Below are 287981 nucleotides of genomic sequence, written 5' to 3'. Positions count from 1 at the left end.
CTATACTAGTCATCCACAGATGAACCAACTCTTCAGTATTTGAGTCTGTAAAAGACATGTGATTTCCTACTGGGAGATCTTCAGTTCTGTGACCTGGGACAGGTGACCCAGAAAAAGGAGGAGGTCTTGACTTCAGTAATGGTTTCTTCTTTTGTCTTGGGTTTATTTACCAGCGTTGAGCCAGAGACCAATGCTTTCTAACCAGGTTCTTATACATGTACCCAGGACTTCAATTTAACAGAATGATACAGCAATATACTGGAATCCCAACACATGCACAGTATTGCAGTCTAGCAGTTGCAATATACAGCAGAATCACAATACAAACATACTGATCAAATTCCCAATACTCCTCTCTTAATGCTCACCATCATGACATTGTGTGTCCCCAGTTGCTGGGAAGGAATATGTGGGTTAAACCTAGCTCAAGTCAGTTGTTCTCTTTCAAGCTGATTTTGTGAGTTGTTCAGATTTCATACCTTATACTGGGCTGAGTCACATAGAGACTCCCCTCCCACACTGGCCTGGCTAGCTCAGGAAAACATTACTCTTGACTAATTATTTCAGGGAAGGTTGTTCATGCAATCTGGTGACTGAGTGATACATCTGTATACCTAAAACAAAGGTTACTATCAAGTCCCCTTTGTCTTGAGATAATTTCAGCTTCCTTTATGACAGTTCATCATTATTCCTTATACTCTTCCCTGAGTTCAATGTTCTTGATCATCTCTTCTGGGACTTCTTCCACTGCAGGGATCCGTCACACATCCTCACACCATCTCATTTCAGGAGTGTCCTCACATATGTCTTCTGAAGGAAGAAGTGAACTTTTTTGGCCTCAGATGTTTTAGAGTCTGGACCCATGACTCAGAAAGAAAGGAATTTTCAAGGGTAGTACTTTTTTTTTTACATTAAGAGACAGGGATCTTTTTCTGGGCTGAAGAAATCCCAAGACTTCCTTCTGCACTTTCAGTTTAGGTTAATAACCACAGCAACTGGATATGCAGAGAAAGAAGGTTCAGGATACCCATTTTCACAGCTCAATCCAGAGTTCTCGTTCCTTTTTTTGTGATTTTTCTATGTTTGTTTGTTTCTTCTTCTTTTATTGTATTTATAGGATCAGACTCTTCATTCATCTATTCACTGATGTTGATGCTGTTGTGTCCAGAGGAATGGCACCTGCATGCAATGAAAATCTAAATGAAGAGAGAGTTGTTCCCAAGCTGACTGTGAGACACCAAGGTGGAGTCTTCTGCCATGTGAGATAAGGCCATGGAGGCTGACCTTAGTGATAAATGTTTCAATTTTTAATGTTTTTAACTTGATCTTCACTTGCAGGCTTGTCCCATAGGTGTCCTGAGCTGATATGGTGTTTTATCAAGTGATTTTGTCGTGGCAGTTTATCTGAAGGACTCCAGGAGTCACTACCAGACGAATTAATATTTGTGTTATGTCCAAGGACTGAAAAATAATTTATTTATCAATAACCTCGAATTCTGTAGTTTTTGTGTACATTCAATTCTTATCTTCATCGCTCTCTTTCTGAGTCCAGACAGGAAAACCTCTTTATCAGTTTTCTTTTCTTTGACTGACAAGGGACTGAAATTGCTCAGAATTTATTTATCTGTCCAGCATGGCAAGGAACTGGGCAGGTTCTGCACAAAAGGTACTAGAGCATGGAAATCTCCTGGTCATGGATAATAGGAAATATGCCTATCTCCCATCAAGTGAATGTGCATGTGGCCATTTCAGCTTGAGGAACTGTAGTTATTTGGAAGCAATCTATTTAAAATATACACACACACAAACCACAGTTATAGTATCAGTGGAATTCTTTCTTTGATACTACCATCAGCTGACAGAATCAGACTACCTAGTGGTAATTTTTCATATAACTAAACCCATATATATATATATGTAATGTCTTTTACACTCTAATGTTCAAGCAAGCTTATGATGACATAATTACTCTAACAGTATTGCTCTGTTGATTACCATTCTTCCACCAATATTGTCATTTACCTCTTAGCCTGCCTACTAAAGTTGTTATGACTTACATTATTTGCTTTGTGATATACCAGCTTAATAGCTGTCAGATAATTGACATGTATATAATTTCAGTGATAAGATGTAATTAAATTAAACTAATCTCTGAAAATAGTGCTTTCTTGTGTTGTTCCCAGTGCTGCCTGACTGACTGGATTTTTGCACCTGTCCTGGTTTTGGCTGGGATAGATCTGATTGGCTTTTTAAATTTTTCCTTCCTTCTTAATAGCTAGAATAGTGCTGTGGTTACTGATGTGTTTAGTTGTTGCTAAGAAATCAAGGACTTTTCAACTTCTCATGTCCTGCTAGTGGACAGGTACACAAGAAGCTGGGGGGAGCATAACCAAAGCAACAGACCCAAATTGACCAATTAAATATTCCATATCATATAACGTCATGCTCAGTATATAGATAAGGGTTGATCAGGAAGCTCCACTTGGGTTTTTGGCTTGTTGGTTTCAGGATTCTCTCTTCTCTGGGATCACCAGTTGGGAACGAGCTGGGCATTCATCAGTGGGTGGTGAGAAATCACATTGTGAATTACCTGTTTTTATTTTCTGTTATTACCGTTACTACTACTCCTTTTTTTATTATTATTATTATTATTATTGTTGTTGTTGTTGTTATTATTATTATATTTCAATTATTAAATTGTTTTTATCTCAACCTATGAGTCTCTGTACCCTTACCACTCCAACTCTCCCCCCCATTCCCCAGTGTGGGGGAGGGTGAACAGGCAGCTGCATGGTGTCCAGCTGCTGGCCAGGTTTAAACTGTGACAGCACCAAATCAAAAAGAAGCCTCCTTCAATACCTTGTACTCCTTCAGTCACAGAAGAAATCATAAGCTTACACATGCAGTAGATGACATGCGCCTTGCTTGTTTTTTACAATATGATCACCACAAAGTCTTGTGAGCACACTGTCTACTGAACCCATCATATCTATACTGTCATATCTATGAGAGATATGACGGTAAAAGTCAGACTTTTCTCCCCAGTAGAAATCTCTTCCTGTGTGCCTTGCCTTGCTCCTCTACATCATCACTCTTCTCTCTTACAAAAGATTCATTTGAACACCTCTGTTAATACTTTCAGAATTTAAACATCTGTGTTTATTACCACATTTGCCTTTTCTGATCTTTTATATACAGTAATGAGACACTGATCTGCTCAGTTACAGAGGCTGTCAGCAATTGAGCACTGGGGTATTTGGAATGTGGGGCAGTAACCTTTTATTATGGACTAGTAACTTTTTACCATTTCATACTAGAAAATGTGCCACTGTCACCAAAATCAGGAATAAATCTCTTAACACTAATGTATTAAGAAGCAGGCATTCTATTTATTACAGTGCTGGATGCACAGGGGATCACTCCACCTAGCATGCATGCCCTAAAACAAAAGTCCATTCCTTATATACCTTAAAGTCATTAATATTCACACATTTTATGAGAAGTATCCACCCCTCTGCCTATCTACTACGTTTACATAACGCTAACATTGCAAAATTACACTGCGCATGTGCAGGGGTCTTAGATGTTCGTCAGTGATTGTTTGGGGAGTTAGCCCCCACACTCCTTTTCCCCTTTTATGGTTACAAGTCTCCTGAGGACAATTTCTTCCCCTTGGATGTTTCCCAACTCTGTCATCCAGCCAAGCTGTTCTTCCTTATCAGCCTTGCTTGAGCTGTCCTGCTACGGTGTTTTTATTCTCAAGGTTAGGATATCTTCTCTATACACGTTAATTACTTCTTGGCCTCACTAAATTCAAAGCTAACCATTGCTTAGTAAAAGAGTTTCTCGACATTCCCCCCGCTTTGAGAAAAGACAGGGGCGTCTGATTAAGTCTCCCAATTCATGCATTTTCCAGGAGGTGTTTACCATGCTTGCCTAGCCCAAGGACCTTTGTGCAACTTACAGTGTGTTGCAGGTGTTTGACCGATTGCTTAAGTTCTTATGTTACCCTAAACAATTTATTTTTTTCTTCACCCCTTTTTCCAACACCACAGAGATGAAAATGCAAAACACTGTTGGAAACATCATTGGAATGACAAGAATGGCTCATCTGAAGACTGCTTCAGGGTAATGGATAAATTTGGCCTCAGGAAAGAGGAGTCTTGCTTATTATTTCAATGAGTTTTACTTTGTGCTTTCAAGCTGTTTTTACTTTTATTCTACTTGTCTCTTGATTCCTACATATAAGACAATATACAGAGATATAAAAATGAGCTTAGTGTTTCTCAGTGTTTTCTGAAAGCTTTCTGAGCACTGTCTTCAACACTGGCATAACTTTCCTCCCACAGAAATAAGGACAATAAAAGTCCTGCCTGTGCTGAAATGCTGAAAGCCTAACTCTGAACAGTTTGGGCAAAGTCTTGTTCAGTCCCATGGGGCTGGGCTTTCTCTTTGTATTGATGAATATGGTATCATTGTATCTTTGGAAAGTCCATGATGGGTTTTTCTCATCAGCCTTGTGCAGAGGAGCACTGGGGCAGCGTCATTGTCTCGGACAAGATTAAGCAGCATCGTTCTTTGGCAACAACGTCATGAATCCATGTATGGCTTTAGCCACTAAGCGTTTGCTCATGATGTGACAATGGCACACGGGCTCCACAGAAGTGTGACAGTCTGCTGCACTGCTGTGAGATCACAGTAAAGTATAACCCAGATGCAATGATAAACGGTTATTTACCTGATTGAATAAGGTGTCTGATACCATTCCTAGCCAAACAGTCATCCCCTGTAGAGGAATTAAACTGTAACGTATTCCTATAGTCTCTGTCTCTCTCCTTTTGATTTTGCTGGTCAACGTCTGATGCATCTGGAGTTAATGTATCATGCTCTCTGGGCTTGCTGACAGTCTCAAAACATTGCAAACCTTGTGAAACCAGCCTGTTAGCTGACTGAAACAATGTTTGAGTCAGGCACGTTGATTTGGAAGTGAATGTGAGGAGATGCCCCAGTGAGGACAAATAAGGGTGATAAGGTGGAGAAGGGTCACAGCAGTCCAGTTTGTTTTCTTAGGGCCTGAGGCAGTTGAAAGGTCTTTCCGGGCCTTTGTGGAGTTTAGCAGGGATGGCATTTGTTCTGCAAGCTCTACAAGAGCCATGGTAATTCATCTCCTGGCACCCTTTGTCGTCATCCATCAACACGCCAGGGTCTGGTCCTGAATTTATCAGCCTTCCATTGGGGAGCTGAACCTCTTCCCAGACCCAGGCCCCTGCACTGTGGGTGTAGACTGCAGAGTATTTTGGCTGTGGTCCTGTATGTCCATCCTCTTAATATACACAGACTCTTGGACTGTGATCCCAGCATTTGTTTGATGTGAGATGAATTTACCTAAATACCTTTAATTAGGTTAATGCTTCTGGCTATAGGTAAAGACAAGCCATTAAAGCAGCTATAGGAAATAGGATATTCTGGCATGGTAGAAAAGACAGATCTAGTTTTTGCATATTTTTGTAAGCAACATCAATTATACTTTCTAGTGAGGTGAAGCTGTAAATATTTGGGGTTTTTATTCAGCTTCTCTCTCCTGTCAGAAGCAAGATAAATGATACATATCAAAAATGTCATCCAGTAGAAATAACTTTTTGAGTCTTAAAACCTCTCAATTAGCTGTTTTAAAACTTTAAAGTATTTAATAAACTTAGGCAGTTTTAAGATATATCCATTGGTTGCATATGCCACCAAATAATTACAGGACATTCTGCTAACTAACCTTACCTTCACATCCCTTCTGTTACAAATATATGTTTTGTAAAAGTTAATTTTTGCAAATTACATAAAAAACATACTCCAACTCTGAAGGCATCGATACACTGTGCTTTCTTTACAGTCATGCTTAACATCAAGTGTTTCCATAGTCTCAGGCTAACTGGTATTAGTCAGAACTCTTCTGTTGTAGATACAGACCGTTATGCATGCATGTCCAAGGCCTTTATTTCTTCTGTACTCAGACATCTGGTGTGAAAACTGAAAAAACACCAAAAAAAATCACCTAATAGCCATTGTTTCATTTGTGTCACTCAGAGCCTAACTAACAAAACTCTTTGTACATATTCATGAGTACAACTGTGAACAGATTTAATGTAACAAGCAAAAACCTGGAGGTAGACAACTTTGAACTTTAAGCACATAGGTGGACATTCAAGAAGACTGTGTTTCCTTTAGAACTGGAAATAATATCTTCATATAATAAGTTATTATGGGTAGGAAATTCCAAAGTTATTGTACATGAAACCTGATTTCTGGGTCTACATTTAAGAATACTATCTGCTTATGAGCCAGTGAAAATGGAAGCCCAAAATATATCACAGATGTTCAAAATGATTATGCTACATATCCTATCTATTTGGTTGCTACCTGTGAACATTTCTACCTAATCTTAAGAAACTGTTAGAAGGAATAAATATTCTTTATATATTATTTTACATTAACCTAAATATTACAGACTCAACACGACAAGGAGACATCTCTGGCTAGAAGGCTCACATCCCAGCTCGAACCCTCAGGAGGTAGTCTTCAGAACAGCAGTGGGCTGACTTAAGCTCTGCTGTGAAATGAATAGAGGGCAGAAGCAAGTTAGTGGGAGATATTAAATGAAGAACCTCCTGCAAACTCTCCCACCACTGTTTTCCCATGGAGAATCTGGCATTGCAAGGCTGGTTAGGGCGATCACTGTGACAAAGGTGAGGTCTGATCTGCTGACTGGCTGCTGTCAGAGCAGTTTCTGCAAATTAGGGTTCTGCCCAAGTTTAAAAAAAAAAAAAAAACACAACAAAACAAAACTCACAAGCCACTGCAAATGACTAGTCTCATAGTATCCTCTCCTAACTAAAAGACCTTTTAGTAGACTACTAGAACCAATCAAGATGCAGAGGACAATCACTTTCAGAGGGTCCAACAATGTGTGAACCCAGGCCTTACAATCTATTTTCCCTGTACAGTGGGAGAAGGAATCTACAGCAGGATCACTAGGTCATTTTGCATGACAGTCAATAAAAGGAGTGATATTAAATGCTAAATGAATTTATAGTGGCAGGACTGTGGAGACATTTAATTACTGCAATGGCTTAATTACAACGATGTAATGTATCTATCCTCAAGAGAGGCTCTTGAAGATTTCCTTCTGAGTAACTGATTTAAATGTTTTCTTTGACTTCAGAATATTTAAGGTGATTTTCCTCTGGGAACTGTTTCGAGTTATTCATAGTGGATTAAACAAGAACATTGCAACACATTTTATCTGCACACTTTTAAACTCCCTCAGTCTATATAACACTGTAAGGCCTTCTGTCCAATTTGCACAATAAAATGCTGCAGTTCCATCAAAAGATCTTTATAAGAAGACAAAAATTCTGTTGAAAGCATTGAACATGCACAAAGAGAAATCTTCAATTGGAATTACTGTCATCATATTTTTGAATTATGTATCCTGTTTTGCTCTTTCTCATTTATTAATAAATTATTATAATGGCTAAAGTATGGTAAATAACCTGCTGTGCTTGAAACAGCAGGAGTTACAGACCTGAATTTGTAGTCATGACAGACTGTAAGCATCAATGTGCTTTGGCAGACTGTGTTTTGGTTGTTAAAATTAGACAATAGCTCAAAACACCCCTTTCCTGCCAAAACCACCTGATGAATGTGTAAACTGACAGGAAACAGATAAGCCTATATAATAAAGCCTCAAACAGATCTCAGGAAAGAAACAAAGCAAAAGGGTAACAAGGAATTGTTACCCTTGCCTGGTTCCAGAGAAGCATGTAATAGGAGAAGTCTTTTGAAATGGACTTAGAAACTGTTGTGGTTTTAGTTTTACCCAAGCAACTACTTCACTTTCTTCCTACATTCAAACTGGGATTTGCTTCGCACTTTCTTCAGCTGCAAGAGAACCCCTTCAAAATTCACACAGGGCACCTGTACCCTAAACTCTATGTAGAGCTGAAGGAATATGAAATCTCAGCAAGACAAATTTCTTGGAAATCTCAGTTTCATTCATTTGCTGCCACAGTTGCACAGTACAGACCACACTAGTAACACCACAGACAAGATGGCAACTAGAAGCAGAGGAGAAAAAAGGGCTGTGACAAAGGACTCCCCCAGTATGACAAGCAGTAATCCAAGTCCTTCGCTATTCATTTTTTCCCCATAAAACATAACTCTGCATTTGGACTGTCCCAGTTAGATAGGGAAATCTAGTGCTTTGCAGAGGTGTAAGGAGAAAAAAAAGTAAACACTACAGAAAGGTCAGATACCCTACCATGGCAAAAGGGAATTCGGGGAAACAGAGGAAAGTAAGACAACATTTCTCTATTTAGAAGCAGCTCCAATTTCTGCCCATTGGAGTATCAGTATATTTAAAAACAAATCTCTCTGTTCAGATTTTAAAGATGAAGCATTTTTGTCAATTTCGCTACTTTCTAACTTCCTTGAATTGTTTGCTTTATAAAATAGGCTACAGTGAAATGCAATTACATGCTTTTAAACAAATGTCAGCTACTTCATGTACAATTGGACAACCACATGTCCTTCCTACATTCCCACCTCTGCTTTTTAAGTCTCAATCACTTTTTTTTTTCCAGAGATGTTTACAAAATCACTACTACGTGTAGGTACCAGTTGTGGCCAATACAAACAGTAAGTGATGCAGCCCTTTTTTTACAGCTGATTGATTACATAAATGTAACACATCCCATTTTCAAAAAAGAGGAAATTTCAGCAAATGCTTGGGGAACATATTGTGCTTCTTAATTTTACATGAAAAGCTAGAATTCCTTTCCTAGCCTGACCGGTAGCAGATAGCCTTCATCTTCTCTTTCTATACTGTTATCAATCAGAGAGATTGAAGTATAGTGCCAGGGTAGGGCACAATTGCTGAAAGACAGTCAGTTGTTTCTATGCCAGCCTTTTTTCCCCACTTCACAGCTCTGTGATATTGACAGCCCTCATGGGCCTAGCAAGAGTCCACATCTAGCTCTAACATAGCTCCAACATCAGTGCACCAGGAGTTAGCAAGGTTGTTTTTTTAAGTAAAAAGTTGCTGCAGGAGAAATTCAAGCCTGTTGTCAAGATGGATGACATCTTCTTAGAAAAATTCTTTGATAATAGGAAAGGAGGCATCAGCAATAGGGCAGCAGCCCCCTCTTCAACCTGGTACTACTTAAACCTTCAAGACAAGCAATAATCGCTCCACTTAATGGAAGAAACATTTACTTGAGTCAGCCATTAAACCAACTTCACCAACAGGAAAAGCTTAAACACACAAGAACTCTACACACCAGCCACCCATCAACATGCCTTAAATTTACCTTACTGAATTCCTTTTATTGGGCTGCTCTTCTGGAGGGTTATGGAGCTAAAATACTAGAAGGGCAGACCCAACAAGCACCAGCCAGAGCATGAGGTGGGGGAGATGAGGATCTTAGGCCAGGGTGGAAGGAAACAGTGCTGAACATTAAAGAGTATCAATTATATTTTGAGAAGCACCTGACATAATACAACAGCTCATTGCAGCTGGAGGAGAGGACTCGTTTCTCCTCATCCCCAGCTCCTGACCCCATCTTTTTCTCATATCAGATCTGATACTGCTGGTCTTCCTCTGCCTCTCCACTATGAGTCAAACCTGCTGCTTTAATGAGCTGAACTGCCCCACAGAATGCTACAACCAGCACCAGAAACGGTACAAATAAGGGTGGTAATGGCAGTACACAGCCAAATGGTGTGGGGAAGAGGGAGATAGCAGGAGCAACCCAACCACAGGGGTGTGGTATTGAAGCAACCCTCTGAGCCTCAGGAAATCACACTTTAAATTCCTGGAGAGTAAGAAGAGGGTATTTTGTAGAGAAAACAGAAAATCTGCTATCTGGCCACACATGCCAACAGGATAGCAACAGCTGTTTAAACGTCTTTTCCTTGTCACTTTTTGAATTCGAGCATTTTCAAGTTTAAGTATAAAGCGTAACAGCAACAAGGCTCAGGGACACTGTAAGAAAAACCCAGCATCTAAACCAGAGAACTACTTTACAAAAAAAGATTAAAAATTGTTAAGCTAGTTTGGCCGAAGTCCTGGGAAAAGAGGAGAGAAAGCAGTTAATCTAACACACCATTTGCTTTTCATTTTTAATCAGGCATAATAAATGTACACAAGAGGATGCATCAGCATTTTTGTTCATTAAGTGTATGAAATGGTAGGGAAAGCAGATACATGGCATCAGTTAGGTCAGAAGTATCAAGACTGGTTTGAAACATTTCAAAATGTCATGCTAACAGGATATTAAAGGTAGCTTTTAAAACCATGGTGTACAGGGCTTGATTAGTATCAAGAGCTAGAATTCACACTACACACAAGTTTGATGTGGATCGAGAAATGTAATTTTCCCCATGTCTCATACATCCAGGAATTTAATCTGTGAAGGCTATAATAGGGTTAGTTAGTATGATGCAATTTTCTCCGATTTTGAATGAGTTCATTGACTAAGCAAATTATTAGACAGTAAGTGCAAACTGCTGCACTAGTTTGTCATGCTAAATTCATTTTTAGAAAGAGTCTTAATAAGGCTGAAAGAGATGCAGCAGCATTTGAAATATTAAAAACCAGTCTAGCACCAAGCAACTCCCAAAGCAATTCCATAACTGCCCTTTGGTGGGCGCCTTTTGGGAAGCAGTAATAAAAAAAAAAAAAATCACAGTATACTGCAATGGAAGTCAGTAATGCCTGACACCCTGGATATGTTAAAAAAAAAAAAAAAAAAAAAAAAAACCACACAAACTTCCTGAAGCTACACACAGTTAAGATGTCAGTTAAGACCACCAATTTCATAGACGTGGGCAACATTCTACCAGTTACAGTGTTTATGGGAATGCCGCACTCCAACATACTGCGGACTGTAGATTATCAGGGTACCTCTGAAAAGCAGTCACCCTAAACAGTGCACTGCCCTCTTGATCCTGCCAACCAACCAATAACATGTATGCTCAGTGCAGCACTGCACTTCAGGAGTATTTCTAAATGCCCTCAAAACAAAAGTCTCTTTTATAGCTCTCGTCAGCCATGCTAATGAATTCTGTTTATCTCCCTCACAACACACACATAGTGAAAGGCTACTCCAAAAGAAGAGGTTCGTTTACACACCTCACCAAAGGGCTCCAGGAATTAGACTTTTTGCAGTGCTTTGAAAGCATAGCAAACTGATAAAAAAAAAAAAAAAAAAAAAAAACACAAAAACAACAACCAAAAAAATCCCCAAAAAACAAAACAAACAAAAAAACCCCACCAGATTTTAAATGTATTCAACCTTGCATCCTTTTCTTCTGTAAAGCAATTCAGATTTTGTAAACTAAATGCATATTCTAATTCTGAGATGCTTGCATTTTCAATATATTAAAAGTGTATCAAACTGAAATGACAATGAAGAAAAAATGTGATCTGATTTGCATGACTGCTTTTTTACTGTTTTAGAACTCTGGAGAGTCTTATACACAGAATTAGAGAGCATTTAGTTTTTAAACTAAATTTCTTGGCCTAGCAAAGTGAAAACTGATGTTCACGACTTCTAGGCAGGTACTTCTACAACTTCAATATAGTCATTGGGCAGAATTACATAGCCTTTTCCTGCCAATATGTCTTTTTCTTTCTGAAACTGAACAATCTCTCTCAGTTTTTCAATTTGTCTCTCCTGACGCCGGCATCGCTGTTGTGCCGTCTTGAGCTTCTTCCGCAGTTTTTCAACTTGTTCCTCCAGCTGCTGAATTCTTTTTCGCTGATGAACTGTATCCTCTACGGTATAGTTGTGATCACAAAAAACAGCAAGATTGCTAGGGGTCTGGAGAGGAGGCATCAATAATCCAATACTTGGATCTACAAATCTAGCATCTATTTGAGACAAATGAAAAGGAGTTGATGGAGATGGCGGTAGTACTGGAGCTGCTGGTGGTGGTGGTGGCGGCGGCGGCGGTGGAGGTGGTGGAGGAGGTGGTAGTGGATCTTCTGGCTGTTCTGCAAATTCTTCAGGCTAGAAACAAGAAAAAAAAAATTATATTTACATGTTTAACATTGTTTACAACTCAACTCCCTTACAACATTCCCAGCACAACATAAACAACCAAGATTGGAATTAATAAAATAAATTTCAAAGTCTGTATTTTCAAAATTGACAAAGAGTTCTGGGCCTGTTCTGTCTGGCTCAGTTGGAGATATTTTTAAGCAGCTTCATTTTCAGGGCTGTTTGAAACTTAAGTCCTTGATGTCTCAAATATATCAAAAACTGAAGAATGTAGCAATCGCTCTCACCTGAAGGCTTAGGTCAAATACATATCCACAATTAGATATGAAGCAAGAACTCAGGCTACAGTTCCATAATACAGAGTTCAGCTGGCCTATTCCACCCCATTCCTTCTTTCTGCTGCATCTTACCATTATACACTTTGAACCTATCAGCTAACAATCAAAACCACACCTGAAGTGAACAATCTTCTGCTGAGCTAGAATAAGGGTCACCTTATTGGTTCTTATTGGTTTTGGGCTGCAGCGTAAGGGTTGGGTTTCAAGAGACACAATAAGCCAAAATAAACAGCTCTTCAGCAGCAAAGCAGCCCTCCCAGCCCTGGTACTTACTCTTTGCTCTAACATAGTAAGTTGCTAAGATGACAGAAAGCTATTCACTCTCCCACCACCACTGCAGAAATTTTCTGTTCTTTATTAAAAGTCAAAGCAATGCAACATGAGGTATGACCTACACCTGCATTAGTGTGTGGAAGGAGTGAGAAACAGGACTGCATGGCTGGCAGATGGGATGGATAAGGGAGAAGCACGATTCTCCCTTTTGGCAGCAACAGAATATCAACTGGCTCAACTCCACATGAAACTGCAGTCTTTATCATACTGCTCTTGATAGGTTCTCTTGCAAGATTCAAGAAAACATGGATCCCCCACCACTTGAGTATAGGCCAGGGCAGAGAATCAGATTCTTTCTGCCCCAAAGGAATGCAGCGTAATTCAGAAATGCTTCTGTGCACATGATGAAAAAAAAAAAAAAAAAAAGAAAAAAAAAAGCACTGTTTCAACAAAAGAGCTTGTATATTGCCTGTCAAAAAGAAAGACATCCTCAGTGAAAGAGGCACTGAACCAATTTTCTAACTACCCACCTGTTGCCAATATTCTTACTACATATAAAAGCATAAAGACAGGGAAAATATTGACTATAAGAACAGCTGACAATCCTCATCATCTAAATATCAAGTTCATCAGATCTGAAGGTCACGTCATTAACTTCCTTGACTCGACATGCAAACAAGCTAATACTTGATCTTGGGGGGGGTCCAGATATCTCTCTTGTACAAACTACACTTGGCAGACAGTCACTGAGAAGGCAGTTTTGTGATTGGTATCGAAGGGAAGTTTTATACGCACTCAAATATTACTGATCACTTTAAAGTACACAACCAGCCAACTCTTATCTGTCAATTATAAGAAAGCATTGCTAACAGTGTGCCTATCTAATTCACACATGAATAGTCTAAGAGTTTGACCCTATCAGCTATCACTTTCCAACTTTTCTACTAAGAAAATCGACAAGGCGAAGATGTAATTGGCAAAGAGAAGTTCACCCTTGTCGGAAGCACAAGCAAAAATCAGATCATTGCTGGACAACTGAATTTGCACAGACTTCTATTTGCAGCTTATCCACCACATGATACTTCTATAAATACATTACTATTGTCACACCTTATCATGAAGAACTGATCACTGGTATCACTGACACATCATAAGTGAATTCTAATCACTTCCTACAGCCAATAAACTGTTCTCATAAGACATAAGTAAGGAAAGCATTTCAAATTACATAATGCAAAAGATAAAAAGCTGTATTTCAAAATCAGTGTGGATTCAATTCCAAAACAACCACTACTATTCTTCGTCACAACATTATTTCTTTAGGATATGTGTCCGTTCATTTAAAAGTGCCATGAGACATATAAGAATAGCACTAAATCCTTCTCCATAATTAGAAGGCACTCTTTTGTGTTTTTAGATCCAGGCATGATAATGAAATGGGGAATGTGGCTCATCACTAATTCTGCTGTACCAGTCGAGCTTCTGCTGATTACCCTATACACCCATTCAGCTTTCAGACTGTAAAAAATTTTGCAACTCTTTTACACGTGACAAAGAAAATGTGTGTTGTGCAGATAGCAAGGAAGTGTAAGCAAACAAAAAACTTAACACAGCTGTATTCACATAGAAATCGTCTTTCCTTATATACCTTCTGCTTATACACTCTTCTCTGTTACTAGCCATTTTTCATTTTTCAAATACATTCCCTTTTTACTTCTGCATCAAATCCAATATTGTATATAAAGAGAAAAATCAAACAAGTAAAAGTTCCAGTTTTCCTCTCTGCACTTAATCCCATTACAGATTTTCACCCCCTAGACCCATCATATCCAACCTCTCCTTTGCCACTTCCTCTATGGCAGAGTGTCAAGAGATCCAGTATTTTATATCCTTTACAGGAGGTAAGAATCAATCCTTTCCATTTTTGTCTTGCCGGTATTACACTAAGAAGGGAGAACTTGTAATAGACTTGTATCTCATGCTAAACTGCTTTATCAGTAAAGTGAAGGAAACGATGTATCTCACAGAAGACTACCATCAGAAGTTCAAAGACAGAAGTTAGGGACCAGTCTGACTTAGGAGCACAAGGTAACTGTTAAGGCAAGACAGAGATGATTTAAAGACAAACAGATACCAGGTGCTGCTACTGTTATGCCCCTCTGTTTGCATCTCAGTTTAACTCTGGAAAGCCAGAGGACTGAGCCCTTAAGAGAAGATAGCTAATTTTCAGAGCTAAGGTCCATAATCCCTTCAATGTTAGCAGTAGTCACCACTCAGTGTGGGAGTGTACAGTGCAACTTGCAAGTATTATTGAACGCTCTCTAAAACTCCAAATATGCCACAAATACAGTTGAATAACTTAACTACAGGGAATGCTTCCTTACTTTGCTGCCATTCCATTTAATTCAGTGCAAGGTTTTAACCAAGGTTACACTCTGCAGGCTTCTGTGTATGCACACAAGAGCAGATCAGAGCTACCACATGTCTGTACAATGTCTCTACGTGCTCCAGAGCCTTGGAGAGCCTCTGCTCTTATCAAAGTAAATGAAACAGCTGTTGGATCATGTTTCAGACACCACAGCCCTCCACCTGCCTTCAGGTAGACATGCTCAGCCAGTATCCTTCACAATCTGCATCTTCTCCCTGCTGCTCTGCTACATCAAGCCCTGGTGGGCTAATACTAGCAACACACACACATTCCAGTATCTTAAACTACGAGTGCTTTGGGTTTACCTTTTCACTGGGTTCAGTGTAACAAAATATTGTGGGCACAGCATTTTCTTTCAGAAGCTTGTTGTTGCATTCCCTTTTAAAGCAATCAGGAGTAAAGTGTTCTGAACAAATGCTACTATACTTGGTTGGCTTGAAGTTTTTCCTTTTAACAGCGGCTTCCCATTTCTTGCAAAGATCAGGTCGCGTAAGAGGAAACCTGTAAATAAAAAGTACTTTCAGCTTTTCTGGAAAGCTTTTTAACAACACGGGGTCGGGTTACAGCTAAGCACTGCTGTGACTGACTGCACGATGGCTCGGTTTCTCCTCTGACAGGCTCATCTTCGGAGTCAAAACCCCTCCTGCCAACCCAGACCTCGCACGCGGACCGGGTTGGGGGGTGTCTCAGCCCCCTGAGCCTCCCCGCGGGTGTCCCGTTCTCCCGGAAAAAGCAAAAAGTATACTGCACCTCGCTTATTTCCGCGCAGGGAGACCCCCAGGGACGGGGGAGGCTCCGGCTCCGGGGCCGGGGGCGGGGCCGCCGCCTCCTCCGCGGCTGCGGTAAAACCGCGCCGCGCCGCCGCGCCCCGCCCGCACACGCCGCTCCCGCGTGCCCCCGCTCCCTGTAGCCCCAACGCGCTCCCGCCTCCGCCGCGCGACCCCTCCCCTCCGGGCGAGCGGCAGGGCGCGCGCGCGTGCACACGCGGCGGCCACGGCCCCGCCCCTGCCGCGGCCCGGCCCCGCCCCCGCCGCCCGCGCTCACTTGTGGAAGGAGATGGGCTTCTCTTTGTCGTATCGGTTCCGGCAGCGGTAGGCGGAACAGGACTGCACCATCCTTCCGCGCCCGCCGCGGCCCACCGGCAGGGAGACGAGCTCGCGGGCGCCGTTAAATCACCGCCGGGCACCCATACTCCCCCTTCCGTCCCCCGCCCCCGCCCGTGACCCTCCGAGAGGGACAGGAGCGGGACGCGGCGTCTCCCAACTCCAAGATGGCGGCACCAGCTTCAGCGCAACTCTCGCGGTGGTAACGCGCGCCGCGCTCGCCCATTGGCGAGGCTGCTCGTGGGGGCGGAACCGCCGCGGAGGGCCCACCAATCGGGCCGCCGCCTGCGAGCGCGAGGAGAAGCTCTCGCCGCTCCGCCCCCTTCCCCGCGACCGCGCTCCGCCCGTCCTCTAGGCCCGCCCCGCCTCCCTCTCTCCCTTCCCCTCCCCTCCCCCCCCCCCAACATCTGGGCAGCGGCGGAGGCGGTGGCACCCAACTGCCACCTCCCCGCGACCCGGGTTCCCGCGGGGCTGAGACGAGGGACCGGCCTGGCCTGCGGGGACCCGCGGGCCGCGGTGGAGGCGGCCGGGGCCCACGCCCACGCCGGGTCAGGGGTTGAAGAGGCCGGCGGGAGCCTCAGCAGCGCTGCGGCCGTGCCCGCGCGGATGGAGACCCGTCACGGGGCTCTGCCGCCCGGGCGATGCCCGGGGCCCTGACCGTGGATGCTCGCTCCACCCGGCGAGCAGGGCTTCGGGCAGGCGGGCGTGCACGACGCGGTTGTCACAGGCACAAGAAGTTGGCGCTGCGAGCCCCGGAGGCTTTCCAGGCTGTCTTCAGCCAAAAAAAAGGGGGGACGGGGTGGGGGTAGGGGGCGGACGGGCAGGGAGCGGGGAAGAAAACAAGAAGAGCACGTTGCTGTAACACACTGTTGCGTTAAGGATGAGTAAAACGACTCGGTTTCTCTCACCAGAACCTAGCTTGCAGGTATATCAGCAACTATTTGATAACAATTTAAATAAATCGATCTTTCAGTAAAAATAAGTTTATTATGAGCAACTTCCGTATTTTTGCATCCTGTAGGCTCACCTTCCAACTCTTCATTAGATCAGCGAGTAAAGCCATCCTATATAACTGACCAGCGGGTCTTGTCAGAGAGCTGTCAAAGGGATCTACCTTTAGCATCCTCTCTGTCATGTATGACATCATATCTAGAATTTCCCTGAGAACGATCCCAGAGCCAAGACAACCTCCCCAGCTTTTTCTCTGTCCCCACCCAGGACCTCATTTTCTTCTCAGTGTACTTTCCCCCTCTGCACTTGCTTCATAAGGGAAAGAAGAGCTGCAATGACTTTAGCTTGGAGGCTGCGGCTTCTCTGCCTAAACAGCCCTCTTTGCCTGGCTGCAGAGAAGGTACCAGTCACTGCCGCTTGCTCACCCAGGATTATGACAGGAAAAGTCCATACAGCCAGCAGCTGCAGCAATACTTCCACAAAGCCACTCACATTAGCTGTTTTCAGTACTCAGTGTTGGCTGAGCACTGCTAGCTCTGCCCCTCTGCTGCTAGGTCAGCCAAGAGACAAGGAAACTAAAGTAAGCTCTACCTAGCACCGCCTCCCATACCAAGAAAGGCACACTTATTTCTGCCATATCTATGCAAATGTCTCTGTTTCTGGCTTTTGCGTGATGGCTTTCTTCTCACTGGAGTCCTGCTGCCACCGATTCTCTGGGAAGCAAATCTGCCACAGTCTCAGGGAGTGGCAGAGCAGGGCCACCCCACAGGAAGATGAGCTGGAGCCAGGGTGGTGGCCCTCACCAGCTTGGGCAGAGTCCTGAAGCACCTGAGCAGGGCAGGCAGCACTGGTGTTTGGAGCCACTGACACACCCAGACAAGGCAAGGTGATGAACCGGGTACAAGGTCCACCCAGGGAGTCCAGGCAGGAGCAGCAGGAGATGGTGCCAGGAACAGAACTGAAAACACAGGTCTGAGGTCCACCCAGGAGATGGGACTGGGGAGAGGAGCACCTGTGACGTAGACAGGCAGTGACCAAAGGCCCTGAGCTAGGTTGAAATGGAGCTCTTGCCCCACGGTCAGGGTATGTAGTTGGGGGCCCCAAGGTAGGTGAGTCAAGATCATCAAGGCCTTAGTGCACTTAGACTCTGGTTCTCCAATGGATCTAAAGCGGCAGGTCTGGGGCAAAGTCCTTCCTAGCTTGACACCGGTGTCACTGCCTCCTCCCCCACTCCCAGTTCTGGAGTGAATCTAGACACAGAGGAGGCACAGCGTGGCCATGCACTCTGTGGGGCTACATCAGAGCTCAGCAGCATTGATAGACTCTGGGAGAGGAAGCACTTGGGCTTGATGTGCAGGGAGGAAGTGCCTGGGGAGGTGGATCCCACCGTGGATGGGGAGAACTGGTGAAGGTATAGATAAGCCACTGAGGCCCTCACTCAGCAAGCCGACTTAAAAGAGAATGTTCAGCAGCTCTGTCAGGATCACATTATTATGCCCAGCAGAAGGGATTCTTAAAAGACTGGGTGGAAAGCGATTTCCTCATCCTGTAAGAATTTCAGAGACTTGGAGAGAAGCAGGAGGAATTGTGTCAAGTGAAGATAACAAGTAAATACCACTCCCAAACTGAAAAAAAACCCCAATCTTTCACATTTCAATAATGTTGAAAAGAGATCTAAGCTGTTTTAAATAATTTCTCTAAACTTTTTTTTTTTTTTTTCTTTCAGAAGAAAAGCTTCGTCAGATCCATCTTCTTGCGAGCAGCTTTTGCTTTGACAAGTCGGCATGTTATCCAACAGCCGAGCGTTTTTTTCCACGTCAGACTTCCCAACCCGCATTGTCTGGAAGCGTTAACCCTCGGCTCTGGCGCTACCCCATGCCCGTCCATCAAAGACCCAACGCACGAGCACCTGCCCAGAGCAGCTGCCACGAGTGGGCTTTGCTCGATGTCCTCCTCCGGGACGTGTGCCGCGGCTGTAGCAGCCCCGGGTGATGCCCACTGGAAACCCCTCGCCCCCGCCGAAGCGCCGGCAGCGTCCCCTCTCCTGCACCGCAGCCGCGAGGCGAGTTTTTTGGGGGGAAGCTGCGCGGGTTCTCCACGGACACCCCACGGGGAAAGACCAGGGCTGCGGCGGGAAGCCCTTTCGCGCAAGCCCGGTGGGAGGGGCAGGCAGGAGGGGGACCGGCGGCGGCGGGGGAGAGGCGGTGGCGATGGGGCGGGCAGTCGGCGGGCCTGGGGCGTGGCGTGGGGCCGGCTGCGCCGGGAGGCGGCTCAGTCCCCGCTGCCAGCCGAGGGCGGCGGGCCTCGCGGAGCAGGCGCCCAGCCCGGCCCGCTCCGCGCCGCGCCGCACCGGAGCCGCCGCCGCCGGCCGGCGAGGGCGGCAGCATGAGCAGCGGGCGTAGCGGCCGATCCGCCGTGAAGATGGAGGCGCCGTTTTACCCCGAGGAAGGACTGGAGCTGCTACCCGACTTCGTGCCGCTGCCGGGTTTCGGCGCCGCCGGTGGACCCGCAGCCGATGCGGCGGCCGCGGCGGCGGGGCAGAAGCTGCTGCTGGGCGCCGGGAAGAAGCGGGACCTGGCGGCCGCCGCCCCCGCGCCGCTGCCGGGGCCCTTCGCCCTTCGCCCACCTGCCGGCGCCCGCGGCAGCGCGGCGGCTCTGCGTTTGCTGCCGCCGCCGCCACCGGCCGCCGCCGCCGCCCCGCCGCCGCCCGCCGGTTCCGCGGAACCAGCGAGCGGCGGCGGGTCGGCGGCGGCGGCGGCCCGCGGCGGCCCGGAGGCCGCGCTGGGCTCGGCGGCGGAGCTACCGCTGATGAAGCTACCGCCGGCCGCCGACCTGGAGCAGCTGCTGATCCAGGGGGGCGCGGGGCTGGGGGCCGGTAGCCCGGGGCCGGCGGCAGCCGGGGCGGGGAGCGGCGGGGCAGCGGCGGCGGGGCCGTTCCTCTACCGGCAGCCGGTGACGCAGGAGCAGGAGGGTTTCGCCGACGGTTTCGTTAAGGCCCTGGCTGACTTGCACAAGCAAAACCAGCTCCTGGCGGCGCCGCCGCCGCCGCTCTCCACGCCGGGACCCTGCTGCACCGCCCGCCCGGGGCCGCCGGGAGCTCCCGCCGCCGACCCGCCGGCCGTCTACACCAACTTGAGCGGCTTCAACCCCGCGGGGCCGCTGAGCCCCTCGGGCAGCGCCTACCCCGCCGCCTCCGCCCCGCCGCCGCCGCCGGGCCTGGCCTTCGGGGCGGCGGGTCTGGGGAGTGGTCGGCTGCCGCCGGCGCGGTCCCTGGAGGAGCCGCAGACGGTGCCGGAGGTGCCGCCGTCGGCGGGCGGGGAGGGCGGCAGCAGCGCGCCGACCCCGCCGTCGCTGTCGCCGCTGGACGCGGAGAGCCAGGAGCGGCTGAAGGCGGAGCGCAAGCGGCTGCGGAACCGCATCGCCGCCTCCAAGTGCCGCCGGCGGAAGCTGGAGCGCATCGCCCGGCTGGAGGAGAAGGTAAAGGCGCTCAAAGGGCAGAACGCCGAGCTGGCCGCCACCGCCAACCTCCTCCGCGCCCAGGTCACCCAGCTGCAGGGCCGCGTCCGCAGCCACCTCTCCTCCGGCTGTCACATCAATGCCGCTGGGCACCCGCCGGCCCCCGCCGCCGCCGCCGTCCAGCCCCGGGAGGCACCCCCCGAGGCGGCCGCCGCGCCGGAGACCAGCGCCTGCTGAGGAGGGACGCCCCGCCGCCCGCCGGCCCCGGCCCCGGCCCCGGCCCGCCCGCCGCTGGCCGAGGTGTTCGTCCGCCGCCGTTCTTCTGTTGTTGTTATTAATGATTATCACTATTATTATTTATTTGCACCCGGAGAAGGCGGTTGCAGGAGCCGGGTGTTGCTAAGCATCTCCCGAGATCTGCCGACGTTGCACTCGGCAGCAAGGGTCTCCGTGGGTGGTTCTGGGACAGGTGGTTGGATCTTTTTTCAGTGAAGTACTTGAGGTCTGTAGAGATTTCGGAAATTAAGGAAAGTCCTGTTTACAGAACGATTCAACTTTATTTTCATGGGGGATATAAAAAGTGTGTTTCCTAATACACCTTACTGAACTGTATAGCAATGGATAAGCTTTTCAAACTTAAAAAAAAAAAAAAAAGCCAGAACCGTACTGTTTTGAAAAGATGTGCGTGTATATATATATATTTAAAACATAATATGGCTATGTATATTTTCTTGGTATTGATAAAGAACTTTTTTTTTAAAATACTGTCTTTCTCTAGAGCTTTAATTTGCCATTGAGAGTTAAGACAACTATGTGGGTGCTCTTGCACTTGCACAGCTTCAGTTTTAAAATTGAACCCCGGAGGGAAATGATTTTTGTTGTAAATCTTAAGCAGGATGAAATGCATTGCTGACATAGTCATATGAAAATACTTTTCTAAACTGCACGCTCCATATTTCTTGTGCCAGTGCAAACTTGGGGCATTGATAGTTATTTATTGAAACTTGAACACTTTTGGACGTTGCCTAGACCTTATTTTTCTAGATGACACGTTAGTAGAGAAAATGGTTACTTTGGCAAGAAGAGCTTTACTTTTTTTTCCTTCACTGTGTACATTCCAGTAGTGCTTGCTCTTTACGTAGTATAGTAACAATTCAGTGCTATACAGAAAAGGGCTCAGGTATGGGGTGGGTTAGCTATAAAAGTGGTAATTCTGTTGTATTCTGTTTGAATAAATTGCAGAAATATTATGGAGAAGTAGATTTATTTTTTGGTAGAAATCTGTGTATCTTGCTTCTTGGTCTACTTTGTTCTAAAGAAACTTTCTGCAATACTCTAGAGACAGAGTCAGTGCTAGAACATGAAATGTTTTTCTGGTTGGGAAGAATTGGTGTGATTTACTTGTTTGTCAAGATTTTATGAGTAGCAGAGAATAGCAAAGGAACTATTTCCTCTGATTAGACATAATCCTCAATAACTTTTTGAAGACTTTAGATCCCTTGCTCGGTATTGCTGCCTACCTTGCTTCTGCTGCACCTGTATATTTTGAGCATAGCCGCTTGTGCAGCACTGTCGAGCCCTGTGGTGTGGTGCAGTGGGAAGGGTCTGTCGGAGTGTGACTGTCAACCCACCAGAAGCCTCTCAGTGTGGGGGCTGCGGGCTGGGCCTGCTGCTGGGGGAGGGCAGGGCTTCTCCTGAGCAGATCCAGCTGCAGAGCGGGGCCCACTCCCCTGTTTGAAACTGTGGTAAAAACTCTGCTTGAACTCAGAGGCAAAACTTACACGGGGATATGTGTCTGTGCCAGCTGGTGAAAATGGGGGATTATATGAGGAGCTGAGGGGGCATAGACATCTTTATGTGTACAAGCCATTGCTCAGATCTGTTAAACCCACTCAGGAGCTGTTAAACATCTCTTCCTTCTGAAGGCTACACTTGATACTTTGAAATTCAAGAGGAATGGGATAGACTCACAGTTTTTCTTGCTTTTATTGGGGATACGTGAGTGCTATCTGTTCAGAGTTGCGCTGCAGCAGTCAAGTGTGTGAGCTTTTTCGTTTAGTGCATAGTCATTCCTGGCACACATGTGAAGTGACATGACAATGTGTAGTAATTGTGTTATTGTAGCTGAGATGTTCTGAGGATATTTCTTTTCTTAATGCATATGCAAATTAGGTAGAAGCCATATTAATCATTGTATAACTGTTTAATCATGTCACCAGAGCCTTTTTTGGTGGTTGAAATGATTGCCTGTAACGGTACCTTCTGCTGTTAGAAATATTAATGAACAGATAAAAAATTATTTTGATCTTAACACAGGTTTAAAGATTTCTTAAAGGCATTCTGAACCAGACAGCGTACAATCTGTAGCACTGCCTATTACATAATAACTAGGTGAAAAATAACTGGTTTTTACTGTGTGGCAGGCATCCCCTATCTGCAAAGATGCTGCAAAACTAGAGAAACTGATGAAGACCTTTTTTTCCACACACAGTTAACACACTTTCCCTAGTGAGAGGGGTAATGCTGCCTGGTAGATATATTGATGTGAGATGCTTAGCTTTACTGTGGTGAGGTGGGGTTTTTTTAAGGAATTCTGAAAAATTTCATAAAAATTACATGGGTGGACACTGCTGTTTCAGTTCTTGTATTTGCAAATGAGTGTAAGGCTAGGTAAAGATCTTGCAGTAGGACACAGGACAGTGATAAATGCAGCTATGAAGTACTTGTTCTTTACTTTTTTTACCATTTTCAGTCAGAATAAATTACCAATGTCCAAGGAGGAGTGGAGGATTCATAAGACACAGGGAACCACTGCAACTCCCTTCCCAGCCAAGGGCAGGTCTATAATGGGCTAAAACCTGGCAGGGTTATAATGAGCTCACCTTTTGCAGCTTGGTAGTGTTAAAGCTGGAAACCACCACACATTACCCCTCTCCCATTTGAACTTTCTGTAAGAGCAGTCCTGCATCCAGCCTCTTGGAGATGTCACGTGGTAACTTATTTGATAGCCTGCTTTATGTTGCAGCAGACATCTGTTAGGTGGTGGAAGTGCTGACAGGCCAGCTCTGTTACCCTGATGACTGACGAGAGGTTACTAGTGAGGCTGGCGGTTCCAGCTCTCTGCCAGAGACTACCATTCTGGTCGTAGAGTTTTCTGAGATAAATGTGTTTTCTGTAGAGTGACAGGTTACCTTTATAAATGCCTTCTTTTATCTGGTGTTTAGGCTAAGAAACAGGAGCTAACACAAACATGACCAAAATCTGAGAACACTATGGGGTGGTTTGTTTGTTGTTGATTTTTTTTTTTTTCCCATTGATTCTGCTGGAGGTTGCTGCATCTATAACCTAGGAGTGGACAGCCTAAGCACATAACAGTTTAAAACAATATAACAAGACTCAGGAGTTCTTGTCTGCTGCAGAAGTCAGGCTTGATTGTTACTGTCTTCTAAAATGTGTCAGTACTCTGACTTTCACCCCTGCAGTGTTCCTAAATCTTTAAATACAGCTACTTTATTTTGTCCTGCCTTTTTCCTTCCATTTGTTGCAGCCTTTTTCATGTCTAGGTTTCTTTTAGGTTTTGATTTTCTGCCTAAAACTTTGGTCAGTGTGAGATGCTCAAAGATGGATACTGGGTAAACATTTTCCAGACTGTTTATATGATTTGCATCAATGTATCTCCTTTTCAGTAACTGCAGGCAAGTTGGCTGTGTAAGTGTCACTGTAAAAGAAAAAAAAAAATCAGTTTATATTCAGTGGAACCTCAGTGCTTTTTAGCATTTTTCTTCATCCTTCAAAACTTTACCATGTTCTGTTATACTTGTGCATATTATTCACTAGTTGTTACAAAGATTCTCACTACATGACTTGATTTGCAGGCTACCATTGTGACCTTCTGATCCGGTTTTGCATTTCAGGTGCAAATCCATGACAAATAAACATCCCTCTTTGTTTCTTTGCCCTAGGTGTAATCTCTGCTCTGGAGATTAGGCAGTCCCTTCCTTTGTCTGGTTTGGTTGGTGGATGTTTGCTCCTGTGCACATCTCACTTGCTGCTCATCAGCAGATTTTGAATGCACTTGAACCAATGTCTTGATCTAGATGTGAAGTGCCTTCCTGTTTAGGTGCTACAGTAAAATAGTTTGATTCATAAATTATTTTAATTTCTTTGAATTGTTATTAGATTTTTTTTTTTTTTTTTTTTTTCTTGGGGAGTAGGAGGAGGAGTATTTGTGGTACGGGAAGTCTCGTTCACTTCTTCCTTGGTCAGAGGGAGGAGCTCCCATCAGATCTGCCCCTGCTTGCCGTGAGTGCAGGGGAAGTACTCTGCTGCAACTGATTAAAATGATGTCATTACTAGAAAAGTTGATTGGTTTGCTCACCAGCGTAGGATGGGTAGTGAAACCTGTCAGTATCACAGGGCATCTAGACAGGCCTGGGTGGTTTGTACAACTTTCACCGTGTCTCTTGGCCGGTTTAGAGAGCGATTCCCAAAATATGAGTACTGTGTGTACTTTGAGAAGTGTAGGTATTTGGGGATGGTAAGTCCTGATTACTGAGAGGAGTGATTCTGATACTGGTGGTAATATTTTTGTCAAGAGCCTCTGATGGTCTTACAAGAGGTAAATAACTCAAAGGATTTGGATTTTTCACTGTATGTCATAAATCACTATTAACTATCATGCACTGTTCAAGATCAAAGGATGGCCCTACTACAGTTCTCTGTTATCTTGGTTCATGTTTATGTCCTTCCTGAAGGAAGCCATGAGGCATCCTTTTTTTTTCTATTTAAATATCTGATTGTGTCCATCTCACCTTTGATCTCCCAAAGTTAAGACCTGACTGCAGTTTGCAGCTGCTAAAGTGGAAATTTTGTTTGGCAACTAATTTCTAATCAGTTACATAGCGCGATGATGCTTTCTGAATTATTGTATAGTGTTGTTCAGTGGTATCTGAAGTACGGATGCATGCTATGGCTGAATTACTAGTTGTACTGAAAATAGTGACTTGGCTACCGTTATCTGAGTCTTGGCTATTTGAATCCAGTAGCTCCTTAGAGAAAATTCTTCTATTTCTGAAATTAATATGCAAGGAAAAAAAATCCCATCTACTTGTAACATAAGTAATTCTTCAATGCATTTTATGTGTCCTTCAGATTCTGGAGTGTAAGTTAAAAAAGAAAAAGTTGTGAGTTACATTTTCATTTTTCCTTATGTGCAGCTGTAACTGCTGCTGGATAATTTTCCTATTTCCTTACTTGTTTCTATGTTTAGGAAGTAGACAAATTGGAGTATGACATATCTATGTACATATTTGATTTGTACAAAACCACTTCCATTTTCCAAGCATTCTGTTTGCAGTTTTACTGTAACCAAGAATGAGTGTTGAAGAGTTCCTAAGTCTGTTTTGACACTCTTTGGTCACTTCATCTGATTGGTATTGTGTGCAGTGACTATGCATATTCCAGCAGAGGTGGACAGTAAAATCTGTCAGGGATTCACCTTTTTTAACATTTGGCAAGACCCATATCAGCAAAAAAAGCCTTGAACAGTGCATAATAATTCTGCAAATGTTGACTGATCTTTCTAATGCCATAGTGACTTGCTGTGGGGCTGCATTAGGGTTTGCCGTACCTGATACGGTATGCTAAACATTCCTGTGACAAACTGCAGAATCTAAGGTTTCTTATAAACTTGTTAATCTTACTGCACGGGGTGAAACTTTCCTGTGAAGGTGTTGATCAATTAAATCTGAATTTATAGAGACTTAGTCCATTACAGTACATTATGGGAGAGAAGATGTCTTATTCTCAACTTACTCGATGTCTCTCTTTTTATCCTGCCTATGAAGTGGTTTGCAGCTGTGTGTGCTGTGAAACTTCTTTCTTCATAATGGCTGGTAGTTACTCAGAGGCAGGACTGAAGCAGTTTCTGCATGAAGTGGTCACGTGTGACAAACTAAATGTAGGTTTCTGAAAAACACTGCAACAGTGAGTGCGTAGTGGAGAACCTGCTGTTGTCTGTTGCTAAGAGAGTCTAGAAACTTGTACACCTAATTTGTAACAAGGATGGCTTTCCAAGACAGCATCCTGTTGGCTTGCTACAGGCATTGATCCTTGCTGTTTAGTCTGGAAGCTGTTTTCCTAAGCCATTGCATACCAGAAGGTTTAATTTCTGCATTGATGTAGTCACAAACCGGATCTCTGCTTGGATGTTGAAACAGTCCACTGCACATATGTCAACCAGAATGCCATGCTCTAGCTGTCTTCTCTGGGTCTTGCTGAGGAAACAGGGTCGGGGAGAGGAAGGAAACCAGTCTAGGATCTGTATCTTCACACCAGTGCTATGTTTTGAAATGCACCTTTCTGTGGAGTAGTCTTGACAAAAGTGTGTCACTGATGTAAAAACACTGAATCTTGGTCTTGTGCCTGCAGGGGACATGAGTTCTTGTGCTGGAGTTCTGCTTTGGGTGGTATCCTCTCAACTCAGTGCCAGCCACTGATACGGTAAAAGCCATCAAATCCAGCCTTTATGAACAAATTTTTCTGAAGCACACAGATACCTGCAAACACATGCCAAAGTGTTGTGCACAGACACTAGCATGCATAGAGAAGTGCATGGCCAAATGGAGGAACTGTTATTTTCTTAGCTACAGTGGTAAACAATGGGGCACCTTCATATTCTTTACGTGGTTGAGTTCTCCCAGAAGAAAACTAAGCTAAAATTCTGTGTGTGATTGCAAGGTCATTTTTTAGATTTCCAGTCAAATTGGAGGACTGTGAAATCCTGCAATGCTAAATTAATACAAAAAGATAATTTATTTTAAAGTCACATTTAGCCTTAATGTAACCTGGAGTGCTGCATTTCATATATAGTAATTTGCTGCAAATTGAAGGGACATTTCTCATAAATAATGTTTGCAAGGGAATCACCCTAAATAATTACCTACCTGCCATTTGTTTGTTATCAAAAGGTCTGTATCCATAGCATCGCTAGCTGTAAATTGAGCTTTGCTCTGAATTTCTAGTACTAGTGACAAACATGGTCTGCAATAGTTTCAGGAGTATATGTGCTGGCTAAATGGCTTTTCTGGAGGAATTATGATTTCTGTAGGAATGCTTTGGAGTGATGGTTGACCATAAAGCCTTGCTAACACATGGAGATAATAGATATGACCAGTTCACTGTGCACTAAGACACTGCTAGATTCTGATATTTAGCACACTGCTGATAAGATTTACTACTACTGTTACTTACTGGTTAAGAACTAGTTCAGAGTGGAGTTATAAGCCACCTAAATCAGGTCCACACAGTACAGAGAAATGTGTCACTGGAGATCACTACCAGACCCTCAGTCCTGTCCCAGAAAAAAAATCTTTGGTTGCAGTCTTTGTTTTGGTTTTGCAAGTTTGGTCAGTTTTCTAGATTAAATCCTATTTTACTCTTCCCTTGAAGTTTATTTAGATAAATTTGAAAACCTTTCTGCTAAGTACCTTGAAACATGTCTTGCAACTGTTCAGTTACAGTCAGTGAGATTGGAATATTACTTCTGTTATAGATGGAGAAAACTGAAGCTGTTAAAAGTCAGGCTTCTTACTGCATCCCTGTTCTTAGACCACAGAATGAACATTCGAAAGTCATAATCAGTAGCTTGAACTCTGAAGAACTATTTGATGCCATTTGCTTGTCCTCTCCAGAAAGCTTCCCACTGTCTTGAGGGATGCGTGGCCCTCCTGTCCAATATAGAAAATTGATCTTTAAGAATCAAGTGTTAAAACCAAAGGCTTATAAAGATAGTGTTGTGGTTCATCCAAGGCCTTTTGAAAGATAACATGTTGAGCTTAAGAACCTTTTCCACACCTCTGTTTCATAAATCTCCAGGTTTTCTTGTAATGCAGGACACAAGCAACATGGTGACATAGAGTAAAGTTAATGGACTGTTCCAGAGAGTGTATTTAGGATACCCTCCTTCTTTTTCACTAGTAACTGCTAGGGAAAGGTGCTACTAGAAGATACTGGTATAAAACTTGCCCTTCTTAATGAATAGAGCCAGAGGTTGAACTCTTGTTTTTTCCAGCTTTTACCATTCTGTCTTTTGACATCCTTCATGGAAGAGTGATGGAAATAGTGGGAAAATACTGACTAATGGAGAGTTAAATAATCTTGTTATATATAATATATCACATAAGCTATGGCCATAAGTAGCTAAGATACCTATTTTATTTACAGTCTACAAGATAACCCCTTTATAACAGGGATTCCTAAAATGCTGCCAAAGTGACATTACCAGTCCAAACCATTTTGTGGCAATTACTAAAATGGTATTGTAAACCCCTGTGATGTTTGGGAGTATTTCTGGGAACACTATAACTGAAATCACAGCACAACCTGGTATGTCTGGGGGTATCTTTGTGTTATGATACCACTATCCCAGCAGGCCAGAAGTGTATAGTAAAGTCTACTTTTTTATTGCTTTCCCTATGGCAATAGAGATGAAAGTTGGAGGAATCAGGAACAATAAGAAAAAACAAGGAATTCAATGAAGAAATAAAATTTATTTCCAATACAGTATTTGATTGTAATATTTATTAGGTGTTTAAGTGGCAGAGATTTAGGATTGCTCTTCAGAATGCTTTTTAGCTTATTTTGTTTTCTTATTACTGCTTAAGTGTCTTTTAAACTTCTCTTCTTTGGAAACTATGCCCCTCCCTGTTTGGCCTGATGACTGGTAATTTCACACTTACCCTTATTTATTTAAAGCCATGGCAACCACCATACTGAAATACCATCAAGTAAAGTCCAGGTCTGAATGCTGACTGATGATGCAAAGGTCTGCGCTCTAATAAAATGCAGCCTGTGAAGGATGAGCTCCGAAAGGCAGCTACGCCCTATCTTCAAGCATTTGCTCTAATTTCAAGGCTTTCCCATGTGGTGTTGCTCAACATGTAGCAAAACAAGTTCTTGTGAGCCCCTTGAGCATTCCTCCATGTGTAATACATTAGATATTCAGGCTTTGTAATTTTTTTCCTCCTCCCATCCCTTCCTCCCCACCACCCCAAAAAAAAAACTCAAACCAGGAACAAAAACAAATCTTGGAGAATTGTTTCACTTTGTTGCAAAGCACTGTTCATTAATCACAGAGACACTTGGCGCAGTTCTGACCTGTGAGCCATCAATGTAAACACTTCCACCAGTGATTTTGCTTTGGTTGCACTTAGCTACCAAAGTAGGGGACAAAGTGAAGGGAGAAAGTGTTGCAATATCATATTGTGCAATTCTTGGCTTTCAAATAGAAAATGATGAGCAAGCCTGCATAGGCCCCTCATCCACCAAAATTTGGCCACTGATTCTTGCCACTCCCACCCTTCTTAATTAGGAATGGGTCTGCTGGCTTTGGCTTCTTAATGTCAAAAGGAGAGAAGGCTAAAGATCTTAAGAGAGGGCATCGTCAGGGCTATTCTGCTGTGATAGGCCCTGAGCCTTAAAACTCAAGTTAATCTGTTAGATTACCTCTAGTTTATGATGTCTGAAGCTAATCCTGAGGCTCCCTATGCACGGTTTTACCAGGAAAGGCATCTGGATCTGCACTGCTGAAGTCTTGTTGGTGAAGCAGCTCTTCAGTTTTCCACATTTTTCAGTCTGTGGAGTTGTAGACATTCTTTCAGGGTATTTTCTCTTTCCTGGCATCTCTCATCTAAGGCTGGCTTTTCTTCCTGCAGTTTCTGCCTGGACAGAAAATCTTTCTGAGGTTTAGAGGACCACACATGTGGCCTTGCTGTGTGGTGTTTGTGATGGCTAATGTATCACTCAAAATAGACCCCCCCGAGAAAGGAGCAGCTCTGGTTGGGTGCAGACTGGGAAAGATGAAATCCATCATTCTTTGAGAAATATGTCTTTGCATCAGTTGAACAGAGCAGCTAACACCCATCAACTAGAAAGCAGAGAGCTCTTGGGCAATAAGACCCTGCTTTTGACATGCTTGGTGCTTTCTGGTGCCCGGTTCTTGCTGAATGTCTGTGATGCCAAAAATACTTAATGCCCTGCAGTACTGTAAGTCTTGCAGTATCGTGGGCTTGGACTGCTTCTGAGGTCACACAAGTCCTGTGGTCCCTGTTGGGATTACTATGGTGCCACATGCTGATCAACAGACCAGAGAGATCTCCTGAAAAGGGGAAGCAGCCCCACCCTGCTGGGTAGCCACCAGCATCCCCCAGCTCTCTTTTTGTCCAAAAGGAGAAGTGTGAACAAACTGCCACTTCCTACAGCTCTTGGATCCAAACTGGTTCTTCCCAGGCCTTTGGGCATGGCGTTGAAACTTTCTCGTTCAGGATGGCTCTTTAAAATGAAAGGTGGAGACAGAGCGGTTCAGATTTGGTTTTGCTCTTCCAGCAGCTTACGTGCAACTAGTTGGTGGGTGGTTGTCTGCCTACATCCTTTCCTGGGTTCTTGTAAGTTGGGTTTACGTGTACCTTCTTATTCTGCCTTATTAAATTAGCTGGCACAGAGGAAGCCTCTGAGAAACCCTTCCAAAATCTCTGCTTCAGGAAAAATTAAAAAAAATTGCAGTATTTAAATAAATTTAACCCCCCCCCCAAACAACAACAACAAAAAAGCAAACAACAAAACAAATGACTCTGTATGGCTACAGAAATACTTCCCCTTTTTTTAACACCTGATTGGTTTTGGGAACTCTTCGAACAGGTGTGCTGGCAAGGACAGTGCACACAGATGGAGGTAACAATAATGAAACAAAATTCGGTAACTACTCATTTGCTGGATTTGGTCAGGAGAGGTTTATCAAGGACACTTCTGACAGCTTTTTTTCTGATGTGGTGATATTTTTTTTTATGTAAACAGAAGCTACAGGGCTTAATAATATACAACTGAGGATTATGTCCATTGTGATTTTTTTTTTTTTTACGTTACTTTTACAAACTATGTAGTATTATATTCAAAATACTTATTTCTGAGAAAAAGTGGATGATACTAGTTGGCATCTTGCACTTGATTAAATGTAAAACATTTTCTTAATTTAGTGGTGTATTTAGGAGAATACTGTAATTTACTGAATATACAACGGTGATAACTGTGTTTACAATAATTTTTCAATTCCTACTGTTCAGTGGTAGCCAACTTGTTTAAGAATTAAAAGTAAGGCATACTGCGATTGGCAATCTTGGAAAAATTAACTCAATGCTGCTACCATTAAATACTGTGGGATGGATACCATGGGTTTAAATGGCAGCAGAACTGTATTCCAAGCCTTTGTCTTAAGTACTTATGACTAAAAGGCGACTTGCCTTGTACTCATTTATGTATCCTTGTGTGTAGTACATCACTTAGAAATCTGTTAATGATTGATTTGTAACACTAGGACCTTTATGGAGAACACAGTGGGGTTTTTGTTTGTTTTTGTTTGTTTCTGAACAGACACTTAGACATTTTGGAATGTATAACATTGATCCTTGTGCTGGAATTGTTTACATGCAAAAAGGTATTTATGATTTTTTGCAAACTGCAATGTGCAATTTTGTACATGTGTTTTAAACTAAAGAGTTTATAAGGAAGATATTGTATGTACAGTACTTGGACATGAGTATTATTTCTTTGATATAAATATTTAGAGGAAAATTAAAATTGCTTTATATTCATATTTTTGGCTGTGTTTTTCATTATTTCAGCAAGAAATTTAGAAGTTAGCTTAAGGCATAGTTGTCATTTTGTTGGAAAATCCAAAAACAATTTGCTAATCTAGGCTTTTAAAAAAATATCTTTCAATCATGTTTAATATGCTACTTCATTCAATTATATCAATGTTTTGTAGTTCAAGAAAGGAAGAATTTCTTTTTGTAAAAATGCTGCTCTTCAGGATAACTTCCCTGTGTGCTAGTGCAGGTGCAACTCAAAACCTAAACTTTTTAAAAAGAGCAAAAGAGAAGAGAAAGTCCAGCTCCAGTAAAGTCAGATTTTAAGCCAATACTAAGAGAAGCTGACTGGAGTTGTCAGCGCTGTGGGATGGGACTCCAGCTGCCCATGTCTTGACTTTTCTCTTTCAGTAGAACAAGCAATGGTAAAAACTTTTTGGCACTTAAACTGTTCTGAAGTCACATCTGGAGCAAATTTTTTTAATAAGACTATTTCTTTCCTGTGATTGTTCTTATGCGCGTTGCTGCATCTTGACATATTCCCAAAGGAGAGCTCCTCAGTAAACACAGCCACATGCTAAAAACACTTATAAAGTACCAGTTGAAAGCTCCCCTGCTCTGGAAAGGCAGCCCTGCCTTCTACATACATCCTTCCAAACTGAGTGACAAGGGGAGGGACGGAGTGCCAAGCCCCACCAAGAATGCTCGGAGGATGGCAAGTTCAAGCAAGAGCCGTGAAGCGCAGCAGTGCCACTGGCACTGGCTCTGCCAGCTCGCACCCCAGCACACTGCTGGGCCCTGGCTTGTTCTCTAGAGGTGCATGGGTACTAGGTCTGACGCTGAAGAAATGGTAGAGGGACTGGTTTCTTCTGGTTTAAGATATGAATACTAAGATTTCAGAAACACGCACAAGTTGGGGGGGGAGGGGGGAAGGAAGCTGTGAGCGTAGTGTAGTTCAAGCTGTTGTATGTTGGCACTTACAGTTTATGACCACATAATCAGTTTGGTGTGGGATTACTGTGACTTCTAAATAGGAACCATGTCTCCTTCAGTGCTCCGGGAGTTATTTAATGCTTTTTAATCTCCGTATGGTACATGACTGCAGGCTGTGTTTCACACATGCTAGCCAGACCGCCCCTTGCAGATTTCCACTCCACTCTAATACAGGTTTCTTCCTGGGAGAGTCTGCAGCACTCTTGCAATAATCTTGATGCTTTCCAAATTAAATACAGAGGGGAGGCAGAACAACAAGATGGTGAGATCCTTTAATGCTTTGATGGATGCTTGAGGGTATAGCTGCTAATTTTGGGTGTCAATTTGAGCTTCAGAAGCCCAGTTCTATAGAAAATTGTTTTACATATGTGTTACAGGGACAGTCTACTACTTCTCTTTAAGCTTTCAGTTCTTCTGGCCTTGAGTGTCTCAGAGTGGTGCCTTCAGAAGTGCTCAGGAAGGGGATAGTTTAGACTGATTGTTCTCTGTTACCCACAGCATGTGGAGTAAAATCTGGGAGTTTTGCATTGGTTGAAAAACCTGCAGGGTTGTGTTCATTTTTTTACTTCTGAGATGGTCCCTGTCTCTGGGGTCCTTACAAGAGTGGAACAGACATAACCCTTGCAAAGCTTCCAAAAAACAGTGTCCTAAGGTAGTAATTCAACAGGTCATCATTTATTCCTGGGCACTGACTGTCTTCTAGACTGAGGCAAAGGCCCAGTGGTGCTCTTTTGCCTACTATTTCTTTTCCTTCAGCCTGGGTGACCCAGGCAGTGGCATATGCCCCTCAGGTGGATCTGGCAATTGCATCAGTTGCCAGAAGTCAAATAGCAGGTGACACAAAAGCTGCTAATCTCTCTCACTTGTCTTGATGTGGGTTTGTTACTTTCTGTTTCACCTGCAGCTGGCTGCATTAAAGTAATTTTAAAATGTTTTCCCTTTCTCTGGTGTGACGTAACAATGCATAAGATATGACACACAAGTTGTGTTGGGTTTCTCCCCACCAACTGTAAAGGAGGTCAGGAAGTGTAAATGACAAGATTTCAGCACATTTGGGTAGATGTCTCATCATCTGAGCCATCCCGCTGAATCCGAAATTTGTGCCTTCGTCATTCTTGGTGCAGCTCTCAAATGTCAGTCCCAGAGAGACTCTGCCAGCAGGGGATGTGGGGAGTCAGTGACTGTAACTGCTGGGTGTGTCAGGTCAGAGAGGTGCTTGGGTGGATGGAGGCTGTTCCCTACTGCCAGCCTGGGGTCTGCAGGTCGATCAGGGCTGGAGGCCCAATTCCTGAAAGTCCAAGTTGCAAAGGTCAGTCATAGCTCCCTGGATGCGTGTCATGTCTCATGATTTGACTGCTACAGGCAACGCATCGTAATGACTGAGTTTTGAATGGTATCTCAAAGCTCATTCTTCAGGAATAAAGTAATCCAGTGCAGGAGGAGATAAATCAGGCAGTCACATCACATAATTTCTGACCATCTCCTTACAGCTTTTACTAATCTGTGGACACATCTGGTCTCAGCCATGCTGTTGTGTTAAATGGTCTCTTGCTCTGCTCAGACCTGACAGCTCCTGTGCACCTGTAGCCACAGGGTCACATAACCCACAACACAGCAGGTCTGAATACTGTACTACCTAAGATAAATAAGCCTGGGACTAAATGTCTATCCTTTGCTCAGTTTATTGGTTGTTTTCTTTTCTTTAATTGAGCAAGTTTTTCCTTTGGACCAGGTGGAGCAGTCTCTCAGCAGTTTCTGTAGGGGGCTTGCTGCTCCTAGAGACTGGCAAGCAGGATGGCAAAAAACTCAGTCATCAGTGGCCCTGAGCTGTGGGCCCAACTGAAAGGAATATGAAATGGCTTGTTATTTGCAACGATTGCATCTTCTTAGCAGCCTCAATGAGGGGCCTTAGGCAAATCTTGCCTCTGAAGGAGGTTTCCAGCTACCTGTGGCCTGTGCTCTATAGTGGAATAGCTGTGTTCCTACATTACCCTATTCCTCAGCAAACAGCTGGACTTCCTGATACTCTGCAAGTCCTGATGCTTATACACAGTTGCAAAGAGAAACTCTTTGCCTTCCTCTCCACCCCATTCCCATCCTTTCTCTATGCCTGAGCTTTCCTTTGGTGCCTCCCACTCACTGCTTTTCTCTAACCCTAACACTGCATCTTCATCTGCTCCCTCCATCTGCAGCTGGAAGCCTCTCCAGCACCCAGGCTCCCCTGCCTCTCTCCCTACCTTCTTTGCCCAGGTGTGTGTGGGTAATTCTCTGCTCTGCAGCTCGCTGAATATACCCTCCTGAAGAGAGAAAGACAGAGGGAGTGCATACTGGCAGGAGTGTTCCCCTCCACGGTTTCATCTGTTGATGTGCAGAAGAGGAAAGTCTCAGTTCCATGAACTGATAAATTGATCAACAACTGCAGCTGTAGAGGAGACTAAAACGTGAGTGCTCTGAGCCCACAGGTTCAGCATGGCCTTGCTGTCCTGTGCTGGGCAGGACCAGGGTAAAGCCATGGCAGGAACATGGCCCTAAAAACTAGGTGGGCTTTGTAGATTTGCCCCTTGGCTCCAAGGAGCCAAGGATCTAAGGATCTCACTTCTCTTTGGAGTTTGTGTTTAGTGTGCCTAAATGGGGGAGAAAGTTAAGGAAAATCCCAGAGAGAAAATTACACAAAATTGAAACTAAAGTAAATACTTTGGTTAAAACACCAGCTTGGGGAGACTTGTAACTGTTCCCCAAAACACACTTTAGAAAATCAGCAACTTGAAGGTAATTAAGAAAGCACAATAGAGGTGCCAGATTACTTCTGCTGTTTTGCCATAGGGCAAGGCTCTCCAGCATTAGCAGTCAGAGATTAAGTAAGAGTTGACTGGGGGGGAATGTATACCAATCTCTTTCTCTTCTCACTGTAGTGCTTTGAGGTGAGATGGAGATTTAACTCCAGGTGCTGGCCAGCTGGGTTAACCTCAGGAGATTAACAACTCCCTCTTCACCTACAACTTCTCTCTTTCACAGTGAGGCTATTTTTAGTGGGTGGTGGACAAAATGCCTTCTTACTGACTATTCTGAAGTCTGCTTCCAGACCACCTAAGAGCATGCACTGTGGATAAGACAGACTCAAGCCAAAACCCAACTGTGCAAATGACTGTCCATCTCATTGAAATCATCGAACATCTTCAGCCCTCAATATTCACCTTGGATCACCCTGTGGCTTTCTGAAGGAGCTGTAGTCCCACTGATCACTGATTCTGTAGATTTTAAGGGATGCTCTTGCCTATAAGAATCTGTCTGGGGACAGCCACATGGGCTTTCCAGAGCCTGCATAGCTATGGCTCTGGCAGGGTGACTCATGACAAGCCTTTCCCAATGCTTTACCAGTTAATCCTTTCAGTTTCTTTAAATGAGACATGGGGCAAATATGACTCATTGTCGTTTTTGGGAAATGACAGATTTGCAAAGCATGGCCCAGGGGAGTGTCCGCTTTGTGCCCACAGCTGAGATGGATGTGCAGCCGCCTCCTGCCCTTGCTCCTTTTCCCTTCTACTTTCAAAATTAACGTCACTACTTTCCTTTTGACAGCCAAAACCAGTAGAGGCTTTCTAGTGTCTGTTGCCTCTATGTGAAATTAACATGTTGGGCTAGAAATAGAAATTACTTGAAGGGAAGAATTCTCTCCATGTCAAACTGTGCTGGAATTGCTTTATTAAAACTACACACTTTGATTCCTTGCTATACACCCTAGTTTTGAAAGAGGCTGTAGGAAGGTGAGTCCCTCCTTCTTGGACAGATCTGTGGCTGTAACAGCTGGGCACCGTGGTCCTAGCAGCCAGGCTGATGAATCATAGTTACCCCTTTGTACTGCTTCTTACTGCTTTGTGCCACTGCAGCAGCCACACTGCCTCCCCAGCGCAGACTTCCTGCAGCAGAGTGTGTCCACTTGGCCAGGAACTGTTACAACAGCTGGAGCCTAACCCGTCAGTGTGCTGTTCTTCCCCAGTACCCAACAAATTAAGACCATGAGGGGGCCTTCTGCAAAGCTGCTGCTCCACTCTGACAGTCCTCAGGGTCTGTGTTAGCACTGGTGTTAGTCCTGCCTAAACCTCCCCAGATGCATCAAGGCCACCTTGGCTACTTGGAGGTCTTTTCCTCACTGCCGTGTAATGAGAAGGGCCTGGCTGCACTTCTGAGCTTTTGAGGCTGTGAGCTCAGGAAAGGTTAAAAAAAAAAAAAAATTAAAAGAGAGAACTTCATTTTCCTCTTGCTCCTTGAGCGCTACATCAGGGCTCTTCTGAGAGCAGTACAAGCCAAGCTGAGCACCCCGCTGAGAGAGTTCTGGGAAGGATGGAGTTGCAGCTTCTTTGATCAGACAGCTTTGCTGAGATGAGATCCAGGAGGCCTTCCAGGCTGCTTGAGGCACAGCACTCCTCAAGGTCCACAACTAATTATTTCATTTAGCTTGCATCTCCTCATGGGAACATAGCCAACAAAATAAAACTACACACATGATTAAATTCAGTCCTCCCAAGTGACAGCTCTGCATGCAAAGCACCTGCAGGTGGGTGAAAAAGGTGCAACCCCACATCTCCATTCATCTGGACTTGCAGTAGACCAGAGTCCCAGCAAACAGACACAGGGGCTTAGCATTTACACAAAGGTTCACGGAAAGCAGGCCTGGTGTCTGCCCCTTCTCTTTGCCTCCTGGTGTTTACTGCTGTGCTGGCCATGGCTGGCACACTCCCTGGCAAGGACACGCTGGGTACAAAGACGCCAGGTGGCTTTGACTGCCTGGATATCTCTGCTCCTGTCTCCTTGCACATTTGCCAGTGCTAGGGAAGGAAGGCACACAGGAGAGCAGTGCGCACAAAGCCCATGTCCTTGTGACTTGGTATCTATTTGAACACCCCAGGGTGTGGGTGGAGTAAGCACGATGTTCAAGGCACTGAAGTGAGAACCTGAGCAAACAGGAGTGAAGTAGTGTCTGAGACCACAGAGCAAATATTTTCCTGCAATGCACTTTGGCAGATAACCGAAAGGCAGCCAGCAAAGGGTGGAGAAGTCCAGTGAAGACAAAGCCCTGCTTGTTTGCTCAGCCATGCAGAGGACATAAATGCAAAGCCAGGGCCATTCAGGCCCAAGCAGCCGTAAAAGGTGAAAACCAGGATTAGGCCAGTCACAGCTGGTCTACATGTGCCTAAATACCCTCTGAGCACAAGTATGAGCATCATCTCAGAGGTGGCTCACCTGCCTCTGACTGCTGGCTTGTACCTCTAAGAAGCAGCTTTCCAGGCAGGAGGAAGGAGGGAAAAGACCTTTCTGTGCTGTCTCTTCCTCCACATCTGCAGCAGGAGCTGCCCATAGCTGAGCCCTGGCTGGGAGGTTGGGGCCAGGAGGAACACAGCTAGCACCAGCTCCTGATCCCATCTTGAGCACAAGGAGCACAAAGGCATACTTGTGTTTCAATCTGCCCCTCTCCTAAAAGGTTTCAGATGGTTTTTCCTCAGTTTTCTCCCAGTCATCCTTTTGCTGTGCAAATCCCCATCGAGTTAGACACCACTTTTGTGTTCAGGAGTGAAAAGCTGTTAATGTACAGCTGAACCCCTGGAATGAAGCCTCCTGGTCCTTCTGGATATGAAGTGGGGCTGAATGATACACTCCAAAACTTGAAAAGAAAGAGAAACGCTCACTCATGTCCCTGAGAGGTGGTTTACCCTCCAGCCCTGGACTGAATGTTTCCTCCCTGCAGTAACTGCTGGGAATAGGAGGAGACCACAGGGTGGGGAACCCCACAGGAGGTCCAGCCACCACGACCTGCCCTGTTCTCTGTGCTGTTGCCTTTCTCCCCACCTCTGATCTGCACACAGGCCATGGCAGCACAGGCTCTGCCCTAGGGTAAAATCCTGCTCTTAGCATCCATCCACCCCACACCACCCAGGGAGAACCCGGAGGAGGAAGGGCTGTTGGTACTGTGGGGAAGGAGACCATTTTCTCAACCAAGCAATGCTTCCTACAGGGTAATGCAAAGGATTTTCAACTGTGCTGCTTAGAATTCCCTTGTCCCAAACCTGTTGCAAGCTGAAAACATGATACCAGGTTCTTGGAAACTGCTGGTCCAAAGTTGGTGAGGCTGTGGGGCCATTTGACATAGCTCCCTGACAGCAGTAGGCACTTCAGAAAAGAGTAAGGCAGAACAAGAGATCTTCCTCCATCTACCGCCAATGAGCATTTGGGAACTTTTGGAGGGACATGTTGATCTGGGGTCTCAACGTTTAACAGTTCTCATGGAACTTGTGCCACAGATTTGTTTAGAAGTTTTTGGAAACTGCACAAACTCCTGACATCACCATCTCCAGCAGCAGAAGTTAACTGTACATCTTGCGGAGCAGCTTATCCTTTTGCTGAGTTTTAAACCTATTATCTGATAACTATGTGGGGTGTCACACAGACCTGGTGGCATGAGAAGCAGTGAATAGTGTTTTTCCTGTTCACATTTCCCATTTGAGTCCTGGTTTCTTAGCCCTCTACTGTACTTTCTCTGTTTTGCAGGTTAAGAGTTCTAGTATCTTTGGTGTGTCCTGGTATACAACTATTCTGTTCTTCCAGCTCCTTGGAGTCTGCCCTGTCCTGTCACTGCACCCAGCTTAAGAAGGGGAGGTCAGAAGTAGGTGGAGGGCTCATGATGGAGACACACCAGAGAATTAATTAATAACCTTTATTCCCTTCCTCATAATTCTAAACCTTTTATTTCCTTTTCTGACCACTACCGAGCACACCAAAACACTCACAACACTTCCTGGATCTCTTCCTGAGTGGCAACAGCTGACGTGAAGTCCCTCAGTCTGCAGTCATGGTGAGAGTTGCTGTTGCACCTTGCACAATACTTCATGTTTGTCAAAGCTGAGTTTCATCTGACACTTTACTGCCCAATTACTTTGACATTGTGGGAGTCTTCTGTTGTCATTAAGTAAGGACATACAGCTTGCTAGATTCCTGGCTGCCGGGTAAGCATTGAGAATGTAAGTAAGCAAGCAGGATCCCTAAGTTTGTGGAGTCTGAAATAAGAGCATAAAGGTATAACTTACCCTTTCCCCAACACAGCCACTATTGCTACTTATCAGAAAAACAGAGAGGAAGGATTTATATGCAGAGATCTACCCCATCCACTCTTTTTTAAGTTGTTTTCCTTTTGGGGCAACCTTTGGGGCTGGTTATGCCTTTGGAAAGCCTAAGGCTACTCCAAAACCTGGACTGCGCTTCAGCACCCAGTGTTGTTGATGGGGAATGGTGACTTTCCCTACAGCAGATGGAGCACTCATGTGACACTCTGTACACTATGTATCATCTATTTACATCTTTTTTTACATTAGAAACAGATGGCTTGGCATAATTTTTTTTTTTTTTTTTTTTTTTTTTAATTAGGGGGAAAATGTATCTAAAACTTCACACATTTTCTGGAGCCTCTGGTTTTTACTTTTACAGCACCAATACTCAGGACTTTAGTGAAAGGACCTCTCTCACCCTTCCATTGCATTTTGGGAAGGGGTGTCACACTAAAGATGCAGGTAGAGAGGATAGCAGTAAGCAAGCAGAAATTCTCCCAGTCATGCAAGGGGTAGAGGAAAAGGCAGCTTTGAATCAAGAAAGACAAAAGGGTGAAGACTTATGGGCAGTAGTAGGAGTGGAGGGAAAGAAGAGAAGCATTAGTGATGACAAACCCTACCTTCAAAAGCGGATTGGGCTTAAGTCTTACAAAAGCATGAGCATGTTTCACAAATATAAAACTTAACAAAATGTGAGTTCAACAGTTGGTTTCTTCTTGTTCCTCTTTTGGCATATAAGACTGTAGGCACTGAGTCCCTACTGTCAAGTTTTTCTCAGGAAATATGTGGCTTGGTGGGGAGGAAGGTTAATGTAAACCAGGACTTTCCCATGCTCATGTGACTCCAAAAGCTGGGTCTGTAAGCAAACCGCCAGCTTGGTTTGACTTAGCAGTGCTGATTCCGTCAGAAGAAGAGATGTTTATTAAAGCTGTGGGAAGAGATACAGGATATATCAAGAGAAGCCAAAGTCCTGAAATCTCTTTATCAGACTACATTTGCCTGTAAAACAAAAGGTCTTTGAATGAGCAGGGACGAAAAGCATCCCCAAAATTGCCAGATGCAAGAATCATCCTTGTGCAGTGTCAAGCCCTGTGCACTGGCAATGTTGCTGGGCTGCTGCCATCTGTTGGAAGGTGGCTGGGGCTTGGTGGGAGAGGGCCATTAGAGGAGGAAATGACAAGGCTGTTGGGACATGGGTGGCTTAATTCGCAGCCTTACTGCAAAGGGCCATATCAGAGGGAAAGGAGCCCTCCATGGGGTAGCACATCTGTTCACAACCTCATCAATGCTGTAGTACTGTCTGTAGACAAGTATCTGATCTGCTTTGCCCCAACAGGAAAGGGTAGAGTACAGCTTTGGGTGGAAAATATTTTTGATTGCAGCAGTCTCTGTGAAATGTCTCTTAGAGAACAGACAATACCAAGATGTGCAGAAAGATCTCTGGGCAAAGGCTGCAGGACCCCTCAGTGGCCAATGGACCAGTGGGTGCTGCATTTGTAAGTAGGTCTTTTCCAGCTCAGGTATGTACATCTGCTGTCTGAGATGTCGTTCTTTTGATAGATTATTTTGACCCATGGACCTTTGCTGCAGTAAATCAGATGATGTGCCTACTGGTTCTTGCTTGATGTTTCTTAGCAAGCAAACATGGTATGGTGGGTGGATGCAAAGCTAGTTTACATTTTTACGCTAGTTTTACTCCTCTGTAAATCCTACTCAGTAATGACTAATCCCCAAGTTGATTCCCCTTTCCCATTCGGATTATTTTATTTTTACTAGATTTTGGTACTTAATAAAATTTAACCATTTAGGGTCTACCTGTTGTGATTTTTCACATGTTATAAGGACAAGTGGCTGGCTCTAAGGCAGTACCCCAATACTGCTTATATGTAGCAGTGAATCCCAAGTTTATTGTAAAAACAAAGGCAATGGAGATTATAGGACTCAGCCCATCCAAGAAAGCATAAATACTTAAGGAAAATGCACAGAAAGAGCAGATTGCAGAAGAAACTATGGCAAATGCCTACAAGGAGTCAGGCAAGATAGCAAGCACTACTCTGAGGAGCCCAGCCATTCCGGCTGTATTCGTGAAACTTCCCATAATGGCAGGGACAGCTTGGGCCATGCAGATTCTGTTTACCTGCCATCATCAGGAACAACACTACCCTTGGCTGAAACAAGGAGGACACAAGCAAGCTGATGTTATGCTCCTTTATGAAGAGTTGTGCAACTAATTAATTCCCACTGAACTCAGGTCACTCTGCCTGCAGCAGCACAAAGGCAGGCAGCAACAAATACCCTCAGAAGACAGGTGGCCCTCAAAAAAGCTGGAGAGCGCTGAAGCCACATCAAGGAGCACAGTTTGAGAAGACCCACCTTCCTAACAACGCCACTGGCTTGTAAGGGTGCTCGGCCAGCTGCCACGTCCAGCTCAGTCCTGGCCTCAGGCATCGGCTTGCCTCTCTGGCATGTGGTAAAGCTGCCCTGTGGTGCTGAGGGTGCAGAGCGGCAGGTTTTGACTTGCTGTGGCTCCCCTTCATCAGCTCACTGACACTGGGACCCATTGTCCAGGCTGCAGCTGCACTGTGGTCTTGCTTTTTGGCATGGGACTCCTCATAGGGCTAACATGGGCCCCTATTAAGATCTGATCTCACCACTCATCACAAGGCAGCATACTTTATTGGGGGGGCTGTTCTTTTAGGAATTTCGTGGCAGGGGGGTAGTCCCCTCATTCCCTCTGTCCCTCTCTCTCCTATAAAGGGTAAAGATTTGCCTACTTCCTTCTGTTCCTGGCAATGAAACCTCAGCAATCTCCTGGCTTATGAGGATATGCTTCAGCTATTCCCTACGCCCCTTTGCCACAGATCTACCATGGTGTCTACAGTGCCCCTGTGAGTCAGCGATGCACTCAGTGGGGGCAGTAGCCTACCATGGAGCAGGAGGTAGGACAGAAAAAGTTCTGCTGGGGCTGGTCTAGCATGGCTGCTTCTGCTGATGATCTAACATCTAAAACTACTGCTATCAATTGTCCATTTCTTCTGAGCAAGATGGAATGAAACAACAGTGAAGATCTGAATTCAGGAGAGGGTTTGTGTAGCAGCCCAGAATGGGAAGTCCATGGGATTTTCAGAGTAGCAGCTTTGATGTAATGATATTTCCACCAATCTTTGCAGTTTTAATCATGTCTTTTTTTTTATTTTTTTTTTTTTTTCTTCTCCTATGGCTCTTGCAGTTGCAGTATGATTACCAAGTTATCCTTTCTTTTCATATTGAGACAATCCTTGCTTGTGGGAGCTGTGAACAAAACCATGAGAACAAGAACCCCAGGGGCTCAAAATACCTGTATGTAAATAAAGGGTAACACCACAGAGATTATTTTCAAAGCAATGCCTTGTTTTTCATCAAGAAAAGACTTGCACCCAACAACCTCAGCGACAGAGAAAACCAGTCTCTCCAGATGTGATTGAGATGGTATGTAATAGCTCATTAGTACATGGGCTTTTCTCCAGCCTCCCAGGTGCACATACAACCCTGCCTAACTGGAAGTTTGCTTTGATACTGTGCTTCTTCTGGTCTTCATTCTCCACTTGTAGTTATAAAACCAGGAGGCATTGCTGAGGAAAGTTATAGACTTAAGCCAGGAGGTTGCTGGACTTCAGATCCTTCATCCTTCTTGGGGAAAGGCAGCTCCTTGTGTGGGGGATGAGTCAGAACCAGAGAGCTGTACTGAACTGTCCTCTTCAAGTTGCTACATGAGGAATTTAACCATTTAACCAGATATATTTCTACCTTCCTTCCTGATGCATGGCCTCTGAGATGCAAGAGACTTAATGAGTTAGCTGGAAGAGGTATTTAGAGGTAATGTGTGAGCAAGTGATTAATCAAAATTTTCTTTGTGATCTTTACGTGATCATTATATACCACAATAAGGACGTGGGAGAGCACTGAACAAAACTACAAAAGCCTGCAAGGAAAAGAGAAATGAGGCTAGAGAAGCTTCAGTTTGGTTGATTGGATGCTGAAGACCCTAGATGGGATGAAAACATAAACCAGCTCACTGATGAGGCATAATATAACAGTTAGATTGAGTCAACCTGCATTAAATGGAATATTGTGATCCTCCTTAGAGCCCAGGCACAAAGGCAACAGCATCAGGCAACACCAACCCCTGGCACTCAGACAATAAAGGCAGCAAGAAAAACAAAAGCATGACCTTTAGCTTTGGAGAGTAAGGGCACGTACCATGGGATGATGGGAGGCTTCTCCCTAAAAAAAAAGGTGATCTACTCAGGAGTCCTATCAGTGCTCTGTACAAAGTGTGGCATGGATTATTTTCAGGTTCTGCTGCCTTGGTAAAAGAAGAAATAAGTTTCCAGAATGAAGGCAGAAAGGGGGAGGGTGGAGAAAACAATTCTCAACTGTGAAGCACAGCATATGCTAGCATGAAGCTGAACAGCTTTCCATGCAATATATTCTAGCCAAGCTATACCCACAGCTCCCCATCAGTTACCTGCCAGCAATGAGCAATTGACTCAATAATATCAATTATGTTCCTTTCCCCTCTCCTTCCCTCCCACCAATTAAGCATCTGTTAATCACGAGAAATGATCCTCTTCTTGGAAAATATGGGACAAACAATGAGATTTTGTAATAAAAGTGGAATATTATTGTAAATAATCATTAAGGTGTCCCAAAATAAGGTGGACTCAAATCATTACACCCAGAGATTTTAAGCACTGCTATTTAGCAAAACTCCTGGGGAAAGATAAGCTGATCAGGGTTGCTGGTTGATGCATACAGGTAGCGTGTGTCAGAAACACCAGCAGCAGGACAGATTTTGTCAGATCAGGACTTCTCTGGTCCCATATCTATTGAGGCCCAGACCAGCTGCCTTGGAAGCACCCACCTTTTCATTAAACTGCTTCTTCCCCAGGCAGGACTGGCTGTGCAGAAACTGGTCCCCACAGATGTTAGCCTGACTTCAGAAGCCTCCCAGCATAAGTTTCAGCAATAACCCAGACAATATCCTCTCCCAATTAACTTCAGCAAGTTTCTTCTAATCTGTCTCATTTGCTGCAATTCAAACTCATTACTACTTCCTCCAGTCATACCTAATGCAGAGAATAGCAACCCCTTTTAACATATTTAAAGAGTCATGTCTTCTTATGTCTATCCTATAGGCAAAACACCAGTCTCTCCAACATTTTCTCTTGGATGTATTTTCTACATTTTTCATCATTCTTATGCCTTTTATCTAGTATTAACATAAACAAAGAGACAAGATGATTTGATGTCCTTAAACAGGGCCATACAGTACCAATAAGAATAGGTAACACAATTATGAATTTTCTTTAAAAGGCCTCTTTTTGTTACCCGCCTCATTCTGCCACACCCTTTGATTTAATCCACTCAACAGAGCAGGCCCGAACACTTGCCATGAAAGTTGCAATAGAACTACCCATGGCAAGATCTGAGATTACCGAGGCATGAATGAAATGTATCTGTGATAGACTTTTATGAGGATGCTGAAGTGACAAACACCTTGCATAAGGCAATGTCATACAGAGCAGAGGCATACAAAGAGACTGAATCCAAGTCACAGTATAGGAAACTCAACTCTAACCTCCTACTTGCTTCACTTTACAGTATTAATTATTTAATTAATTGGGTTGACCTCTCACTCCCTGAATGAACAGAATCCCCAGTGTATAGAAAGCACCTTTACCTACCAGAGTGTCTAATGATGTGCTGTCCAGACAGGAACAGCCCTATCTCTGCCCTATATATCTGCAGGTGCCTGAGTTGAGGGAATCATGGATGGAATGAAATTTAGCAGCTTCTTCCCCAGGTTAAAACCTCAGTGCCCACAACAGGGAAGAAGGCAACCACCACTAGGACACTACATTTCAAAGAAACAGGGATGATGAGACTTACTGCTCTGTCTCTTTGGAACAAATGCCCGCATGGCTTTCAGTATTGCTGAATAATGGGCAGTTGCCTGTTTGATTGTCAGATGGAAGCAGAAAACCTACCTACCACTGCAACTGTACAATAGACTTTCTAAAACGGCCATCTACTGCGGCAGCCTTGGCTGAGACATTCTTCATTGTTTAGCTGAACTTCCCACAGCAAGCACAGAGGCACCAGATGAATGAACAAGTGTGTACCCATCAAATTTTCAACCTGATTTAATAGCTTCTTACCAAATATGTAATTACATGTTTTTCCATACACACTGGAACTGTGTACCAAAGCAGGCTATGAAGTTCACCTCTGAATTCAGAAGACTTGGCCCAAATCGGTCCTGGACTTCCCAGCTAAGACGCGTTGGATATTTCTTAGCAGAGTGCACCATGTCTTCCTGATTTCCAGGGGCTTTTCATGGCAGGAATCAGGGTCAGCACAGGATTGCAGCACAGGACAATCACATTCAGTTCTTCTCTGCTCTACCCCAACCTTCATCCTTCCTGTAAACCTACAGAGACTATCTGCTACTTCCTTCAATTTACTTCAGTAACTGGATTCTCATCCACCTGCTTTATGATTTTGTTTGCTTAGAGGATTGATATGTGAAGTGATAATTAATCATCTGTACTGGTTTATCATCCTGAAACCTTAGTGCCCATGGATCTGAAGGCGCTGGTCAGACTGCTCAGGGAAAAGACATCTAATGTACAATATGCTTTTGGAATGAAAATCTCAGAAGTTTTGTCATCCTTTTAATGGCAATAATGAAGATGAAAACCACCAAACTACCTCTGAACATCCTGTCCGCAGACAGCAAGATAAGAATTGATCAAGACTGCAGAAGAGCTGACACCAACTTTAACTCAGGGAATAGGGAAAAGGGGGAATAAAAAACAGAAAGCCAGTAAAATAAATCAAGAGAATTTTTTACTTTAATAGCAATTTATTATCATTAATAGTAACAACAAGTAGGTTTAAATTATTTTGTCTTAAAAATCTAGTGTAACACACAGGTCACTGCTACAGGTCTATGAAACCTATGGCAAAACTGTATCCCCAAATCACACCATTCTGCCTCATCCTCATAGACATCAATGGTGTGGGACACAAACAACACAGAAACAGACTGCTCTATACAGCACTTGTCATAAGGATGATCATTAGGCCTCAAGATGCTACAAGTTATTCTATAAGAGCTACTAAGTATAACTTTAGTTTTCCCCTTTGTTAGTATCACTGGAACAATCAAATATTTCACACAGTTTTTGCTGAAGTCACAAGAATCTTTTGAGAACTGTGTTTTTTCTCTGTATCTTTTCTTTGCTGCTAAAGTTTTTCTCTTTATCTTTTCACCCCTTAACGACATGGCTGCCCCATTCCAGGAGATAAAACCACAGCAACATTTGTAGTCACTCTCCACACAGCATCATATATTTCCTTCACATTCTGAAGTCAGTGCTCAGCAATAGCACTTACATTTAACATAGCTGCCAGAACAGCTTGGCAGCACACAGTTCAGGAACACTACATGCTCATGGATTAAAATCCAGTTTCTTGGGAGTTCTAGAGATTAGGTTAAACTCAAGCTAAGTACCCAAGATAGATAACTTACAGCTAGTTCAGATTTGTGTAAAGGCGCAGCAGCCAGATGCTGCAGGACAGATGCATCTTGTCATTACAGCTGTTCACAAATGGGGCCTGAGCAAGTCCTAATACTGTTCATCAGCAGCTTGCAGGTCCAGAAAAAAGTGTCCACAAGGAAGCACACGTCTTGGTGAATGTGAAGGATGGTCCTATTTCTGTCAAGCATTTAATGTGTTGAATTTAAGCTTACAATGTTACTCAATATTCAAAAGTAAGCAGAAGCTTCTGAGTGAAGCCCTTCTGGGTAGCAGATATGTGGAGAAGGAAGAAACAGAATACAGGTAAACTTTATATAGCTACTCAGATGTGGCTTGTACATGATTTCAGGTACATAAGAAGGGATGTTCTTCAGGAGCAGGCCCCTTAGATGGATATTTCTGTCTGAACTTCACTGTAGCATGTGGAATTGGGGAGCTCAATGAAAACAAACCAGTAAGCAGCTTCATGTACATCTATATCCACTTTGGATTTAGAGAGTCATGGGAAAAAGTATAGACCCAATCATAGGATAAATATATGGAGGAGGCACTAGATAGACAGATTCTATAAATAGACTCTAGTTGTTCTACAACAGCAGTTCACACTCTTCTCTAAGCAGACCCACAAGTTAAGCTCCGGGAGAAAAGGAGGTGTTAGAATTTACTGAATTACAAATAACCTTTTCGGAGTTTGCTCTCAGCTGGATCTCTTGCGAAAAAAAAAAACCAAACCCAACCAAAATAAAAACAATGCTTACAGCAAAACTGCAAAATCCTATCTTACCTAACATCCTAAACTATCTTGCTTTGTAAATGTACCTAACAGTTTATGAATATCCCACACTTACTCAATAATACCTTAATGACTTTTAACTGAGGTAGCCACTAAACCATCACCATACATTAGCAATGCCAACACAAAGGGAAAAGCTCAACTAAGATGTTCAAGAACAGTTAGCCGGCCCAAATCAATAGCATTTGCTTCCAAAAATGTAATTTTCTGTCTCGTTCTCCTCTTCCCACCCTTGTTTCACTTCCTGTTTCTCCTCCTGTCCATCTTTAACAAAAAACAACACAATAAAATTTAGCTTTCCAGTTCATTTGTAAAATGTCTTTGGGTTTTCAAAAGCAAATTTTCAACTTCTAAATGAATGTCATTTAAAACACTGAAGGACAATCTCCAATCCCAATCACTGTCATGTCAGGTGCCAGCTTTATCATCTTCCTGCACATGCCTAGGTGCTATAAGCTGTGGAAATATGCCTATATGGGCAAAACAAAAGTTGTGAAAAGGTCCCTTTCATTGTAAGTCTCATCCCATATATGTAAACACACAAAGAATCACCTGTTTAATCACTGTCTTTCAAGTACTCAGGAAGTTAAAATAAAATGGCAATTATCATTCCTCTAGCCAAAAAGTACATAGATCTATCATATCCTTGACCTTTCTAGTAGAATTAATTTCTTAAAATTAAAATATTTTTCAAAGTAGTTCTGTAGTTATGATAGCCTATATTAAAATTCAACATGAAAAAAAAAAAACAAAACATTAAGGATAATTAATACTCCAGTATTTCTGAAAACATTTCCAGGATTTTTCTGTGGTCCCTTATTACAGATCTTTTTCAAGGTAATTAAGAACCCCGTCTACGCACATCCAAATCAACCAACCAAACAAGAAAACCACAACTGAAAATCAAACACCCCAATATCTAAGTTGTTTAATACTTGTATTGCAGAAGGTACATTCAGCTGAACTTCTGTAGTGTAAACATCCAGTTCTAACTTCCTTTCTTCAACCACTTTCTAAAGTTTTAAAGGTTCTCTCCATTGGCTAAATTCTTGAATGCAACTAAAGGAATGCAAAATCTCACTTCAGATATATTGCATTGAGCCAAAACAGTATAAACTGCCCATTTCCAACATAAATACTTACCAAAAAAAGAAGCCAGAGGAGAAAAAACATGCTTCCGTTTAAAAATAGAACACTAACCAGTCTGGCGTGCATAATACTGGTTTCTTTATCTAGATCAGATACGGTGTGTATATTCCCAAATATAAGAATAAAATTGTACGAATTGCATGCAACCGTACATTGTGCAGTTCAAGCAATACTGAGGTGTTCTCCTTGTTTTTGTGAAACATGTGGATAACAGCAAACTGTAGGGTGATAACTGTAAGGCGGTCCTTGGGTTTCTTCCACAAAGACACACAAAGCTACCTTTATTAGCTACCTTTATTTTAAAAAACTCTAACCCACAACAGGGAGACTTTAAATGATGTAGCTGCAATGACTGTACTGTGAAGAATTTCTGAATTTCCTTATACATGTCTAGATTACCCATGTGGATTTTTTTATAGAAGTTCTTTAATAGAACTCCTTTTTCACAAGCCACACACCGAAAAGGTGTTTTCTGCTTTGATTAAATACAGTTGTTCATCAGATGGAAGTAGATGAAGGTAGTTTATTACATTATAAAACTAACCTCATCCTTATGAAGCATAGGTAATATACAGTTAAAGATTCCATTTAAGCATCACCACATACTAACCCTTCATATTTGTGTAAGATGATCGGCTATGAAATTGTAACTACTGAAACTGTACACAGGTGCCTTGCTGTATCATACTTATGTTATAGTTCTGTTTTTAAAACATTCCACAACCACCTCTGCATTTGGGTAATTTTCAACCATTTCACCTATTCAGCCGCTGTGTCACCACTTCTCGGTACATGATAGAGATATATATCAGCAGAAGAAAAATAACAAAGAAATCATCCAAGAACCCCAGAATTCCAAAGAGGGCTTCAGGCAGAAAATCCAGAGGTGAAGCCAGGTAGAGCAAGGCTCCAAGCAAGCAGAGGAATATTCTGATGCGAAACATCCAGAAGAGGCCCCCAACAGAAAACATCTCCCTGAAAGCATGCCGCAATAAAGTGGGCAGATCCATAATTCTTTCCATAATCTATGAAGAAATAAACCAATAGTTAATATTTTGCTTTAGCAACAGGCCCATTTCTATTACTACATTACAGATTTGGAGTCTGTTAGCTTTTAAGAATTAAAATAAAAACCAGTAAGATAAGAAAGACTTCATGGATTTAGTTATGCTGGATAAAAAGTAAGATTTAAAACATATATATTTTCAAGACACAGCCAAACTGTGTTATTCTATACTGTAAAATATACATTTAACTAATTACAAAAGACACTGGCATCTATTAAGAAGGAAAAGCAGTGACTACTAGGGTAAAACAAATGACTGAGAAAGTGAGAAACGGCAAACAAGTTAACTCGAGTGAAATATTGTTTGGAATGGAAGACAACTAGGGACTGTGAGAAAAAAACAATAAGTAGAGTATGTTGCAGTTCTTCAGAAACACAACGCCTCCTCCCCTAGTATATAACTAGTAATTCACATAAGTTTCCAAAGGCTGGATCAAGCTTCAAAGTAAACTAAAGAACCTTTAAATAAATCCATCCCTGGTTTCTTTCCATTTTCCTACTGTGACTCTGTTATCTTAGTGAGGGACTGCTCCGTAGAAAGTATTCAGGTTTTTGTCGTGAGGCTTAGGGAGGGTGAACTTTGAAATTTTATTGATACTGTTTCCTTTTCTACTGTACACAGTTTCTACACAGAGACATGACATTAAAATGAGTTATTACCAAGGCTGAAAAAGTTCTCTAGAAAGGAATTTTTTATGTGGTTAAGGCAATGCACTGTGTATAAATAAAAGGCAATTTATCTAGTCCGATTAGGGTTTTTAATGTAGACCTCTGGCATGACCTTAGACAGATTACTGGGGACTAGACACAGGCACAGAGCCCAAAGAGAGGTCTAATAGAGCCTGAAAGGTAGTTTTATTCTATCCTGGACCAAAACCATAACTGTTTTGTGGTTTAGAACATGAAAAAGAAAATTCCCATCTCACACTACTTTTCTCCATAAATTTTTCTTGCTAACATTTTGTTACTATATCCAAATGAAATGAACAGATGAAGACAAGCAGGAAAGTTACTAGTATGCATGGGCGTGCATTTCCCCTTGCGAATCAGAACATGTACGTAGATGATAGACTCACAAGGCTGACTTTCTAAAGTTCATAGAACTTCAACCATTTCTCTTAGCTATTTACCAAAAAAATCCTGGTTTCTTCATTCAGAGAGCAGAATAAAGACTGTAATATAATTTAGGAAGAAAATAAAAAAATCAAGACAGCATATAGCTTGAAATCTGAGGAAGAAAGGCACAGAATAGAACTTCAGATTCTACTAATCAATGTAAATAGATCAATCAAGTGAATATTCTTCCTTTCAGGTCATGTATTTCATTAAGTAGTTTACTGACTAATTAATAATAATTTCCAATTAATGAGTCACAATTAAAAAGTTTAACACATAAATAGGGAACTCAAAGCTTATTAGCAGTTCTCACACACAACAAAAATACAAGGTCCCATACATTTCCACAAATTACAAATAAATATTTTCAAGGTCATGTGTTTGCCCTAACTATATAAACATGCATTTCCTAAGGAAAGCTTACATAGTCCCTAAGCATCACAAAAAGAAAATTCATATCCCAGGGGAAAAAATAAAAGAAGGGAAAAAAATAATCACAAAAATGCTGTTAGTCTCCCCTAAAATCATTGACTTCCACCCAAATTTACCCAAAACTTACAGATCTGGGCTGTCCAGAGAACCTCCGGTTGTAATCGTTAACATCTTGAAATACTTGGGTTGCACCCTGCTGATCTTCACCAAAAAGCGGTAAAAACAATGTTACCTAGGCACAGCAGTGAGAGTTTGTTATGTGTGCAACTGTCTTTTAAATGCAGGCATTGTGAACTATAAATGAAATCAGTTAATTGTCAAAAATTTGTTTTAGTTGAATATTTAGTAGCAAAATAGAATTAAAATTACTAACATGGATACTCCTGCTAAGTTTTAACAAACTCCTTGCTTACAACTCTTTGCAGAATACTAATTTTTCAAAAGAGTGTTAAAAACAAACATAAGAACCCTCCTTCTAAGACCGGTTTACAGGAAATTTTTCTAAACACCTAAATGGTTTATGTTTCAGATGTGGGACAGATGATTTGGAGAATAAAGTTAATTTATCAAATTAATCTAGTTTTGTTTCATAAACTGAAAATAAAATAAAGTGACCAATGAGGCCATTCTTCTTCCATCTTTAGAATGGCCTTGCATTTCAGCAAACAAGCAGCAAAACTCATACTTTTTCATAGGGACATTCATATGAAGACCAAGGAGAATAGTACAGAATAATAAGTTATCAGAAAAAAGATATTAAAAATCATCTCTTTTGAAAGCACAGAGAATTGTGCTGCATTCTTGGGTTAACTTTCATGCAAACAGAAAAAAAATGTAAGGTCATATTCACAAATATCTTATGTTACCTTTCTGTACTGGAGTTTCTGAAAACTTAAGACTTGTATTTGGAAGCGATGTTCAGGTGAAAAATGCAGATTATCATAGGAAACAGAAAATGTGTAGCACTTCAAATTATTAGAATATTCAAAAGCTCCCTCTATACCAGGCTACTAAACATGTATCTTGTATCTGTGGAGCAGTCACATTTAGTAAATGACAGCATGAGCAGATCTACATTCAACTCCAAGCCCTGCCACAAACCTTCTGTATGACTCATGTTGTTCATGTGTACATATTTCTATTCCCCATTTATAAATCAGACCTTACTTTTCTTACTTCACAGTGTGAGAATGAATGCATAACCATGCAAGCAGTACCATGCAATTTACCCGTTACTCAGAGGAAGATAGAAGAGTATCTATATAAGGAGACACACTAAAAAAAAAAATCACTTATCTTCCCCTTTTCCTCCTTCCTCACCTTTATTTTTTGTCTCTCCCTCCTCACTGGCTACATTCTAAACCTACTCATTCTTCCTCTAGTCATACCTGGTTTTCTTTCCTTCCTCTGTGTTCTTACAGCCATTTGTCCTGCTGATACATACAATCAAAGCAGGATATACTGTATGGGCAAGTGCATGATTCATGTTATAGAAGTTCCTAGCCCTGTAGTTTGTGCACTGTTAAAATAAAGATGTACTTTTATTAAAACATACACTGTAAGACTCAGAGATCCTCAGTGTTAATGAGCTGCAGGGACATATCTCAAACTGACAATGTAAGTAAATTGCGTAGGAAGTAAGTCAATGCTTGCTCTACAAAGCTCAAATTAATAATGCATACAAACTAAAAATAGACACAAAATAAGAATTTGACATAGGTAGATTTTTTTGGTAGGGAGGGAAGGAAGGGAGAGGGTGCTTCTCAGAAACTTAGGTATACTGCCTGCTGCAGTCTTTCACAACAGCCAGGTATTTTAGAAGCAGGTTCTGGTAAAGAAATTATATAACATCCTGAACAGAAAGCATCGAAGCATCATAGATAAAATCTTACAATTTTCTGTTTTCAAATACTCCTTTACAGAAAAGTGGCTGAGTTATCAGTTCTGTTCACTTAAATTTGAGTTTCAGGAACAATCTGCAATTTTTGAGCCATTTGGCAAAGCAAAAATTTCAAAAAAACTCCTTGACCACCATCTATGTCTCACATATCCGTATTCTTTCAGCTTCTCAGTTGACAACTTCTGTCAATCTCTCTATCGCAGCTCACATGTAAGTGCTTTTTTGGTAAACTATACTAAGATAGGCAAACTAACAGGTCCGTGATTACTTGAAATATTACCGTTTGTCTGCAGATTGGGCAACGGATGGCACCAAGCCATGAGCCATACCTCCAGTAGGCAATAATGCAGGAACCTGATGAAGGTAAGTTACAGGCATTTAAAGTTCTGAGTTGAAACACCCATTGCATGAAATAACGTTACACATCAAGGAAACAACAGAAGTGTGTAAGTTAAGTTAAATCTATCTTTTCTGGTGTAATTTAGTAAACAGCATTCACTGAAGATACCAAGAACCAATGTGTGCAAATTCAATGCTATTAATGAGAAAAATCCTGAATAGGTTCAACTGCATCATTAATTTTAAGGTCTTATTTCCTGAAAAGACAGAAAAGATCTTAATCATTAACTGGAGAAGCAAATAATTAAAAATTTTACCAGTTTAAAATTTAGAAGTCACAGAAATGTCAAGAGATGTAAAATTTATCCTAAAACCCCAGCTTTCTTACAAGAGTTCTAACAGATAAGCAATATATAAAAATCTGAGTACTGTAACTGTTTTCTAAATTTGTAAATTTTTTGTTTAAATGACTAGGCATGATACATACTATATACTCCGTAAAACTACATGAATGCTGTGAAAGAATTCAACTGGGAACCTGAAGGATAGGAAGCAAAATCATACATATAAATTTGAACATCTGGGCCTCACAAAAAAGAAAGGTAAACACTTTAAGTATTGTGAACTTAGCCTTAATTCTTCAGGACTTCCAAGGAAAAAAATGCAAAACACTCTAGGATAAATATAATATCAAGCAGAATTTTTAACTCTTTCTAAACCAGTTTTTTTAAATGGTACATTTCCAAGCACTTTTCAGCCTTTTCAGTTTCTTACTAACCGGAAATAAATTATAGTCTTGTCCTTGACATTTTTAAACTAACCGCAGTTTCAGTCCTGATTGCACAGAAAAAAATGCAGCACGGTCTCAAAGTGACTGTTTATTCACAAATGTATTTTCTCAACAATTTATATAAAAATTATTTTCAATGCTGATCAGAAGAGAAGGAGTTGAAATCAAACAAAGCTTTGCATTAGGGTGACTCTACTAGTGCAAAAGTTTGTATTTCTGTTCTGGTTTTATCTTTGAGGGTTGGGATTTTTATTGCTTACCACAGAAGAGATGACCACAGTTTGTTTCTATAGGAAATGTAGCCTGTTGCAAACAGACTGGGCAGGACATATCTGTATAGAAGCGATGTCTATCACTAGCAGAAGCATCCTGCTGGAACAGAAGAGAAACGCAAAGTGTTAGAGATACTATTTTTACACAAGTCTACTGAGTTTAAAAGAAAAATAATCAATCTAATGTTCATTTACCAGAAATCAAACAGCAAAATGCAAAACTATGTGAAATGAAAGAGAAATATAATTAAATTCAAAATCAAACACTCTTAAATGCAAAAACTGATTCACTAGGCAAGTTCTTGTGACAAGCCCATCATTTTGCCTTCATTTGTTATATAACTGTGTGCTTCAATGCAATTAAATACTGCAAAGAACAAACCTCCTTGGTCCTTCACATTAAGTTAGGTTACACATGCTGAAGCATGGGTAACAACTCAGATCTAGACTGTTTCTTCATTATCCTAAGTAGTTCTGTCCAGGTAACTGAATTGAATTGCTTACTAGTTGCAGTATTTAGCATTCCCAAGCCCAAGCACAGACATCAGCTTGTGTATGTCACTGCCATGAAATGGGTTTTCTCCCCATTTTCCCATATTTGTCTTCCACATAAATATGCACTGTAGTTACAAATCTGTCGTTATTTCAAGAAGCATCATACTGAAAGACTCTACTCGATACTCTCTAAAAGTACGAGTTTTCACTCTAGGGCTAGGACTCAGCAATTTTCAGTAATCTGGTCTAGACTCTCCTATCCTCTCCTGCACATGTCAGAACTTCATGCAACCATAGAACCATAAAATGGTTTGGTTTGAAAGGACCTTTAAAGATCCTGTAGTCCAACTCCCCTGCCATGGGCAGGGCATCTGTCACTAGATCAGGTTGCTCAAAGGCCTGTCCGACTTCACTTTAAACACATTCAGGAAGGGGGCATCCACAACTTCTTTAGGCAACCTCTTCCAGTGTGTCTCCACCCTCACTGTAAAAAATTTCTTCCTTATGTCCCATCTAAGCCTAACTTCTTATAGTTTAAAACCATTGCCCCTTGTCCTGTTTCTAAAGGCTTTGGTGAAAAGTTTCTCTCCGTCAATCTTTGTTGCCTGGCTCTTATTGCTGTGCCATTGTTCTGCTACACACAGTTTACCAGTCTAAACATCTAACCCCTGTCCTGTGGCAGCAAGCTGTACTCCAGATTTCCTTTCCTTTACCAAAAAATTCGCAGGAACACTGCAGAAAGCACACAATGTAATCTAACATGCTCCACCTTGTGGCAAAAACTTGTTTGAAAAAAGAACCAGCCAAATATTTAATTTTAATTACTTATCCATAAAAAACCCACCACCCTATGTTATAGTATTACTTGATAAATTTCAAGGATGTCTGTGTACAGTAAGTAAGTTTCCGTAACTTTCAAGACCAGCTTCTTCCAGAACCTCAAAAAAGTCTACAGTACCCCAAACTAGATAGCTGAATGATGCCAACACTTAGCACAGCACCTGCTCAGTTTGAAGCTGCTGACGAAGTGCCCGTACTAGCTCTTGATTTTCTGGGTGTATGTTCTGATGTTCATTTCTGTGAAAGGAAATATAAGCAATATGAAAAACTGATCACTGTGACACTGCACTGAAAAGTAACTGATTGAAAAAAAAAAAGAAATTTGAACAAAGGGCAAGAAATCATTCTTTCCTGCTATAAGGGATTTTAAGGAAGTACACAAATAAAGAAACAGGAAACTCATTCTAGATCCTAAAGTTACTATGGACATTTAAAGCTGTACAGCAGCAAGATTTTTCAGAAAGACTGCATAATCAATCATTAAATCATGCTAAAACTAGATTCTAATCTGAAGCAAAATTAACCCATTAACCTGCAAAAAATCAAATTGCTTGAAAGCTTTTATATTCATCATGCAGAAATATTTTTAGTTTTTGTCTTCACTGCTAGGTTTTGTATTGTTGGTCTAGTTGTAAATTTCTTATTTTTTTCACTCACTGCCTAAGTTATAGAGTTGAAAAATCCTAATTATTTCAATTTTATCTTCTACATAAGAGATTAAGACATAACATTTACATAAGAAGGGGTAGTCAAACTCTTAGATTTAGAATGTTGAATTTATGTAACTATCAGCAGACTGGATGTAAAAAGAAATCACTCTTTTTAAATCACTCTTTAAAAAGAAAGATTCTATGGGCAAGAAAACTACAGGTTAGAGATGCCAATGGGAATCAGAGGGAAGGGACTCACTGAAGAAAGGAGGCTGGATATATTACAACTTTGAAATTCAAAAGCACAATGGGAACATAATTGGAATTAAAAATTATGCTGGCAACATTAAGAGGCGTTGAGTTACAATAAATATGAGTCAACAGCATCATGTTCAAAACTCTGAATTTTTTTGCTTTATTTATTCATATGAATTTCACTGGTGATACATTCTGCTCAGCACCGTTGAGGTCTCAGCTGGATTCTGTTTTCCAATTTGGGATAAATGCATAAAAACACATAGAGAAGTTGGAGGAAGTTCGGGAGAGAGTAAGAACTACTGCCCACATTTTTTAAGTATTAGAGAAAGAGTGAAGAAATGTTGGTTCATAGAGAAGACTACTCATGGAGAGAAAAGGAGACAGCATAAGGCTTTCATTCTATAAATATGAGCAATTATTTCCCACAGTTATCTAAGGCTGCTGGAAAAACTGCTAAGTGTACAAAATCAGGGTATTGTGATCTATCTTTGACGAAAAGCTAAAACAAAAAACAGGTTACACTGCTTCCAGGGATGATCTAGGCAAGCTGATCATCTGTCAGAGCTGAGTGCTGGACTGGCAGAATTTCTACGACATTTTCTGATTGCAGTTTGATTTACATAATTTCCTCAATGGCTCTAGGAGCTTCTCCAATATTTTCCTTCATTTGATGTAGGCAATCATAATAGTGCATTACTGCTATCTTTAACATTTGTGTCCTTCATTCTTTCTTCAGAGAGGAACAGACAAATCCCAAATTTTTCATACTAATAATTACATGGTTATTGGTAAAAGGAAATTTATTTAACACTAATGTGGGTGACATATGAAAGTTGTGTGATGGGAAGTTTACATTAAAATCCTTCTTGCCCACCCTGGGTCTCCATTAGTCAGATTTTGTGGATGTTGTCTGTCATACATGCTATATGTATAAAAGCATTTTCCTGCTTAGATGCTACAAATGAGCATATATTGCACTTTCAGTTTGCCAGAACTTTGATATATATTGAAATTCAATTAATGTTGAATATCTGAGAGTATTGTATAGCTGTGGGGTACAGTATGTAAAACATCTGTCACTTATGCCTAATATGCTGAGGTAACAGAACACTGTGCAATGTCCAGGAGGGGACAGGCAGAGCTCAAGACATATTCAATTCATAAGTTCTGTCATGCAATTAGTGTCAGAAAATAAATGAAATAAATGAAAACCAGTATAGCCCTATGTAATTAAAGGCATTCTTTCCTTCCAGCTTGTGTTTGATAAAGTTAGATGTGGAGTTTTTTAATTTTCCCATTTCTGAGTGTTAGCACTCCATAACTTGAGGAAAGAAGTCCCATGACATGGAAAGATTGTACTATGTATTACAAAGGTCCTCACAAAGCTATCATTACTGGAAGGAGGAAGGCTGCCTAGTCACCCAGTGTGCAGCCTCACACAGGGAAAGTGAGGGACAGTATATGGGGACTGGTGTATTACTGTGCAGTGATGGCCATTGTTAGATTCCAAGGATTAAGATCTCACTTCTGCTGAAAATACTGAAAATACTTCTAATCAAACCATATGATAGGAGAGAAAAATGAGAGAAAAAGATCTAAACCTGAAGATTCATAAATATGCGTTAGGTAAGTTACCTGGGACAAGTAGGCAATCTCCGATACAAAACACTGAAGGGTCAGACTCCCTTTAATTTGTTGGATAAACTAAAATTTTACAGTCTCATTTGTAATGTGACAACTTACTCACAAGTTTAAAAGATGATGGAAAAATTCTGGCTGCATTTTATCAAAACTTATAACTCAAAGACATACAGGCTTTGCAAATGTATCTTGCAGTGACTGAACTAAACATTTGCAACTTGGTATATATGTTAATTACTGCTAATAAGTTTCTCCATCAAAAGCACAATGACCTTCAGCTCATGCCCTGATGTGATGCTTCACTGAGTTCTCCCTGTTGGAAACAAGTACGGCAACCACATCCCTTAACAGTTATTTCCATACGCCACTTCTGTCCCCTAAAATCTACTGCAACATACACTCCTTGATGCCTACTTTTCCATTTTATTTAGTTCCTGCAAACTTATTCAATACTCTAAGATTTCTTTCATGTATTCTTAAGCAGGATCTGATCCTACCCAACAAGTATTTCAGATGTTACAAGAGTGTGGGTGGTAAAGAGACTGGGGTGATGGACACAGTATAAGGAACACACAGACCACTGTATTGTCTAAGATACCTAGAGAAGAAAAAGACAATAATCCTTTTCTCCCTTGCTCCTCCTTCAGTAATAAATAAATAAAAATTACCATACTTTTTGTATTGTACAGATTTTCTACAGTACTTTGCAAGTTTTGATGGAGATAATACAAAGGAGGTAAAGGAAAACTGCTGCTGAATACAGACAATTTCAAAAGGTACCAGAGGCACAGTGGAGAGCTAGGAGGATGTTGGTAGGACTTTGAGTAGTCAGTCATATAATACAGAAAGAAACAAGCTTCAAGACTTCCAAAGTATGGATGCTTTGTGTCCAAGTTTGTTTGCCCCTCCAGACAACAACTCATCAGGGCATGTAACAGGATCCATAGACAAACTTTTACTTAGCTCATTACACTGCAGAGATAGTTACCAACCAGCTCTTTTCTCCCTCCTCAAGTAACCCTTCATCATAGATGTAACATCTCCCTGAACTCCAATCTTGAGTGAACATCTGCTACTCTTCCCCACTGCTGAGCCTTGTCCCATTAATTTTTTTTCATGTTCCTCACTTACTTTCCTTTATGAAGTTCAAAATTAAATGTTTACTTTTAAACTAATCACTTAAATTTCAAGTCAGAAATGCTAAGAATGTCAATATAAGGGGTAGAGAAAGTGTAAGAGAGCAGAGGAAAAAGACGCACTCTTGAAATCAGCTGAATAACTGAAACATCCTTGGAAAGAAAAGCAAGGTGAAATGCATACATTTCTCTTAGATTCCTGGTCCTGAACAGAAGCACTGCTTTGCAGTCCAACAAAGCTTTCCCACTTCTGGTTTCTCTGTAGCTTGCTCTCAAATACCTCCTGCCTTGATAATACTTCTCATATGGACAGACCCTCCTCAGTAAATTCCGTAACACCAATGTATCACTAAAATTGAGTTCTCTTAGTTGTTAAAACTCTTCTGTGTTCAGAAGTCTACAGACATTCATTAAAAAATAAAGGGTCAATTTGATGCTCAGACTTATTTTCCCATAATTTATAGGCAAAGGTATTTGTTAGGTTTCAAGGAAAAACTCTGAAATGAAAAATAAGCTTTGAATACTTGAACATGAAAGTTACCGAATTCTGAACTTAATATTTTTACTTTATGGAAAGCATATTAAAGTGCATTGTTTTCCAGCATATCCATTTATAAACAACACAGTCAATTTATTCATGTTTGGGTGTTTGGGGTTTTTTTGTTTGTTTGGTTGGTTGTTTTTTTTCCTTTGGAAATAGCCTGCAACTAGAACATACACTGGAGAATTATATCCAATCTTAACTGTGGAGTCATTTTTGACAAACCTATACTTTGACCAGCCATATAGACTGTGATTTCAGCCATTTTCAGTCTTAAAGAATGATGAACATTGTTCAGTTTGATCATGTGAAGATAAGGAAGCATTAAATTAACTTTTGAGAAATGCATTGTTTCATTTTAACTGTAAATTAAATTATGAAACTCTGCCAAGCAGTTAATTAAACAGAATAATTGATCAAACAATCATTTCCTTAACATTGCAAAATAACAGCTGTTTTATATACCAATGTAAAAATTTGTTGAGAAAGTTAGAATTTTACAAATACAGGTATTTTGATTAATTCCTGTCAACGTATTCTCACCTTAAAAGAGTATATACCAGAGCAGCAATGAAAGTGAAACTGAGCACAACTGCCACCAGTACCTGGTCACTTATTCCTTCTATAACTGAATCATTATCTAGCTTCAAACTTTGAACTTCTGCTTGGTGACTGGCCATCACAACTCTAAAATGTAAAAAGAAACATACACATATATAGATATTAAAGCATACACATGCACATATACATTTCAAACATTGTTACAAATAATATGCATACGCATCTATTCATACACATGATAAATTCCTGAGGAAACAGATTAGTCATTGCTGAGGGAAAATAGTGTAAAAGAAGAGGCAACAGGTGCATTTTTACCAAACACTGAGCTTGCTGCAGAGGACTGAAAAACATTTGTCTTGCGGAGTAGCAAAGAAGTCTTAAATGACTGTGTTGTGATTTAAAGATTTTTTTTTTAACAACATGAGTCAGATTCTTTACCTGGGAATATAACTAGTCTAGGAATAGCTCATTGCTGAATTGGACATATTCTAAGGACAGCTCATTTTAAAAAAGTATAATGACTCTGCATTATCAAGAATTTTAGCTATTACACAACACATCATTGCTTCTAGCTGAGACAATGTACACTTTAGAAACCTAATTTTCACCACTTATGTGAAGAAAGAAACAAGGACATATGGGGTTTATCTGTTTTTAGAGTGCTAAATGCCCATTTAGATATACAAGAATCATAGGATGCACTTAATATTTTATCTGTCTTTTCTATGCATTACCATTCTTCAGCTGGAAACATGGGAAAAACTTGAAAGAAAAAGAGTATTATCAGGGTTCTCTAGTTAAACTTGTATGTTCTATATTTATTTCACATATGCAATGATCAGAATTACTTGTCAACACTAACATTTATTAATCTACATCTGGACACAAGCAAAATAAAACAGTTTTCAACTCACTGGTAAATCACTCCTGTTGCAATCAGGAAGTTAAATGAACTACAGCTGTGAATATTATGAAATCAGGAGACTGAAGCTAACTCTGGCAAATGACCAGAAAAAGTCATATTGAAGCAGTCTCCATACACAATTAAAATATTTTTCATACAGAGCTGACATAAAATCTCAGCATCATTTTATGAGGTTAAATAAGACCAGTATCATTTACTTTACTTGCTAGTCCAGTGTGTGCACGTTAAGCTTGAGGGTTTTCATCAGTGTTTCTCTCTACTTCGCAGTTCATGTGTAATTTTTAAATGTAAACCTTGCTGCTTAGCAAACATCACCAGACACTGCCTGGTCCTGAATTAATTGCAAAACTGAAATGGAATGCAAATCATTGGGATTTTAGTGGATACCTGCAATGACCACAACATGTGGTCAACATGACAGTCTACTGCTAACATAGAAGTGTCCTCTTTTCCATAAGATAACTACTCTCACCCAGCAGATCTATTCTTGTATAAGTTAGGTATTATGCACTTTTTTTTTTTTTTAATTTATTTTTCCAGAAATACAGTGTGGCAAAGACATATAGATGATTTAACTGCGTCTTTGGAAGGCAAGTGTTTCTCACACTGCACCTGAAAGGCTTCCTATGTTACTGCTTGCTTGGTGCACTCTAAAACCAACACATGAATTGTCAGTATCACACAAAGTTAACTCAGTTTCCCCGAACAGCCTTCAAGACATACTTTCTAGAGCTCCCTCTCCCTTTCTGCATGTTCCTTGCAACAAGTCTTAATCCTTATTCATCTACCATTAATAGCACTCACTACATCTGCTTGCCTCCATTTCTGCTCATGCACTCTTCATGAAATACTAAACTATGGTGCCAAGGTTAGCAGCAGAATATAAATAATACACAAGACCCCTACCTTCTCTTCCTTTCTGCACATAATGCCAGATACTTATATCTACTTCATCCCTTACCTTACCACATATGACTTTCCAAATAACCATTTTCACACAAACTTAGTGTCCAAAAGAAATTCCTGCAGAGTTTTTCTGGTTAAATAAAATGTCACTTCCGCAAACACTTTGTCTTCATTTATGTATCAATACTTCCAAGATGTATAGAGGGGGGGAGGAGAATCTCTGTCTCTCTCCCAGCTGCTTCTATTACTAAATTCTAGAGTGACAGGCTGCCAATGCTTAAGTCTCAGGTTGTTCATGTTTTAACTTACTTGCTGCTTCTGGACAGCCAACAAGTGCTGAGAATATTCCCCTCATTACCTCTAGCACTTTTTTTGAATCAGATCATTGCACAGGAGTACTGCTACTAATTGTGTAAACTAGGAACTACAAACAGAAGGGTTTCACTTCAAAAGATCAATACATACTTTCTCAGAATAATCATCCAAGCCTCAGTAGGGGCAGTAACAATCTCCTCCTACTCTTATCTCTGGGCTAGCATGTGAAAAAAAGCAATGGTTACAAGGAGAACACTGCTAAAATACACTATTTGAAATCTGACTGAATGAGGAATGAACTTTGTGATATCAAGTCTTCTTTCTCAAGTTTTGAACATTTGCAAACAAAATATCTAGAAGTGCAAGCTTGCAGTTGATGTTTCTCCAGGTGCAACCACAACAGCCAATGAACACATCTGAAGTGGTCTGAATGCATTATAGACTAGATAACACTCCTAAAATAGCTGCTGAGAAATCTTGCTTCCCAGTGTGTGTGTTTAGCAGTGGTGCTCTTTCAATTGGTACAATTAATAAGCTGGCTACAGTAGACTTGATTTTTAAATGATGTAATGAAGACCCTTCAGTCTTCAGAGACAACCACCGATGACAAGGACTGAGTATATGCCAGAAAAGACTTCAATAACCAGACTTTATCACAGACATCTAACCTCTCCTAAAATAATAACTGTTTATAATTTTATGTCATTTAATAGCAACTTGATGTGGTTTGTATTAAACTCAACATTTTTATGTTGATACATTATATTTGTCTGTTTACGAAAAAATAACAGTATTTCACCAACCTTTTCATCATGTAATCCTTCTCAGATCAGCATTGTACACCACAGGCTTTTCAGACATTACATAATTTTTTAAATCACCTTGTTTATTATCAGTTTTCCTGAAAGTAATCACTGTCAGAAAGCAACACTAATTTACACACATTTCAAATAAGAATCTGTAGGCCTTAAAAAAGGAGAACTATAATGATCAATACTGTAGTTACAATGTCTTTTATTCTTAGAAACTCATACTGATCACACTGAAATGTGAGGGCATGAGGACATACACTAGTGTGGATGCATTATTTCTTAATTTTTCAGATTTGAAAAGTGTTATCAAGACTCTCAATATCCAAAAGACAGCACAGATAGAACAATACTCCATATACCATGATTCATGAAGAAATTAAAAACAATCCAGGGTTGGTCATGATGTATTAAACACTTGTTGCTAGCTATCCAAAGCCAGAACATCACTACAGTTTTCTGAAGGATCTTAACTTTTTCAAGTTTATCCAGGAAGTACCATATGCTAATATACTCTCAAAACCACAGAGATCTTAGGACCTACTACCAAATGAATATACAAGCACAGATAAAAAGTAAGAGGCTCTCTTAAGCTCTGTGAAGTAAACAATGAGATAACACATAAGCAACAGTGCTGTGAGATACAAATTAGTAACCAAGAGCAACATTTTATTGACTGAGAGAGCATGGTACAATTTGCTTAACATCTGAAAGATACAATAGATAACAATGCGTCCTTTCAGGCATGGCCTGGGAGGGAACTGGATCAGAAAGACTGTTTTGTTTTTTTTTTGTTTGTTTGTTTTGTTTTTTTTGTTTGTCTTTGTTTGGAGTTGTGTGTGTGGGTTTTTTTGGTTTGCTTCGTTTTGGTTTGTTTTCTTGTTTGTTTTTTTCCACTTCATTTTCGAATATTTTATTCTTGATGCAGTACTGGCAACCATGTTCACTGCTTGAAAAAAATTACAAAACAAAGGCAGTGGTGGTGGGCAAGGGTGCAAGTCAGTAATTGTAGTACCTTTCACCTGTTCTCTTTTATTTTCAGAACTACTACTCCCCTCCTTAAAAATCGTATGTTTTCCAGGATAAGCTAATTTCTCTCCAAATAGTAAAATGAGTCGCTTTTTTTTTAAGACTGAAAAGGCTTTAATGCCTCATCATTTTCTTCCATGGTAAAAGGAATAAAAAAAAAATTTGGTTTCATTTGTACATTTGTATCAACAGGTTTCTAAAAAGATTGATCTGATTTAGATAATAGAAATCAAGTTCTAAGAATTTAAGCGTATTAAAATAGCGCATATTTATTCTGTAACCCATCCCCTGCATGCATATTAGCTTATACTGAAATATCTAAGGCATAAATTTAGTGATTTTCTTTAATTTAAGAGAAAAATAGACATAAATTCCCAACATAAAGACAAATTCTTAAATGTGGGGCAATAGTTGAGATATCTTTTATCAGAATTTATCCAATTACTTCCTACTTCAGGGTAGCAGCAGGTTGTGGCCACTATTTGTGGTTGGGAATGGAACTTTGTGAATGGATTTGACCCAGAAAACTGGATCCTACAGTTACTTTTACTCTCCTTCTTGAAGAGCTCAAAGGTATGCCTAGACTGCATTCATAAAGCATTAACAACAGCAGGCATTAAGCATGCATGATGAAAACTAAATGTAGAATCAGTATTGAAGATATGAGCAGGAGTTTACTAGACTAAATACTAAATCATCTAAATCCTGACCCGATACATTTTATCCAGGTACTTTAGTGTACTGAAGCCAGACTATGAAACAGTGGTGTAGACATATGTAACATTTTAAACAGAAATGAGGGAAATGACAGATGGTGTAGTCAGAAAAAGTAGTTTTGAGGAAACAGAATTTATTAGCTTTTAATTTTCACAAGCATAGTCTTATTTGAATAAAGCATACACAATAATCTCCAGTATTAAGTATCTCCATACGTTTTAAAAATCAGGAGGAGACCACCCAAAGGGCACATTTACTAAGGGAAGTGAAAAAAATAAAATCAAATATAGCAACATACAAATTGACAAGATACATTCTGTGAGAAGGTTGTTAAAACTGACTTGGTAATATCTTACTAAGATTTCGCACAGTCTGTTAATGTGGATTATGAGTCACAAATCAGCTCAGCTTGTACAGCAAAACTGTAGCCAAACTCAGGGACATCATAATCAGTTATCTCTTTACCATAAGCCACCTTTGCTTTCAGAACTATGCTGACTATATTTATGTGCATGCGTGCTCTTTGCAAAAGAAAGTAAAAAGTCTAAAGAGTCTTTTCAAAATAGGGGAGAGGGCAGTTTCAGTAGGCAAATAATAAATTTGCTCAATATACTTTAAGAACCGACCAACTGAGGCACTTGCCTGGTAAAGCAGGTTTCTGCAAGGGTTGATGTCAGCAGTGTCTGAGGCACATTTTTCCCTAAAGAGGAAAAAAAAAAAAAAGAAAGAAATAAAGAAATGAAGGGAAGAAAGAAGGAAAGAAGGAAAGAAGGAAAGAAGGAAAGAAGGAAAGAAGGAAAGAAGGAAAGAAGGAAAGAAGGAAAGAAGGAAAGAAGGAAAGAAGGAAAGAAGGAAAGAAGGAAAGAAGGAAAGAAGGAAAGAAGGAAAGAAGGAAAGAAGGAAAGAAGGAAAGAAGGAAAGAAGGAAAGAAGGAAAGAAGGAAAGAAGGAAAGAAGGAAAGAAGGAAAGAAGGAAAGAAGGAAAGAAGGAAAGAAGGAAAGAAGGAAAGAAGGAAAGAAGGAAAGAAGGAAAGAAAGGAAGTAGGTATTATACTTTTGCTGGTGGAATCATGCTTTGCAAGTTAAAAATAGTACAGATGTAAACTCCAGTTGCAATTCTGCAAGAGAAAATAATTCCAAGTTAATACACCATTCTACTGGGAAAACAAAACCCTCAAATCATTTTTCTCATGGACCTGAAACTATGTTGATGGCTTGAAGCAAAAAGACAAATTCAGTGGTCTGTATAGCATAACTATTTGAAATATCTGTCTGGGTGATACATGACCTGTGTAAAAAAATCCCCAAAGTCATCCCCTGCTTTATAAGGCTAAAACATACTGAAAGTTACAGAGTTCAAAAAAAAAAGGAGGGTGGCACTGAATTCCTATGCAGATAGGAACATGAGAAAGATGCTGTCAATGCCTTTAGTTTGGATATCTGACTTTTCTGATCAGACAGGAAGAGAAAAGAAATAATGTCACTTAATTATTATAATGTTTACTGAAATATGGTAATACTTCATATAATAAAGGCTTTAAATATCTTTTAAGAAAAGTGCCCAAGGATTCTTTGTTGTAGAGAGCAACTCTTCTGTACACAGCTTGACATCTAAAATAGACAGCAAGACAAAAAGCATTACTGTATTTGTTTGCATCAACCAAATACAAAACGTAAGGTACACATCATGACAACAGGCAAAACAGAGTGGGAAATGTGTAGAGGAAGATGTGGCAAAAAATCTTAAACACTGAAATATACCTGTGAAAGCTGTTTGTCACAAGTACCAAGCATAGAACTTAAAAGTACATATTAAAACTTGCAACGGAAAGTTATAGTTGCACAGCTTACATAGCTTTCTAAGACCTCTTAACACATTCTCGAACGTGCAAGCTACCTTTAGAAGAAGAGAGATTAAATTCATAACTTAAAAATTAAAATAGGTTATACAATGAGATCAATGAGAAGGTACTTTACCAGCAAAACTTTAGAATTTTCATAGCTTTTACAATACACTTTAATTTGAAACAGGTTGATGTAAAGGAACACCCATATTTTGTCCATGCTACTGATTTATCTAATTGAAGAACTGTGAGAAGACAGGAACAAAGTCACAGTTGCTATATCTGCAACCCTTCCTTTCTTGGCTGTTTATCCAGCCCTCATCTGTTACCAGTGCACTGTGCTTGCTACTCCATGTTGTTGCACATCAGGCTGGTTTCTAACTAATAGGGAACTGTACAGCTTATCATGATGCCCAACATTCTCATTGCAAACTTCAGATGGGCCAGAATTCAGCTGACTACTGAGAAGTTTCTTGAACTCTTCAGGCAATCCCTTTGCATCATGATTGAGAGGTACTCTGGCTGGGGCAGTAAGGACACAGAGCCACTCTGGCCACGCCGTACATTCCTGGTCTTTGAGATTAAAAATTAGTTGAATTACCTGCAGCTGATGTTAAGTAAGTAACTTTTATTTTTCTGTTGATTTTTACTTCAGCAGAGTTTTGTTGAAAGGAAGTTAATGTAATTTTCAACTCCAAAAAGAGAGTGGAAAACCACGTAGAGACTGCTCCTTCCACAAGCCAAGCCACATTACTTACTAGCAAAAGACTGTCTGTGGGCGCAGCGTCCTCACAAGCCCACGCGCCCTAAGCTAGGGACAGCTGGGGCTCCGGCTGCTGCTGCGGGTCCCTCCCGGTCCTGGCCGAGACCCTCCCAAGCAGTTCTTACCCGCCACCGGCTTGCGTGGCGACAGCCGAGAGCACACACAGCCAGGGGAAGGGATCAGACCCCGCGGAGGGCTACGGCCCCACCGACACGCCTCGAAGGCCCGGCGGCGTACAAGGCCCTCCGCGGCCTACAGCGGACCGCGCCTCACCTCAACGCCGGCCGCCGCTCACCAGCAGCGGCGGCGGCAGCGGAGTTAAGCACCAACGCACCGCATCGGACCGGACCAGGCCGGGCCGGAAGAGACGCGAGCGATACCGCCAACACCCACAGCGCCACTCGCGCCGCTCACTCCCCTCCCGCCGGTTATGGTGGGGCGGGGGGAGGAGAGCCCCGGTCCGGTCCGGTCCGGTCCGGTCCGGTCCGGTCCGGTCCCCTCAGAGGCGCGGGGAGGGGCTCGGCCGTACCTCAGCTCCCGGCGCGCGCGACGCTTGCCGCCAACTGCGGCGCCGCCAACTGTGGCCCCGCCCCCCGCGCCAACCCCGCCCCCCTCGCCCTTCCCGCGTCGTGTCGCCTCTTCCGCCCCCGCGTGACACCCGCAGGGCGCAGGCGCGCGCGGGCGGTTCCTGTCAGGTCGCTCTGACGTGTCCGCGCCACAGCCCGGCCTGGGACGGGGCGGGAGAGGGTGCCGGCGGTACCGACTCGGCCGCGGCCCTTAGCCCCTTCGGCCGCGCCCCGCCATGTTCAACGTGGAGAGCCTGGAGCGGGCCGAGCTCGGGGAGAGCCTCCTTACTTGGGTGAGTGCCGCAGCTGCCAGGCCCCCGCCCGGAGCTGGGCCGCCTGGCAGGGGCTCGGCTCCGTGCGCCCCCCGACCCGCCGCGGCCCTGCTCCGGCGGGAGAGGGGGGGCCTCACTCCGCCTCCCCAGCCCCCGCCCGGGCTGCGACGTGGCGCTCGGGCCGGCTTCAGCCCGGCTAGTGCCGGCGGAGCCCTGGCGGGCCTGCCACGCCTCGTCTGGGCGAGCCGGGAGCTGCCTGGGGTGGGGGTGGGGGATCCCTTCGCCGCCTTAGCTTTGCCCCCGCGTTGAGGGAACAAAGGACTCAGCGTCCCGCGGCGCCCCGACCTGCGGGGTGGGGGGGCCGGGGCCTGCGCTGGTGCGGCCAGGGGAAGCGCGCCCAGGTGCGCCCCCCGCACCCCGTCGGGCGCCCGGGCTCGGCGGGCAAAGTACTGCTGGTGGCTTTGGTCCTTCCCCTACGATCCGCGCCCTTCCCGGCGCGGCTCCGGTGGGTCAGTGCCGCGTTTTTCTAGTCTGCCGCCCGCGCTCGGTAGGCTTTCTGACCAGGGACTTTCTTTTTGTCTGTTTCTGTTTCTTTATTTTAAGTAGTGCTTGAGCCTCGAGAGACAAAATTCACTTGTGAAGTCTCAGATAATACAGTATCAACCTAAGAGTTACCTTTCCCCATTTTAATGTTTGGAGCTTGGTCCATAAAAGTTTTCGGGTTGTGCTATCATTCACAGAGCAGCCAAAATGTAGTGGACATTGAACTTGGGTTTGCAGCTACTCTGTAATTTGAGCAGTGACTGTAACATATCCATGAAACTTGTATTTCTGTAGCAGCTGATATATTAATTAGCTGTTTGGAACCACTGAATTTGGTTTTGGAGCTGTATGTTGTTGGTTTTTTTTTTTTTTTTTTTTTTTTTTTTTTTTTTTGTTGTTGTTTTTTTTTGTTTCCTCCATAAGCAATTTTCCAAGGAAATACCCATAATATGGAACTCAGGAGTACAACTAATTGTTGAAGAGAAACAGAGATTTTTTTTATTTTAGACATTTAGTCTGTGCTAGGCCAGAGCTGGCCAAAGCTGTGGTGGTGATGAGCGAGTTACTGAGGAATGACAGGTTAGGTTTCTCTCTGGAAGTCAACAGGGGACGAGCAAGGGAAATTCAGTGATTGTTACAGGTGATCTGAAAAGTACAGAAGGCGGAGTTTTTGGGCAGAGTGTGGCCACATGCTTCATGCAGGTCTGGAATAAATAATCCATTCTCTCTTTCCTTCGCATTCCTGCCAGCCTTTACAGCTTTGTTGTGGTTCACCACTTGTTCTGTTTTTTGCTTCTCATGCTTTCTTTTTCAGGTGTTGGGAATTAAAGTCCTCCGGCCAATGGCATTCATGAGGAAGTCAATGTATGTGAATCCTGGCAAAGAAAGGCTGAGTGAGAGGCTCAGTGCTAGCAGAAAGAGGAAGGTTTACTGGGTGGTAATGAAGGAAGATATGTTGCTATGTGTTGCTAGTTTCAATGTGGTTTAGATATGCTGCTATTGTCCTTTCTGGCAGTAAAGCAGTTGCGCCAATGGGAGAAGCATAAGCTTCAGAGCTTACCTAGCAAGTGGTTGCACTCCCAGTGCATTTGTAACTCCCCAGATTTCCAGATAACCAACAGACCAGCTCTTTTCTTTGCATGTGAGACTACTGTACTTGAACCATGTAAGCTGCTGCAGAGTGAAAGGCTGAATTTTCCCTTGCATGATACTAGCCTGTTAAGAGTGATTTGAACTGTTGATCCTACCCATTATCCAATTGCAGGTTGGACAAAATTGTTGATGACTTCAGAATATTTTGTTGAAGTATAGCATCTGTGCAGAAGTCTGTGTCAAGCCTGAAAAGATTTCATAACTAAAAATATTCCAATATTCTGTTACTTAATTATACTGTTCAAATTTCATATTGAGGTGTTAATATTTCAATAAAGTTGTTTTTAAAGCTGCATAAGGTTAAGGTGTTTGCTAGCTAGTGAGGGAAATTCCAACATACAGAGTCAAAAGACAGTGGCTGCTTCCCTGTTCTCCAAAATAATTCTTTGTACAGCCAAATAGAGTACAAACCAGTGGTTTATATGTGTTTGAAAGGATTGTTTTATCAACTTATGCATATGTTCAAATGTGGTGAAGCTGTGTTAGTTTTGATAGAAAATAAAATAAGACCCACTGATTCTTGCTCGTGGAGATGAAGAGGACAATTGTATCTGTATGAAGTCTGTTCAGTGTTAGTGAAAATGTCCACTGATTTTCTTGCATTATACAAAAAAAATTAGTGATTGGTTTGTTTTTCATTGCCACATTTGAGGTTGGTATTTGAGGCAATTGATTTGTTAAGTGCTAAAATTTACTGTTACCCTTGAAAATAAGTTACACTTTCTTAGAAGAGCTAAGCCACTGAGGAAAATTACCTTGTCACAAAAAGCTCTCCTGTAGAAGTAGTCAAAAATGTAAAGCTTAGAGAGAGAAATCATAGCAGCAGAGAAAGTCCTGTGGCATTGACTATCTGCAGGAATTATTACTTAGTCATATGGTAATGTTTTAGCAGTAGTTAGTATTTATAATTTTTGGTCCTGAAATTGTCCATGTAGATCCCTTTACATTTCTAACCTTCGCACCCCTTCAGATATTGAACTAATCAAGAAACTAGCTGCATATCTTTTAGTTAGCAGAAATATTAGTATATCCTTTGTAAACAGAATTAGAATTAGTCAACACAGTTCCTAGATGAATGTGTGGAGTTATATGTTATTTTACAATTTCAGGATTTTTGTGTGAATGTGATGTTGAAATAGTAAAAAAAAAAATTAAGGTGGTTTCAGTTTATTCCAGGATACACGAAGCTTGCAAAAGAGGCAGTGAAATTTTTTAGTCTTCAGTGAAACCGGCTGTATAAACGACATGCTTTTTCTTGCCTGGCTTTCTCTCAAGTCCTATAATGTTTCTTGGGAAACTGTTCATTTAGATGGGAGAATAGAGTTGTCTTAATTGCAGTTTATGCATACCTGAGATGACAAGTCTTTTCTATTATGACAGAGAAGCTGGCTGTTCTTAAGAACTGGTTTAACCTCCCAGATTGCTTGCTTCACATTCATATAGAAGTACTTGAACTGGTTTGTCTGTGTTTTAAGTAGAGTAGATAAGGCTTTCCACAAGTCTGAGAACCTGTTCAGCCTAATCTAAATGCTTGGATGGATGTAGGGTGAGATGAAACTGCTCATGATTTTAATGAATGAGAGTATCTCTCAAGCCTTTTACCTTGCATGCCTGTGATTCTTATTCTGGTATCTTTAAGCTGGAGCAAACTGCTTACCTGTGAATATGTTATTTTATTCTTTTAATGTTTTGCCAACGCCCCCATTTTTCATGTTACGCTCTAGCTTGAGGTGTAATTCTCAAGTTTTTTACCTCTTTGACAGCATCATCAGATGGGTTCCTGAATCATTTTTGTTCAGAATTTTAAAGAGCTTTTACTTCCTACCACTTTAGCAAGTGACCATGATGTTATCTTGAGTCAGTCAGGATAGTGGCACCTCGAGCGAAGCTGAGCAAAGGACTGGAGCCCAACTACTGACATCCCAAAGTTGATATTTATACTTGAGCAGTGTTTGGAACCTACTGTAATTGCAGAACTATTACTCTACCAAAAATCTCCCAGCAGCCTCTTCTGAGACTAGGTGCTGTGGTATAGTTATCCAAGTTGCACTGCAGCCAAAGCAGTTTAGGAGAATGTGGCTGTGAGGTAAACCTGCAATGATACTGAAATTATTGCAGCATATCTAACAAAGATTCACTTTTCTGTTTAAAACTTAGACTCATCCATGTATGAACATACAGATTTTTTTTTTTTTTCTTTGTGTGTAGTGTCAGGAGTGCTTTTAACTCAAATATATCACTGAGTCATTTCTTAAAACATGGAGAGCTGTCAAACATGCATGTGGCAGTTACACTTTAATATGTCTATATCTGAAATCAGTGTGATGGCTACAGGCTTTTGCTATGTAATCTGAGAAATTTTCTTCTTTAACATAGACTAAGATGTGATACTGAAAAGATTGCTTATCATTGGTATGTAAACAGCAGGATTCCTCAGAGGTCACTGCTGTCTGGTTGTAAATTGCAGATTACTGTGGAGATGTCACAAACTTTCTTTCCTTCATTATGATAAAGATCTCCTATTTTGCCATGTGCTGCCTCCACCAAACTGCATCTTGCCTACCTTCTTTCTTTTCCAGCACTCATGGCCAAATATAGTTTCTGTGGTAGACATGTTAAAACTTTTATGATAAATGAGAATTTTGTGAACATTGTACAAGGCTCCTGTTTTGGCACCCTCCATTTTAAAAGCACTCTTGGCATTTCTGTGGTATCAATCTTTTGACATTTCTCCTTTTTTGCTGAAAAATCTTCTCAGTGCAGTGTGTCTATGTTTTCTTTTGTGTGGTGGCCTATCCCCAACTGGAATGATTTGCCTCAGTTGGTATGAAATATAGATACCATGTCATCAAGTACTGTGACAGATTTTGATTCCTCAGGAAGGCTGCTTGCTAATGCTGTGTAGGCACCCTTTTCAGAAATTATCAAATCTGCTGGAATTTACTATGAAACCTGTGTTTTCTCCTACTGTCTAGTTACTTCCTTTTTAGACTATGCAGTTCTTGATCCCTGTGCATCCATGGCTTTAAGTACTCTTCTGGTTTCTTGTAGATGCCAAGATTGTAGAAGACTTGCTAAACCCATTTTAGTCCTTGGTCATTGACGGCAGAGTTGCAGGGTTTCTTTTTCTTCTGATGGTATCATCGTGTCAGCACCTCTTACCTCTTGAAGAAAACATCACATTTCAGGAGTGGTTGATAGTGCTGGTGATGACAGCAGATCAGGAAGATATTTCTGTTTGAATGTGTTGCTGCTTAGACAGGGAATTAAAAACTGTGCTTGCCAGCAGTTGTGGAGCACGGGTCAAGGTACCTGGCAGATCACAACACCTATATCTGCTGTGACAGACCAGTAGGTTGAGCAAACTTTTTTATTTTTTATGAGCTCTCACCAAGATGATGAAGAATTTGTTACTTAACCCTTTTAGGGGTGGTTGTTCTGAGCATATCATTCACTACATTTGAAGGAGCTGGGGTGTCTAGCACCATTGTTAGGTTATAGGGATTTTTTTTTAACCTATTGCTGAGAGGTCAAGCAGAAGCGGAAGAACTTCTCTGAAAGATTGTATTCTAGAACAATAAGGTACAGTTTGTATGTTTTTCCACACCCTGCCCCCTCTTTTAAATCAACGACAGAAAGGAAGGCTGAACACAGAATTTGGAGGTGCAGACATTATTCTTCAGATGTCTGTTTTGACACAGTGTTAGATTTTCATTCTTTGGGGCCTTGTCTGAGATTATGCCTCCTTTCAATTTACTGCTTTCTGAAGAGCTGCTCTATAGCAGTGGTACATTTATAACAATTGCTAGTTCCCTAAAGAAAAAAAAAATTGGTGATTCGGTATGTGCTCAATTTCAGCTCCCATTTCTACCCCCTCATATTTTTTTGGAGGTGTGGTAATGTGTGTATTGCGAGATGTATCTTGGAGAAGAAACAGATTTTGCTGCTGAGAACTGTGAACCTTAAACAGTATCAAGGAAACAACTTTTCTGTTAGCTTGTTAATCTCAGTGTGGGAGGTGAGAAGAGAAACCTGTTTCTATCTTTTTTGAAATACTTAAACAGTTATTTCAAGAGATGAAGTCCACTTGTGAATTTTTGAACAATTTGTCTTATTGTGAGACCATTTTGAGGCTCTTGAACTGAAAGATAATATTCTGATATTCTTTTCTTCCTGGACCATCAAAAGTCTGCTGCAGTGTGTTTGACTTCTGTAGAGCAATTGCAGACTTTCAAGTTGTGGAACAGGGGAGGGAGAAGATGGGCCCAAGGCTCAATTGCACTTACTGCTACCTGCTTTCTTGACTGAGCTGAGGGCTCTTGAATACTGTGTTAGTTTAGAAAGACTTAACTAATTTAGGTTTGCTTCCAGCCTCAGAGCCTAAGTCCAGGGTTACTTAATCAATTTAATTTGCAAATCCTAGTCATTAATTTAAAAAAACCCAATGAAGTTATTGGCCACACAGCAACTAACACAAGCTTAAGGTAGGAATGTATGGCTGGAAGTGAGGGGAAGGAGGTAGTGGTGTCCTTGTGGCTTTTGTTGCCAACAGCCTGTCAGGTCCTGCCACACAGGAAGGAGAAAGGAATTAACCTACTGGTAGTGGTTTCCTGCCCTGCAGAGTATGCATGTGCTGTTTTCCTGGTTGTCTTACTTTGCCATACGTGATTTAGCCATACCTAGGAGTTCCTTAGTACATTTATTTGGGGGAATGAGTGGAGAGACAGCATGGAAATGAGGAAGCAGGTGTGGTGGAGGGAGAAGCTCTCTCAGGTTAAAGGCAGGGGTAGTCCAGCCGGCACTCCACTCTTCCATGTGGCAGGCAAAAGCTTCTGAATGTGTACAAAGCTGAAGCTGTGTTTCAGTGAACTATCTGGGGCCACCAAGGGACAGCAGCTTTTCAAAGGGGGCACACGGGAAGTGTTTTGGGAGTGGTGCATGTAGAGGGGCAAGTATTGCACAGAATGATGCATTGTTAATCTTATGATAATGTGTTTCAGCCCTAGAGTTTATAGGGCTCCTTTATGCCATTTGGCTGCAAGCTTCTTTGCAAGTGCACACTACACTGGAAGTGTAGTGCTTTGTGTCCTCTGCTAAAGTCCCTCTGACTGTTTGGAGATAAATCTCTCAGGGTAGCTAAGTTTAGATACTTAAGCTAGACAACAATTGGGTATTTTCACCCCATGTGATGTATGTTTTGGGGGCACTGGATATGGGAAATGAACATCCATATTTTATTAACTGCAGAGTTGCAAAGTATTAAATGGGTTATTATGTTCCCTACATTGGATTACATAAAATAAACTGTTAAGTGAATTTATTTGCCATGGCAACAAGGTATCCATAGTTTTACTTCAGGACAGGAATAAGTAGAAATAAATTTGTGTTTAACTGCAACAGAGATTCTGGTGGTTTTATGAATTCTACTGCCCCTTTGGTGGTTAGGGAAGAAAAAACAAACCAAAACAAAACAAACAACAAAACAGCAGAACTTGATCACTCCAGCATGGTTTAGCTGATTTTATTCTATGGACAATGTTAAAAGATGGCAGCCTGTTCCATGGTGGCTCCTGCCTTTCTTAAGGAATCATGGAATTTGGTCAGCCTCTGAAAAATCTCGTTTCGCATACTTACATCATCTCCATGGATTTCAGGAAAATATTTGCTGAAATATAAATCCTGGAAATGGAGATGACTTGAACTGCAAGATATACTAAATTTAGTAGTGTGCTGTACATCTGCGTTACCAGTTCTAGAATCTATTAAGTCTGAAATTTCTTAGCCTGATTAAAACTTACTGCCAACTCTGTCTGAATCCTGTCTTTTAGCTGCTACAGCTTTCTTACTCTTGTGATCCAGTTAAAGACTGTGTTTCCACACTGATCAGAAAGTCTGTGCAGATGATATTTCAGTAGAACTTAATCCTCTCGGATTCACCTTCTGTGCCTTTGAGGGAGAGTTCTTTATTCTACCTGTCAATAGAGATGGTACTTTTTATCTAAGTTAAAGCTGCAAGAACGTGAAGTTGTGGGCTATAAATAGTTATTCTTTTTTTCTTTATTTTGCAAGGGTCCATGAAGCTGGTCAGGGGGCTGGAGCACCTCCCATGTGAGGACAGGCTGGGAGAGTTGGGGTTGTTCAGCCTGGAGAAGACGAGGCTCTGGGGAGACCTTATAGAAGCCTTCCAGTACTTAAAGGGGGCCTGCAGGAAAGATGCGGAGGGACTCTTTATCAGGGAGGGTTGTGATAGGATGAGGGGTGGTGGTTTTAAACTGAAGGAGGATAGATTTAGATTAGCTATTTGGAAGAAATTCTTTACTGTGAGGGTGATGAACTCTGGAGCAGGTTGCCCAGAGCAGCTGTGGCTGCCCCTGCCTTGGAAGTGTTCGAGGCCAGGCTGGACGGGGCTTTGAGCAACCTGGTCTAGTGGAAGGTGTCCCAGCCCGTGGCAGGGGAGTTAGAATGGTTTGGACTGGAAGGCAGCTTAAAGATCATCTAGTTCCAAGATTTTAAATGTGTATAAATTTGGAATAGCAATATGCAGAGTTTTTCTGGCTAACCACAAGAAGTTAATGGACTTTGCTTTGTCTTATGCATCTTAGTATGGATCAGTTTGGGCACATTTGCCTGGTGCTGTTTAGGTTTCTAGTAGCCTAGCAGTCTTCATTCAGGATAAGAAGAATTTGCTCTTTTGTTTTTAGAACACTGTTTTGCTATTTGTATTTAACACCTATTTTTAAGAGAACAGTTCCATTACCTTCCTTTGGTAAAACTTCATGCTTCCCAATTCTATGGGTTACATTATCAACTAGGCTTCTGTGAGTCAAAAGAGTGCTGAAGATATCCTACACTTCCTATGTTTAATGTTTAATTATGTTATTTTATCAACTCTGGGTAGTAGAGATGGAAATTTTTGCACTCTGATCATCAGAGAAAGCTGATGGTTTACTTCCTGTAAACCCTGCCGTTTGTGTTTTCTTACATCAGAAGATGTTTCTAGTCTTAAAATGGACTTTTTTGGTTTCTAAAGTTCATTGGTGCTTGTTGTAGTATGAATTAATGTCTCCTATAAATGTTGGTTTATTGAGGTAATGTATGGCAGTTCTGCAATTACTAATATCTTGTATTTTGAGAAAAGAGAAAGCATCAATGTTAATTATTAACTTCATATAAAACATGAATAAATAGATGAAAGCTTGGAAAGCACTGTTGTTTACAGTGCACTGTTAGGCCTTCCTATTACATATCATGTTTTCATTTAATCTTAATCACAAATACTGTGTAGTATTCTTTTTTCATCAGTTGGCTTATCTGTTTTTTAACTGAAAACAGGAATACATTCTTTTTCTCCCTAGAAGTTGGTAGATTAGCTTGTCTTCTCATGGATGGTTTTGAAATGGTTAAATTAACACCATTCAGACTTGAGGCTCTGTTCATTGTATCTTAATAATGTGTCATAGTTGAACACTGTAGTTAGCAGCAATTTATTGGAAATGCCAAGAAAGTGCAGTAGTAACTGGTTTATGCTGTCATGGCTCTCTCATCTCAGTCCTTTAGTAAGTAAGCTTTAGTCAAAGTCTCTCTTCTACTTTGTACACCGTGTTTCTGCAAAGGAAATATTTAATCTTCGGAGAACTTAAACTATGAATTAAATATTTTGATTGAGATCTTTCATGACCTGTTCAGGTATTTGGGGTCAAACACAGTATATGTAAAACAAGAAGGAAATTAATAAAAGTATTATTCAACTCCTCCCTGAAAGAATCCCCACCTTGGCCAGTAATATAAAGACTTTGCTGTTTCATTGTTTGGCTAATTGAGTGCCTGACATTACATCTGGATTGAAAAGTAACTCTTGAGATTTTAGTAGAAAAGTCTGACAGCCTAAAAATCAGTGAAAACATCAGAAATTCAAATCCTGGAATAAAACTTGCTTGTTGGAAAGCCTAGATCCCCTTTGTTTGTTTCTTTCAGTCTGACGCTGTCTTGGAAAGGATGAAAAAACAGCTTATGGTATGACTATCCAAGCAGAAGATAGCAGAGCTACCAACTAGGAGGAGAAAAATGGGTGAAGAAACCTTGAAGTTGTCTAGAAGCACAGGATCTGGTTATAGGATAGGAAACCAATTCTCATTATGACAGATCTGGCTCAATACAAAAATTTATCATCTGAGGAAGAACAGCTTTCTGCATCACAATTAATAATAATAATTAGCACACTATCCTGAACAAAATTAATGGTCTGTTTTCTTGCTGGCATTGAAGCTGAGTGAAATTTGTTTTAGTGGCATTCTTGCAGGTCTCATAGGTAATGCTGGGTGAATGTATGAGGACAGGAGTATTCAACCTTCCATAATCTTCTGTGCCAGTTTGCTCTTTCAAGTGTTCTTGCTAATGTCTTGAGTAGTGATTTGCATCCAAGCTGGTGAGGCTGGTTCCTTTCTTGTTTTTATTCCTTTTAGCCTCTTCTCCCTGTCTTAGCTGTGTGATCTGTTTCTTCTGTCACGATACAGTGTTAGTCTAGGCTGTACATAGCAGCTAGTTGTAAGCTTGCATAGTTAGCTTCAGGAATGTAGGGAAGTAGTGAGTAAATAATTCAAAAGGATCATTCATAGGTTGGGGAGAACTTTGTTCTGATAAACAGCTAATTGGAAACTGGGCATTACCTTTTGTTGTGTTTGCGCATAAGGTAGCTAGTCACTAAGTGTTTTATCTACTAAGAACCTCTAATAAAGATTTTGGGTATTATTACTAAAGAATACATTAAAAGTCTATTAGGCAACTGCACCAGTAATAAAAAACAAGCTATGGATATAATCACTGTGCAAAGAGTAGGTCTTTCATTAACTCTTAGAGTTGAGAAAGGAAAGGTGCTGGAGAGCTTTTTTGTGTTTGGGGAGGAAGGGGCTTGTTTTTTTGTGTTTGGGGGTTTTGTTGTTGTTTGGTTGGTTTTATTTGGTTCTGCTTCTAATTTTTTTTTGCTTTCCTCCAGATTCATGGGATGCTAGATTCCCCATCACAACTTTTATCCTGGTCTTCAGCTACTGTTTTTGAGAACTGATGATTTGTCCAGTTCTCTGACCTTCATACCAAGAGTATTTTTCATGAAGTACCTCTGCCTCCTACTCCTAGTAGTTAACAAATCCTCATTAATAATAAATGTAATCCAGAACTGTAACTCAGATTTTCTAAGGTTCTGACTTCCTGCATCAGTTATTTAATCCTTTGTGATAGCCTCCTTTGCATTGAAACAGTCACCTGCTACTCCTTATTTTAAGGTTTGTATAAAAATTGACAGCTCACATTCATAGCCATGTGAATCAGAGGTCTGGATTAATATTTAATAAAATGAAATAAGATAATTTTTTTCTCTCATTACATGATAGTTGATGAAAGGTATGAAGGCCTATTAGGACTAATGATTAAGCCAAGTGTTTGATGGGGTTTTCCCCCCTTTTTTCCCCAGACTCTTGTCTGATAGAATCATAGAATTGTTTGAGTTGGGAGTGACCTTTAAAGGTCATCTAGTTCAAACCCCCTGCAATAAGCAGTAGCATCTTCAACTAGATCAGGTTGATCAGATCCCTGTCCAACCTGACCTTGAATATTTCCAGGGATGGGACATCTACCAGTTCTCTGGGCAACCTGTTCAAGTGTCTCACCACCTTCACTATAAAATACTTCTTCCTTACATCCAGTCTGAATCTATCCTCCTTTAGTTTAAAATTACTACCCCTTGTCCTATCACTACAGGCCCTGTTAAAAAGTCAGTTCTCAACCTTTTTGTAAATTCCCTTTAAGTGTGGAAAGGCTACAATTAGGACTGCCCAGAGCCTTCTCTTCTCCAGGCCGAACAACCCCCACTCCCTCAACCTGTCCTCATAGGAGTGGTGTTCCATCCCTCTTTTTTGTGTTCCATCCCTCTGTTTTGTGGCCCTCCTCTGGACCCACACCAACAGGCCTGTGTCTTTCCTGTGCTGAGGATTCCAGAGTTGGACGCAGTACTCCAGGTGGGGTTTCACCAGAGCAGTGTAGGAGGCGAATCACCTCCCTTCATCCGCTGGCCACACTTCTTTTGATGCAGTCTGGTTGGGCTGTGAGAGCCCATTGCTGGCTCACATCCAGTTTTTTGCTCATCAGTACCCCCAAGTCTCTCTCTGTAGGGGTGCTCTCAAACCCTTCATCCACCAGCTGTATTGATACCAGGGATTGCCCTGACCTAGGTGCAGGATCTTGCACTTGGCCCTGTTGAACCTCATTAAGTTCACATGGGCCCATTTCTTGAGCTTGTCCAGGTTCCTGCTGATGGCATCTCTTCCCTCAGGCATGATGTCAAGGCTCCATGTAGCGGTACAAGAAGTAGGAAAGAATCATAATGGGGAATGGGAATTAATTTACAATTTTGGGGAACTAACAATGGGCACAGTATTGCAAACACTCAAGAAGTAGGAGTGGTTCCAGCTGGATGAGAGAGAATTCTTCCAGGAGGAAACACATCACAATGCACGGGAAGGGCAGTGTTTTAACAGCTGTTACTGAAATGCTGTTTAGAGGCACACACAAAAATACTTGCTTTTTTGTCTCTACAGCTGGACTCTGGTTCTGCATTGGCACATTCTTTTTCTCCCTTCTGGAAAATGAACTCTACTGTTTCTTAGAGTGATTTAGCAACTTGTAGCACTATCTGCAAATGGTATAGGAATTTAACTTTGACATAAATTTGAAAAGCTGTTTTCTGCAGGGTTTTTTTTGAAGAAAACTTCTTACTTTTGTATCTCCTGAGGATATTAAAAGGATATAGTTCCTTTGTTTTAAGAGCTGAATAAACGTTTTGTAGTACACATTTGACACCTTAGTTGAAATATTATGCTGTATATTCCTTTCTTATGCAAGCAAAGACATTTATTAAAAAATTTAAATGTATGTCAAGAAACAAGTAATATAATTAGTATTAGTCTTCCTTTCTGTTCTTTGTCATCTAACTATGAAAACCATTATTGTCTGCAATGCAATCTTGCATGTGTGACTGTGGGGAAAAAAGAGTTCAGACTGATTACCTGAGTCTTAATGACAGTTTTGACCTTTTCTTGTGTATAAAGTAATGGGGAAGTATGGTGATAAAACTAGTTGCAAAACAGCAGAGTATGCATCTTGGTTTTCTGTGTCATGTAAATAGGCTTAGCAACCCTTCTTCTTATGTCAGTATCATGACATCTCTTATGTATACTTTTACTTAGTTAAGGAGGTTTTTCATATATCAATATATAAAATGAATTAAAAAAAAAAATCTTATGAGTTTGCATTCTGTTTGAAGACCTCCTTAATGTCTGTATTGTTGATTTGAAAAGAGCATTTCACTTTGTCTATTTTTTAAAAATTATAGTAGTAGTCATTCTTCTTAAGTGATTTTTTGATTTGGCTATTGTATAACAATGATTTAAATTTTCATTATTTAAAGGTATAATATGCAAAATTAGAAACAAGTTTTCATTGTCTATGCCTGAGAATTTTATCCTTCTAAATTGCTGAAGTTATTCAAGCATAATCATCCATGATGTCATTGCCGATTTTTTTGCTAAAAAGTATTTTTTTCTGTTTAATGTGTTGCTGAGTTTGTAAATTCAGAATTGTCTCTGTATTCCTTCAACGGTATTACTGTTGTAAAGAGACTGTAGGTAAATTCAGTTTTCTGGCAAAATTGCAATTTGATGTTACATCCTGTTACGTGGTGCTTTTCATGTGTGTGTTTTTTTTTTTTCCCACCCACCCACCCTGATTTTCACCTAGTGTTTTGTCAATCTATGACAGCTTCTTGATTTTCTGGAGAAGTAAGGAACTGTGTTTTCTGTGTAGCTCAGACCAAGCTATAGGAAAATCTACTGAATCTGAAGTGTAGAATTTGCTTCCATCTGTTTTGTATGCCACACAGTAATTTGTTCTTGTACTCATGGAACACGAACATTATTCATGACTGTTGCTCACTGAACTTGCTTAGCAAACGTACTCTGAGAGCTTAGTTTTTTGGGTCTTCACGGCTATTGTTGCTGGGTTTTTTTCCCAATTAAGTGCTAGGCTTTTTTTCTTCCGGAGTAAAGGAAAGAAAGGATGTTTGTGTAGGTGTTGTTCTCCAAATTAATGTTAAATGGTGTTGCTAGAGTGCTTTTGTGACATTCCAAAGGTATTATGAGAATCTGGATATTGTGCTTTTGATATTTTGAGATCATTCTCCTCAAAAAAGGACCTGCAAGATTCCCCTGTTACTTGAATTGTCTTTTATTGTAAGATACATATCTAGAGGGCATTTATTGGGAAATGGCTTGGACTGGCATTAGTGTTTCAAATACCACTAAAGCATGAATGGTTGTACATGCTGTTCAGTAAAAAATGGTTGATATATGTAACATTTATTTAGCCTGAAGCTGCAAGCTGTCTTGTAGGCTTTCTTGCTTTCAATAAATAAGCCCAGGCTTACTCAAGGAGAAGGATAACAGCAGAGAGCGTTAGGCAGATACTCTCCAAATGACGTCATCAAAACTGTTTTCACAAAACTCATCCGCATCATTTAAAAATAATGTTCATTTAAAGTAAATGATCAAATAACTTAGACCATTTGAAGAGACTGTGCTGAAGCAGAAAGGCTCTTTTCTACACTGAAAGAGGAAGGGAGAAAAGAGCTTTGCCTTGTGTATTTGTATGTTTGCTGATATGGTAGGGGGAGGATTTCAGATAGCCTGTTGTCGTGGTTTAGGCCTGATTGACAGCCAACCACAATGCAGCACCTCTCTCTCCCTTCCCCTCCAGCAATGAGAAGGGACAGAGAGCCAGGCTTGGGGTTCAAGATAGGACTGGGATGGGGGAAAATCCCCCTTTTATGATCACGAGCAAAAGGCAGACTCATTAGGGGAAGAAAAAAAAGAACATACATTTATTACAGACACTAACAACACATAACAGAGTAGGACAGTGAGAAGCATTGCCACATCTTGAGAACACCTTCCCCCCACCCCTCCCTTCTTCCCGGGATCAGCTCTGCTCCCGATATCTCTACCTCCTCCCCCAGTGGCACAGGGGCAGGGAATGGGGGGTGCAGTCAGTGCTGCCACTTCCTTCATGTTCGGTGAGGGGAGTGCCCAAAACTTGTTCCTCCTGCTCCATCGTGGTCCCCCTCTCACAGGAGACAGTCCTCCACAAACTTTCTCCAACAAGAGTCCCTCCCTCGAGCCACAGCGTTTCCTTACAGTGCTCTGGCGTGGTTCACTAACTTTCTCCGACTGGATTCCCTCCCACGGCTGCAGCCCTTCCCGAGCTGCTCTGGCGTGGGACACCCCGGCATGCTGCAATCCTCCCAGCACTGAATTACAGCAGCGGGGCTGCCTTTTCCCATGAGACCCCGGCCTTCTTCGGGCACAGAACCTTGATTATTCTGAGCAGGAACAACAGGCTGTAAATCAATGTCTGCTCCACCGTAGATCTTCATGGGTGGCAGGGGGGGGCCGCCCTGCCGTCTCACCACAGGATACAGGGGGGTCTCTGCTCCGGCACACCTCCCCCCTCCTTTCTCCCTCCGTTCCTCCACTGACCTTGGTGTTCACGCAGCTGCAGCAACTCCTCCTCACCAGTCTGACTGCCCGTCACCACGTCCCTTCTTAAATACGTTATCGCAGAGGCGCAGCTGATTGTCTCAATTTCCCAAACAGCAGTGGAGCTGACTTGGAGCTGGGGGAGCTTCAAGAAGCTTCTCACAGGGGGCTGCCCCGATAGCCCCCTCCCCTGCCACCAAAAAACCCCACCACTCACTCAACCCAGGACACCTGTATGCTATATTCATCAAAATTGAATTGATGGATAGAAGCTATACAGAAATTATGTGTATTGATGAGGTTTTTTTTTTGTTAAGAGATTATTCTTGTTCCACCGTAATCTGGAGTATTACACAACATCCTCAGAAAATTAACTTTAGGTTGGTTTTAGTAAGTGTGTTCAGTGTGTGGAGGGGAATCTAACTCATCTTTAGTCATAAGTAATTGCATTCAGACAGCACAGTCCTATGGTCCTTGCCATTCCCCTTCAGAATATTAGCTTCCATCTGAAGACCAGAGGCTTGCCATTGTATGGACCTTCCTGTCGGTTACTGTGTTAATAAAACACCCTGAAATATCGAGAACACAAATAGTTCATAGATCCATTCGGGTTCAGCAGCATTGTGCTCTCCTCTTCCATTTGATAGTAGGGAATAATTAAATAGGAAGTATGTATGTCCCTCTACATTTGATCTTCTAGTTGTGGGGAGCCTATGAGAGTTCTGTGTGATCAGTGCTACTTCTAAAAGCTGAATTTCTTATGTATGCTCATTGAGAAAGTGTTATTGAATATATGCTCCAGAAGTACTTGTGTGGCAGATCAGAAGGCCCAGTGACTTCCCAAATGAGAAAATACTATGAAAAATTTGCCTTTTGGAGAATGTACTGCTGTTACTTGTAGCAGAGTTTACAAGGTTATGGAAATTAAGATGCTAAGCCCTGTCAGTAGTTCATTTTCTTGATTGCTATTAAATTTAAAGCTTCTTAATTCCTCACACATACACTAAATGTGTGGGGTTTACTCTGTTCTGTTTGCTATTTGGTAGCTTTTTTGTTTTACTTTTGAAAATCCCTTGACATTCAAGTAAAAGAAGATAGATAACCTTTTCCTTTTTCCCACAGATCCAGACGTTTAATGTCGAGGCACCATGCCAGACCGTGGAAGATTTAACGAATGGGGTTGTGATGGCCCAGGTTCTTCAAAAAATGTAAGGAATTATTGATTTAATGAAATAAATACAGTTTTACTACCTATACATTTTTATGTATTTAAGTGTATTTTGGTTCAAACTTGGCTGGTATTCCACAAGGATGTGGCTTTTCCTATGCTTAAACAGTACTTTAATCTGGAACATGACTAATGTTTAGAGTTTTCAGATAACTATCTTAAATGCAAAAAAAAAAAAAAAGAAGTTTTGTCTTAGGGAGATATTTATTCAAGCATAAGCTTACTGTAAAGTAAGTTGGATTAAAGCTGAGCTTACAAATGGAAGCTTTTTAAAAATTTGGAACCGGTGCAGGTTAATGTATTGGCTCTAATCACGGTTTAAAAATAGAGCCAGTATATCAGTAATGTTGGAATTAGTTTCATGCAATAAAACTTCTGTGATAAACTGAATGGAACTGTCAGTTTAGTTGTTTGCAAAAATACTATGTTCTTTAAAGTAGGTGAAGGAATAATAGACGTTACTAGGTAATGTTTTTGTTCTTTTGAACTTTAAGATCAAATAGGATAAAATTCAGTACTTCAACATCTCAGTATAATCTAGGATGTTTCTGGGGACTACAGCTATGCACCTGGAATGTAGCTGTATGCAGAATTACCTGTTTTCACAGAAACACAACTTTTTATTGCTCATTAGAAACTGAAACAGCACTTACCAAAGTCAGCAGTCCAAATTGAGCATGCCAGTTCCTACAGATCTATTTAAAAAAAAAAAAAAGTATGGTTTATTCCTTTTCACATGAAGAGGGTACTGTCTTGAGTGTAAATGCACAATAAAATGTTTTCTATGTAATTTGTTGAAAATTAAGACTGGACAGGTACAGAATAGATATGAACAGTTTTCTCTGAGTTCTGGTTTGCATTGAAAGGCACCTGTGTAGTGTTTAATCCAACTCACCTGCTCAAAGCAGAGTTTGCTAGAGCAAGTTGCCCCAGGGTTGTGTCTAGTCAGATTTTGAGTATATGGAATGATGGAGGCTCTACAGCCCCTGTGGGCTACCTATTCCAATATTCAATTGCCCTCAGTTTAAAAAAACAGCAGCTAAAAAAACCCAAAACAAGCAAACAAACAAACAAAAAAAAAACCAACACAAAAACCCAAACCCAGAAAACACCACCACCACAAAAAAGCTGGGGGCATTTATCTCTTTATGTTCAGATAGAAGTACTTGTATTTCAATTTGTGTCCACTACTTCTTGCCTGTTCACTGGGCACCACTGAGAAGATTATGGGAGGAGCCATCAGATAGTTATACACAGGATTGATAAGATCCCACTGAGCCTTCTGAGGCTCAACAGACACAGCTCACTCAGTTTCACCTGGTTGTGACAGATGCTCCAGTCTGTTAATCATCTTAATTGTCCTTTGCTGAGTTTTCTTATATGTCCAGATCTCTCTCATACTGGGGATCCCAGGACACAGCACTTCAGATGTGGTCTCACCAAAGCTGAGTAGTACCTCCCTTGGCCTCCTGGCAGTGTTCTTCCCAGTGCAGCCCAGGATGTGATTGGCCTTCTTTGCTACAAGGACACGTTGCTGTAATGTGTTCAGCTTGGTTTCTACCAAGCTACTTCTCTGCAAAGTTGCTTTCCAACCAGTTGGTCCCCAGCATATACTGGTGCATGGGGTTTGCACGTACTTTTGCTGAAATGCATAAGGTTCCTGTCAGCCCATTTCTCCAGCCTGTCAAGGTCCTCCCAAATGGCAGCACAACTATCAGGTGTATCAAATACTCATTCCAGTTTTGTATTATCTGAAAACTTGCACTCTGTTCCATCATCTAGGTCACTACATTTAATAGTATTAACCCATTAGGTATGCTGCCTGGGGACGGGCCTCCAGCTGGACTTCATGCTGCTACTAACAGCCTTTCGAGCCTGGCAGTTGAGCCATCTTTCAACTTGTAACTACACACAGAACTCTATTTTCTCCTGTTTGTTCTCCATGCTGCATGCATTAGTGCACAGACACTTCACATGTGCATCCAATATTATTGATTCCCAAGAATGAGAGTGTTCCCTGTAGTGGTTTTCTGTAGACTTTTCCTTATTTATGTGCATATGCTTGGGGTGACCCCACTTCAGCCCTGTTTTGTTGACTATGCGGTGTCTCTTGTTCACATCGTGCCACACCCTTTACTTGCCAACAGAGTTCACTACTTTGTCACTTGAGGCAAAATACAATGAAACATCCTCTCTTGTTCCTTGATTAAAACTGTTCTTACCAGATTGGTCAGCCTGTTGGTGAAGATGCTTCAGCCCACCATAGTCAGGTGGATCCCATCTCTTCCAAGCAGTTCTGGATTCTCAAAGAGGGTTCTCTGGTCATGGAAACCAAAATGATGCTGCCAACACCAGTTCACAGCTGGTTGTTGGCCTGCAAGATCTGTCTGCTTCTCAAGCCCTTCCTGATAACTGGTGTGACTGGGGAGAATACCACTTGGGCCCTACCCATAATTTCCAGAACCTTGTAATCGCACTTGGTACTTTCCAGGTCTCCCTAGCTGTACAGCTGGTGCTCAGGTAGAAGAGCAAGAATAATAGTCTGAGGCCTCCTGGACAAGCTTTGGCAGTCTTTCAACAATGCCATGAATTCAAACCCCTAGCAAACAGTAACACTTCTAAGATGACGAGTCAGTCAAAAGATGAGGGTTCTACATCCCTTGGTAATGCTTGCCACTTACCTTTTGTGCTGCTGCATGGCTCAGGTTTACCAAACACAGCTGATTCATTTGACAGTGTTCCTAGCCCCTTAAATGCTATGAGGGCACTGAATCTGTTTTGTAGTTACAAATCCTCTGGCGGAGCAGGAGCCTTCTTCCTAGTGGAAGAAAAAGCTGCCAGTTCACAGGAAGAAAAAAGGGGGAAAGAGGAAATCTCCATGTAGTCAAGGGAACACTTCTTAGCATGTGGAAAGGTAAGATCTGGAGTGTAAAATCCCAAAGGCTTGAAGTACAAAACTGTGTGAAACTTTGAAGAAGATGTAAGTGTTGTGAAGTTTCTTTCTGCATTTACTTTCTCCTTCCATGAGGAAGATGAGGCATCACTTACAAGAATTATCAAATGTGTATGTATTTTTGTATCAAACAACTAATTTCAAGTAACGTCAACAGTCCTATTACTTCAGAGTAATTGAAGCAGTCTTTCTACCGTTTTAATCTATTTTACTGGTACACAAAGGATGACAATACCCTACCCCCCAGTAGAAATGGTTTTCCAGCCCAGAATTTAAATCAGCTCACATATAAGTTTTCTGAAGTCTGAACATTAAGTTTACAAGTCTGGAGGTAAATACAACGTAAATCAGATACTGTTACATTTTTTTAGGTTTGGAAAGATATCATCCTCTTTTACTTGCTGGAGTATAAAAAGGTGGTGACCATGTAAATGGTGTGTTCAGTAAAATTTACAGTAAGTCAGGATTTCAGCATAATCATCTGGGAATCTGTCTTCATAGCATTTAGAAAAAATGTAGTAGTGACATATTTGGTATGGGTATTTAGCCATCTTGAACTTTCATGATTCTTCCGTAGGGTACAGGTTCCAGTTAACTTAATGTTGGGCTAACAGTTGATAACTATGTATATTCTTGATTGACTAATTGGAATTTGGATCTAAAACATAATATACCTTAATACAAATCAAAATTAACACTTCAGTGTCAAAGGCCCCTCAGTAACCTTGTTGACTATCTTAGCTTGCTACTATCATGATGTGAAATACTGCCTTTCTCCCTGCCTCAGTATTAAGAAAGGAAAACTGTTCTGAGATATTGTTTTCAGCTGATGAGCTGATGATTTAAAAAGAGATGTACAATACAAATACTGCATTTCTATAGCATGATTTTAAAATATTTCTTATAGCAATTTCCATGCTAACACCAAATGTGGGAATTCTTTAGTTTACCCAGTTTATATGTAAAGATCAGCTTAGCAGTTTAAAGTTCTTTTTCTATGCCCCAGGTAATAATTTGAATCTGACAAAATTAGTACTTGGCTGTCATATTTTCTGATAGCTGTGCTTCAGATTGAATGTTTTGCATATAGTGTGCTATGAATACGTTGAGCTGCATACAGATATTTATCAATAATACTAGTAAATCTTGACTGCGTTCCTGTGGAGATAAAACTTTGAAATGCAGTAACAAGCTGATCTTGGATTGTAAAACAGGAATGACAACATATGAACAATTTTTTGAAGTAGATACTAAGGATTGCAGAATAACCAAATATTGCCTGTTTCCCAGGATGTGAGAGAGGGAGCATAGGCCAAATACAGGGATCAGCATTTGTATGGTTGACTAGAAAACTGATCAGAAACATGTTGACAAAGCCATTTTAAGTTTTCTTTCTTGAAAACAAAAGCAAATTTGACACTAGCAGCGAAGTCCTCCTTCTGCTCCTTCAAAGAGATACCAGAGGAAGAGTACCTAATCAGGAATCAGGGAATGTTCAGTGATATGAAGCAAGTCTAGAGCAGGCTTTTCCAGTCTACCCTTCTTTATGTATTAACAACACTGGCCCCCTTTCTGTCCCAAGAAAGATCACCATATAGAAGAAAATTTTTGCATGTATAGAAATGTGTAAGAGTAAGACAGCTGTGTGCTCGAGTTTATTTGGAAAAGTCATGCAGTGACGTTCAACAGCAAGCGCAGCCTGAAAGTACCAGGTCACTGCAGACAGATGTCATTTGCAGTGAAAACTTGAACAGCTGTGACTTTGACATGAAAATCTCTCAGCAGGTTAATCTTCAAAGGACAAATCTATTGTCTTGTCTGGAGACACAAAGCCCTAATGCTATTACTTGTATTCCATTGAGAATGGTAAACTACTGTTTCTGTAATGCATGTTCCTTGAAATTTGGGTATCTTTTAGTATAGCTGCCTCCCACTTTATCAATGTGTGTTCTCTGAGGCTAATAGTACTAATAGGTTAATTACATAGAGGTGGGAGAGGATGTAGTGGTTTGAGCTCAGAGGGCAGCTGAAAACCACACAGCTGCTCACTCTCCACCGTAGATCTCCATGGGTGGCAGGGGGGGCCGCCCTGCTGTCTCACCACAGGATACAGGGGGGTCTCTGCTCCGGCACACCTCCCCCCTCCTTTCTCCCTCCGTTCCTCCACTGACCTTGGTGTTCATGCAGCTGCAGCAACTCCTCCTTACACATCTGACTCCTCACCGCGTCCCATCTTAAATATGAGACTTCCCCCGCTACCAAAAAAACACCACCACTCACTCAAACCCAGGACAGAAGAGAATTCTGACAACTTTTGGGTGCATGACTTTTACTACCATATATTAATTACTGTTTAAAAAATAGCTGAAAGAGCATATTAATATATCCAGTGAGTATTTAAGAAAGAATTTTAAAAAGAGACTTTGCTATGAATGAAGAAAACGCAATCGGTGAAGAATTCGTAAGTGAAGTAGAGCACTGATGCAAATTGAAAGATGTTGAGGTGATCCAGTAATCTGAATATATTTCCATAGGAGAATAAGGATAGCATTTTTTCTTGAAAACTTTAAAATTTAAAAGTGTCTATTCTTTCTATTTTTTCAACCTCCACCTTCATAGAAAGAGTCCTTTGGTACTTATGAGGGCATGGAGATAGTGGAAACAAGATGAAATTAAGACACTAGTTTATGATGACAGCAGTTTCAAAGAAATCTGTAGTTCAGGGAATTAATTGCTTTAGATGTACAGAAAATTTGCACAGCACAGAACAGTGGGATTTTTTGTCAGTAAAAGAAAAAAAAGAAGAATATTGCTTATTCATCAGCTGATAAAAAACAGCTGTGCCTTATTTCAAGTGTTAAGAAGGGGCCAGCAGCTCCTTCAATTGTTTTCAGTTTTTTGTACATGGTTCTCAATTTTTTGCAGTCAAGGTAGCAGCCCATTTGTAATTAAGGACCACCCATCAGAGGTAACAACTCATATAGCAGAATTTTCTATAATAAAACTCTGGAGAGAGGCTGTGAGAATAAAAGGGTACAGAGAGAATTACTGACACTTTCAGAAGCTCTTTACTGATGTAGTGTGTGATACAAAGTGACAGAAATGTGTGAGATGTAACCAACCACAGGCATTTTGCTTACAGGTTCCCTTGTTAATAAGTAGGTGTCGGTAAATCCCTGAAGGACACTTTCTTTCTTTTAATCATAAAACATTTATCTTCGAATTTCAGGTTGAAGTAGCATTGAATGGAATTCCCCAGTGCTAAATATATTATCCCAGAGGAGGAAATTCAGCCTATGCTCTACCTTATTTTTCTTTGTATTCTGTAAGATTCACTGTTTATTTGTGTTCAGATGTGAAAGTTACTGGTCCCTCTGTCTAGAATTAATATGATAAGATGCCTGTACACAATCAGTGTTGATGGTCTTTTTACAGAGTACTGTGCTCCCGAAGAAATTATTGGAAGCAAAAAAAAAAGTTTGAACTATGAGTAGACTGCCTAAAATCATGTAGCTTATGTTTAGAGCAGACAGAAGTGCCATAGCTTGCTTCTGAATTGCATCCTCTTTTTGTTCATGTTTGTTTTTTTTTTTTTTGTAGCTTTCACTCATGTTACTCATGTTTTCAGTGTCCATTGATATCTCTATAACAGCATAATTTTCTGTTTTATACTACAGTTTTAAATTTTCCTTTCTTCCCACTCTGACAACTGTTTAGTACCAGGTGTCCCTCTTGTTTTAATTCTTTCTTTGTCTGTTATACTGGGTTTGGTAAATGTAAGATAGGTTATATATTTTCATTTGTCATCTGTGCACTGTGCCCCACTTAATGAATTATTAATTTGTTATATTATACATTGGAACATGCTATGTATGTTTTGACACATGAAGAACACAAAAGCCCTGCTTTTGAATATCTCTGGGGGAGGCAAATTTTTGTAAACAGACATGTCTTAAAGAGGCTTACTGTACCACTGTTAAAATGAGTAATAATCATGAGTTATACTACATGCTCTGTGGGTTGGTTTTCTTCAGAAAAGTATTTCTGTCTCTTGCGCCTATGATGTGGAGAGATGGTTGCTTAAATAAAGGCAAATTTGCATACAAAATAAGATGGAGATGGTATAAATGAGCACTGCTGAAAACATCACATGAAGTGATACAGCATTAACAACAGCATAAGTATCTTTTACTCTGAGGAAAAGTCCCAGTTATCTGCACTACTTCTCAGATACTAGGCACCAATCAACTGATACAAAAATACCTTTATACCTTGGAAAATTATCCAGCACAAGAGATTGTCAAGTTTGGATCTAGGCTCAGGAACTTACTGAATTCAAGATGCTTGGTTCAAACAGGTGATCCAATGGTAATGATGGTGCACCAGTAAGTTTTCTGCAGCCTTTGTTTAGTGCAGTACCTCTTCAAAATGAGCTGTTAGGTTTTGTAATCACATCTGCTCAGTTTTCAACCACACATTTTTGTATTTGTCTAGGTGATGCTTTTTCAAACACTGTAAGAAATGCCAACGTCTTTCTTAATGACAGGGACTAAGGGAGTTAAAGAACTCTGAATATGATTGAATCATGTTCCCCAAAGATTCAGCAGAGGAAGACTTGTTCACAGCAAGGTCTGTGAGTGACCTAGTGTCTGGAAGCTCCTTTTTAAAAGTATTTGTAGGAATTCTGTTGGAAAATTTTTTATTTCAGATTTGATTTCCATTAGTTTGATATAGAGAAAAAATGTTGCTGGTGTAATTAATTCATAACCTTAATCAGACTTTTGAGGACAGAAATTAAATTATAACAGTGCACTAGGAATTATTCTGAAGTGATTTATGGATGAGGAAAAGATGATCATTCTAGAATTGTTTGGCATTGATACCCAACCTCTTGCTTGTATTCCTGGCAAAGTGCTTTTGCAATATGCTACTAATGATTGTGTAATCTGCATAGAGGTGGTTTAAAGAGAATTGTTGGCACTATTCTGACCACTGTTACGTGTTGATGATTTATAGTAGATTGCTTATCAGCTGCTGGACCACTGGGTACTTTCATGAGGTTTGTATACTTGGAAAAAGAAATGGGATCTGTGGGAAGCAGCCACCACACTGAGTTTAGATATAATTCTCAGGGACCTTCTTTATATATATATATATGTGATGACATATGTAAAGGTGTAGGTAACCTAAGATATCCATCAAGACAGTGAGGGCCAGTTGCTGGTCCATGTGTTACTTTTATTGCAATAGTAACTGAGAGGCTTCTTAGTTGCTATTAAATACAGGCTTCCAGAGTGAAAGGAGTTGGAGCTGACCCTGAAATCTTCTTACTTCTCCTCAGCTGACATCTTTATCATTGAAAATCAGTATACAGTATTAGCCATTAAGTCAGTCCAAACATTATTCTGCTTGTGGGCAGTTGTTTATGCTTACCTGTGTTGATTCTTAGAGTCATTTACAATGAAAATGGTAAGTCAAGAATTGGTATATTCATGGCACTGTAGCCTTGAAGCAGCTGAAGATGTTAGTGACCAAGTGCATTCCTTAAAATTATAAGATGCAGTCCTTAAGCTATGTTGGTCTTTTTTGCTGGTGAAGCACAGGTAATTTGGCACACTTGCTTTCTCACTCAGATGCATAAACACTTTGTAGTTGTGAGTTTGTTGTAAGCAAGGTTCACTTGGATCTTCACAATTCCCAGAAGACCCATCTGAAAGATACTAGGGTGCTTTTTGTACTCCACAGCTTGAGCAGTATCAAGAAGGGCTACATGGGTCTTGAACTCTCATTTTTTTTCACTACTGTCCATCTGATTTTGTTGTGATTGGGTGGAAGTTAGGCAAATTAAGACTTTTTGCAAGGAGAGCCATTTGTTTCATGTAAAAGCTGAATGTGAGCTGCCTTCATCTCTAGTAGATCTTGTATGTATTCAGATAAATTTAATTTTTAGGTTTACCTATGTTCTGAGGGCAGAGAGACGATTTGGAAGCTATTTGAAAACATCTATTTCAAAACCAGATGAAACTCTGGATAAGACATTGCTTTTTCTGTTTTGTAGTTTAAGATTCTGTCATCTGTGCTAGAACTGCACTGGTTTTGAATGGGAGTAATTTGGAGTCATCAGTTTAACTAGTAATTAAAGCTGTTCTTCCAGCTATATATTTGCAGATGCCATGTCAGAGGAAAGGAAATCTGCCGTAATCTTCACCAGTGTCTGTAACAGAATGTGTAAAAATAGCAATTGGAATGTGTCAGTAGAGAAACATTGCTGTTTGTGATCTCTTCCCGTTGCTGTTATCATGGGCTGCTTGCAGACCTTGATGCATTGTGGGGAAGAGGGAGTACAGGAGATACTGTGCATCAGATATAAAGTGTGGCTACAAAGTCTGTGACTTAATGTAAGTACTGATGTAATTGCTAGTTTACAGCATATATGATATAAATATCATTTGAATCTCCAGACACATTCATAGTTTTCTTGAACTTTTTTCCAAAGATGTCATGGTATCTTGCCCTTAAAAAAAGAGCTCAGTCCAGAACCCTTCTATCTGTAGAGGATACAGCAGTAAATCTAGTAAGTACTCGGTGACAAATGCAGCAGTATTAGAACACTTCATGTGGAACTCTAACCTGGTTTACCACACTGACTCTCAAGAACCTTATGCTTACAAAACATAGAAAGTGTTTTGTTTTGTTTTGTTTTTTTTTCCCTCTAACTTTATTAACTTTAGATGTTGAATGAAATGAGCCTTTCCTTATATTATATTGACCTACTTTAAAACCAGTTATTTGTAATGCATTCTCTACCCTTAGTTCTGACCATAACAGTCTCAAAGTTCTGTATGATATAAAGAAAATTTGCCTTAAGTGAACAGTAGAAAATGTTAGCCTTTTAGGTGATCTTGGAACTTGGGGACAAGAGAGTCTTGGGAGTTGTGTTGAAGCAATTTATGGAAGATGCTTGTGAGAAAAAGGAAGAGAGGAAAGAAGTTTATAGAAATAGAAGTATACTCTACAAGCAGTAGGTGTTTTGTTCGTTATATTAATTTCCTCATCAAAAGTGCAGAAGATAAAAAAGCTTTTAAGGAAAGGTGTTCATAAAAAGATTTGTCTAGGGTTACCATGAAAAGAGATTTGGAAAAACTACTAGTATTTGGTAGATGAAATAATAGAAAAGTGTGTTCTCAGTAATAAATAATTAACTTCAGTGATACTTTAACTCTTCTCACTGTATAAAAACAATATATATATTGTTTGGTCTCAAGCTTCTTATTTAGAAGTGGAATAGTTGTAAGCAGTGTATGGCAGTAGGAATCCATAATATGTGGAAAAGTAATATTTTTTGTAACACTTCCGAGTAATGCAAACAAACATTGCTCCAGCACTAGCTGATAAATTAGAGGAATAAGAATTTACAGAGGGAAAAAATGGCAAAATCATTCCAAGTAGTCAGCTTCCTCAAAAGTATTAGCTACTAATGGCCCACAAATGAAGCTGTGCTGTCAACAGGGTGCAAGACCTTAGAAAACTGAATAGTAACAGGATTATGAACTACTGTATATGGGCCATGTTGGATACAGAGGTAATCGTTTAAATAACCTCAGCATAACATAGGGGCTTAATCACTAAGATATCCTCAGTTTCTGTAACCTGTTTTTAATGAATATTCTACATTTTTTGTTTCAGAGATCCAGCTTACTTTGATGAAAACTGGCTGAACAGGATCAAAACAGAAGTAGGAGATAATTGGAGGCTAAAGGTATTTCACTTGCTTTGCTTGTCTGTGAATCTGTATTTCAGTTCTTACTACAATATTGTATCTAAATATTAGCATATTCCTAGATTAAGACCTTGCTTTATAGTACAGCATTTTGAATTTTAGACCATTTTAATTATACTTTGTTGGTTTTATGTTGTTATAGTTCTGCACAATTTAGTGAAGAAAAGATATTTTAAGTTTGCAAATGGGTTTCAGTAATTTAAAATAAATTAAAATACATTTTATGCATCAGTTACCTCTTTTTCAAATGTTGAATGGAAGATTTTTTTAAATGCAAAGTAGCATTAAATAAAAAAGAGCTCTTGGAAGCAGTTGCATAAAAATAGCAGAATAATAAGCAATTTATTTACATAAACATAGCAAAGTATTGTTTCCTTTTAGTTTTTCAGAGCTGCACAACTACTGAGCTTTAGGAGAGGAAGTTGTGTTTTTTCTGTGTTGTTTGTACTCATCATGTTTTTTAACCACAGTGCATTTGCTGGGTCATGTGGATCACTTGATATTCTAGTACTTTCTCTGCAAACCTTAAGGCAACAGAATTTACAGTGCTCCAGCTGAGGAGCATTTTTGGTTTGTAAAACCTGAAGAACATAGTTTCACATGCAGATGTGAGTGTAGTTTCTGATCAGTTTTGTTCAGAAAATGATGGATGTACCTTTTTAAATTGCCATTTCCAGCCTGACTACTTGGGGAAACAAAATGGCGGTGGTTTGTCTGTTAGTTCCTGTTTCCTATAAAACAGTTTTGTTCTAGACATCATAAACCCTTCTGAGTATCTGGGGAAGGGCTAGATTTGTGAAATGCCCTAGTACTTACAGGCTTGTCAAGAGACGCGGATGGAGCATACTGCTGCTGTTTGTTTTGACTTAGCCAGCAGACCTGTCATCCTGGTCTCTGCTGCCTGGGCCAGCTCTGTGCAAGTCTGGGCTGCTTTAGACTATTCTGTCTACCAGAGCTGCCAGCAAAAATGTGAGTACATTGATGAGGATATATTGACTGACTGGTGAATAAAAGATGAGGTCCCTAAAAAGGCTTTTGTTAGTTCTGCTGCTTGCAGAGCAATTAATTTAAATGAACTTTTCAAAGAAGCATATGGAATTGCAAGTAAACAGCTGGATACAGGTTTTATTTTTCTCTAAACTATTTCTGTGGCTTTTTTCCCAAGGAATATTGAAGTCTTGGCTGTTAAATTTGGAGAACAACAAATTGAGAATTGTTTGTTATAATGGCATTTCAGCTGATTGAAAGCAGAACAGCAGCTTCTATAACACTCATAAGGAGCTGTAAGAATACATTTTTTTTATTGTCTCCCACCAATTTAGCAGATACTAAGGCTTAGTAGGTGTGAATTAAAAAAAAAAAAAAAGGCAGCTGAGCAATTTAGTAACTTCCTTATGTGACTGAGGTTGGGAAAACATCAGGTCAAATTTCAGTTTCTTGCTGATTCTTCTTGCTCTTCATTCCTCTTGTTTTTCACATATGCATGTAAATAAGAACTAAAGACTGATTATTTTTTTTATTTAAGAGTTGTATACTGCAGTTTTTTTGTATAAATTTTTTATATACCACTTCCCTTTTCATGAAGAATATTAAAAGACACAAATGTGGTATTTTCACTCTGATTTTGTAACCAGGAACGTAATCTTATACTTTGCCAACTGTTTTTCTTTATATGTGAATAAACACTATTAGCAATCTAGTTCAAATGTCTATCAGTGAATCCATCGTTTGTATTGGTTTGTAGGAACACTGCCAATCTGTGCACTTCTATTCATTTGTCACTAGATTTAAAATGTAGGCAACATACTTCTGCCTGACTCGATAATATAGATTTCCTTTCATATTTTAAGAAGCACCATAAGAAGTGATATTTGGGTTATCTCACTAACTCACAAGTCATGATAATGAGCTGAATTATATTCTTGCTGCTAAATGTGGTTCATCTTTGCCTTCAATATCATGTGGCATAATAGTCACCACTTGCACAAGCTCTCGATATTATGAACCACATAAAGGAGCCAGTCTAGTAGGGGAAATAAGTTAAAAAATACCCAAACCAAAATGTAATGTGCAGGTAGTTCTTCTTTGTGGAACAGTGGTTAGGAGGGCCTGTAGAGGTATAGGCCTGGTACAGCCATCCTAGCCACCATTGAAAGAGATAAGCAGAAAATTATGTAATTGTTAACTTTGAATTGGATGCTGTCCTCTGTGGGGAATAATCAAGTATATATGGCTCAGCTTGCATTATTTTTTTTGTTCAGCAGTTCACTTTCCAGTAACTGCAAGAAGGCAGTCTTATTAAAAATATTTTTCCTGTTGCTGTACCAGTTCAAAACAAATTTATAAATTGAAGATTGTTGTTACATTCTTGGTTTCTGCACAGGTTGTCTAACTTGAGAGATTGAGCAATGCACAGGATAGAAAAAGGGAAATGTTAGAACTCAGTGGACTTGCTAAGTAGGAAGCATTCAGCAAGCAATCTGTGTATTACAGCTGACCAGATCTTTGCTTACTGTGTTTAATAAACGTGTTACTTCTTAGGGGTTAAAATTTCTTGGGCATAGCATACATCAGGGTACATAGTAGTTTATGTTTTCCCTTGAGCAACAAAGAAATCTACTTTTCACTTCTGCCTTAACTGCAATTTTATGTTGTGGTTAAAAAAAAAAAAAAAAAGGGCAAAGACATATCTTTCCTGATGTACAACTCAAGATTTTAATATAGTCAGAGTTTATCTATGCACATACTAGTATTTCACACTGAAGAAGATGACATTTTGACTATAAAACTGCCTTTATTGAAAATGGAGAGCAGCATAGAAAATAATTCTGTTGCCAAAATTTTGCAGGAATGAAATTCCCTGATCAAGAAACGGGAACAGTTCAATGTCAAGTCATACAGGAATACCAATAATAGAGAAATTTAAACAGTAAATGATTTGATACACACATGTCAACTTTGGCAATTACAGAATAAGCTATTGACTCTCTGAGGGGTGGGCTAAAACTGGCCCCTTCCCCCCTGTCCCCTTCCATTCAGCATGGTCATACCTGGCTTGGAAAAGGAAGGAAATAGATGGTTCAGCTTGATTTCTGACTTTTTCTTTTGGACTTTTCATGTTGGCATTCAGACTACAGCATCAGTTGAATGTACAATTTTATTGATGTTTATAGTAGAAGCTGTGTGTGTTCCAATACTGAATAGCACATTCAAACAATAGCAGCTACTAGACTTTCTGCAACTAGTACATTTTGAGTGCCTTGTGTTTGATACAATATTGCAAAATGGAATAACCAATGAAATTACAGCACAGGCTACTTAGTGCTATAATCTAAGTAAACAAACCTGATTTTTTTTGTGTATTAATTTTGACTTCCTGCAGTAGTACAGTTAGGTTTGCTACAGTACAAGATGGGCTGACTGGTGGAGTAATGGAAGCTAGTTTTCAGTGTACAGTATGCTCTTTCTGCTACTTTTTTTTCCTTAGTAAGGGAAGGGAGCACTTATTCATAGGCAGCCTTTTAGAAGTTTTTTTTCTGATAAGGATAGAAGCCTGTCATGTGAATGTTCTTCTGCAAGTAAGAAGCAGAGATTATAGGTGTGTTGTACGGCAGCATTCATTTCTGTCAGAAAGATAATTGGCAACTGATATATTTAATTCTGTTTCAATATATTCTTAATACCTAAGTCAGCACTGTCTTCAAATAGAAGTTTTATGTGGGAATGCTCTCTGTCTTCAGACCCATATTTAATTTTTTTTTTTCCTTGTCATTTAACTAGAAAAAGCATCCATATCTGTTCCTTTTGGGTTTTCTTTTTGCAGAAGACAGGTTGGAGGGGGGATAACCCCCAAAGCTAGTGGTATAGTCTCTCTCTAGGGTCCATTTATAATCAGTGAGGAGACAGGGTCCTGCAGAATGCAGTTTAGAGCAGAAACCTTATTTATTTGGTGGTAATGATCCATACACAGTCTCCTTCCCATCAATCCCCATGGCACCCCCACTTTTAAGTGCAGCTGGGAAGAATATGTACCTTAATGAGATAGGAAGCTGATTAAGAATTCTCTCACCATTTGCAAGTATTCCCTAGCAACACTTCCAGAGTTTATAAGGTTCTTAATTATAACCTGTGTGAAAGGATACTGTTGGAACAGCATTTCAGAACATTGGCATTCCCATTCAGACACTTCAGGACCTGAAATGTACAAGGATAAGTCAATTTGCACAACCTTCAGCACAAACAGAATTTCCCTCATGCATGTGATAAAAGGATAAATGTAAAAATGGGGACTGGCTGTCATAATGTTAGATCAAAAACAAGAGGCTAGATAAACCATGCTCCTTTTTTGTCAGCAGTCACAAGCTTCGGGGCATTTCTACTGTCAGTTTCATGAGACTTTCCTTTTGTTACTCAAGTATATTAATGAAGAGAGAAATCTAGACAGACCGTCAGTTTGGAACCAGTAAGTAAATTGTAATTAAATAAAAATAGAGATTTCATATGACAGGTGGGGGGGGGGGGGTGTGGAAAACAGATAAAAACCCCACAAACATTAAGTCATATGGTGTTGCCAGATCATGTGTTGCCTTCAGTAACCCAGGGCCCATCATCTCTGCTTTCATTCCAGACAGTTTATCAGGTTAATACTGTGTAATAAGGGTCAGACACTGAATGGTGTGTGCTAACTATGTAGTACTATACTACAGCCAAGATGGCTGTAAACTGGGAGGGTAATGATCATTTAACATAAGGAACATCCACACAGCACTGCTGTGGATATTAGTGAAACATAGGTATTCAAAAAATGAATGACAGCATGCAGGTTGCTGTTGTGGATGCATTAGTTCAAAGTGAGTATCTTCTCCTTGGTAATAGGAGATTGGAGAAATAAAAGAGGAAATGACAGATGGGAAGCAATTGAAAACGTATAGAGATTCATCTAGAAATAATTAATAATCCATCTGTTGTGAGCTGCAACAGCTTCTGAAGTGGAATAAAACACAGTTGTCACTATTTATTGTTTTTCCCAGTAAGTTTCATGTGTTTTCTAACAGAGGTGTGGGTGCAGGAAATGGATGTCGAAGTGGTTGGGAGGGTAGTATACATTCTTTGTATGGAAATGGAGGAAGTCAGATTGCTGATGCAAGCAGATAAGCATCCGATGTGATCATGGGCTGATCTCCAAAGGATGATACAGTGCTTTATATTCATGATCAATATTGGAAATTCTATCTCTTGTGTTCTATCATTGCATGATTTAATGGTCTTTGTTAACTAGTTATAGTTAGGTTTTCCCGATATGCTTAAGAAAAAGAGAAAAAAAATTTTGAACAACCACCACCTGCCGTGATTTAAATTCTGATGTAATTGGTTGTCTTCACTTTTTTGTGTTATTGTTCGTTTTCATTCATTGCTGAAGTCTTCCTTTTAAGAACTTATGCTATGACCTGATGAATGTTACTGGGGCTACTGAGTTGAATCTCAAAACAGAAAACAATTGTGGTAGTTTCCTGACAGTGACTCTCTGCCAGTGGTAGTAGAACCATGTAAGTGTATTCATTTCAGACAAGCTAAAAAAAAAAAAAAAATCAAGAGCCCTCCAAGTAATAGTGGTGATCATTGTCAAGTTTAAGCCAGTCTGTAAAGAACCTGCTTTAGCCTTACAGTTGCATGATTGTGTGCCAGAGACAAAGATGGTAGTTAACTCTTGAAAGCAAGTTATCGTAGTATTGCTGATTGATGGTGGAATGAAGTAGGACCTCAAAGACAAGATTTTTTTTTTCAGTTTGTTTGCTGTTTTCTTTTTCCAAGGATGCTGCCCTGTATATTAGCTTTGATGACAGATTTTGATCAGTATTGATTTTGTTCCAGCATCTCAACTGTAAGATCTATGAAAGTTATGTGGAGGAAGATGACTCTTTGTGTTTTAAGGGATTTTAATTCAAGCAATACTTGCAAAGAAAGGGAAAAAGAAGTATTTTATAGGTGGGTACTTTCCATTTTGTTTCTCATTTGGGATTAGGTTCAAGTTCAAGGTTCCTCACAATGTTCTCATCGGTAAACTGGACTTAAATTCTGCAGCATGGCCTTTGTGTTTCTGTAGCACTCTCTGCAGCAGACTCAGGTAAATTACAAACTGGAAGATTTAATGAATCAAGTTTGAAAATTATATTCCAATCAGTGCAGTGTTCTCTGTGATGATTTGACATAAAAATAAAATTATTTCTATTTCTTTACATTCTTAAATCTGTTGCAGGCTGTGGTTATACTTGTGCATAGCCTTTGAGAGATGGTGGTGATTGCTTTTGGGCAGACATTTAGAAGATAGTTGTAGTTCTTACAGAAACATGATGTGTTATGTGTAATATTACAGAAATAGTATATGTTTGGGAGTAGAAGGTATAAACCAGGAATTAAACTAATTATTATGCTGTTATGGGAGGGACAGTAAATGTTGTTAGATACTTGCTATCATGTAGCATCTCCAGTTCTCATTCTAGGTTGTCAGAATATTCAATGTATCACTTTTCAAGTCCCAGTGAATTTGTTTCTTCTGTGATCTGAAGTTAAATGATTATGAAGACAAACATTCTATCTTATTAAGTAGTCAAGTTTTTGCCACTTGTTTCCATAAGGGAGTAGATTAATAGGAATAAGGTAATCAGATCATTATCACTTTGGATTTTATGGCTAAATATGTGTGTGGAGGGGACACCTGTTCCTTTCATGAGTTTCTGTTAGAAAAGAGAGTAGGTTTTGCTTTCAACCCCACATTTTGTCCATTGACTGTGTTGACGTGTTTAGCTTTTTCCTGGATTTCAGCATCATGTTTCCTAACTGTTTTCTATAGTGTTTCCTCAGATCTTTTGGAAGAGAGATGACTTCTGTCGATGGACAGACTCCTAGCTGGATGTTTTTGGAATGCAATTAATATAAGTTACTGTGGGCTTTAAAGACAGTTCGGATTTGAGAGTTTTTGCTCTCCCTTCATTATAGTTCGACAGTTTTCTGCTATGGCTACTGTTGTCAGCAACAGCTCTTTGTGAATCCTAATGTAGTCAGGTTCAGTCTTTGCAGGACCTGTTTTTAGATGCCATAAAATTATTTAGGTTGAAAAAGACCCTTAAGGTCATTGAGTCCAGCTGTTAACCTAACACTGCCAAGTCCACCACTAAACCATGTCCCTAATCACCATGTCTACACATTTTTTAAATATCTCCAGGGATGGTGACTCACACACTTACCTGAGCAGCCTGTTGCAGTGCTTGATAACCCTTTTGGTGATGATATTTTTCCTAATATCCAACCTAAACCTCCCCCGGTACGAGGCTATTTGTCTTATCACTTGCTACTTGGGAGAAGAGGCTGACACCCACCTTGCTACAAACTCCTTTCAGGTAGTTGTAGGGAACAATAACGTTTCCCCTCAGCCTCCTTTTCTCCAGAAGAAACAACTCCAGTTCGCTTAGTTGTTCCTCTGTCACAGGAGGCAGTGCTCTGCTGTTATTATCTAAATTCCTTGCTTAAATACTTGGGCATTAATTGGTGTGAATCTGTAGCAGTTACTTTCAGCAAAGATTTCCTTTTTTTTTTTTCCCCTAAATATCACCTGTAAATATCACCTGTGAGATCCATTGGGCATTTTTTTAAAAAAAAATGCTTAAATGCTCTCTTTTTCTCAGAGACTTGATGTAAATGGATTTTTGCTGGAAAGGGAGCAATACTCAGTACTAGAGAAGTGTGGCATAGATTCTGTACAGCAGGAGACACTTCTCTGGTGCCATTGGTGATGCAAATGAACAGAATCTATCTTTTTGTATGGTGGTGAAGGCATCAGTGAGAAATGTGAATTTTGCCTTGGTGGTGTAAGACATTCAATTGTAAAGAACTGGGGTAGGGGAGATGAACAAAAATAAAAGAACTAAGAGGAATAATTAAGAGGAAGTTAATAAATTAAGTTTATAGAGGTTGAGAATAGAGGAGGATATTGAGCAGTAGCTTTTTTTGGTTTGGAAGAAGAGGTTTATCACTGCAGAAAGTAGATCACTATGATACTTTAAGACAATAAAGGAGGGAAACAATGTTTCAACTTTTGGATACAAAATTAATCCCAAGATAAACAAGTACTCCAAAAAAGATTAATTCTTTAGAGTCTGATCTAAAGCCTGTCCAAGACAATGTGATGTTTTTCATAAATTTAAATAGGTTCTGTCAATTAATAAAGATTTGTGATCAGGTCTGGAAGTCTGATTATAAGGGACGATTGCATAACTTTCATGATTCTAAAATAAACTGCTCAAACAGAAAGTCTCGTTGTGCAAGTAGATGTAATTGTATGATTCTTTTGTGTGATTCTTCTGTGATTGCCTACTTTGTGATCATTTCTCTGTAATTTATTCCCTGCATTTATTCTATTTCCTTCATCTTGTCAAATAGGTAAGCAACCTGAAGAAAATTTTAAAAGGAATATTGGATTACAACCATGAGGTAAGAACCATTTTAAGTAATCTACATTCCTTTTTTGTTATGTATTTTAGTTAACATATTTAACATAAATTATATTCTACTGATTAAGTTCTGACTTCTTCTTGCAAAGCATTTGGCATACAGAGTGTTTCATGGCCTATTCTCAGATGTTAGCCTTCTCTCAAACTTCTCATCTGCTTTGTTGAATACTTGGAGCTTCCAGAGGAGCCTGATGTGCAAATTCTGTCAAACAGTAGATGTCTTTGCTGACTATATTCTGATGATGGACTTTAACAGTGTTGATTTTTTTTTTTATCTTTGTCCACTGCTCCAGCTAAAGACTGCTTCTTTCCTTTTTTTTTTTCTTTTTTTTCCCCTTTGGGTGAGAGAGTAAAGATCGTTTTTAGCTTCTCTCTACATTAAAATTTTCAATGAAATAAGTTTTTTGTTATAGAAAATTAATATTACTATGACAAAGTGATGCCAGCTTCTTTTGGGCTCATTAGTATGTATGATGATTAAGTTTCTGGTGTGAAAGCTTTACTACTGTCAAGTTTTGAGCTGTTTCAAGCTAATTAAGTTTTGCAAAGGTAATGCGCGCTTGTAAGTTTGACTGGATTTTGGTTGGGTTTCTTTTTTTCCTTCTGAGACAATGCTTGTGGAGATGATCTGGATTCTGCTATGAATCCTGGCTATGTTTTCCTCAACCTGATTCCCTCTCCTAGCAGTCACATTCTACAAAAATATGGATATGAATGTATATGGATTTTACCTGATGTAGCTAAAAGGCTTTGGAAAGTATATATGCTAATTTTGTTCATCTTCTTGAAAAATTCAAAAATTTGTCTTGCATTCAGTAAGGCAGTCTTTCAATAGCTGTCTTACATTGCTGTCTTTGTCAGTTATAGGATGGAAGAACAAGAAGCCAGTGTTACCTATCTATAGCTTGCATGCTTTGTTATGCCCCAGTAATCTTGCTATAGAACTCTGCTGCTCTGGAATTGAAACTTTCATTTTTTTGTAAAGATCTTTTATTTTTAAAAAAGTGGAAGAATGAACTTTTAAATCTTATTATGTTTATTGCAGAGTCTATCCTTCATTTCCATATTTGTTTCAAATTATTTTTTTCGTTGAATTAAAATTGTATCTCATCTTTATTTCAAAATCCTCTATTTACACCTTTTCATCCTTGGCTTCTTCATAGTGCCTGATGATACGCCTCTTCCCTTCAGTTTTCGTCAACAGCAATTATATTATCAGTAACTATGAAGTCGTCATAGTATTATTAATTTAAATACAATATTGCATTTGACAGAAATTCAGGAACTACAGGTCAATATATAAACACATATCAGATTTGTATAATTAGAAAAATATTGTGTTTTACTGTAGTATCACAGTCTATATACAATGGTAATATTTTCCATTGGTGCTTGATGCATTCAGAGTTCTTGCTTTTTCACTAGAATCACCTGAAGAAAGTCTTTTCCAACAAGAATGAATCTGGGTCATTTAAAGTATACAGACACTTTTGGTAGTGTTGGTGCTTATTCTTTGAGAAAGCTGTTTAAAAGAAAATAATACTGCAATACAAAAACCACTGTACAAAATAAGAACAAACTCGACCACAACAACTTCACAAAGACCAACCCTGGAAAACTTTTGAATGGCTAGATTTCCATGTATTCTTCATATGCATCTGTTAAATGTTTTTTACAAGTACCATTACCTTTTTTTTCTGTTTTTCTTGAGTATTAACACAAAAAAGGGCATCCAGCAAACAAATGGCTGATTCCCTCCATAGTCATTGTTTCCTTATTGCACCCTGCTTAAGAAGTGACAGTTTCTTTTTATCTGCAATTAATGTGTCAGAGAGGTGTTTAATTCCATGTTTCATATTCATATTTTCAGCCCTCTGAAAGTTCTTTACGAACAATTTAGCAGAATTGTTTAATGATTGTCAGTAGGAGGAATTAATGTAAATCTTTCTTAATTATAAATCAGATTACATTAATGGTAAGTCACATGGGTTTTTCTGTTTTGTTGTGTTCTTGTTTTTTTTTTTTTTTTTTTTTTTCTTTCTGCATGTGGGCTGTTTAATTATGTATTGTGCTACCTCAAATTCTCTTCCATGGAACCAGCTTTCTTAGCTCTGAGACTCAATAAATATCCTTACATTTTCTAAAAGTGTGAAGCTAAGTGATTGAGTTTTTTGCTGTCATAATTGTTATCCATCAGTGCTAGAAACATGTATAAGTAAAATATTTCAATTTTGGGCTTTCTAGTGGTAAGAAATGTAACATTTGTGTATATTATTTTATGCCTACATAAGGTGTTTTAGGCATTAGACATTTTTAATGGAATGTTTTTTAAAAAAAATTAATTATCCTTGTGCTGTTGATAACTGTGGAAGCCTGCCTCTGTTACATTTCTAATCTGAAGAAATAAATCTTGCTAAGTTTGAAACTAATAGTTTCTCATTAGGTGAAAGAGTCAGGTTTGTCTTCTCTCAAATATTAGTTGTGTCAAGCAGTGTGGTTTAATATTTGGATGTTAGGCAATTTAGTTTGTTTTGAAGGTGGATTGAAAACTGTGTTAAAGTAGTGAATTGCTCGTTTATGTATTGAAATGTGTGTGTATGAATATATGTAGTGATAAAAACATGTATGTACTGGGTCTTTGTGCAGATTCTAGGGCAACACATTAATGACTTTACCCTTCCTGATGTTAACCTGATTGGAGAGCATGCTGATGCTGCGGAGCTTGGGAGAATGCTTCAGCTTATTTTGGGATGTGCTGTGAACTGTGAACAGAAGCAAGGTATTAAATTTTGAAAGCATCTTTTCTCCCAGGCAGTGAATGAAAATCTGCCCTGTTGTATAACTGCTTAGAGGAGAAAGTATATTTCTCAGGCTGCTGTCAGAAACAACTGTATTTTTTTCAGTGATGCCATTATTTTGTCCTACTGTTTTGTTACAAGCTTCACTAGTTTTAGAGTCTCAAACTGTGGAACTGGTTTTGCTTTACCCGCTTAGGTAGATGGGATAGTTAAGAATCAAAAAATGTGACTGTTGCACTATTCTGTGTGACTCTGGTTTTAAGAATGCATTTCAGTCAGCATCTTGCTACATGGCTGACAGCCATCAGGAGGGTAGTCTAAAGATGTGTCTGGTGTGATTTGGGATACTGTAGTTTCTGAGACTTTTGAATGGGGTTGGCAAATAGGGAAAAGTGATTTTGGCAGCCATGCCCTTCTAGGCAGCAGCTGAAGTTGGAACATTATACCTTGAGAGCATCCAAATTACCACTTGAGATGTCTATTAGGTGATTGCATCCCACTTCATCAGTCACTGAAAGAGACTTCTGCCTCTCTTGACTCCCATGACACCGACTGTCTATCTGACCTGCACAGGTGAAATAGGGATCAATTCATTTTTCCTTCAGATGCTACAGAAAATGTGATGAACAACAGAGTTGCTTGTTGAAGTGTCCCGGATCTCATGCTCTAAACTTGCTTTGGATGCAGGTTGTCATATTATTACCCAATTACCCTAAATTACACTTAATGCAAGCCAGGTTAAGGTAACAAAGCAACTACCAACATTTATTCTTAACACTTAAAACAGGAAGCATAGGAACATGCTTATAAAATACATATGTGGATAAATAAAACTGTTTACTGTATTTACACTAAAGTTGCATCAAATATCTATCTCCTCCTGATTTAAATCAGTTTGGTTTCCTTTCTGACAAAATGACAGCCAGGGTTTCAGACCTTTTGTTTTCCTCTTCCATGGTGCAGCTTAGCTAGTTTGCCCTTTCCAGTTTTCTCGGATGTCTAAATCACTTTGATTTCACCTTCTGAAATTACATTTATTGTTCCCTTAACTAGGAGACAGTCTGGCTATCCTATTAATTAAAAGAGAGGTAATTTTCTTCTGTGCATACATAAATAACTCAGTTTTATTAGGCTTCCTGTCCTCTCTATGTAAAATTATCTCCCTTTTTGTGACTATTTGGCATCCTCATGTGGGAAGTATATCTTATTCCTGTGTTTCTCTTACTCTTTTGGTCTGGACATTAAAAATGCACATTTAAAATATTGGAATGGCCTAGTTTTATGTACTTTGAGTAAGACTTGACATGACCTAATTAATCACTTTGAGGTGACTGATTCTCAACATCTTCCTCTTGGGCAAATCATTGAAAGAATACAGGTCACATATAAAGGTAATCATATCTGACTGGAAACCCTATGATACTGCGCAAGTAATAAACTCCTTGACTTGGTCTAAATATCAGAATGTGTCCTTGTAACTATTGTATCATCTTATAAGGTACCTGTTGTGTAGCTCACATCAACACATATGTGAGGAATAAAAAAGTGGAGGGGACTTATTTGTGACATAGCACAGAAATAAGAACAGAAACCAAGAATGGATGTGAAAATGCCTTGAAATGAGGATACTGTAGGAAGGCAGGACATTATTGTTAAACTAATGGTAAAGGACAGCCTATGTGTGGATCATGTACTTGTATAGCCAGAATAGTTTGGGAACAAAGTGAGAAAAGGAGTACAAGTAGTTATTTCAGAAGTGTGAGATGCCAGAAGGCAAAAAAATGGATGGCAATCATGTACTTTTTTTTCATTGTTTCAGTGTTCCAGTGAGCCTGGATTTATATCTGAACGGACTTCTGTTAGTCTTGTTGAGTTTGTTGGGGTGGGACTTGACTGGTGATTATGCATTTCGGTGTCATCTGTTGACACCTAGTCATTTTGTAGGAAGGATGTAGCTTCTGACTTCATGTTCTGTGTGACTTGAGTTTCGACAGTAACATTTCAGAATGCTCTTATTTTCAGAGTACATCCAGACCATAATGATGATGGAAGAATCGGTTCAACACGTTGTCATGACAGCCATTCAGGAGGTATGCTGGGATGCCCACACTGTGTAAAAGTTCAGCCTTTCAGTATTTTACAAAAGTATGCTTTTTCTCACTTTGTAAAAACTTAGTTGGAAGTAAAGAAAATAAGGGACATAGATTTTGCCATTTTACATTGAAAAATATCTGATTTTTCCTTAGAAAAACAAATCAATAAAGTTTGCTTTACATCAAGGAACTCTAGTTGAATGTCCCACTTTTCTTTAAATCTAGAAGATTGAAGCTTCTAGATATTTTTGATACTGAGTTCCCTTTCCTTTACCTTTCCCACCCTGTGACTCCTGAAGTGCACTAGACTGCTTTTATCTGAGTAACCAAATATTGTAGAATTTCTTCAAAATGTGTACCTTGAAACTTCAAAACTCCATGAACTGTAATTCATTTTTTCTTTTTTTTTTACTGGACAAGTGAAAAGAAAGAAATGGATAGCAGAGTATTCTTTTGTCAGGTGTAGTGCTATGAATAGACTAATGAAGGTATTTGTACTAATATGTTTTTTCAAGCTAGTAAGTATACTGCAGTGTATTTAGTAAAAGTGCTCCTCAGTAGTAAATCAAAGCCACAGTGGAAATTAAAACACTGTGTTAGTGACCATTATAACCATGAAGCCCCCATGTGACTTCTTAGGAGCCTGAAGTGCCTGTCAGTCTTCATAGATGGAGGTTTACTGAAGGGCAGGGCACTAAGGAAAGCAGGAAATTGCTGGTAATCCCATTTCTTTTGAATGTGAACAAGAGAAACTAAATTATACATTGCATTCTAGAGCAATTTCAGTCTTCTGTAATGTTTGAATAGAGAAAGAGATGTCAGTGAGCATACAGGGATCCTATCCCCTATTATCCCTTTGACCAATGCAGTATCCATGCAGTTGTTCATCCTGTTGTCTGTGTGTGGACTGCTATCTATAACATTTCAGAGAGGACTTTCAAAATTAGCACTGAAAGAATCCTTATGCTAAATCACCTTCCAGTGAGTGCTACCAGGCACCAGTTTGCCCGAGTTTTGGGATGTTTTACTTTTGTTTTCTTTTTAACTGTAATCAAATGTTTTGGTGGATTTTTCTAATGTCCTCTTTTCTTAAACCCAACTTTCAGCATTGCTTTGTTCTGCCTTGTCTTAAAATAGAAAATCTTATCTTATCCTCCCTCCTTCTGTTGAAAATCCGTTTTATTTTTGTAAAAATGTCTTTCATTTGATAAAATAGGCTGATCTGAAGCAGCCCACAATTTTCAGCATTTGATGAGTAGGCATCGAACTTGCTTAATGTTTGTGTCCTTTCCCAGAGATGGGGAGTAATCACAGCATGAAGGTCTGTTCTTCTGGAACAGATTTTTGAAACTCAGTTAATCAGAAAGCTTACTATTCAGGTACTGGCGCAGTTCTGAGTGGTAATGTTACCTTCCAAGCTGCTTAGAAACCCAAGGCATTCAGATCCAAATGAAGAGCATCTCAGGTGCTTAGTGAAGAGGTCAGGAGAGTGGGACCTCCCTCAGTTATTTTTCAACTGTCTTGGTAGTCTGGAGAGGCCCCGGTCAACTGGAAGCTGTCAAAGGTTGTCCAAGTTTTCAAGAAGGAAAAGAATAAACACTCTGGTAATTACAGACCTGTCTCAGTTCAGTGCCTGGCAAAATTATGGGGCAGGTTATTCTGGGAGTTACTGAAGAACAGTTGAGAGACAATGCAGTCACTGGTCATAGCCATCATGGGCTCATGAGGGAAAGGTCCTGCTTAATTAACTCAATTTCTTTTTATGAAAAGGTCACCCACCAAACTGACCAAGAGAAGCCAATAGATGTGGATTTTTTCGATTTTAGCAAAGCATTTGATACTGTCTCAGTATCCTTCTGGACAAAATGTCCGGCATACATTTAGACAAGTCCACAATACATTGGGAGAGCAATTTACTGATGAGTCAGGCTTAAAGACTTACAGTAAATGGGCTTATATCAGGCTGATGGCTAGTCATCAGTGGGGCCTGGCTCACTGGTCTCAATTTTAGGACTAGTGCTCTTTAATGTTTTTATAAATGATCTGGATGCAGGAATTATGTACATTAAGGAAGTTTGCCGATGATACTAAACTAGGAGAAGCTGTGGACTCCTCAAGGGTAGAGTGGCCTTACAGGGAGATCTGGATAGACTAAAGAGCTGAGCAATAACCAACCATATGAAATTTAACAAGAACAAGTGCTGGATTCTCCACCTGGGATGGGGTAATCCTGGTTATACATATAAACTGGGGGACAGTAGTCTGGAGAGCAGCACCATGGAAAGAGATCCGGGGGGATGAGTTGATGGCAAGTTGAATAGGAGTCAGCAGTGTGCCCTGGCAGCCAAAAGGGCCAACCGTGTCCTGGGGTGCGTCAAGCACGTCATAGGTAGCTGGTTGAGGGTGGTGATTGTCCCACTCTACACTGCACTGGTGCAGCCCCACCTTGAGTATTGTGTGCAGTTTTGGGTGCTTCGATATATGAAGGCCATTAAACTATTAGAGTGTGTCTGGAGGACAGTGACCAAAATGGTGAAAGGCTTCAAGGGCAAGACTTAGGAGGAGTGGCTGAGGTGACTTGGTTTGTTCAGCTCGGAGAATAGAAGGCTGTGGGGTGACCTCATCACAGGCTACAGCTTCCTCAAGGGGGACAGTGGAGGGGGAGGTGCTGCTATCTTCTCTGTCGTGACCAGTGACAGAACATGGGGAAATGGAATGAAGCTGCATCAGGAGAAGCTCAGATTGGATGTTGGAAAAGGTCCACTCAGGACCACTGTGAGAGGGTGGTCAGTCACTGGAACAGGTTCCCCAGGGTCACGGCACCAACACTAACAGAGTCCAAGGAGTGTCTGGATGATGTGCTTAGTCATATGGTTTAGTTTTATGTGGTCCTGCAAGGATGAGGGAGTTGAACTAAATGATCCTTATGGGCACTTTCCAACTTAAGATATTCTATGATTCTAACAAGAGTTTAGGTCAAGAGCTTGTTCAGAGCTGCACCTGCAGTTTATTTAGAGAGGTGAAACTTCACTGGTTTAAGGAGAGTTTTCCATTTCTTGGACTCTGAGCAGCTCTCAGAATCCAAGTGGCTTGGACTAAGCAATATGTAGGAGACACCAAAATAAAGTGAAGAGGGTCCCAGTACGGACAGTGGCCCGGGTAATGACAATCACACCGATGCGGCTACATGTCGTCCCCCTTTATTGCCCGAATCGCTTGGTTATACCCTTTGCAAAGCAAGCACCCACTGTTCACACGCCCCATACCCCTTGATTATTGGTCATAAGCAACTTATCACGCACTCAAAGGGAAACTGTGATAGGCAAGCATCTTGCGGTTTGCTGCATACTTGTGCTGAGCTTAGCCAGATACATAGATGGGAAAATTCCTCATTAACAGATATAGTTCCTCACAACACAGCCCTTCAAGGTCATCCTCATAACACAGGTGTTGTTAGCAGTCTGATCTCAGGCCTGGATTGTCCAAACCTTTCAACAAAATATCGTGGCCATTCTCTGTCAGAAATTCTACTACATATCCCCCTTTTTCTTTTTGGACAATCCAGACTTCATTCATGGCCTTTGTCAGCTCTTTTCATATTCATGAAATACAAAGACAGACAGCTAAAAATATAATCAGACAGTAAATAAGCAAGCGAGGGCCTTCTTTTAATAAGCTAGTTAACCATCCACTGATTGCAAGACATTGCTATGGTCGCTGATTTAAATCAAGTGTTAGAAACACATCATATCCTGTTGACCCAAAACCTGTGTCTCCTCGAACGTCGGAAGGACCATTCAGAATTGATTGATGCAAGGGATGTTTTGACTCTAAAGCAACAATTTGAGCAATTTTACTACCTTTTGGAATGGTTACCGGTGGTTGTAATGCATATGCCATAATTTGGATTTGACCTGTTTAATCTGCATCAGTGACACCAGGGAGCACAACAACGCCCTGCTTTCCCATGGACGATTGACCAATTAATAACCCACCCACTGGGGAATCTCTAGAAAACAAAGGTCCATATGCTGTGGTTGGTATAAGTGTCACAGAAGTACTGGTTAATGTGGTCACTACTGCTGTTGTCACATCCACTCCGAGGCTTCCTGGGGTTGCTGGTGTGTGGTTGAGTAGGAAACCTGAGGGGTTGAGACCTGGACTTGTGTCGCTGCGCGAGGTCTCTTCGTGCTGCACCTGTCATTTCCCGACTTTCTGCAGGCCACAGTTGCATGAGTATCTGTATTGCAGGTATGGCACCAAACAGGCTTGGTGCATCTATGTTTCCAATGACCTGTCTCACCACAACGATAGCATGCGCCTGTGGTCTGACTACTTTTAGCCGGCTGCCTCTTTGGCTGCCCTCCACTACTTCTCAACGCAGCAGCCATTGCCGTTAATGGTTGATGAAAAGTTTCCTTCATGGCTGCTGAGAAAGCTGCAGCTTGGTTCAATTGCTCAGGCCAAGATGTTAACAGCAACATGACATCTACCCCTGATCCCTGCGGAAGTGTGGCTATTAGGCGCTTGGTGGTTGCATTACCATTGTCAAAAGCTAGTGCGCAGAACAACTGTGTCTGCATGCCCTCAGTGAGTTCTGGAGCATCTTTCAACGCCGCATGGAGTCGGTCAACAAATTGGCTAAAGGGTTCAGTGGCCCCCTGTTGCACTGTTACATACGATGGTGCTTTCTTCTTATCTGGTACCACTAACAATGCACGATGAGCCAATGATTGTGACTGCTGGTGGACTGGAGTCGGCAGAGCTAATTGGGCAGCTGTTGTCAAATATTGTCCGTCCCCAATTAGCATCTGAGCTGTCACTCCATATAGTGCATCTCCCTGTTGTCGGGGAACACTGGTTTCTGCTACTGCTAGTCTCTTCCACTCTCTTTCCCACAGCAAAAATTGTGATGGTGATAGAAGCAGTGATGCTCGCTGCTTACTATCATTTGGACATAAAACATCAGCTGTAAAAATGAACTATATAATGTTTCTCACTGTCTCAGATCGTAGCCCATAAGTAGTCACAGTTTGTTTGGCCTGGTTCAAGATCTTCCAATCATGAGGTTCCAATTAGGACCCCCATTCGTTGTCACTACTGGGCAGGCCAACGCTCCAGCAGCATGCCAGTCCCCTTCTAACAAGGCATCATGCATCACCCCACTCTGTCGGGACTGAGCTAAGATCGGAGCTGGTTCTGGTAAGGGTGATGACAGTGGGTATGGTGGGGCTGACAGCAGCGCTTCCTTTTCTTGTAATTGTGAATGCAGAGTTCTGTTCTGTAGCTTAACTTCTGTAATTTTCTTTCAAGTTCTTGGATGTTGTCACTGTCCTTTTCTGATGTTTGACTCTCTTGCTTTAATTCGGACATATCCCCCGTCTCACTCTCTGAGCCAGATGCTGCACCTCATTCCGTGGGCACTCCCCCCTGTTCTCCCGCGCCGCCTGGTTTCTCTGCTGCTTCTTGCGCGGTGGAGCAAACAGGAACACTTGGTGACATGCCCTTAATAGAGCGGAGCTGCTGATTAACCCCGAAGAGGGTGGCTAATCGTGAGGGACGGTTGGTTTCGGCAGGGACCGGCGGAGATGGTATAGCGCCGACAGCCGCCATAGCAGCAGCGGCGACTTTCTTTTCTGCTGGCATCTCCCTCAGAGCTTTTACAATCGTTCGCCAGACCACACCTTGCTGTCGTGCTTCACTGCCTTTATTGCCTCCAGTGTTAGTCTCATCCCACAATAAATCACCTACTACGCGCCACTCCTGTTGGCTAAATATTAGCGAGGGGTCACTCAATTCTGACCTGTTTTCTAGCCCACTTAATCAGATCGTGGACATCTTCTTTTTCACCTCTCTTAGAGAGCATACTAAGAAGCAGTCTTATTGCCGCATCTGTTTCCATCGCGGTCTTACCTCCTGGCAAGGGTCAGTCAGCCAGCTCACTCGGTTGCTCACGTCTCCTTTTCGCAGCAACTCACTTGCTCACCACTCTCCGGCTCCCAAATCGAAAGTTCATTCGATGCTGTGGAGTCTTTGATCCATATTTAAATGTCCGACTTCAGAGGCTGTATAGCGTCCTAGTCAATCTGAGGGTCCCTGTTCAGGGCACCAAATGAAGAGGGTCCCAATAATAATAATACGGAGAGTGGCCTGAGTAACAACAATCACACCGATGTGGCTACATGTCGTCCCCCTTTATTGCCCGAATCGCTTGGTTATACCCTTTGCAAAGCAAGCACCCACTGTTCACGCGCCCCATACCCCTTGATTATTGGTCATAAGCAACTTATCACGCACCCAAAGGGAAACTGTGATAGGCAAGCATCTTGCGGTTTGCTGCATACTTGTGCTGAGCTTAGCCAGATACATAGCTGAGAAAATTCCTCATTAACAGATACAGTTCCTCACAACACAGCCCTTCAAGGTCATTCTCATAACACAGGTGTTGTTAGCAGTCTGATCTCAGGCCTGGATTGTCCAAACCTTTCAACAAAGTATCGTGGCCATTCTCTGTCAGAAATTCTACTACAATAAAGTACCTAGGAAAATAGCTATATATGAATATTTGGAAAGTTGGTGTCTCATCTAATCCAAACATTTCAAAATGTTTGACATGCAGGTACTCATTCTTCATAAGTAAGTATGTAAAAAGACATAATACTGATGTATTATGTATTCATTTTTCTGTTTCAGCAAAGCACATATAAATGTTTCTGATACTTCTTTGATTTTCATAAATCATCTTACTCATGAAATTATTTCATGAGGCATAGTATAAAAAACTTCTGCCCTCTTTTCTCCTTTTTTTTTTACACGAAGAAGCTGATTTTTAAATGGAAGAAGCAGCATTTTATGTTTTAAATTTTATTTGGTTATTTCAATTTTTTTAATAACTTGTGACTTCAACATTTCCTTTTTTAATTTATTTAAATGTTTAAAATACAATATTAATAATAAAATATGCCTCCGTAAAGGTTTATAAATTGAACAATGCTTTTCTGTTATTTTTTCAGTGTAGTCAAATTGACGTAGAGTGTTGCCACCACCTAGATTCTTAGATTCTAATCTACAGATGTGTATTTCTAAATGCCAAATGTGCAATAGATAGAGGAAGAAAAAGTGATAAAGCTATCAGAAATATGACAAAAATATTATATATAAATTATGTCTTGGATTGTATATTTTGTAACAGATACTCTTATATTCTGGTTATATTATAATTTGTAATTAATATATTGCTATGTATAATACAATATAATGTTTTTTTAATTACATATTTTTCAGCTTTATTTAAAGACCAAGAATCTTTTCTTACAGACATTATTTTGGCCATTACATATTTGTCTTTCCTTTCCTCTTCTTGACATCCTTTGAAAATTCTGCTGTCACTTTCCCAAGTCTTTATTTTGAGCAGCCAAGTTAATTACTGATGAAAGTGGTAGCTGGAGAAATTGTTTGCCTTTGCTGTTTAGAACATCTGTAAACTTGTTCACTTTTCTGGGTTCTGTGCAGGCCAAGTTGAGAGTCAGAATAGGCTCTTAACAGCAAAGTACTAGAGGTAATGTCAAAATTTACTTGGAGTGAATAGCAAAAGGTACTTCCTGAGTGGATTAATACCAACTGTGTTACTTGCACAAGGCAGAAGCTGTTTTCTTTTGTGTTCCACACACCCTGGTTTAAAGATTCGTATTGTCTGAAGTAAAAGTGGTTTTTGAATAGCTACGGAAAGATAGACAAATATTTCTGTGGGTCTGTCAGCAGTACTGGAGAAAGAAGAAAGACCAGCTTCATTAAAGGATACACACTGTGTCTTACATAGCCTTGACTCTTAAAAAGCAAACAAACAAAAAGATGTTTTAGAAAATAAAAACAACCTTCTGAATACAGAAGCTGGATTTTGACATTTCCTGGGTGCTCCAATGAGATTGTACAATATTAGCAACAGTAGAAGCAGCATTTGATAAAGCAAATGCTTTAAACTTTTAACATCATCAACTAAGTGGTGCAGCTGCATTTGCAAAATCTCGCAAATCATGTGTAGGGGAAAAAAAAAGCATTTACAAAATCTTCATGCATGAATAACCTGAATTGTGATAGTTTTACCCATTCTCTAATCTTTATGTAACCATGACAACACAGCTCACACAGTGAAATGTTCACATTTCACAAACAAAGCAGTTAAAAAGTGAAGGTTTTAATAATATAATATAAGCAGATCTACAAGTATTTTTTAAGATACTGTACCAAAGCTATGACCATGAAAACATATACATGTAAAGGATTAATAGGGAATGACAACTGCTTCTCATGAAACTACAGATAGAATTATAAAAATTGTCGTGTTGTAGAGGTTATTGTACCATTTAAAATCCAGAGTAACCTCTTCACCACAGAATAAGCCCTTTTGATTTTAAGTGACGTTTTGATTATTTAAACAAATACTTGTGTTACTTTAGGTCTTCATTCTAAATAGGCACAATGTGAAGCACTGAATCTACAGCAGTATTTCAGGAATTTGTCTGAATGTGAGCTTGTAAGGAACGGAGATATAGCAGGACATAGTAAGGAAATTTGGTTTTAAAATTAATAACCTACTAGTATCATCAGCTTAATAGTAAATAATGCAGAAAGAGCTAATATGCCATTGAGCAGGTAGCTGATGAAGTGAGCCTTTTGGAGCTCTAAACTGCAGTAGTATCAGAGAATGCTGATTGACAAGAAACAAAGCGAAGAATAGGAAAAACTAGTCAAGCCTGTTACTTTATGCTTTTGCAGTGGATGGAAGGTGTAGTGTGTGTTTTGAGTTGACACAGATGTCTGTATGGAATCCTAAAACACAGCATTCAGTAAAACTGTTATGTGGAGGTGTATGTGGAGTTGTGTGGAGTTGTACCCTATTATCTGTGCTGTTTGCAGTAAACTGTTTGCTATTAAGTGGGGAGAAACTGATTAGAGGCAATCCAGAAGCAGAGGGCAGTCAAGACGTGCTTACATATACCACTGTCCTCTCCAATGTATGGGAAGATGTGTGGGGAAAAGATGGGAGGCACTCCAACCTGATAACTCTCCCTTTTCACCCCATCTAACTTCAGTTTATTGTTAACTGATGATCAGAAATTGGATTTCCGTGTTACTTGTGAGAAATTTGGCAATCTTATTCCTGTTCCTTGTCTGGTCGTGCTACTGGAAGCAGCACAATTCCTTAGATTTCTTCTTTAGCATCCCCACGGTGTCACAGGCCTTAAGATTGAAATCGCTTCTTGTTGCATTGAGTCAGTCACCTGCACATAGGTCTGTGGCTTTTGCACTCGGTGCCTCATGCACATTTCCTATGACATTCCCAATGCACCCTGTGAAATTAAATTCACAAATTCTGTGTAACAGTCAGGCTACACCCACACCATGTATCTCCACTGCCTAATCATTCTCCAGTTAGTGTCTTCTTTTGTGGACATTTCTGCTAAGGGTTCTCAAGGCTAGGAAGCTTTAGAAGAGATTGCAAAACCTGTTGAAGGATAAAGGAATTATATTGTTGGCCTCAGCCTGTGTGCTTTATGGTAATCCCCATAAAGCAGCAACACCACAGTGGCCTCTAGTGGGTTGTGCAGCCTCTTGTATTCCTCCTACAAGTAAGTCTTGGGCTAGGCCTATTATACTAGGTTTAAGAAGAGGAGGTTGTGCTAGGGAGAGAAAGAGGTGGTGGCTGTCAGGGACATACTGTTGTACACCCTTGCAGACTTCATGCAGTCTGAGACCTGGCAGCTGGAAAGTACTGGCTTAACAGGTGGAACTTTGTGGCTGAAGTTTGTGAACGGTGTTGTGGAATATATAATAGGCAGACTACTTCAGTAATTGTTTAATATGGGTATACCTGTTAGTCATCTGGAAAAGTATTTAAAGAGTAGCTAGTGAAATAGAGTAATTGAAATGTGTATAAAGATCACAGAGCAGAGAGGGATTGGAAATTCTTGTTTTGGATGGCAAAACAATAATCAACTCAGAAAACATGGCCCAAAATTAAATACAAGTCTGTAATGCCATTATATATGGTAATGAAAAAGACTTGTGACTTCATTTTTCAGAGGACAGGTCTGAGGCCAGGGGCTTCCTAATTACCATTACAGAGAATCTGGGCTTCGTGGAATGCTTCATTTTGGAGTAGTTTGTCACTGTAAAGATATAGACAAAATGGAAGGAATTCAGCAGTTAGCAAGAAACACTGTCAAAGTCTGAAGAGGACTGTTGAGGACAGATAGATTAATTTAAGCATGTGGTATGCAGCTAAATCCCGGTTAAGGAGATGGGGAGAGAAATGTAAGTGTATAAATATTTGAATGATGTAAATGTCAAACAGATATTTCTCTTGTAAACAGTGGTGTAAACAGAAAGGATGGAGGAAAAATTAAAGCTCTGTGCTGTGTATCCAAGGAACTTTGCCAGAGAAATGTAATATAAAAGCCCTGATTTCTGGAAGGGATGAAGGAAGCCCTGTCTCTGGAGAGAGTAATCAGACAGACAGAAGGCCTTAGAAAAGAAATCCTGTCCTGATTTTGATTAGGATAGCACTTTTTTGATTGTAACTTTGATGAATCGTTTTACTGGAGAACTCGTAAAACATTTTGTGTTTGGACAGGCTGACAGAAACCATCATTGTGGTTATTTAGTGCTGCCTTTTGAGTTAGTTGCAACATATTTCTTATTTGGAAGACTGTTCCTTTTTGTGTCTGACAACCTTCTGTAATAACATTACCTTAATATGTTTGCTGGAGGTGTGTAGGAGGAGGTCTTTGGGCTATTCTGTTACATTTGATTGAACTTTTAACTACCTGTGTAGCTTATCAGTGGGTTACTAAAGCTTTTTATTTTTTAGTAAGCATACCAGTCAATTTGGAGGAATTCCTGCACCTTTTTTTTTTTTAAAAAAAAAAAAAACCCAAACCAAACCTATTGCTAAAAGTAATGTTTCCTAGACTAAAACCACTACCAGCCATTCCTGCAATAAAATCAGTTAGTATACAAGGAATTGTGATACTTATTCCAGGAATACTCTCTATAGACTTTCTTTTTAAATTTATAAATTACATACAACTCCAGAGCAGGAATTTTGGTCATCTTTGTTTTGCACAGTTAGCTGAGATGTCCCCAACTTTAGTTAAATAAATAAATAAATTGACGTGAACTTCCAGGTGATCAAAAAAGGAGAACCACTGGCAGAAAACAATTAAAGGCAGGTCTTGCGTGGTGTGGCTATCATCTACTGTCACTTCAGTAAAATGCTTAGCAAAATGTACTGTAGGTTTCATCATAGATGGAGAATGTACATTTTCAGAAGAAAAAGAGATGATATAAGATTTCTTGTATAGTGCTTTAAATATTATAAATTCTGAAGATTTCTTTCTGTAATTATTTCTGAATATGTCAAATATAAAAATGAAGTTAAAATATTCTGAATGAAATCAGATTACAGCTCCAAAAAGTTAAAATCAGCTTGGTATTTAATTGAAGTTTAGCTTTTAACATAAAATAACTCCTTGCTTTTTCTAATCCAGTGTAATCTAATTGCAGCTGATGAGTAAAGAGTCTCCAGTCTCTGTTGGAAATGATGCTTACGTTGACCTTGATCGTCAGGTATCTGATATCTTAGATATTTATTTTCCTTCAATCCTAGCACATCAGTGGCCAGTCATTTTGTTTTATTAAGACGTCTGTATTTTTTTCTTTACTTATTAAAGGGTTTTATGGATATTCAAATAAGGAGTGGAAAACTAAATATCAGTATTTCAGGTCCATTTGCTTTATAAATTGATTTTATCCATTTTGTGTATTTAAAGGAGAGGAAAAACTCAGTTTGGAAAACAAGTTTAGCTGTATGACATAGTATATCAAAACTGCAGACAGGTACAAATCTCTGGGTATTGAGAAAGAAGGGTAAAAAGATGTGTAGTGTTTGAATAAAACTTTTTTTTCCAGTTTCCTACTTCCAAAATCAGTTAAAAAAAAAAAAAAAGTAGATGTGGATCACAGATCCTTAAAGCAGTTCTGGAAACTGTTACAATATATGAGAACTTCCAAAGAGAATCATTCCCAGTGATATACTTAAAGAATGTACAAAACCAATTGTTTTTTTTACTAGCTTAATCTCATGCTAACACTGTCCTATTTTCTCACTTTTTTTCTGTTTGAGAAGTATAGTATTGTTGTGTTCCTTCATCATGCTTTCTCTGCAGAAGTATGTAAATTCTGGCAGGTGGTATTAATTTTTGTATGTCAACAGGCCCTTGAGAATTAAACTTGAAAAAATATGATACAATGATGCTGTTTAAGAAAGCCCCTGTAAAATTCACCATATATTATAGTACATATCTATATCCATAACATGCATGCACCTGTTTTATCAGACCAATTTTCTCATAGCTATTTTTTTTGTTATCTTAACTGCACTCATATGCAAACTTGTAAGACACATGTTTTAGAACATAAAGCATTTGAAGGGAAGTATGTGAATATTTCCCATCATTTACAAGATGCAGTGCCCTTTTTCAGAAGGGTAGGCTTCTTCCTCACCATGTCAGTTGTTTCCCTGTTGTACAGTAAGAGTAGCTTCCATTGACTAGAGAGATTTTACCCTAATTGTTCATTCCCTGCATTCCATGTTCCAGTCCTTTGTGTATTTTAAAAAGTATGTTGAAAACTGAAATTATGCACTCTTCGCATCTGTAAAGAAAAGTGGTATTGACATTTTTTTCAGTGTACAGAGTTGATGAGCTCTTGAGACCCAGGTTCTCCAGGATTTTTTGACTCAATTCATAGAATGGGTTTAATAATTCTAATGTATTTTTATAAGACCAAATATTACTTAGAGGTATGTCTAATTTTATGGTCACACAAACTAAACAGTAATTGTATATGATTCTTTGTTTGTAATAGTGGAATTGCCTCAGTTTTCTGAAAATTTAATATATTTCCTAAGTGTAAAAATAATTTTACAGTCATGTAGTTCAGAGTATTTTTAGACACTTCACAGAGAGTGATGAAACTATGAATGTTTGTCGTTTATGGTAGCTGAAGAAGACTACAGAAGAATTAAATGAAGCACTAGCAACAAAAGAAGAAATTGCCCAGAGATGTCATGAATTAGATATGCAGGTAGGTTTGCGATGTTGTACATATTAATTATAAAGTGGGAAAGAGATGTGTTAATTTTTAGGCAGCTGAAAACAAAAAGTATAGTATGAAAACATAATTTTTAAAATGAAAATTGCACAGTAATTAATTTACTTCTGCTATCAGAGAGAATTTCATTGTTTTCTTATCTTGATGCAATGTTGCCAGTATTAAGATGATTCATAGTAACAAAACTTTTTTTCATTCAGGTAGGAAGGGGCTAAGCTGTGTAGTTCAAGTCTTTCATTAGAAAACTAATAGATGTTATGCTGCTATAAAAGTTTCAGTTAATAGTTAAATCCCAATCAGAAGTTACTGTAGTCTATCAGCTGTGTATGGATTTATACTAAACCTTTCTGTACATCAAGTGTAACTCATCTGGAAGACATGAGAAGTGTAAAATGGGAGCCCCAAAAGGCATTGCCATTGCAACCCTACTTTGGAGTATAATTCAGGATTTTGCAAAGCACTTCAATAACTGTTAGAACCAACGAAGCTGATTTGGTTGTCATGGTTGATTTTTGGTGTATTTGATGATTCAAGTTCATATTGAAGCACTTCCTTCTGTTGAGATGTTCACACTCCCTCTCTTCCCTTCCTCCTGCATGTTAATTCTATACTATTTAATAATATATGAATCCATGCCTCAGCTGTTGTTTGAGTTGCAGCACTTTGGGTTCTTTGCACTACTGCCTGTTTTCACAGCATTGGCAGAAATCTTTAGGACTGTCTTCCTGTTTCAGGTCTGCTTGCAATTAACCACTGGATTCAAAAAAAAAAAAAAAAATCTAAGAAAGGCATAGCTATCTCTTGGGTATGCAAGCTTTGATATTCTGTGTGACTGATGGGCATTGTTTCTTTTGGAAATCAGCTTTAAAAGATTTATTGTCGAGGGATAGTTTTATTTCTTGGTAAAGTATGCAAACTTCATTATAATAAAGATATCTTGTGATGACTTGAGAAGCTTGTGTGGAATACAGTTAAGAATAATGATGTTTTCTGTGTGGCAAATCTGCCCCTAATGTTGCAATATGTTGGTTAACTCACATACCAGTAGAATACCTATTAATGTTACAGTATATTCTGGTGAATTGTAATTACTGAAGCCTGTGTGTTTCCATTTGTGGGTTGGTTGATACCTTATTATGCACAAGAAAAACACTGCCCTCTGTTGCTGGATAGCTCAGGCATTCCAGTTTATGATTTTATTACAACAGGTTGCAGCCCTCCAGGAGGAGAAGAGCAGCTTGCTTGCTGAGAACCAGATTTTGATGGAACGTTTAAATCAATCTGACTCTCTTGAAGATCCCAACAGCCCTGCAGGTCGTAGGCATTTGCAGCTGCAGACACAACTAGAACAACTCCAAGAGGAAACATTCAGGTAGAAAAGCTACACTTGGTTAGTTTGCTTGTTTGTAGCTGTCAACAGACATGACTTACATACTTCTGGTTGCGTTGGCAATTATGAATTAGTGTAATGGGTGTTATAACCATAGTAGTAAAGTTTTCATAGTGATGCACGTGTTAGGATTTAGCTCTTTACAAGCTCCAGTGTAAAAAAGTGCATCGTTACTTAATGATGAAATGTTGTATACATGTCATTCGCTACTTTGTGAAGTTGTTTCGAATTGTGTGCAATCACTTCACCTGTGTTCTTCAAAACCAGTGAAAATGAAAAGTTTCCTCTATTTAAATTACTCTGGTTGTATTTTTAAGGTGTAGGAATTCCTAGATGAAAGTTTGCTGTGAGCAGTATTATTATACAGAAAAATGTATCCTTCTCTGAGTTTGAAAACAAATTATTTCGTATCTGAAAAATGGATATCATCCACAAGTGAACTCTGCTCTTCATTTGCATTTCCTCAACACATGGAAGTACAGTTCCTCTTTAAATATCTTTCCTCCTCCTTTCGACTGTTGCTTTCAGGCTGTGTAACCCTGTTCTGCTGAAGAAAGCTAGTCCACTTTCCCTATCCCTTGCAAATAGAACTATACTATTTCTTTACACTGCCAGTTTTTCTTCTTTTTCTGTCCTCTTCTGATTGCTCATTTCTAATTTTGACACTAGCTGCCATATAACTTTCCTTTTTTGCCTCTTTTGCCATTTTTCCACTTCCTTTTTGCGGTGGTTTGAGCCCAGAGGGCGACGGAACACCACAATGCCATTCACTCACCACTTCCCTCTCAGGAATGGGAAGGAGAAAATAAAGTAGAAGGCTCGGGGAATCAATATAAGGACAGGGAAGGGTGACTCACGCATGGGCAAACGACAGACTTAAGGAAAGTAAAAAAAGAACAGCGCTTTAATTCAAATGCTAAAACATCAATTAATATAATGGGACAGTGAGAAGTATTATGGCATCTTAAAAATACCTTCCCCCACCCCTCCCTTCTTCCCAGACTCAGTTTTGTTCCCGAGTTCTCTACCATATCCCCACCGGTGGCACAGGTGGGCAGAGGATGGGGGCTATGATTAGTCCACAGCTCCTTCCTCCTTAGGGGGAAGTGGAGGCACTCCTCATTATTCCCATGTTCCATGAGGTTCCCCTCTCACAGGAGACAGTCCTCCACAAACTTTCCCTGGTGTGAGTCCTTCCCATAGGATGCAGCCATTCCCTTGCTGCCCCGGTGTGGGTCACCCCCGTGTGTAGTAATTCTCCCAGTGCTGAGCTACAACAGGGAGGGCCGCTTCTCCCCTCAGATTCCCAGCCTCCTTTAAGCACAGACACCTGCTCTGGTGTGGACACCTCAACTGGCTGCAGGTCAGCCTCTACTCCACTGCGGACCTCCGTGGGTTGCAGGGAGGGGTGGCCCTGCTGTCTCACCACGGGTTACAGTGGGGCTCTCTGCTGCAGCACACCTCCCTCCTTGCTCTTCCTTTCTTCCACTGACCTCAATATTTGCATAAGTGTTCTGCTCACAACTCCCACAACTCCTCCTCTTGGGTTCCCCTTCTTAAATATGTTATCACAGAGGCACAGCCACCATCGCTAATTGGCTTGGCCTTGGCCAGAGTCGAGTCCAGCTTGGAGCTGGGGGATCTTCAAGAAGCTTCTCGCAGGGGACCACCACTGTAGTCCATTTCCCTACTACCAAAAACTGTGACACACAAACCCAGCACAGTCTTGCTAAGCCTCTTTAGGGAGTGCTCAGACACCCCCTCTCCCTTCAGTTGCTTGAAAAATGTTCAGTGTTTTGCTTTCACAGAAGCTAGCTCCTGGTTGTATTCTTTCTATACATCTACCATGTCAAGGAATAATGTAGTGATGTCTCTCAAATGTGCCCATTTAGCTCTCCTTATTAACCTCCATGCTTTGGAATGATTTCTACCCGAGTCTGTTACCTATTTCTGTTTGAGCAGGTTGTGTCCCCATATGTAATGCCTTCATTGCCTGTTTCAGTTTCTGAAGGTCTTTCTAAACCCTTTTCACGTGTGGGATGCCTTCCCCTGTCTTCATAGTGTGTGGTTTCTAATGCCAGTTTGTGTGTGTACCTTCTCCAGCTCTACCTGCCCAAACAGGGCATGTGTGCAGCTTAACTGATGCCCAGTTTGGTACAACAGTTTTTTTCCTGTTCTTGCCTCTTCGTGTCCTTTGACAGTGCTGGTGAATCACAATCCAAATCTTTGTTGTATATGGTTTAGATGACCTACTATCTCTTACTTCCATTCTTGTAGATTCTTTTTGGACTCCTTGAATTAATGGATAGAATACTTCCTGTGCGTGTGCCCGCCCATACCTCTTTGTCTGGATTGTTTTTAATTTCAGATTAAAATAACAATAGGGCTTCATGTTCCAGGTTGTGTCCTCTTCCATTCATTCAAAAGGCTTTGACAAAGGTTTTCTTAGTTATTCCCTTTGTTCATGGCCAGGTTGATGCGGCTTTGCCTGTTTATGCTTTATGTAAGTAGTTCACTTCAGAAACTTTGGTCTGAGTTTTTTACATGCTAACTAGATAACTAAATGTATGACTTGGTTCTTCAGAGGTACTGGGCAGGCAGAGGTTTTTTATAAGTAAATAAATAAAGCCACATTGGTGAGAGCTCTACTGCGTGTTGAACATCTGACAGTCAGGTCAGTATTGTTGAAGGTGTATAGGAGTTGAACAGCTGAACAAAATCTTAGGATAAAATGTAATGTTCAAACTCTGCGTGTCCCAAGATGGAAGGAGGTGGAAATTTCTGCTTGAGCTTCCATTGTGAAAAATTACTATGATAGAAAAAGCTCAGGATTTGTCTTTCATATTACATACCTATAACATACATTACCTTGTGATTTTCCAAATAGACAGACTGATATCAAATTGGGAGCATCAGAAAAGTCAGTCTACTTTTACATTTTTGAATAAGCACATTGGGCTGTTGTTCCCCTTTGCTGCACCAGACGGCCGCTTCATGTGTTTTTAGAGAGGATAATGGTGAAGAAAGGTAACTGTGTCTCACAATGAGAAATTATGTTCTGTTTTACTTAATTTCTACAGATTAGAAGCTGCCAAAGATGACTATCGAATACGCTGTGAAGAATTAGAAAAGGAAATTGCTGAATTGAGACAACAAACAGAAGAGCTTACTACATTGGCAGAGGAAGCTCAGTCTTTGAAGGATGAGATAGATGTACTCAGGTAAACTCTGTTCTAATGGAGAGAACTTTTTAACTATTAACTTTTAATTCCTATAATTCATGTACTTAGTCTCCAATAGCTTTTGTTCAAATAATCTTAATATTAAATGCATTTTCTCAATGCCAGGATTCTTTTGCAACTTCTAAATAAGTACAAAGACCACCACACAATTCTGCTTAAGTAAATTAATTAATTATTATGTACCTAATCAATAACTATTTGTAAACTCATCAATCCTACTACACCATCTTATGGTAATAGCAAATCACTCACTGGTCTTTTGAGTATTTTCTATTCACACTTTTCAAGACTTGAACATCTGTTCTCATAAGAAAACTAGACCCTTTCTTTCCCTGGTGTTGTGGTTTGAGCCTGGTCGGCAGACAAACACCATGCAGCCACTCACTCCTCCCTTCTCTTCCAGCAATGAGAAGGGACAGATGAGCCAGGCTTGGGATTCGATATAGGACTGGGAGGGGCAGGTCACCCATTATGGTCACGGGCAAAAGGCAGACTTGTTAGGGGAAGAAAAAAAGAACATACATTTATTACAGACACTAACAACAACACTTAACAGAGTAGGACAGTGAGAAGCGTTGCTACATCTTGAGAACACCTTCCCCCCACCCCTCCCTTCTTCCCGGGCTCAGCTCTGCTCCCGATATCTCTACCTCCTCCCCACAGCAGCTCAGGGGCAGGGGATGTGGGGTGCAGTCAGTGCTGCCGCTTCTTCTATTTTCGGTGGGGGGAGCTTCTGGATCTTCTCACCCTGCTCCACCATGGTCCCCTTCTCACAGGAGACAGTCCTCCACAAACTTTCTCCAACAAGAGTCCCTCCCTCGAGCCACAGCGTTTCCTTACAGTGCTCTGGCGTGGTTCACTAACTTTCTCCGACTGGATTCCCTCCCACGGCTGCAGCCCTTCCCGAGCTGCTCCAGCATGGGACACCCCCGCATGCTGCAATCCTCCCAGCACTGAATTACAGCAACAGGGCTACCTTTTCCCATGAGACCCCGGCCTTCTTCGGGCACAGACACTTTGATCAACCATGAGAAAACACAGGCCATAAATCAATGTCTGCTCCACCGTAGATCTTCATGGGTGGCAGGGGGGGCCGCCCTGCCGTCTCACCACAGGATACAGGGATGTCTCTGCTCCGGCACACCTCCCCCCTCCTTTCTTCCTCCGTTCCTCCACTGACCTTGGTGTTCATGCAGCTGCAGCAACTCCTCCTCACAAGTCCCACTGCTCGTCACCACGTCCCTTCTTAAATAAGTTATCACAGAGGCGCAGCTGATTGTCTCAGTTTCCAAACAGAAGTGGAGCTGACTTGGAGCTGGGGGAGCTTCGAGAAGCTTCTCACAGGGGGCCGTCCCGATAGCCCCCTCCCCTGCTACCAAAAAACCCCACCACTCACTCAAACCCAGGATGCATTATTTGGACTTTGGCGCTTTTGTTTCATCATATAATGCTAATATGAACAACATCTGTTATATCTCTTATTACCACTAAATTTTAGCACCCAAAGTTGTCATGATTTGATGGTGCGAGTGTTTTAGAGGGTGGGGCAGCCCCTTTTACTATGGAACATAATCCTTCAGTAGTGGCATCTTGTTGCCATGGGTTATTCAGAACTAGTTATCCACTACCCATTGATAGCACTCTTTCCATTAAGTCTAGCAAGACTCATTTTAATACTGCCTTTTTTAATTCACCAGTAGCTTTCTAGCAAAGCTGTCCGTCTTTGCCTGCTCTGTCATTAATAGAAGGAATGAGCCCATCAAGCTGCACAATTCCATAAACTATCTGTGTGTACAGCACGTGTTCAGAGAGTAATTTCTTGCCCCAGAGAGAGGCTCGGCATTTCATTGGGGATTGAAGAGATTTGGCTTGCCCCAGTGACTTATAAATTGACCATCAATTCAATGGGGAATTCTTCAGATTTCATAGGAAATTGACTCTGTAAATCCGTTGGTTCTAAAATGAAACTGGGTACAGTAGTAATAGCAGCAGTATGGGTGACTGTGGGTAAGGGCTTTTGTTACCCTGGCAGTGCACCAAGTGGATTGAAAAAGCTGCAATGTTATGAACAGAGACTGTTTTTTCATATTCTTTTAGAAGGAATTATGCTTCAGAGCTGTTATGGTAGTTCTGTGTCATCAAGTATATGCTGCTCAGGAGATAGGTCTGCACGGTTTTACTCCTGGTTGTCATTAAAACAGACTGCAGGGCAGAAAATTTTATTCCTTACCCTTGTAAAATGCAGGACTGAGGACTGATTTAGAATTGAAGGGAAATGCGTAGGAGTGAAGATCCTTCATTTTTTGAAAATTGGAAGCAGGTAAGAAGGCTGTCTTAGGAAGAGTGATAGTTTCTAAAGGTACCTCCATCAGCAGCAATTTTTGTTGACAGATATTTATGGGAGGGGAGCAGACAATCTGAAAATTAAAACATTAGTAATAGGAGCATATGATTGCTTTTTTTTTCTCCCCAAGATGTCTCAGAATGTTTTTTGCATTTAGGCCAAATACTGAAGAAGCTTCAGGACATTTCATTTTGTTAGTTTTCAGAGTACAAATCTGATGCAAATCTGTCCCTCCAGGCATTCTTCTGATAAAGTAGCCAAGTTAGAAAGCCAGGTAGAGTCATACAAAAAGAAGTTGGAAGACCTGGGTGATTTGCGACGGCAAGTGAAACTCTTAGAAGAGAAGAATACAATGTACATGCAAAATACTGTGAGCCTGGAAGAAGAGCTAAGGAAGGCCAATGCAGCACGCATTCAGCTGGAAACTTACAAGAGACAGGTAAGAACAGACTTCATCAATAACAACAGTTCTCTGTATTGTTCAACAGTTTCTCTTTATAACGTGACTAATGCCTCAAACTAAAAAATTATGAACAAACAGCTACTTGTGTTTAGAAGACTTCCACGTTTTGTAGGTACTACCTCTGTCCTCCTTTCCTTCAATTCCTACCATTATTTCAATTTTACATTAGTTTGCCTATAAACAGTATTTCTTACTTTGAAAAAAATCAAAAGATGTTAAGCTTTTTTTCTCAAATTATTCCTAATTCATATTCAGTAGTGGGGCTTGAATTAGAGCCTCTTCTTTCAGAAGTGTATCCACTTTTCGTGTATAAATTTTCATCAGTGAGGAATGCACCACAGCTGAGGTAAGTTATTCCTGTGATTAAGTAACCCCTTTCTTTTAAGGTTCTAGTTTGTCTGTTATGTCTGAATTTGTCCACTTATGAAGAGAGAAGGATGCATATCATCCATGTTGTTTATATGCACCCAGCAGAGTACAAGATCTGTCATCAGTACACTCTGCGGAGTGAAAGGCACCTGTTTATCCTGCTTATTTAAGTGCCATGTGATCCTGTTTCTGTAAAGGTGGAAAAGAGGCTTAATCTTCTCTCTGCTTCTACACTACATTGACATGACAACATTCTGGGATTCTTGTTACAGGGCCAGACAGACCATGGTTCATTATAGTAGTAGAGCCTGCTCATCAGCTTGAACGGTCATGGCACAGGGGTCCCTCTATGTCAGCTCACAGCAGAATGAATATACAGAACACTAACAACATTGCAAGACCAGGAACAATGTGTGTCCCTCAGACTTGATAGCTTTTTCCCTACAGCTGGCCATCTTAGTTATTAAGACAACTAGTTTCAGCCTCTATGGGCTAATTATAGATACAGTCCAAATGATGCTACCAGGAAAAAAGAATTTGGACAAGAAAAATACTGAAATAACGGACAATGAAAAGGAGAAGTAAATGTAGAAAGCAATGGCCTTTCATACATGAGTAGTATCATGTTTACTGGCAACAAATATGTCACTTCATTGAACAGCTGAGCATGTGATATAGTTGTGTAACCTCAACATCTGCATCTGATTGTTCTTATTTCACCAACAACAAGGATTTTGGAAGGAAAAGTCCCATAATTTGTGTTGCAAAAGTACTCTTCCTTATCTTCATCTCTCCCTGTGTTTTATGGGTAAGATTTCATGTCTGAGGAGGTATTTATTTGTACAAAACTTTTCTGCTGGCTGAGACTAGAATAAATCTTAGGTGTCCCATGACAGATGTGAGTTTTCTTTGCCTAGTAACTGTACCTCAAAATGAACACAGTGTGTTTTTCTTCGGTGTCTGTAAGGCTGGACACCTTCTGAGACCTGCCTGTCAATCATGAGCTGTCACAAAATTAGTTTCTGGAAATCCTAAATTGTGCTACAAAAATTAAGCCAGGTATAAGTATTCTGGTGTTATTTCACTGCTGAGCACTAGTGTGCCCTTGTAGTAGCATGTGTCTTGTCTGGTGTGTGAAGGATTCAACCCCACTCATGATGATGCCATCGAAGAGTTACTTCTTTGATTTAGCTCTGTGCTGTGCAGATGAAAGTGCTTGGTTCAAACTCATATAGTGATCTGCAAGGAAATTGCATCTTTACTCCACACAGCAGTTTCTGTGAGATGAGGTTAGTGGTGTTGTATTGTGCTGGGAGATGCAATAGCATTTATTTATTTAAGAGTTTTTGTTCGCTTTTCTGAAAGCAAGCACAAGCATTTTCCAATAAACTTTTTATTGCGGCATGAAGAATTGAAATGTGAAGATTCCAGGATTATTTTTTGTAATTTTAATTCAGCCCCTTTGTGCATGTACATTCTGATATATTTTTAACAGTATGTCTTGCTTTTCTTTGCTGAAAGATTCCTGCTTTACTCATTCCACACATTTGATAATGCTCAGTAAATGTGATGGCAGTTATTGTTTTTTTTTTAATCCTTCTGCATTACCATGTAGCTGTATATCTTTCTATACACTCCCAAGTCCTGATTCAAGACAATTTATTTCCTGCTGTGTTTTTCTACATATCATTACCATAGCATGAGTGAATACAAACATTAATGCCTTTGTTTCCATTTGCAGTGAAAACATACCTATTTTGCAAGTGGGGGCACAATCACAGGTGAAGGCCTGCTTTTTTTTTTTTTTTAATACCTGCAGTTATTCTGATAGCCCCAGTGATGGATGTCACATCTGAGAAACGAAATATTTTCAGATCTAACATTTTGACAGATTTTTTTTTAATATGATAATCTCAGAAATGGCAGGTTTATGCTTTTTTTGCAGCCTTTAATTTAAGAACAGCAACAGCAAAGTCCTACTCTAAGACTGAAGATCATGTAGATTTTTAGGCCTGGTAGTTATTTTACTGTAGTTATACACACTGAAAATAAAAGGTAATTAGAACCACTAGGCAGTCTTAATGTAGGTATGGCTACTGCTTTGCTTCACAGTTTCAGTTAATCACTTTCTCTGTAATCTAAAAGCCATAAAAAAGCCTTCTTGTGAACTACTTCAGAAGAAGCTGTATTTCTTTAGCTGAGTCTTCATTCAACTTTTGTGCTTGCAGGTCAGTCTTTATTCAGCTTGCTTCCATGCTCTCTGCATTATGAGCTTTACTAATGTTCTGGGAATGAGCCTTTACTAGTAAAGGCTGAGAGTTTTGAAAAGGCAAGACTCACTGATTTGCCTCCTGTCCACTGATCGTTTCTGCTCAGTTTTTAGATTTCTGCTCATTTAACTTTAAAAGCTCTTTATGGATCTGTAGTTGAAAGTATACATGAGACTTTGTTAGCAACGTTTCCTTCTGAAGTAAAGAAAACTGTTTGTGAGCCTGTGACTGAATCTTTATATTAGTGTATTAAAAATGATTAGGAAAATCTCAGGTTAAGAAACATTACCTGACTTCATAAACTGGTGGTTAAAGTAGTATATCCTGTAGGCAACTATTTCACTTGTTTACAACATGACAGTGGTACATGGTAATTAGCTACTTTGTCTTGTGTATCTTGTTTTAATATTAATATTTGCAGACAAATTATTGATTCTTGTTCTCACAGGCAGTTGAACTACAAAACAGGTTATCTGAAGAATCCAAGAAAGCTGATAAATTAGATTATGAGTGCAAACGACTGAAAGAAAAAGTAGACAGCCTCCAAAAAGAAAAAGATGTAAGTGCCAAGGTGTTCTTTTTTTGGTAGTAGCGATAGTAATTTTGTGTCCTTTATAACACAGAGATATGGTAATTGTAGTTAGCCATGTACGGCAGGCTTTTTAAATTAGGAAGTCTTTTTTCACTAAAAATTTTCTAATGTTTGTGTAAAACATCTCTTTTAAACCTAAGAACTGTACAGTATGGAATAAAGTGACTGTACAAAAGTATATACAGCCCATTTTTAAGGGGAAAAGCTTTCGTGTTTGGGAGCTGAAGTTATTTCTTGGCCATTTACCATGAGAAGGTTGATAAACACCAAAGGTAATTGTAATGCATTCTGAAAAACTATTTAAAGTAGTGTTTCTGCAGTATCATCCTAGACCTAAACTCCTGTTTCTTTTTTTCTAAAGCATTCTTTGAGGTACCATCGGCATGCTTCTCTTTGTTGAGTCATGACTACTGCAGCAAGAGGCTTAGGACTCATGTAGAGGGGTGTGTTCTTTGTGGAGATCTTGCCTTTTATGACAGCTCCTTGTTGATCTGTCATGTACTGTCAGCATGGAACACACAGGATGGATACCAGTCTATTCCCTTCCTCTGTCATCTGCTGGTAGTGATTCTGTGAATAATTGCTTTGTCCTCTCTTGCCAAGTCTAGTCCTTCAGACTTCTCTTGCACACTGCTGTTTATCACCAGCTTATTTTGGCTTATTTCTTAGGAATGAGGCAGGTGCCTCAAACTAAGGCTGGCACTTTGAGTTAGCAATTTCTTAGGCTTGCTTTAAGTCCATCTATCCATCAGTCAGAATCTCTGTAGTGCTTTCCCTCAATAATCATATTTCCTGTCCAATGCTTTCCAAAATTTCCAGCCCTTGCACTTGAGTAGCAATTGGACTGGAAGTTTTCAGTTATTTTCTGTTCATAGGTCTTTGATTTCTATATTTTCTTAAATTTTCCAACTGTTGTGGACACTTGTCCTTGATATCACTTCCATCTGCCCTCAGTTCAGATTGGAATGCCCATAGTAACTATTCGTACTGTGCTTTGACTTTCTTTCCTGCTCGTTTATTTAAAGTTTGTTTTTCCAGTTTTGTTATGTTTGACAATGGTAAGGTTGTGTCTATGGCTTACCCATTGCTTGGTGGACCATTTCATCTTGCACAAAGGATCTGAATTGCAGGCCATTGTCATAGTTTTCTGTTTTTCCCCCTTGCAAATAGCATTTTTTTGGGCAGAAGTTGTCTTTTGAATGGATATGCACCTGTGAGAAGTAGATTACAGCTGAAGTCTCAACATTTGAATTAGTGATTCACTACCTGTGTTACTCTTTTTGTTCCTTGTTGTAACATACATATCAGTACGGTTGCCCACTACAGATCACAAGCTATGTAGTGGTATTTTGTCAGTTATATTTTGGAAACAGTACTGAAATTGATTTTGTCTGTGTCTTTCTGTTCTGGCAAAGTGTGATAGTGTGTTTGATATATTCAGCTATGTGGCTTGGAATTTTACCTCTGTGGCATGTTGTATGAGAAGTACTAAGATAATTTTATGAATTTCCTTTGTCTACAGTGTACAAAGGAAGCCCTAGAGTGAGCCATTTCGATTCATTAAAGTATTCTGGCATTTGATTAATAAACTTGGTGTTTTCTGACTGATGGTAGCAGACTGCAGAATTCTTGCTTTGAGCAGCTGAGTTTCAGCAGTCCTGTGTGTGGCTGCTCTTCTGTAGTATTTATGGTTAAATCAGTTTTTGCACCTGTGGGGTTTGTGAAATTACTTTCAGTGCTAACAGAATGTACACTTTATTCAGATTGTTCTGACCGTTGCACCAGAATTCACTTTGCAGGATTCAGAAATACAGCAGAAGCCTCTGTCACACCTCACTAGAATGTTCTTTGCCAAAGTGATTCCAAGTCCTGGATCCATTTGGGCTGAAAGATAAAGTATATCTGAATCAGACTGTTAATAGAATGAAATGTAAGGAGCTGTCAGCCAACAGGACTCCATACCTACACAGAGCTGAGGTCTGTCCTGGACCTTTTAGTAAATCTGGACACATTTGATTTTGGAGCAAACTACAACTTGAATCTTTACATGGTTGCCATTTTCTCCTTTCATTTTTGAATGTTGGCAACCTTCTGGACAAAAACTTGATGCTGTCTGTAGATTCTAATTTTTTGCCAAAAGGGGACTTGTGCCAAATTAGCAGAATATTTGCCCAATGCTACTGAAGAGCCCATCTGTCTAGATCCCAAGGTGGTCCATTTCTGTTCTTCAGCAACTAGTTTTCTTTGATAGCTAAGATGCTGGTGAATGTCAAGGCCAGTGGACACACAGGAGGAAGGGGATATGGAAATGCTGCTCACACTTTCACTGTTGAAAGATAAGCAGAATTAAGTTCATACCATTTATTATGTTGACTGTGTGCTCACCTGCTTTTTATTTCACTTCTGGTTTCATTTATTTCATTTCCTTGGTTTCTTGGTGAGGGAAAAGTCTACAGTCTCTTAATTCAGTTCCCTTTCCCCTGGAATCAGCTCTGATGAAGGGCAAAGGAAGATGGCTGAGTGGCCCCAGTGGATGCTGTTTACTACCTGGTACCAGAACTTCGTGTCACTAGTAATCTTGATTTTGTAAGCTTATACACTGATATTTATATCCCTGTAAGTGTAGTACAGAGCAGCAACCCTTCTCAAAAAGCCCACTGTTCATGTGGAATATATAATATTAATGTTTATTTTATTCTGAAATAGACTGAAATACCCTAATTTGAAAATCATCTCTAAAGTTGCATTTAGAGTGGACTCTTAAAGATGTGGACTGTTAAAGATGGACGTGTTGTGCCAAGACTGATACTCATTCTCTTTCCAATTATTCAGAGATTAAGAACAGAAAGGGATTCTTTGAAAGAAACTATTGAAGAGCTTAGATGTGTACAAGCTCAGGAGGGTCAACTCACTACTACAGGTAAAGGACAAATAAGGAGATTAAATGTATATTTTCTAAAGTTTACAGGACTTCTCTGGAGAGTATTGAATGTGCTCTTCTTTAGCACAGAATAAATTCAAGCTCCTTTAAGATCAGCAGTGGAAAGCTGCTTCAGCTATTCATAACTTCGTAAGCATTTGAAAACTTCAGATGTTATTTCAGTCTCCTCCCCAGTGTGACATTTTTGTAATATATTTCTGATTTTCTTTAGAGAGATTTTTTCATGTGTGTGTGAAGTTTCATGTGTTACAGTTTATTTCTGTGTGCAATGTTGCATAGCTCTGTAGTTCTTAGATAAGCTATTGAGCAGAAAATACACCACAAAATTACTTCATCAGAATGGATGATTATTTGCCAGATGAAATTGTGCTTCTCTGTCTTGCTGTAGCCTGACTTTGTGTCATTTTCTACTGTCTAGCATTACTCTGAAATTGTAATCTTCTAGAACAATGTTTACTTCTGGTCTTTTAAAGTTATTGGTCTGCTTGCTAAATTTTTTACTTTTCCTAACCCAGGATTGATGCCTCTGGGAAGACAAGAGCCTTCAGACAGTTTAGCAGCAGAAATTGTTACTCCAGAAATAAAGTAAGATAATGTGTGCTTTGTTTTACCAACTAACCTTTATGTTGTACCCATAGATGATTAGTTTGTTTTCAGTGTTAGGAAGTTACTACAATAAATGTTTGGGTTTTTTCTCTCCTTTTGGATTTCTGCACAACAGGAGCTGTTATGCTTAAGACAAAATTCAGTTGACCTCTCTTGAATTTGTATTGTGCTCAAAAAAAAAAAAAAAAAAAGGAAAACAGAAACCCCTTTATCATCATATTATGTCTCTTTGTCTACTGCACAGAGTTCATGTAACTGCAGCTTATATGTGCATTAACAGACAATAATATCTGTAACAACAACGTGGTGGTGTACAAGGGAGAAATGTCTAAAACTGTGAAAGGAACAATAAACCATAAATTCTGTTTTGTGTCATGGCAAATGTTCAGAGTCTATTAAAAGGGGCAGAAAAGGCAGAACTGAAAAGCATTGTATCGTAAGATGTTGCAGTCTCTTTTTAGCCTTCCCAGTATGCTAAAGTCTTTAAAGCAGTCACATCTCAGAAATCTGTTAGCTCTTTATGAAGTCTTTTGTTTTATGTCTACTAATACTGATACAGTATTTTTTCACTTGGAAATCTCAATATGGGTCAGATATGGTTCAGTAGTAAAATAATATCTTTCTAGAAAAATAATAATAGAAAAGGTTTGTTTTTCTTCCAGCTGTGCTGCTGCACCTTACTACAAGACCAATTCTTTTTAGTTTTGTTCAGAAACAACAGAAGAGAAGAATAATGTTTTCAGGCAGTGTTAGTGAAGTATGGAGTTACTGCATAAATCTTCCACATGATTGCATGAGATAGGACAGCACCCTAAACGTGGATAAATATCCAAGCATAGCCTGTGGTTGCAGTGACTCTTCGTCTTTGGCTACTGAAGTTGAATTTTGGATTTTATGCAAGCATACATTTATGGAGACTGTAGCTGATAAACTTGGCCTCCATGCCTACTTGATAGAGGTGAACAGTAGCAGTGGCTGCTGTGGGACTACAACTTCCTGATCTGAAGGTCTGGACTGCTGTTTCTGCTGATGAAGGGGGAAGGCTGCTCAGAGTAGCCCACCCATAGGAGCAGCTACTACTATTCTCTTGTTCTCTGCATGGTGACAGACCATGGGTCTGTGATCAAACCCCTTTTTCCATTTCACAGAGAAGACCTGCAGAGAGTTTCATAAGGCAGATTCAGTCTGTGGCCTGTCAGTTGCACCTGAGGAAATCAGCAAGTTAAATGACATGAGGAGTTACCAGGGCTCATTGAAAGAGCTTTAAACTAGATTTGAAGGGGAAAAGGGATAAACCCACACTCACTAGAGATAAGCCTGGGGGTGTTATGCCACTGTTTTGAGGGACAGTGTGCTAGCAAGGTCCTTCAGTCTGCTCCATGATGAGTACATTTAAAATGTCCCTGTACAGCACCTTACCCATCTCAGTGGAAGTAGGGGGTGGAGATGCATGTTGCAGCAAAGATTTAGGGGTTGTTGATGTTTTAGAAACTGCTGAAGCACCTGAGAACAGTCACATAGGAATTAAGGCTTCTCCTCCCAAAAAGATGAATCAGTAGCACAACTGAAGTGCATCTACACCAATGCACACAGCATGGGCAACAAACAGGAAGAGTTGAAAGCCATTGTGCAACTGGAAAGCTATGATACAGTTGCAGTCATGCAAACATGGTGGGATGACTTGCACAGCTGGAGTGCTGCAATGGATGGCTATAAACACTTCAGAAGGGATAGGCAAGGAGGGAGAGGCAGTGGGGTGGCTCTGTATGTTAGGGAATATTTCGACTGTCTAGAGCTTGACAATGGTGACGGAGGGGTTGAGTGTTTATGGGTAAGAATCAGGGTAAAAGTCAACCAGGCAGATATGGTGGAAGTCTGTTATAGACCAGGATGAAGAGGCAGGTGAAATATTCTATAAGCAACTGGGAGAAGTCTCGCAATCACTAGCCCTGTTCTTGTGGGGGCTTCAACTTAACCAGATGTCTGCTGAAAATACAATATATCAGAGAGGAATCAGTCCAGGAGGTTCCTCAAGAGTGTGGAAGGTAACTTCCTGACACAGTTGGCGAGGGAGCCAACTAGGGATGGTGCCCCGCTGGACCTATTGTTTGCAAACAGAGAAGGACTTGTGGGTGATGTGATTGTTGGAGGCCATCTTGGGCAGAGTGATTATGAAATGATAGCATTTTTGATTCTTGGACCAGTGAGGAGGGGGGTTTACCAAAACTGCTGCCTTAGACATTCGGAGGGCAGGCTTTGGTTCAGGGGCCTGATTGTCAGAGTTGCTTAGGAGGCAGTCCTGAAGGGCAAAGGAGTCCAGGAAGGCTGGACATTCTTCAAAAAGAAGATCTTACAGGCACAGGAGCAGGCTGTCCCCACATGCCAAAAGATGAGCCGGTGGGAAAGACAACCACCCTGGCTGAACAGAGAGCTTTGTCTGGAACTCAAGAAAAAAATGTTTTTGAGCTTTGGAAGAAGGGGCAGGCAACTTACGAGGACTACAAAGATACCATGAGGTTATGCAGGGAGAAAATTGGGAAGGCCAAAGCCCTAATATAACTTAATCTGACTACTGCTGTAAAAGATGATAAAAAATGCTTCTATAAATACTTTCACAACAAAAGGAGGGTTAAAAAGAATCTCCATCCTTTATTGGATGTGCGAGGAAACATAGTGACAAAGGATGAGTAAAAGGCTGAAGTACTTAATGCCATCTTTGCCACGGTCCTTAATAGTAAGACCAGTTGTTCTTGGTGTACCCAGCCCCCTGAGCTGGAAGACAGGGATGGGAAGCAGAATGAAGTCCCTATAATCCAAGGGGAAATTGTTAGTGACATGCTACACCACTTAGGCACACACAAGTCTATGAGGCTGGATGGGATTCTATCAAGGGTACTGAGGGAGCTGGTAGAAGTGCTCATCAAGCCACTTTCCATCATTTATCAGCAGTCTTGGCTAACTAGAGAGGTCCCAGATGACTGGAGGTTAGCAAATGTGATGCCTATCTACAAGAAGGGCTGGAAGGAGGATTCAGGGAACTGCAGGCCTGTCAGCCTGACCTCAGTGCTGGGGAAGGTTATGGAGCAGCTCATCTTGAGTGCCGTCACATGACATGCATGGGACAATCAGGTGATCAGGCCCAGTCAGCATGGGTTTATCTATGACAAGATGACCTGCTTAGTAGATGAGGGAAAGGCTGTGAGTGTTATTTACCTGGACTTTAGTAAAGCCTTTGACACCATTTCCCACAGCATTCTTCTGGAGAAACTGGCTGCTCATGGCTTGGATGGGTGTACTGTTTGCTGGGTTAAATATGGTCTTGATGTCCAGGCCCAAAGAGTTGTGGTGAATGGAGTTAAATCCAGTTGCCAGCTAGTCACAAGTGCTGTTCCCCAGGCTCAGTGCTGGGGCCAGTTCTGTTTAATATCTTTACCAATGATCTGGACGAGGCAATCTCATCCTCAGTAAGTGTGCAGATGACAAGTTGGGTGGGAGTGTTGGTCTGCTTGAGGGTAGGAAGGCAGTACAGAGGGATCTGAACAGGCTGGACTGATGGGCCAAAGCCAGCTGCATGAGACTCAGCAAGGCTAATTGCCAAGTCCTGCACTTGGGTCACACCAACCCCATGTAACACTACAGGCTTGGGGAAGAGTGGCTGAAAAGCTGCATGATGGAAAGGGACCTGGGTGTGTTGGTCGACAGCTGGCTGAAGATGAGCTGGCAGTGGGCCCAGCCGGCCAAGAAGGCCAATAGCAACCTGGCTTGTATCAGAAATAGTGTGGCCAGCAAGACTAGGGAAGTCCCTTTGTACTCAGTACTGGTGAGGCCTCACTTTGAACACTGTATTCAGTTTTGGGCCCCTCAGTACAAGAAAGACATTGTGGTACTGGAGCTTATCCAAAGAAGAGCAACAAAGTTGGTGAAGGGTCTAGAGAACAAGTCTTATGAGGAGTGGCTGAGGGAACTGGAGCTGTTTAGTCTGGAGAAAAGAATGCTGAAGGGGACCATGTCATTCTCTACAACTACCTGAAAGGAGGTTGTAGCAAGGTGGATGTTGGTCTCTTTTCCCAAGTAACAAGTGATAGGATGAGGGGAAATGGCCTCAGGTTGCACCAGGGGAGGCTTAGATTGGATATTAGGAAAAATTTCTTCAGAAAAAGGATTATCAAGCATTGGAACAAGCTGTCCAGAGTCACTATCCCTAGAAATATTTAAAAGGCATGTAGACATGTGTTTTGCCAATTGATGGGGCTAACACAAAGGACACAGACACCAAGCTAAAGAAATAGGCTTATTTTACTTTATTTTAAAGCAGCAGAAAGAACAAACAAGATAATGCACCTACTCATCACTACATAAAGCTAGTTACAGTGATTAAGAAAGATGCATCACCAATTGCCCTCATGCTTTACCATCATCCAGACCCGTGCATCAGCTGGGGAGCCCCGTCACAGCGAAGGGTCAGAGAGCCTTTCCCGGCAGCTGGGAAGTCCTATGCAGGGCGTCCGCTCGTAGGTGAGGTCTCCGTCTGTGCTGTGAGAGGGTCTGGCTTTTATACAGTTTAACAAATAAATCTGTACAACATGCATGGGAGATAGCTGGTAGATTGATATGCCTCTCTCAGGCGTGTCCGGATCTGGCCAGGATCCGGGCATGTCTGAGGAGTTTCTGTTTTTCTTTACATTTGGGATTTATAGTTACTTCCTGTTGTTTACTTATAGTTCCCAGGGATTGTTCCCAGCTGCATTTTCACGCTGATAAGATGCTGGTTGCTTCATGCTGCTGATAAGATGCTGGTTGCTGGTCGGGGAATTCACTCAGAAGTCACCTTTGGTTTGAGGCCTATTGTTTGGGCCTTTTTTGTTTCAACATGGTGCACAGGGACATGGTTTAGGGGTGGACTTGGCAGTGTTAGCTTAATGGTTGGACTTGTCGATCCTAACGGTGTTTTCCAACTTAAACAATTCTGTGATTCTATGAAAACAGACCAATGAGGTAGAAGTGACTTGCCCAGGTTCATGCAGTAGTTCAGTGACAGTTTGATTACAACCTCCCTTAACACTTGGCACCAAGCTTTGTATTCTCCACATTCTACCTATAAATCTGCCCAGGTGTACTCTGAGATCTAACAGGGGCACTAAAGCAACTTCCTTGTGTTGTGCTTTCTACAATTACAACTCCTTTAATCAGATTTGTATTTGAGGGTTTGGAGACATGATTGTTGTCTCAGCTGCCTTCCTTAAATAGGTAAATATGATCTTTATGTTACATTTACACCTTCTGTGGTAAACTGTTTGTAGAAATTTGCATACTTTTTCATACAAAATTGTATTTCATGTGTTTAGGGAGAAACTCATTCGCCTTCAGCATGAGAACAAGATGTTAAAGCTCAATCAGGAAGGTTCCGACAATGAAAAGATTGCCTTGCTGCAGAGCCTTCTTGATGATGCAAACTTACGGAAGAATGAATTGGAAACAGAAAACAGGTAAGAATCTTTGTCCTCTGTTTCAATTGATTTTCTAACAATGCCATATGTTTTTGACTGTACTGTGTCCAATACTGGCCTCCCCAGTAAAAAAAGACATAGACTTACTGGAGTTGGTCCAGTGGAAGGCCACAAGGATGTGATTACAGGACTGCAGCACCTTTCATATAAGGAGCATGTGAAGGACAGAGACTACATAGCCTGGAAAAGAGAAGGCTCAGAGTGGATCTTATCAATGTTTATAAGTATCAGATGGGAGGGTCTAAAGGAAATGGAGCTAGACTTTTCTCAGTGATGCCCAGTAACAAGGGAAAAGACAGTGGGCAGAAATTGAAAGACATTAAATTTCATCTAAACGTAAGAACGTACTTACTTTACGAGGAGTGTTGCTGAACACTGGATTACATTGCCCAGAGAAGTTGTCTCCATCCTTGGAGATATTTAACACTCAACGGAACATGTTTCTGGGCAACCTTCTCTATCTGACCCTGCCTAGATTAAGCCAATCAACATACAGGCGTCCATGAGACCAGACAGTCTGCATATGAGCATGCTAAGGTAGCTGGCTGTTACTGTTGAGGCTGCTCTTTATCTAAGCTTTGAATCTGCTCTCTATCTAATCTTCCCCTTTTACTGGGGCAGGATCCTGAAGCCTGGGAAAAGGTAAATACTGCACTCACCTTCAAGAAGGGCAAGAAAGAAAGTCTGGAGAACTACTGAGACTGGTCAGCCACAGCTCATTTTCTGGGAATTTCATAAAGCAAGTCCATCTGGAATCTGTTTCCAGCCACATAAGGGACAAGAAAGTAATTAGGAAAGGCCAACACAAATTTATTCTGGGTAAATAATTCCTAACTAATCCAATTATCTTGACAGTGAGATGACTGCCTATGTGAAGAAGGGTGAAACAGTGGATGGTACTTACCTTAGCTTTAGCAAAGCCTTTGGCACAGTCTCCCATAGTATCCTTATGTTCAGAATGGGTAGATATAGGTTGAATAAGTGGACAGTAAATTGAGTGGAAAATTGGTTGGACAGATGGGCCTAAGGCACTATCATCGATAGAAAATCCAACTGGCAACTAGTTCCTCAGGCATTAGTACCAGGACCAATGCTGTTTATCACCTTTATCAGCAACTTGACTGATGGTAGGGACTATACTCTCAGCACGTTTGAGAATGGTACCACATTGGGAGAAGTGATTGATATGCTGAAAGGGTGATCTGTTATTCAGAGGAGATCATCAGTCCAGAGAAATGAGCTGATAGGAGCCCTGTCCCTGGATAGGACTAGCAGGCTGCGGAGCAGCTGTGCTGCAAAAGCCCTGGGGTCCCAGTGCGCGACAAAGGAGGATGTGTCAACTGGGCACCTTGCAGCTGACTGTGACCTGGGCTGTCCTCACCAGGGTGCAGAAAGTCAGTCTGGGAAAATGATCCTTCACCTCTCATCAGTACTTATCTGGATATAGCATATATTTTTAGATTCTCCAGTACAAGAAAGACATGGTTCTACAGGAGTGCAGCAGAGTACTTATAAGGTGAGAGATGCTGGAGCATGTGATACATGGGATAAGACTGAGAACTGGGTTTGTTCAGAGCAAAGAAATTATGACATTGAGATAATAGTGTGATCTACATGTGTCTGATGGGAAAGTGTTGGAGAATGGCTCAGAGACAAGGGTCCTGAGCCCACCGAGCAATTGTATGATCAGAGCCTGATCTAGCTGCTGATGCTGAGCCTCACTAGGGTTTGCCTGCAGCTGCTCGCAGCTGCTGATACAGGAGGAATGTCAAGGATGCTTCAGCCCTGTGTACCGTGGTGTGTCGAAAACAGGTTAAGGGGAATTAGGAATAGTGGTCTGAGAAACCCAGTGTTATGATAACGGTGGTCTGAGAAACACTGTGTTACGGTACTGTTGTGTATTGAAAACAAGTCAACAGGAATCAGAAATAGTAGCATGAGAAACTTAGTGTTGTGAGAGGCTTGTGCTGTAAGCTAACTGCAGGTGGGTGGACCGTGCGAATACGACCTTTGGAGCTTAAGCCAATCAGCTAGTGACTAGTAGGCATAATAATTATCATTGTCTGTATAAATATATGTACCCTGGACCAATAAACACACACGTTGATTGAAAAAAAAAACCAAAACAAAACAAAAAAAAAAAAAAAAAAAAAAAAAACAAACAAAACAAAACCCCACCAGCAACGACCGAGGAATTTGAGAATGGACCCGGAGAAACACCAAATGCAGCAGCGCCCGGGGTCCACGAGCTGAGACGGAGAGGCAGCAGCCCTGGCAGCCCCGGGGGAGTACGCGGAGAGAAGCCGGCTGGACCGGCCCCGAGAAACGGAGGCGGAGCGGCCCCGAGAGTGGAGGTGACCAGCCCCGCAGAGCAGAGGCAGACCGGCCCCGCAGAACAGAGGTGACCGGCCCCGGAGAGCAGAGGCGGAGCGGTCCCGAGACCAGAAGTGAGTGGCCCCACGAACGGAAGCAGAAAGACACCGGAGCTGACGTGGTAAGGAGCTGACTGCGGCAGCCCCGGGGGTGGACGCGAAGGGACGCCACAGGTGGACACTGAGCGGCCCCGGGGGCGGACGCGCGGGGGCGCTGGAGGCAAGCGCAGGGTGGCCCCGGAAGTGGAAGAGGGGGGGCGCCGGAACTGACACAGAGGGGCGACGGAAGCTGACGCAGAAAGGTGCTGCATACAGCGGCAGCAGAAACAAACGCTGGGAAATATCAGAGACAGCAGAGCCTAGCCGAATCAAGAACGATCGCACAGTGGGCCTCCGACAGGTCGTTCCGAGGACCTGAACCGAGATAGAGGGTCGCTCTCTGCAAGGGCTGCTGGCAAGAGCTGCACCTGGTGCCTTAGTCACGGAGCATCAGCAACATATCAAAGGGGAGTATTTTTAGTGCCTTAAACAGGGAGCACAAGCCGGCGGGAGTATTTTTAGTGCCTTAAACAGGGAGCACAAGCCGGCGGGAGTATTTTTAGTGCCTTAAACAGGGAGCACAGGCCGACAGGAGTATTTTTTAGTGCCTTAAACAGGGAGCACAAGCTGGCGGGAGTATTTTTAGTGCCTTAAAGAGGGAGCACAGGCCGGCGGGAGTATTTTTTAGTGCCTTAAACAGGGAGCACAAGCCGGCGGGAGTATTTTTTTTTTTTTGCCTTAAGCAGGGAGCAAAGGGCCGACGGTGCCTTAATCAGGGGTGGGTCGGCAGTAACGGTACTGTGCCTTATCCAGGGAGCACAGGACCAGAGGTGCCTTAAACAAGGAGCACCAGGTTGACAAGATGGAACAGGAGGTAGCCCTGGATTTATTACAGCGCTTTTTAGAAAAGCGGGGAGTGGATTGTATAAAATCACTCGCAGGTTTAGTAGCATTAGGACGGGTCAAAGGATGTTTTCAGGACCCTAATTCTCTTTTTGATGTCGACGAGTGGAGACGATTAGGTGATGTTTTGTAGGATATGGTAATAGACGAGGATAAAGCTGCAAGGAAAATGATGAAACCATGGCGGGAGGTGGTGAATAATAGTGGGCGGTGTCAGCTTGAAAAGAACCTTGCAGCTGTGGCAACTGCAAACTTGGGGGGGGAAAGTTCCACTGTTACCCCAGATAGTGAGGCATCCGGATCTATGCTTTTTGACAGTGATCGTATTCCTGTACCATCAACAGGAGGGCCAGTTACAGTTAATGTGAATAGGGAAAGTCCGGAGGCCAGCCCCCCCCCAGTATCTTTACAGTCATGCCCCCCTTCACCCCCCCCTACCTCAGAGGCAGAGGGTCAGAGGGATGATGGCCCCTCGCTAATATGTAGCCAACAGGAGTGGTGCGAAGTAGGTGATTTATTGTGGGACGAGACTATCACTGGAGGCAATAAAGGCAGTGAAGCACGACAGCAAGGTGTGGTCTGGCGAACGATCGTAAAAGCCCTGAGGGAGATGCCAGCAGAAAAGAAAGTAGCTGCTGCTGCTATGGCGGCTGTCGGCGCTGTACCATCTCCGCCGGTCCCTGCCGAAACCAACCGTCCCTCACAATTAGCCACCTTCTTCGGGTGTAATCAACAGCTCTGCTCTATTAAGGACATGTCACCAAGTGTTCCTGTTTGCTCCACTGCGCAAGAAGCGGCAGAGAAATCAGGCGGCGCGGGGGTACCGGGTGGAGCGGCGTGCCACCATAAACTCTGCCTGCCCCCCCGCCCTGCGGATTGTTCCGCCCCTGACAGCGCGTCAGCATCTGGCTCAGAGAGAAAAGCGGCGGCTCTGTCTGAATTAAAGTAACAGGGTCACACATCGGTAATGGACAGTGACAAAGTCCAAGAACTTGAAAGAAAATTACAGAAGTTAAGCTACAGGACAGAACTCTGCATTTACAATTACAAGAAAAGGAAGCGCTGCCGGCAGCCCCCACCACACCCACTCCCGTCACCCTTACCAGAACCTGCTCCACTTTTAGCTCAGTCCTGATGGAGTGGGGTGATTCGTGATGCCTTGTTAAAAGTGGACTGGCATGCTGCTGGAGCGTTGGCCTGCCCGGTAGTGAGAACAAATGGGGGGCACCTGGGAACTCAAGATCACAAGATTCTCCTCGGGGGGTCTGGACACTCCTTACGAACTTTAAAACTCTGAACTCTCATTGTGTGTTTCAACATCAACACTGGTATCAAAAACTTGTTCATGTAGTATCAGGTTCATTGTATGGTGTTTCAACATCGACACTGGTATCAAAAACTTGTTCATGTAGTATCAGATTCATTGTATGTTGTGGGTTCATTGCAATGTTTAGAACATAGCATGGTGAAACCTGTATTACATTCTGTATTGCATACTCTGTTGTTACAATTGCTGACACTTTTAAAACTGTAAGGATGGTTTTCTTGCTACATAAGACTGCATAAGATTGGAACATGGACTGACAGACTGGTTACGAGACTTGGGAATTTGGATAATGGACTGATGATGGTTGCAAATCTACAAAACTTGGAAATTACTGGGTGGCTGAAAGCTTTGTTGATGCATAGACTGGCAATGCTGATTGTCATTATGATTGTCATGATGGTATTGGGGTCTGTGTGGAAATGCTTTATGAATGCTATGATTCAAACGTCAAAAGGAGTCTGGATTGTCCAAAAAAGAAAAAGGGGGAAAACCTGGTAGGAATTTTTTTGGGGGGGGGATCAGGGTTATGCACTGATCCTACAGGGTTTGGACAATCCAGGCTGGGTCTCTGAGCAGAAAACTGCCACGTGGTAAGCCTGCCCTTGAGGTCACCTGGAAGGGCAAGAAGGAGGAAGTCAATCTAGTGCTTCCTCCCTGTTTGAATGCCTGGATGCACTAACCACAAAGTAGATTTAGTTTGTTCACGCGTACTAACGATGCAGACCTATCACAGCACTTCCAGGTGCGTGATAAGTGCCTTTAGCCAACACATTGTAAGCTTGCATGCTTAAGTTGTGCCTTCTCATGTATTAAGGAAATCTTTGAACGAACGTAAGGGCAGGTTCTGCCCCTACAAAAAGAAAAAGGGGGAATTGTTGGAGAATGGTTCAGAGACAAGGGTCCTGTGCCTTTAGCCAGTAGATTGTAAGCTTGCATGCCTAAGTTGTGCCTTGTCATGTATTAAGAAAATCTTTGAACGAACGTTGGCGCAGGCTCTGCTCATACAAAAAGAAAAAGGGGGAATTGTTGGAGAATGGCTCAGAGACAAGGGTCCTGAGCCCACCGAGCAATTGTATGATCAGAGCCTGCTCTAGCTGCTGATGCTGAGCCTCACTAGGGTTTGCCTGCAGCTGCTCACAGCTGCTGATACAGGAGGAATGTCAAGGACGCTTCAGCCCTGTGTACCGCGGTGTGTCGAAAACAGGTTAAGGGGAATTAGGAATAGTGGTCTGAGAAACCCAGTGTTATGATAACGGTGGTCTGAGAAACACTGTGTTATGGTACTGTTGTGTATTGAAAACAAGTGAACAGGAATCAGAAATAGTAGCATGAGAAACTTAGTGTTGTGAGAGGCTTGTGCTGTAAGCTAACTGCAGGTGGGTGGACCGTGCAAATACGACCTTTGGAGCTTAAGCCAATCAGCTAGTGACTAGTAGGCATAATAATTATCATTGTCTGTATAAATATATGTACCCTGGACCAATAAACACACACGTTGATTGATGCTCTACCACCCACACTGAACCCGTCTCGGCATGTCGTTCGTCCGCGGCTCCGCAAGAAAGTGTCAGGAAGACAGAGTTGAGACTCTTCTCAGAGACTGACAGTGGAAAGACAAGAGGCAACAGACACAATATGGAGTAGGAGTCTGAGCTCTGGAAAAGAGCCCCAAAGAGGTTGTGAGATCTCTATCATTAAAGGTGTCCAAAGCTGAACGGGACATGGTTCCCAGCAATCTGCTATAAGTGCACCTGCTTTAAGAAAGAGGTTAGATTTAGATAACTTCTGAAGATCCTTACCAACCTACAGGTTTATAGGATTCTGTGACTATGTAAAAGCAGTAAGCTAGTAGCTCTCACACAGTAAAACTGACTGTTAGAATCTCTTGTTTCATGTATATAGAAATGATTTCTTAATACATGTATTATGTTGTCTTGGATGTGTATCAGAATGTTCTGGATGACTACATGCTATAATCTCTGGAACGGCTGTATGCTAAATACTGTTGTCAATTTTCTGTGAATAAAATACAGTATTGCATTTCTGACCTGGAAACGCTGGACGCTAAAAATCTCAGGCTTTCTTTTGCAGTTGTTTGTTTTTTTTTCTGAAAAACAAAATGTTTTCTCTTTCCTAGATTGGTAAATCAGAGACTTATAGAAGTTCAGTCCCAGGTTGAAGAACTACAAAAATCTTTGCAGGATCAAGGTTCAAAAGCTGAAGATGTAAGTAGAAATGTACATCAAACTTACATTCACATAGTTACCATTTTTGAAACTCTCATGTTTTTGTAAAAAACAAAAAAAAAAAGTAAAATAAATATGCAAATGGAGATTTCTGATAGTTCTCATATTTACTCATATGGTGTTATGACTAAACTGTGCTTCTCTAAATAGGATGTAAGATGTTCTAAGACATTTGCCTAGAAAAGAAAACCATCCTATGTAGAGAAAGTGACAAATGTGTTTGATTGTGTCTATTTCAGTAGTAGACTTAGCATTTAAATTATTTAATTACAATAGAGAGTTTTGCAGGGAATTAAGGAAATGTTAATTCTCAATGTCTTAATAAAGTACCTGAAGTTATTTTTGGTTTAGTTTTCTTAATGAAAGTTAAAGCCTTTCCTGACAGTGGAAGCTCTGTAATTGTGTATGTAAATGTATCTTGTAATGCAAGAAGCCAGGTAAGCCAAAACAAAACAAAAAAAAAAAGTCAATTAAGTCCTCAACATAATGCAGCATTTTTTCTTTCTGTATATGGATTCAACTTTATTTTTAATGTAAAAGTATACATTGTGGCAGAGTTAGTGTGGAAAACAACTTTCAGTCTTCCACTCAAAAACTGTGTTTGCCCTCTCCTGTATTTGGGAGAACAAGCTCTAGAACTTTATTGAAAGCAGTGACTTGCTGGACTGTACCTATATAGTGTATGCTCACAATTTCAGTGTATTGTGTTGCTAATCGGAAACAAGTTGTAACGTGTTGCTTTCCATTTTTGTGGTTTTGTTTTAACTGATTTATATAAAACAGTGAAAGTTCTTATGAGCGGCTTATTTTCATTTAAGAGTGTGTTTAATTTAGCTTATCCTTTTAATTTTCAGAATAAACTATATGAAAGTAAAATACCTAGTGGAGTTAAAATAAGATTATTTTCCTAGGTAACTTAGAATGCGTTTTAGAAGGCATTTTAAAATAGGTCCATACTATTATGTGATTCTGAGATACTCTTTGTTGTCTTGGTTATTGGGCAAAATCAGATTTTTCAGGGTGAACAAGAATATGAAAAAATTATTCTCAGATATTGAGTATCGTAAATGATACCTGTCTAATTGAATTCAGCTTTATTTACTGCAGTTGTAGTTGTGTCCCTTTTTTGAGGCTCTGGTTTGGACAGTAATTTAGGATATGCCTGCAGCTCACAGGACTGCTTGCAGCCTATGTAGATATCACCTGGGATGATTCTGTTAACAGCAAAACACCACCATCACAACACCATGGTACAGCTGTACCAGGAAGCCCTTGTCAAATTATAGCTGGCAAGTTCATGATGCAGTTGCTGCATTCATGGCTTCTGCGTAGGTCTGACCATGCCCATGGTGATTTATAGACACTAATCCCATGGGCTGTTTTAGGTGTTTGGTATGTAGGACTTAATTTACTCTTAAAGAAGCCAAAGAGAGAATGTAGATTCAGAGCAGTATTGAGACTACAAGAACCTCTGAAAGTGTGGACACCTCATCAGTCTCCCACGCAAAGCAGAGCAAACCTCAAAGTTAAACCCAGATGCTCAAGTAGATGGAAGTTGTGCTGTGACCACCTGAGTTATCCTTAAGATATCCTTTAAAAAAGAACAATTCTTCAGAATCATGAGAAAAAAGATAAGACATGGCATACAGTTCATTGATGCATCATTTTCAGAATGTTTCTTCAGTTTTTCACTACTTTTCTACAACAATGCACTGAAATCTGTATTTTTTTATACTTATACTGTAAATATGCTCAACCCTGAAAACTGAAGATCCCATTTGTATTCAGCCCAGAAACGTGTGATGAGGGCTTTTTTATTTTGTTTTGTTTGTTTGTTTTTTCAGTTTTGTTTATTTTCAAAGTTGAAGTAATTTTTAGGCTTGCCCAAAAAGTAGTAAAAGTGATACTCTAACCCAGGCAAGTACATTGCACTGATACATGCTGCTTGCTGAGGTCCACATGAGGAAACAGTTTTGATTTTGTATTGAAGTGTAGTGGAAGGTGAATGTTAGGAATATATCAGTGCCGTTAGGCCTGAAATGGGCACTGATGCATCCTCTTGGGATGTTTGATTAGTCCATCCTGGCTGTTCCATTGTTAGCCAGAGACCTCCTTATCCCAGGCTTCCAGACTACCAATTCAATTTAGACATGCCTCTTGTGGTCAGAATAGCAGGTTTGATTTTTTGTCCTCCAGAATGCAGTGGTCATGTATAGGGCTGCTCAACAGATACGCTGAACAGCTTCGACTACATCATTTGCCTACCTTATTATCACTCTGTCTTGTCATCCTTGTTTTCCCTTTCTATGCCCTAATCTCTTTCTTTATAAACAAGCTGCCTTTGGTTATTTCTACCCCGCCAAACCTAGTCTTGCTAAATCCATACCACATCAGTTGTTTCTGACACTGTTACGTACTCAATCTTGGCCTTATATGCTGTTACTGATACAGTTACTAAGTCCTCCTGGTTTGACACCTCCATAAAAGTTCCCCAAGACTCTGTTACCTGTTTGGTTACCTGTGAAGTTCAGCCACTTTGCTTATTTGGTGAAACACTGGAACAGGTTTCCCAGAGAGCTGGTAGATGCCCCATACCTGGAAACATTCAAGGCCAGGTTGCACGGGGATCTGAGCAACGTGATCTAGTTGAAGATGCTACTGCTCATTGCAAGGGGGTTGGCCTAGATGACCTTTAAAGGTCACTTCCAACCCAAACTGTTCTATTATTCTGAAATCTGACCATCCCTCATGGTGCTGTATATAACTTTTGCCACCTTCTCATAGCATTACCAGTCTCATCACGCAATTTTCTCAAGTCATGTACCAGTTTCTCTCACCCTGCTAAATTAGCTTAACCTTAAGACAGAGCCTAGCCATCTGCCTGTGGCCTTAGCATGCAGAACAAAACCAAACTTTGCCCTTAAAAAGGAGACAGACCTTTGGCTTGTTTAATTATGAAAGAAATTTCCAGCAGAAAGATTTTATTTCTGTAGTTTTTTTGATGTAAATGAAAGAGCAGTTAAATACTGGGGAAGATACCTGTTTTCTAAAACCACACCATAGTATTTTTTTCTGGTGTTTTCCAAGTGGAACTTGTTAGTAATGGGAGGAAAAGCAAAACAGCGAGTGTGCATTTGCTGATTTTCACAGTTTTGTTATAGAAATGTTCTTCTATTATGAACAGATAAAATATTTGAATTAAGTTAAATGTAAAACTAGCTCAAAATTAGATAAAATTTGCTTGTTTTTTTTTTTAATTGGGAATTTTTTTTAAGAGACTAGTCTTCCTATGGGAGAACAACAATTACAGTAATTCCTTGTTAGGAGCAGCAGATTTAGATACGTGTTTTTGAAGCTGCCTGAGACCTCAAAAAAAAAAGTAATGTTTGCCTGGTGTTAGAGTAATTTATTTTAATTTATCTGCCTTGCTATGAGTGTATACAGGATCTGAGGGTGGCTAAAATCACATATTTTACCTTTTATTATTTCTCCTGATCTCATGTCTTGGGTAAATTGCTCTGGGTAAACTCAGTCCTGCTTCTTTTAATTGTGTGTGCTGTTTATTGTTGTTAGTTTCTTGCTTGTGAGAACATACAATCTGTCTAGATGGGAGAGGGGTTATTCCCACAATAGTGCTGGTACTATGCAGATAATATATATGAAAATATACCAGTGGAATCAGTGTTGACAAGTAGTTGTGTCTGTTCCAAGCTAAGCCCAAGTGCAATACAAGGATTACAAAAGAAAAGCTGAGTTCAATTTAGTTCAATTTTTATTTACTTACCTTAGGGAAATGAGCATTGCTTCTAACTTTCCCCTTTCTTGTCCAAACCAATCAATAGTTCCCTAAATGATCACATAAGTGATGGTGCTAGTTCAAATGCTTTGTGACCAAGAATGATACACATAAACATTTATTGTTACAGAAAAAGCAGTGTTGCTGCAGATGTTCAGAAGACTGGAAAAGTAAAAAGCCAGTTAGTCAAACCCTGCAGATCAAATTTCTGACTCGGAAGTCAGTAGGGTAATACTGGCTTGTTTTCATGTGCTCACCCCCCCCTTTCTTACAGTGCGATAAGGAAATCTAACTTTGAAAAAATGAAAAAGCATGACCCAGGAATATCATCAAAGACAATATTTTCAAGTACACTACAACAAAGTTATAAGATTTTTTGGGTGTACACGGTAATTGTCTCTGTTATCCAAGTATCTAAACCTTTGTTGAAAAACTATTCGAGAAAAAGTAATGAAGTAACTGTTGATTACTTTATCCTGTATTTTAATGGTGTTCTGGACCATCAGTCACATGATAGACTTCCAGTGTGATTGGTACTGGATAAACACAAACCAAAAAGGCAGTTCCGGATTTAAATATTCTACATTTGTCTTGTATTCAATCAGTGTGGCAATAACACAATCCAGAATCGCTCCACAAAAACACATGCATTTTATTTTGGTTATAGCCCAATAGACTGCATATTTTCTCCTGTTTTGTTACCTGTATGATTTTTGTTTTAAAATGACTTTCCAAAATAGCAGTTGCTCTCCTTTGCAATTCTGGTTTAAATACAATGATAGACAAATGTGGTTCTTTACTATTTTTATATTTTTGTTTTTAGTGATATGCTTTAGAAAATGTTACAGGATGAAACTGCTGATGAGAATAGAGGAGAGAAACATGCATGCGTGAAAAAGTGCATAGCTTTAAGTTTTTCTGTTCATGACTTTCTAAATAGTTTCTTCTGTTGGCTGCTGTTTTGCTTTATACTAATGTCATCTCTGTCTCTTGGCATGGGCTTCTGCTCAAGGCTATTGTGAGTATCGCTTTCTATTTACTTAACACTACTTTCAGTTTATAGACATTTATTGGGTTGATTTTTTTGAAAGATACTCACTGTGTATGAAGTGAGTTTAAAATTAAAATAAAAAATTTACCTTGAAGCTTTTATTCAAAGAGCTTATCTAAATGTTATTTAACCAGAAAGTGGAACACTGTAAGTTGTGTGATCATTTTTATGTGTAATCAGTAAAGTTGAGAAACAGAAAAAGGGTAGAATTTCTGCTATACTCCAGTCAGAAGCACTCTGCTCCCTCTAGTTTCTACAGGGACAGGAATTTACTTCAACTGATTTGCTACATGTCTTCATGCAAATGGCATTGCAATATTGGTAGGACAGTTCTTATCGTAAATTTTACTGCACTTTCCAATTTCAGGTTAATTTATTAAGTCTAATTACAAAAGTGCTGAAGAAATTAAATCAACTGCCATAGAATTTTGTCATTTATGGATCTTGCTTTTGTTGATCTAGTTCCTGGGAAAATACTTGTAAAATTATAAAGCGCTCTAATTTCAGGAAAGTCATACAGCTGTGGATAGAAGGATTGCTACCACAAAGGATGGCTTTACAGTTGTGACCTAAAACTGAATGAAGTAAAAAGTTGGATTTTAGTTAGAATGTCAAAATTATATATTTTTAAATAATTTTGAAATTATGTTAAAGCTCCGCAATATATTAAAACATTTAACTTTCTATTTTAGTCAATTCTTCTGAAAAAGAAACTTGAAGAACATCTGTAAGTATTTTGTTTGCCTATTTTGTTTGCCATTTGAAATAATGTGTTTTCCCTATGGTAAGGAAGGCAGTCAGTCATTAATCATTCATCTAGAAAATATACAATTAAGAGAAGTTAGATAACAAAGGAATGTTTGGGAATCTGCTATTCAGATACTATATTCATCTCATAGAAAACCTTTGTGAAAACAGTAAGAGCAGTGAAGGAACCATCATTTTGTGGTTATTAGAAAACTTTGCTTAATGTGTAAATCTATTTGAGGAATAAGTAATTTCGTTCTGAGGAACACATGTTAATGTAAACAAAATAAATTTGTTTACTTTTTAGTATACATTATGGCAAAAAGGTAACATTTTAGGAAGAGTTACCATTTTGTTCTACTATTTCTGCACCTCTTTTACTTCCCTAAAATGCAAAGAGTTGTTTGCTTTTTGATTGGCTTGCAAAAATAAAGTAGTTTCTGTTGCCTTTGGGTTTAGACATACTTTCTCAATGTAATGTGAATTATGAGTATTTTACAATTAACTGTAAGTTCTAAATTAAGTTTATAATTACTGAGAATGAAACTGGCTGTTACAGTTCTCCATATACCATAATGTTTTTCAGTTTATTTAACGAATATTTCTACAGTGATGCTGCAATTTGTCCTCATGCCCCACAGCAAAAATCAGTCATGCTCTCAGAGATGTTTCACTATCTGAGGGTTTTTTGCATTGCTTAATGTTCATTCAAGTACAGTAATAGTACTGGGAAAACAATGTGTGCTTTTATGGTTTGTAACAGTGAGAAGCTTCATGAAGCTAACAATGAGCTACAGAAGAAACGAGCTATTATTGAGGATTTGGAACCAAAATGCAATAACAGTTGTGAGTTACCTGTGCAGTCCATTTCTTTTCTTTGTAAAGTATTTCATGTGCAAAGTCTTTAATTATAATACCTATAGCAGGTGCAAGATAAACAAAATGTACATTTTAGATGACAGTGATATCTATGTTGTAAGTCTCTCTGGAAACTATGGTGACCAAAAAGATGCTTCTAGCACTTGAAGTGCAGAGAATCACATTTTAGAGACCACTATAGTCAGAAATTACAATGGTCGTAGAAATACCGAGTCAGTGTCATACCTGCCATTGAAGCCCAGCTGTAAAGAATTGTCATGTCTCCTAAGACCCTAATTTAGGGGATCATTGCTGCCATCACCAGCTCATTTTTACTCCCAGTATGTGTGTTTTCAGAACTGTGTTGTAATTTGAGAAAATTTTCAGACTCTGGTCAAAGAGAAAGTAGGATGTACGTCATATTGCTCACATGTTATCCTGAACCCAGCATCCAGCTGTTCTTTAGCACATCAATACTACATTTTTCCCAAGAAGTATTGAAGGAGGTAGATTGGTTTTTTTCAAGCCCACTTAATATAGAACAAAGCAAAACATTGCAACCAATGGCAGCTTTTCTGGTTTGTGCCAATTACCTAACATTGTTTGAGAATTGGACATCATGTTATATGCTGTTTGGTCCAGGATGATGCAATTAATGGGGGGATTTTTATCTGAGATGATGTATAGAACATGTATAAGCAATAGTGGCTTGATGTATTCTTATATCAACACAGAAAAAGGCTGTGCAATAAATTGTCTTACTCGTTTGCATTGCTGCCTAAGAAAATGTCGGGGAAAATGTAAATTGAGTGTATTCATGTCATGAAACTGATAAATTGTGTTCAGCATTATAGTTTAGCAGTTTTAAGCAAGAGTTGTGCCTATTAAGAATTATTTCTCTCACATAAAATAAGAAAACTCATATTTATCTAAGTTACAATACCAAGATATTAAGGAATCTGTAATTCATTAGTAAACTAATTTTTTAAGTGTGTTCAGTGATGGGATTGATTTATGATTCCATATCTCTTTATTTTTTCATAATTTAAAAAAAAAGGTGAAATTTGTGTACCAAACATCCATCTCATGAGATTATATAGGAGTACACATTTTTAATGTGTTTGAGTTGTTCAGTAATTGAAGCTATAGTATCTGCTACATCAGATTCCTTATGTTAGCTTTTCTTAACTGAAATAAATTCTAACTGTGCCTTAAATGTCTGTTGAAAAACATGAAAATAAACATAATTATTTTATTTTCCAATGTGTGCATCTCCTGACATAAAGCACTCAAAATTGAAGAATTACAAGAAGCTTTAAGGAAAAAGGAGGAAGAAATGAAGCAAATGGAAGAGCGATACAAAAAGTATTTGGAAAAGGCCAAAAGTGTAAGTATATATGTTCCATGTTAATGATCCCCCTCTGAGAGACTGCACCACATCTCCACTCTGCAGGAATAAAAATAAATGTGGTAACTGTATACACACTAGCAAGGAAGAGAGAAGGAAGGCCAGTGAGTTCTTTATATCTTCTTACTGTTATGGTAGCAATTATTGATTAATTCTGCAGAAGACTCTACCTTGGTTTTATGTTCATGACTGTCCCCTTTTGCTACCTACCAATAAGCCCTTCTGATGTTTATCCACTGCTACAGATTTTGGAGTCACCCAGACAAACCTTGTTAAGCATGCTTTCATGTCAGCTGATGACAAGGAGAGGGTGTTAAACCCGTTCTAATGTTGTGATAACCTATTTCTTTGTGGAAATTCTTCTGGACATCTGTCTCTGAGTGACAAACATATAGAACAGCTAAAGCAGTGTCTATACTAGGACTGGTGGTGTAGAAATAGCTGAAATAGCTGTAATGTATTTCAGAACTGAAGAACCACCCGTCTAAACCAATTCAAGGGAAGGAAGCTCTGTGAGCAAAAGTACTCCTTAATTGGCATTTGTACTGCGACTTTTTGGGACTTCTGTCACAGTTGTCATGAAGAGCTCAACTTCTTTGTGCACAAAAATATAACTTAGTTACACCAGGTACAGGCACAGCTGGACCAACAAACTCTGGTTTTATCAGTTTGGCAGAGAGGGAAAAGGAAGTTTGGGGTTCTTTCCTTCCCAGGTGGCTGGATCTGTTTATGTGTTTCTGGATGGTGTAGGCTTCTTGTGGTACTTGGTCAGCAATGTCTGTCTTATCTGGAGCAGATAATTTTATATACTTTTTTATAAAAGTAACTTTTACCTACTTCAGATTTCATCAGGTCCTAATTGCTCACATAAACTGCTTATTCTTTTTGAGAGGCTCAGAGTTTACAGGCAGAGGTAATTACATGTGCCAAAGAAACCTCTACCAATTTAAGTTTGATTTTGCTTTCTTTGTTCATCTTTTGCTCCTGATTTCTATTAATGTTCTGGTTTAGCTAACTGATTTAGAAACTGATTTAATATGAATGGCTTACTGATGCTTTCTCTAAGTAAAGTGATCTTTTTAACTGAATGGCCTTCAAGAGCTGTTATGTTTCTCTGATGACATTCAGCATTCTCTTTACCTTTACTGTTTAAAATAGGCTTCTGTTGAGAAGGTGGCTAATACTTAAGTATGATATTGTGGATATGGCTATACTACCAGCTTTGAAATGGCAATATTGTAGTCTCAATCATAGTCCTATTTCTTCTCTTACTATACCTTGTTATTTTATTTGAGTTTTTTAAAAGCGTAACAGTGTCTTCATTCATCTGGTTTGGTAGTATCAAGATCTTTGCTATGGCTGTGTATCATCAAATTAGAATCTGTAAGTAGGTTCCTAATTTGGCAAAACTTCATGCTTCCTTCCTTCACCTCTGTGTAGTCTCCTCAGTGACTTCTTGTGAGACGTTTCAGAAGTCTTCAGGAAATTTGAACAAATGAATCTTTTCTTTTTTTTTTTTTTTTTTTTTTTTTTTTCCACATCTTCTGTTGCTGATTGTGTCTCAGAGTATTCCAATGAAAGACAGACTCAGAATTTCCCTTTTCATTAAGATTTATTTGTATGTACTGTGTTACTGTACCGTGTTTTATACAACAGTAGCATTAATTATTTTAGTTGCGTTAGCTTTTTCTGATCTTATCAACTTTCAGTATTTTTTTTTTCTTGTGAAGATGAGTACAATCATTACAGCCTTCCTATATATAAACTATATCCAGGTCTAATGTGTATTTTCTTAGAAACATAGTACACTTTTATGAATCTTCCTTCATGAGTACCATTCAATTAAAATTACTTAAATGTAAAGCAGTGTTTTATTTCAACATGTGGACACGATTCTGAAATGGGAAGAAAAAATCAAAAGATGTGAAGTCTCTTTTTATATATCCAGAGGTTGTTAAAAGGTTTTAAAGTATTTTCTATTAAAGGCTGAGGAATCTAGGCATTTTGCTGGATGTGTTCTTGGTTTAGGTCTGTGTTTGGTAGCAGTCATGCTACCAATGATGGATGCCACATATGAACATTACCAGTTGTCCCTTCAGCTAGCTTATTAGTAACATGACGATCAAGCATGTGCCACCGAATGCTTCTTGGCTTAACAGAGCTATCTAGAAATGACACCACATGGTACCCTGGGTAGGTGAATCATGATGTCTTTCCATAAGGACCAAAGTGGTTCTTCCTCAAGCAGGAGGAGTTGACAAGCAGGTAAACCTTAGCTATAAAGAGAGAAACCTTTGAGAAATTGTTTCGACCATTGTGGCCTCAAGGTAGTGCAGCTAGGGGTAGGAACTGCATATGTGAGTTTGGGTTACTGAACCTCCAGGTGTCGCTTTCTCCTATCTGTAGTTTTGTTTCACAGTCCTGTAGAAGAGAGCCCAATTCAGATGCTCTAATGTATCATGGATGATGTTCAGAGGCAGAGCCTCTGTCATGGTTGTTGTCAAGATTGTTTTACAGGAGTCAGCCTCTTAAAACTGAACATCCCTCTGTTTCACATTTTGGAGTGTTACCACAGAAGTTTTAAGTCACTTTTTTATTTCTTAGCCTGACTTAAAAGGTTTCAATTCCTTGATGTCTTTCTCTTCAGTTAGATTGCTTTGGCTGGATTTGATTGAAAACTAACTGGTTTTCTCTTACAGGTCATCCGTACCTTAGATCCTAAGCAGAACCAGGGTGCAGCTCCTGAGATTCAGGCTCTGAAAAATCAGTTGCAGGAGCGGGACAGAATGTTTCATTCATTGGAGGTAGTAATCATGCTTGTTTCCTGGTAAATGGGTACTTACTTAATGGTTTTTAGGTATAGATTAATACTTTTATTATGCTTTGGTTTTAAATGTATGCTTTTTCATGTTTGTTTTATAGAAAGAATATGAAAAAACAAAAAGTCAAAGAGAAATGGAGGAGAAATTCATTGTTAGTGCCTGGTACAACATGGTAAGAATCTCCCAAACTTTTTATTAAAAAAAAAAAAAAAAAAAGGGAAGTAAACTATTAATATTAGTTGGTTTTGGGTAACCAAAACAGTATTTATTCATGTACAGGCTTTTTGTTTGAAAAGCATTTTCCAGCACAAAGACACAGAAACAAATGCTTTTAAATAATTTTAGCTATCGCTATATAAGAGTACGTTCCTATGGTAACCTTGGGGTAAATGAAAAAGAACATGGTTGTTATTTTCAAGTTTTAAAGTTTTAAAACCAGAAGTGGCATTTTCTAGAGAGAAGGATACCTCAGATTACTATTTTGTAATCCCAGCCTTTCAGTTATACTGATTTACAATGGTCAAATTTACTTTCTTCTTTGATTCTCTACTCTCCAGTCTTCCAGTCATTTCTAATGAAGGGGCACAAGAAAAGCAATACAGCTTACTTGCTTCAGTAAGTGCTCTGAGAAATGACCCCTTTAACTTGGGTGCAAGTTCACCCCCATGCACTGGGTGAGCACAGGGGCAAGACCCTCACTTAAATAATTCAAACTATAATGACATGATCTGTGCAGCCATACAGCTTTTGCTGGGCCTGTATGCCAGGAGATTTTTCATGTTTGTCAAATGTGTTCAAGACTTCTCTTTGGCAGAGTGTGGCTGCACTGAAACTGCTCTTCAGACAGAAAGAATCCCTTACGTGTGTAATATTCTTGTTTCATTCTGCTTCATCATAGAATTCAAATTCCTCTTCTTTATATTCCCTTGGAAAAGTTTCTTTCTTGCTGTTCTATGTTCTTGTTATGTCCACAAATGGTACTTAAGCAGAGTGTTTGAATCCTTTAAATGTTGAAGGCATTTTCAAGTTGCTGGTGTCCTTGATCAGTTTTGTAGCCACTGACAAGCAGAAGACAAGCCTGAGCTAAAAACTGTGGTTCAGTAGCCTGTCATGAACACTAAGATGAGCACTGATAGCTTTGTCTGTGTCTTTCTCTAGTTTACCTCTGCTTTTATACACAGCTACACAACTCATCACAGCTTCCGTTATTTCCTCCTTCCATTTACTCCTGCTGCAAACATACTTTCTCTCAAGATCTGCTCCTGCCATATGAGCTGGTATTTTCACAGAGAATGACAATACTTTATTTTCAGAAGAAAAGTACTATTCTAGCTCAGCATGCTGAAGGGGACCAGGGTGGGAGCAGAAGCACTTTTGAAAAGACTTGTCCAGTTACCGTGTGTTTACGTGGAGAAGCAGCTGTTCAGATCTGCGACACTGGGGGATCTGGTTCTCAACAGTTACTCCAAACCCAGACAGTGGCGGAGGGTGAGGTGGGGAAAGAAAAACACACTGAGAATTAGGAAGAATTTCTTAGCTTTATCCTTGAAAATATTATGCTTCATGTTTGAAATTCAAAATAGCTTAGTCAGTATTGATGAAGAAGGAGATAATAAAATGTAAATGAGTAAAGTTGTTCAGTGTTATGTGTTGGTATTCACTGAGAAGTTTCTCTTTGTCTATAGGGAATGACTCTGCATAAAAAAGCTGCAGAAGATAGACTGGCTAGTACAGGCTCAGGACAGTCCTTCCTGGCTAGACAAAGGCAAGCCACGAGCACAAGGAGATCTTACCCTGGTCATGTCCAGCCAGCAACAGCAAGGTAGAGAAGCCTTGCCCTTAGAAAGAAAACCTGTGATCCAGGCCACTTCTGTTGCAAGTGACAACATTCAAGGAAAATCAACCAGCATCCTTTCTCTTTCTCCCTTATTACTACTATTATTTTACAGTTCAGAAAATGGTTTTATTATGGTTTCTCATTGTTCTGTAATGCCCTTTGCTTATATTTACTGGAGTCCATCTCTCTCTCTGCATTTTTTGAATGTGCCAAAGTTTTGAAAACATCTAGAGGAGTGCTGTATAATAACAGAGTCTTATTTGTATGAAGCCTGGTCTCTTATGAAAAGCCTCATATGGGCTCTGTATCAATGTACATTTCCTGTCACAGTTGATACGTTTGTGCCTATGAGGGTTGTTACACTTTGTAAGTCTTGTTCAAAGGGAATTTCACTTTTTATTTCATGTGATAACCTGTTGCTTCAAAGAAAGTGCTGAAAACTCATTACAAAAATGCAAAATTAGTACATAATATTATTGTGAACCATATTTGCTACTAGAAAACTTACCAATGGCAGAAAGGATTTTTTTTTGTAAGTCTCTTACATGCAAAGTTTGCTCTTATTCTTGGTATTTAATAGGGAAGCAGGATTATTTTTTTTCAGGTTTTTCTTTATCTACTGGTGTTACCTCTTTGCTGCCAGAGTTGAATATTTTAAAATGGTTTGTTCCACTCTTCTTGGTCAAGTGTATGCTTAATATATATTATAAAAATACTGAGAAATATTTAGAATGCTCCAATATGCTACTGCATCATCCATTTAAAAGGACATTTGTTTTAATATTTTATAATTATGGATGAACAGTACTTAATGGATCAAGACCCAATTAATATTGTTGATGTTAATGTATTCCAGTCGTCATCCCCTACTAAAAGACTTGCTTTTAATATATTGATTCAGGGTATAATTGTATCAGTTGCCTTACTAATGGTATCAGTGCCTTCAGGTGAGTTTGTTGCTGACTTTGTTGGAAACTGGTTGTGTACTACCTTTTTAGTGTGTAGCTGGTTAATTGTACGTCACTCATTGTAGCACCTTCATGTTGATCAGTGAGGTGGGCAGTGTGACCTCTACTATTAATTTAGGTTCTGTTCCTAGAAAGGTCTGCTTTTTCCTTGCCTAATTCTGTGCTGTACCTACAACTTTTGCCAAAAAATTGACGGATATGGAGGACCTGAGTGTTAGTTGAAAGGTTCATATACACACATCTTGTGGTAATTAAGTTTTAAACATTTTTAACTTACAGATTATTTGGACCCTAATGCACATACAGTCTGGTTTATAAATTTATTCTTTTACATTATTTTAAAGCCTTCCAAAGTGAAGACATTTTCTTATAAATACCATTAGAGAGAAGACATACTAGCATTTATTAAACATCTGAAGGTCTATGTTAATCCACAGCTTGAATGGAATGAGCAAAGGATAATTACAAGTTTTAATCTAAGCTAAGAAATGCATTATATATCTGTCTGAAAAAATTTATCAGTTCTGATTCTTCCCTCCCCTCTTCCTCCAATAATATGAAAACAGATGCTGAAGTCTATTACCTGCATATAGGTTTGTCTTCTTACATTTGGAAAAAACTGATTTTCTAAAAATTCTCTTTACTTATTCAGTGTATGATCATGTCTGGGATATGCTTGCAAGATTAGATAAGGCAGTGAAAGTGTCTTGTGTGCAGAAAGGTAACAATGTAAAGGAAGTTCAGGACAATTTCTGTAGCTCAATGAGGTGATACTCATTTTGCTGTCTTACTGAGGTACAGAATACTAAAGGGGCAAACAGTCATATGTGTTATCTGGCAAGATGACCACAGTTTGTGTGGGATGTCTTTTGCTGATCTTGTGCAATCAATTCTAGTTATTTGAAGAACTCTTTACTGCACGCTATGTGTGAACATGAGAAAATAAGATCACTTCTCTGAGGAAATTTGTTGTTCTTATTTGAGATTACAGTGTTTTATATCACCCAGAGAAAGAACCTAAGAATACTTAAAGTTCCATTTCTATTCTAATGTGGCTGGCTCTGTCTGTTACCACACTGCCAAAGCCTGTTCATGAAAGCGAGGAGTACCAGGACCTTAATGGGAAGTTTTATCTCTTAATTTTGTCTAATAATTTAATTTCCTGTTGCTATTAATTAGGTGCAGGTCTAAAATAACTTGAACATAATCTGCATACTGGAATAAAATGACTTGCTTTTGTTGTTTTCATATTTGTGTTAACATTTTGCCTCCAAAGGTTTGATGATAGGTAAATGCCCCTCATGGTTAGGAGATGAACAAATGCTGATTAGAAGCCTCGTTTTTAGCATTTACTTCCCTATTTCTCATGGCTTCTTTTGCTTCTTGGCTTCTATTTTCTGCTTTGTGGTTCTGATCTGTCTTTCCTTTTCCCTTAAGATAAGACACTGAAGTGTTCTGTAGTTCCCTTTAAGAATATACAGCATTATTATATAGCATCAAACAGCAAAACAAGACTAATATTGAATCTGTACTTACTGTTGCTTATAGTAATGGTTAGGCGAGATTGAACGAGCATTTTGTCTTTGAAGAATTCACAAGCCTGTAGAAATTCTGGTATTTCCCAGAATTTGTGTTAAATATAAAAATCTAAAAATATACTGCAATCTTACAGTAATATACTCTGTTGCTATCCAGTTCCAGTAAGTCATTTGTTCTATCTTCTAATGGTAATCATTAGGAATTTAATTCCTTGTTCTTCAGCAGTTTACTTCCATTATTTGCTGTATATACCAATTCTTAATCTTTGGGTGTGAATGAATACAGGTGGTGAACATCATTAAACCTTCTCTCTCAAAAGAACAACTTCTTTATTGAAAGGGTTCAACTTCGTTATTTTCCTTGCTTGTTATGTAGCTTTGGAAGTAGTGTGGTATTGAGCAAAAGAAGGGGCTCAGAGTGTGACTTCAGGGAATAAGCACATGTATAGATGAGCTACCAATGAATGCTGTTTATTTGTCTTATCTTTAGTAATAAAATAACATAAGCAAACAGAATTCTCTTAGTACATTAGATACTTCTAAGAAGCTTTTAGGAACACTTTTTTTCTGGGGCAGCAAAGACTACATGAAAATTGTAGTGGTAATTATTAAACCAGTGCTATATCCTGTCCTGATACACTGCAAAAAACCCCTACATATTGAGGTTAAAGAGAGAAAGTTCTTCAGTGCAGTAATAAAGCAGCTGAAGAGTTTGTGAGAGTACAGTCCTGAGCACTGTGCTGAGGATCTGCCCAGAATAGTCTTTCTGAGAGATTTTAATTAACACCAATAAAAGATAACAGTTAAATGGATTAATATTTTCACTGTTTAGAGCTGAAGTTTAGTTTCTGAACTTAAAGGACGTGTGTGCGGTCCAGATCATATACTTCCCCGGAGAGTTAAGTTGTTAGCATATTTGATCAGACATTTACAGAAAATATTATTCTAATTCCTCATTTTCTTGACAGCAACACATAACCTACTTGGATCATAACTTGTATTTTCCAAGGGCTGTGAAAACTGAAGTAATCTAATTTAAAGGTTGTGTGTTCCACCTACAGTGCAAAGGAAAGTAAACAACTAGAGCACACAGCTTTATATATTGTAACATGAACTAAATATATAATGGCTACAAGATGTTTTTCATTATCTCTTTGGAAATAAAAAAAATGGTAATCTTAATCCTGTTCTGCTGTCACCTGAGATAGCAGTAATGCTTTTGCAAGTTTTCTGTGGCTTTCTTATTCATGCAAGCACTGGCAATTTTATATTCATTGTGTATGAAAGAATTAACAGTGAATAATCCTATTAATGTTTTATTATGGTCTTAAATAGTAGGTAGTATGTGCAAGCTGTCAAGAAAATTTAAGAGGATTTGGCAATTCTAAAGTTCTTGGTATTTTGACGTGTGCAAGTGTCATGATTTAACCCCAGCCAGCAACTAAACACCATACAGCTGCTCTCTCAGTCCTCCCCCCTTCCAGTGGTATGGGAGGAGAATTGGAACAAAAAAAAGATAAGAATGTCTTTATAACTAAACTAAACTAAAATAATAACAATAATAGTAGTAATAGTAATGATGATGATGATAATAATAAAAAAGAATATGATTATTTTAAAAAAATAAAACTCAAGAAAAGACAAGTGATACACAAGGCAATTGATCACCACCTGCTGACCAACGACTGAGCAACTTTGCTTTTCCTCAGTTCTCTAGTATATGAAACTATTCATTTAGCACCTTCCTGGATATTTTTAGTAGGTTTATTTCTCTTGAGGTGTTCACCTTTTCTATAGATTCGGTAATTGGAAAACATTTTCATTTAATCTCTTGATTTTCTTCTAGTTAGTGATTTGGAGGTAGCCTGTCTTGAATGTGGCTAATTTTTCTTATGAAGCAAAACAGTACCTGAATTTTACAATTTTATAGTGATTTTTATTCTTGCCCGACATTTTGACTTTTTGCAAGGATTGATGAGGGAAGTAATTTTGCACTCTAAGTCAGCTGTGCAATACTGACATCTTACGGGTTTTTGCACACATGTTTTAGGTAGAATGTGGACTTTATGTTTTACAGTAATACTGTATTGATAAACTTCTGTATCTCCAAACCAAGTTTAGCAAATTTTGCAGGCATTTTCCTCACCAAGATTGTGCAAATAAATAGCTAAAAGAAGTTACTCTGTCAGGAAATACTTTCAATGAGTATTTTTTCCTCTAAACCAAGTAGTTATACTTCAGGGGTATCACCTACAGAGTAGTTTGATAGCTGGATTATAACTGAAATATGATCTCGGGAAATCAAGCATTTATAAAGAAACCTTTTCAGAAGCCTTTCCTTAGAACAACTGTATCAGCTAATGCTGGCAGTATAGTACATTGACCATTCTGTGAAAATAAAGAGATGAATCGTTATAACAAATGTAACGATCAGGTAAGCAAGAAATTCAGTGAATGAGGTTTTGAACCTTACAAACTGCACACAGCCCAGACACATTTCCTCTCTCAAATCTGAACAGTCCAGCTCTCTTCTGTATTGGCAGGAGTGCTGCTTTTTTACTGCACACCTTGCATCAGAATAAAGTGAAATCTTGTGTTACCTCACAGGTTGGTATAGGAGCAAGTAACGAATCTTACTTGCACTCAGAACATCTCCACAAGCCAGATCATATTATTGTCTGTGGCAGATGTCAGATTCTAGGTAGGATGCTAGCCATACCTACAGTTTGTTACTTTTGAGCAATCATGAAAATGTCCTGGCATGACCGATTGCATTGCATTGCTCCTGTGATCTTTCTTCCCTCTGGAAGTTCAGAAAAGGAGCAGAAGCTTGTCAGTCACTCTACAGGCTGTAAGTAAAAACAAGGTGTGATTACTTTAGTTTGAAGGTGGAGGAGACACATGCAAGCAACTATTAAGTACAAAAATCGGAAGAACAGTACGTCTTCCACCATTTTGCTTTTCGGTGTTAATTTAAAAACAAGAACCTGAGGTTTTGGAGCTGTTTATTGTTTTTAATTTTGAATTGCAGTTGATTAAGTATTCGAGTCTTTACCTATGTGAATAAGGCAGAAGCTGTCATTGGCCACAGCAGCCTCAGACTTACTGCATCTGGGACAGTGCATCCCTGGAGATTTTCGCTCTGCTGCCAGGTTCATTGCACCCTTTGGAGAAGTTGCAGACTTATCTAGCTTTGTTCTCTGTTTTTCCTTGACTTTACTTTTGTGGACTCATTGAAACATTGGGACACAAAGTTAATTTTTAAATTTATCAACTCATTGAATTAGGTAAGAATGAATGTTGGTTGGGGAGCTCTAGAAAACTTGGCAAATCATACAGTTCCATGGGGCATTGAAGCAACATCTGGTAGTATAGCCAACACAGCTTCCCAGACAAATTATTGTCATGTCAGACTGTAGTCAGTGGATCAATAAGAGCTCATGATAACTGCTAAAATTGAAGTCCTCATCCATTAGTTGGAAGGGGATGGTTTTGTTGTTAACTTTACTATGGTTCACATTCTAACTTTTAGTTTTAGGCCTTGCCAAGGTAAGACAGTACTGTCCCGAAGTAGATCTCTGCATTAGTTGGTTATTTTAATCACTACAGAAGTGGTCATTTGTCAGCACTTTGAAGAGCTGTTGACAACTGCATGGTACAAATCTGAAATACTACAAAGGCAAGTATTTCCACAGATATAGGGTAGCTTATTCTGCACATGGAATTTCAATCCCTAACTTTAAGAAAAGAGGAAATCAACACGAAGGCCAATTGTTACCTTGTTAGCATGCTCCTGTTGCTAGTGCGATCATGAAAATGAGCAGAATGTTAAGACAAAATCCCAAATGGTGAAATATTTATGGAGTTATAAAATAGTTACATTGAGACCATTAGGCTTTGATTTGGATTTGAACATTCATTATGTAATTTAAAATTTTGTAAAGCAGAGATTATAGTTCTCAGTCACCAAAGATGAGTAAACCCGTTTCCTGGAGTTATCAGTGGTTTTGGGAGAGATTTTTAAGCTTTTATTTATCAGTATTTGTAAAATCTTGGAATAGTTATAAGCATGACATTGCAAGGCCACAATTCTTAGAATTTGTAGCCCACTTTGTATTTGCTGGTTGTAAGAGTTATAAAAATGCAAAGTGGTGCTAATACAGCTCTGGAAGATACTATATTGAAAGGCTCCTTCAAAAAATCTAAAGAAAATGCCATAGAGAAAGATGCAGAAAAAATAGATTGAGAAAGGAAAACAAATTTTAGCAGTAGAAGCCATCAAGTAATTAAGTTAGGAAATCTGCAGGAAGAGAGATCTGGAGGCAGTTACTTCAAAGCAGAAGCTTGGCAGAAGTATTTGGGTAGAGTGTCTAGTGTTAGACTTGAAAGTGAGTAGACTGCTTTGCTCTGATAGCTTTGGTGATTGTGTTACAAAGGACTGTTTACAGACAGCAGATCTGTTGGCTACGGGAAGCCCGGTCCATCTTAGGACCGAACACAGACTGAACAGGAAAAAAAACAGTTGCTCAGAGAGGACGTGAGTCTGGGTTTTGATGGGGTTTATTTTTGCATCAGATTGACTTGTATGAGCAGTCTTCCAAATTAAAAGTTCTTGTGTTAGTAGGTACTTCCAGAGCTGGCTAGGTTAGTGAAAAAGACTGCCATCATTTCTGTGTCTTCAATGTACTGGAGTTGTCCCAGTCACTTCGTGTGTTTAAAAAACAAAAGACAACAGTGAGAGGTTAAGGAAGATTTTAAGGGATGGATAACCACTTGTAATGAAGTAGAGCTGATGAGAGTGGGCACTTGAATATTGAAGGGAAATACCTCACTAACAGATAATCCTCCAGACTGGCAACAAGCCTTCGCTTAGAGCTGGAATATTTTGGACTGGCAAGGTAAGGAAGTAAGAGAAAGTCACTGCTCTACAGGTGCATCATCTGCTGCATGAGCTGCCTCTTTCTGAAGATGCTGCAGAAGCGATGACAGGTTATGCTGGGTGAATTTACCCTCATATCTCGCATCTTTGTTGTCTTGCGAAGTGTTGCTGCCTCAACAGGTAGCTTTAAATTATATTGATTAATTTTGAGTTCTCCACGAGAAAGAAATTGACAGACTTTTTTACAACAAGATTAGAATTTCTGATCAGGAAAGGGCACTGTCACATGAATTTATTACATCCTTGAAAGAGAATATACTGTCCTGAGTTTACAAGACTTCTCAAAAATATTATTGACTCAAAGGGAAACCTACAGTGTGCAGTGTTGCACGTGTTTATGTGCAACAGGACACTTGAAGTGCTACTAAATAGTAAGTCCGAACTATGAAATAGCCAGGTGAGACTAAAGGAGTAGACTATATTCATGTATGCACAATAGAATAGATACATACATATGTAGTTTGAACTTTTTTTTTTTTTTATAGACTAGCTACAGTAATCTTCATATTATTAAACCTGAACTCTGTAACTATGCACCCAGGCAGTGCCAAACAAGCTTAACAGACAGTGATTACTCAAAATACACTCTCCAGGTCTGCTTTGAATGTTTAAAATTTTTATTCCATTTGACTTATGTTTCTGTTTGTTTTTCAACTACTGTTAGTGTTCTGGGTTGCTGAATGAGAAGGAAAAGGGGATGTGCAAGCTGCACCACTTGTAGCGGGAAGAGATTTTTTGCAGTAAGCCCTAGAGTTTAGTTATAAATATCCTTCCTTATCTATTTAACCTGGACTTTCCTGTCACAGAGACCAGTGCAATACTAGGAAGTAGGACGTGGGAAGAGAAATCTTGCATGATTTGATTTCAGTCTGGTGAATCTGTTTTGCTCTTTGTAACATCACAGTGAGTGATACATGAAAATGAGAATGAGCAATTAATGCTGTGCAATGCTGTGTAGGGATATTTGTGTTACTTGGGGAATCTGAAAGCACTGTAGCTGTGTTTGTAAAGCATTACACCTATCCAGTTGGACTGGCTAAGAAAGAGGCTACATCAGCAAGGATTGAGGAAATATGCCAGCCTCTCCAGTTGTCTTCCAAACTTAGATTCACTTAGATTCCACAGCATTGTGATGAGCTCTTTGGGCTGCTCAGTGGCTCCTACTCAGCTTATTTTATCAAGAATATGTGTAATTTTCTTGCAATTCAAACCTGTATTTACATGCAATGAATAGAACTTGCAAGTGTAGTGTGACAGCGATGCTGTTGTAGCCTCACACAACGGGATGAGCTTTGATGAAACACCAACACTTAAGGTCTCTGATGGTGCTCAGAGCTCAACAGCTCAGAGTCATTATGACCCTGACTGACTTTTAGTATATGACCACACATAGTACTGGACAGGCACCTTTCACTTTATATTGCTTTGTTTTTTTAATTGTTGTACTCAGACAGCAGGAATGCCTGAGACTTTTTCATTGCTGTGTAAACTTTGTGTCATAGCTGTGTTACTTGAGAATGGTCCCCTGAAGGACTTTACTCAGTAGTCTTTAAATTGGTCTGAATTATGTCTAAATTTAGATACTGTTCAAGGCTGTTTTGTTGCTCTTTCCAGATATTGACATGTAACCTTCCTGATAATTTGAATGGTTGCTCTGACAAAGATGTTTTCCCCGTGAATTTGCACAAATCTGAGTAGAGACAACCTTACTAAACTGCTCTGAAAAATACCTGTTCTGTTCTCTGGGGTTTTTTTAACAACAATATGTTACCTGCTTTTTAACTTTCTTCTTTATTCTTTTATTTGCAGTGATGTGGTTGCATGACCTGCAGCATTATTATAACAGGGACTGTTCAGTGCATGACTTGCTTTTCTGTCCAGACTGCATAACCAAAACTTAACGAGTTCTGCACTTAAGACTCATGACCATCTGATTTCAAAGGGAGATCTACTTGCAGAGAAGCTTGCCATCCTGGGGAGTGGCTTTCCCATTTCCCGCTTCCATTTACTCTTTCTCTTCACAAAAAGTCTCCTATGAGGCTAGAAGAGAGGAAATCCAGTATTCGGAACTCAACAGGAGGCGTTCTGCAAACTGACAGAGCACTGTCAGCTCTCCATTTTACTTCCGCCTGTCCACTTTATTTAAATCTGATTAACAGTATTAACCCACAGACTTCCTGCAACATTTTCATATATTGAACTATAAAAGTCTAGTCTTAATGAGTTCCCCAAAATAACTTTTGATTACTATTAAAATTTCAAAGCATCTGCACCCTTAAAGGATCCACTTTCAATCTTTAAGTAATTAAAGTGAAGGAGGTGTTTTACCAGGAGAAATGACTAATGAATTGCTGCCTGGCCATCCCATCTTCCCTAGAAAACCAGTCAAGGTTCATCTGATAATCTCCGAGCCAGGCAAACTATGGGGTGGTATTTTGTTCACAGACACTGCCTGCTTCCTTACTATGTATATACACAGTAGTTTGTGGCTGCTGTATATTATTCTCTTCATTTTAGCTGTGTTGTGATTTTCTTTCTGAAACTTTTTTTTCAATCTCTGTGCAATTGTTAAAACAATCTGAGGAAAGAACATGAATGGAGATAAGTATGAAAGCTGTCTACACTTTCAGTATTATGCAGACTGTCCTTGCCAGTTTATAATTTAGGTTGTTTATCTTTTACCTGTACTATTTTTTTTTTCTCCTTACCACAGTCTTAGCTATTTAATTTCCAGTTGCACTAGCTTGGTTCTTTCTTTGTATTATGGAGTTTAGCTATAAGCTTTGCTCTATGTAGACAGTGTAACTCAAAATGCTTTGTACTGCCTTTATTAATTTAAAAAGCTGCTTATTTAATGTTCTTAAGTATCTGCACATTTGTACTACTGTATCTTTGTTTTGTATTGGACATCCAGTACTGGCAAGATTCAGAAGATGAGGGAGTGCTGTAGTGTTATAAGTTAAGAGGTTTATTATATAGGAGTTAATATGTAATAGGCAGGGAAGGGGGCTTTTAAGCCATAGGATTTGCTGGAAAATTTGAAGAGAGTCTCAATGATGAGTACAGTAAGTGGTTTGGTTTAAGTCCAGTTCTAGAGAAACCCCATTCTTGCTCACATAAATCTTAATCCTGCAAAAATATAAACACGTATGTGCTCTGCTTACTCCAAAAATGGTTTAGTTTATTCAGGCAGTAGCATTACTACGAGCCCTGTTTTCCATGTGAGCACCCCCATGCTTAAGAAGTGTTGTGTCCAGTAGTCTCTGTAGTCACTTCTGGTCACAAGACACAGTGCGAGCCTTGTCTCTGGCTGGCCAAGTGGGTCCTCTGGGCAGAGCTGCACCTCGTGCCCTGAGGCACCTGCATGTGTTCAGTCCTCAGGGATCTGGATACCCACTGTGTCATTAGCGCTGTGCAGAGTGACTTTGGGAAAAGACAGATCACATCCTTACCTCTCTTTCCACAGCGGGGTCTGTGCCACCCAGCAAAGGGAAGGGCAGGTAGGGATGGTCTGCAAGCAGGAAGGATTAGCATTAAGATACTGGTGAGAAGTGTGTGTCGTGTTCCCTTCTGGACACTATACTGGGCAGGGGAGCCTGTGGCTACCAGGTGCTCTGGCTGACGGCAGTCTGGAAAGACTGCTAGTGGGGGATATGTTGTTCCTGGTCCACCAGAACCTGGGACAGTGAAGTCTGATGTGACCTGCAGGCAGGGTCTGGGGTTTGGTGGTGACAAGTCAGGTATTCCTGCAGCAGAGGCACCAGCACTTCCATCAGACTGAGTCCAGCAGAGAGCTAAAGGATTTGTGTCTTTCCAGGTCCTAGTCATTGATCCCTTGATTTTGTGTCAGGGCAAGCATTATTATAAAAACTTATTTTTGTTGGGTGTTAAAGGCATGGTTTGTTTCTCATTTGCAAGTGCTGCTTGGGCTGGGCCCACACCTTGCCCCAAGACAGGCTAGGTCCAGGATCCCTGAAATCAGGGGCTCTGTGCAGGGTGGGAGGGGATGGCTTTTTTCGTGCACCTGCCCGCACAGATGTCCCGAGGTGAAGCTAAGCAGTACCTCATTTCTCCAAGTGGTCTGTGCAAGTTAGAGACTTAAGTATCGGTTGTTCTTGAGCCTGAAGACATTTGTATGTAAGTGTGTTTAGCTTGACAAAAATTGAGTTCACGAATCCAACAGAGAGAGGTCAGGTGGAGCCAGTAACTCAGCGAGCTGGGTACTTTGATTAGCCTAGCATCTCTGTCATGAAGTGATGGTGAGCTCACAACTCAGAGGTGATCTCCAGCATGTCTCTGATATACTAACTACATTTGTGCTGCAAAGGAAACTCTTTTACTTTCTTAACAACAGCTTGTTTGACAGTCCTGAATTAAATGTTGACCAATTATCAAAGTAACTGTTTGTGAAGTTGCCAGTGATAAATTTTCTGTAAAAGAATGGATTCTTAGAGTGTCAAAACATTAATTTCCCATTTCTGTTCATCTACAAATTGTGTAACTACCAGATTGTCATGGTAGCAGTATTAATATACATATCTGTATATAGATTAAAAAAAAAAATACTCGGTAATGATCATTGGAATCAAAAGGTTTAATATTTTTTCCCAGTCAAATACACTAATGCTTCCAAGGTGACAGAAGAGTGTACAGTTGTTAAACAAGTTGTAAATAAACGCTTATATAAAATGTAAATGCTTGGTTTTTCCTTTATTTGGTGCTTGGATATAAACTGATGCCAATGCACAGTTCATGTTAAGGTTACTGATTTGATCCTGAAGTGCTGTCCTGCTCTGAACTGATGGTAGCTGGTGGGGGGCTTTTGCAGCTAGCTGTTAAATTAGCAGGAACTGCAGTGGAGAGTGAGTAACATGGTCAATACATATTTTGCCTTTAATCTTAGGATCAGTCACTACAAAATAGCCAGGGAATAAAATGGGACTTTTTACAAAGCAAAGCTACACCTGGGATGCTTTGGTGTCAGCTGGTCAGTCTGATTCTTAGATAGACAAATAGCATCTTGGAAACGCATTTCCTGGGGCTGTGCAAAGGAGGGTGCATGACAGCTAGGCAGCATCAGGAGCAGTTCATCACAAATCTCAAACTTCCTGACTTTTTCTGGAAAGCATCTGACCTGGCTGCCCTATCACAGCAAAAATTGCTCAGCATGGTTTGTCTCTCAAAGGCCCAGGCTAAACAGCCAAAGTACTGGAGTTGTCTCTTGCTGATGGAAATTTAGCTACAGAGGTAGCTAAAGAGGCTGGGGGGAAACCACTGCTAATATGGATGGAAACAATTGGTCTTCCTTTCTGCATTGATAAGCAGCTTCTCCCAGGGGGTGGGTGGGGGAAGGGAAGGGAGGAGGCAGCGTCAGACATGGGTAAACGTTGTTAGTTGTGAAAGACAAGGCAACAGCCGGCACGATACTGAACCCACAACTGCCATGCACCGTGCCGGGGCTGAGAAGGATGCGTGATGACCCTGTCGCAGCCTTTCAGGGGCTGCCTTGTAGAAGGAGAGCAAAAACGGGAGCATCCCCAGCCTGCATCCCCCTGTGCTGGTCTAGCTTGGTCCTGCAGCACTGCTGTGGCAGTAACAGGAGAGCCCTGCACAGCTGCCTGGGGTAAGGTGCTTGCTGACTGGGGAAGGAAGGAGAGCCTGAAAACATCACCTCTAGCTGATAGAACTTGTCATGGTTTGAGCCTGGTCGGCAGCCAACCACCATGCAGCCACTCTCTCCCCCTTCTCTTCCAGCAATAAGAAAGGACAGATGAGTCAGGCTTGGGGTTTGAGATAGGACTGGGATGGGGAAAATATCACCCTTTGTGGTCATGAGCAAAAGGCAGACTCGTTAGGGGAAGAAAAAAAAGAACATACATTTATTACAGACAATAACAACAACACTTAACAGAGTAGGACAGTGAGCAGCATTGCCACATCTTGAGAACACCTTCCCCCCACCCCTCCCTTCTTCCCGGGCTCAGCTCTGCTCCCGATATCTCTACCTCCTCCCCCAGCAGCACAGGGGCAGGGAATGGGGGGGTGCAGTCAGTGCTGCCACTTCTATTTTCGGTGGGGGGAGCTTCTGGATCTTCTCCCCCTGCTCCATCGTGGTCCCCTTCTCACAGGAGACAGTCCTCCACAAACTTTCTCCAACAGGAGTCCCTCCCTTGAGCCACAGCATTTCCTTACAGTGCTCCATCATGGGTCACTAACTTCCTCCGACTGGAGTCCCTCCCATGGCTGCAGCCCTTCCCGAGCTGCTCTGGCGTGGGACTCCCCCGCATGCTGCAATCCTCCCAGCGCTGAATTACAGCAACGGGGCTACCTTTTCCCATGAGACCCCGGCCTTCTTCGGGCACAGAACCTTGATCAGCCATGAGAAATGGAACACAGGCCGTAAATCAATGTCTGCTCCACCGTAGATCTCCATGGGTGGCAGGGGGGGCCGCCCTGCCGTCTCACCACAGGATACAGGAGGGTCTCTGCTCCGGCACACCTCCCCCCTCCTTTCTCCCTCCGTTCCTCCACTGACCTTGGTGTTCATGCAGCTGCAGCAACTCCTCCTCACAAGTCCCACTGCCCGTCACCACGTCCCTTCTTAAATACGTTATCACAGAGGCACAGCCGATTGGCTCAATTTCCCAAACAGAAGTGGAGCTGACGTGGAGCTGGGGGAGCTTTGAGAAGCTTCTCATAAGGGGACGCCCCTATAGCCCCCTCCCCTGCCACCAAAAAACTCCACCACTCACTCAACCCAGGACAGTATTCAATCTGGTCCTCTGCCCCCCTCAGCTGCTCTTCACCTTGGTCATTACTACACTGTCCTGCCTCTGATCATCATCCCCTCTACTGTCCCAACCTCTCCTTCATTTTGCTGTACTTTTTTTTCCTTCCCAGCTCCCTACCCCATCACTATCTGCACTGAGGCCGACATCAGCATCCCCTGTTCCCACCTCCCTTATCTCCTCCCTGCCCATCAGACTCCTCCACATCAACCCCTATAAGGCCACGGTCATCTCCCTACAACACTTAGCCCTTCCTTGTGCCCAGGTGTGTTTGTGCAGAACTGTGGCTGACGCTTCACCATACCCATCCACAGTTGCTAGCCCAACGGGGAGAACGCAGCACCGCAGGCTGTCAGCCACTGCAATCTCTTCCACACACCTCACAGCTGCAGGGGCCCTGTTTTTGCTGCTGTATCCAAAGAGCATTTATCCTTGTGTTGTATTAGATGCTCTTGCAGGAGGCAACAGCCACAGCTGGTAAAAGGACATGCAGTGAGAGCACAAGCTTGAAGCTGCACAGTTCCCCTTTGCAGTTGCCCCTTTGCATTTTTTTGGCCCACAAGTAACTTTAAGCATGATGCTATGCACACAAGTATCTGCAAATAAACCCTTGTGCACATAGGCCTGCCTCAAGATCCTTGAGCCCGACACATTTTCATCCACTCTGCTCTGGAAGCGGAAGGCAGCAGCACACTTGCCAGGAGGCTGCACACAACTGGGTGCAAGGACTGCAGGACCCCCAGGGAGGGCAGTGTCACTCCACCCTTCAGCACAGGGGACAGCACCCAGACCGGCATCTCCACCAGTGCTAGGCACACGTAGTTAGTTCCTTTTCCTTAGGACCCTAAAATAATAAAATGGCCTCAAAACAGCAAGGTGTCCCATATATTTGGCAAAGCTGGCAGCTCCAGAAGTGCATGTTAGGTATGTTAGAGAAGAGCAAAGGAAGATTAAGTGATGTAACTGGAAGTCTTCACACACCAAATATATCCACTGCTTCCCTGTTTCAGGTCTTCTGAGAGCCCCTGGGGGCAGTGGAGCATCTCTGCCTCCTGGTACTTCTGGCTGGAAACGGAGAATTGCCTTTACCCCTTCCCAACAGTCAAGCATCTCAAAACCGCAAAATGTGCACACATGTAGATGTCTGGCTTTTGAGCTAAGATACAATGTCCACAAGCTACCTGGGAGCACAACTTTACACCGAGAATGAGGGTCTTGCAAACCCTTACTGAGATAAGGGTAGAGGAAGAAAAAAAAGAAAACAAAACCCAAAAAGCAACCAGCCATCACCTCCTCAATATCCCAGTGAATTGATGAAGGCAGTCATAACCACGAATTAAATCTTCAGCTGGATGGAAGTTAAAATATGTTTTCGTTGTACACCACACCACAATGTCTGTCTTTGGCATTGATCCCAAAAGCAGAAAAATAACAGACCCCTGATTAAAGCCAATCACAAACAGAACATAGTGCAATTCCTATTAACTTTTCCATGCAGTCTGGTGAGACTCGTTCAACAGCACCTTCAACGAAGTTTGTGTATCCCTTCAACTGCTATAAAATATTATCAGTGTATACACAGCCTGCTGTCTGCCCCCTCCCCCAGAAAGGCTTTTTGGCAGTCCTTACTAGCTGAAGACTGACACCAGAATGAAAGCTGGCACGCTCTCAGCTGACAGTGCAGTAAAACACGAGGCAGCCTCTGGTGCATGAGCAGCAACATGGGGGAAGCCGCGTGCCGAGCAGTGCACAGGAACACACAGCCCATCACACAGCCTGGGACCTGTCCCAGCCCAGCTATGGACCTGCACATCAAGGGAACACAGGGTTAGCATCAAAACCTCTGTGAGGGCTCACACCAAGAGTTCACAACACTGACTGCTGATACTAATCCCCTACAGGATTCCCCTGCAGAGTTCCTGAAGGCTATTTTCACTGTAGTCAGAGCACACTGAAAATAAACATAGATGTTTTGGAAATACCCCCAAAAATACTGTTCTGACAAAGCTTACTCTGTGAAGGAAAAACGCTTCCCTCCAAATAAGAACTGGCAGACTACTAGAGTAAATACCTTCCCAGCAGCCATTTCATATTACTTCTAAACCTAAAATGCCCCAAACAACAACTGAAGATTCGTAAGAGTTAGTGTGATACCGTAATGTGATAAAAGAATACTTTTAAAACCAAGCCATCATATATTCTGTCTCTAAATAAACATGGATAGTACTGGTTTGCAACCTCTTCAAAGCAAGTGGAGTCTGGAAGTCACACAATGCAAGTGTCCTCTGGAGACCAGCCATACACCCATTCTAAGTAACAAGACACTGAGAAGAGCCTATTTTAAATGCATCTTGTTGCATGGAAACTTGAATTCACCTACCTGGAAGAGTTTACGGTTACATACTTCATCACCTGCCAAAGCATGTGGTCTTAAAACATGTTTATGTAAATCACCCAGCATTTCTACATGAGCTGATTTTGTACACAGTTGGAATTAATGACAGCTGCAAAAATTTCTGGAACAAAACTGTCTGGATAATACATCAAAACCAAAGAAAATCAACTGAACAACAGTCTTGAAAATGCTTTATTGAACTGTGTGTCTTATTGTAATGTGCAGAAGATGTGTTTGAAAATACTACAGCTTGAAAAAATTTTGAAAATCCTCAACAATCAATTAAAAAAGTCCCTACTGGGGGTAACTCTCATGATAAGCAGAGGCCTCATGTAAAGTTTCCCTTGAAACATTTTCTGTTGCAGAGACTAAAAGAAAACAAAGCTGGTACTGTTCCATGTGGAAACAATCAGGATTTGAGGATTTAAAAAAAAAAAAAAGTCTATGGGGTTGTTTCTTTTGCTGCTGTTATTTTGGATTAGCATACACGTCACAGTTCTGCTAAGAACACCATCTGGTGTTCAAGTCTGTAAATTTATTCTAAAATGCTAGCAATACTGCAGAAATGGAAGGATACAGAGAAAGAGAGAGGGGGTGAGGTGAGAAAGATCTGGAAAGACACCATTATGATAGTTTAAAAGACACCATTAGCCTAGTTTAAAATTTAATCAGAAGCTGTGCGTACTTTTGTTTTTATAATCTAACTTTATATTAAAAAAAAAAACCAAACACACAAAAAAAAAAAGAAAACCAAACCCAAAAACATATCCCTTCTGTCCTTGTCTTGAGGCTACTATAAAATTCTATGCACACCACCACCATACTTTGCTTCCAAACCAGTAGGGTTAACAGTACAGACATGTAGGTGGCATGATTCAACTAAAAAGCTTTTTAAACTTTATATCAGCAAAAATAACCAAAAGAAACAATAAATAAAAGGTGCTAAAGTTAGCATTAAGAATTCAATTGTAATATACTGACAATCTGGGAATCCAAATCCTCAAGCTCTCCTCACACTGACAGGTCTCTGCAAACGATGAAGCAAATACATAAATAACTCAAAATACGACTGAGACTGTGAAAGGCTTTTTAAACTAAGACAACATGATCCAGGTTAACTTTTCTTTTTTTAAACACAGTGAATATATGAATTGTCTACACCTGAATAAAACATACTTAACAATTAAAAAAAAAAATTAACAACCATGAAAAGGAAAAACTTTAAACAAAAGTGAACATCATTTGATTTTAGGGCACACAAAAGCCCTTTGCAATAGCTGCCAGCAGTGGCTTTACTGTTGTGTCTCCTACAGATGCATAAAATGAAGTTCAACTCCACACTGAGTTGGTGGCTAACAGGGCAACATAATGGTCACGTACAGCAAAATGCCACATCCTGGTCACAACAGTATATCCCACTGCAGAGTTTCCATCTTGTGTGGGAACAGCATATAAAGATGTCATTCTGTTATGTATTATTCAAAAGCTACTTCGTGGCCATAAACTGCTAGTCAGAACTAACTTTTTCATCACGTAACCTTTGAATAATGGGAAAGCTTTGGGTTTTATAGTTTTACTCCTTGTATTTAAATTTTTAAATGACAAGGTCACTAAAACTCATGCACGCTGCAAAAAACGTCATGCAGTAGTTAAGGTAAACCATTCAAGCAGTTTTTATTCATTAATATTCATAAATACACACAGCAGCTTCATTAGAGATTTTTCAATTTTTCCTCTTCAGTTTGAATGTGGAGTATTAGGAGAGCCTTTTGCATGTCAAGGTACAGGACACAGAGCTTTTTGCTCCGCACTGCAGCCTACATTTACCGGCTAGAAGTAAAAATTAGTTAAGTGGAAATGATTATCATATATATCTTTTCTCTCTTTCTTTTGAATGTACACAATGTAACAAGAGTGACAGACCTGAAATTACAATCACCAAAACAAACCCAAGATAGTTGTTGTCCACTTTCATTGGCAAATACAGCACAGAGGACATTGTCTGCAAAGTGGGATGTCATCAAAGAGGAGGTGGAGGAGGCTCATTTCCTTTATTACTCTCTTTTAAATTTAGGTTTTCTAAAGCAACATCTAGAGGCATAATATCTACACAGCCCATAGCACCAAAATCTGCAATCTCCCCCCGCTCATCCTCATCTGAGGAGGAACTTTCTTCCTGCATTAAAGTGGACAGTAGAAGCTCCTGAACAAACAGGCTGCAGTCTGCCCGTTCGCTTTCCATTGACTGACGCTCTGCTTCTGACATCTTCGGGTCATTCAACCTGTACAGCAGCGAGGGAAGAGAAGACAGGCAGTTGGTCAAAGCCCATTTCAGCAATGACACTACTGACAGGTGCCAAAAAGCACTCAAAAACCACTCCAGGATAGTCCTGCTTGCCCTTCAACACATACAGCTCTGGCAACCTCCAACACCACAGTACAACGGGCACACACTTAATGAATCACCCTTTCCTTCTTGCTACAACAGCATTCGAAGTGGAGCCTAAATGTGAGGTTTCCCGCTATTCAGAAGTCTTTTAGGGAGGGCTGTTGCAATTTTCTAGACACTCATTATGTTCCCCATTTTGTTTCTAGGTCAACTTCTAAGTTCACATATTCCACAAAATAGGTTACTGCATGTAAGCCTAGGGATTCCCAAAGCATGAGAGAACGAACATTCACTCCACCACTTCTCCTAGGTCATAGTACATGCCCTGACAGGCAAGGAAATTGTTTGCTCCAACTCTGAAAGTCACAATCTATGACACTTGCAGGTACTTTGATTAAATGTCTCAAATAATAATGAGTTTCTGAATGAAATACGTTACATGGTATTATATTGTACTTAAATAAAAGTCAGATTGACTCAAATCCAGGTTTCTTGACACAGGAGCTGTTAAAATGCCCACACTCTTTCACAATACTAAACTGATAAACAACAGTATGTATGGGTGAGCACGGCAGGGAAGACGGGGAAAACATTTTTATTTCAGGTCAATAGTCAACCTACTAAAAGACCTGGAATGACATAGTGGGTGACTCCTCTTTAAAATAACACTGGGACCCAAGTACACTTTCTAAGCCAGGTAAGTATTCTGTTAATTAATGGCATCGTTTATTTGCTTTGTTATCAATTCTTTAAAATGATTTATATATAAATACCTCTTCAACCTTCAGTTTTTACTAAAGATTCATTTCCTATTAAACATTACTACCTTCTGACTCTCTCCCCCTCCATCACAGCTCAAGTCTATATGCTTTTATCACTGGAAATGCACTTGTTTTGTTAGAAGTAGTAGGGGAAACAAGCACAATGTAGTTAAGAAATATTCCTTTTGTTCCTCCTGAAGTTGAGATGCAGCAACTAATGTTTACTCACTGCTTAGGAGCAGACAGGCAGTAGGTTTGAAAAGATGTTACAAATGCAAACAAAAGCACAGTATGCTGGCTACAGACTGTAAGGATCTGGCAGAAGTCCCCTGCCTGAAGTCATAACTAACTTACTCAGACAAAACTCAAAACCAGCCTCCTTTTCAAGGTTTGCAGAAATCCATATTCAAGTCTAATCCTTTAAACACATTCCTAGACGTGTCAAAAAAAGTACAGCACACTTGTGGGATCGCCTCTTTTTTTTTTGCAAACACTAGACCAGCACAGGATTTCTGCAGTCAGCTCCTGGATTTGGCTTTCCAAAAGCAGAATAATTCCCTTTGGGCCAGCTGTAAACTGCTACTCTTGGATATTAAATTACCAGTTTTACTTTCATGCTAGAAATATGGTTGAAGCAAACTTTACGTATTCCACATTCTTTAACCACTGTTGATGTCTACCATGAATATATTCTGTATGATTGATTAGCCTGTTAACTCTGGGATATATTTCATTAGTCACTGCTTTACTAGGGCATGTGCCTAACTCCAAACACTGAAGTTTCATTGAACTCCATGCCTCTATCAGGACTAAGGCAAAGAGAAATGGTAGAAGGTAAATACACAGAGGAAGCTACCTTGAAAGAAGAAACTGGGAATTCTGGATAGTCTGCTGACTGCTTTCTGTGTTAGATGTGTTGGTTGTTGCTGTAGATTGTGTCATAGTGGTGTTGACATTGATCGTGTTGGTGCGTCTAGTTGCATTGCGTGCAGTCTCCAGTTGTTGTCTTGCTGCCTGTGCATGCTGTCGTTCCAACTGCAGTTGCATCTGCAGCTGCTGTAACTGGGAAGCAGAAGGGCCCGAGGAGTTGAGCTGTCCTGCAGAACGCCTCACACCTGATAGCTGAGATAAAAGCTCTGCCAGAGAAGAGAAAGTTTCTATAATGAAAGATCTTCAATGAGCATTACACAATAGAACAAATACATCCTGAATTCCAGTCCACAAATTCCTTTTTCCAGTCAATAAAATCAAAGAACAAACAATGCTGAAGAGCCCATGAAGCTCTTGAAAAAAGTCCTAGCATTCAAAGTCTCAAGCGGTAATGAAGATTAAGATGCATTTATACAGATTTATTACAAATATGAAGTCTAAGTTTAATGCCTTCAAAATAACAGGAGAGCCAATCTACAGGGAATGCCTGGCAGATGATGTCCTCTGCAGTAATTCTCTGAAACTTCAAGTCGAAAGAGCAATTGACTAAGCAACTACTTCATTTTGGCTTTGGTTGGTGATTTTATTTGCCTCTCAACAAATGTTCCCTCAAAACACAGGCTTCACCTCCCCAATGTTGCAGAGGGAAGCTGTGCTGCAGCAAAGAGAAATATCGGACCATTGCTTCAAACATGTAATAGAAATTATCTAGTTAAGAAAAGATATTAAAGTATTGCCTCACATCAAAACTGAAGTGGTCAAACATTTTCACTGCATGAACTTTTATTTCTGCCAGAAGTACAGAGAAGGCCTAGCAATTAAAAAAATTCTGTCCTTAAGTCTTCCAGTTCAGAGGGATGGAATGCTAATAGCAAGTTTCATCCACAAAAGGTTTTCTGAAATAAATATTAGCAGCAAATTACTCCTCAGTGCATTACTGCAGAATCTCTTCTACACCCTCTGCAGAAGGTAGTTCTTATATCATCTGCTTGCTGTAGTAGATGCAAGGGCAAAGGAAGTAGGGCACGATATTGCTCCTATCCCTCATCTCTACATTGTAAAGTTACTATATAGGTCATGGAAATTCTCCTTTCGCTGCATTAGCAAAATATAATCCTTCTAAATAAGGACTTCTTTGAGGGAATAAAGCAAAATGCAACTGTTTTCCATGTCAGAAACTCCGGATGGTCAAGTGATTTTTACCAGCATTGACAGTAATATCAAAATTAAATAACTTAATTCCACTGTAACTATTGGAAAGTGCCAAAGGGAGAGGGAAAAAAAAAAAAAAAGTAACATACTATAAACTCCATTTATTTTAAACAGAAAAATTCTGGTGGTCTTTCCTATTTATTACTCTAGTAAAAAGAAAGACATATCAAACTTCCAGACAAGATTTAGATGTATTTATTCTCACTGCAAGTTAAAGCATAAGTTAAAGCTTAGTGTATAGCAAAACAGTATCCTGGAAGCAGATGTGACCTTAAGACAAGTGTCTTGGTATAAGGACACCAAGCTCAGTATGCACCTGAACTCTAAAGCAAAAACAGAGTTTCCACCAAAAAAGAAAATATTCAGAAGAATGCCATTTTATCCCACATTTAATGCTGTCAAGTGGAGAGGCCTTGTGAGGCTGAAAATAAACCTCAGCCAGCCACTCCACATTTAACTGAGCTGAACTAGCTGCTCTTATAAGAGAAATAAATACAAGGTCCGGCACTGGAGACTTCAGAAACATCCTTCCTCCTTGAACAAACTCTAGTCCTTTTCAGACCATCCTGTGACCTTGCTTAATTTATTTTCTTCTCTTTACGAAATACTTTTTCCCAGCCAATTTAATGAGTTAAATCAGATTGCAGCAGGCCAGTAGAGCACCAGAGCCAGTAGAAGGCAGGCAAGGGGACCACGATTAAGGCAGGCAGTGCAGCCACAGCTCCCCTTTCAGGGGCAATGCATCATTAAGCTGGCTGGCTACCTCCCTCTGAAGAAGTCACAAGATCATAGTAGGAAGCTACAGTTTAAGCATTATCCCTTCTTGGCATCTGAAGCAACGGTGGATTATGGCAGAAGTTCTGAGGTTTCCCTGACACTTACGCTGGCAAGGTCAAAGACCACCACATAAACACTTTAGATTTCCCCTTAGGGAAAGCTGTATTTGTTTTCAGAATTGTCTTCGTTCTCTATTTTTTATTTCCTGTAAAAAAAGTTATTTTCACATCAAAGCTAAACATACACCAAACAAGTTATTCTTGGGAATCCTAAAGACACATCTTCATTACTTTCTGGTGTTGAAAATGAGACACCCTTCCCCTTCCCTCCTCACATTTTTTCTAAACTTAACAACAATACACTGCAAATACTTGCAGCAGTACATTTATGTAAGAATTTCCAAGTACACACACACACAAAAACCTGTGATATCAGCAAGTCTGGCATTCAAACAGCAGCCTGAATGCAAACTGAACACATTTTAGATGTCCATTAATACTGAAATTCAGCTAATTTCATCTTAGTGAGACAGATACTTTCTTCCATAAAAACCTTTATCCACATGACAAATTAAAATGAGATGTACTGAAATAGATGGTGGAAGCTGGACACAATCACTTGTAAAAATATGCAACAACCGTGCATAGATCAGGATTGGGAATAAGCTTTACACTGTCTAGAATGAAAAGCACAAGCTACAGGCAGCAGTTTCAGCTTCAGCATCTCCATGTTGTGACAATCCAGCCAAGCACACTGCTCACCTGCAAGCAGCCATCAATCACATTTGCACTGTGGAAGGTATCTATATGTGCAGCTTCATAACAACAGAAAGCAAGGCAACTATTATAATTTTGACTTTTACTTCCTCTGGTTAAGAAGGAAACTAGGGTAAAATTTGTAGTTACAGCTCTTACCAGCTATAGGATCCATGGCTTCTCTATTGCTTGGAGAATACGAACTCTGAGAAGATGAAAGCCCACCAGAGGAACTGGTAGTAAAGTGCATGTTTGATCTACGTGCACGAGGGCCTCCCAAACCCCGGCCTGGGTGGAACATCCTACGTACATGCCGGACACCACTGGATTCATCGTATCCAAGAAGTTAAGAAAACAGAACTGTTTGGCATTGACTATTAAATGACAAGGACGTTTGATAAGTGAAATATGCAGGTGCATCCTGTTCCTCATTCATAAAAAATATCCAACTTCTGAAGCAAAGTTAAGTTACACTGTAGCTATGGTGCAAATCAGACTTACTGATCTGAACTCGAGATACCCAGTGCTGTGTACACCAAACTACCTGTGTTTCTTCAGCTTTTTATGATGTCTATGAAACATCAAGGTTTCATAGGTTTTTTAGATTAAAGTTTTCTACTCAGTAATCTGAAAACTCTGATAAATGCATGTTCAGCCAAGTTTATAGAGAGACATATGGATTTTATTCTCCCTCCCCAATTCTTACGTTAGGTATTGAAAATAATAAAAAAGTTTATTGCCATTCCTATCAAAAGTGAACAATAATTACCATATTCTTTTTGACTTTTATACTTCATGCTTTTATCCAAGAAATTTCATCACTTCAATCCTTAATAAATTGTAGGTTTCTGGAGTATTCAGCACTTTCATCACAGTCTTTTGTTTCACCCTTCCTCTTCTTGCCAAAGAAATACCACTAATTCCAGTTATGACAATGATGCTTTCTACTTTCCCATTTTACTCTACTTATCCATATCAGACGCTTATATTTCAAGTAATACTTTTCATACATTCTCTCATATAAACAAATTATTTAAAGGTTATTTTTGTCAAAAAGTTAATATCAGGCTTCCTTTTATTTTAACAATCACTAGTATAATTTACTAGAACAAAATGAAATAGCATAGGCCTGAATATTTTATTTTACTGTTACTAGACCTTTAGGTTAGATCCTCCTATCTCCCATGTTCTTCATTTTTACAATAGTATGCTTACTACTCATATGGTATCTATTACTGTATAAGAGTAGCGTCCAATGTATTTTTCACAAAACACAGTTAAGAGTGCAGAACTTCAGGATGCCATGGAGGTCAAGAACTTAAGACTGAAATTACTAGTCTTCTCATGGCAAGAAAGAACTTCTGGCTATTACAAGAAGATTTTATGGAATGATTGCCTATTTCAAACCTATTAGTTATGCTACAGTGTAAAACACTTAACACCCAGGGTGCAAGAGGAAAATCTCCCCTGGCACAGAATACACTTTGCCTAGCACAGAGTGCCTTTCACCTCTGAGTGTGCCTAAACTAGATGCTGCTGGAGACAAGACACTATATTAGATGGACTACTGCCCGCATGCAGTCTGGCAAGCTTTTCGTAACTAGACCAGAGAGAAAAGGCCAGTATCCAGGGATTTGTCAAGCAGACACAGGATTGTGGTGTAACTTTCCTAACTGCAACTTTTAAAGTGTTTTGAGATAAACTTGATTCTTTAAATATTTAGATGTGTGCACCGAAGTCTTACAAGCTACGTTAGATTAAGAAGAATCTTTGTAAACCTTAACTTGTGACAAACAGATAAACTGAACAGCCATGCAAGAACTATTTGTACAATTGGTGCTGAAAAGCTGTATTTAATAAATTTTCAAATATTTTCCTGCTGAAGTAAGAAACTGGTCTCTAAAGAGCTGTCCCTAGACTGTAGGAATAAAGGACATACCTTGCAATGCTTGTACAAGGTTTATAACAAGGAACATATGCAGCCTTCTGGGACAACTTAAGGAAAAAAACAACAAAACCAAAATAAACCACACATTTCTAATCAATACTTGGAAGATGAGGCCACTCCTCAGAACTCTAGGACAGCCAACAATAAAAGCTTACCTCAAACTGTAACAGAAATCTTCACTCTGAAAAAGTGCAAGTGAAGAGCCTTCTCTCTATCTCCTTTTTATACATGAAAGTTGTTACAGAGCAGAGGGTTGTTCTGTACAGCTTTAACTTCATATGAAGATGTTTAGAACAGCAATATAACAGTATCAGAGAGCAGCTTTCTCACAGCCTCATGACTTTCACAGTTATACTTTCCTTCACTGACACATCCTGGATGAATAGAGGCATCTCCTCTTCCTATTTTCCTACTTCAGAGCTGTTGCTAGACATGACGCAGAGCACAAGATGGAATAGTAACTTCAGGATACACTTCTTACCAGGTTTTGGAGACTTGGCAACACTGATCACTAAAGCAATAGCGTACAAGCAGAAAATTCTACATGCTTTGTCTTTAATGCTGACTCATAGACAATGTATTCCCAAAATATATCCAAGATAGATCCATTTTGGGATGACTGACATTGAACCCTTACTCTGTATTTGAAAAGACTGATCTTCCTACCTCAAACATTCCCAAATTAAAAGCCATCTGGTGGCATCTATGATAGTGGAGGCGGAGAAAAAGCTGCAGAAACATGAATTCTAATCAAACATCTTGTTAATTTCACTAGTAAAATAATTTCACTCTCTAACTGGGAGAATGTAAACTTTCTGGCCTACAAAGCAGTTAACCCAATGTTGGAGGCCCACAGATTGACCTTTAGTACATTGCTATGTAGTTATTACGGATCTAAATTTTGTTAGAAAAAGCATAGTAGGCAGGTGCTATGAAAAAATCATAATTGGTAGAAAGATCAGAAGTGGTACAAGAATTGCTCAGTGACTCACTATACCGGTTATCAAGCAACATCACAGAGCCATCCAAAGGCCAGGAAAGGTCCAATGGTCTGGAACATGCTCTCCCCTCATCAATCTCATCCCACCTCCCCCCAAAAGGGAGGATGACAAGACTGCTCTGGGGGACATAGACCATGGAGGAACTCCCTGGACACTTGGACCAATCTCACATGGACAGAGCCACCACACTCGGCACCCTACTACTCCAATGCTGAGAGCCTCACTCCTGTCCACTGGGAAAGGTGAAGTAGAGATAACTGCTTTAACTTTGTAGTGTTCTTAGCACTATTAGTTTCTCCTTTGCTGAGCCAATAAACACCCAAACTCCCTTACACTCATACAGTTATTGTGTAGTAATTAACATGTGGATTTAGCCTGTCCTGACTCTAACCACGGTAACTCTAGCAAACTTAAATGCAAACAAACACAGTCATAACTGAAACAGAGCCATGTCCTTCAATGCTGTCTCCCTTCTGTTAGTGTAACAAACTTTTGCCCCCTTTTATTTTTTTATTCCAGTTACTAGGGCTTATTTTTTTTCCTTTTAAAAAAAATCTTTTTTAAAAAAAAGCCCCTTTCAAAATAATAATGTAGTCTTTTTGCTTGTTTGTTTAAATGAGACACAAAGGAATACTTCAGAGAGATTACGTACTGTAGGTAGGCTACATAACCTGGATGTCATTAACTAAAAAGCCTAAACCAAAATACATTTCATCAGTTAAAACTGGAGGGGAAATTAAAAAGAGAAAAATATTCCTAGAACAAGGATAAAAAAAACAAAATAGTTCCAGCTCTTCAGCATATGCTTTTCTGCATAACCTGCTGCTAGGTAACTGAAAGGTAACATCTTATTTCCCAGGAAATCTGAAAGCTTTCTGAGTTGTATTACAAAATGTCAGTAGCACCATGCAATTATGTTATTAGAAGATGGTGCTAAAAGTAGCTAAGCAAGTTTAAAATCATCTGTCAAAACCAGCTAAGCTCAGACTGTCATCTTCACGTCACAAATACTTAGAGCACAGTACTGAATCTGGATGCATAAAGCAGCATCAAGACTAATGGTCAGGCAGGATAAACCACAGCGCAAGTAGAAAAACTTCTTGAAGTTCTTTAAATGTTTTTGCTGTTAGAACAAAAAGCAAGCTCAAATATACCTACACACTGTTCCAAATCTGGTATTTATACTTTTTTAGACAAGCAAATGAAGCTTCTTATTTTTGACATACAGATATTTATCAACTTAAGTTCCAGGAAAACCAGAGGTATGACCCTTTAACCATAAAAAAATCCAAGGAAGTTGTTGTGGCTCCTACATGAAACAGTCTTTGCCTCAACTTGAAAAGGATATTAAATCTCTAGGGGCTCTGTGTTCCAGTGTAAGATGAGCTGCAAAGTCATCTGTGACATGATTCGGATCCCCTCCAGGTAATGCTGCACATATTGGACAAATCTGAAACAACAAAGGGAGAAAAAAACCCAACTTTATAAGTTTTACACAAAACAGAACTCATAATCAAGTCAATCATTAGACACCGATTCTTACGCTTTAAAAAAATCACATTCTAGGTATTCACAAACACCTGGATAGCAACATATTCAAAAGACCCAGAAAAATGTATTCAAGTGCAAATATCAATTTAGACATCTTTTACTTTATGATTTTCAGAATGCTATGAAAACCAGAGCTAGAATTTTGAAATGTAACTTGCAATGTCTTGAAAATTAGCCTTTTTATGCCAATTCTGCCACAGACAGTGGAGTCTGATTACAAAAGTTTACTATTTGCCTCCTTAACACTCATCCAAGAGGAATCAGAACGAAACTACACATAAGTATTTGCTGAAGTATCAAACTGAGATCATCCATCCAGGCAATAACTACAGGTTTGGCAGAAAAAGGCTGATCTCCATATCTCTACACAACAGTATTTTGGAAGAAGGCACTGACTTCGGTTTTGGTTTGGTTTTTTTTTGTTTTTTGTTTTTTTTTTTTTAAAAATCAAAATACATTAACTAAATAGACAAACAGTGCCATTACAATTTTTATAATTGTGACTTATTTTCTAAATGACTCCACAAAAAGCTTGAAAAGCATCTTCCATTCTTCTTTACAATAGTTGTGCAGACTGATTTTGAAATTTTACAGATGGTAGACAAAAAAAAAACCATTCCACAAAATTCTTCCCCAAATGTTAAGTGCTCAAATTAACAGCACTTTGACAGTCAAATGCAACTGCTGTCTATGAATTTCTCTCTGTTCATCACAGTCAAATAGTCTTGACTTTATGGACCAGCCCTGGCGGCAACATAAATTCCAGGTTCCCTGTGCTCTTTGTGCATATAATCAAATTGTTGCAGTAGATCCCAAAAGACCATGGGCATTAAGAACACCTATATTACAGCACACACATCTGCCTTACTCTCATGAAAGTGAGGACAAAGTCTTGAAATAAGTTTACTGTAAAATCTCAGCTGCTTTTCACAGCAGCTGCTACATCGTAATACCACCTTAATTGTAGCAGTCAGCTCTGAGTGGAAAACCAGGTATTTTACAAGTCTTGCTACAACCCCTTTTTCTCTTTATTTTCAACGTTCAGCATTTCTTTTTACAAAACTCCTCTTCCCACATTTTTCACCAATACAAAAGCTATAAGAAGTGGACGCACTACAGAACAAAGACATCTTATTACAGAGTAATATAATAAATACTCAACTATGCCAACATATCATAGCAATGGATGTACATTGGACAGATGGGTCTAAAGTCTATAAACTTATTTATAAGCTGCTTAATCTTCAAGAATGTCTTTCATACCAATAGGAGACAACACCTTCAAAGAAATCTTTTCATTCAAGCTACTCTGATGAAGAAGAACCCCAACACGAGAAGAACAACATGCTTCTGAAAGCAGTGAAGTAAAAGAAAGTTATTTTGTTAACAGGACAATGCCATTATGAATGGCTTGATAATAGACACAGGACTCAGAAAAACATCAGCTAAGAAAAAGTTACAAGGAACAACAAGAAGGAGGGAATCTAAGTACACTTATCCTAATTCTAAACATGAACTAAACTTCAAAGAACTGTCTGACTGGGAAAAGTTACTCAGTCATTGTTACACACAAAAATTTAGTTAAGTATAAGCTCTGGCAAAATCACAACAGAGACTGCAGCATCACTGATTAAGTGTGACACTGCTAAAAATCATTGTTAACAGAACATGCATAAACAAATCATGCAGATGAAAGGAAAACACTGTAAGATTATTCTCCTGAAGTCACTATTATTTGTATTAAAAATGATCTTGTTACCCTGAATGATGTCTGAAAGATGACTGCAAAGTCCTAAGTCAAGTATGCTCACAGAATACTTGCCAGTTCCCAGAAGTGTGCTTATATTACCACTACCTCCCTATTTACATGCAAGGTAACCACTTTACGTAACAGTACTTCTGTAACCTCAACAAGAGACACTGTAATCTTCAAGAATGAAACTATTCAGACTATCTCAGATTGTATATTTCATTACTGCAAGAAAAGCTCTCAATTTTATCCATAACGTATCAACAACCTAGTCCTTACAGTTCATGTACAAGGAGCCTAGTTACTGCCTTGCTAAACCTGAGAAATATGATGCAGTGAAATGTAATACTAGAAAATTTGTGTCTCTGTTCTGAAATAAGCTTTAAAAATTACATTTGATGAGGTTGCCTACAACTTTTTTATTTACAATGTTAGCAGACTTCTAGTTGAATGCTGCATTTTACTTGGAACACCAACAATAATCATCATACTGTCATTCTTCTGCACTTGCCTTGTAACACTTACCGTTACCCTTGGACATTTCGTGGTGAATAAAAACTGGCAATTGCTGAGGTTTTAGTATTCAAAGTCGTATGTTTTATTATTTTTAGTGTGTAACCTTAGAGACTTAGTGAATCATAAAACTTATGACTACCCTCACAGACACCAGTATAATTTTCAATTGAAGTACCCTGAATTAAAACAATCACTTTTGAGGAAATATCAAATTCCTCTCCTGGAGTTCCTCTTTAGGACCTCAACTAAGCTGTGGTGCATCTCCAAAGTGCCTGTATACTAATGCACACAGCATGGGGAATAACCACAGTGAGTTAAGAGATCTGCATGCAGTTGCAGGGCTACAATGTTCTTGGGATGACAGTGACATGGTGGGATGGCTCCCAAGATTGGAGTGTTGCAACAGAGGGATACAGACTCTTTAGAAAGGAGATGAAGAGGGTTATTTAGAAGAGAAACCGGGGCTTGCCCTTTATGCAAGAGAGCAGCTGGAGTGCATGAACCTCTGCCTGGGGCTGGAAGAAGAGCTGATGGAGAGGTTATGGACAGGGATTGAAGAGAGGACTGGCCAAGGTGGCATTATATTGGGTGGCTACTGCAGGCCACCTGAGCAGGAAGAACAAATGGATCAGGCCCTCTACAGACATATGGGAGCTGCCTCACTTTTGCAGGCCCTGGTCCTCATGGGGGACTTCAACCACCCCAGTATCTCCTGGAAGGACAACATGGCATGACAACAATCCAGGAGGTTCCTGGACTGTACTGATGATAGATAACTTCCTCCTCCATGTGACAGAGGAGCCAATGAGGCAACATGACTCACCAAGGAGTGGCTCATTTGGGATGTGAAGGTCAAAGGCAGCCTTGGCTGCAGTGACAATGAGATGGTGGAGTTCAGGATCCTGAAGGCAGGGAGGAAGATGAAAAGCAAACTCATAACCCTGGACTTCAGATGAGCAGAGTGTGGCCTCTTCAAATATATGCTTGGAGGAGTCTCATGGGATAAGGCCCTGAAGCGTAGATGGGCACCGAGAAATCTTGTTAATATTCAAGGGTCATCCTCTCCAAGCTCAAGAGTGCTCCATCCCAATGAATATTAAGCCAGGCAAAAATGCCAGGAGGCCTACATGGACTAACAAAATGCTCCTGGCCAAACACAAAATGGAAGCACACAGAACTTATTCTCCTAGGTAACCTTGGAGGAATACAGAAACATTATCTGAGCATCCCAGGACAAAGTAAGGAAAGCTAAAGCCCAAACAAAATTGAAACTGGCAAGCTGTGTCAAAGGCAACAAGAATGGCTTCTGGAAGTACACAGGCAACAAAAAGATGATGAGGGAAAATGTGGGCCCACTGCTCAAAAGATGGGGGACCTGGTTACACAGGATACAGAAGAGGTTGAAATACTGAATGCCTCTTTTGCCTCAGTCTTTACTCAGAAGACCATCCTTCAGGAATTCCAGGACCCAGAGATCAGGGGAAAAGTCTGAAACAAGGAATAAATTCCCCTGCTGGAAGCAGATTAGGTTAGAGAATACTTAAGTGAACTGGACATACTTCAAGGCCATGGGCTGTGATGGGATGCACCCACAAGTGCTGAGGGACCTGGCAAATGCCATTGCGAGGCTGCTCTCAATAATCTTTGATCAATCATGGTGACTAGGATAGCTGCCTGAGTACTAAAGTAAAGCAAATGTCACTCCTATCTGAAAGAAGGGAAAGGAGGAAGACCCGAGGAGGTACAGATTAGTCAGCTCATCTTGATCCCTGGGAATGTAGAGGAGCAGCTAATCCTGGTCACTATTTCCAGGCATATTAAAGACAAGAAAATCACCAAAAGTAGTGAGCATGGCTTCACAGATGGTAAGTCATGCTTGACCAATTTGATGAACTTCTATGACTAAGTGATTGGCCTGGTAGGTGACTGGAGAGCAGTGGATACTGTCTACCTCGATTTCAGTAAGGCCTTTGACACTTACCTCCCATAGGATCCTCAAACACAAGCTGTTGATGCACAGGCTGGATAAGCAGACAGTGAGGTGCAGTGAAAACTCACTTAATGGCTGGACTCAGAGGTTGGTCGTTAGTGGGAATTTTGCTGATTACAAAACTGGGAGCAGTGGCTGATATGCCAGAGCCACACTGCCATTCGGAGAGACCTCATCAGGCTGGAGGACAGGCCAACAGGAAGCTCATCGAGTTCAACAGGGAGAAGTGCAAAGTCCTGTACCTGGGGAGGAACAACCCCGTGCACCAGCACAAACTGGAGTCCACACAGCTGGAAAGCAGCTTTGCAGAAAAGGACCTGGGGCTCCTGGTGGACCATGAACCAGCAATGTGCATCTGTGGCAAAGAAAGCTAATGGTATCTTGGGCTACATTAGGAAGAGCATTGCCAGCAGCTCAAGGGTAGTGAACCTTTGTCTCTATCCAGCACTGGTGATGCCACACTTGGGAGTACTGTGCCTAGTTCTGGGCTCCACATACAAGACATGCACATACTGGAAAGAGTTCAGCAAAGGGCTACAAAGACGATTACAGGACTGGAACACCTATTCTTTAAGGAAAGGCTGAGAATGCTGGGACTGTTCAGTCTGAAGAAGAGCAGGCTGGGGGTGGTGCACATCTTACGAATGTACATAAATACGTGAAGGGAGGGTGAAAGGCAGATGGAGCCAGTAACAGAACCAGAGGCAGTGGACACAAATTCAAACACATGAGGTTCCTGTAAGGTTGACTGAGTACTGGCACATGTTGCCTGGAGAGTCTGTGGAGCCTCTATCCTCAGAGATATTGAAAAGCCATCTGGATGTGGTCCTGGGCAACCAGCTCTAAGTGGCTCTGCTTGAGCAGGGGGTTGGACAAGATGACCACCAGAGATCCCTTCCAACACCAGTCAACCTGATTCCTGCCCACAAGTACCTAATATTGCTGTATGTAGCAATGCCAAATACATAAGAAAAATCAGCAGAAAGTAAACTTATTCTCTGCAACACTATGAACATAAAAATGTCAAAATTTAAGGGACCAAAAATTCTTTGACTTATTCTTTAAAAATCAAGGGGGGAGGGGAGGGGAGGTGTGTGGGAATGTGTGTGTCTGTAAAAGAAAAGTGATTCTGGCCCTGTAAACTTCCCTTAAAGATCTAAAAATATCTAAAATAAAACACATCTTTGAATGGACAGAGATACTACAAGGACTACAAGCTCAGTATCTTGACAGAAATAATTGCTTTAAAGCCGAAGACCACCAACATTTAGAATTGTTGTATGTTGTATGTATGTAAGTATGAATAATATGTTCTTCTTTAGTAAAGTTGTAGCCTTTCACTATCTACAGTAAGACTGCAGTACTCAAGTTTTTTATGTGTGTATACACTATTTATCACAAAAGCTAGATTCAAAACTTAGCACAAACATATATAATCATACTCGAGGATTAAAATATTGTCCTTTATCACTGTTTGGAACAAAGATATAACAATGTTGCAGACTGACTCACAAAAAGGAAATACTATGTATATATTTTTTTTTACACATACAACTCAGGAATCAGTGGAGTAGCAGGTGTCTAGAATCACAAATTTAGGCTTTATGTACTGAGTTCTAGAAGACACAGCTGCAAAAAAGCATGTGTCACATTTTAAAACCTACAATCTTAACGTTCTGTGTCAGGAACATATCACTGACATCAAGTGGCACAAATCAGAATTGCAATACCAAGCCACCAAAGAAAGTCATTCAAACATGGAACTTGCAATGGTTGACACTATGTTTGAAAGTGTCAAAGAAAAACTCAAGGAGATTATAAAAATTGCAGTGTGTCACAAAGTTAGATTACAATCCTACAGTGCAACTGACTGTGAAATAAACTGTTTCACTTCATATGTTTTTAAAAAAGACCAGAACACACCTTTGAGTCTCTAAAAAGGTAGACAAGCTACATCCCCTATCATTCCTCCACATGAGATCCTTAATAGGCTTGGAAAGGTTAATTTTCCTTCACAGAATTCCTTGGAAGTTAAGCAAACTAGAAGATTGGAATAGAGAACTGTGCTGGGTTTGTGTGGCAGGGATTTGGTAGCAGAGGAGGGGGCTACAGAGGTGGCCCCTGTGAGAAGCTTCTTGAAGCTTCCCCAGCTACAAGTTGGATCCACCTGTGCCCAAGGCTGAGCCTCTGTGGTTTAAGAAGGGTAACCTGACAGGATGAGGACTTGTGAGGGAAATACCTATGCAAACACTGGGGTCAGTGGAAGAAAGGAAGGGAGGGCTGGGGGGAAGGTGCACTTAAGCTAAGATTCCCCTGCAGCCCATGGTGAGAGGGCAGGCTGTTCCCCTGCAGCCCATGGAGGTCTATGGTGGAGCAGATGCCCACCTGCAGCCTGTGGAGGACCCCACATCAGAGCAGGTGGCTGTGCCTGAAGAAGACCAGGACTCTGAGGCAAGCCTGTGATGCAGCAGTCTGTTGTTGGCAGGACTGGACCCTGTGGCAGGGAACATGCTGGAGCAATCCACCTGAAAAGTTGCAGCCTGTGGGAGGGATTCATGTTGGAGAAAATTTGTGGAGGACTGTCTCCTGTGGGAGGGACTCCATGCTGGGAGCCGAGTAATAGTGTGAGAAGTTCTCCCCCTGAGAAGGAATGAGCAGCAGAGACAATGGGTGATGAACTGACTGCAACCCCCATTCACTGATCCCCTGTGCTGCTGGAGGGGAGGAGGTAGAGAAATCAGGAGCAAAGCTGAGCCTGGGAATAAAGGAGGGGTGGGAGAAAGGTGTGTTTTAAGATATGGTTGTGTTTCTCACTGTCCTACTCTTATTGGTAGATTAGTGTTGTTGGTGGTGTTCAAATTAAAGTGATGTTCTTTTTTTCTCCCCCAGTCGAGTCTGTCTTTTGCCTGTGACCTTAATGGGCAAGTCATCCCTACCTGTCCTTGTCTCTATTCCTGACTGAGCCTTTTTGTTTTATTTTCTACTCCTCATCCCTCAGGGTGAATGAGTGAGCCAGCAGCTGAGTGGTGCTCAGTTGCCCTCTGGGCTTGAACTAGGACAAGAACCAATTTACAGATAATTTCTCCACAATGTATGAGTGATGTGTAATCAACTTCAAGCATTCACATTGTTCTAGGAATCTATGGTACAAGAGCTAACTAGACCAGCACCCTGGACGTCATTCTGCTAACCTAGCTTCTCCTACACCCAAAGACAATCAAGATAGCAGGAGCTAACACCTCAAATTAAAGTATTTCTATTGACAACTTGTTTAAGTGTGTTTTTAACTATGTCAAGTGTCCTAACTGTTAGGGATGGGTGAAAATGCCTGCTTTAACAGCAATGGTTTCAAAAGAATGACAACTTCCATTGCATAAATATACCAGGTCCATCAAAAAAGCTAATCTGAAACACACCAAACTGTCTCCATGTCTTCCTCTCTCTCACAGTTACAAAAGACTGGCACAGTTATGAGCTTCCATAACAATTATATACTGGCTGTGAAAAAGGAGACACAGCTACACAGAATAATCATGAGAACAACCTAAATTTTGTCTTACAGGATAATAAGCTCCTAAACATGGCAGCCTTTGCATCAGGACAACAAAAGAGCAAAAGAAGAACCATAAAGGAAGAAAGCAAGCTCATTATATTATGATACCCATGAAATACAGAATTTTGATGTCATCATTAAGTGTAGGTATGTCTTCTTACAAAGCATTTAAATAAACTCATGCTTAAAAAAAAAAAAAAAAAAAAACAAAACAAAAAAACAGGAACACGAAGGTATCAATTTCCCAAAAGGGACGCTTTTTGATATATTTCCACCACAACTGAAATCCATTTCTGAAGCTTCTTACCACTTCTGTTGATGTTTCTGCATGCTCAGAAGTAACATGTTCTTGAAGAGATGTTTCTGTATAACCCATTTTCCCACAATAAGGACAAGTAAAAGACTGTGGCTGCTCTACAGAGAAAGCTTCTCCACCATAGTACAAATCTGGAACAAGAAATATTTAAATAGAGGTTACTTCAAAGCAGTAGCATAATTTATTCTTTTTATGTAAACCTCTGTTTATAAATCTACTTCAGTGTAACCACTGCCAAATTAATCTGCTATTTAATTGAAATGGCTATTTTAATATTATATAAAGGCCATAGGCAGATATTCAAGAAGTGTGCAATTACTGATGACGAAAACCAGACACTGCATTTAGTTTTCATTAGCAAACATAACATAGTTTTCTAATACGCAGTATGAGAAGAGACTCCTATGATCATGATGCCAATACTGCCAAACCTTCACTTCCCCATCACCCTTCTTATTGCATGTACAGGGTCACCTATGGTATTTTTCAATCATAAGATGAGTTTTCAAAAGCTGAACTCTCAATAATACCTCAAATAACAAGATTTTCTCCAGCAAGTAATTTAAAATCTTTTCACTGACATTTTTTCTAGGACTCACTGGTAAGTAACTTATTTTCATAGAATTATGAATGTTCTGATATAAAATTAAAATTGGACAAGTCTAATGAGAACTCATGTTCTGCACCACAAGGCAATATCAAGCTATCTAATGTGTTAGGAATATGTCTTTCTGGTGGCTTACATCACAGCTTCCTAAGGTTTATGACATCTTCTGCTACTGAGTCCTCTTTTAGGATATGACTAGAAAGAACAGAACAACATTTTGTTTCTGTGGCATTACAAAATATGATGCTTAAGCTAAAAATGTACATATTTATAATGCACTGTATTAACAGATAGTATTTTACATGTAACTAGGATTTAAGAGCTAACAGTCCAAGATCAATACAGGAAATTAGCTTCTTAGTAACATGCTAATACACAGAGATAATAATCAAATTGAATACACTGAAGAATGAAGTTTATGTTCAGTAAGTCCCTGTTCCCCTTACAGAGAATTTAAATGATGGAAGAAGAGGGAAGGATACCCCTTTAACAGGCATGGTAAGAAATGCCCAAGTAGACAAACAGCCTTGCCAAAGAAGAAACACTGCCTGACACACTGAGCATTTTAACTGGTTCATCAAATTAACTATCACACTAAGCTTGAGTACCATTCCGAATCTAGGTTCATTTATCCACATACACATGAGGAAAACATTATGTCCTACTATCCAAAGCAAAACTTTCCCAGCCAATTAAGCCTTAGTTCTCCAAAGCAGCATTTGACGTTCCATTATATGTTTCATACAATAAAGCACAGAAGTAACTTTTCATTAGAGAATGGAATTGCATATCAGATATGATTGAAACAGAAAACTATACAGACCGAAAGTCAGCATGAATGTAAGTTGGAAGACATGCTCAAAAGATTAGCACCCCCATCCCCCAACCTGAAAATCATCAGGTGCCTGTGTTGTGGTTTGAGCCTGGTCGGCAGCCAACCATCACGCAGCCAATCTCTCTCCCTTCTCTTCCAGCAATAAGAAAGGACAGATGAGCCAGGCTTGGGGTTCAAGATAGGACTGGTATGGGGAAAAAAATCCCCCTTTATGATCATGAGCAAAAGGCAGACTCGTTAGGGGGAGAAAAAAAGAACATACATTTATTACAGACACTAACAACAACACTTAACAGAGTAGGACAGTGAGAAGCGTTGTCACATCTTGAGAACACCTTCCCCCCACCCCTCCCTTCTTCCCGGGCTCAGTTCTGCTCCTGATATCTCTACCTCCTCCCCACAGCAGCTCAGGGGCAGGGGATGTGGGGTGCAGTCAGTGCCGCCACTTCCTCTATTTTCAGTGGGGGGAGCTTCTGGATCTTCTCCCCCTGCTCCACCATGGTCCCCTTCTCACAGGAGACAGTCCTTCACAAACTTTCTCCAACAAGAGTCCCTCCCTCGAGCCACAGCGTTTCCTTACAGTGCTCTGGCGTGGTTCACTAACTTTCTCCAACTGGATTCCCTCCCACGGCTGCAGCCCTTCCCGAGCTGCTCCAGCGTGGGACTCCCCCGCATGCTGCAATCCTCCCAGCACTGAATTACAGCAGTGGGGCTACCTTTTCCCATGAGACCCCGGCCTTCTTCGGGCACAGACACTTTGATCAACCATGAGAAAACACAGGCCATAAATCAATGTCTGCTCCACCGTAGACCTTCATGGGTGGCAGGGGGGGCCGCCCTGCCGTCTCACCACAGGATACAGGGATGTCTCTGCTCTGGCACACCTCCCCCCTCCTTTCTTCCTCCGTTCCTCCACTGACCTTGGTGTTCATGTGTGAAAGGCACCTGTTTATCCTGCTTATTTAAGTGCCATGTGATCCTGTTTCTGTAAAGGTGGAAAAGAGGCTTAATCTTCTCTCTGCTTCTACACTACATTGACATGACAACATTCTGGGATTCTTGTTACAGGGCCAGACAGACCATGGTTCATTACAATAGTAGAGCCTGCTCATCAGCTTGAACGGTCATGGCACAGGGGTCCCTCTATGTCAGCTCACAGCAGAATGAATATACAGAACACTAACAACATTGCAAGACCAGGAGCAATGTGTGTCCCTCAGACTTGATAGCTTTTTCCCTGCAGCTGGCCATCTTAGTTATTAAGACAACTAGCTTCAGCCTCTATGGGCTAATTATAGATACAGTCCAAATGATGCCACCAGGAAAAAAGAATTTGGACAAGAAAAATAGAGGGAAACCCCAAACGTCCTTGCACAACATCTATCAGGACTGAGATATGAATGCATCTGAGTTACCTAACACAAGAACAATGGGCATTTCCTTGACAGGCTGTCAGGCATTCAGCTGGCATCTTAACAAACAGACATGTGGTATGTCTTAATTCAAAATATCTGTCCTTACCCAATCCCCTATAAATCCATGGGAAGAACCAGTGAAGCTATGAAAAGGAAGGTCTAACTTCCCACATTTAAAGAAGCGCTTGCTGGCCAACACTTAAATATATCATATTCAGCTGAAGATAATACAACCAGATTGGAAGAAGGCTTTTTACAAACTCTTAAATATGCTTGTTTATCACTTTTAGAGTGTCTTCTGAATGGTCAAAACCAAGAACAACAGCAAATTCCCCCATGTGAAAGCTTTTAATACTATCTGTAGTTCTTATCACAGCAAGCTTATGTTTATTCTATATGAGTAGATTAGTACTACAATTACTCTAGCAGGTGACCAGAAAAACTGGGTTTGAGCATTGAGAACTCCGACAGTCCCTATGTACATGTGTTAAGCAACATCATCCTACAGAATGAACCAATTAGGTTTATTTATATGCACAATTAATTTTTGACTTGAATAGCTTCTCTAAAATTTTAGAACACATATTTTCAGGTGTTTCCAAGACTTCCATTCTCTTCTTATTTACATGATAAAGACTTATATGAAAAATAACTTGCTCCGAGTTTGACTTGTTATGGAGACTGTTTCAGATACAACACAGAAGATTTACATGTTCATAGAACTTCCAAGATTTTGGAGCTCCTAACCAGTGCCACTTCAGTATATATTTCACTAAGTACTCCCCTGAAAGCTCCTCCAAGCACCACATTCAGATTCCCATTCTGATGGAGCCAAAAACCTGAGTAGGGGTAAAAAAGTTACCAATATGCTGCAGCATACTCGAATATGACACATTTATATGTCATGGTTTCACATGAGGAAAGCATGAACAAGGTTTACATAGGACTAAGTTCTAAGTCTCTGAATGGAGCAGCCATATAAGCTCTGAAACAGATGTTCTCTCAGAAAAATATATTTGTAAATCAACGATTTCAAAATGGTGGTTGACTAGAACAGATAAATGCAAGATGCTTCAATAAGGATGGATGAAAGAATCCTTGCAAATACATGACGAAAATTCTAATTAAAGCAGCTCATGACACATGTTGTTACAGTATACAGCAAAAAGTAAAGCTTTAAAAGCACTCATTCTGCTGTGTCACTGCACAAAGGAAATATAAAATTCAGTTCTTTTTCAGTGTCCTAAAGATATAACAGAGATGGAACTTAAAGATTCTGGGAACAAAATATGTGAGATGGCCAAACTTTTGAACTGAATAGTTAAGAATTCCACATTTAACTGCATTTAATCTACCCCAAACAGCACATACAAACACTGTATTGTTCTCTGAAACTCAGTAACTCAAAAAGAACTTCTGCAAAAAAATTCTGCATGCCTGTGGGAACAGCAAAAATGTCAGCCACAAACATGTCAAAAGCTATTGGCAGTTTGTTTAGTTGATCCTCTGATTTCCTTCAATCTTTGGTATGATCTTCACGATGACTAAATACCTATTTACTGATTGGAAAACTGAAATTCTCCATCACTGCAAACATACACACATGGAACAAAACCAAGGCAAATTTTCCTTTGAGGACTTTTTCTAGCTGAGCAGACTAATTTCTGGAAAATTTCCACGTCCTGGCTTCTTATATGATCTAGATAAAATAGAAGATGATGACTGAAACTGGGAAGCTAATGAAAGAAAGGAGCAAACCATCTTATTCTTCAGAGTATTTGCACATAAAAGTAACTTCTGCAACTACTATCTAAAAAGAACAAAAAAATCCCTCAAAATTATCAAGCTGTCTAAAAACCTCTACCTATAAAGCCCACTACTTCATGAATGTAAGTATTCTCAAGTAAGGCAAAAGTATCAGCTCCAACTTCCCAGATGAGCAAAGGGCACAAGGCCACAACCAATCTGAAGAATGGTAAACAGCTTAGCATGCAGACAAAAATATATTTTCCTTACTATATGTTGATAGCTCAGTCCAGATTTCAAGAATTCCAGCAGTACACACTGTTCTATCACAGAGGGGAGAGATTTGACAAATACTGTCAAACCCTGTGTTTCTGGTCCTTGCTTTTAGAAAAAATGAAACAAGCCATTTATTAATTTGAAAATAAAAATCTGAGTTCCTTCTAGCCTCCTGATTATACTCTTGCATGTTCTCCCACTCATACCTCCTTCCACATCTTTCTCATGATACACAGCAAACTTAAGACACATACACCAAAGAAATATGCTTTCATCAGAAAAAAAAATATTAAAAAATGCACCTATCTGAAGTGAAATCAGTCACTGGCATATGCAAATGTTTTTCCTTTTGAGGTTTATATGTCCCTTCTCTTTTCCTCCTCAATTTTAATCTTTCTCCACGTTTTACAATCAAAATCTGTCCCCTACCTAATCTGACATACAGGTCACCAGGTAAATTTTCTTTTAAACTATAACATAAAAAGAAAGAGGTTGGTAATTAAGTGTTGTAATGATTTTTTTGTGTCTGATTTTAGTGTTGGAAGTTGCTGAATGAGCATTTCTCTCTTATTTGTTTTCACTAGTATATCAAAAATCCTAAGAATTATGAACAGTCATATTATTGCCTATCAAAGGTTCACTTGATAAGAAAGGTCCTAACAATTAGAGGTAATATGGAAAAAAAATGAAAAGGCCACACCTCCATGGCTGCAGAAACAAGGCAATCCACAATTGGATTACTGTTTTCATTTAGTTTTATTGCTGTTGTGATGCAACGGGCCCATGACCAAAGAATTATCCCTTCTAGCCACAAAGCAATCTTTCAGACAATAGTATTTTGATTCTTTCCAAATACCTTCCTACAAAAAAAGCCGGAGTCCGTAAGTCTTCAAACTCCTCTGGACGTCTAAAGCGCTCTTCAAAGTAGCTAGGAAGACAAAGTTACTTAGTAAAAAAAAGAAAATCAAACTAAATCATATCCCTCTAGGAAAAGATTCAGTATTCACACTTCTTATCCATTAGAGGAAGAATACAAAGGAGTAAAAGAATCAGAATACTGTCTAAACAGGACTCAACAACAGTTTATGAAGCTAGATTTCAAACTCAACTGTGTTTAGACATTACAGCTTTTCCTGGAAAAAAACAAAACCATGACCGAATTTAATGTGAAAACTCAACCAAAAATATGAGCAGTTTCACTTTACCCATTTGTAGCTACAGACTGCTTGTATTTAACATTTAAATCTAACACATTCTTAAACTTGGCAGGAGGTTAGTAATAAGACAGAAGTACAGTAGGATACCTTAGATAAAAATCAATCTTTCAAAGAGATGATTTAGGACTACATTTTATAACAGCTTGTCCTTGCTTTCCGTTAAGACATATTTTTTTACCAAGGGTACAGAGCAGTCAGGAATTTTAGTTTCACATTTCTTCATTTGAGTAATGCAATTTTTGTTATATACATATACATAAAAACATTGCTATTATACAAGTTGTAGTGTATTTGTTTTAATTTTTTTTTTCAAAGTTTGAAGAAACTGAATGGTGGCAGCACACCACATTTTACAAAGTATCTTCCTGTATCACTGATCAAACAGCCACACTACTCAGAACAGTATTACCCCTATGTCATGGTTTAGGCCCAGTCAGCAACCAAAGCACCATGCAGCTGCTTGCTCACTCCTCCACCCCACCACTGCAGTGGGATGAGGAGGAGAATCAAGAGGAAAAAAAAGTAAAACCTCATGGGTTGAGGTAAGGTCAGTTTGACAGAACAACACAAGAAGATAAAAACAACAACACTACTCATAAAATTAACTTATAAGGCAGGTGATGCCCAGTGCAATTGCTCACCACCCAGTACCCCTCGCTCAGCTCCTTTCTGAGCCACGATCACTATCCACCCAGCTCCAGCCAGCTCCTCTAGTTATATGCTAAGCATGACATCAGTATGGTCAACATCCCCTTGGCTAGTTCAGGTCACCTGTCCTGGGTGAGCCCGCTCCCAGCTTCTTGTGAAAACTAACTCTATCCTAGCTGAACCCAGGACATTATCCACCCCTTATTCTACATAATCTACATCGTGCCCAGATCCTATACTTTCCAACTATTTAACACCACCTTTTCTCTGTCCTTGAGATACGCACACAAAGATACCACTGCTTCAGTCTATAGACCTTCCCTCTAACGTGTCAGTTGAGTTCATTTAATCCGTGACTTTGGGGCTCCATTTATTGTAACAGTCTTTCAAGGCAGGAGAGATGGTGCATGCTGCATCTGGAGCTCGTGGCTGGTGTATTTGGTGCAGCCTTATACCCACAGTCTGTGGGTTGGAGATGCTGATCTTCATGAAGCTGCTGGGGACCAGCTGCTGAAGCCAGTTCAAGTTCCATTACTGCTGCACTTTGCTTGGTTTCATCAAAGTCCATCCTTCATTGATTTGGGTGATTCTTACTGTAATATCATTTATATGGCACACAGCAACTGCAGTAATGATGACATACAGTGGTAGGACTATTTTGCAATTAATATCATACAATTTAATTCACTGGCTATTCTCAACCAAATCAAATCCCCTTGAGGTACACATTAAAGTTCCCCATTCTCCTGCATCACCCACCAAGTGCACCCAGGTCCTTGAGCCAAAACAATCCTGCAAATTGGTCTGTCTTTGCCTGAGACAGGACTAACCAAGACTGTCTTCCCTAACATATGCTTCATGTGCACTGTGGGAACTTTATCCCCTTCTACAGTACATGGGCAGGGCCAGCTCAACTGGTGTGTCCTCTACCATTAACTAACCAGGCAGCTTTTGCTAAACATGTATTCCAGTGTCTGAAGGTCCCACCCCACGTTGCGCTCAGTGTAGTTTTTAACAGTCTATTTTATGTTTAAATTTTCCCAGAGGCTGGTGCATGATAAGAGGATGTGATATACACTCAATACCATGCTCTCATACCCAGGTGTCTATTAGGTTGTTGTGGAAATGAGTCCTATTGTCTGACTCAATTCTTTCTGGAGTGCCATGTCGCCATAAGACTTGTCTTTCAAGGTCCAGGATAGTATTCCAGGCAGTGGCATCGGATATACCTCCAGCCATCCAGTAGTTGCTTCCACCATTGTAAGCACATGGCACTTGCCATGTTGAGTTTGTGGGAGTATGACAATCAATCCGCCAGGCCTCCCCATATTTGTATTTCATCCATTGTCTTCCATACCACAGGGGATTTAATCACTTCACTTGATTCATTGTAGCACGTTTTGCATTCATGGATAACCTGTGCAATAGCGTCCACAGTCAAGTTCACCCCTTGATCCTGAGCCCATCTACATGTTGCACCTCTTCCTTTATGGCCTGAGGTATCATGGGCCTACCAAGTTACAAATAATTCACTCTTATGTTGACAGTCCAAATCCACCTGAGCCACTTGAATCTTACCAGCCTGATCCACCTGATGGTTGTTTCTATGTTCTTCAGTGGTCCGACTCTTAGGTACGTGGGCATCTATATGACATACTTTTACAGCCAGATTCTCTAGCCAGGCAGCAATATTTTGCAGCAATGCAGAAGCCCAGGTGGGTTTGCCTCTGCACTGCCAGTTGCCCTCCTTTCATTGCTGCAACCAGCCTCCACGGGGCACTTGCCACCATCCATGAGTCAGTACAGAGATAGAGCATTGGCCATTTTTCTCGCTCAGCAAAATCTAAAGCCAGCTGGGTAGCTTTCACTTCCTCAAAATGGCTTGATTCACCTTCTTCAGAAGCTACTGCAACATATTGTATAGGACTCCATACAACAGCCTTCCACCTCCAATGCCTCCTGTGTGAGCTGACACAGGAACAACCACTAAACCACAGATGGAACGGAAAGAGCAAATTCATCCTCATTACCTTGTGCCCAGGGGATTTCCACAGCAACACCTGGGAAGAGGTACGCAAGCATGGACTTGGGCACCACAGAGCTCAGTCCCTGCTAGCCAGAAAGAGAAGAAAACAGATCTCAAACCTGTTGCTTTCACCTGTACATATCAGGGATTTTTGCAGGCATACTTTTCCACTATGCTTTCATCTTTCCCACAGCAGGGCAGAAATCTCAAGGATGTTCGATAGGGTATCTCTGAGTCTCTCACAGGCCTGTGTTGTCTAAACAGACCTCTCAAGCACACAAAACTAAACAACAATTACTGTGATACATGTGGTTTTTTGGAACCCCAGGTGCAAGTCACTTGAGCATGTTTACAATCCTCCCTGCCAATCTTCTGTTGTATTCCCACACTTCCTACAATGCAACAGGACCCATCAGTGAATAAGGCATATTGCTTCTCATTTTCTGGTAGTTTATTATGCGATTGGGCTTCTTCAGCACACATCACCTCCTTCTCTGATGATACTTCAAAATCTTTGGCTTCTGGCCACTCCGTGATTAGTTCCAGAATTCCTGGGCAACTGGGGTTTGCCTACTGAAGTCTGCTGTGTAATCCATGTGACCCACTTACTCAACGTGGCATCAGTTGCATGGTGTGTAGAGGGGACCCTCCCTTTGAACATCCAGCCCAGCACCAGCAGTCAGGGTGCCAGGAAGAGCTGTGCTTTAATACTGTGATAAATAACAGGATTTTGCTTTTGCTAAAAGTAATTAAAGAATTACTTTTACTGAGTTAAGATAAAGGTGTTACTAGATTAGTTTTGTTGAAATTATAAAAGTTAAGCAAGCCTCTTTTGATCACAAATTAGGTATATGGTTGGGCATTGTGTGGAACAGGGGAAGCAAGAGGATGGGGGGTGGGGTGGTCTGTGGTTAGGTGTCATGTAAGGGGAACCTGGATGGGAGGGGCCGGGGAAGAATGGAAGCCAGGAGAAAAGGAAGCGGAGAGCTCCTGATGAAGAGGAACCCGGACTTTGCCACCCACCGCGGGCAGTGGAAAAGTACTGAGAGAGAGCGACAGCCTCGGAGAAACAAAGAAAAAGGTGCTGCGCAGATGTAAAGAGAAGAAAACCTACCGTTTTTGCTTAACCAATGAAATCTCCTGGTTGCTCTATAAAAATAAGCCCCTGCTGGGGCAGGGTGTGCAACATTACGCCCAGCACTATATTCTTTGCTCCACTGACTTTGTCCCTGAATAAAACATTTTTTGGATATCCATGAGCTTGTTTCTCACAGTACCAACCACTTCTAAAACAGCTTGAACCCCTTCATATGCTGCCAATATCCCCTTTTTCAGCTGCAGTGTAGCAGGCCTCTGATTCTCTATATCCCCAACTCCAAAATCCTACGGGTTGGCCTCAGGTCTCCCATGGTGCTCTGCCAGAGGCTTCAGACAGGGCCATTTTCCCCGGCTGTGGTGCAGAGCACATTTTTAACAACTTGTCCTGCCTGGGCCGGCCTGAGTGCTACTGCATGAACAATCCCCCATTTCATCATTTCAAAGGTTTGTTGTTGCTCTTGGCCCCATTTGAAATATTTTTTCTTATGAGTCACTTGATAGAGAGGGCTTAAAATCAGACTGTAGCTCAGGATATGCATTTTCCAAAACCCACAACACCTAGAAAAGCTTGTGTTTCCTTTTTACTAGCTGATGGAGACACAGCTTCTATCTTGTTGATCATATCCACTAGGATCTGATGACGCCCATCTTGCCATTATATTCCTAAAAACTGCATCTTCTGTGCGGGTCCCTTGACTTGACTTTATTTTATGGCAAAACCAGCCTTCAGAAGGATTTGAACTATTTTCTTTGCTCTCTCAAAAACTTCCTCTGTATTTCCCCATACTATGATGTCATCAATGTACTGCAGGTATTCTGGAACTTCACCCTGTTACAGTGCAGTCTGGATCAGCCCATGGCAAATGGTGGGGCTGTGTTCTCACCCCTGTGGCAGTTGATTCCAAGTGTAATGGACACCTGTCCAAGTGAAAGCAAACTGCAGCCCGCACTGCTGACAAAGGGATTGAGAAAAACGCGTTGGTGATATCAATTACGCCATACCACTTGGCTGCTTTTGACTCTAGTTCGTACTGAAGCTCTAGCATGTCTGGTACAGCAGCACTCGGAGGCACTGTGACTTCATTCAGGCCACAATAGTTTACCGTCAGTCTCCATTAGATTTTCACACTGGCCATATGGAACTATTAAAGGGTGAGCGAGTTTTGCTCATCACCCCTTGGCTCTCCAGTTGACAAATCTGCTTATGGATGGGAATCAAAGCATCTCAAATGTCAATATATATACAGACCCCAGATATGCTTTTGTGATTGTTCATATTCATGACACTATTTGGAAAGAATGAGGACTTCCATCTGCTAGTGGTACACCTATAAAGTATGGAGCAGTGATTTTAAAACTTGCCAGGAACAGTACAGAAGCCAAAGGAAGTTGCCATGATACACTGTAAATCACATTAGAAAGGAAATTTGGATGTAATCTGAAGAAATTGGAGGGCAGATAAAGCTGCAAAAGGAGTAGCACTTGGTAGTATTTGTGCTCTAATTCCATCTAGGGTAATACAATTAGAGCCTCCAAAGTATAAAGAAAAGGAAGATAAAATTGGCCAAGTTCCTAAAATGTGAAAAGGACAATGGAGGGTGGTGGATTACCCCAAAAAGACAATGTGCAGTGACTCCTAAAATCATAAAAAAGTTAGTAACTAAAATCCATGGAGAAATCCATATGGGAGCAGAAGCAATGGTTGAACCAGTAAAACATTATGCAATAGGACTCAAAATGTTACTCACTGCCAAAAGTATGAGCAAAGAATGTGAAATTTGTCTTGGGGACAACCCAAAGATACAGGCCTGATCCCCTCTAAGAGAGGTAGGAGAAGGCATAACTCCTGGTGAGTACTGGCAAATAGATTTTTCAGAATTGCCAAGGTGGAACCAATACTGATATGTATTGGTAATGGTGGATACCTTCTCTGGATGGCTTGAAGCCTTCCTGTGTTGGACCAACAATGTAAAAGAGATAATAAAGCATTTAGTAAAATAAATTATTCTAAGGTTTGGGGTTCCTTTAGGAATGTCTTCTGACAGAGGTCCAAACTTTATAGCTGAGATTGTCAAGAATATAAGCAAAACACTACAGGGATCAGGTGGAACTTATCTGCTGGAGACCACAATCCAGTGCACAGGTAGAAATAATGAATCAAACACTAAAATAGACAAATTTCTAAATTATGCCAGGAAGCCAAATTAAAATGGGTTGAAGCTTTGCCACTTGTCCTGCTGAGAATTAGAGTGACTCCCAGAACTAGGGAAAGGATATAATTTTTTTTAAATTCTGTATGGCAAACCTTATAATGTCAATCTGACAGAGAGGCCTGAACAAATGCATATAGTAGGGGAAAAGGTATTATATTTTATCTTTAAACAAGGTATTGAATTTCATCCACAAATACATACTTTTAAAAGCACCTGTAGCTCTTGATTTACCAGTACACTCTTTCTGTCTTGGAGATCAGGTTTACCTACAGACATGGGAAGACAAACCCCATAAAAAGAAATGGAAAGGACGCTATCAGCTGTTGCTAACCACAAATGCTGATGTGAAACTCAGAGGAGTGAAACCCTGGAACCAGTTACATTTAAAACAGAAGACATCTCCTAGACTGTGGACTTTGGTACCTAAGGGACCACTGGAATTAACTTTAAAACACAATTGCACCTGAAATATTGCTGAATCATTTACTCATCTAGACTGAATACAAGGAATATTTCTATTTTGTATCCTTATAATTGAGGGGGGAATAATTGTATTAACCTATTTGTACAAAGAATTTAACTTGTGCTAAGACTGCTCAGAATGGAGATCAAAGTCTTATTGAGTTTATTAGTGCTTTCATTAGATAGTATTGAGCTTCAATTCTTGATGCCAAAATGGGATAGAGATCGAGCATTTGGGAACTTTTAGCCCACGAAGTAACCAATACATCTTCCTACTGTATATCACAGAAAACTCGGTAGAAGGAATGTATAGTTCCTGCTCAAAATTCTCAAAAACTGTTGTAATTAGCCCAAAAGAGAAAGTATCCCCTCTTTCTTTCCCACAGATTGGGTGCAATTACTAATAAATTCAGAGAGAAAGTGCCAGAGCTATGGGAATGACAACAATGCTGCATATGAATACCAGTTTAACCTCATGACCAGTGATGTAATCATATCGTAAGTCAACTTTACCAGTAAAGCAAAATGATAGTCCTGATCCCTCTCCCAGAGGTGATAAACATTATCATAAGGAGTACATAGTGGATACAGGGATCTACATAACCCCACCATGTGAACAAATGAACTACCACTGTGCTCAGCAACTATCTCAGTAAGAAATGCATATAACAGATTTGTCTAAACATGCTCTGGTCGGATTTTTTGCTGTTATCTCAGCAATTCAGGCCCCATGGTGGGTGCCAAAAAATGATTGTCATGGTTTAGGCCCAGCTGGCAACAAAAGTACCACAGCCGCTCACCCACTCCTCCACCACACACCCCCCCCATGGTGGCAAGGGGAAGGAAATCAGGAGAAAAAAGTAAAACCTCATGGGTTAAGAAAAGGACAGATTAATAGAACACCCCAGGACAATAAAACTGTAACAACAATAATATTAATAAAGCAAATATATAAAATGAGTGATGCACAATGCAATTGCTCACCACCTGGTACATCTTGCTCAGGCCCTTTCTGAGCCACAATCACCCTCCCCATCCAGCCCCAACCAGCTCTTCTAGTTACATACAGAGCATGATCCCAGCATGCTGTTGGCTAGTTCGGGTCACGGGTCCTGGCTGTGCCCCCCTTCCAGATTCTTGTGAAAATTAACTCTATGTTGTGGTTTGAGCCCAGAGGCCAGGTGAACACCACAAAGCCACTCACTCCCCCCTTCCCCCCTGCACTGGGAAGAAGAAAATAAAGTAAAAGGCTTGGGAAACGAGATAAGGATTGGGTGGAGTGGTTCACCCATTATGGTCACAGACAAAAAACAGACTCATTAGGGGAAGAAAAAACAACATCACTAATTCAAACACTAACAATAACACTTGACAGAGTGAGAAACTCCACCACATCCCCAAAACACCTTTCCACGACCCTTCCCTTGTTCCTGGGCTCAGCACTGCTCCCAAACTCTCTACCTCCTCCCCACCAGTGGCACAGGGGCAGGGAATGGGGGGTGCAGTCAGTCCGCCACTCTTTCTGCCACACATTCTTCTCCTGCTCCATGTGGTTCCTCTCTCATGGGAGACAGTCCTCCACAAATTTTCTCCAGTATGAGCTCTTCCAACAGGCTACAGCCATTCCCGAGCTGCCCCAGCATGGGTCACACCCACATGTTGCAGTCCTCCCAGCACTGAACTACAACAGCTGGGCTGCTTCTTCCCTCAAAGTCCCAGTCTTCTTCAGGGGCAACTGCTTGTTCAGATGGCTCCACAGGCTGCAGGTCAGCCTCTGCTTCATTGTGGATCTCCATGGGTGTCAGGGGGGTGACCCCTGTCATCTCATCACAGGATACAGGGAGGGGGTCTCTGCTGTAGCACACCTCTCTCCCTTCTTCCTCCTTCCTTCCACTGACCCCCCGTTATTTGCATAGGTGTCCTTCTCATGTAACTCCTCTTCACAAGTCCCAATACCCTCTCAGGTTCTTCTTCTTAAATATGTTATCATAGAAGTGCAGACACCATCACTAATTGGCTCGACCCTAGCCAGAGGTGGGTCTGACTTGGGAGCCAGGGCAGCTTTTGAGAAGCTTCTCACAGGAGGCCACCACTGTAGTCCATTCCCTCACTACCAAAAACCCCATCACACAAACCCAGCATCCCCAATCCTAGCTGAACCCAGAACACCTTGAAACTAGTTAGTTCTGTTTTGCTGCAGATTTTCTGAACAAAAAACATTCTAAAACCTGATAGATTTGCTGTTACAAACTTAAAGAAATAATGCTCACCTACCTTCTACTTATAAATATCTGCATAAAGGAACAGGCCAACAGCAATCTTACAAAAATCAACCCAGCCCTACACTGGTCAGACAGACCTGGGCAGCAATGCTGGCAGGGCCAGGGAGCAGCTCTACGGAATGGTGCTGGGTGCAGGAGAGGTAGCAAGCTGAGCAGGGTCCAGCCATGTGCCTAGAGCAGTATGAGTAAGGGTGATCCTCTCAGCTCAGTATCTGTCAGCCTCATGCAGACACTGCACCTCATTTGGGGCCCCCTAGTACAAGGGAGACATTAAATTGAAGGGAGTTCAGCAGAAGGCCATTAAGATGGCAGGGCTGGAGCACTTGCCCAGCAAGGAGTGGGTGCAGGGCCAGCACTGGTTCAGCCTGGAACAGACAACTTTGGGTCACCTATCAGCCACCCTCATACCTATAGAAATAGGATCAAGGAGGTGCAGCCAGGCTCTTCACAGTGCTGCAGTACAGGAGGACAATATAATAGAAGGAAAAACATTTTCCCCATGTAGACAGGCAGTGGAAAAGGATATCCAAACAGCTCCTGTGCTATCTCCATTCCTGGAGGTTTTTCAAGACCCACGTAAGCAAAGACCTGACTAACCTGGTCTGACCTCACAGTGTGGAGCAGGTTGGACCAGAGACCTCCAGAGCTCTCTTCCAACCCATATTATCTTATGATTGACCCTATGAAACAAAGAAACACAGTGATATAGCTGTCATATTCATCTAGACTCTAATATTCTGTTAATCACCAATGTTCTCCTGTTCTACAGACTGGAAGGATCTACTCTCAATGGGTGGGATCTCCACACCCCTCACTTGGATCTCTCCCCTTTCACTACAAAGGCAGTGCAAGAGCCACATTTGCTAGGGTAACATGACAGCTTGATTGTTCATTCTTTCCAGACAGAGCATCAACCTTTCAGCAAGTTTCCTGTTTCAACCTTTCAGCAAGTTTCCAGTACCGCTACGTTTAGCAAGAAAAACCAGCACATCCTCCATTTCTCTTCATGTAGTTTCACCAGCGACCAATCTCAGTATTCAGTCTCACAGCCAGATAGCACTGGGCTAACTGCTTCAGTGTGAGAAACACACTGCTTGGGCTAACTATGATCACATGGCAGTTACTCAGGTATTTGTCCAGCAGCAGCTGGGTGTTTTGTTTCACCAGCAGGCATCACAGCCTTGAGCTGGCCAATACATCTTAGATACCTTGACCAGCCTCAAAACAGACCTCACACCCCCTCTTGCCCACAGACATACATCTAAGGTCTCACCATCTGGCCATGATCTATACTGAAGCTGCACCCAGCTCTCCTCCTGCATTGGATGGGTTTCCTGCATGAACCCCAGAGCTGACTTCTTGCGCTTTCTTTGCCTGGAAATGTCAGTGGGAACCACTCCCGTTACCAACCCTGCCCTTTACACCCTGTCAGTGAGGACAGTGATCCTGCCTGTGCTGTGGTCACCTTTAGCTGCTGGTTTGTTACTCCTTGTGGAGCAGCTCTGGTCTTGCTGCTCCTGAACAGTAAGAAACACATGCTAAAGCCATGAATGAACACAGATGCTAATGAAGATGAGATTGGATTTGCAGCCTGTCTGCCAACAGTGAGCCGTGCCAAAACAGCAGTTGCTGTTCAAAGGCAGGGCCAACCAGCTGGGAAGCAGCTCTACTGAAAAGGACTGGGAGATTCCAGTGGACACAGCAAGCCAGACATGAACCAGCTGTGTGTCCTGTACCACTGAAGTCAAACCATGACCTGGGCTAAATCTGTAAGAGAACAGACATCAAATCAAGGGATGTGATTATCCCACATTATTTGGCACTTGTTAGGCAACACCAGTAACACAGGGTTCAGTTTTGGTCTCTCCAATTCAAGATAGATATTGAACCAAAATGGAGATGGTCTAGGGTTGACCAGAAGTGGTGAAACATACCTTGACAAAAATATTCAAGACTTGCCTTAATGGGATAGCCCACTTTATGTCCCTGCTTCCAACAGAAGGTTGGACCAGATGATCTCCAGTCCCCTCACAAACAAACTAAACTATTCGATGCTGCTCTGACATAGCAAGATATACAATTACCACACAGATCTTGTTCTAGGGGTTGGAGAAAAGCACAATTAAAAAAAATCCCCAAAGTCTCAAGCTGAATTCTGGTGAAACCAGTCAGACCTCACACTACACTTTATCAAGGAAAGCATTATTCAAGCAGCTCCCTTTGCTTAAGACAAGCACAAAAGGAGGCAGGATCTTCTGCCACATAAGCACCTGAGCTGACAAGTGAAGGTACACTTGTTCTGTACTTTGATAAAGTAACACAATATGATTTTGGCAGACAATTCTACCAACAGTTTGTATGACTTTCTTTGCCAGTATAAGTCCTTTAAAATGGTTGGCGTAATGTGCAAGCCATATGCTTAAAATCATAAAGCATTCTAACAGCTTAGGATTGTTTTTCAGGAAAAAAAACTGGGAAATTTGCTCTGAACTTCTCCATTATTCTGACAAATTGTCCTACAAAAAGCACAAAAGTACAATGACTGCCTGGTAAGCACATTCTTGTCTTTACACAGGCCTGCAATTCTACTCTTTGACCCTTCAGAAATAAACTAATTGGATTTGTGCTTTAATGCCAGTTGTTGTTATATATGAGACTTTGTATTTTATTTTAAGCTCTGTCCCTGTTTGTTACTGCAGCATGTCACTCTTGGGGTGTGTGTTAAAGCATTTTTTCCAGTGTCTCTTGTAGGCACTGAAGAACAATAGCACTGCCATTGTTCTGGGTCCCACCTTGCTTCAAAATTAATATTAGGTCATATACTGACTCCTTAAAAGGCAAATATGCCAGTTGGATGGTACGACAGTGAATATATGTGTAGCTAGAAATCACTAGGGCTTTTTATTTGTTTTCAGTGTTGTTATAATAGTCTGAGTCTCAGGAAGGGGGGAAGAAAAAAAATATCAAAAAACATCAAGATGACAACAAAAAGCTCCTTCAGAGCACCTGAAGGAGTCTATCTTCTTGCCATACACTCCACAACACTATTACAGTACCTAGGAAGCCTAAAAACTGATCAGAATTTTCATCAAGGTAAACAAATGTGTGCTGGGTTTCTCTGTGTGTGGCACGGGTTTCTGGTAGAGGGGAAGGAGGCTACAGCAGTGGCCCCGTGTGAGAAACTTCTCAAACCTCCCCCCAAGTTGGACCCGACCGGCCAAAGGCAAGCCAATTATCGATGGTGGCTGTGCCTCTGCGATAACATATTTAAGAAGAGGAACGTGGGAGGAGGAGGGGAAGTTGTGAAAGAAACACATATGTGAACACCCAAGTCATCAGAAGAAAGGAAGAGGAAGGCAGAGAGGTGCACCGCAGCAGAGATGCCACTGCAGTCCATGGTGAGAGGGCAGGCTGTCACCCTGCAGCCCATGGAGGTCCACAGTGGAACAGATGCCCACCTGCAGCCCATGGAGGACTCCATGACAGAGCTGGATGCTGTGCCTGAAGAAGGCTAGGCACTCTGTAGGAAGTCCCTACTGTTGTAGTTCAGCACTGGGAGGACTGCAACACGTGGGAGGAGCACACACTGGAGAAGCTTGGGAAGAGTTCCAGTCTGTGAGAAGGACCCAAGTCAGAGAAAGTTCATGTAGGCATATCTCCTGTAAGAGGGAACCCACACCGGATCAGGGGAAGAATGCAAGAAGACCCCCCTCCCACGGAGGAAGGAGCAGTGGGATTGACTCCATTCCCTGCCCCCCTGTGCCACTAGTGGAGAGCAGGCAGAGAAATCAAGAGCAAAACTAAGCCCGAGAAGAAGGGAGGGATAGGGAGAAGGTGTTTTTAAGATGTTGTAATACTTCTCACTGTCTTACTGTTTGTCAGTGTTGTTGTTGTCAGTGTTTGAATTAAATTGACGCTCTTTTTCTTCCCTTAGTGAGTCTGAGTCTACCTTTTGCCTGTGACCATAATGTGTGAGTGATCCCTCCCTATCCTTATCTCAATTCCTGAGTCTTTTGTTGTAATTTTCTCCTTCCCATTCCTGAGGGGGAACGAATGAACAAGTGGCTGCAGAGTGCTCAGTTGCTCTCTGGGCTCAAGCCAGGACAGTATATTAACTTTATGTTGAAACAACACCAGACACATAGGATCATTCCCGTGATGAACTGTCCACCACAAACCTAAACTTGCTCACAGCTTTAGGCACAGAATATGTAAGCAAATTCCACTGTTATCTGCACATAGATTGTGCTGGTCAGAATGGCGATAGAAACTAGAGGTACAGGGCCATTTTCATCAGCTGCAGGTGGACCTGGAGCAAACGACTCACTGATCCCCATGCACATTTTTAAAATCAGAAAAATGACATTGACATCCTCTGAAGTGCTTTTGCAATGGAAGGATCCCACACTCTGCTTCCTTCTCCTTAGTAAGATACACTTATTTTACCAGCTGTTTGCTTTCCTTTCCACCATCAGTAAAATCTGTAAGTTTACTCCTATTAGAAACAGTTTTCATACCTTTGAATCAAACCTGATTACAGACATTAGTATTGAAGGTTGTCAGTGGCCAGGTAAACTACAATTCACACACCTACCTATACTAACAGCCTTTAATTCTGTGTTTCTGCTGAAGTTTTCCTCACTTAGGAAGACTCCCTACTCATACTGTCATACATTAGAAAACATTCTCCTTTCATTTGAATTCCCACATCACTAGGAAATGACTGAAGACTTCATTATTTCTATGCCATTCAGTCTTACATTGCCAGTCTTCCCCTTGAGATTTTCTTTTAACCCATTAATACCTGCTTCCTTGATGATTTTTAATATTCATTAGTACAACTATCCTGACAACTCTGAAACAAGTCATTCTACTAGTTCTACCACTCATTACTGATTTTCCAATTAAACTTAACATTCATTAGATCCTAATGGATGCTCCTCAGTCACAGGATCTCCTTGGCTACACAAGGCCCTTTGACAAGTTACTACAGCTTCTCTAAGCATCAGTACAATACTATGAAGGCACACTATGTCTTACATTCTACAGGGAACTGTAAAATAAAAGCATTTGAAGAACAATGTCACAGGCCTTCCTGAGCCTTAAGGACTATGTTATTTATAAATATTGCCTAATTAATTCTCTAGTGTATAAGCTTACAAGGCCACTAGTACTCAGCTGTCACCAACCCCTTTGCTATGGTTCATGATCTGGTGGTTATGTATTATTTCCTGTTCTTGTTCTACAGTGTTAATCAAACCAGGAGTCTTGCTGAAGAGCTGAGCTGCAGTATTGTTTATCTTAACACTGGTTCTGTAGGAGCACTGCTTGGACATCAAGCCATATGAAATTTCTAGAGCTTATTCTCTTATTTAAAGAAGTCACAGTGGCATAAACACTAAGCAAGGCAGTAGCCCTTGGAATCCTACTACCCATCTCAATACTGCACTGTGAACCTCCCTCCTCATTACCATCTGTACACTTCATGTAGACTTTAACAGTAAAAAATAACCCCACCGTGCCCCCACAACATACACAAATAAAATGCATCAAACCAAAATATATGTTTATCAAAGACTTTCAAAAGAGAGATATCCAAGATGCAAGAAGCATTCTCAAGTTCTGATGACAGGCAGCTCTTAGGAGAATATTGTTTATAACAATTTTCCTCATTGTAGTATGTTGAAAGCTTTGGCATTTAATGTTAGCTTAAGGCTTCATAGCAAGCATGTTTCAGTCCTCCTAACTATTACAAGCATTTAATGTTTACAGCAATGCTGTCCTTTTAGCACACGTGTAACATCCAAGAATAACTGTTGCTAAGGGGCTAAGTTTGAACTGAGCATCTCAAATAGTGACCAGAATTCAAAACTAACATATCGTGCACAGAGAATTTTACCTCATTAGTGAGACAAAAAAAAGAAGCCCAAGAAGAAACATACACACACTAAAATGGTAGCATGCATTTTTAATAATGCACTGAATTATCTCCTTCCAAACCCTGGATTCCCAGGGCCTGGATTTTTGAAGTCATGACCAGACAAGAAAATGAAAGGCATCTTCATTCAAAGGCTGTTTTGAGAAACCAACTGCATGTGTATATTCATAGCTATTCTCTAATCTTTAAAGCAATAAAGAAGTAGATTTTACTCCTGTTTTAGTCAAAAAGTTAAAGTAGTAATTTAAAATTCTTAAGACTTCAGTTTTTAAGAATTCATTGTATTTAAAGAACTCAAAACGTAGAGTACAGCAAGAATTGCTAAAAAAAAAATATTAAAATGCTAGCTCCATGGGCTTAACAAAAACAAAATTTGTATCTACCATCAGCAACATCCTAGAGCAGTGATTTGTCACAGAAGTATCTTGTAAGTTACAACCTGTCACAAATATGATGCAATAGAAGCAAACAGCAGGATAGAAGACAAGAACAATTATTTTTTAAGTATTGGCATGGCTTTACATTTAGAAGTAATTCTTACATTACTAGATCTTCAAAGGACTTCCAAGACTAAGATTAGTGGCAAGGACTAGCATTTTTATACTCAGTATAGCTCATCAATGCTCCTGCTGTACTTAGAGTCCCACATAAGCCACCAGTGAACAATATTCCTAAAAAATCTCACCAGAATTTTTCTGCTTGTACACTGTGGCACTTACATAAAGTATACTGGGGCGAGAAGGTTGCCACATCGTCTGAACTGAAAGTTAATTAGAACTAGTCATTGGTATTAACTATATTTATTAGTTTGATAACCTGCTGTTATCAGATCAGAATAAAAGAGATTTAAAAATTTATATGCACCAATTAAAAAGAAACATAAATCAGTTCTTCTATGCTGAAATCAGTGAAAACATGCCTGTTTCCTATAAGACAAGAACCTGCTCTTATTATCAGTGTACTAACAGGGGGAGCGACTAATCAAGTACAAACTTGAAAATTCATATTATATTTGTAAACACAAAATATCAATAAATTACTAGAGTTTGAAATGACCACTTACCAAAATCTACTCTTGTTAGTATGCACTGCATTGGATGATCAGTTGTATGCCTTGTCGTTGTTGCACCACTTTCATAACAAGTTGCACACAGGTCGTAATCGTAGCAAATTAAACACTTATATCGGCGACCTCTAAAATTTCCTTTTAAACATGCATCACAGCTGACACCTGTAAACAAAAAAAAACAATTGCTTTAAAACAGCAATAAATACATTTTTTTTGAGGCAGATTTGTTGCTATTGCCTCTCATAAAGGAGCCAGCCGTCTCTGACACGTGCAGCTGACAAGACTCAATCTTTAAGTGTATTTATATATTTAAAAGACACCGTCCTCCCGAAATCAGAATCTTGAATTCTTGGAGTAAAATAAGGCAAAGATAAGCACCTGAAATAATAATAGGTTAAATTATAAAATCTTCAGATACACATTCCTACAGGCACCTTTACTTGGTATTACTGACAGCTATTTTGACTGTTCAGTTTGGAATCTTGAGGCAAACTTAAAAGGCAAACTGTATGAAAAAACAACAATAAGCAAACAAACCACTGGCAAAAATCTACCTTTTCGGCCTTTACCTTCACACTTCCTAATACTTTAATTCTGAAGAACGCCATAACCATCCCTGACATTATGCACGGAGTAGAAATCAGGACCTTTTTCCATTTTAAATAACAGAAAAAAAGTTAAGGTGTTTTTTGAATTTAGGATGCATCAGTTCACCCCATTTCCTTCTCATGCTCGATCTTTGCACTGTAAGGTAGTCACACAGCCTAGGTCACAAAAAGGCTTTACAGCTTCCAAAGGTTTTAATTCTTCTCTGTGTGGCTTCAGTTCTCTCTTGGTTACTTGGTTAAGTGCCGAACTGTCATCACCTTGCAATCTGTCAAATCTAACACAAACCTCCTTCAATTGCAGCAGCAAACCAAGGGCCTCCAGGAAAGAAACTAGCGTATACAGTTAAGGCAGGATTTTGATCACCATCCTCTTTCAGCATCAGCTAAGACACGTTCTTCATAGCTTGGTACAAGCACACACAACTTTAGAGAAATAAAAATGCTAGAATAAAAAAGCTACATTACCACCTACCTGTTTTTTAAGCCCAAGTGCTAGAGTACTGGTCTTAATTATAGAAATTTTTCTGCACTTTCAGTCGTGCTACTCTACCCTGTAGCATCTGAACAGCAGCTTTACCACACAACGCAGGAATGCAACATCAAGCAATTTCTTTTAGATCTCTGCTACTTGTTCAAACAATTGCATCATCACATTTAGATGAACAGTGGACAGTTATAACTTTTTCCTTTAGTTTCTTTACCTAGAGGGATAGCTTAAGGCATTATCTAGTTGTTTCTAATGTCTAACCACCATGCTTATACAAATACTGAGTCTACTTCTTTAGTTGCCTCATTCAGTATCTACTTTGAAAGCATCACTCTACATGGAATAGTGTATCAGAATAAAATATTTCAAGAATCTTCATTAATAGCCTCAAAAAAACACATTTTGAGGATGGCCCTGTTACCATCTTCAAAGTTGCTCCTTTTTGAAATCTTTCTCACTTGACATGCTCGTCTCTGAAGTTTCATCCATTAACTCTGAAGAATCTGTAACAGTATTTGATGTTTTGGATGCTGAGTGACCTACCTTCTGAGAACACTTGTTTGTTAACTCTGTAGAATGAATTTAGTTGCTTCAGTTTGTTTGTTTTTCCCATATAGAGATCTACAAAATTTTATCTATGCAGCAACCTATCTCCCCGACAATGCATGCTATACACAAAACATCAGTTATTGGCAACACTGCTTGTCTTTTTGTTGCTTACTAAACCTTCTAGAAAATAGCTGATCAGCAAGTTAGACATCACAAATAAGCAGACTAGTTTAACCTAGAGACTATGCCAGACACTAACAGCTTTCCAGCTGAAGTAGTAAGCCATGGTTCTCCAGTAGGTTCTATTTTCCGTACTTTTTTCCTTTAAGCTCAGAACAGCTGATTTAATGCAGATGTAAGCCTCTTTGCAACAGTCAATCTCCTCCTGTCACATGTTCTCTCATATGGTCCTACTTGCAGACAGCCATGTTTTTAATAAGTTTTTTCATTTACACATTTTCTTCATGCCAATGCTTCTCCATATCATTCCAAACTGCAGACCCATACACTTTGTGATGTTACCTTTGTAGAAATTCAGCCATAAACATAAATCACAACATAAGGTTTGCATTTAAAACTTACGAACATTCCCAGTGGAAATGTAGAACAGCATCTTCAGACAAATTAATTTGGGGTTTTATGATCAACTACCAGAAAGTCGACAACTGGATTCAAACAGAAAAGCTAATATTAGCGTAACACATCACTGAGGCTGGTGAAGCCAGACCAAGAGAATAACAAAGTTAGAGACAGCATGCTTTCTACATCTCAAGGTTAGGATTTTGCCACAACTACCACATCCTCCCCTTCAAGAAACAGGCTGACAGCAGGGAATGTACTGTGCTACTTTTATATCCTTTTGTGTAGCAGAGAATGAAAACCACAAAAGGGAAAATAAGTAAATTAAAAGCCTCAGTTTGGGAGCTAAACCTATGCTTATATCCCCAGACCTCCCCCTGAATCCAGTAGTACCTATTTTCCAGAAGTTACATCACATATTCTTCCCTTTTTACAACAGTCTCACCAAAGTAAGGTGTGTTACAGTTCTTCCTGTTCTTCAAGTCTATTACTTGGCTGCCAAAACCTCACCCATTATCTAACCTGGGATCTGGAAATTGAAATACCCAGGCAAATAGTCTCTTCCCACCCCATTCTTTCCATTATAGTAAACACTTACTTCCGTATCAAAGTTTTGATTTTGTTTTAAAATTTTCTTTACTTAAATCTTTACATCAACTGAAATTTCAAAAGTTCCTTTATTTTCCCTGCAAACCCCAAACTCTCAAAGATAACATTTCTGTCAGCACAACATGTCTTCCACTAGATGCCTATCCAATGTTTCCCTGTATTTACCTTACATTTGCAAATACAGCAGTTATGTTGCAGATTCAATGTCAGATTAAACTGGATGCATCCATAATAATCACATATTTTGAGAAGAAAACATGGTCTGAAGGGGTATACTTTGAAACAGGGAACAAAAGCAAACAATCAACTGAAGAGACTGAACAATGTGTAACAAGGATTTAGATTCTCAGCATACATTTCTGATTTGCACAAAAAGCCAGTGACTTCTTTTAAAAGAATCCTTGAATGAAATCCTACTAAACGCAAAGGAATTGTTATTCAATTAGAACTTCTGATTCACCTTTTGCAAAACAATGATTTTGAACGATCAGAGTAATACTCGTTTTATTTACAGATTACATGTTCATTATAGAGGTGGCCTTCTCATATTTTCTTCTATTTTGTTATTGCTATACAAGTACCCACATATACTGCATAACATCACATCTAAGTAAAACCTTGCTGCTCACTGTCAGTGTTGTTTTTTTTTTTTTTCAATGCAACACTGTTCCACTAGAGGGTAGCATTGCGCTAAAACCCTAAGGAGTTTTGGTTCACTTTACCTTTAATTATCAAACTTCAAGGTTTGAAAGTTTCTTCAGCATTATTCCCTCACAGTATCGACAGTCTCAGTCTTTCCAGCTTCACATTTTGAGTGAAATAAGTCAGGAGATACCTATCAATGCCATTAATAAAGTATGTTTTACCCCTTCAACATAAAAGTCTTGCTACTTTTATGTCAAGTCATCCCACAGCTTCATGTAAATCCAGGCCAATGACTTCAGGGAAGATACTACGCAAGCATCTTATATGTACAGTGATATATACGTGTTCATTATATGTATTTTACATGTTCAGTGGTATATATATGTTCAGGATGTATATATTGAACAGTGATGTTTACAAAAAAAAACCAAAAACAACCCCAAAATCACCCCCTTCTCAATACCTTTCATACTTTGATCCTGATAGCCAAATATAATTTGCTCTTACAAGAAATTAACTACAGAAACTTCTCCTGGACTTAACCAAGACCACAGGGAGCACATATTCTGATTTCATAACAAAGAGAGTAAAGGTGGACAGACATGTGGTTCAGATACTACATACATCAGGATTACTTTGTCTTTACAATTACAAGCAAAGCTAAGGTATAACATCAGTTAAAGTGCCTTTAATGTCCCAAGCCATTACTGCCTTGGATAGACAAGCATTTGTAACGGAGCAAATGTGTTTTTCCCCACTTGGCCTCCTCAGATAGTATGGGCAATCAGAGTAATATTAAAAACCCAATAATCTGGCCCAGGTAAAAATGACCTGAGAATCTGTGGAGAACTCAGCAGGTCTTTTTTCCTATGAAGAACATATGGTCAAAGATAAGCTATATAGAGACACTGGAGTATGTTCCTGCCTCAAATGATGTAAACTGCTAAACTTTATTAAGACTTTAGATGTAGCACTTAATTTTTACAAGTTTCAGAGGAATTGTCATCCACTAATGTCGTGGTTTGAGCCTCAAACCCAGGACAACTAATCACTAGAAAACATTTAAAACCCAATGAAGCCTGCATCTGAACTATTTGAAAAATGATGACAGCAACATTTAGTGTCTGAAAGAAGTATTTAATCCTTGTGCTACATCTGATAATTAAACTCTCATTTTAGCAACACATTGGAAGTTCCAGCATTTAACATTCCTGTCAGCCGCTAAATGTCCAAAACCCAACCTTAAAATCTGTAATTCAGGTACTGTTTTTAATTCATCAGTGCTCAGAGTGAGGATGACTGGATTTCTTTAATGACCAACATAAAAACAGAATTAACCTATCAGTGATTTCTTCTCCAGAATGAAAGGGCCAGTACCTTACTGGAAGTACTGAACAGGTTCACCCTTCTCAGACTGGCAGAAGTATATACAAGAGTACCACTGAATTTCAAGGGGACTGGAGAAACTTTAAGGTTTCTACCTTTCAAAAACCCCAATTTAAGCATGCAGGTGAAAATTTAAAAGTTGTGCTGCTGCTTTTGTGGTATACAAGGTTGCAACCTGTATGATGCATTTTATTTTTATATTCTGAAGATCATACGTAACACTACTTTTAATATGAATCTGATATATGTCAGTGTAAGATGCTCTTTCATTTGGTTTTGCTGTTTGTTTTTTTTTTTGTTTGGTTGGTTTTTTTAATAAATTCGCTTGACATTGACAATCTACATGCCATGACAACCTCAGGCCTTAAAGCAAGACATTCTACTTAAGTGGTTCAGCTGTTTCTAAGACTGAAGATAGGAAAATATATGTCATTTGATAACATAAAAAAAGACAAATGTTTCTTACTTAGCCTCATCTCTTAATGCAGATTGCTACCTAATTTGAGAGGTTAATTTCTAGGAACAGAAATGTTGGTTTTGTGAAAATTTCACCAGAAATTCAGACAAACCATAGAAATTTGATTTCTGTCTCTTTTTTCTCATGTTTACTAAAGCAGGTGTTGAAAACAAACATCATGGAGACCTACTACACAGAGCACACTCCATCACCCTTGCAGCTCCAAGTGCTGAACAGACAATTCACACACCATATCCCTGAAGCCGCTAAAAATGTTCCATCCCCTCACACATCCTGTATGCAACAGGGCTGAACATGCAGTATCTTCTATAGCAGAGTGGAAGAAGCAGCAACCATACTACTGTGTCTGTAAAAAGTATTAGTAGGATTGAAGCTGCAGGCAGAGATGATGTTGACTTGGGATCGGAAAGGGAGGAAATCAGGGCTATGTTAGACCAGTAAGGCAAAAAAGGCTTTTGTTTTCTGAACAGTACTCCTCCTTCCCCTCCAGAGTCTGGAGTGGAAACAGACCCCTCAATCTTGTCATCTCCCTGTTGTCAACAAGTTTCATGAAATCCACTTGCACAGTGTCTGGTATGTGTTTAGAGCTGGTTTAAAAAGAAAGAATCAAGCAGTACAGCTGGCCCAGCAAGTTCCAGCCTTGGTTCTAACACATGAGCATCAGTCAGACTGCTACCAAGAGGAGTTTTTCCATTTTTGCTTTTGCATCCCAAGTTGTGGAAGTTAAACACAGAACAGTTATAGCCATCTAGGGCATCAGGAACAAGTAATGAGTAAGCACTGCAAAACACACCCAGAACTATGCAGGAATCATGCAGGAGAGAGAGAGAGAGAGGGAAAGAGAGAGAGAGAAAGAGAAGGATGGCTCACCACAGCAACAGCCACCTGCCTTGCCCATCAAACTGTCCTTCCCTCTGGAATTCCTCAGTTCATTCACTTGTCATGCTGTCCAATTCTGACAACACAACAAGAACCTCACACATTTAACCACCTAATATCTGTATTTCAGCTGTGCAACAGAATACATGTGTCTATTTAATCCCCAGAGCAATCCTGTGCCCCAATGCAGTCAGGGTGGAGACACAAACCAGTATCTGGCCTGGCAATTAAACTTACCTTACATCCTATGTGTAAAGGATGAAATAAAGTGGTGCTAGTTAGCTTCACTGTTCTGCTTCCAAACTAGAACTTGTAACCTTTTTAAATCAGTCCAGCCATTTCTATTTCATTACACAGATTATTTTAATAACGTAGTACTAAAATGAGCCAAATAACAAGACCACCATTACAACCATTTATATTTCCCTAAAACACCATCAAAAATTAACTGAATACTGAACAAGTCACTTAACATCTCTTCTCCAGATCCAACTTTGAGAGGAAGGCCAGAATATCTAAACATAACAAGCAGGGCTGGTTTTACTCCTCCGAAAAACATACTGAAATACTAACAAAGTATCTGTAGTTCTTTCACAGGCTAATAAAAAAATTCCTAAGAAGTCTTACTTTCGGATTTACTGCTCTTGCATGCAGGTTCTACATATCTTATATGTACCGATCATATTGTCCAGTAGAAGGCATACCATGACACCAATGACATTTAATTATCAGGTCCGAGAACAACTTTGCCACCAACAAAGCAAATATAAACACCAAGTGAACATTTTCATTTTTAGTAAGAGATACCAGAAACATTGGTGGTTTCACTACCACCTTAGCTGAAACTGGCTGAAAGAGGGAAGCTTTTTTCTTAAAACCCCAGATGGATGACATAACAGCAAACTCAAACCCTATGTATGCAACTTTCTTTTAAATATCAGCTTCTCAAAAAAAGAAAAAAAAAAATCCGACAAAATAAAAAATCAATACGAATTTACTGACCACTGTGCAAAAATTGTGAAATTCATTTGACCAAGTACCAAATCACAGAAAAAGGAGATACTATATAAACACTTCTGTAAGATGTTTTAAATATTGCTTATTTTTTTATTCTGACCTGAAATAGGCCAAAATAGGTTCTGTACAAGAGCACACACACATGTAACCTCAAGAAGTTCTTGTCAATATTAAACATATTCTCGTTACACAATAAAAAGAGCAATCACTTTCTTGGTAAACATTTTACATACTTATCTGCAGATTCCTTCATCTCTCTAAATATACTGCTGGGACACCACACACAAGCCAGAAACTGCTCTAGTGCCTGCTGAAAACTCGGTACTTACTATCTAGACACCATTTTACCAAGAATCACTATACAGTCTATGATATGAAAAAACAAACAGTTTCCTGAAAAGCTAGGTAGAATACCTTCCCATCCTCTATCCTACAGAACAAGCTTGTCTACATTGAAGAGGAAAAGACAGACAAAATAATGCACATCCCTGTGCCAAAATATAGAGAGCAAGCATGAATGAAAAAAGGATTTTAACAAGTTCATAGGAATGCTGGAAAAATTATCCAGATGATTTGAGAAAGCAGTTGTAGGAGACCAATTCTCAAAACACATTTTTTAACTAGCCTACCCTGTTTCTAAGGACTTTCATTTAGCAAAATATAAATGTGGAATCCACATGTATTGGAGCAGAGCTCTTACATTTGAAACCTCCCAGAATAATATTTACTATGCCTTCTATTCTCTGTTTTATTACTTTTACAAGTTACTACAAACACCACAAAACAGAAACAAACCACCTTCTACAGATATATTAGCCCAAAAAAGCAAAATTAAATACTTACTGATAGTTTTCTGGGCTTCATACCTTGATCAGACTCTGCACTAGTTGTTTTCTTAATTCAGACAGGGAAAACTAGGTTACAGTTTTAAGTCCTGGCCTCCTACAGCACAAAGATGTTTTCACTGAGAGTACCACAGACTTCTATATTTTCAACAAAAAAATGTCAAATATCTTCTCAGAATAAAGTATTACATTTAACACATCTAAGCATTTAGAAATCAGCAGAATTCTTAATCTACCATGAGAACTGATTCATAGTGAAAGGTTTTGCCAGATGTGTAAGACTTTTAAAGTAGAACCAGAAACAGTAGATATTGCAAGGATTTCTGATCTAGCAGATTTGGATTTCTAATTTAGCATTTGACCCTTTGTCTCACATGCTTCTTATCATTCAATTAATACAATTTAATTTGACCATCAAAACATGAAAGCCTGCTAAAGCACTGTAAATACATTAAAACTGAACAAATTGCAACACATTTATCAGAGTGCAGAAAGTTTATAATGTGGCAGCATAGGGAACTGTGACCAGACGTGATCTTATTTAACAACTCTGTTAATCTGGAAAATGGCAAAGAGCATGTGAATTCTATTAACAGAAAAATACTCAAACTGAGGAAGCTGTGAACAGTGGCAGGGCAAGAAAATAACACTAACAGCACTGGGCTAAATCCTGTATCTAGTAAAATCCATGGCAAAGTTTCTCATTTAATGGGACAGGACCAGGTCCCCAAGTTTCTTTCAAGAGTAAATAGACAACAGAAATCAGCAACTGAGGTAAACACCAACTGGAAGAGTTCTGCGCAGAGTAAGGGGAACATCACACACAAACAGGTTTTATAGATGTAAGAAACATGAAGAAACACTGAAAAAATCCTAAAGAGAAATTAAACCAAAGAACTAGTATATCTCTGTTGGAACCTGCAAAAATTAAGAGGTAGTCTATCAGAATATAAATCTTTGCATATTTTGGTTTACAGTGTTCAGAGAAACTGAAGAATAATAGTGACAAAAAAAGGCAAAACAAAGAAGGAGAGAACAAGACACATGTCCAATCAGGCATGAGAGAGAACTGAGAAGTATGGCTCAACTGAGCGCAAAAAGTTAAAGTGATTGAACACTCAGTAGTCTTAACTCCTTTTTCTATGACCCACTGTTTCAGGCAGATAAGAGAAAAACATAAGTACTCAACACCTGGCAGAGGGAAGATTAATTAGTTTTCCTTGTAAATTCTTACCTTTGCAAAAATCTTAGCAGAAATCAAACACCCTATTGAGGTACACCCTATGCATAGCTCTGGTGTCTGGAATACACACTCAGCTTTACTTCCTTTTACACTATCACTCACTTCTGACCCTCTTATTCTTAAACATTCCATAAAGAGGCAAATGTGTCAAGCTTTTCTCCCATACAGCACAGAGAAGTAAAATTTGGCGCAGGCAATAATGCAGAAAGCAGTCAGCACTGGCTGGGCAACCACAGAGCTAGAAGCAAAAGACAAAAAAGTTTCACGTAGCAAGTGTTCCAGTTCTCACAGTAATGCCTTGTGATTACAATATGTCTCACAACAACTGAGACTTACAGTAAAGACTTGCACAAAGTGGTCTGGACGTTTCATGTCAGGAAAACACATCCAGAAAGCAGCTGGGAGAGGGAGGGAAAGAACAAGTGGTTCTCCTCTTCACTAAAGAAAGCAGCGAAGTCTGATACACAGCAGGCAGATGTACCTAGATTCCCTCCTATCACCCAAGTGAATTTACAGAGGAGTAGAACACTTTCAAGCTTACAGCCTACCTTCAAGATCACCATTTTTAATAGCACCACAATGTCATAAAAGGATTTTATTTTTCCTTAATACCACAAGAGGGCTAGGAACTTGTAAAATATACTGAGTTTCTCTAAACACAAGACAGGATGATAATGTAAATTTATTTTTAAAAGAGGCAATAGGAGGTTAAAACCTACAGCATAATCATTAAAGTAGTAGCAATGTTCTACCCTGGGCTTTCTCAGGCATTTTTCTTACTATGAACATAAACAGACTGCCTTGGCAACCACTTTTACACCCACTCTTTGTTAGAGAGAGCAGCTTCTCAGGCTGATAACATGCCGGCAGAAACTACAATAACTTATGATGTGAAAGCTATACCAGAAAAGTGCTGTGGGAAATGCTGTAGCCTAAAGCAAAAAAGGTTTCATGCCTACTTCAGTCAGATTTTGAGTTTGTTCCATTCCTGTCCCGTTTCTGATTCTCCATGACACATACTTCTTTACTAATTGCTCATACATTCTCTGGATTGGCAACCCAGTCATTTGCCAGCCATACCAAATGCCTACCTTTCTTCCTCTCATCTGGAAGAGTTTAATTTAATTTAATTTTATTACTTGTCATTTCTTTTTTCCTCTCCTCTTATACCACATATGCATAAAGAACCACCGAGTATCAGAATACTGCCTTCTGAACACTTATCTGACAGTCCTAACCGTCCTTTACGCAAACATCCAGCTTACTTTTCAGAATAATTTCCTAACCACCCTAGCTATTGGAAAATAATGAGTCAGATCATTTTCCTAAATAGCTTTCCTTCACTGAATACTAAAAGCCATCACTGATCTAGAGATCACAGTTATGAATCTTCAGTACTTAGTCTTTTTACTGGAATTAGCTCACTCTCTTAAGACTCCTTATTTAGGAAAAACTGCTTTAAAAAATATTTCTGTTCAAATCTGTCCTCAAAGTAAACCTGATTCTCAGGAAAAACACTACACAGTTGTATTTCTAATCCAACACACTAAAAATGAAAGCATCGCTTGGAACAAGTATGAAAAAATAAAGTACAAATCTGTCAAGCCAGATAACAAGGGACCTATTTACTGTAGAAAACATGAAACGTAAGTTTATCAGCTTCACTATTTTGCCATAAAATCCCAATCATATTAAGAAATTTAAGGGAAGGGAGAATCCATTTTGAGAATCCATTTTTATTCCTAGAACTGAAAGCAGCCACCTACAATTTCAAAGATAAAAAAATAATCTCTATTTTTGACTCTATAGAAATGAAGACACTAATGTCAAAATTTAGAGCACCTATTTTCAGTTGGAGGTAGAAACAAGGACTGAACAAAACAGTAACTGCAGTTTCAATGTAACTGTTTTGTTGCAGGTAGAAACACTAAAAGGCAGAATAAAGACCATAAAATTAGATTTTTGTTCTATCCTGACAAAACTCAGATCTCTCAAATCCTCATATTAAATTTTAACAAAGAAAATTGCCAAGCACTCTGATTCACATCACAAGAGTCAGACAGGTACCACAATTCCCATCACCTTGCTTCAGACAAAAGCCTTCTGCAGCCCCTCACTATGAATAGCCAGAGAGTCATTCAGCCTTGCTCTAGAACAAGACGTTCAGTATTAAACAGTGTCAAAAACATTTCAAAAACTGCATCTACACAAAGGAGCAACACCAATATGAAAGCAGTCTGAACAGTTGCAGATGAATACTTAGTACAAGAACCTAATTTAACAACAGAACAACTAAAAAAATAATCTTATTCTTCAGAGTTATAAAAATTTGGAAATTGAGCTTTAACAAAAAAAAAAAAAAAAAATTTTCTAAATGAACACAGAGAGCAATTTATAGAGATGCTTTTCTTTATTTGCTGAACTACAGTAATAAAGCAGATGCCTAATAATATAGCATTTTATCAAAACAGATAAAACGTACCTCACTTTGTAATTTAAGAAACCAGGAAAAGGAGCAACAAAACCTATTAGGTCTCACTGTGCCTTACTATAGGCTCAGATGCCATGCTGCAGTTACAAAATGCATGAAACACTATTTTAAGGACAAAGGAAGAATCAACTGAATAAACAAATCTGACACATCTCCATTGAGAGAGGTTTTTAAATGATCTGCCTATCAGAAAAGAAATTTCAGTTCTGTAATACAAAGGTATTACTGAAGAAGGCCAAGATATTAAGCCAGGGAAGGTGAATATACCAGAATATTTTCACAGTTTTACTTAAATTTCTGCATCTTGGAAGCACAGAAATGGTGCATTTGTAACACTGAAAACTTTTTCTTTACATTTTCAGACCAAGTTATAAACGGTGTTCTCCACTTTCCACTGGATTCCATTCCACACAGAAGGGTAGTTTTCACCCACTAAACTGCTGAACTATTTCAAGTTCTCAGATGTTTATGAGCACAAACACTCACCCTGATACTTGCATCTTCTGTTGTTAGCACCTTCTTTAAACACACAAATTTTTTTAAGACTGCCTCACTGCACACTCTGTTGGATTATCAAGTTTGATTTGGGCATGCATGTCAACCAGACAACCAGTTTTACCACAAAAATAGCACAACCCTCTAGCCTACAGATACCATAACTGAGGCTGGGTATGAGCATGAAACTCTATCCATTTACGTTGGCAGCCTTCAAGGTGTTGTCACTGGGGAGCAAGGATGAATAGAGACCTTCAGCCCATTCAGCAGAACACAATGTCCACATTCCTGGTACAATTTTAAGACAACTGTTATTTTAACAGGTTTTCTGAGCACTCTATCACCTGTTACAACACACCTGCTCCTACAGGAAACAGCAAATGTTAACTACTTCCCTTTCAAACTCTTCTGCATGTGCTAGAGCTAGCAGTTAACTTACTTCACTGGTAACCTCTCACCAGACAGTGAAACTCAGAACCAATTCAGCACCTCTAACCTTCCCAAAGTCTACAATTCTACATTAATTTTTCAGGAAAAAAAGAGGTATGACACTGCACCTGAAATACTGTCCACAAACTATGTTTTACAGGCAGAGTTTTGAAGCTTTTTCTGTGGATTTGCAAACATCTTTCAGTACAGCTAGCAGACCCATATACAGAAACTTAGAGCTTACATTACAGCCAAGAGCAGGTCCATTTTTCTTGTGTACAATTAGAAGATGCCTTACAACTGTTGCAATAGGAAAACAAAGGATTCACAGCCCTATTACCTACATAAAATTTCTTTAGTCTTTTTTACCTCTAAGGCCTGCTTCACCCTGAATACAGGTCATCAGATCATTCAAAGTATTTCCTCTGTAGTTTCTCATTTCCGAGACATTCCTCAAGAGTCCCAGCAGCTTCTCTAGAGTTCCTGGATTAACTGGAAGAAACTACAGTACAGACCTTTACAACTGTTATAGAACGCCAAGATCTCCAAATGCTCAGCACTATGAAAATAGGGGCCTTTAATGTAATGTCATATTACTCAAGTTAAGAAAGTGTCTGCTTTCTTCAAAAACATTAATTTGTGAATAAGGACATCAGAAGAAAGCAAAACCAGGTTTGGAATAAGCTCAACACCAAGTTTAATGCAAGCACTACAGAGAGTATTCATCAGATGCCAATATGAAATACTTGCTGTGAGAAAAATACATCATGGTATTCCTCAGAGCTAGGGTCTGAAGTCTTGCACATCAACCAATTATCACCCCGAAGTATTTAATTCTTGGCTAGACAAATGTATTCTGGCATGTAATTCTCAACAATCCACTCCTTCAGCTTTCTGGTCACTTTTCTTGAATTCTTAATGCTTCCCAAAACAGAGTATTAACTGAGCTTTGAGGCACAGTGAGGATGACACCTCCCAGTAACTGGTTCCAATACTGAAGAGCTGGATAATACCATAACAGACTACAAAACTACAAAAAACATTAAAATCGTCCATTTATATTATTTTTTAAATGTGACAGCATCAGTTAAACTTGAGAATTTGCATCCTGCAGATCCTTTGTGTCTAAATAAACTTCAGACAGCAGTTTGGAATAACACAAGAATGTTTATCTATAGCAACCTCTACCACTACAAATTTCACTAACAACAGTCAATTATTCTAAGGAATCTTCACTTAAAAAGTAAAGGCTATATTCTAAGGAATCTTCACTTACAAAGCCACTCATTATGTAGCAAAATCTCAAGCTGTTTTCTCACCTCCTCACAAGTGTCTTCCAGAATAAGGAACACTTGGTATGCTGTCAGATCCTGACTGGCAATTCACAGGCCTTATGCCAAAACAACCTGGGAGAAGATACTTGTAGATCATAGCATCTGTGCTTTCTGCATTCAGGAGGGCAAAAAGGTTTATTCACCTTTGCAGTTTTCCAAAATTGAAGATAATCAAGGGAGAAGATAACTGGAAAATGTATCTGACCTTCTCCTAAGTCAAGACACTCTGCACGGTTTCTATTCAGTCTTCTTAAATCTGTGAGGTATCTAATTAATATAATTAAAAAATACAAGTCTAAACAATACAAAAAATTGGTCCTGGTTTACAGTAGAAGTAAAAAACTTCTATCTGTACAGTCAGAGATCAAATTACACTTAGTGACATTTTCATCTTACCTGAACAGTACCAACAATAGCAGGGGACAGGTATGGAATTAAGATCATCTGAGTTATCTTATGCACATCTAGATTGAAAAAAGTTTAGTCATGATCTAAAAAGGACTGCATGCTCTATAGTTTACTTTTGTAAACCTTTCTTCAATGGCATCCTGAGTTCTTTTCCAATCTTACCTCATTTTCCAAAGCTATGTTTAGAGAGAGAATCTACTCTGGACACATGAAAAATATTCACCATAAATCAGGTGCTGGATTTAGTAGCCTTACTTACTTTCAGAAAATAAAAAGATAAAGTCAGAAGAAACTTTGGAAACTGCAGTGGCAGAGCTATGCCTATCTCGTTGTGACCTACGTTCCCACACTATTACTCTTGGTGAAGCTGCTCTAAGACTCAATTTCATCAGTGAATCACAAGGTGCTTCTCACTACAGAAATTTTCCACTTGCAGAGATAATCCACACCTCAGCTTGCATACTGATATACACATAATACCTGTACACTACACACCATTCGTGTTAGGCATATCTCATTGTTGCTGACTATATTAAAAGTATATGCAAATATTTGCAATGATTCAAACCTCTGCTTTCTGAAAGTGAGGTGATGGCACCCTGAACCGACAAGCCTTTTTGCCCAAACTACAGATTTCCTCAGAGCTAATTTCATTTTAACTATCATAAAAGAAAGACCAACCAACAAAGGTTTACAGTCAGATTCACAGCTGTTTCAAATTCATTCCAGGTGAACACCAGTTCCTAAGCACGTATTGTTAATACACACACAAACTGATAAGTTAAAGCAAAAAGTGTATTAACAGTAAAACTGAACATTTTTCTTACCAGAATTATTTATTCTGAGGACAGAAAATACTGATAAACACACAAGTCTTTACATTATTATGTCTTAACATATTTCTGACCTTGAAAATCTTGTATGATCTATTGCTGCTGGAGCTAGGATACTCAAGATAGGTACCCAGAGAATATCCCCTGTTTAACAGCTCACAGCACTGCTCTCCAACCAGCTACCTCCAGGATGCCTCCACTCAGCCTCCATGTAATTCTAATGTTCTAGGCACACACTCAGATGCTTACTTCCAGAAGCTGTCACAAAGTTCCTGTCATATTATCAAGCATCTGGAAAGCAACTCTGTTGGTCTGTAGAGGTACAGAAATGTGTATAGAAATTAATTAAAATTACAATCCTAATATAAATATTGATATTCTCAAACCACTTCAGCCCATCTGTCACCTTAGTTCATGATAATTTCTTCTATGTATAAAACTATTTCTATTTACACATAAAGACTTGTCATACCATTTGCACTAGAAATCAACTGTTACTGAAAAGCTTTGTAAACAATGACTGTCCTCAACAAATAATTAAAGAATTCACCAGTCATAGCCTAGACTAGTAAGTAAAATTTTCACTACTAAAGCAACCTGTCTAACAAAACCAAAACACAAATCCATCTCTAATAGGTCAGAGAAACCACTGCCTAAAAATATTTTCAGCAATAGCTGTTTTCTGAAGTGAGAGGTTGTTGTGCTACGAAGAAACACTAGAGCTCTGTTTTTCAAAGAAGCTTATAGAGGCAGGCATTAAACTCCTATTGCACTTGAATCCAACACAGGTCTACAACTTTCCCAGGTGTTTTTGAAAATCCCACCTTAGAGCACTCTAAGGAGGAAAGTAAGAGAGGGAGGACACAAAGGGAAGGAAGAACAATGACAAGGAAGTAAGAGCGTGAAAGATAAGAGATCGAAGACAAAAAGAAAGTATCCTGGTTTGAGCTCAGAGAACAACTGAGCACCACCCAGCTGCTGATTCCCCAGTTTCCCCCAGAACTGGGAAGGAGACAATAAAGCAAAAAGCTCATGAATCAAGATAAGGACAGAGAGGGAAAACTCACCCATTACAGTCATGGGCAAAAGACAGACTCATTAGGGGAAATAAATAACATTAATTTAATACAGACACTAACAACACCACCACTTAATAGATAGAGTAGGACAGTGAGAAGTGCTACCACATCTTAAAAACATCTTCCCCCAACGCTCCCTTCTTCCCAGGCTCAGCTTTGCTCCCAGTATCTCTACCTCCTCCTCCTCAGCAGCACAGGGGACTTGGAAATTGGGGGTGCAGTCAGTCCTGCCACTTCTTTCCCCTCAGGGTGGTGGTAGGGAGGGATGGGACACATGACCAGAACTCCTTGCATTCTTCCCCTGTTCAAGCATGGTCTCCCTCTCACTAGAGACAGTCCTCCATGAACTTTCTCCAACTTGAGTCCTTCCCAAAGGATGCTGCTGTTCCTAAGTTGCTCCAGCATGGGTCACCCCTGCATGTTGTAGCCCTCTCAGCACCAAACTACAACAACAGGGACTTCTTCCCATAGGGTCCCAGCCTTCTTCAGACACAACTGCCTGCTCTAATGTGGAGTCCTCCACAGGCTGCAGGTGGGTCTCTGCCCCACTGTGGACCTCCATGCATGGCAGAGGGGCAGCCTGCCATCTCACCACAGGATATGGGGGAGGTCTCTGCTCTGGCACACCTTCCCCTCCTTTCTTCCACTGACCTCAGTGTTCACACAGATGTTCTCCTTCACAACTCTTCCTCATAACTCCCACTCCTCCTCTCAAGTTCCTCTTCTTAAATCTTTTATCACAGAGGCACAATCACTGTCACTGATTAGCCAGCTTGGCTTTGGTGCAGAGGTGGGTCCAACTGGGAGCTGGGGGAACTTTGAGAAACTTCTCATAGGGGACAACCACTGTAGCCCCTTCCCCTGCTACCAAAAACCCCATGTCACACAGACCCAGCAAAAAAGGCAATTTATCCTACTCGAGACAGCACCTGTCAGTCAAGACAAGAAACAATGCCTCCCAAAAAGAATCTGGAACTATGAAGGGGCAGCAGTGATAGGGGAAGACCAAATCTGACCTCAGGTAAGAGAAAAAATAGAGTTATGATTAAAAAAAAAAAAAAAAAACACAAAAAAAAACCTTTGTCTGTTGCTTCTTCTTACTTGAAGAAAGACCTGTGATTTTTTAAATTTATGTCTGCAGCGGGATTTTTTCAGCGATTACTGTGGGATGATCTGAATCAAACACGGAACAAGGTCAACAGTATTTTGATAAAAATGTGAAATTCCATGTGAAATCTATGTGAATAGTGAAATTAAAAACAAATTTAAAGTATTATATAGCTCTATAAAATGATAGCTCCAAACAGTATATGCCACTGAAATGTCCTAGTGAGACAAAAACTTAGAAGAATCAACTTGTATCTATAAACTCACTGCAATGGCAAACAAGACCACTAATCCCTATCTTTAGGAGACTTTCCTAAGTGCCTTCTGGCAAGACATAAAATCTCTACCTCATATCCCACATGCAAATGGGAGAAATCCCATTCCCATGGTCTCCTTTGTCAATGTTCCCTGTTTAATTCTAATAAAGTAGTTTTACCCAGGTCTCCAAATGAAAATGGGGTGACTTTTAAAGAAAGTCTCATAGAAACTCCAAATAAAACAATCATGATAGAATACACTCATGAAATTCACTGTACAGTGACAAATGGGCAATAGAGGAATTCTCATATAAAAGCAAATCATAGACTGTGGAGAAAGTAGCCCAAGTGATTCCAAGAAGAAAAAACATGAAAACTCACAACCTTTCTGATATTAAAATATATGTATGCTAGTATCAATTCATGATCAGAATCCATAGAAAATACAATCTAACACCTGTATTTCTTTCTTGAAAAATACCCTCTCACTCAGTGTACTAAGGCATATGTTGCTCAGTAAAGAAACATAAAAGTCTCCATCATCATTGGTCAGTCTAAGCCTTTATTTATTTATTACACACTTTAAAAATTTTGCATTGACTGGATTTTCTCACTGCCTTTTCTCTGCAGGCATTTCTCTCTAGAATTTCAGTGCAGCATAAATACCAACTAATTGACTTTAACCACACTTCTAAACAGTATTTTCCTTCTCTTGTAATAGTGGGAAACCAAGGCATGTCAAGATTAAAACTGCAAATCCACTGAATCCAGTTGCCCAATCTGAAATGCCAAAGGATGGATTTTTCAAAATCTGATTTTCTAGAGTTAAGTGTTTTTTCAAAGCCTATCCCTCAGTTACTACAGTTGAAGTTGTTAATGCTCAGATCCCAAAAACCCAAATCAGGCCTTCACAACATAAGGAACAAAGAGCTAAGAGCTACTCTTGAATTCTTGACGAAGTGATATGCCTAGCAGTTCACATGAACTCTGCAGCAGTGGACAGGAGGGTTCTACAATAAATTCCACTGTCAACACCTCGACCGTCCTTTCTTTCTGTAATTCCTCTAACAGCTCATTTGCTGTAAACTCCCAAACACAAAGCAGTGGTCCAACATACAAAACCCTCTTGTGCACCCTAAAGGATGCAGGAGTGCTGTGAAGTAGGTAACATGCAGCTGTGTAATTACACAATGCAGATACTCAAACAACGTTTAATTAGTGTCTCCTGTGCAACCAAATTCTGGCATATCTCAACTCCCAAGTGCTATTCTTCAAATCTGCTGCTGTGCCCAGCAGCTTCTTGAGTGTAGCAACAGTTTTGTTACTAGTCACTATTCTGGTTTTGCATTTCTTAACAGTAACTGAAGTAACAACAATAAAGACGCAACTATGAACAGTGACACGCACAGCTCTTCCTCAAATGTTATCAGTAATGTAAACATGCAAAGGTATTTGAAAAGTTTTCTTCTTTTTATTAAATGTGTATGAATTTTGTTTGCTCAAGCAACTTGCATGGCACTCTAAACTTCCCCTGAATGCCTTCTAGTCAACACTAGTTCAAACCAACATTTGGAAGTAAGTTATTTCACCACTTTCTTCTCTCTTCACCCCCACCTAATAATGTTAAAAGCATCACAGTTCTGTTCCAGTTTTTCTGCCCAAGATATTGGCGATTAACCTTTCAACACTGATTATTTAAATCTAATCTTTTTCTCCAGTTTCCCAAAGAATTTTCGATCCATGGCATTAGTTCTTATCACAAACCTGAGAGAAAAAATGGTCTCTCTTTACACATTTTTTTGGAGGACCTTGTTCAGACTCCACAGGGACAGCAGCATATTTGTTCACGCACAGTATGTTTCCTAAACCATTAAGAGCCAGAAACCTCTTTTTAAAATGAAAACCTAGCTTACTCAAAACCAGTAAGTACCTTGTCAGTTAAAAGTATCATTGTGTCCAGCTCTTTTGATTATTAAATGACCATTCAGTTTCTTACTCAAAGCAAACAACAGATAATAAAGTAAATTATGGTGTTACAATATTTCTAATCACATTTGCAGCTGTTTACACTTAATATTAAGTTTTTGTCCTAAAATAGGTCTAACTAGTTATCATGATAACTTGTTTTCAGATACTCCACCACACCTGTAAATATATGCATTAATGTGCTACCATAGAGTAAAACTAACAGTATGAAATACTTTGACATATAAAGTTAGAAAATGCTTCAAAGTCAAATATTTGTGCAAATTCAAAAAACCTCACTGTTTTATGTTACACATACCACTTAATCAGGATTTTTCTACAAAACAGATCCAAGTAGAAGCAACATACAAACAAATTTGTGATTATTCTGTATTGTGGAATAGCAAAATTCCATGTTTGGAGAAGACATAAGCAAAGTATTAACATGCATCAGAAGGCAGCAAGTTATAACTAACTGGTCTCATAGATGCATGTTTCATTAATAAACGCAATACTTCACCAGCACAGTGTCCTGAGTACTTTGTATGAATAACATGTAGTCTCGTTACCTGAATTGCGCATTACATGCAAAAATAGATTAGTTCTGTATTTAGCGTCAATTCTATAACTGATACTACATGAAATATTAAGTTATACATCAACTGCTGAGTGTTATTGGTCTTGACAGAACTTTGTAGTAGCCTTCTGCAGCTCAAGTATGACACAGCTATTGCAAAATTATCAGCAGCAGAAATTACTCTTGTTTTTAATGTTTTCAAAAAGCTTGTTATTGTAAAGTTTTATTTATGTTTTGTATCACGATCACACAGAAGATGTCCTCAACCCAGCTCCCAATCTGTTCACTGTACAGATAAAAGACTGGAGCTAACATTACCCTTACATTAGTTGTTTTCAAGTGCTCAGAACAAATTAAACTCCAGGATTTCTTGAATTTCAAAGACCAAGTTCCGTGTATTTCTTTAAGATGTACTTATCTACACTTCTATTACAAATAATCACTTGATTTAAAGATCTTTATGCAAGACATTCATACATACAAACACAGAAAAGAGGAGCACTGAGACCCTAGCTCCCTAGAATACAAGGAGCTTGAAGCCAGCAGAAAACATTCAGAAACTCCACATGCTCCTGACAGTCACTACTCTCCCTTCCCAACTTTGTTACCACCACCCATTTGCAACTTTACTTCATGTGGGACTAGGACTAACTGCAGAGCTTTCCTGCCTTGTAAGAAATGCTGACAAACGGGCACCATCAAAAACAACCACCACTTGCATTGCTGCTAGCTCTTTGAAGCTTAAAGAATATGTCCCTTAATGAAAATAAGAAACAAAGTATGGAACTGGGGCTGGGAGTGAGGTGCAGTGTGCAAGATCAAAAACCAAGTGCTGCACGCAGTGTGGCACTGGCAGCCTTCTGGAGCTGCTGGGGGTATGGAACCTGAAGCCAGGCCCTTGTATGACCAGTACTGGCACAGCAAACTAGTTTCACAAAGGAAGTTGCAAAAAATGGTCTTTCAATGATATTCCTGGAATTTACGATTCTCTATTTTTCTGCTGTCCTGGGTGGTGTCTACTGACATATGAGAGAATCACTGCCTGATGCATGTCCACAGAAATAAAACCTGTAATATGCGGAAAACCTTCTGGTATACTTCCTAGAGCATAAAAAAATTATTTGCTCCTTGTAGGCTGCCAAATATTATACCACTACACACTCCTTCGAGGGGCTAACCCTGAGAAACACAGTGTGTCGCTCCTATAAAGGGAACAACCTGAAATTTAAGAGCAGGGAACAATCTCATGTTGTGTTCTAGAGAAGCAAAAGGCAAAGAATAGCTAGTTTCTTAACTCCAAATTGCAGAACAAAAGTGGTTTTGTGAAGTATCATGGTTTGAGCCTGGTCAGCAGCTAAATGCCACGCAGCTGCTCACCCACCCTCCTTCCACACAGGTGAGGGCTCTGGGGCCTAGAGAGCCCCTGGGGTCTCAGTGTGCTGCAGCACTCCTCCAGCTACCTGCACAACCATGGAGAAGACAGGAGGAAACGGGATGGGAAACCCATCCACCTTCTAAGAGAGCGGGTTCGAGAGTTGGAAGGAAGAATGGCTACAAAACAAGGTTCTTCCAGGAGAAGTACCGCTCCAGTCTCCGCTAACCAGTCTCCGCGCAGAAGAGTTGACTTCGCTCCTGATCCTATGAGGAGAACTTCTGAGTCGTACTTACAAGAAGTGAGTAACCAGGATGAGACTGAGATTCACACAGACCACACTAACCCCTTCATCGATAATGGATACTATGAGCAGCATTAGAGGGGCCCTGCCTCCAGACAGGTGGAAGAGAGGGACAACTGTGTTTACTGGATTGTGTAGATTCAATGGCCTGGCACATCTGACCCCAGGAGTATAAGGCTCTGGTGGACACTGGTGCCCAATGCACCCTGATGCTGTCAAATTTCCAAGGAACAGAGCCTATTTGTATTTCAGGAGCAAACGGTTCCCTACTCAAGCAAGATGATATACACCACGGGGGAACCTATGGTATTACCTGCGCAAGGATGACATGCAAACTTGTGAAGCGATCCATAAATAGGACTGGTTTCAGCAACTGATGCCCAGCGACTGCTGCAGACTGTGAATACAGACAGCATCTGATGCATCAGCCACCAGCTCCAACTGCAACAGAGACTGCATGCCATCCTCCTGCCAGGTCCAAGGACACCTGTGCCCTACTAACTGAGCATCGCTCCTCCTGCCTGAAGGGACTATTCCGACAGATGGAACCTGAAGCTATGGACCAAATGAACTCACAATACATTCTGCAGTGATGGCCCATGGACTGAGGGAATGGTATCTGTTTGCACATGTCTATGACCAAGGAAGAGGATAGTAATTAATTAGAATATATTTGAAATATGGAACGTGAGGATAACATAAATGATATGGAATAAGGGGTGTATACTGTCCTGGTTCCGGCTGGACTAGAATTCCTGTTGGTTTGGCAGCAGGAGGAGTGCTGCAGCACACTGAGACCCCAGGGGCTCCCCAGGTCCTAGTGCCCTCACCTGTGTGCGGGGGCGGGGGGAGCACAGCTGGAGGGATGGGCCCCGATTGGCTGATATTCCATGTCACGTGACATTGTGCTCACTATATAAAGGCAGGAGTGGGCCGGGAGGGGCGGCCACTTCTGGGAGTGTGGCCGCAGCATCTGCGTGTTTGGGATTGCCAGCCGGGAGCAGGTGAGTGTCGGTTGGCATGTGGTAAGGAATTGCATTGTACATTACCCGTTTATACTGTCACCGTATTATTCTGTTACTAAACTGTTTTTATCTCAACCTGCGAGTCTCCCTTTGCCCCTCCGATTCCCTCCACATTCCCAAGTCGGGGGAGGGTGGGTGAGGGGCTGCGTGGCGTTTAGCTGCTGAGTAGGCTCAAACCATGACAAAAAGTTAGAAACAACTATCAATAGCAAGAGGTGAATAAACACTAACAGCTACTCTTGACAGTATTGCCAAAGCCTCTTAAACACTGAATGAACATTTCAAGACAGAGCAACAATTCAAGTTCTAGTTGTTCCCATGTGTTGAGATTGTGTCTGTGTTTTCCTGAATTTGGGAAAGATGTGAGCTCAGAACTCACGTGTAAAATGAGAGCACAGCGAAATGGCGCATTGTTGTCAGTCTTTTTGTGAAGGATAACAAAATATTAAAAACCACAAACAAACAAACAATTTTATGGATTACATCAAAGAAAACAGTCAAGAAGCCTCCATGGAAAGTAAGCTTAAATAGGCTATGAAGCATCTGATGGAGATTTAAAGTCCCAAGACTTTGGAATTCCAACTTCTCCTGGATTTACCCTTACAGAAACATCCTTTCCCATCATAAGACCGGTACAGCACCCAGATTATCTCAGAAACAATCAATAAGTCTTGTTTGTAACTGAGGATGGACTGTTTTAAAGGAAACACACAGAAAAATATTATTTATTAAGCATGATTAAAGCTTGATTTTTTTCCCTATACCATATTCTTCCAAGACAGTCCATCCCAAACCAGTCACACTAGATCAAAAACTGTAAACTGTGAATGACATACACAGATCTGAAACAAGAATTACCGAGTATTTAATTTCTAACGATTTCCTGATTTCCAGCAAAATTAAGTCTCCAATCAAACCTCTTTTTCACAAAGTTGGAAAAGCACACCTGCTGTATTAATATGAGTTACTCTAACCCTATGACTAAAGTTGAATAAACCAAAACATCTGAAGTGTAAAGGAAGAGGAAAATCCCTAAGAAATTGAGACAGATGAGATTTTTACTGAAAATATATCACAAGGACACAGTGATATATGTCATTTTTAATCTCACAGGGTTCTCATGGTTTCACTCAGGTATATATGTGCACTCACACACACACACACCTTAGTCTACATTCACAATACGAAACTGCTAAAACTCACACTCACTTGATCAAAACAGACGATTATTTCTGTTTTTTCCAACTAAGTATGTCTAGAAAGAACAAACACCAATGAATCTGCTTCAGAAGACAATATTAAGCCTGGTTTTGTTAGCAGTCACTCTTTCTAAAAGCATCAACAAACATCCAAACAAGGGAATGTAATTTTCCCTGTTATAAACAGAACCTAACACAATAGAAGAATTTGTGATATAGCCTCCATCAAAAACAGAAGGAAAACTATATTCAAATTTTGTCTTAACTGCTCAAGGTCTGAAATGTCTTTTCAGTAAACATCACCATCTTTTATAACAGTCCACGAACTTACCATTGAAAAACACTAAAGAGCAACACATGCTATCACTTTCATATTTTTAACCTATTCAGACTCAAAAAGTTTGCATTCTAGTACCTCACTTTCTAAAGAGAGTATCATAGATACATGCATCACATAAGAAACTTACAGATGGCATAATCCCCTAACATCACTAACAACAATTCAGTAAATAATGCTCATTTCAATCACTATTGTTAGAAACTGCATCTTTACTCAGAGATGCAGCATCTCCACCGTCTTGGGAAAACATATTTTAAGGAGGGGGAGGGAGCGGTAAGAGAGGAAAGAAAGACACAGGAAGAATTTGGTAGCCTTACTTAATTTTAACTTAAAAATAATCTAGTGGATTCATGGAAGACAATTCTTTAATACAGAAGCATGCATACTTGCATAAACAAGAAGTCTGCAAAACACTGTGATGGCACACTGGAAATCTGTCATATATACCATTGGCTAGCACCAAACTACCAACTAGAAGCCAACATAATTAGCCACAAATACTGAATTCTCCTATAAGGTTTCTGTCAAAACATTTTAAGATCAGATAAACCAGCAAAATTATACATTAGATAAAATAGAGAAAATGGAGACAGGTGCTGAATTAAGTTTCCAACATGGCAGAAGGTTACCCTTTCAGGTGACAAACCCTGATTTTACAGAGTACTTCAATACTAGTCAAAGCACCTTATCCACTGGTAAGAAATTACAGAAAAATCAAGCGACTTTTTCCTTCTGTTTCCACACTCCTATCTTCTTCCTGTAGAAATTCATTTCTTAGCTTCCAGCTCTCTCTCCACATTGCTCCTTTTGAGCAATTCTGTCCTGACACTCACGGCAGTAAACACAGTGGGACCAGGGCAAATACACACCACACGTTTCTCTGGTGGCCTCTCCTAACATCTCAAAACACGTCACTACATCAGCACTGGTTTCCCCTACCATAAGACAAAACAGAGATAAGGGAGGCAGCTCCCGGAGCTACCAGCAGACAAGCTACCCCTCAGCAGGGCCACGCAGGCTGCCTGCACAGCTCTTCCCCCAGGCCCCGCGCTGCGGCCCGGCTCCCCTCCCCGCCCGCCGGTCGCGACCCCTACCATCAACCGGGTCCTCGCTCCCCGCCCGCTCCCCCGGGCTGCCAGGCCGCACCGCCGCCACGGGGCGCCGGGGGAGCTGCGCCGGGCCTGACCCGCCGCGGCGGCCGACACGTCGGCAGGCCGCCCCGCGCCGCCGCCCACCCCAGCCGGGCCCGCCGGTGGCGCCCTGCGTGCCCGCCCGGCCCGGCCCCCCCGCTTCCGCCCGTCCTTCAGGCACCACCACCGCCGCCGCCTCCCTGCCCGCGCCCGTCGCCGGTTCGCTCCCGGCCCCGCGCGGCAGCAGGCCCCAACTCCGCGCCCGGAGGGGCGGCGGGGGAAGGCGGCCGGGCCCGCCGCAGGCCGCGCAGGGGAGCCGGGCCGTAACGGCCGCAGCCGCCTCCCCTCCCATGACACTGCAGAGCAGGGCCCGGCCGCCGCCCTCCGCCGCCGCGGCCTCCTTCCGCCGCCGGCTGCGCGGTCCCCTCTCCCGGCGGCGGCGGCGCCATGATGAGCCGCCCGAGAGGGCGCCGCGCCAGGCCCTAGCGTCGGGCCGGGCCCCGGGACGCACCCCCACCGCCGCGGCCTGGCGCCCCGCGCCGCTCACCTTCATGTCGGGACATCCTAGTCCGGAGGCGGCGGCCCAAGCCCCTCTGGGGGCTCCCGCGGGCTGCTCGGGCGCCGCTGCGGCCTGGCCCCCCGCAGCCGCCGCACGCACGGAGCCTCGGTGCGAGAGAAGAGGGGCCGAGGACCGAGCCGATAAAGGGGCAAAAATACAAGAGGCAGCGAGGAGCCGGCCTCCCTCCTCCTCCTCCCTCGCTCGCCCTGCAGGGGGGCGGATCCGGCGGCGGCTTCCCGGGCGCCGTGACACGGTGACTCTGGGCCCCGCCGGCAGCTGGCGCCGCCTCCCTCTCCGCTCCGCCCGCTGCCGCAGCGACGGATGGGGCTGGCGCCGCGCTGGAGCGCTCCAGGCCCCTTCCCCTTCCTCCCGCCCCGGCCGCGCTTCGGGAGGAAGAGGAAATACCCCGTCGGGGCGGTGGCCCTCCCGCGGGGGCCGCCGGGCCGCGGCTGAGGGTGGCGGCGGGCACCGCCGGCGGGGCGCCCCGAGAAGTCTGGCGGCGGGGCGGGTGCCGAGCGAGGAAGCGGCCAAGGTAACGGGGCTCGGCAGCGGTAAGGGGACCGCCGGGCCCGGTCCGAGCTGGGGGACAGGCGTTAATCACGCGTTTTCATGTAAAAGGAGGGGGGGGGGGGGGGGGGGGGGAAAGACTGGCAGAGACCACTGCGCATGCGCCGAGCCTATTTTTCAATAGCTGGTAGTGTTGCTCGTTCTGCCGAATGTGGGGCACTGTTCGCGGCCTTCTCCAGGGTAGGCATAGGGCTGATTTCTTTCTTGTTTTTCACCCTTCCTCCAGTGTCAGGCCTGGAGAGGACTCCTACCAGAAGTGTGCTCCGGCTCAGTGAGGAGGATGCCCCACGTGCCGTGTGTCATCACACTCCAAACAAGTGTCTCCGTCTCTTCACACCATGAGAACTTTTTTCCCCATCATGGATGTTTCTTGCCCTGTCATGTAAGCCGATTAGTCTTGAGATGAATGAAAAACCTGCGGCATGGCTGTGTTCCTTCCCTGTTTCAGATGTAGGGAGACACACATCAAGAATCTTGATTCTGTGCAGCCTTTCTTACTATAACTTCCTGGCCTTCCCACAGCTTTCATCCTGAATAACACCATCTCCATCACCTCTGTCCATGCTACTTACACCTGCCTTCATTTTCCTCTTAAGTTTTCATCTCATAGCCTGCTCATGGCATTCCTCCATCTTTTATCTTTGCCATTCCAATACCTCTATCTTCTTCACCATCTTATGCCATAGCCCCCATATGTCTGCCCCAGACCTGCAATTCTTGTACATTCACATTGGTGAAGTACCTCCTCAGTAGTCTGTTTTGAAGGCCATGAGGGCCCACATGCCAGAGCAGCCTAAGCATCAAGCTGCAGTGAAAGGCATGTGTGAACAATAAGTGTTGGAAGGAGGAAGGGCCAGCCTCATTCCTTGCTTGACCTCCCTCCCATGCCAACCATATTATATAGCCTCTGCTTCTTCCCCTTACATGCATGTGCACGCTTCTGTCCTCTGTACCCCAGCCACCTGCTTTGCTCCCATCTTTCCCTTGGCCACATGCAGTTTCATAAACACAGTGCCTACTGAGAGGGTAACGTGGATGCAGTCTGTCTAAAAGTTCAGTGGATTGTGGGCATTTTCACTGGAAGCAAGCAATACCTGTGCGTTGGACAAGCTGTAGGGGAAATGGGCGGTCATTTTGACTTATGAGAGTCAGTGGCTTCACTGCTTCTGAAAGCAGGGCAAGAATCCATGGCTATGCAAGGAGTTTGCAAGAAACATATCACAGATGACAAGAAACTGATGACAAATCTGCAACTGTCATAAAACTACCAGACCATGGAAGTGGTATGTCCAAGATAGATCTGGGCGCAAAACTGTGCCTATCTTGCCAGCATGTCACAGCAGTAGTGCACAGAGTGGAGCAGTGATTCATGTGTGTCCTACTGCTTCATTTTTGCACCAGCATTTTTAAATGCAAATGGAAGTTGTCTTATCCAGATGCAAAATCCAGACCATCAGGTGCTCTTGGCTGATGCTACCTTTCAGTCCCTAGAAGGGCAAGCTAGCCCGCAAGCTGGTAACTCAGCTAGCTAGCAATATCTTGGCTCTGCATGAAGCTGTGGTTCACTGTGGATGTAACTCTGCCTCTGAGCACTACCATGCTGTGTTGGCCCATGCTCAGTTTTATCCTGTTTCTGGAAGAGTGGCCTCCCCCAGGAGCTTTTTCCCGTGCATCTGGTTAAATATAGACTGCAACCCAGGCATTTCACTGGGACCTGGAAGATTTGACCTTTGGTCACAGAAGACCTTGGGCTAATCATCTCATCTCCATGCTTCAGTTGTAATATGGTTTTATAGCCTTTCCAGCCTTTATAAAGTGTTATTCACATGGATGTCCCTTGAGTGCACATGGTCCAGCACATGCTGGTGAGCCTCTTAGCATACAAATTTTCTGAAATAATCCCGGTAACTGTGGCAGCCAAGCAGAATTCTGTGGCCTCTTCTCCATCTTTGTAGACTCCAGTCCAAAGTTAAAACTGCAATCCTGTTATATAGTAAATGTTTTCTTGCCTTAAGGCCAGTATCTATACCCAGTGAGACAGTATAGATAAAAGCCTCGGTGCTTTTGGAATCACAGAATATGCCTAAATGTGTGTTATATCCTTCAGTTGGAATTTTGCTGATTATCTCCTCTGCAAATACAGGAAACGCTGCAAATGTAAGATACCCGGGCTCCCAGAGATATGAGCACATGACAACTGGCTGAGTGTGGAAAGAGGTGTGTAACAGAATTTGAAAGTTCTTTACAAGGTCATGCCCAACAATAGGAGCTATTCTAACCTTCTTAGCATTATGTTGGCAGTGTACTGCCCTTGTTTTGAACAATATTGTTTCTCATACCCACATGCTGTTATTCTACAGGAAGAATGAGAAAGATTTCAGTGAGGTTTATAAAGTTCTGGTGTGGATGGATCCTTCTGTCTCTAAGGGAAGAGCCTGCCATAATTGGGTTTCTCATTCTTTCTCTCCCATGCAGTAGAATAATCCACATGTAAGACTTGCTATAAAGCTATGAGGAAAAAAAAATTCATTGTTAGTATTTTCCTGATGGGTAATGCAAGCTGAGAAATTAAAATTTACTTTCCCAAGGTCATTCAAGGTCAGAGCCAGGCAAGGGATTAGAGACCCAGATCTCATAGCTAATTAGACCATTGTATAAGCCACAGTGAGAAACAGAAAAAGCCATGAATTTTCCCAGCATGAAATCATAATACGCTAAAATTTGTGCCTGGAAGTAATAAAATCCTCAGCATTAAGGAAGAGATGCTTGTGTGGCCTTGTGCAGTTCCTCTCCCTGACACTGTAAAAGGGTCCAGTGTCTGGAGCAGGGCTGAACAATTTTGGATACTAAACTGAGTAGTGGCATCCTATAGGAGAGCTCCTGATTGGTAAAATTTTCTTGAAATCTTTCACCCTTTGCTGGATACTGAAAGCCCACTGAAACTGTTTTTACTACCAGGCTGCATCCATCTGAGGAAGTGATCTCTGCTTCACTTTGCTTGGACTTGTCATTACCAAGGTTGGGTACTCCACTGCATGGAATACTAGCTCCTTGTTGGTTTGATGGTGCAGCTTCACACTTAGAGGTAAGATACGCTGTCACTGTAGTGGTATAAAACTTACATAAAGTAGTTGCTTGGATCAGTCTGGTCATCATAAGATAAATATGGAACTGTGAATGCATACATGCTGAAATGTTAAATTTGCACACTGGTAAATGTTCGGGCTCGCATTACACTTTCTTTTCTAACTGCTGCTTTTCTGCCTCCTTGCTCAGTAGTCATTCAACATGATACCAAGCTGATTACTGACTGTGTTCAGCATGATCTGTAAAGAAAGCTTTTAAAATCAGAAAGACAGTCTTGCTGCTTTATAATTAATAAGGACTGAAAGAATTTTGCATACCTAGTTTCTTCTGTTTTGTTTTGGTGTCTGCACCAAGGACAGCTCTTCTGGCATGCTAATGGACCAGGAAACACAAAGGCTTTGGGACTCCTGTGGCTGGATGCTATATAGGAAATGATATTTCCACATAAATATTCTTGTGAACTGAATGCTTCCATGTTCTCAGCCCTACTGATAGTGTCTTGCAATCCAACCTGAAGTGTCCAAAGCACTGAGAACAGCACAAGCAAACTTGGAGTCATCAGGAACATCAGATGGCTTTGATAAGTGGGTCTCATTTAGCACTTTTGCAGTGGAGTACAAGCATCTCACTGGAAGAGAGCAGGGCTTGAATTTTTAGCAGAGATATCCCTCCTGTGGGAACTGTATTTGGCTTTGCAGCTAAACTGAGCTAAGCACAACTAAATATGCAATAAAGTGTACATCATCAGTTCAAACTTTTGCTAGAACTCCTTGTTTTGAATGCTGGACACTGCTAGGATGTGCAATATCTGCTCATTACCATAAACACTCTTTCCTCTGCTGCTCAGATATATATTATGCACATGTTTCTCAAGGCCATGCTACAATACTGGTTCAAGCTATGAGCTAGGTTTTTATTACACTGGTTTTTTCTGCCCTTTCCTTTTCTACTATCCCCACCCTCTTTCAAAACAATACCTGCACTTACGCAGGTTCCCTATGAATTCAAATCCCTGAGTGACCCTACTTGACCTTTTTTAGTGCTGTTCTGTGCCTGTTCTTACAGTGAATGCTGCCATGTGATACAGGAGACAAGCTGCTCTTTGCAAAGAATAGTGGTTAATCTTTGGATCTATATGCCTCTTTTTCAGTAAAATTTAAGCCAATTGCTACCTTATGCCTAGACCTCTCAACTAACCTGCTGGGATCACGTGATGGATGGGATGCTATGATGAGGTGGTACAATGGAGTCACATACCCAAGTGTCCACAACTGGCCCAAGTTTTGTTGAGGCTGAAGGGGTCCTTTTCCTTGAGAGCCCTTGTGAGCAAAGGCACCTGTTAGAAGTAACTGCAAAATCTCATCAACTCCAGCACTACCCAGGCTAAGTGCAGCATGGCAAAGCATGGGAAAGCATTGCCCTGCACTGCTTCTATCTGCTATGCAGGCATGGACCTGAAGAACAGAAAGCAGGTGAAACTCCTGTGGTGACAGACTACTAGTATTTGTTGGAGTGGGAAAACATCTCTGGGTACACCAGGCATTTTCAAACATATGAGGAGATGTGGTTTCTTCTGTAAAAAGCCCATGCTATAAGGTGACAGCTGAAAGCTGACAGCATGGGATACATAGCCCAGGGGATGAGGGTCATGTCCTGGCTATGGCTGCTGAGTAACAATACTGCAGTAAAATGGGTTATATCTCATCTATCCCTTCTCTCCCTGTAAATTTTAGCCTGTATAGCTCAGACGAGCAGAGAGCTGACAATGCAGTAGCAATTAAGAAATTAGAAAGTCCATACAGACTAACCTGGAGGAATGGCACTGCTCTTACTGCAAATGCACAGAACGTCTGGGTGTGCTAGGTGGCTCTGTCTGGTTCAGCAGCAGGTGCCCCTCCTGAAATCATTTGCGGTAATATTTTTAGCCGTTCTTAGTGATGAATGAGTAGCGATTTTGGATTACTCCAGACCCAGTCATCCCTTATTTTCCCCTTCCTTCTTCAGTAACACAGAAGAAAATTTCAGCTCCAAGAGGGACCTAGCTATGTCTGAGACACTGCTAAAGACAAGCAGAATTCATCCACGTTTTGGAGTTTTGTCCAGACATCCCCTTCTAACAAAAAATTAGATCTCACCTAAACCAAATCTCTTTCATACATTTTCCTTCTGAAGGTCAAAAGCCAAGCAGTTTTCTATTTTCAATTTGCAAGTTTAAAATTTTTTCAGTTAAAGAATGATCAACATTGAAATTTGAAAATATGTTTTTAAAAGCAGGTGTTTCTGGTTTTCATTTGCCCATTTAAAATACTGAACACTCCTTTTAGTGTAGCCTTCAGCTGACTGAGGGTCTTTGCAGGCTAAACCTCTAAAGCAACAAGATGGCTGGCACTGCCACTCAACTGGTAGAAGAGTGTTGAGACAGTGCTGCAACGGGTTATATGCTTCAGAGCCTACCACACCGGCCATGCACCTGGGCTGCGGCTACCTGCAAATGGTCATTTTGGCTCATTTTGCAGCAGAGAAACTGTCAGTGCAAGAAGCAGCCAGCAGAACAAGTAAGCACCATATGCCATGGTGTACAGGGAGAGTATGTTTTCACTGTCCTCTAGGAATAAAATTCACATTCATGGTGTGGCTGGATCCTAGAGCAGGGACGTATGTGTGTAAGCAACTTGGCTCTGAAAAGGGAAGAAGGTTATCTACCTGCCACCTTCTTGTCCTGGTGACAGGCTTTGGCAGAAGGGGAAGGGGATGTACATCAACAATACAAACACAGCTCCCTTTTCCTATTCTTTTCCTCCTTTCAAAGCTTCTTGGTAGCAACACAAGCATTTATTCAGCTGTTCTTGGAGAAACGACTTGGACGACAGGACACATTAGGAAACCACTGAAGTAATTAAGCAAATACACCTATACAAAGCAACCCAAATCCAAAAGAATGAGAAACCCAAGTACAGCAAGACCTCTTCTGCAGTGGCAAGATCAAGGCTCATGAGCAGTATGGATATGGCAGCATTATGCCTGTCACCCTACCATTTCAGATAAGGGCAGGTGTACCAGAGCTCGTGTTACACACACAGGAAGGGGTAATGCATGTCCTGGCAGCTCAGTGCATACACACGTAGGAAGCAGCTGCACCCGAGTAGCCCTGGGTGCCCAAGCTGGCTTGACTAAAATCCCCGCACTGTGGTGACTACCTGCGACTCAGTTTCAACAAACCAGTGGATGAAGAAGAAAGGTCTGTCTTTGCCCTTCTTCACCGAAGTCCTCAGTCCTGCTTCCTGATGAGCAATACAGCCACTTTTGAACCTTCAGCAGCATGCTCGATTTCCTCAGTTAGGCCCAAGTCCTCCCCTGCCTTCCAAGAAGCGGGAGAAGGTCCTCTTGCCCTTCAACCCCTATTCATGGAAACAGCCAACAATAACCAGCACTTCATTACAGAGGGACCAGAGACACTTCCCAGCTTGTGAAGGTGCATGACTGTAGCACTCTGACTGGAAGCACATTCCCAAAAGGTATGAACTGACCACAAAATACACACTCTGAACAGAGGGGTTTAGTCACACAGTTATTGTAGAACACTGGGACTCAACAGAGTCCATATCTGGTACAAGGTGCCCAGTGCCAGAGGGTACATCATTTCAATTAATGAAAAATTGCTCTCCAATTAACACCAACAATTTTTAGTGAAGACGACCATTTAGTCCCTCCCAGAATACTGATGCTTGATCCCTCTGTAGTGCTATGCATTGATTTACTGAGCAGCTGCTCTTCTGTGTTTAATTAGCATGTATGAAATTAATAGTGTTGCATGGAGGGGTTGTCCTAGCTGCTTGCCTGCACATAGCTGGTGTCAGTGAACTCAGGGTGAATTTCACACTGCCATCTAGCGATGCATGTCCATTTTCCCTGCTAGGTACAGATCACCCCTATTTGAACACTTAAGCATTAGATAACATATTGTGGAGAAGAGCAGATTATTGTCTGCTTTAGGGATTTCTATTCTCTGCTTCAGATCTCATCCACATTTTACCTGTATTGAATAGGCACCCATAGAGTGTACTCATGTAAATGTAGAGAGTACTTTAAAATGGCAGTGTTATTCATGACTAGAATTATACAGACCAGTCTAGTCTGCCAGGGATTCTGGAAAGGACCTGTTACAAGACACATATAATGTAGTTTTTACATTCAAATGTAATTTTTTTTTTTTTACCCTTTGCTGTTAGAATATATTGTACCAAAAACCTGACAGTACAGACTTAAAGGGAGAGAAAACGTTTTCAACTTGAGATATTTAATAGAGCTGGTTATTTACAAGAAAAAAAAAATATTGAAGTATATTTGACACCTGTCAACTGGAAGTAAAACTTCATACTGCCACATTAATAGACTTGCCAAAACTCAGCCAAACATCATCTTACCTAAGTTTTCCACATTAATTTTCCTTAAGCAGAAGATACACTAGGGAAACATGCTGTCAACCCAAAGGCCAGAGGAGTAATCACCAAATAAAACTAGTCTTAGAATAGAGTGTGCCAAGCACCCACCTTAACTGACAATATCCGTAATGTGCTGAAGGCACTGATATTCAGAAAAGGACATGAGCTAAGCTGAGGAGCATTTTTCACATTGCATCTACCATGCCCTATCTGAGACGTGTGGCTCAAGGTGTTAATAATCTCTCTCCATTGCTGTGCACAGGGCAAGAAAACCACAGATGCAGTGTCTCCACCACCTAGTTTGAATTTTCACATAGGCAAGTCCACCAGTGTTTGCAAAGCCTTCATGTGAGCCTGTAAGGGATGACTCCACACCATCATTTACTGTTGTTTCATTACCCCTTTGCTCTAAAAGACACAGGAGCTTTAAGGCATTTTGTGCTCTTGTAGGGGTCCATCACTCCATAAGCCCCTTGTTACCATTGCACTTCATGAATTGCTGGCTAGCACTTGGGACAGAAGCGTTTCGCAAGGCAGGAGTGATCAGAAACTTTGCTTCCGTGCTGGAGGATACTGCTCCTACAGAAGGTCCAGCTGAACAGCATGCTCCTAATCTGCCTCAGCACAGCCAGACAACAACTGATAGAAGCATTTTGTGCTAGCTAAGGTGGTTTCGTACTGAATAGATAAGGAAGGACTTGCATGCTGTTTTGTCAGTTGAGTTGCAGACACAATAAAGTGGAAGTCAATAACAGCTCAGACAGACAGACACAGATCAAGGCAAGAACATAAGTTTCTGATGAAAGCAGGCATAGAAATTATTTCACCTGCTTTAATAATTCTCTGTACACCACTGAATGTTCCAATTACAATGATTTACAAGGGACAGCTGTATCCATACAGTTTTCCATTTAGGCACAGCTCTTCAATATACACAACACTCACATCATTACACACAATCACTAACAACAGTAAGTTTTCTTATACAGATGAACCCTTAGTACAAATCAGTTTGTTGTTTCCTATGATCATACATAGTCAGTACCAATGTCTATAGGTTAAAGTCCTCTAATAATTCCTATGGCAAGATCCTTCTCTCTATAGCTCATACATTTTGTCAAGCTCCCACCACCACAAGAGAGATTCTGTTTGAGACATGTTTTGAAAATTAAAGTCTTGGTAGCTGCAGTTGCAAATTGACTGGGCAGGCTATTGTTTTCCAAGCTCTGATAGCTTTGTATTTCTATGTGTGGCTCCCTATCACAGAACTGAGGTGCCTTTTGAAGGGAATATTAGAGCTTCCTTGCAATCCAAATGACAGTAAACATAAATATCTGAACCATCCAAATGAGAGTAAACATAAAAATTTTAAATAAAAAATTAACATATCTGTTAAAACATAGGTTTGGTGTTTTTTTAATTGGACTCTAGTCTCCAGCATGTTTTTTTGTTTGGATTGCATGATTTGTTTGGTTACATATTTATTTTACATGAGATAGGATATTTTTCTGTTAGAGTACATATCTGGTTATTCCTTCAGTGGTAAATTTAGCTCAGAAGTGGCATTATCTTTGCAACCATTCCTGTGCTAGTATATCCAGTATAAAACTGTATAAACCTTATCAGTAGATGACTCTTTACTATTACTTCTAGACACTTTTCAAGGATGAGAATTCCGTGAGTTCACCACACCATATGAAAATAATGTGAGGCTTGTCAGCTTGACACAGAAGCACAATAGATCTACATCTAAGATCTTTCCTCAGACCACAAGTGCCTAAGAGGTCATACCCCAAAATACACTGTCCCAGTGGACACTGTTCGTCATCTTACCTTGGGATGAGTTATCTTCTCTGAAACTCATGCCAGTGTCTTTATAGAATACTCTGCCTTATTTCAAGTGCACTCTGAATTTTGTTTATGAAAGATATAGGAGCTTACTAACACCATATTCAGAAGCAGAATTCTGTTCCCTTTTCATGGAGGATATTTATTTTAAAGGTTGCATTTGTCTGTTGTATCTCTCTGAGCTTTCTTGACTGGTAGTGGCAAAGTTTAAAGTTCATCAACATTTTAAATATTCATGTGTCACAATAAAAATATCTTTCCTACTTCTGGGAAAGCGGCAAATTTTAAAGTTCATCAACATTTTAAATGTCCATGTGTCATAATAAAAATATCTTCCCTACTTCTGGGAAAGTGACAAAGCCCTTAAAAATATTTCAGATATTAATTTGTTTTAAATTTAAAGAATGCATTGAATTAACATATCTCAAGCATTTAAAATAATCTCCACTATGGTTTAATTACAGCAGCAGCCTTTAACATTTAGAATCAAAACCTGTTCCTATTATTCAATAAATACTAGTATTTATTTGTTCCCTTTATGATCATCTTCAATAAAATATTTCCTATGAGACAAGCACTCTATGCTAAGATCACAGCTTAAAGATAGCCATTTACTGAAAACAGAGCAGATGCATCAGTTTTCTTGTACAGCTATACACATCCTATGAAATTCTGTGCTGAAGATGCCTTCTGTCTTTCACAAAGCCACTTCTTGGCTGAATATGTGCATGGAAAAGATACGAAAAGCCTATAGGAGCAACAAGGCTAGGAGATTTAATGCGAATAGGTCCTCAGTAAAACTATTCCTTCACTTCCAGTTCAGTGAAGGTACGTACCATAACCAATTAGTTATAATCTCTTCTGACCTATGACTTCAGTTTGGTCTGGGTAAAAAAGGTGAATAAAAAAAATAAGTCAGATTTTCAGCTGTCTGAACAGAATTCCAAGAAAAAAAAATAATCAGATCTTCTAGACTCCCCAAGGCATTTTACTTTATGGCTACTACAGGTAAGTTAGCTGCCATCATTACTGTAGTATCTGATGTGACCATGTTAGGAATCACAAGTGGATAAGCCAGGGCATCAGAAATTGGTTTAGTGCCTTATAAATTGCAGGTACAGCTTTAGGTATTTATTACTAGGAAACAAACGTATTATTTGGTAAATTTCAATAATTAAGCCTTAATACTTGACTGTACATAGAGCTATCACCAGTAGCAGCAGCAACCTGAGACTATACAGCAATCTGCATTCCACTTTCATTGCAATACCTTTTCACTAGCAGAATACTACCCTGGATTTTAAACTAGTTGATAACCCCATTTAGTACTGCTTTACCATAGCTAAAGATCTTAACACCGTTTTCTTCCATGTCCAGTTCATGCTGCTCATCTGTCAGTGTGCTCTGTTCAGTGCCTGAGCTATACTTGTTCTTAAGGGACCGTCCAATATATCTCCAGTATTTCTTTCGGATGATGTCTTTTTCTTTAGCCAGAATTTCACACAACTATGAAAGAAAATTGAGAGATTGGAGTGTTATACCAAAAGCTTAAAGAAACCTTAATTATCTTTATAAAATGCATCCAATATATGGTTCAGCCAGTGTTAGAAACACCTTAGCAACCTTTGCTTTATTTACCAGATTTGCAACTGTCCAATGACCTCAAACTGATGTCAACTCCAACTGGTAGTCAACCAGACACTACACAAATATCTCTCCAGTCCTATTTCAGTTATAACTGCTTCCCTGTGACTCCTTTCATGCCTACCACTCGTCATCTACCACAGCCTATTCAGCCTACAGTATACTTCTGACTTCCTGACAAGCTTGGTTGGCTTTTAGTGATGTGAACCATTTAATTCAACTCCTGACGGACTGACAGGAGATATTTTGTTTATGTTTTTTCTCTTAGCAGACTGTCCCAGAAGGACTCTCCATGCAAGTTAGTAACCTTTTCTCAAAACATGTTGGAGCTGGTGCTATATAGATACTCCTACATGTTATGATTTTTGTTTTATTTTGATCTGCGTGAACAGTGAGGCACAGCAGAAGTCAACTCTATTCACAGGACATTCTGTGTAAAATTTATATGGTATGAACACTGTCAATTCCCTTCTATTATGCAGATGACATTGCCTTATTCAGTGAACCAGAGTTGAGAAATAAGAGCTTCAATGCCTAAACAGATGAAGAAGACAAACTCAGTGAAGTAGTACAAAGGGACATGAATCTGGGAGGTATAATTGCACTTAATTACACTCTGGTCCTGCAACACAACAAAGGAAAAATGTTGAGAAAGAATGATGTCAGAACACAGAGACTCCAGGCAAGAACTGCAGCACTAATTACACTGAGTTCTAGTCTGTCCTGCAGTGAATGAAAAGTGTTCCTGTAAAAACCACACTGCAAATGACAGCAAGGAGTTCCCTGAATATGAAGCACAGGGAGATATACAACATTGCTAGAAGTAATTTATTCTCTGTAGGAAATGGTGCCTGACATTCCTTACTGATGTCCCCAGGGTCTGCTGACCTTTCAGCTAATTCTGCCAGCTTTCTTAGATAAGAACTGCAAAGGGCACTTGAGATTCTGTTTAGATACAGATCATTAATCTACAGAGAAGAAAGTGAGTTCATGCTACCAAGTTAGCACTGGAAACTTCTCTATCATTCATATATCTTTCTTCTGCTGGCAGTATTAAAAACCTTCCTTTACTACCAGGTGAAGAATACTTACAGTGGTTTTGTAACTGGCAAGTTATTATTATTTATAGATAAATTCATGAGACCCTTGTGATTATCCAGCTTTCTTGTTCACCTATTCAGTAGAGTTCCTGTGATTAACAAGTAACCTGTTCTATTTACGAAAATCAATACCATTTTGTTGGGACATAAACCAAGAGCAATATATGGCACTCCTGAGAAGCAAAACGAAGCTCTCAAAATGTACCTCCAATGCCTTGTTTAGTGTTTCTTCCTTGTTATCACACTGGTTTTCAAGCATATCTTCATATATGTCCACAAGAAAGGCAATTGGATAGGGTGAACTGTCGCTGAGCTGTAAATCCAACAGTCGCTCTAACAGATTTTGATACTTTGAAAGACCACGATCCTGTAGAATCCTAGAACAGAGGTTAATAGGCCTGAAACATAATGCTGGGAAAACTGATATGAAGAATTACATTTTTGTTATGACTCCTTTATTTGGAGATCAGTTTTGCAATAAGGGTGCAAATACAAGTTAAAGAAGAAAATAAGCAGCATGCAGCAATAATACAGCTTAATGTTGTAGTAAGCTAGTATAGTTATGCTTGAGTGAAATTAGACTGAAAGCATGCTCATTACTTCCTACTCTATGCTTCTGAACCCAGTAATATGACAGGTCAAGTTTTTAAAAGCATGAGAAATACTTGCAATCCTCCCACAAGAACTACAGGGCCAGAAACTCTGAGCAAAGTTACAGAGAATTAGGTTAGCATATTAACCCCTTGTGGAGATTTTTGCCTGCCTAAGCACATACAAGAATGAACAGCAACAAGCTCTTTCCAGTGAAGAGCTAGGCATAAGACACCTCCTACATATATTCTCTTTGCCCCGCAGACAAGGCTGTCTCACCCTTTTAAATAGTTCCAAGCGCTCTCATTATGTGGCACTGCTGTGATTATCTCAAGAGTGTAGCTGCAAAAAAAAGATAACAGGTCATGAATGCAACCACTAACAAGGCAGTTAGAAATTACCTGAATGTGCTCAGATGCTCCCAAATTCATCCCTCTAGTCTTTATTTCAGTCTTTTTGCAGATCACCTTGGCTGGGTCATAGATCAAAAATGTCTCACAATATAATCACTGCAGTTCTCAGAAAGGCAGACAATATGATCACTGTTTTAAATTCTGAGGTGTTCCATTTGCTGTACTTTATACAGTACTGCAACAGTTCTCAAAATCATGAGCAATAACACTAAGAAACGACATGACACACTCTCCCGGTATGCTAAAGGAGTAACTTGTGTCTTGATGCTCAGAAGTGGCAAGGGGCTGCCAAGGGCTGGAGTAATTGAAGCCCAGGGTGAGCTATGTTAATATGACTGCATGTGGTATGTTCTGTACCTATTTGCAGAACTTTTTTCGTGAGGGTGCACTTGACCAAACTCACAGAAAGGCAGAGCTTGAGCCTCCCGCTGACATGGCCCCCTGCAGCAGTTCCTTTAAAATAGCAGTCAGGCAACTCCTCTAAAAGCAAAGCAGTAAGAGGCACCTGCTGTACAGTCGAAAAGTCACATTTCTTCTTCATAAAACAAGACTTCACCTTCTGCCCTTACCCAGCATAACCAGGCATTCAGATCATTTTCAGAGACAGCAGATGCTGATAAAAAGTTCTATAAGCAGTACTGAAAAAAAGCAAAGCAAACCCTTAACCTTTTTTTAACCTGCAGTCACTATGACAAAGACTGAATTTATCAAGCAACAAGCAGCCCAACTATGGTTATATTATGACATCTGGGAAGTCTTAAGAAAGTCTCATTATTAGGATGGTATCCAGTTATCTTGAACATAGCACCGTGTACAAACACACCAAGGGAGGATGTTGGATCTAACCCCTGGAGAGAAAAAGCTGTAAATATCCAAGCCTAAGTCATGGAAATGGTTCAGATTTTCTAAACTGCATGATAGTTATAAATTGGAAGAGAAGCACAACTTACACTAGTGTGCAAAGACAACCATGAAAGGTGGGGGGGGGCTGGGATCCCCTATGAGCAATGTACCAATGGACCTATTAAGAGACTCAAGTCTTTCTTCTGAATACTAACTCCAAAAAGTTACATTACCTTCCTGCCATTGCTTCTTCACTTTAAACAAACATCTCATAACCATCAACCCTGATCAGCAGCCTGAGATGTGGAAAGCACACAAGGAAGCTTCCCTTACCATCACTAGTAAAATAAATGGCTAGAAGCCCAGTTTGTCTTCAGCTACAAACATAACACTTCAAAACAGTTTACAAAGCTCATTTTCCTCTGAACTAGTGAACTCACAAAGACAGTTGTCTTTGTGCTGACCACATATGCTTGAAAGCTCCTTTCTTTTTCCAGCTGCATCAAATCCCTCAATTCCTCTTCCTACAATCTAGGTCCACATTATCTTTAAATCACTGTGGCTAATGTACTACTAAAACAGCAGTTTAGTACAACACTGAGAGGGCCTCTCCTTCCCAGCTTTCCAGAGGTAGGATGTAAGATACTAATGGACAGTGCAACTTCTGTGGTTACAATGTTACAGGTCTTCTGCCGGTTGTTTCACTATAGCCAGTTGACTTTATAGGCTTTTTATAAAGTCAAAGTTTTGTTTGCACAATAAACAGCGGGGCAGGAAGACAGATTAATGAGAATAGCTTGCCCAGGGTAAGCATAATTTTCTTTAGTACTACCCAACAAGTCAGTGGTTCTCAACACATCTATACATCTACTAACACCTGATCTGCTATCTACGAGAGTGAGCCCAAAAACTGCATTAAAAACAGGAAAGACAAGCCCACAGGGACTGTCAATGTATTCCTTTGCCTTCACATCATGAGAATGCTTAATGTGAGCATCAACAGCATTACTAACTGGATTTCTTTGTTTAGGACTCCTGGATTATCATAGCCAGTGGTGTTGAAAATTACAAAGTGTCGCTGGTTCCAAACAGAGTTGTTTCTTGCATCTTCCCTCAAAAGCTGGTCTATGTATTCCAGTTCATTGTCCCATAATTTGAACTCCTATGAAAAGGGAAGAAAGAGAGAATATCACAATCAAGAATTTTTATTTTTTAAAATATGTTATCCTTGCTCCTAAGTTATCTGAACATTAGATACAGAGACTTTTTCAAAGCAATCAACACAAAGTTCAAAGTAAAATAAGGAAGGGTACACTAGGAACACGCTACACTATTCAGTTGCACACAATGGTATCAGCTCATCGTTAAACTCACACACGTAACAATAAGCAGCCAATGACAGAACTTTTGGAACTCCACTTCCTGAAAGGCAAACTTATAGCTAACCTCTACAACACATTAAAATGTAATTGTTTTTCCCCCTTTAGCCTTAAGATACAAAGAGCCAAATGCAATTCAGATTGTATTTAAGAAGCAAAATCCTACAACCTGAGCAGGTTATTTAGTGAATCAAGAGTTATGTGGATACAATACCTGAATAACCCATTGTCTGTGTTGCCATGCATGGTAATTTTTGGCATCTTGGTTAAGAATGTCAGCTGTGAACTCAAGCTCTTGGGATGGATCCTGCAGCCATTCCACCAACACCCGTCTGTGATGCCTAATGACAAAAGGAAGAAACTATGTTTAGAATAGTCTAAAAATTTTTGTGCACATGTGGTCTGTATTGTACTACTTAGGAAAAAAACACTAGTTAAATACTTCAAATTAAATATATCAGAACATTTTACTGGGCTCTGAGAAATATATGATGCATACTTACACTATAACAAATTCTATCTACACATGCACATTTGGCAATCATCTCCTTTTTAGACCAGTTATGTTTATTTGAAGTAACACTCATAGCCAAAGTCTTCAGCAGAATAAAATTTTCTAGTACTACATTGCGGGCGACGGAGGAACGACATGCTGAGACAGATTCAATGTGGGTGATAAAGCATCATGTATCGTGTATCTTTATTAGTCCAGGGTACATATATTTATACAGACAACGCTAATTATTATGCCTACTAGTCACTAGCTGATTGGCTTAAGCTCTAAAGGTCGTATTCACACGGTCCACCTACTTGCAGTTAGCTAACAGCACAAACTTCTCATAACACTAAGTTTCTCATGCCACTATTTCTAATTCCCCTTAACCTGTTTTCGACACACCACGGTACACAGGGCTGAAGCGTCCTTGACATTCCTCATGTATCAGCAGCTGCGAGCAGCTGCAGGCAAACCCTAGTGAGGCCCAGCATCAGCAAGGCAGCATCAGCCCCTAGAACAGGCTCTGATCGTACAACTGCTCGGTGGGCTCATGACCCTTGTCTCTGAGCCATTCTCCAACACTACATAATTTCTCTAGTAATAACAATGCTGCTGTTTTGCCTAATCCCATTCACTTGGGAAAAACCCAACAAGTAAGTAAACTCCAAAAGCCAATAAAAGAAAAATTACTAATTTCTATTTGTCTTTTTACTTGCCTTTTAATCAGTAATTTTTTTGATCTGTCAGACTTATTTTAACAGTTTAAAAATTGAAATTAAAAGAAAACAAGACCTTTTTAGCATGTCATAATCATGTTTAGAATGAACTGCTAAAGAGGACTTTGGCAGTGATACTCATGCAACTCCATTTAACTCCTCCACTACTGCAGTGGCAGTTTAAGATCAGTGATCACAACTTATTCCAGACAGTTTGCAAAACAAAAATTATCTGTACAAACATTAAGAACTGAAAAGAAAACATGATTTTACCAGACTTGGTAGTTCTTTGGCTGATCTTCAATGATAGCTGTAATATACTTAAGTTCCTCATGAAGATCCTTTCCCAAAGACTGCAGGAGGACTCTCCGGAAATGCCTGTATAAAAAAGTCAAGCATTCAAACATTGCAACAGGGCTTTCCTAAAATTCACAGAGAAGAACATAGAAGAACCTTTGTTCACCATTCTTCTAATAGATATTGAGTTAAAAAGAGTGCAAAAAACTAAACCATATATCCAGTTCTCTTATAGGCCATTAGATGTTCAAACAGTGGAGAATTGGAATACAACTACTTATTACATTATATTATCTAAGATGACAGCAACTGTGTTTCAAATTAACCTCTGTCTACCCACACTAGTCTTATTGTCACAGAAACTATTACTTACATGCTTAAAAGAATGTAAATTTTCTGATTTTATGCAAGTTAGTGGAATAAAGACATACAAGAGGTACTTGCAAGTAGCCACAAGTTAAAAGGCCCTAATCTGAATATCAGAAATTCACTGTTTATTCATTACCTAACTGAACATTAACCTGACAGATCTTCTAAAATGCACTATTTAGTAAGCATACAGTTATTTAGCAGGAAATGACAGCTATTGTGCTTTTATGCCTCTTGAAGTCAGCTGAGGGCATCTTCAGAATTTTGCCAAGGCTGTGTTATCAGGTAAGTGATCTAATTTTAAACAGAAAAGTTCTTTTTGTGGCTAATCCTGACCTTGATTGGTAACATCCTCAAAGACAAATGAATGAAAACCACTGAATCAAAATGAGACACAGAAAATACTGAACAAAGACTTTTTTCAGAAGCTCACGGGAAGTCTGCACTACTCCTCTATGTGAACTCAAGTAGTCATGCCCTGATTAGAGTAAAAAAATTATTAGAGATATAAGAGATCAGCAGTCAAATGACAACAGAGATAATCCCAAGATTATCACTCACCATACTGTGTAATTTGCAGCATTTAACTCAATGGCATCTGCTGTTAGGACGAAAGCTCTTTCGCTTCTCTCATCCCGCTGCAGAACAGCCCGAAAGTAATCATAGACATCCTGAACTAAACAAATAACAGCATCTTATCCAAGGCTATAAGACAGTGGCCTGATTAGGGGGTAAGGTTAACAATCCTTTCAAGTTACTTTCTATTTTGTGTAGTCTAACTATATCTCTTTAAAATGATAGCTACATATTGGTTTGTCAGCACTGATAATTTAAACCTCTAAATTATTAGTATACCGAAAAGCTGCAAAAGCATCTTAAAAATACACCACCTGAATAATATTTATACAATCAGAAAAGTTCCTTGCTGCTTACTCACACTATTTCCCAAGATGCAATAGCTTGCTATGTCTCTCTTCCACTTGTGGGCTAGAAATGCCTTATGTGAACCAGACTGTCTACTGTTATCACATCTTAAGCCACGTGATTTTAAAATAAAACCTTGACTATTAACATCTCAGTTGAAGATTCAGCTTCAGAAATGCTTGATGTAAACATCACATACAACCACCATAATACAATAAATATTACTTTCTTCACAGTACGATGCTACAAGATATGCTATCCAAAACGTGAAGTCTTGCTTTAGATAAGGTAAGGATGGATACAAACTTAACCACCTTAAGAATTCAGTGCAGAATATGATTAAAACTTACATTTTTCACTGTAGATGATCTGAACAACAGGATTTGGCCCATCATTTTGATGGACAGGTTCAATATCTGCCCATTCCTTCCTGTCCCTGTAAATAGATGTTTTTGTCTTTACAATCCCACAAAATGCTACTCAAACCATAACACGCCCAAATCTATGTCCAGCAACGCATCCCCGTTCACAGCGGTCGTTATTACTGTCACTACCTTACTGCCTGTAACACAGACCTTCATATAAACAACTAAACAAGGTATTGGCATACGTAACCGTGGTAAGACAACTTGGTGACGTAATCACGCCGCGCTCAGATCGCCACAGCCGCAATGCCGTGGTTTGAGCGCTGCGCGTCCCACGGCTCTTCCGTGACGCTGTCACCCCGCCTCCCCGGCCCCGGCCCCGGCCCCCCTCGCTCGCTCGCTCGCCCGCCCGCCCTCCCTCCCTTCCTCCCGTCTGGCCTGGCCTGGCCTGGCCTGGCCGCTCTGCCGCCCTCGCCCCCACAGCGCGGCCACTTCCGGCGTTGCGCGCTCAGCAGGTCCGCGCGTGACGCAACGGTCTGCACCGTCATTGTTCTTACGCCCGCGGCGGCGGGAGCTTTGCCCTTGCCCTTTCTGATGTTGCGCCGCCGCAGCCGAACCTGTAGAGTACGTAGCTGTCGTCCTCCCTCTCCTCCTTCTCTTCCAGCATCTGCCCGCAGCCGCCGTCCAGCTCGCCGTTGCCCGCCCACTCCTGTTGTAGCTCCGCCACCGCCGTCCCCTCCGCTTCCATCGCCCTTTTGATTCTAGAGCGTAGTGGGACCAGCGAGGCGGGTGCGGCGGCGGCGGCAGAGCGGCCGCTTAGCTCACCATCGCCTCCCTTGGCGGGGAGGTCAGAGGTTGTGTGTAGGGACCGAGTGAGGCGCCTTCCCCGGAGTCTGATAACCGGGTATCAGAGACGTACCGGGGGAGGCGGCGGGAGGTTGGGCTGGGGCCGGGGAACCTCTCCAGTTCTCTCTTCCCCATCCACCGTGCCCTAGGGAAGTCCTGCGGACCCAGCACGGTCTGTCAGCGCTGTGGCCATGTCCCTGTCCACACTTTACAGGGTAGCACTTAGCAGTTGTTTGGGTGGCTGGTATTTGCTGTGCTTTATGCTTGGTTTTCACTACTGTAGACTAAAATTGGAGACACAGAAAGCAAAGGGAGGCATTTCTCATGCCAGCAGTAGTGTATTTCCTGCAAGAACCCACTCTAGTACCAATAGAGAGGTTTTCAGGGACCATGGGACCAGTAGCACCAGACTGACACCAGGGGAATGAACAGGAAAACCAGGGCTCTGGGAAATGCTGCTGCAGCAGGTGAGGTGGAAAGTTAGAATGCTGCAAATAGCAGATCCTTGACATTACTGATTTTCTGGTGCTGTGGTGCTGTGGGCAAGGTGAGCTGTGTTCCGTCTCCTATGGCAACTCACAAAACGGCACCGTTTCAGAGTAGAACTTTCTGATAGCACAAGGCTGAAGAATCTGGTAAAAGATGGAATTAGAGGAGGCTTTGAAACAGCCAGTTGTAAGCAGTGGATGAAATGGGAGAAGGCAGGAGATCCTCTAAAGTGATGTTGGTCAGGAGGACGAAGTGACTGAGCTGATGGTGGTCATTAGGAAAATCAGCTGACCCAATGTTACAGGTGTGTAATCTGTCATTCTGAGATGCTTTAGAGAAGGGAGGGTTAAAGACAGGCGGAGGACGTGTAGTAAGGGCCATGCATACATCTGCTTGTGTGCTGTGTATTGAGGGAGGTGGGAAATAATTCTATATGCAATGGAAAAGGTTAAAGTATTCAGTTCTGGGGTGCTCAAGTTGAAAGGGCCCTAGGTGTGTCACATGTTTTACAATGATTTTACAGAAAGAGGAATGGTTCCAGAGCAACAATGAGGGAGTATAAATGCACAGCTGCAATCAAAACACAAGATCCAGGACAAGGAGGATTGTGCGTGTTTCTTCTGTCCCTGAGCAACTTTGTCTCCTTTGGAAGTTACTTGACTTATGTGCTTTCATTGCCTCTGCCTTTTTTGTGTCCTATTCTAATGGTGCACTTGGACTTCATTTGTTTCTGCTGGGATGTTCATACAGTGACTGGAATGCATAGTTTGGTTGGCACTTCTGGATATTACAGACAATAGTAATGTAATGATGGATGGAAAAAAGGACTATAAATAGAACAGAAGGGAAATGGAGAAAGACATACCTAGAGACAGAAGATATGCAGCAGTATCCAAGTGAAAGAAAAAAGTTGTAAAATGCAGAACATTCTGAAAAAAGAGAGGAAAAAAACAAGACAGGTCAAAAAAGGAGCTAGATATATTATAAACAGATCACAGGATCTGTGCACATATGAGTGGGAGAAACCTCAAAGGCAGTAAATCATGTTTTTGCGAAGAGATAGAGCAGAAAGGAAAGTGACTGTTCCTGACCTGCCAAGAGAGAAGTTACATTGTGAGTTCATTAAATACCAACAGCTTTCTATAGGCAGAGAGCGCTTCAGACACAGATCTTTATGAAATCTGGTTTATTAGCTTTGATGTTTGAACAACAATGGTTTTTTTGGTTGTGCTTCCTCCAGAACTAACACATAGTGACCTGCCATTGTCACTGCTTATGCTGGTGTCATCTTTATCAGCTATTTAACATGGATTACAGACAGGCCAGATTCTGCAATAGGATCTTATTTCCTCAGAGTGGCATAGCAAGACAAGGAACAGAAGTGAGCTCTGATGCCAGCCACTGGATGGAGCTGGTCCAAGAATATCTTGCTGATGGCATGGGACCAACAGCCGATAGGATAGCTAACCCACTGCCCTTAAGACTAGCTTCTGCATTTTTGGTCTGAACCTGTGGGTGTTGGGATCTGTGGACTGCTTCTAAAGGCTTAAGGGATGGTAACTGAGAAAAGAAGCCTGCTGCAGGAAGCTAAAGCATGATACAAACAAGTTGTGTCCTCATGAAAGCAACAGAATTCTGCAATGTAGGAGTCTGCCAGTTGAGGAAGCTTGAAAGCCATGAGTATAACTGAGTTTTAAAATGATGGACCGGACCAAAACGCAGTGGGATCACAGGAAATCCTTCCATTAACCGTACCTCTTCTGATTCATCTCCAACTGCGCAGTTGAATTTACCGAAGTACACACTTCTTGTGGCATGCTTTAGGCCTGCAAAAGCAGGAGGCTGTCTTAGCATGGATCTGCTTTACAAAATAATACTTAGAGGTTCTAGCTGTATGCCTCCTGGCTCAGAGTCAGTGGGGATCATTCATATTACAGGTCTAATATCTGTAACCATACTTAAAAGAGAATATTAAAACCGCACCTGAAGCTTCTACTTATAAATACGACTCCAGCAGCAGAAACCTTTTGGAAGAAGCAACAAATGGGATGAGAGCTGCAATGAAGATCTAAACAAAGAGTGGAGGATAAATCCTTTCCAGGATCCCCCTGGAAACTATGCTAGGGTATGACACTGTCCTGCACAACATCCTTGTGTCTAAATTGGAGAGGCATGGATTTGACGGATGGACCACTTGATGGATAAGGAATTGGCTGGATGATCACAATCAAAGAATTGTGGTCAGTGGCTCGATGTCTAAGTGGAGAGCAGTGATGAGTGGTGTTCCTCAGGGGTCAGTATTGGGACTGGTGCTATTTAACATCTTTGTCAGTGATAGCCAGTGATGGACAGTGGGATTGAGTGCACCCTCAGCAAGTTTGCCGATGACACCAAACTCTGTGGTGCTGTTGATATGCTGGAGGGAAGGGCTGCCATCCAGAGCGGCCTCGACAGGCTTGAGAGGTGAGCCCATGCAGACCTCGTGAAGTTCAGCAAGGCCAAGTGTAAGGTCACACATGTGAGTCAGGACAATCCCATGCACAGATACAGGCTGGATGATGACTAGATTGAGAGCAGCTCTGTGAAGAAGAACTTGGGGGGGTTAGTGGATGGAAAACTGACTGAGCCAGCAATGTGAGCTTGCAGCCCAGAAAGCCAACCGTATCCTAGGCTGCATCAAGAGAAGTACAGCCAGCAGATCAAGGGAGGTGATTTTCCCCCTCTGCTCTACTCTTGTTAGTCCCTATCTGGAATACTGTGTCTGGTTCTGGGGCCCACCATGTAAGAAGGACAGAGACCTTCTTGAGCAGGTCTGAAGGAGGACCACAAAGCTAATCAGGGGGCTGGAGCACCTCCCACATGAGGACAGGCTGAGAGGGCTGCACAGCCTGGAGAAGAGAAGGCTCTGGGTATTGGAAAATGGGTGAAGAAAAAATAATTGTATAGGGTACTGTGAGAACTTAAGCAATCAGTCGAACACCTGCAACGTGTCTGTTGCACAGAGGTCTTTGGGCTAGGCAAGCATGATAAACACCTCCTGGGAAATGTGTAAATTGGGAAACTCCTAATCAGAAGCCCCTGTCTTTTCTGAAAGGGGGAAATGTTGGGAAACTCTTTTACTAAACAATGGTTAGCCTTGAATTTAGCGAGGCCAATAAGTAATTAATGTGTATAGAGAAGATATCCTAACCTTAAGAATAGAAACATCCTATCAGGACAGCTCAGTCAAGGCTGATAAGGAAGACCAGCTTGGCCAGACAACAGAGTTGGGAAACATCCAAGGGGAAGGGGAAGAAATTCTCAGAAGACTCGTAACCATGAAAGAGAAAAAGGAGTGAGTGGGGTGCTAACTCCCCAAACAACCACTGATGACCACCCAAGACCCCTGCGCATGCGTAATGTAATTTTTCAATGCCAACTTTATGTAAATACAGAGAGGTGGATACTTCTCATAAAATACATGAATATTAATGTCTTTAAGGTATATAAAGAATGGACTTTTGTTTTAGGGCATGCACACTAGGTGGAGTGATCCCCTGTTGTCCTGGGTCTGAGTGAGTGATGCGTTTTTTTGGTAGCAGAGAAGGGGGCTACTGCAGTGGCCCCCTGTGAGAAGCTTCTCAAAGCTCCCCCAGCTCCAAGCAGGCCCCACCTCTGCACCAAGGCTGAGCCAATTAGCTGCGCCTCTGCGATAACGTATTTAAGAAGGGACGTGGTGAGGAGGAGTCAGACTTGTGAGGAGGAGCTGCGGCAGCTGCATGAACACCAACATCAGCGGAGGAACAGAGAAAGAAAGGAGGGGGGAGGTGTGCCAGAGCAGACACCCCCCTGTATCCTCTGGGGAGATGGCAGGGTGGCCCCACCCTAGCCACCCATGAAGGTCTGTGGTGGAGTAGGCAGTGATTTATGGCCTGTGAGGGGCCTCACAGAGCCAAGTAAGCCATCTGTGCCCGAAAGAGGCTGGAGCCTTGTGGGAAGAAGCAACCCCCACTGTTGTAGTTCAGCACTGGGAGGATTGCGGCATGCGGAGATGTCCAATGCTGGAGCAGCTTGGGAAGAGCTGCAGCCCATGGGAGGGACTCCAGTTGGAGAAAGCTGGTGTCCCATGCTGGAGCAGAGAGGGAAATGCTGTGGCCCATGGGAGAGACATTGGAGAAAGTTTGTGGAGGACTGTCTCCTGTGAGAGGGGAACCATGGTGGAGCAGGGGGAAAAAAAGTTCCAGAAGCTCTCCCCTTTCCCCCCCCCCCCCCCCCCCCCCCAAAGATGGAAGCAGCAGCAGCACTGACTGCACCCCCCATTCCCTGCTCCTGCGCCGCTGTGGGGAGGAGGTAGAGATATCGGGAGCAGAGCTGAGCCCGGGAATAAGGGAGGGGTGGGGGGAAGGTGTTCTCAAGATGTGGCAATGCTTCTTCCGTTACATGTTAGTGTCTGTAATAAATGTATGTTCTTTTTTTCTTCCCCTAATGAGTCTGCCTTTTGCCTATGACCATAATGGGTGATTTTTTTTTCCCTGTCCTTTCTTGAATCCCAAGCTTGGCTTATTTTCTTCTTGGTGCTGGGGGGCAAGGGGAATTGAGTGGCTGTGTGGTGCTCAGTTGCACTTTGAGCTCAAACCACAACACCTGTGCATCCAGTGCTGTAACAAAGAGAATGCCTATTTCTTAATGCTACATTGGTGTTAGAAGGTTTATTCCCAATTTCGGTGACATGGGGAGACCTTCTAGCAGCTTTCCAGTACTTCCAGGGGGCCTGCAGGAAAGTTGAGGAGGGACTCTTTATCAGGGAGTGTTGTGATAGGATAAGGGATAACTGTTTTAAACTGAAGGAGGGTAGATTTAGTTTAGATATAAGGAAGAAATTCTTTACTGTGGGGGTGGTGAGATGCTGGAACAGGTTTCTAGAGAAGCTGTGGCTGCCACCTCCCTGGAAGTGTTCAAGGCCAGGTTGGACGGGGCTTTGAGCAACCTGGTCTAGTGGAAGATGCCCCTGCCCATGGCAGGGGAGTTGGAACTAGATCTTTAAGGTCCTTTCCAACCCAAACTATTCTATGATTCTGTGAAATAAATCTGTCATGTTGCAGCACTGCAGTGTCAGTTACTAGTTTTCATTTTAGGAGGAGCCTGGTGCCTCAGAGAGAAATCGGAGTGTCATGGTGCAGTATGCAACGAGAGGTGGGTGTTGCTCCAAATGGGCTGCAGGCAAGCATAGCTATGGAGGAAAGGGGACAGAGCCAGAATGGCAGGGGTCAACTAAACTGCTGCAGAGGGCTGGGCTTAGGTTGTCTGCTGGGTACCACTGTGAGCCTCTCAGGAAGGCTGCAGGCATGACCCACCATAGAGTAAGGAGATGATCTGCGTGCATAACATTTGTGCAATTCACATCACTTGTGCATGTCAGATGAGGCACATCAGGTGTTCCCTCTTCCTCCTCTGTGCTTCTTCCTCCCTCTGCTCCCCCAGGTTATCACCCACTTGAACCTCCCCTGCCTGCCACATTTGGGTTAGAAGCAGCAGATACAGTGCTTTCCAGTGTTTGTGTGTAAATACAAGTAGGTATGAAGAACTGTGTGGGTATCAGATATCTCTGTGTTAATACAAATGTGTATGTATGAGATAGATGTGTTGTAAATAGAAACATGTATGGTTCATATGTCTGTATCTGGTGGATAAATATGGGCTCTGCCCTGAGGCCGCAGAACCAGTCTTTCAGAGGAGATACCTTTCACTACAAATAGCAAATGCCAAAAACTGCATAGTGAGGGGCTCAGCCTCTGGAAACACCGAGCTGGCAGACCGGACTGTTTTCTGGTCGCGGTGGACAGCCTTGCGGGGGGCCTCCTCGGCAGGGCTGGGAGCGAGGTTTGGTCTCGGGGGGCAATGCCTGCCGCTGCTCTGCGCCTGAGGGGCGAGGGATGCGCTCCCTCCCGCTGAGCCGGGCCGGCTCTCCAGCTGCTTCGGGGCCGCCCGGCGTCCGGGACGCGTTTCTTCTGACAGCCCTCTGGCTTGATTCGGTCAATTAGAGTCGTCGTTAGGATAACACCGGCTGAAATAACGGCGCTGTTGTAAAATAAATAAATAAATAAATAAATAAAACGGCAAAAGCGCAGTTACGACAAAAGCTGTAGAAATCAGTGACGGATTTATTTTGGGGGGGGGGGGTGTGAGGTCTTGCAGTGCGGAACTTGCAGGAAGATGCGGGCAGTGATGGCGCTCTCAGGCCGATTAGCTCTTTGCGTTTATTCTTTAGGGCCAGGGGACCCCGAAAAGAGTGGACACCCCCGCCCCGCCCCGCCGGTGGCAGTGCGGTGGGAGGAGAGAGGCGGGGACCCGCCCCGCCCCGCCGCGGGGCCGCTCGGGCCCTCGCCCCGCACCCGTCCCCCGCCTCCTTCCGTGCACCAAGTAGGTGTGGAAACTGAAAGTAAAGAAAAAACAACAAAAACAAACAACGCACCCCAACCCCCCTCCAACCCAACCAGAGGGGGACGGCGGCGGCGTGGTGGGAGCGACTCTCGGGGTGAGTCGAGCGGCGGGCGCCCGGCCGGGGGTTGCCCGGCGCGCGGGCGGGGAGCAGGGCCGGGGCTGCTGCGGGATGGGCTCAGCCTCGGGGCGGCAAGGGGCGGTGTTGCGGGGGCAGGAGCAGCAGCAGCCCCGGTCGGGATGCTGAGGCCGGAGAAATGCAGCGAGGCAGGACTCTCCTTCCAGGAAAGACGACAGGGAGAGCTGGTAGGAAGTTTGCAAGGATTCGCAGGGAGCTGCTGCTTCAGCAGGACAGCTGTGGGTGATTTCTCCGTCTTCCCTCAAGTCCTCAGGGCCTCCGCTCAGCCTGACGGAGGTGGGAAAGTGCTTCAAGGTCATCTTTGCCAGTGGAGTTGGGACAGAGCAGAGCCTTGCGTGGCTTGCTCCATGTACAGACTGGACCACACCGCTGGGTAGAAGCACTGAGTGCTGCAAATGCAAGAATGCAGCTGTGACCCAGGGCAATACCCAAGGGCAGTTAGCACAGCACACCCATGGTGCGGGCAGTTCCCCCTCTAGAAGAACACCGAAAAATGGGATAGTTACTGGAATTTTACCGGGGCAGGGGGTAGAGGGGCATTTAGTGAGTCATCGGAGTCTTACTGTTTGCTGTGCACAGGGTAAGATGTGTGGTATGAAAGATACTGTTCTGCTCCATGGTGTGCCTTGAGTAGATTTTCACCAACACAGTTGTGGACTGAATTCAGCCCCTTCCCGCTCTGGTGCCCCATTTTGGCTATAATGCAGAAGATGCAGAGACTTTACAAAGATCCTGCCTGATTTGAGAAGCACTCAACTGGCAGCCGTGTAATTTTGTGCCTGCACAAAACTTTCAAAAGCAGCTGTCCTGTGCAGAGCAGAACTCACACAGCATGATTCCATGTGAGGTTTTACTAAAGAGACTTTTCTGATGGTTGATGGGAAGGGAAGAGCTCATATTGCAGTAGAAGCAGAAACAAGATAATTTTTTTGTCTCTAGCTGCCAGCACCACACAGGTAGTACTATGGCAGGCAGAAGTTTTGGAACCCATCCCTCTTTGTCAGGTTTTTGGAACTTTTTGAATGGGATTAGAATGAGGGTAAAACTGGCAGGTGCATGTACATGGACACAATAAGATCATATATATCTTCTTTTCTTAGTAGGGCTCTGTGAAAGCTAAAAAAAGCATTGATGAAGGAGAAGAGTTCTCTGAGGAGGGGCAGACCTGTATAGATGTAGATGACAGGGAAGGGGAAACTTCTTAAATATAAATGTTTTTATGTGTGGAGAGAATTTGTCTGTGTGCTGTATGATTACTTTCTCTATGCATGGGGCTAGGTATGCAGGTGAACAGAAGTCCAAGAAGACTGTCATGTAGTAAATCCCAAGGACAGATAGTTGTGTGCCTCCTCCAGAAGCATTTTCAAGGCTTGCCTGGGGAAAGGAAGTCTTTCATCACTCTTCTGTTTGTGAGGCAGGTGAAAAGCAGCACAGTTTGCCCGCTGAAAGTCAGGAAAACAGCTGCTCTTCCCACACAGGACTGAGCCAGACCCATCAGTGTCTTTCTATGCTGACTGCAAGGATGAGTATATGTGATCCTGCTTAGAGAGGGTGCCCAAGTCCAAGATGACCAGAGGGAGAGTAGATGCCTGGGGCTGTGCATGAGAGTGCTGTTTTGTACAGGCTGCTTTCTGGATATCTGGCTCAAAATGTGGCTCTAGCACCTATGGAAAGGTATAGGTAGACATCAAGATAACCACTGAACTTGAGGAGGGGTCTTTATTGACACTGTACCCTTTTTCAGCAGCAGTCACCATGAAGAGGACTAAGGATGGAGTGGAAAAGACCGGCAGCAAAGGCTGAAGACTTTAGACAATCTGGCCTGCCTGATGCCTAGCTCTAACTGCTCTGGCAGGCCTGGCAGTGCAGCATGATTAGGATGAGGAGGAAGAAACTATGGGCATCTTGCTTCTGCTTTGCAGCTGCCTTTTTCTTTGTGGTGATACTCCAGGTACAGGGGCAAAGGGAAGTGGGGAATGCATGAGATCTCTCTCAAAGTATGATGCAATTCTGGCAGATGAGAGAGCATTGAAGGAGACAGATGTTTTCTATACAAGTCAGTGCTTTAAGAGGAGTCTTTAAAGAAACTCTGTCAGTAACATTGCTTGGTGGTAATAGCTGACTCCAGAAGTGACATTACACAGCAGACATCTTTCTTGCATAGCTCCTTGGCTCCTGGAGGAATTTCTCAAGGGTGGTGTACCAGACCATGCTAAATTGTGTTGCCTCCATCCAGCATTTCCTCCCCTGTTCATGTGTTTGAACTCATTAGACAGGGAGGCAAGGCTGGACCCACTTCATACTAATGTGGCAGACAGACCAGGGAAGTCTGAGCACATCAGTAATGGAAATTTGTCCATCAGTCCTTACTCAAAGGCCATTCTTAATATTGGGAAGTCCAAAAAAATGCATGAGAGAAAAATCAATGTGGAGGCATATCATTTTGTGGCTGGTGCAGGTAACCCTAGATTTTCATTAGAAGATAACAGCTTTTAAACAAATTGAATAACCCTTGGCTGGCAGTCATGGGACTGTAGGAGACTTCAGTCATGAGAGGGTCAGGATCTTCCCGAGATATCCTTCCCCTTGGGCTGTGCTCTAAACTGAAGCTTTGGTTCAGACTGGTACCTCAGGTAACTCCCAGTGGAGCCAGCAGAAGGACCTCTGAAGCACTCCCAGGCCAGCTGTCTACTCCAAATTGGAACCATTTCTTGGGGACAGTCATAGACACTCAATGGTCACTTTCAGTTCTGTTCCCCTGAACAAGGCATCCAAAGGTGATATGGCTGCCCTAGCATAGCAGCAATGGTAGCAAGTCTTTAGGACCTTTATTGGGAGGATTTGTGACTCTGCTGTACCTCCACAGCTAAGCAGGTTTGGAGCTGGTTAGAGCTTCCCTGTGCCTAGCTGGGATTTTTATCTGGGAGTGTTCACTGGTGACACTTGGTGCCCTCATGCTGGAACTGCTGTCAGTATAGTTGGGGTGTATCACCCTACCCCTTCCACTCCCCACTCCCACCAGGAGTTCAGAGAGAGCTAGTAGAAATTCTGTGCAAATAATAGGGACTCCTTAAGTTAAATCAGGGCAAAATTTGGAAGCAAAGAAGGAACATGTTCCTGGAGAAACCTGGACATGTAGTTATAGACTTGTTTCAGTTATATTGCTGCAGTTATAGCTTGTCAACCTATTAGCTATATGAATCTTTTCCCTGGCTAGTATCTTGTCCACTCACCAATGTGGGAGAGTTTTCTGTATTTTTCTGTACAGCTGCACTGTGCACAGCCTTTTTCTGTGTGCTGTCCCAGTATCATGTGTTGCACAGAGATTATTTAGTCTAGCTACAATCAGTTTATTTTGCTACACAGTGAGAGCAAATGACACAGCAAGCAGCAAAATGAATGCATGCAGTAAAGCTATCAGGAAAGATGAATGTTTTCAAACTACTTAATATAAACAACGGTCTCCCATTTTTCATTATCTTCCTTCAGAGCCATCTGACAAGTGAAAGTGTTGTGGCTAAGGTTGTCTGGTGGCCACAGATGATGATGTAAGAATGATGAGTTGCCCCATCATTCTTACAGCTGTTCCTGGGTATCATGGTTTGAGCCTGGTTGGCAGCCTAACACCATGCAGCCACTCTCTCCCGGTTCTCTTCTGGCAATAAGAAGGGACAGGGAGTGAAGCTTGGGGAAAAAAAAAAATCACCCTTTATGATCACGAGCAAAAGGCAGACTTGTTAGGGGAAGAAAAACCAGAACATATATTTCTTACTGACACAAGCAACACTTAACAGAGTAGGACAGTGAGAAGCATTGCCACATCTTGAGAACACCTTCCCCCACCCCTTCCTTCTTCCTGGGCTCAGCTCTGCTCCCGATATCTCTACTTCCTACCCCCAGCAGTGCAGCGGCAGGGAACGGGGGGGTGCAGTCAGTGCTGCTGCTGCTTCCATCTTCAGTGGGGGGAGCTTCTGGAACTTTTTGCCCTGCTCCATTGTGGTCCCCCTCTCACAGGAGACAGTCCTCCACAACTTTCTCTGACGTGAGTCCTTCCCACAGACCACAGCGTTCCCCACACTGCTCCGTCATAGGTTACCAACTCTCTCCGACTGGATTCCCTCCCACGGCTGCAGCCCTTCCCGAGCTGCTCCAGCGTGGGACTCCCCCGCATGCTGCAATCCTCCCAGCGCTGAATTACAGCAGCGGGGCTACCTTTTCCCACAGGACCGCAGCCCTCTTTGGGCACAGCACCTTAATCAGTCAGGTGAAAAACACAGGCCGTAAATCAGTGTCTCCGTAGATCTTCATGGGTGGCAGGGGGGGCCGCCCTGCCATCTCACCACAGGGTACAGAGGGGTCTCTGCTCCGGCACGCCTCCCCCCTCCTTTCTCCCTCCGTTCCTCCACTGACCTTGGTGTTCACGCAGCTGCAGCAACTCCTCCTTACACATCCGACTGCTCCTCACCACGTCCCTTCTTAAATACGTTATCGCAGAGGCGCAGCTGATGGGCTCATTTTTGGAGCAGAGGTGGAGCTGACTTGGAGCTGGGGGAGCTTTGAGAAGCTTCTCACAGGGGGCCATGCCTATAGCCCCCTTCCCTGCTACCAAAAAATCCCACCACTCACTCAAACCCAGGACACTGGGGTAGCATTATGCACTGCCTGTGAAGATGGATGCACAAAAACCCATTTGCATGGTAGTGGGAAAGTCTTTGCTCTGCTAAAGTTAAGAGCAAGAGCTTTGTATCCTGTGGCAATGCTTGCTGGCACCATTTCTGTCACTTTATTCAACCAGCTTCTCTGCCCCAGGACACTTTTTTTATGACAGGTACTATCTGTAGAGAAGAGTAGCGGCTTCATGACCACCAGAAATCCCACAGATTTTCTGGGGACTTCTGTCTCATGGCTGATGGTGAGCTGTGTTGGAGGCTTCTCCTAGGGAGTGGAGAGTTTTTAAGGTTCCTCATAGAGTTTCAGATATGCAAATGGTGGTTCATACTAGTAGTTCTTTCACTTCTCTGCATACAGATGGGATTTTTCTCCTTTACCTAGCCATGAAGTTGTAGTTTCATTGCCTGTAAGACCTGTCTGCACCTGGTTTATTCAGTCAGTGGCTTAAAAATTAATAGGGGTGAGTGCAGATGGCCACACAGAGACATGAAGGCTTCATGTTTTTTTTTTTTTACAACTAATTTCCAGAAGGAACCTGGCTATTGAAGGGCTGTTCTCAGTTTTGTGCTTTTTCCAAGGAGAAAGTAGAAGTTGTATTGTTAAATCATAGATGATGTGGCCGTACCTCAGTACAGAAATGTATTTCCTGCCTCCTCCTTACAAACTCAAATTAAAGCTTTTGCTGTTCTGACATAAGATCACCTGGATGGTGGCTGCAGACAGTGAAGTGCACCCACTTTGCTTGAAAGAAACTTCACAGGCAGACTTAGTGCTTGGTGCTTAAACTCTGATTTGTCAAACGGATGTCCTGGCTAATGACAGTAATATCCTGTGATATGTATGTTTATTTCCCTGAAGGTTATCACTGAACTGGGCAATTCAGAGAACAAGGTGTCGGTAATCTCCAGTTTACACAGTGGCCTATTAAAGCCTGTGGAGAGATACGCTTTTCAGTTTAAGAAGCAGGAACTTCACAGCAGCTTCAAGACAAAGTCTGATGTAAATCACTATCCCGTCCTGCTCTGGTGGTCTCCCCTGACTGGAGAGACAGGGCGATTGGGTCAGTGCGGAGAGGATGTTTGCTTCTTTACTATCAACAAGGCCTACCAACACAATCAAATGACAAGAGCATTTCTGTTCTATGGTAAGGATATGTTCCTTTTTTAAAAGAGTAACTTTCCCTCCTGCCTCCTCTTTAGAGATTAAATATTCTAGGTCGCAGTCACCGAGAGTAGGAAACTTAGACAGCTCATTGCCCTAAACTTTTCCTGGTGCTGAATAGCTTCAGTAGAGATCCAGAGATACGCATTCTCTGTAAAAGTACTCTGAAAACTGCCATGCACATCTGTGGGATGACAGTTGCTTTGTCTCATGCTGCTTTCCAATCACATGTGCTCCCTGTTTATGGGAGAAATTATAATTTCCCTTAGTTGCCAAATCATGAAAAGGCAGTGTGAGATCAAGCCAGTTTTTTTCATTTTTTTTTTCAAACCTTCTAAAGGTTTTTGTTGCGCTTGTTCAAGTCTTTTGTTTTAAAATAATGCTCTTGCTAGTAACTGTGCAACTCCTCTGTCTCATGTGCCAAGAGATTGCTAGTGGACTGTAAATGGAAAGTAATGAAAGAAACCTATTGATTCTGCATAGTGAGCAGCAGCTAGTACAATCTCCTGAGTTGCTCTGGCTCTGCTACCTCAGAAACTTCCCACTACATGTACTGTAAAGTGTGTCTAAAAAACACAAATATGCATCTCATAGATGTAGGCTTTATTTTGTCAATTTTGTTCTTTTTCCCCACACAGTTGCTTTTCAGTTAAAAAGTGAATCCTAGGCGGAAAAAATAAAACCAAATGCTTTTCTGTGACTGGCAAGCTCTTTGCCTGGAAACAAAACAAAATTAAACGGAGTCCTGAATCTCATTCACTTAGTCAGGATACAGTTGAACTGGAAATATGTGAAAGAAGGGCCTTTAGCTTGGTTGTTAACAGTGAAACAAAAACTTCACAACAATGGTCTTTTCAGAGCTCCAAGTAGGTCAGCTTTGTCAGTTGATAATATGGTGGTCAAGCATGAAAGCAAAGGAATAACAGCACAGGAATAAGAAGCTCACCCAATTAAAGACAAGGAAAGCTGGATTTGCATCACATGAAAGCTATAAAGTCGGGTGATTTTGGTCTCTACTAGTAATTCTGTTTGTTTCAGCATTAGGAGGACTATTACTGTTCATTTTTAGCAGGCTTGTAGACATAGTTTGCTTACTTATTTTTAAAGAACTATTTATGGGAAAAAGACTCTCCCTGTAGTTGTTTTTTTTTTTTTTTTTTAACTCTTCTAGTGACACTGGCTAGGAACTGTGTAAAGACAAGTGTCAAAATATTCAAGTGTTAGTTATTTTTAAATGACAATAAATGATCTCACAATGCTAAGACCAGCAGGAACAAAGGTCATAGATAGTATTGAAGGTGATAAAATATGTTGCATCAGTACAGAAAAGCTTTACACACACACAACCCTGATGCACTGAGCTGTGGGCCTGCAAAAAGGCAGATTTTTGTGTTCCACAGTTTCCCTCTAAACACCCTGCTGAGTGAAAACTTGATCATCTACATTACCATGCTAAGGTTGGAATAGGACACTGTTTCACCTTCCAAAGAAACTGCATTAATTTTCCCCTAATACTTGGTCACTGCACTAGTCAAGAGAAGAATGATCGAAAGATTGGGAAAAATAATATGCAAAAATACGGGGTACAGATTTTTTTCAGCAGAACTGCTTTGCTAGGAACCCCTTCTTTTCTGCAGCTTGTCCTGACTTATTGGCCTGTCCTGGGAAGCCCCTAGGTGTAGATGATGACTTTGTCAGGTGCCATCATTTCCTGTTTGGAAGTGATATGTGGCATCCACTTGCTGGGTTTTGTCTCTACTTTTGGTAGGAATTCCCAAATCCACCTTTTCAGTGTCACATACTTCACAGAGTTTTGCATGTAACGTGAGCTACCCATGCAACTGAGTCAACATAAACCAGATCTGGTGCCATGCTGTCAGAGCTTCATGTGGTGATGTTCCAAAGGGAGGAGGATGTCTCACTTTTCTGTGCTGGAACATTGAGTCCTTAGAGTATGAGTCCTGAATAAAAGATGTCCCCTAAGATGCAGAATATCTTTCTCTTCTGCACTTTGCCACATATCTAAGATTTCCTAATTAATAGTTTGGAAGTTGAAATTGCGCATAATTGTAGTCTTGTTGTGCTTTCTTTATCCCCTCATAAGTTCCTTTGTTTTCTTTATCTCACAGGATAGGGAATATGCTGATGTTATCTTCCCTTTAATCCTTAAAAGCTATTTTTCTTCTTGCTGGACTGAGATTGTTATATTAGAATCATTCATTCTGATGTGCTTGGATCCATAGTTCGTTTTTCTTTAAGTTTTTCTTTGCCTAATTCTCTCCTTGTTTAGTAAATTTTACATGTTGCATTTTTGTCTCTCTCACATCCTTTTACTTGTCTCAATCTTTCCTGCATTTTCCCTCCCTCTTTCCTGCAATACTACCTTAAAGAGGCAGCAGCCTTGTGAGAGAGCTGAAGTGCTATGGTTTCAATCCACAGCATTTCATTGTTGTCTGTATGCACTGCTGCTTCTCTTCTGGGCATCACTAAGAACAAAGTGTTTTCAAAACCAGATAGGACTTATAAGCTTCCCTGTCAGAATTTGATTCAGTTTTCCTCACCTTTTTTTATCACTGTAACAAATCAAAACCAGAGGCAGCAAATAGCATTTTTCAGTGAGTGGCACAGCCTTTCATCCTTTTAGTGTTGAGGGCTTGGGACCACTCTTCAGTGGAAAACAGGTCAAATACCCAGTAGCCTTAAAAAAACTCATCCAATGCTCTTGAATGATCTTGCAGTATAAGAGGTTTTTATGAAACTCTCAGCTAACACCTATCTTCATTGCAGTAGTGATGTCTTATGTTAGTTTTACAAGGTCATGTTTGGAATCATCTTGGCAGGCTCATGCAGCGACAAAGAGCACTGGGCATTTTTTTTCCTTCTTTATACATTAGTATTTAGATCAAAATTCTGTGTTAAACTCTTGCTTGCTCCCTCTTTTTTCCAATCAGCGATTTGAGATCAAGTGTAGAACAGAGTCTGAAAAGTTATGAGTGTGATTAGGATGATAGAGTAGCTGGTCCAAAGAGAAGGGATTTGTAGTATTTTCTAAGTCTTCTCTTCACTATTTGTTTCAGTTTATGAACCTCCCTTGCTTGGCAATACAGATTAAAAGTTTTGTATATTCAGTGCTTGTACTTAAGTATACAGTTATAAAACAGTGAGGAAGTGTCTTGACCAAGATTCATCAGCTTTGCATTTAATCTGTGATAAGGCTAGTTGTGTGAGTGTGGTACAGCAGTACGGAAGGGAGAGCAAGTGTTAGATTCATGAGCTGGTATTTTAAATTCAGTTTTGCATAGACAAGCCTTTGAGAAAAGGCTTCTACGTTTGTCCTAAAGCTTCCACCACAGCCTTTCTAAGTTGTTCTGGAGGCTTCCTGTCCTCACAGGGAGGTGGAAGAAGCTGCAGTGCTCTGTTTTTAGAGTTTAGGCTTGTTTCTTCTTCTACTGTTGGCATTAGTTTGAGGAGACATCTTCTGCCAGATGCTGCTACTTTGTGTATTTGGTAGGAAGTTCTCTTTGATAAACTAAATAGACTGGCTTCCAGAGTCTCTACAGTACAATGTCTTTCCAAGACTTGAAGTCATTCTTCTAATTTTTCTCCTTAATCCTGTCCAATATTTCAGCATCCTTTTTGTTCTGCTATGAGAACCAAATTGAGCCCTGCAGTAACCATCTCCCTCACATCATAGAGGCAGTTTCCCTATTTACAGAACCATGGGATTATTAAACATCATATTAGTCTTATTTCAGTGCATTAAAATATAAAATTCCTAGTGAGCCTTTAAAATGAGAGGCCTTTAAACCAGTATGACCTGAAAGGAAACCATTTCTAATATTAGCTACTGATCCTCATTCTCTAGATTCTTCTGCTGCCAAATTCAGTTTTATTTGTCATAATACTCCTCTGTCTTTGTTGTACTGCCTTATAATGTCATAGATGCAATGGTTATAGCGCTGATATTAAATTAAAACTAAACTTCTGTGTCACTGTAGTTAGTGTTGCATGATCAATATGGCTGGATTAAACACTGTTTGCTTTTGTCTAGGTACTGACTTCAGTATAGACAGTTTACCCCTCCCTCGTAAAGATTATCATGACTGGGCCCTTTTCCATGAAGAGTCGCCAAAAAACAACTACAAACTCTTCCACAAACCAACCATCACCTTATTCAATCACACTGCAACCTTTAGCCGCCATTCTCACCTACCATTGACCACTCAGTACCTTGAGAGTGTAGAGGTCCTGAAGTCGTTAAGGTACATGATCCCACTGCAGGTGAAGAACAGCTTGAGGAAGAGGCTTGCACCACTTGTATATGTGCAGTCTGACTGCAACCCTCCTTCTGATCGGGACAGCTATGTGCGTGAGCTGATGTGCCACATTGAAGTAGACTCTTATGGGGAATGTCTGCATAACAGAGACCTTCCTCAGCATCTCAGAAATCCAACTGTCATGGATGATGCGAACTTCTATAAAATACTGGCACAGTACAAGTTCATTCTTGCTTTTGAAAATGCTATCTGTGAAGATTACATCACTGAAAAACTCTGGCGACCGCTGAAGTTGGGGGTGGTACCAGTGTACTTTGGGTCTCCCAGCATTGTAGACTGGCTTCCTAGTAACAAGAGTGCAATCCTGGTATCCAGTTTTTCACACCCTCGGGAGCTGGCCCACTATATTAGGACACTGGATACAAATGATCAAGAATATGAGTCCTACCTGCAATGGAAACTGAAAGGGGACATTTCCAACCCAAGGCTGCTTACAGCAATGAAGGAACGCAAGTGGGGAGTGCAAGATATCACCCAGGACAATTATATTGACACCTTTGAGTGCATGGTGTGTAACAGAGTGTGGGAAAACATCAGAAGGAAGGAAAAGGTACACATGACTTTGTCCTTGTATCTCAGTGAGGCTTTAAAATGGTGCTAGGTTCAGATTTGTCCCAGGAAATTTGGTTACCAGATTTCTGGCCAGCCTACAACCACTGGTCAACTGGTATTACAATGTCATTTGGGTTGTGGATCCTCATGTCAAAATGTGTTGGCAAAAGGTGTGGATGCATGGCCAGAGCATGTGTTCCTTATACTGCTTCAGTGCTTGAGCTCATACACATTGATCTTTGAGCTGGTGGTCATTTCAGCAGAAGGCTTGAATTGTTCAGGGAGGGGGTTTTTATTAGGCTACAGAAAGTAGTCTAACGTGCTGAATTGCATTAGATGACCTGAAACATTTGAAACAGGTTGCCCAGAGAGGCTGTGGGGTCTCAGTCCTTGGAGGTGTTCTAAGACTCATCCCAAGTCTGCCCTAGGCAAATATATATGATTAGACTTGTTTGGAAGAGGGAACTGGGCTAGATGATCACTGGAGGTCCCTCCTGACTTAATGGATCCCTCTGTGACTGTTTGGGTCTGCTTATGTGTGGGTATATTGAAACCTGTAATGACAACATGCCACTGTCTGTGGCCACATTTGATAACTAAACATTGAAACATTGATGTTTAAGCCAGGTCGTGCATTTGTGAGAGAAATTAGACCTATTCCTCCTGGTCTAATCCTCCTGAAATTATACTGATACAGACAGGCTAGAAATGTCTGTCTTATCAGGAAGCCCAGCGCTGAGCATTCCAGCAGTCTTGCAAGGATGACAGCCATGACACCAGAAGGCCATTTCAAGGCACCATGAGCTGTTCAGTCTCCTGAGGCTACTAGCTGTGGTGGATTTGGCTGGTATAAACAGAACATTACTTGGAATTAGACCGAAGCTAAAAACTCTCACCACATATATTTTTGAGTTGGTGATTGTTAATTTTATTTGCCACATTCCTTTAAGATTTCCAGGTTTACGTACCAGGCGTCAGTAGCCATTTTTTAAACTCTCCATGAGCTCAGTTATCAGCATGAATTAAAAAAACCCTTTGTGCATCCAATAATGCAACTGGTCAATGTCTTTAGTATCCTACATCTGTCCTGTATCCATTAGGCCATGTTCTAGCTGGTCACAGTCTGAGCAGTACACTATGTGGTCATCCAGTAAAGGGGAGATGAATAAACCATTTGATGTTACTAAGGTGAGCTGAAGTGATAGGGAATGCAGACTGGTTAAACATTACATTTAACCAGGCTTTTCTGTTTGAATCTGGTGCAAATCTGGACAGATGTCCTGTCTTTGAGCTAGGAATACAGCCATGAAAAAGTATAGAATACAATTAGATACAGCTATTCCTTCCCCATGCTTTTGTGTCTCTCTAGTCAAGATGGTTATTGTTGTGGTTTGAGCCTGGTCGGCAGCCAACCACCCTGCAGCCGATCACCCACCCTCCCTCCCACACCTGGGAATGGGGGAGGGAATTGGAGGGGTAAAGGGAGACTCACAGGTTGAGATAGAAACAGTTTAATAATGACAATAAAATGAGAACAATGACAGTAATAGAAATATAAACGGGCAATGCACAATGAATTGCTCACCACCTGCTGACGCACACCCAGCCCGTTCCCGGCCAGCGATCTTGAAATACCAAGATCCCACAATCGCAATCCCGGAAGTGAGAGAGAGCAAGAGCTCCTTCCCAACCACCCCTCCTCTATACAGTGAGCATGACGTTCCATGATATGGAATATTTCCTTGGCCAATTAGGGTCAGGTGCTCTGGCCGTGCCCCCTCCCTGCTCCCTGTGCCCTTGCGCACGGGCAGGACATGGGGAGTCGGAGAGTCCTTGAAGTCTCAGTAGCAGCTGAAAACATCAGTGTGCTATCAGCATTTTTCCCATACCAAACCCAAAGCTAAATCCAAAACACAGCACTCATCTAGTCCCTGAAAAGGAATATTAACTCTATTTCAGCCCAAACCAGGACAGTATGAAGACCAGTTTTCTCTCCTGGTCAGATTCACGGCTTGTTTATTCTCCCTAAAAAAAGTCTCTTTAAGTGTACGCACATTAAGATGAAAACAGAATACAGTGATGAAAGTAGAACTCCTAGCCTTAGAATTTCGGTTTGGGTGGGCTGGTGCTGCTTGTTTGCAGCCAGATTTGATGAGACTCAGGCTCTGCCAGCATGACCACCCTTGTCCCAGACACTCAGGGGTCAGCTTCCCCTCTGACATCCACCAGGACATGACTAGATCCTCTAATAGGAATGCTTTGATAGTTTACTAATGTCATAGCACCTTTCTTCTCTGTCTACCAGGGTCCCTGAATAACCTCTTTTATTTGTCTCCATTGCCAGGGATGGCTGCCCCAGAGATGGAAGGCTCAGGTTAACCATTTGAGCTGCCCCAAACCAGAGGCATTCCAGTTCTCGTCTTCAAACCCTGGCTGGACTTCTCTCCAAGGGATGTGGATACCAAGCTTCGAGCAATCCAAGAAAGAAGCCTGGGTGCTAAGGTACCTGGTGGAAAGGAACAGAAATTTTACAGCTCAAGAATTTTGGATGCTTGTATTCAAAGAATAAACATAATGACTTGTAAAACAGAGTGAGCTCCTCAGAGAAGTCTATGGAATTTTCTTTTGTAGGTGACCTTATCATATGTAGGATTGGTAGCCATATGAATTAAATGTGTAAGATTGAATTTAGTATGTTCAAGTGCTCAAGGGGTACTAAGAAGTGCTAAACAATAGATTCACCATGCCAGATGATATGTATATATTTGTATTTATATTTAGAATTATTTATATTTATATTAATTGTCTTTAGTTCAGATGTTTGAGTATTAAGGCACAAATTGTCAAGGTTCTCAAAGTCCAGTTTTAAACACACAGCTAATTCTTCTGAAACAGAATTCTTCTGAACAGATGACTCTCCCTACAGCTTTAGATACATACATGTGTTAATGGCCTCAGGACCCCTTTTTCCTAGACCAGGAGCCTCCTTTGCTACATTGATATCCATGAGCTGGAGAGCAGCAACCACCATTGCACTGGTACAGCTTTTGTGCTGCTTTGGAGCCAGAGGGAAAACTTGGGACTGTGTTCCTGGCTAGTTATTTATTATCACTTTTTTCTGGCATCAGCAGATTTAGCAGGGACTTGGCAGGTTTTGTGTCCTGACACTGAA

The 287981-nt window shown here is 40.9% G+C and overlaps 7 protein-coding genes and 1 long non-coding RNA gene across 26 annotated transcripts; 4 read left to right on the top strand and 4 right to left on the bottom strand.

Moving 5' to 3' along the window:
* Window positions 1–10156: 10156 nt before the first annotated feature.
* THAP1 (THAP domain containing 1) lies at window positions 10157–16386 on the bottom strand. Its single transcript, XM_042788124.1, has 3 exons — window positions 16137–16386; window positions 15398–15593; window positions 10157–12062 (listed from the first exon to the last, which is right to left on the bottom strand). The coding sequence occupies exons 1-3, from the start codon at window positions 16205–16207 to the stop codon at window positions 11604–11606; spliced, it is 726 nt and encodes a 241-aa protein (XP_042644058.1). The 5' UTR covers window positions 16208–16386; the 3' UTR covers window positions 10157–11603.
* Window positions 16387–19900: 3514 nt separating this feature from the next.
* LOC122152889 (transcription factor jun-B-like) lies at window positions 19901–21852 on the top strand. Its single transcript, XM_042787893.1, has one exon. It carries the CDS (start codon window positions 19955–19957, stop codon window positions 20837–20839), a length of 885 nt encoding a protein of 294 aa, XP_042643827.1. The 5' UTR covers window positions 19901–19954; the 3' UTR covers window positions 20840–21852.
* Window positions 21853–47218: 25366 nt separating this feature from the next.
* On the bottom strand, window positions 47219–69799 carry RNF170 (ring finger protein 170). Of its 11 annotated transcripts, none has more exons than XM_032990571.2 (10): window positions 69477–69786; window positions 67651–67714; window positions 67240–67297; window positions 64193–64254; window positions 61879–62022; window positions 57271–57346; window positions 55763–55871; window positions 54654–54727; window positions 52601–52705; window positions 47219–50884 (listed from the first exon to the last, which is right to left on the bottom strand). In XM_032990571.2, the coding sequence occupies exons 4-10, from the start codon at window positions 64207–64209 to the stop codon at window positions 50615–50617; spliced, it is 795 nt and encodes a 264-aa protein (XP_032846462.1). In that variant the 5' UTR covers window positions 64210–64254; window positions 67240–67297; window positions 67651–67714; window positions 69477–69786; the 3' UTR covers window positions 47219–50614. The 11 variants fall into 11 exon arrangements, with proteins under 11 accessions (XP_032846462.1, XP_032846471.1, XP_032846480.1 ...); XM_032990580.2 differs by having other exon boundaries at window positions 69733–69784; XM_032990589.1 differs by lacking the exon at window positions 69477–69786 and adding an exon at window positions 69199–69470.
* A 74-nt stretch (window positions 69800–69873) lies between these two features.
* HOOK3 (hook microtubule tethering protein 3) lies at window positions 69874–175118 on the top strand. Of its 5 annotated transcripts, XM_032990653.2 has the most exons (24): window positions 69874–70062; window positions 86439–86524; window positions 97184–97256; window positions 105714–105764; window positions 108431–108563; window positions 110605–110672; window positions 122241–122303; window positions 123738–123821; window positions 125057–125220; window positions 128319–128459; window positions 131062–131263; window positions 134375–134485; window positions 137351–137438; window positions 137975–138044; window positions 143411–143551; window positions 150351–150438; window positions 155268–155273; window positions 155999–156033; window positions 156817–156899; window positions 158198–158298; window positions 161019–161123; window positions 161242–161313; window positions 162827–162963; window positions 172233–175118. In XM_032990653.2, exons 1-24 carry the CDS (start codon window positions 70006–70008, stop codon window positions 172246–172248), a joined length of 2175 nt encoding a protein of 724 aa, XP_032846544.2. In that variant the 5' UTR covers window positions 69874–70005; the 3' UTR covers window positions 172249–175118. The 5 variants fall into 5 exon arrangements, with proteins under 5 accessions (XP_032846544.2, XP_032846561.2, XP_032846553.2 ...); XM_032990670.2 differs by lacking the exon at window positions 134375–134485; XM_032990662.2 differs by lacking the exon at window positions 155268–155273.
* A 6137-nt stretch (window positions 175119–181255) lies between these two features.
* KCMF1 (potassium channel modulatory factor 1) lies at window positions 181256–247501 on the bottom strand. Its single transcript, XM_042787886.1, has 7 exons — window positions 247105–247501; window positions 220882–221049; window positions 199047–199186; window positions 190728–190829; window positions 186590–186764; window positions 183613–183892; window positions 181256–181888 (listed from the first exon to the last, which is right to left on the bottom strand). Exons 1-7 carry the CDS (start codon window positions 247118–247120, stop codon window positions 181627–181629), a joined length of 1143 nt encoding a protein of 380 aa, XP_042643820.1. The 5' UTR covers window positions 247121–247501; the 3' UTR covers window positions 181256–181626.
* Window positions 247502–247532: 31 nt separating this feature from the next.
* Window positions 247533–256610, top strand: LOC116961100. Of its 4 annotated transcripts, XR_006164864.1 has the most exons (6): window positions 247550–247667; window positions 247916–248065; window positions 249827–249900; window positions 250642–250768; window positions 251921–252242; window positions 253580–256610. It is a non-coding gene; the product is annotated as an uncharacterized LOC116961100 (long non-coding RNA). The 4 variants fall into 4 exon arrangements; XR_006164863.1 differs by lacking the exon at window positions 251921–252242 and having other exon boundaries at window positions 247533–247648; XR_006164861.1 differs by lacking the exon at window positions 251921–252242.
* On the bottom strand, window positions 256031–266988 carry FNTA (farnesyltransferase, CAAX box, alpha). Its single transcript, XM_032990710.2, has 9 exons — window positions 266815–266988; window positions 266183–266268; window positions 265470–265584; window positions 264516–264620; window positions 263245–263371; window positions 262665–262813; window positions 260675–260737; window positions 260010–260181; window positions 256031–258566 (listed from the first exon to the last, which is right to left on the bottom strand). Exons 1-9 carry the CDS (start codon window positions 266943–266945, stop codon window positions 258366–258368), a joined length of 1149 nt encoding a protein of 382 aa, XP_032846601.1. The 5' UTR covers window positions 266946–266988; the 3' UTR covers window positions 256031–258365.
* A 6852-nt stretch (window positions 266989–273840) lies between these two features.
* FUT10 (fucosyltransferase 10) lies at window positions 273841–287400 on the top strand. Of its 2 annotated transcripts, none has more exons than XM_042787885.1 (5): window positions 273841–274046; window positions 275836–276039; window positions 279618–279903; window positions 283972–284807; window positions 287154–287400. In XM_042787885.1, exons 2-5 carry the CDS (start codon window positions 275959–275961, stop codon window positions 287376–287378), a joined length of 1428 nt encoding a protein of 475 aa, XP_042643819.1. In that variant the 5' UTR covers window positions 273841–274046; window positions 275836–275958; the 3' UTR covers window positions 287379–287400. The 2 variants fall into 2 exon arrangements, with proteins under 2 accessions (XP_042643819.1, XP_042643818.1); XM_042787884.1 differs by having other exon boundaries at window positions 273842–274046; window positions 275833–276039.
* The last annotated feature ends 581 nt before the right edge of the window (window positions 287401–287981 follow it).

This window comes from Tyto alba, unplaced genomic scaffold (genome assembly GCF_018691265.1).
Source record: "Tyto alba isolate M040663 unplaced genomic scaffold, T.alba_DEE_v4.0 Super-Scaffold_13, whole genome shotgun sequence".
In the NCBI taxonomy this organism is placed as follows: Eukaryota; Metazoa; Chordata; class Aves; order Strigiformes; family Tytonidae; genus Tyto; species Tyto alba.
The sequence above is the reverse complement of the archived record's forward strand: the minus strand, read 5'-3'. Positions and strand labels throughout refer to the sequence as shown.

Coding starts and splice junctions, on each gene's coding strand:
- THAP1 (XM_042788124.1), bottom strand. CDS start 16,207: ATGGTGCAGTCCTGTTCCGCCTACCGCTGCCGGAACCGATACGACAAA. Junction 15,594..16,136: donor AAGCCCATCTCCTTCCACAA/GTGAGCGCGGGC, acceptor TTTTATTTACAG/GTTTCCTCTTACGCGACCTG. Junction 12,063..15,397: donor ACACTGAACCCAGTGAAAAG/GTAAACCCAAAG, acceptor TCTTGTTTCTAG/CCTGAAGAATTTGCAGAACA.
- LOC122152889 (XM_042787893.1), top strand. CDS start 19,955: ATGAAGCTACCGCCGGCCGCCGACCTGGAGCAGCTGCTGATCCAGGGG.
- RNF170 (XM_042787915.1), bottom strand. Junction 52,706..54,653: donor GCCCAATCTGCAGACAAACG/GTAATATTTCAA, acceptor TGCTGTGCCTAG/GTAACATTGTTTTTACCGCT. Junction 50,885..52,600: donor TCTCTGGACAGCCCAGATCT/GTAAGTTTTGGG, acceptor ATTTCTTCATAG/ATTATGGAAAGAATTATGGA.
- HOOK3 (XM_032990653.2), top strand. CDS start 70,006: ATGTTCAACGTGGAGAGCCTGGAGCGGGCCGAGCTCGGGGAGAGCCTC. Junction 131,264..134,374: donor TGGAAACTTACAAGAGACAG/GTAAGAACAGAC, acceptor TTGTTCTCACAG/GCAGTTGAACTACAAAACAG. Junction 161,124..161,241: donor GAATGTTTCATTCATTGGAG/GTAGTAATCATG, acceptor TTTGTTTTATAG/AAAGAATATGAAAAAACAAA.
- KCMF1 (XM_042787886.1), bottom strand. Junction 190,830..199,046: donor CAGAAACATCAACAGAAGTG/GTAAGAAGCTTC, acceptor TTGTTGTTTCAG/ATTTGTCCAATATGTGCAGC. Junction 181,889..183,612: donor TCCCAGTTTCTTCTTTCAAG/GTAGCTTCCTCT, acceptor GCTGCTGTACAG/GTTGAATGACCCGAAGATGT.
- FNTA (XM_032990710.2), bottom strand. CDS start 266,945: ATGGAAGCGGAGGGGACGGCGGTGGCGGAGCTACAACAGGAGTGGGCG. Junction 265,585..266,182: donor GATCATCTACAGTGAAAAAT/GTAAGTTTTAAT, acceptor TTATTTGTTTAG/TTCAGGATGTCTATGATTAC. Junction 263,372..264,515: donor CCAAAGAACTACCAAGTCTG/GTAAAATCATGT, acceptor TTTTGTCATTAG/GCATCACAGACGGGTGTTGG.
- FUT10 (XM_042787885.1), top strand. CDS start 275,959: ATGATTAGGATGAGGAGGAAGAAACTATGGGCATCTTGCTTCTGCTTT. Junction 276,040..279,617: donor TCTTTGTGGTGATACTCCAG/GTACAGGGGCAA, acceptor ATTTCCCTGAAG/GTTATCACTGAACTGGGCAA. Junction 279,904..283,971: donor AAGAGCATTTCTGTTCTATG/GTAAGGATATGT, acceptor GCTTTTGTCTAG/GTACTGACTTCAGTATAGAC.